At 39.2% G+C, this 271563-nt stretch overlaps 2 protein-coding genes across 6 annotated transcripts; one reads left to right on the top strand and one right to left on the bottom strand.

Moving 5' to 3' along the window:
• Positions 1-5854: 5854 nt before the first annotated feature.
• On the top strand, positions 5855-239524 carry PDE4DIP (phosphodiesterase 4D interacting protein). Of its 5 annotated transcripts, XM_074263257.1 has the most exons (48): positions 5855-6224; positions 37260-37315; positions 42650-42795; positions 72653-72763; positions 119920-119996; positions 123317-123440; positions 123758-123933; positions 125542-125659; positions 154650-154781; positions 155255-155374; positions 156409-156501; positions 156636-156848; positions 158572-158730; positions 160004-160117; positions 160524-160661; positions 161310-161489; positions 162148-162342; positions 163967-164053; positions 164172-164243; positions 164480-164561; positions 165548-165639; positions 169269-169385; positions 169663-169797; positions 170659-170771; positions 171761-171888; positions 184577-184668; positions 191787-192019; positions 192791-193241; positions 195977-196169; positions 197129-197245; positions 201199-201718; positions 203947-204182; positions 205528-205582; positions 207672-207904; positions 208537-208686; positions 210750-210944; positions 214187-214450; positions 216532-216663; positions 220164-220283; positions 221112-221301; positions 221864-221988; positions 224869-225105; positions 227540-227659; positions 228543-228769; positions 232039-232182; positions 233691-233829; positions 235982-236028; positions 238347-239524. In XM_074263257.1, exons 1-48 carry the CDS (start codon positions 6205-6207, stop codon positions 238434-238436), a joined length of 7308 nt encoding a protein of 2435 aa, XP_074119358.1. In that variant the 5' UTR covers positions 5855-6204; the 3' UTR covers positions 238437-239524. The 5 variants fall into 5 exon arrangements, with proteins under 5 accessions (XP_074119358.1, XP_074119356.1, XP_074119355.1 ...); XM_074263255.1 differs by lacking the exons at positions 5855-6224; positions 37260-37315; positions 42650-42795; ... (3 more) ...; positions 123758-123933; positions 125542-125659 and adding an exon at positions 146867-148971 and having other exon boundaries at positions 238292-239524; XM_074263254.1 differs by lacking the exons at positions 5855-6224; positions 37260-37315; positions 42650-42795; ... (3 more) ...; positions 123758-123933; positions 125542-125659 and adding an exon at positions 146867-148971.
• A 2901-nt stretch (positions 239525-242425) lies between these two features.
• Positions 242426-261423, bottom strand: PRKAB2 (protein kinase AMP-activated non-catalytic subunit beta 2). The gene is made up of 7 exons (XM_074263267.1): positions 261016-261423; positions 251628-251794; positions 249559-249652; positions 248221-248341; positions 245914-246047; positions 245226-245294; positions 242426-244486 (listed from the first exon to the last, which is right to left on the bottom strand). Exons 1-7 carry the CDS (start codon positions 261175-261177, stop codon positions 244409-244411), a joined length of 825 nt encoding a protein of 274 aa, XP_074119368.1. The 5' UTR covers positions 261178-261423; the 3' UTR covers positions 242426-244408.
• Positions 261424-271563: the final 10140 nt, after the last annotated feature.

The following is a 271563-nucleotide window of genomic DNA, read 5'->3' on the forward strand; positions in this document are numbered from 1 at the left end:
CCTCATCTGTCAAATGAGTTAGAGAAAGTAATGGCAAAACTACTGTAGAATCTCTAGCAAGAAAACCTCAAGTGAGATTATGAAGAGTAAGGCACCATTGAAGCCACAGAACAATACCAACAGTGGAAGGGTTCTTGACCTAGAGTCCATAATTTTTTCATAATTTTGATAACTATCTCAATAGCAATTTTGATTTTTATAATTTTTATCAATATGAGATTTGATGCGTTTTCTTAATAATCTTATGTATTTTATTTTATGCATTTGCCAATATTTTTCTGAGAAGGAGTCCATGACATAATAAAGATTAAGAACCCTTACTCTAATGGATAAAGAATTCATCACTTAGCAAGACAACACATTCCATTTTTGAATGGACCTAATTGTTTGGAAATTTAATCCTCTATTGAGCTTCTTTGTGACTTCTGTCCATTCATCTTCGTTCTCTTTCCTGAGTACAAACAGAATATCTCTTGCAAAAGAGATCATGTCATTACTAAATCTATCTTCCAGGATCTACACTGTGATCTTAAGTGATGCTTACAGGACATGGTTCTCAGTCTCCAGTTCTGTTTTATATCTCTGACTGAAAGTCTTTTATAGAAGAGATTCTGAGGGAGAATAAGGTACCACCTAAAATATCATTTGCCAATAACACAACTCTCCATTATAAAGAGAATGTTACCCTGAAACAACAGACCTTTAGACCCAGGACTCTATTTAATCAACCCTTCAAGCATGCAAATTGGGCTATGCCCACTAATTAGCTACAGTCAATAGAGACACAGCTTGAACAGACCTTGGAATCAAGGATGCAGGGGTAGGGGTTCCAACAATCTGAAATTCGTATGGCTGAGGCCCCAGCTGGAATTCAGTGTTTCTCATTTGTTGTTGTTTCATTGGAAGCACACAGAATTGGGAGCTTTCTTGACCAATACTGAATATTTATCCAATTCTGGTAATATGATTGACTCCCTTTCCTGTATTACTGGTCAAAATATTGCAAAGGTTTTTTTTTTAATATAAATTATACTGGAATTATAGATGTGGCTACTGCTATTCGTATTTTCTTTGGTATGCGGCTTGGAGTTTGGTACATAAGCAGTTTCTCCCTCCAAAAACCAAATTGTTGAGCTATAATTATAAATTATAATTATTATAATTTTGGACTTTTTTTGGAACTGTCCCTCATGCCTTCCTTTTCCCAAGCAACTCATTATTAGGAAATGTCATTATGTTGTAAGACTGAATCTGCATGGTACTCATCATATCTCATCATATATCTCATATCATATATCATATATCTCATATCTCATCAGTTCCCTTTGGCCCTTTGACTAAAGGGAAGGGCCATAGTAGCAGCTTCATTTAAGTAGAGAACTTACCAGAGTTCCCCTCATTTGTCACCCCTATACTGTTTCTGGAACTCTTTATCACCTGCTTCTTCCTCTTCCTCCCAGAACTCTATAGGTCAATTAAATGCATATTTCTTGGCTTATTTCTTATTAGCTGGGATCTTGATCTCTCCTCTTTTGATTGCAAGCAAGAATACTTTCAAGGTCTCTCTGAAGAGCATTAGAATCAAAGAAGGCTCGGTGCTCTATGAGTAAAGGAGAATCATAGAAGCTCAAAAGAACTGTGAGATGCACCCATTTATCGACATCTTTAGTCCAGATGTTTATAGGGACTCTCTGGGCCATTCCTGTGATAGAGTTTTTTGAGCTCGAGTTGGTCTGATCAGCCAGTCAATGTACTGTACCTTGACCCCCAACATAGTGATACCTTTTTGGTCCTCTTTGAGCACAAAGAACATCGACCAATCACCTAACTTTTCCCCCAGTGGTTCTTTTTATGTGTTGTCTCTCTTCATTATATTGTAAGCACAGGGACAAATAAAAACAAAGACTTGGGGTTTCTTTTCAGCAACTTGGGTCTAACTCATGGATGTATTGTTCAGTTATTTCTGTCTCGTCTGACTCTTTGTAACTCCATTTGGAGTTTTCTTGACAAAAATACTGGAGTGGTTTGCCATTTTCTTCTCTAAATCAATTTACAGATTAGGAAACTGAGGCAATCAGGATGAAGTGACTATCACACAGCTATTGTCTGAAGCTAGATTTTAACTCGGAGAGATGACTCTTCCTGATTCCAACCCCAAAGCATTCCTGATTCCAACCCCAGTACTCTGTGCACTATAGCACCACTTTATTAACCTAAGTGACCATAAAGCACTCCACTAATTTAAAAAGGAATTATGAGAAAATGGTCAGTAATCATATTAACAATAGTGATGGTGACTCCACACTCATTTTTTCAATAAATATTAAGCATCTATTTAACACTGTCCCTGGTGTATATGTTTGGAGTGGGGGACAGGCTAACTACTTCCCAAGGTTGTTATGGAAAAACTGCTTTGCAAACCTTAGAGTTCTTTAAAAAATGAGATTTATTAGTATCATTATATTCTTATGTCTGAGGCACAGCTTTAAAAAAAAAAAAAAAAGGAATGATACCATCCAGGCCAGATTAGAGTGTACCTAATTAGGGTTTATGAGAATTAATTTGCCTGGAGTCTTGCAAATTCAATCAGCTAGGCTCTGAAGTGAAAGGGAGGAAACAGAAAACAGGCTACCTACTTACTGCCTTTATACTAAAGATATAGGAGAACAGTAGACACCTATAAACCTAATACAATGTAAGTAAGCTCTTTGATCTTGAATCACCAGAACCTGGCACTATGGCTTACTCATAATAGCTATAATTCAATCATGTTTGACTCTTTGTGAACCCATTTGAAATTTTCTTGACAAAGACACCAGAGTGATTTGCCATTTCCTTCTCCAGCTCATTTGACGGATGAGGAAACTGAGTTAAGTTACTTGTTCAGGGTCACATAACTAGCCACATTTGAACTCAGGTCTTCCTGATTCCAGATCTGGCACCACCTTGTTGCCCTTTTCTCATAGTAAATGGATAATAAATATTTATTTAACTGAATTGAAGATCATAGCAGTCAAAATTCAAGAAAGAAGCTAGTAACAAGAAGACAACTGAATAATGGTGATTAAATCCTGAGAATACAGTTAACAAACAAGGTGATCTGAGATCTTGTAAGGGAAGAAGAAAAATTTGAGCTCATAAATATTACTGAGACTCAATGGCATGAAGTCTACAATTCATATTTGACTCTGGACATATTATTCAGAATAATATGAAAAGCTGGCCTTTATATAGCATTTTTCCCTCAATAGCATTTTGTTTTTCCAATTAATGTAAAGATAGTTTTCACCATTCTTTTTTTTCCCCCTGAGGCAACTGGGGTTAAATGACTTGCCCAGGGTCATACAGTTAGAAAGTTAAATGTCTGAGGTCATATTTGAACTCAAGTCCTCCTAACTTCAGGGCTGGTGGTCTATTCACTTCACCACTTAGCTACCCCCAACATTCATCTTTGTAAAATTTTGAGTTCCAAATTTTTTTCTCCGTCCTTCCCTTATGTCTTCTCCTCCCCAAGACAGCAAGCAATACGTGTGCAAGCATTTTAAACATTATCATATTTGGCATATTTATATAGTATTTTAAGTCCTACAAACATCTCATTTTATCCTCACAATAATCCCAAGAGATAGGTGATATTTTATAGATGAAGAAATTGAGGCAGGCAGAGGTTAAATGACTGTTCCAGGATCACACAGGTAGTAAGTATCAGAAGCTGAATTTGAATGAGATCTTCCTGAATTTAGGCAGGACATTTTAATCACTTCTGCCTTCTAGCTATTTCTAATTCAAAAGAAACAAGATAGGTAAAATACTAGTAGAACATTTTACATTAAGAAGTCATATTCATGGAAAGAAATCTAAGAACTAGAAGGGGAAAACAGGATGAAGAGTATTTGGGTAAAGATCACCAAAAGCAGAAATTGTCATCAATGTATATACAGAAATAGCAAATATATGAGGAATTCTAGAAAGAGTTATAAATCCTGGCATAATAACATGATGTATAGACATAGCAGACTTCAATTATCTGGGCATCTGTTGGATCTCCCTCCCTCTCTTCTCATTCAGTTTCTCTCTCCCTTTCTCTCTCCTCTTCCCTCTTTTTATCCCCCTTCTGCTAACTCAAAGCAGATCAGCTAATTATTTCTTGACCCATGTTAATGGTAATTTCATCCTTCAAAATGTGGAGGGATCAAATAGCAGAAATTTTGTTTTGGATCTCCTTTTGATCATCAATGAACTACTGATTCCTGGGAGAGAAGCCGTGGGAATCTTGGGAGAAAGTTACCTTTCCATCTTATAATTTTGTGATAAAGTCAGAAAAGTTGGAGATAATATGACTTGATGAAGATGATATCACCACTTAATAATAACATTCTGGGTCAAGAATAGACCTTCATAATTCAAATGATCTTATTTCAGTTTGCCTGCCACATCCATATCTGTTCCTATTTCCAGAACTGGGGTTCCTGCCACCTACTCCATGGATTCATATTTTTCACCTTTTAGAAATGTCTCTTTTTCTTGCTCATAGGGAAGTATTGGGGATCCTCAGCCCCCAGGATTTTGAATCCTAGCTCCAGTGAGACAACGGGAGGTATAGGAATTCTCTGTTCTGGAGTCGGTGAGATTGTGAGGAGAGGAGAAATAGAGGGACTTGTCTCCAGACCAATTGCAAAAGCAGAGAGTGGTGTAGAGAGAGCATTTCAAAACTAAAAAGTTGCAGAGATTAAGGTTGCTTCTTAAATTGAAGGGCTCTTCGTTGGGTTTTCCCAAGTGCAACAAAGATCACCCACTCCAGTTGCATATGTGGATCAGGATCATAGATCAGGAGCTGAGAGAGAACCCAAAGTCCATCTAGATGAAGAAATAAGATTCAACAAGGCTGCCACCATAGTCACAAAGCAAGCATCACAGGTAGAATTGGGACCCAGATTCTCCAGTCCTCTGCTGCCTTCCTTAAAACATGGTAGTTTCAGGATAAAAATAGCAACATCTCCAGTGATGATCAGACCCATTTCCCCTGATATTCAGGTAGCTATCATCTAGTATTCACACTTAAGCCTGGCTGGATGTATGGCTATATCCTAGATCACTGCTGTGAGCAAGCTGGCAGGAGAATTACACCCCTTTTTTGGAGTTTCCTTTGCACAGTTTTCTTTCTTTGTCAGCCTCTCCTGTGGAGATGGTAAAGGAGGAGGAATTGTTTTGTGGGGTATTACTCATCACTTCCAGCTGGGGGAGGAGGAGGAGAGGAAGGAAAAGGAGGAAGAAGAGGAGGAAGGAAAAGGAAGGAAAGAGGAGGAAGAGAAAGAAGAGGAGTAAGAGGAGAAGGAGGAGGAGGAGGAAGAGGAGGAAGAGGAGGAGGAGGAGGAGGAAGAGGAGGAGGAAGAGGAGGAGGAAAAGGAGGAGGAGGAAGAGGAGGAGGAAGAGGAGCAAGAGGAGGAAGAGGAGGAAGAGGAAGAGGAGGAAGAGGAGGAGGAGGAGGAGGAAGAGGAGGAAGAAGAGGAGGAGGAGGAGAAAGAGGAGGAGGAGGAAAAAGAAGAGGAGAAGGAGGAGAAAAAAGAGAAAAAAAGGAAAAAAAGGAAGAGGAGGAGGAAAAAAAAGAAAAAAGAGGAAGAGGAGGAGGACGAGAGGGGGAGAAGGAAGAGGAAGAGGAGGAGGAAGAGGAGGAGGAGAATAGGAGGGGGAGAAGGGGAGGAGAATTCGCGGGATGCAACCTGGGCAGATTGTGCCGGGAGCTCCGCCTCCCCTCGTGGCTGACAGCTCAGCTGGTGCTGAGCAACTCCTGCCAGCCAGTCATGTCTCAGCCTGGGAGTGTGTATGTGTGAGAGAGAGAGAGAGTGAGTGAGTGTGTGCGCGGGCGAGCGTGCGCAAGGACGCAGTGTTCAGCTCCTGCTCCCCAAACAGCTCCCGGCTCCGCTCCTCTCGCTCTGCTCCCCTTCCAAAGTAAAGCTTCCTGCCCAGAACAGTCCCTCCCTTGTGCCTGCCATGCCCTTAGAGACCCGCCACGTCGGATCGGTTTTTTGAGCCGGCCTTGAACTGGGGCTTTGCTTTAACGGGCAGAAGGATCTAGACTAGTAGAGGCTCCTGCCTTTAGCTCCCAAAATACGTGGGCAAGTCTTCTCCTTCTCTTCTTCCCCGGCTGCTCCCTTTCTCCAATGAGAAGCGGCTCCCTGAGGACGAGAAGAAAGGGGCTGAAAGATGGAGCAGATGTGGACGAGGTGAGTCGCCCCTTCTCTTCCCTCACTTTGTCCCTAGACTCTCCCATCCTTTCAAGCGTCTCCAAGCGTCGTCTCCTAAAGCTCACCTTGCTGCTCCTTATCTTATCCCTTTCCTCTTTCCTTTTCCTCATCTTTCTGTCAGTCTGGGGGCTGACACAATAATCTGATGTCATCCCTCTCTATTGTATATTTCCTCTCCTGTTGATGCTCTGACATTCCCAGACTCAAAGCTAAAAATACCCACCGTCTTTGCCTTGGAGTTTACACAAAGCTGGGTTTTTCAGCCACGTATGCTTATGAAGAAATTTCCCCGAGATGTGGAGTAGTTGAGTTTCTGTGTAGGAAGAGCTCTTGCTGACAATTCAGCCTCTTTTCCCCCTTGCCTACTTTCTTCCTGCTCTCCTCAGCCCCTGCCACGAGCCATCAAGGCAGATGGCTCCCTGAATGGTACCCTGCTCTTTCATCTCCAGGGGCGGGTCTAGCTCGAATTAGTCTTTGGTAAAGAGGGAGACTAGTTTGAGAGAGACAGAGATCTGTATCATCCCGTTAGGATTGGGGGGGGGGGTGCTCAATGTAGTCCATTTCTCCTCTAGCCATAGCCCCATTCATCCCCTGCAAAGAAAACTTTAGCAGAGTAATTTAATTCTGAGGATGCCCCGGGAAATGATTTCCTAGCCTTTACTCCATTCTACACACCCCTTCCAAAAGCCCTGGAAATTCATATTTGACTTTCCTTCTTCTACCAGAAAAGCCCAGGGGAATGCTGCTTTTCTACTTCTTGGTTCTTTCCCTTCCCCTCTATGGGATCTGTTCCTGGGAATGTTGTTGTTTGTCCTTCGTTCTGGAAGAGGACCGTGACATCAGGGAGGTGATGGCAAGATATGCTGGTGAATTGAATTTAAGTAAGGGAGGGCTGTACAAAGTCACCAACCTCACTGTCTCCTTCGGAGCCATCTGGGCACAGTGGCAAGATATAAATCAGGATGACTGGAAATGGAACTGGATGCAAAGAGGTCTTGAGCTTTTTAAGCTAAGGTCTTAAAAAAAAAAAAAAAAAACAAGTCTCAGTTTGACTGAGGCAACACTCATTCAGTGATTAAGGCTGGGTAAGAAATGAGGTAAGAAGACTTTAAAAAGGAGACGTGTTCAATTCAACAACTATTTCTAAAGGACTTGCTATGTGTATGGCACAGTATTTGGATGCTGGGATCCAAGGAATGGAGAGACTATTCTTGCCTTTAGAAAATATGTTTTATTGGCTCAGTCAGAAGGATGAAAGAAGGAAGAGACTGCCTTCCTTCCTGTATTGTTCCCCTGACTCTATTGCTTTAACAATCAAATATAAAGTCCTTTGATTAACTTTTTAAGCATTTTTATAACCTGACTACAACCTATCTTTCCCATCTTATTGACAATTACTTTGTTGTCCTCTGTGGTCTAGCTGTTCCTTTTTGCTGTTCCTCTCATAGGATAGCCCATTTCCTGAATCAATCTCTTGACTGTCTCTTCTGCCTGGAATGCACTTTATCTTTATTTCTGACTCTTAGATGTTCTTGTTTCCTTCAAGATTCAGTTTTAACACTTTCCTGATCCTTCCCCCTTTCCCCAGCTACTCCAAAAAGTACCATGTGAAATTCTATATATATTTTATACATGCTTCTATATGTGCATGTTATCTCCCTCATGATAAAATGTAAGTTTCGTGAGAATGAGGATTTTTTTAAATCTCCAATACCTAATCTAGTAGATGCTTGATAGATGCTTGTTGATTGATTTCCCTATTAGATGTGCCAAACACATGGCCTTTATGTGCACCCAGCAATACTTTGTAGTGCAGCCCAAACTAGATTAAAATGTCTATGTTTTACAAAAATAAATACAAATGCAATAAAACATAGATAACATTACATTTTAAAGCTGCCTTCTGGGATCCATATATATGAATCAATGGCCTCTTTAAATTCAACAACAATGCTCTAGATAATTGATACCGAAAATTGTTGGGGTAAACAAGGGAAGTGAGAGAATAAGATTGATTCTAATCCCACTGAGAATGAATTGGTTCTGAAGATGCTCTGGAGATCTTTCCTAAAGCATATTTAGGAATAGTTATCACTCTAATCCGTTCTAGAGTTCTAGAATAATCCTAAACAGCTCGTTCCTAGGACAGGAGGTGGACTAAAGCTGGGTTGTTTGACTCTGGACTCTCACCAGCTCTGGGGTTAGGGTGATTAATTACATGCCTGAGTTTTTGAGGTCCATCTTCCTCTCTCTCCTACCATAGGCAACAACTAGCCTTTGAGGTTGACAAATTGTAGCATGCTAAACTCCCAGGGTTGGTTCTGGTAACATTCAATCTATATCTAAGATTAGTAAAACTCTAGTAACAGCAGATGCCTCTGACTGAAATGATGTTAGAGTAGCATTCTAGTCTAGAGATAACACTTGGAATGAGTTGCCCATTCAAATGTGGTGTTAGGAAAGAGCTTCCAAAAGGCCTGATAAACACTTAGACAACTTTATAACCACTACAATCATGTTGTAAAATTACTTTTAGGTAGGTACAATCCTAATGCTTATCTGAGCAGCTCCCAGCACCTCTCCCTAAACTACTGAGTGATGGCAGATGGTTGCTAATAGTCAGAAAGAAATGGGGCAGTTACTTCAGGTTACTCATTATTCCCTTCCCCATTTGGGTGGAAACTTTGTGCTTTTATTCAGCAGAAAAGAGAAATTTGGCTTGCCACAAATCCTTTGTTTATTTAAAAAAAAATTGTCCCAGTCAAATGACTCTGAAACACTATGAAGAGATGCTGCTGATTAAAGTGCAGTGAGCAAAATTTTACACTTTTTCCAATTTTTTTTTCAACTTGTCACTTACTGAGTCAAGGTTTGCGTGTTGCTGCTTTGAGAACTGATTTAAGAGAAGAGGAGGAAGGATGAGAATATCCTCTGTGGAATTACAGATTTAGAGCTTGAAGGGATTTCCGCCTAGGGATTTTTAATCTTTTTTATTTTATGGATCCCTTTGGCAGTCAAGTGATGCCAATGTGTCCCTTCTCAAAATAATATTTTATATACATAAAATAGGATTGCAAAGAAAATCAACGGTTGACATACTGTTATCAAAAACATTTTTCTGTTAAACTCGTAGTTCCAGATTAAGAACTACTGATCTAGTGGAAATCCTTGATTTTACAGATGAAGAAATTGAGACTCAGTTTGCCTTCAGAGATTGGCTGATACTTATCACTTGTGTGACCTCAGTTAACTTCTCTTGGAATCATTTTCCTCATTTATTAAAGGGAAGGGAAATTGGACCAGAAAATTTCTGAAGTCCTTTTCAGCTTCAAAATAATGATTCAATATTCAAGTCTAAGGTAATACAGGTAGTGAATAGTAAAGGTGGGATTTGACCCCAAGCCTGGGGGTTCCAAATCCAAGAGTTCTCTGCTTTCTTTTCTCCTCACTGTTAGCCCAGTCTTCAGTGAGAGAAAAAGTACACTTACTATACTTAGATTACATTCCACAGATATCCATTGGGAGTATATTTGTCTTTAACCTCTCCTAAATTAAACTGCTAACCTAAGAGAATCAGGGAGTTGCATTTTTTCACTGGCTTCTCTTGTTTATAATGCTGTGGTTAAAACTCAGTTATTAATATAGGGTGGTAGGTATCTGTAAATAGGGATAGTAAATGAAGAAGTAAACAATTTATTCAGGTTTATTATAGAACTGGAAGGGACTGCTGAGGCCATCCAGAATAGTTCTCTCATTTTACAAATGAAAAAATAGAAGTCTTCCCTGAAGTTAATGACATTCAAGGTTACATGAATTTTTACTGTGTAAATGTTAGAGCCAGAGATAGCATTCTTTCTTTCTTTCTCTTTTTTCCTGAGGCAATTTGGGTTAAATGACTTGCCCAGGGTCACACAGCTAAGAAGTATTAAGTGTCTGAGACCAGATTTGAACTCTGGTCCTCCTGAATTCAGGGCTGGTGCTCTATCCACTGAACCAACTAGCTACTCCAGAGCCAGCATTCTTTACCCTCCACATGGTACCCTGGAATTGGCCACACTTTTGCTAATGATACTTTTCCTAAGGGTGTAATATACATGGGTACTCACATTTTTATCTTTTGATTCAGTGGATGGATGAATATCCAGTTCTCTTGGGAGCTATTAAGCGGATGTCTTGAACTCAGACCTATAATTATGATCTATTATTTATAAGTGACTCTTTAGCTTCTCTCAAACACATATTTTAGTCAAATATGTATGAATCATTGTAATGGCTTTTGCAGCATCCAATTCAATTCAATAAACAGTTATTAAGAGCCAACTAGAGTGCGGCAGGCACTGTGTTAGACAGACTCCAGGGATACAAAAAGAGACAAAAGACTGTCCCTGTCTTCATGGAGCTTGCTTCATGGAGTCTAATGGGGGAGGGAGAAAACATGCAAACAAATATCTACAAAACAAGCTGCAGACAGGATAAATAGGAAATAATTAATGGAGAGATTGGGCAAAGCTTCCTGTAGGAGGTGGGATTTTAATTGGGACTTAAAGAAAGCCAGGAAAGTCAGTGGTAAACTGGAATGGAATGATAGAATGGAAGAGGGAGAGTGTTTCAGGCAGTTCAACTTTGAAAAGGTTCTCTCCTTAGCATGAGAAGGAATATTCTCCATTTGCTTTTTCTTTTTCTTTTCCATAGTTTTAAGCTTTTTTTGTGTGTCTAAAGAATAACTATCCTTTTCCATGTTCTCTGAAATTCTAAGATCCTGAAGCTTTCCTGTATTCCCATTCTTCATTTCACTGACTCTTTTTCATGTATTAGGACAATCTGGACTTCTGTTATGGAGTGACCAGGCAATGTAGTGGGTAGAGTTCTAGACCTAGAAACAAGTTCAAATCTGGTTTCAGATGACATTTCCTAACTGTGTGACTCTGGGCAAGTCACTTCACTCTCTTTGCCTCAGTTTCCTCATCTGTAAAATGAGCAAGAGAAGGATATGGCAAAAACCACTCCAGTATCTTTGCCAAGAAAACCACAAATGGGATCATGAAGAGTCAGGCACGACTGAACAACAATTAAACAACAAAGGATTTCTGTTTCGCCTTCCTTCAGCTGAGGCTGGTCCAGAATGGGAGTGCAGGGAAGGATAGTAGGAAGAGTTATTTTCATCCCTGGTGTGAGTGACCACTTGCTTCTATATAGGGCAGTTTTCCTGGAGTGGGTCAGTGAGTGAATTTTCAGATGTTCACACATAAAATTGCAAGGAATAGTTTCTCTTCAAGAACCTCTTGAAGTGACAGTTAAGTGATTAGCTCAAGATAATGGCAGTGATTAAGAATAGAGCTGACATTCAGATTCAGGTCCTAGGACACACATATGGACATAGTATTTTCTCTTTCTGCTCCAATCCAGAACTCTCTTTTTGGTTTTCTTTCTTCATCTTATTCTTTTTTTTTTTTTACTTTGAAACTAATTAGGAGATAAAACTAACATCTCCATAACATAAAAGAACAAAAAAACAAAGATGACTGCTTATGAAACTGCAAATCTATTATGTACAACTTGCCATTCCTTCTAACATGTAATAAATTTGTCATGTAACTTTTTCTTTCTTTTTTTCTCTCCTCAGATGAGACACACACATACACACACACACACACACACACACACACCACACACACACACACACACCATGCAATCGTATACTTCTGTTTATCAATTCTTTCTCTGCATTCAGATAGCATCTTCCTTCATGTCCTTTATAATTAATTTGAGTAATTATAATAGTCAAAAGGTTCTTAGAAATTTTTTCAGCCTCTGATCCTGAATCTTGTAGGGTCCCTAGATGTCCTGGTCATGTTCAGAGGTTCTGAGATACAGAATTTGGGGGGATCTTGGGGGCTATCTAATTTAATCCTCCATTTTACACTTGAGAAAACTGGCACCTAAAAAAGGATGAATAATTTGACTAAGGTTCCATAGTGTTAGTAGGAAACCAAGTCTTCTGACTCCAGAAGTAAAGCTCTTTTCTCTGGTTTGTATTCTTGTTTTGCTGCTTTCTCTGTTACACTGTCTACTCCATCTCTCTCTTTGTCTGTTTTTTTTTCTGTGTCTTTGTCTCTGGCTGTCTTTCTCTGTATGCCTGTCTCTGTCTCTGTCTCTTTCTGTGTGTGTTTCTCTCCTTTTCTCTCTCTCTTGTTCTCTCATGTTCTTTCTCTCTCTTATTCTCATTCTCTTCCTTTCTCACTTTCTTGGTCCCTAATGCTTTCTTTCTTTCTTAGTTTCTTTTTTTCTCTCTGCCCTCCCTCTTTCTCATTCTTTCCCCCTCTCATTTTCCTTTGTCTGTGGGTCTATCTGTCTCTGTCTGCCTGGTTTTGTGTGTGTGTGTGTGTGTGTGTGTGTGTGTGTGTCTCACATACACACAGTGCCCCTAAATGAAATTTATCAATATTTTAAAAATAAAATAAAATTTTAATCTGAATTTTTAAACACATAAGATGGTTTCTGATTAAAAAAAAAACTCAATATAAGTGAAATCAGAGAAAATCTAGAGACATGGATTCAAGGTTTTATTCTGCCACTTTGGCCATTCCATTCTCTGGGCCTCTATTTCCTGAAGATGCATGGTTAGAGCCAGAAGGAACCTTGAGCTCATCTATTCCAATATTTTAATATACTAAAAGAGAATACTGATCTGGGGCAGTGGAATGTTGAATGCTACATTTGATGTGAGAGGACCTGATTTCTAATTCCAGTTCTACAACTTTAGCAAGCCATTAATTTCACTTTATCTCAATTTCCTCATTTGTCAAATGAAAGATCTGGAGTAGGTGACTTCTAAGGGTTCTTCTAGTCCTAAATATATGAACTTATGGCTTTTTTTTGGGGGGGGGATTTAAGATGACTTGTCTGTCACACGGTCAGTATTGTCTGAGACTGGATTTGAACTCAGATCCTCTTAACTCCAAAATTGGTATTCATAAGTTGAAGGCAGCTAGGTGATACAGTGAATAGAGCATTGTGACATTTTTATAATTCTTCAAGTTCTATTTAGTCGTCATTTGTGGGATGAATGCTGAACTAGTCATTATCTGTTATATCTCACATTCTTTCTCTTATTCTCATTCTCTTGCTCTCTCATGTTCTCTTTGTTTCTTGGTTTCTTTCTTTCTCTCTAATCTGATCTCTCTCTCTCCCTTTCATTCTTTCCTCCATTTCTCTCTGTGTATATACATATATATATATATATATGTGTGTGTGTGTGTGTGTGTGTATGTATATATATATATATATATATATGTATGTATATATATATATATACACACACACTATAGTCTTAGTATTTCAAGTGGGAATACAATGTTTAATTCATAGAAGTTATAGAATCTGAAATTTTATAGGGGCTTTAATGATCATCTAGTTATAGCTATAATTAAATAGAATTTTTTTCAGATTCGTTCCTCCTTATGTCTCCCAGGCTAGAAACTCATTGACCACTCATGGACTTGACCTCAATGAAGATTGGACACTTTGACTAATTCTGTTACAGACATGGGCTGGTTCACCCCTCATTAGGCAGTCCAGTGGTTCCTGTGCTCCAAGGGATGACCAAATTAGTGCCAGATTTAGTATGGCTTCCCAATTGCCTTTAACTCTTTTGCAGCTTAAATCTCTCAAACTCAAGCGTTCTATCATCCTCTGTCTCCTAGAAAACTACAGGCAATGTGTCACCATGAGTCAGGAATCTTTGCCATAATATCCATGACAAATAAGTATCCTGTCGAGCCTCTACCTGAAGATCTGTGGTGATGGTGAATTTAAATTTACAATCTCCAAGGTCTTTCATTCCACTTTCAAATAGCTCTCATTATTAGGAAGTTAATTATGTGGAGTTAAAATTTAGGTCTTTGCAACTCCTATGCAGCTAGATGGCATAGTGGAATAATATTCCAGATGCCATTTGAACAGAAAATGTTTTGAATAATATATCTGTATTCATTTGACTAAGATTGCAGTAGATTTCTTTTTGGCTGTCATGTCTGTTGTTTCAAACTGATCTTGTGGTTCACTAAGACCTTCAGATTGCATGAATGGTTTAAAAAAAAAAATAGAGCCAAACCTGCTCCATCTTATACAAATTCACAAGGTTGTTGTGAAGATCAAATGAGATAACATATGTAAAGTACTTAGCTCAGTGCCAGGCTCTTAATAAATGCTTCTTCCCTTCTTTCTTATCCTTTATACATTTGGTTTTTTAAACTCAAATATATTTATTTATTTATTCTTATTAATATTCTTATCCTTTTTACCTTGTTAAATTTGGTTCATCTTGCTAATCTTTTGGGAATTTTTGCTTCTCCATTCACATTTGATGGATCTGATGGAAGTATCCCTTCCAGCTTTGTGTTGTCTTCAATTTGCTAAGAATGCTTTTGATGGCTTTATCCAAGTCACTAATAAAGGTATCAGCATGGGGACATTGAGGTATGCTACAAGAAACCTACCTCTAGTTTGACATCCACCAATGACTTTTTGCATCATCTGATTATTTAACCAATTCTGGATCAATAGATGAGATATCCCTTTTGTTGTCATGGAATTTAGTCTATTAAGGGGAAAAGTGGCAAACATTACTACAATCAATGCTACCGTGTAATAAATTCTTTAGAGTATTGCAAAATAAAGTGCTATATAAGAACTGAATGATCAATCAGGCAGATAAGCAAGAATTTCAAGAAGGTACCATTTGTATTGGGCTTTATATAATGAATAAAGCTTTATCAGGCAAAGAGCAAAAGGAAGAAGATTCTAGGCAGAGGGAATTATATGATTAAAAGGTGAGGAAGGAGGAGAATGCAATCAAATTAAATTAAATTAAGCTCTGTGTGCTTGGGGAATAAATAGAAATGAACAAGAATCCCTGCTGGGGAACTGGCAATCTACTGGGGACTGTGGAGTGACAAATTAGACATGCCCAATGTCAGATCCTAGAAATGTGAACTATGTAGAGAACTTTAGGGACTCAGGAAAAAGATTCATGGGGAAAGAAAGAGTATAATCCAGGAGGATAAAATGAAAAATGTAATCATAAAATGAAAGCTACTGGATTGATTAGGAGCAATCAACTCAAAGATGAGTATAGATATATAATGTTACATATGCCAAGAATAGTGCTTGTCACTTTTGATCGTTTCAGTTGTATCCAATTCTTTGTGACCCCATTTAGCGTTTTCTTGGCTGAGATACTGAAGAGTCTGCCATTTCCAGCTCCAGCTCATTTTACAGATGAAGGAATTGAGGCAAACAAGGTTAAATGACTTGCCCAGATCACACAGCTAGTAAATGTAAGAGACCACATTTGAATTCAGGAAGATGAATCTGCCTGATTTTAGATCTAGCACTCTATTGGCTGTGCTACCTAGCTTCCCTGCTTGACATAAGATAAATGTTTCTTCATTCATTCAATTACATGATACTTCATATTTCTAGTTTCTCTTCAAGTGAGCAAAGCTTTAAGAAGATGTTAGCAATGAAATTTCATGTTAGTCTAAGGGATGGATGTTATTATTTCCATTTTCCAGATAGTAAAATTGAGGAATTGAAGGGAATACTTGAATTTCCCAGGTTAGTCAAGAAGTCAGAAGTCATGATAATTTAGAAACCACATCTTAGAAAGGCAGAATCATATTCAATTTAGCACTCTCCTGTCAAACATATATTAAAATCCTATTAGTGCATGACCATGTGTAATGTTCTTCTCTAGAGTGTAATGTTCTCTGGGAGCAGGTTTTTTTTTGGGGGGCTTCTGGAGGTGACCTTCTTTTCAATTTAGTATAATAAACCCGAATGCAGCCAGGTATTAAAGTCCAAATCCTTTATTTTGTCCTTCAAAGTCTTATCTCCTTCACTTGGGGCTTGGCAAAAGTAGCCAAGAGGCCTTAGAGGCCTTCTGTAGTCTTGGTTCGGAGAGCTTAAGCTGCCTTCTCTGGCTTGTGAATCTCCTCAACTGAATACTGGCTGAGGCTCAGAGCTTCTAGTGGGCTTCTCTTCTCTGACATCTGAATGTCCCCAATGGCTCCTAGTTTATATAAGCTCTCTTAAAGGTGTGAATCTTGTAGAACTCTAGGAAGTACTAAGTACATATCATTGCCTCTATCAATTCCAGTGATTTAGCACTTTGTAAGAACCTTACCAACTACGGGCAAAGAAAACTTAATCTCTGAGTCTCCATACCTTTATATGTAAAATGAATATGATCCCTGTAGTAACTCCCAAGTTAATATGTAGTTAAAATAAGATGAGGTTTTGTTTTGTAAACTTTAAAAACACTAAATAAAATATCAGTTATTATCTTCTGAGATAAGGAAAGGACTAGTAAGCCTTAAAATATTATAGAGATAAGAGATGTTATTGTTATTAAATGGAAGTATCTCATTAATTAACATTTACATCGAGCTTTAACGTTAGCAAAGCAATTTACATAATTATCCTATTTGTTCCTCACTGGAATGATGTGGAGTGAGCAGATACTTGATGCACTTCTCTTTCAAAACTAGAGGGGCTATTTCAGGGAACAGTTTTATGTGTGGAAGGAGGGGGAGCACATCTGTTTTTATACCTAGCTCATGAGGGCATCCTAAGAAACTTAATGGGTAAGGTCAGACTTGGAGTCATGGGTACCTGGGTTGAAATTCTCTTTCCCCTGTGATCCTGGGCAAATCAAGCTCTCTGGATCCCGGTTTTCTCATATATAAAATATGGCTAGAAAGATCTAATCAAATAATATAATAACTGTAAAGTGTTTTGTGAAGATCCAGTCAAATAATATGATAATTGTAAAGTGCTTTGTAAAAACTTGAACTAAGTTTTTATCATCTTCATCATCATCATCATCACCACCATCACTATCACTATCACTTTCTTGTGGGGAAAACAGCTTGCCTACAGTCTCCTTTCCTTCCCCACTTTTTTCAGTCCCACAGAGTTCCTGGATCTCCCTTCAACTCTTGAATACAATGTAGCAGCACTTTCAGACAAATTCTCAAAGATAGCAATTGGAAACAGTTACTCTTCCTTCTTAAAATGGTCTGCTATAATAAGAGGTAGGAAGGTCTTCAATTGTGGTTTCTCCTTCCCCTTCCAACTTTCCCCAAAGTGAATGTTATAGGTACCTGGCACTAATGGAGCAGCCTTCCCATTCCAGCTGTTAGAGATTGTCATCCCAGAAACCTGCCTCCCAGAGTGCTCCATTTGGCCCTCGGCATTCCCAAAGAATAGAGTTTTGTGATGGGTGGAATTGCTATCTCGTTGAAGAGAGTGCATTGTTAATGTACTGATGACAAGCTGAGATACACTTGTTCGTCCAGGCTAAGAAATGAGTCTGTCCCTTCTTGGCAAATCTTGACCAATTAAGTACTGGCATTCCCAGAAGTTATAATGATGGGTCTTGCTCTGAAAAAAAAAATGGAGACTCATTTGAATATAAATTTATATTTGATTTATATACATTTATGCAAATTTGTATTTATGTTTAATTTATATAAAATTATAATAACTTTATTTATTTATAATAGTATTTTATTTTCCCAAAATACATGTGAAAATAGTTCTTGACATTCAACTTTATAAAACTTTGTGTTCCAGATTTTTCTCCTGTCTCCCTTCCCCTCAAGACAGCAAGCAATTTGATAAGTTATATTTATTTATATAAAATTATGTTTACATTTATGTAAAATTCTTGATCTTTGCATCTTTTGCTTTTGCCTTAGATAACAGCATAATTGTTATCTTTGTGCCAAAAAGGGTGCTTGCTGTCCCATATGATAGAAGTTACAGTTGTGGGGGACGGGGTGCTAGACTCCCTTATCCAAATTGACTACTCAGAGGCATCTTCAGATATAAACAGAAAGCATTTATTCAGTCCTTACAAGAAAAGGTCCAAGCACACCAGCTAAGCAGACACAGAGCTTCTCAGCTCAGTCTCTTAGCATGATGTGTGACCCTGGGCCCAGAAACAGGAAATCAGTTATATAGCAAGACTTGGTTGGGTTCACTGGATGGATTGAAAAGGAAGTAACCATTGACCAATGGTCAGCAATGCTGTCTACTTCCTGTGGACCGAGTAACTTCCTGAAGCTTAGACCTAGGGTCTGACCTTTTCTGTCTTCTAGCCCTCTAAAAATAGGGATCAAGTAACTTTCTGAAACTTAGGCCTAAGGTCTGACCCACTCCATCTCATAAACTTTTTGAGAAATCTTTACTTGGTCCCATTCACCATCTTTTGGCAAACTATGTAAGAAGAGAGCAAACTGAGCTATGAAAGAAGGAAAATCTCAGAAGATTCCCTATTGGTTTTTCGCTTTTTAATGAGATATGCCTTTGTTCTTATATCTCCTATGATAACAGAGTTAGATCTGAATGGGATTTTAGAGGTAATCTAGTCCAAAACCTCTATTTTACTGATCAGGAAACTGAAGCCCATAGGGAAAATGACTTGAGATTTGAATCCAGGTACTCTCATTACAAATCCAGGATGCTTTCTACTATACTCCCCTCCCTTCTTGCCTGTTGGCAAAGACTCAGTTGATAATCATGGAAAGGCTGATGAGACCAAGTAAATCTTTTTGGAGGCTCTTGGTATAGGCTGAGAAAGTGACTTGGATGGCTCATCTCAGGAGAGGCCCAATGCTTACCATTGCCTTTACCTACCAATCAGGGTGATCACTTGACATCAAATATCCTGTCAAGAAATGTCAAATTGTAGGTGAGCCTATATTTGAGGGTAGGGATTGTTTAGTTTTTGTCTCTATCACCTGGCATAGTATCTGGCAATAAATAGCTCATTTTAAAAAAATGAATGAGTAAAAACACATTTATTAAATGCTTTCTGTTTACTTGTCATTGTGCTAAACAGGACAGAAACAAAAACAAAATCAAAGACAATTCCTATCTTTTGATTTCTAGAGACTAGGATTTAAAATTAATATTCATCTCAGAGGCATATAATATTACCTTTGTTTTGAAACTACCAGTACCCCAGGGTCTAGGATGGCACAGAATCCTTCAGCAGCAGGTCAAATTTAGGAAAAATCTAAAGCAAGTGAGCAGATTGAACTGGAAAGTTATGAATAGAAATGGAAGCCCAGAAATTGCTCCCTCGGGGCACCTTTGCTCAAAATGTCTTTGTTTCTGAACAGGCTCCACTTGTGAAAGCCTAGAATGCAGGCGCTCTCCAGGTCAAACTTTCACATAGCAAGAAAGTAGGCCACATTTCTCACTCTGCATCTAACCCTTGTATATTTACTTGAGCAGAGAAAAGGGATTTTTTTTTTTTTGGTATAGCAAAAGAGACCTATTTCATTTCTGCTGATGTAAACACCAACTCTCGATTCTTGGCTGATAAGCTCCTAGGAGATCATGCTTAGGATTTATGTGTATATGTCTAAGGTGTTCCAAAAGTCTCAGTGCCATCTTAAGCTAATAAAGCTTATTTAGAATTTCTGGGACTTCATAGTAAAGTGGGGAAATATTTAGGAAGACAGTCAAACTCCTTTAAGTTTATTATGTCTTGAATGTCCAGAGGCACAAATACTCAAGGGTGGGCATTTAGTAAATATTAAGCCAAGGAGTTTGATTGTTTTCCTAAATACTTAGCTTTATCCTTATCAATCATGTGGAATGATTTATAGGATTTTCAAAATCCTATAGAGGCTATTTCCCTTTATTTGGGGGCTTAGGAAATATAACATAGCTAAATATTTGTCTCCCTGGCCCTCCTTTTAAGGTTTATTTAATATATTTTTTTTAATATTCCAAAATATCTAATTGAGGCAGCCAGGTGGAAAATGAGTTGTATTAGCTCAAACTAGCTGTATGACTGTATGACTTTGGGAAAGTCACTTAACTTCAGTCTGCCTCAGTTTCCTCCTCTGTAAAATGGGGATATAATAATATCTTATCTCACAGGGATGCTTGAGATCAAATGAGATAATATTTGTAAAGTGCTTAGTACAGTGCCTATCACATAGTAGACATTATATAAATATTAACTATAATTATTATCAATCAGTAAACATTTATTAAGTGCCTACTAAGTGCCAGTAACTGCTAAGCTTTCAAGTCTAATTGTGGAAAAAATGTACAAACAGATATTTACAAATCAAACTGTATACAGGATGAATAAAAAATAAACACAAGAGGAATGGTCCTAAGAATAAGAGGAAATGGGAAAGCCTTCCTATAGAAGTGAGGATTTAGTTGGGTTTTAAAAGGAAGCCAGGGAGGTCAGTAGTTGGAATAGAGGAACATTTCTGGCATGGGGAACAGCTAGAAATATACAGGGAAAGAAGAGATAGAATATCTTGTGTGTAAAACAGTCAAATTTAAGAATTATTATTTTTTCCCCTGAGGCAATTGGGGTTAAGTGACTTGCTCAGGATCACATAGCTAGGAAGTGTTAAGTGTCTGAGGTCAAATTTGAACTCAGATCCTCCTGACTTCAAGGCTTAATAATACTTATATTATATAAATAATATAAAATAAATTATGTATTTATTAAAAATAAAAAATTTAATTTATGATAAGTATTGTGAAAATTTTAATATCCATTTTTTAAAATTAAGTTTCATATTTTCTCCTTCCTTCTTTCTTTTCCCTCCTCCTTGAGAAGGCAAGCAATTTGATAAAGATTACACAAGATTCTGAAACCAAATGAGAACCCACTTAAGTTATTTTTCCTTTGAGAACTACAATGAGGTCATGGACCCTGGAGTTTTCAAAGTGGCGTCTCATAATTGACTGCAATAAAGGCCTTCATTAGGTTGAGAAGTATAACCCCTGGGAGCCTTTGTTTGGCAATAGTAAAAGTATCAGGACAATAGCAAAAATATCAAGGCAGATTAGTCTTGTTCTCTGCACTGCTCAGATTAAAAGTGAAGAATTGTTTTCAGCTGCATTGTAAAAGGGACAGTGACAACACTGAGAAGGCATTATTAAATGCCAGTTTTGGGGGAAATGGGGTTTTGGTAGGCTTAAAGTTTAATATGAATTGACAATGTAATGTAGCAAACAAAAAAAATCAACAAACGTGCCAGGCACTGTACTAAATTCTGAGAATACAAATACAAATACAAAATAAATAAGGAAAAGCAAGATAGCCCCTGATTTCTTTTTTTTTTTTTTTTTTTTTTAACAATTGTATTGAAATATTTATTCACATGTTTTTTTTTTAATTTTCTGGACCCACATTAGCCCATGTATTAGGTGATTTCTAATCTTCCAACTTCCAATTCTTTTTTTTTTTTTTTTTTTTTTTTATTATTATATATATATTTTATAATATTATCCCTTGTATTCATTTTTCCAAATTGCCCCCCTCCCTCTATTCCCTCCCCCCGACGACAGGCAATACCATACATTTTACATGTGTTACAATATAGTCTAGGTACAATACATGTGTGTGAATATCATTTTCTTGTTGCACAATAAACATTAGAATCCGAAGGTACATGCAACCTGGGCAGACAGATATTAGTGCTATCAATTTACATTCGCTTCCCAGTGTTCCTTCTCTGGGTATAGTTATTTCTGTCCATCATTGATCAACTGGAAGTGAGTTGGATCTTCTTTATGTTGAAGATTTCCACTTCCATCAGAATACATCCTCATACAGTATTGTTGTTGAAGTGTACAGTGATCTTCTGGTTCTGCTCATTTCACTCAGCATCAGTTGACCTAAGTCTCTCCAGGCCTCTCTGTATTCCTCCTGCTGGTCATTTCTTACAGAGCAATAATATTCCATAACCTTCATATACCACAATTTACCCAACCATTCTCCAACTGATGGACATCCATTCATCTTCCAGTTTCTAGCTACAACAAAAAGAGCTGCTACAAACATTTTGGCACATATATGTCTCTTTCCGCTCTTTAGTATTTCTTTGGGATATAATCCCAGTAGTAGCGCTGCTGGGTCAAAGGGTATGCACAGTTTGATAACTTTTTGGGCATAATTCCAGATTGATAGCCCCTGATTTCAAGAAGTTCATTTTATAATAGCAGAAATAGTATTGCCAAAAAATGTGTTTGAGATATAGAAAATACAAATTGAAAGTGAACTCAGAGGGAAAGCACTAGGAGTTGGGTTGGGAGAAGGCTTACAGAAAGTAGGGCTTTAATCTGAGTCTTGAAGGGAAGCAGAGGAGGAAGCATATTCACAGGCAGTGAAAAGACACATTTGGAATATGGATTGTTATGTGCAAAAATAGTCAAGAATATCCTTGTTGCTGGATTGTAGAGTATGTGAAGAGGTCAAATGTCAGAAGATTGAAAAGGTTAAAGGGGCTAGCTTGTGAAAGGCTTTAAAGGACAGACAGATTATATATTAACTCCTGGATGAAATGGAGAGCTACTGAAATTGGAATAGTGGGAAGAAGATAGTGACATGATCAAATTTGTGTTTTTAGATTACCTTGGAAGTTAAGTACAGGATAGATTCAAATGACCAGCCGACTAACCAGAAGCTATTTCAAATCTAGGTGTGAGATGATAAGGGTCTATCTCACAGTGGGTCTCACATGGGAAGAAAGAAAGGGATGTGAGACATGTTGGAAAGGCAGAAATGTTGGAACAAATTGGATAAGTGGAGTGAGAGTGAGAAGTTGAGAATGATAGATTTTGAACCATGGTAACTGGGAAATGGTCACTTTTACAGGAATGGGGAAGTTGGGAAGAGAGGGTTTTGGGGAAAAGATAATGAATCCAGTTTGGGTCATGGGGTTTGAGATACCTCTGGGCCATCCAATCCAAAATGTCTTTATAGCTGGTGACATGAGATTGGAGGTCAGGAGAAAAGTAAGCTCTATAGTACAGAGCTCTGGGAATCATTTATATAGAAATGATAATTGGATCTAAGGGAGTGATGAGATCACTAGGGAAGATAGTATAGAAAAAGAAAAAAGAGCCTAGGACAGAGACGTAAGGATCACCGATGAATAGCAAGCATAACTTGGATGTAAGTCCAACAAAGAAGTCTGAGGAGTGATCATACGATAGGAAGAGAATAATAGGGAATAGTGTCACAAAAACCAAAGTACCTATGAGGAAAGGGTGATTGATGGTGTCAGAGGTTGCAGAGAGGTCAAAAAGGTTGAGGATTGAGAAAGGGCCCTTAGGTTTGACAATTAAGAGATTACTGGTAACTTTGGAGAGAGCAATTTCAATCACAGTATGAGATGAGACACTAGACTGCAGAGGGTTTAGAACTGAGTGAGAAGAAAGAAAATGGAAATATTGATTATAATTGACTGTCTGAAGTTTTTCCATGAAGGGGAGGAGAAATAGAGCAAGATAGCTAGTGAAGGTGCTTGGATCAAAAAAATGATAAAGATCTTATAGCTATGATCAATTATTTGAAGGTCTGTCTTGTACAGAAAGGACTTAAGAGCCCAGGAATCAGAACAAGAAATAATAATGGGTGGAAACTGCAAAAGCAAATTGAGAATTGGAGTAAGGGGGGAAAAAAACAACTTTCTTTAAATTAGAACCCCAGTAGGGGTTGGGTTCATCTCACTAGAGTTCTGCAAGCAAAGACTAGATGACTACTTGTTAGATATATTAGAGAATGACTTCTTTCCAGTCATAGCTTGGAGTAATTGACTTCTAAGTTTCCTTCCAACCCCAATTCAATCATTTCTACTTTTAGAGTTATCTAAAGGAGGATGATTATATTAAAGAGATTCAAAGCCATGTTATATGAGACTATGTTGATGAAGGACAAGATTTAAGAACTGGCAGAATATTACCAAACTTGAGAAAAATTGACTAAAATCAAAGTATTATCTAGAAAGTCATGACTTAGTTGTATAATATATAATACTCTAGAACACAGGTGTTAAAAATGCAGTCTGTAGGAGTACAATACTCTAAAATAAAACTTAACTGAAAAATATTTAGCAAAACAAATAAATATACAGTAGAACAGAGATGATGTTAATATGTGATTTTCTAAGTCAATATGCAGAATAATTATGTAACATTTAGTGGCCCCATTTCTATTTGAGATTGACATGAGTGTTCTAGAAAATCTTTAGAAAAACTGGGATCGAGGTCCCTTAGGTGCTCACAGACCTCTTTCAAGTGGACTTGGATGTAATTTGTTCCTAATTTTCTTGGTTATGTTAATAGTTTTTTAAAAGCACATTGCTGAGGAATGATCTTACAAGGAATCATGCCAACAAGGAATAATGCCATGATACCAGTCTTTAAATATCTGAAGGCTGTCATATGGGAGAGGGATTAGATTTATTCCTCACTGCTCCAGAGGGCAAAAGTTGGACCAAAGGGAGGTTTGTTAGTATATATAAGGAAGAACATAAAACTTAGGAAATCCATTTCAAACTTCAGTAACTATTAATAACTATTAGAGCTTTTCAAAAATAGAATGGGCTGCCTTTTCAGATGGTGAGTTCTTTGTCAGTGATTATGTCTGAGGAGATGCTGAAGTATATAGGAGATGGTGTAGACCTCAACAACGATACTGTATGAAGACATATTCTGATTGAAGTGGATATCTTCAATATAGAGAAGATCTAATTCAGTTGATCAATGATGGACAGAAACAGCTACACCCAGAGAAGGAACAATGGGAAATGAGTGTAAAATGTTTGCACTCCTGTCTTTCTACCCAGGTTACTTATACCTTCGGAATCCAATTCTTATCATGCAACAAGAAATTTGGTTTTACACACATATATTGTATTAAGGATATACTGTAACACATTTAATATGTATGGGATAGCCTGTCATCTAGGGGAAGGAGTAGAGGGAGGGAGGGGAAAATTTGGAAAAGTGAATACAAGGGATAATCTTGTAAAAAAAATTACCCATGCATATGTACTGTCAAAAAAATTATAATTATAAAATTAATTTAAAAAAAGAAATGCAAAAAAAAAAAAAAAAGGAGATGGTGTAGAGCAAAGCTTTATAACCTGGGGTCCACAGACTCCTTTGGATAGATTTTAAAGTATTTGTGAACTTGGATAGGAAAAATTACATCTTATTTTCATTAACCCTCTAATGGAAATTGAGCATTTTCTTAAATTATTAATGTAGGTAATAAGCCACAAGAGTATTAGACTTTACTAGGCCACCAAAGAGATCTATAATACCAAAAAGTTAAGATACTCTGGGTAGTAGAAGAAACAATTGGAGAGAATAGGTATCAGATTCAATCAATAAATATTTATTGACCATCTAGGATATGCACAGTATCATGATGAGTCAGAGAAGACCAAGACATGTTCCTCTGTAGCACTCTTCTCTTCTAGGTATCAGATTCAGTTAGTAAATATTTGTTGGCCATCTAGAACATACAAGGTATTATGAAAACTCAAAGAAGATCAAGACATATTTCTCTGTAGCACCCTTCTCTTGTAGCATCCCCAGAGAATAGCTACATCCTTGAGTTCAAGGGTACACTATTTATCTGAATTAGTAAAATTATAATCATGAGTTTGCTAACATCAAATGATTTCAGGGTGTTAAGTAACTTTGGGAGAAAACAATCCAATTTTGAATTTTACACCAGTCTGATCTCTTTGTAAGCCTAACTAATGATTCTGGATGATCAAGATAAAAACCTAGAAATATAAAAATCTTGATCATAATAAGGAAATTGATCAGTTATTTAAAGCTATTTATAAATAAACCAAGGTGATCTATCTCACATACTGGTCCACAAATATGTGAATACATAACTATTTGGGGGACAAAAGGGTAAAGAGGAGGAGGGAATGTGTGTGTATATGTGAGTGAAGAGTTTTTAGTGCTTTAGGATTAACCAAGGAAAGCTAGTTGGCAATGGAATTCATTAGATGTAGGTTATTGGTATTAAATAATTGGTGAAAAAATAAAGAGACAGAGATTTTTGTGGGTAAATAGAAATTTCACCTATTCAAGGGGAAAACAAAATCAAGATACAAGTGGAACTGGGAGAAGACTAACCATATTTAAATAGCACATAAAATCTAAATGCCTTCCTGAATCAATAGTTTATAGGCAAACCTTGAATTTATTGTGAGTTTCATTCTAGGCCACTGCAATAAAGTGAATATCACAGTAAAACAAGTCACATGAATTTTTTGGTTTCTTAACGCATATAAATGTTATGTTTATCCTATAACTGCAGTCTAGTAAGTGTAAAATAGTATTATGCCTTTAAAAAAAAAAAAGAACATACTTTAGATAAAAAAAAAAATTTATTGCTTAAAATTGCTGTTATCTGAGCCTTCAGTAAGCCATAATCTTTTCACTAAAGGAGAGTCTTGTCTCCATGTTGATGGCTGCTGACTGGGGAGTGATTGCTGAAGGTTGGGATGGCTGTGGCAATTTTAAAAAATAAGACAACAATCAAGTTTTTCCACATTGATTGACTTTTCCTTTCATTGGTATACTTAGGGGCCATTTTAGAGGTATTAATTGGCCTAATTTCAATATTGTCAGGCTGAGGGAGGATTCGAGGAAGGTGGTGGAATGATTTTACATATACATGTATATATATATATATATATATATATATATATATATATATATATATATATATATACATACACACACATTATATATACATATTTGTTTCCAGTGGTAGCCATCCCTAGGGCAGGGCAGGGGGAAGGAAAAAATGAAATTTATATAATAACTTTATCATAAAATTAAAAGGACTAGCAAGTTGTACATAATAGATTTGCAGTTTCATGTTCAATCATCTTTTTAAAAATTATGCTGTAATATAAATGCTTATCTTATTCCATAAGTTAACAAGAAAATAGATAAAAATAAAAACTAAACCCAGGCTGAGCAAGTTGTATTTGATTCTAGAGATAATAGGGAGTGATGTGGTCAGTCCTAGAGCGAATAGATGATCTAGAGGAGAGAAAAGATTGAAAATAGGAAGATTGACAAAGGCTGTTGCAGTTGTCCAGATTAGAAGAGATGAGGTCCTGAACGAGGGTGGCCATCTAACCATGTGAAAGGAGAAGACAGTACAGGTTCAAGATAGGATATTGAGATAGAACTTACAAGACTTTGGTTGTGATGAGTACTTGAAGGTGAAGGAGAGGAAAGAATAGAGTACTTCTCCAGAAGTTTCAAAGGCACTAGGAAGATGTAGCATCCTCTTTTTAGTGAACTTTATTTTAACATTCACTATAAATATAAATACAAATATACATTGGGTTACAAATTCTCTCCCTCCTGCCCTTTGAAAAGACAAACAATATGATATCAATTATACATGTGAAGCCATAAACAACATTTCCATATTAGCATGTTACCAAAAAAAAAATAATAAGCAAGAAAATTTAAGTGAAACATCCAGAGAAAGAACTGTGGAACCTGAATACAGACCAAAGCATACTATTTTCACTTTTTAAAGTTATTTTGTGTGATTTTTTCTTTCGATCTAATTATTTTTTCATAACATGATTAATATGAAAATATGTTTTACATAATTAAATATATTTAAGCTATATAAAATTGCTTACTATCTTAGGGAGGAAGAAGTGGAAAAAACTGGAACTCAAAACTTTTTTAAAAAATGAATGTTAAAATCTGTCTTTATATGTAATTGGGAAAAAATAAAATACTATTTTAAAAAAAGGAAAAATGAAGTGAAAAAAAGCAGAACTAATATATATTTTTTAAATTGTTTAACCACCCTTTTAATCTATAAGGATCTTTTGGTCTTTAACATATAGGGGGCAGCTAGGTGGCGCAGTGGATAGAGCACCAGTCTTGAATTCTGGAGGACCCAAGTTCAAATCTGGTCTCAGACACTTAACTTCCTGGCTGTGTGACCCTGGGCACTTAACCCCAGCCTCAAAAAAAAAAAAAAAAAAAAAGTGTATATATACACCTCAAGGCCCTGAATAGTTCCAGGATGGCCCTAGAAATATACAAATGCCATTCATGTATGTGCCTCTGTGTAATATGGAAATTAAAGGGGTAGGAGTTATGGCATGAGTTAGGTCTACAAACCTGATTGAGTTTACCTATGGTGTACTTGCTCTCCTCATATGTGACATTCCCGTATTGCTCCCCTGCTGGAATTTTTCTCACTACACCTAGGAAGCAAACAACAACAAAATCTACCTTTCTTGAAAGTGCAATTTTTGTGTGCTATAGACTTTTTTGGTTCTCTTCAGTTGTCAGTGGTTTCTTTCCATATCCTCATTTCTTTGTTCTGTATGTTTTTTATATAGAATACATGCTATTGTGATATAGTAGAGAGCTGGCCTTGGTACCAGGAAGATCTGGGTTCAAAGTCTTGCTATTGCCACATTTTGGTTATGTGGTTTCTTTTTACTGTTTTTTACTGGACTTTTTTTTTATTGCTTTAGTTAACTCTCTTAATCTATAAGTTTCAAAGAAATAAATCTGTACTGGTGGAGAGAGTTTCCTCACTTGGTTGTTTACTATGATATTAATGAAATTATAGGTGCAGATTCTTTCCCTATTTTGTATATCTCTACTTATATACTTATGCTCCAATAGTATATCAGTTTCTTAAGGATTAAGATTGTTTTATTTGTCTTTGTTTTCCTCTGTACAGTACTTAGCACAAAGTGGGTATTTAATTTTTTAATTTAGATTTTATGTTCCTGTTCATATTCTCTCTCTTATCCTCTTCCTTTCCTACTCTATTAAGAACACACAGAGATGCTACAAACATTTAATTAAAGCAAAACCAATTCCCCCAATGTTCATTCTATATTTTTAAAAAAATCTTCAGTCTACTTCCTGAGTCCATCAGTTCTCTTTCTGGAGTGGGATAGCATATTTCATCATGAGTCCTCTAGAACTTGGTCATTGTGTTGTTTAGAGGTTTTTTTTTTGTTTGTTTTGTTTTGTTTTTTTTTTGTTTAGTTTAAAAGTAGGTGCTTAATTAAATGCCTATCCAATTAAATTGACTATGGTCTGTTTCTATCTTTCCTCCAATTTCCTTTCACATTTTAAATCAGCAGAAAATTTAGCAGATCTTGTTTCCTTAGATACATACCCCTTATTTTTCCCATTTTAAATCTAGGTCCCTTAGGAAGCATTAAATTCTTTATCGAACTTGCTGAGCAGCTGAGATACCCCTTCCTACTCTTTGGGCAAAAGAAAGAAGGAAACTTGAGCCGTTAAAAGCTCTAAAGTGATTCCCCATCCTTTCCCTTGAGGAACCAATAGTATCTCTGTTAACTTTACATCCATCTAATTTGACCTTTTTGCCCTCATGTATTGATTGACTGGGTATGGAGTAAGTTAGGATAGGGATAGAAGCAGAGAGGCAACCAATAGGGCTGCTTTCTATCCACATTACCCATATGTTCCACATTCAGTCATACTTTGTACAGATTCACTCAATCTATAATGTATAATCTAAGATGCAGTGAATGAGGTCATGTCTGGAGAGCATGAAAGCTATTGAACTCCTTGGAGAAGTCTAATGGCTGGTTTGGTTAAATATCCATTATATTATGGAGTTGTAAAGTTTTAGAGCTAGAAGTATCCATAAACCATCTCTATTATATCATTTTACAGAAAAGGAAACTGAGACTTAGAGAGTTGAAGAAAGTAGCCCAAAGCCCTAGAGTTGTTTTAAAGGCTCCTTCTCTCCTTTATCCTCAAATTATAATACTCCTAATATTCATTGAAGTAGGCATATGTTATCCCTTCTTTTAGAAGTAGTAGATTCCTGGAAACTGTGTCTTTTTTTAATTTATTTTTTTAATAATATTATCCCTTGTATTCATTTTTCCAAATTATCCCCTCCCTCCCTCCACTCCCTCCCCCCCGATGACAGGTAATCCCATACATTTTACATGTGTTACAATATAACCTAGATACAATATATGTGTGTAAATACCATTTTCTCGTTGCACGTTAAGTATTAGCTTCCGAAGGTATAAGTAACCTGGGTAGATAGACAGTAGTGCTAACAATTTACATTCACTTCCCAGTGTTCCTTCTCTGGGTGTAATTATTTCTGTCCATCATTGATCAACTGGAAGTGAGTTGGATCTTCTTTATGTTGAAGATATCCACTTCCATCAGAATACATCTTCATACAGCATTGAAGTATACAGTGATCTTCTGGTTCTATTCATTTCACTTAGCATCAGTTCCTGTAAGTCTCTCCAAGCCTCTCTGTATTCCTCCTGCTGGTCATTTCTTACAGAGCAATAATATTCCATAACCTTCATATACCATAATTTACCCAACCATTCTTCAATTGATGGGCATCCATTCAACTTCCAGTTTCTAGCTACAACAAAAAGAGCTGCCACAAACATTTTGGCACATACAGGTCCCTTTCCGCTCTTTAGTATTTCTTTGGGATATAAGCCCAATAACAGCAATGCTGGGTCAAAGGGTATGCACAGTTTGATAACTTTTGGGGCATAGTTCCAAATTGCTCTCCAGAATGGCTGGATTCTTTCACAACTCTACCAACAATGTATCAGTGTCCCAGTTTTCCCACATCCCCTCCAACATTCATCATTATTTGTTCCTGTCATCTTAGCCAATCTGACAGGTGTGTAGTGGTATCTCAGAGTTGTCTTAATTTGCATTTCTCTGATCAGTAGTGATTTGGAACACTCTTTCATATGAGTGGAAATAGTTTCAATTTCATCATCTGAGAATTGTCTGTTCATATCCTTTGACCATTTATCAATTGGAGAATGGTTTGATTTCTTTCTTTTTTTTTTTTTTTTAGCATATTTTCATTAATTGTTTTGCTTTCATCCTCATCGATGGTGAACTTGCCCTTTTGATTTTTTTTTATTATATATATATATATATATATATATTATAATATTATCCCTTGTATTCATTTTTCCAAATTACCCCCCCCTCCCTCTATTCCCTCCCCCCGACGACAGGCAATACCATACATTTTACATGTGTTACAATATAGTCTAGGTACAATACATGTGTGTGAATATCATTTTCTTGTTGCACAATAAACATTAGAATCCAAAGGTACATGCAACCTGGGCAGACAGATATTAGTGCTAACAATTTACATTCACTTCCCAGTGTTACTTCTCTGGGTGTAGCTACCTCTGTCCATCATTGATCAACTGGAAGTGAGTTGGATCTTCTTTATGTTGAAGATTTCCACTTCCATCAGAATACATCCTCATACAGTATTGTTGTTGAAGTGTACAGTGATCTTCTGGTTCTATTCATTTCACTCAGCATCAGTTGATTTAAGTCTCTCCAGGCCTCTCTATATTCCTCCTGCTGGTCATTTCTTACCGAGCAATAATATTCCATAACCTTCATATACCACAATTTACCCAACCATTCTCCAACGGATGGACATCCATTCATCTTCCAGTTTCTAGCTACAACAAAAAGAGCTGCCACAAACATTTTGGCACACATATGTTTCTTTCCGCTCTTTAGTATTTCTTTGGGATATAATCCCAGTAGTAGCGCTGCTGGGTCAAAGGGTATGCACAGTTTGATAACTTTTTGGGCATAATTCCAGATTGCTCTCCAGAATGGCTGGATTCTTTCACAACTCCACCAGCAATGTATTAGTGTCCCAATTTCCCCACATCCCCTCCAACATTTGTCATTATTTGTTCCTGTCATCTTAGCCAATCTGACAGGTGTGTAGTGGTATCTCAGAGTGGTCTTAATTTGCATTTCTCTGATCAGTAGTGATTTGGAACACTCTTTCATGTGAGTGGATATAGTTTCAATTTCTTCCTCTGAGAATTGTCTGTTCATATCCTTTGACCATTTATCAATTGGAGAATGGTTTGATTTCTTATAAATTAGGGTCAGTTCTCTATATATTTTGGAAATGAGACCTTTGTCAGAACCTTTACTTTTAAAAATATTTTCCCGCTAAAATCTTAAATAAGATATTAGCAAAAAGACTTCAGAAAATCATCTCCAAGATAATACACTATGATCAAGTAGGATTTATTCCAGGAATGCAGGGCTGGTTTAATATTAGGAAAACTATTAATATAATTGACCATATTAATAATCAAATTAATAAGAACCATATGATCATCTCAATAGATGCAGAAAAAGCATTTGACTAAATCCAACATCCATTCCTACTAAAAACTCTTGAGAGTATAGGAATAAATGGATTATTCCTTAGAATAATCAGGAGTATATATTTAAGACCGTCAGTAAGCATAATATGCAATAGAAATAAACTGCAACCTTTCCCAGTAAGATCAGGAGTGAAACAAGGTTGCCCACTATCACCATTACTATTCAATATAGTACTAGAAACGCTAGCCTCGGCAATAAGAGCCGAGAAAGAGATTCAAGGAATTAGAGTAGGAAATGAGGAAATTAAACTATCACTTTTTGCAGATGACATGATGGTATACTTAGAGAACCCCAAAGACTCTGCTAAAAAGCTACTAGAAATAATTCAAAATTTCAGCAAAGTGGCAGGATACAAAATAAATCCACATAAATCCTCGGCATTTTTATATATCACTAACAAAATGCAACAGCAAGAGATACAAAGAGAAATTCCATTCCAAACAAATGTTGATAGTATAAAATATTTGGGAATCCATCTACCAAAGAAAAGTCAGGAATTATATGAGAAAAATTACAAAACACTTGCCACAAAAATAAAATCAGATTTAAATAATTGGAAAGACATTCAGTGCTCTTGGATAGGCCGAGCGAATATAATAAAGATGACAATACTCCCCAAACTAATCTATTTATTTAGTGCTATACCAATCAGACTCCCAAGAAACTATTTTAATGACCTAGAAAAAATAACAACAAAATTCATATGGAAGAATAAAAGGTCAAGAATTGCAAGGGAACTAATGAAAAAAAACTCAGAGGAAGGTGGTCTAAGTGTACCTGATCTAAAGCTATATTATATAGCAGCAGTCACCAAAACCATTTGGTATTGGCTAAGAAATAGACCGGTAGATCAGTGGAACAGATTAGATACAAAGGACAAAAAAGGGTACATCTATAGCAATCTAATCTTTGACAAACCCAAAGATTCCAACATTAGGGATAAAAATTCATTATTTGGAAAAAACTGTTGGGAAAACTGGAAATTAGTATGGCAGAAATTAGATATGGATCCACACTTAACACCATATACCAAGATAAGATCAAAATGGGTCCATGATTTAGGCATAAAGAGGGAGATAATAAATAGATTAGAGGAACAGAGGATAATCTACCTCTCAGACTTGTGGAGGAGGAAGGAATTTATGACCAGAGGAGAACTAGAGATCATTATTGATCACAAAATAGAAGATTTTGATTACATCAAACTAAAAAGTTTCTGTACAAATAATACTAATGCAAACAAGATTAGAAGGGAAGTAACAAATTGGGAAAATATTTTTAAAAACAAAGGTTCTGACAAAGGTCTCATTTCCAAAATATATAGAGAACTGACCATAATTTATAAGAAACCAAACCATTCTCCAATTGATAAATGGTCAAAGGATATGAACAGACAATTCTCAGAGGAAGAAATTGAAACTATATCCACTCACATGAAAGAGTGTTCCAAATCACTACTGATCAGAGAAATGCAAATTAAGACCACTCTGAGATACCACTACACACCTGTCAGATTGGCTAAGATGACAGGAACAAATAATGACAAATGTTGGAGGGGATGTGGGGAAATTGGGACACTAATACATTGCTGGTGGAGTTGTGAAAGAATCCAGCCATTCTGGAGAGCAATCTGGAATTATGCCCCAAAAGTTATCAAACTGTGCATACCCTTTGACCCAGCAGCGCTACTACTGGGATTATATCCCAAAGAAATACTAAAGAGCGGAAAGAGACATATATGTGCCAAAATGTTTGTGGCAGCTCTTTTTGTTGTAGCTAGAAACTGGAAGATGAATGGATGTCCATCAGTTGGAGAATGGTTGGGTAAATTGTGGTATATGAAAGTTATGGAATATTATTGCTCAGTAAGAAATGACCAGCAGGAGGAATACAGAGAGGGTTGGAGAGACTTAAATCAACTGATGCTGAGTGAAATGAGCAGAACCAGAAGATCACTGTATACTTCAACAACGATACTGTATGAGGATGTATTCTGATGGAAGTGGAAATCTTCAACATAAAGAAGATCCAACTCACTTCCAGTTGATCAATGATGGACAGAGGTAGATACACCCAGAGAAGAAACACTGGGAGGGGAATGTAAATTGTTAGCACTAATATCTGTCTGCCCAGGTTGCATGTACCTTCGGATTCTAATGTTTATTGTGCAACAAGAAAATGATATTCACACACATGTATTGTACTTAGACTATATTGTAACACATGTAAAATGTATGGTATTGCCTGTCGTCGGGGGGAGGGAATAAGGGAGGGGGGGTAATTTGGAAAAATGAATACAAGGGATAATATTATAAAATATATATATATATATATATAATAAAAAAAATTTAAAAAAAAAAAAAAAAAGAACCTTAAATGTCTCCCCAAAAAAAAAAAAAAAAAAAAAAATATTTTCCCAATTTGTTACTTCCCTTCTAATCTTGTTTGCATTAGTATTGTTTGTACAGAAACTTTTTAGTTTGATGTAATCAAACTCTTCTATTTTGTGATCAATAATGATCTCTAGTTCTCCTCTGGTCATAAATTCCTTCCTCCTCTACAGGTCTGAGAGATAGACTATTTTCTGTTTCTCTAATCTATTTATTATTTCATTCTTTATGCCTAAATCATGGACCCATTTTGATCTTATCTTGGTATATAGTGTTAAGTGTGGATCCATATCTAATTTCTGCCATACTAATTTCCAGTTTTCCCAACAGTTTTTTCCAAATAATGAATTTTTATCCCTAATGTTGGTATCTTTGGGTTTGTCAAAGATTAGATTGCTATAGATGTACCCTTTTTTGTCCTTTGTATCTAATCTGTTCCACTGATCTACCGGTCTATTTCTTAGCCAGTACCAAATGGTTTTGGTGGCTGCTGCTATATAATATAGCTTTAGATCAGGTACACTTAGACCACCTTCCTCTGAGTTTTTTTTTTCATTAGTTCCCTTTCAATTCTGGACCTTTTATTCTTCCATATGAATTTTGTTGTTATTTTTTCTAGGTCATTAAAATAGGGAAACTGTGTCTTAAAAACTGATTGTAGTGACTTTTTAGTAGTATTGTTGGGGAGTGATGATGGTGAAAGAGAAAGAGGTAAAACCCAAAAGTGGGGAAAAGATGATGTTACCCAAAATTTATATAAAACAATTCAGTAGCTTCCCTGCCATCAAGTTTATTTGTATTAGTTTATTTAGTCTTAATTTTAAAATGTTTTTACAAATTCCAAATAAGATGAACATTTACATATATAGAGTGGATCATGAAACTATGACTCTCTATTATGTATAGCTTGTTTTTCCTTTTAAGTATTTTGTAAATTTAACATTCAACCTTCAAAATTACCTTCCTTGTCTGCCCTTCCTGCTTTTCTGTTGTGTACATTTAAAAAATACTTGAATCTTCTTTTTCCCTTTCATTTGGAGGGGGGGAGAGAGGGAGGCAGTGGTTTTTTTTTTTTACTAGAACCCAAATTATCTCCCCTTCCATTAATCCCATTTGTCAAACCAGTCAATTAGTAACAACAAAATTTTTAAAGGAATTTTTTTAAGGAAAATGACTAGCTGGTCAATAAGGGAGATGAAGGAGAAGCAGAAGGTCTAGATGTGCCCCAAGCTGGATAAGTTGTGACATGCTTTCAGATCCGTCGTTCATACTAAGTCCCTGGACTAGTAATCTTTGTTGGGGAGAAATAGTGTTTTTATACTGAAGTTTCTCATCTGGCTTCCCAAATTCAATAACAAGGCTGATTATAAATATGACTGGATAATAGTATGTATGTGTCTCTGAAGTGTGTGTGTGTGTGTGTGTGTGTGTGTGTGTGTGTGTGTGTGTGTGTACCAGGAAAGTTTGTCAACTCTAGAAGTAACAGTTTTATGAAGTATTGGTTCTATGAAGACTGGCAAAGATAATAGATAGGAATAATATTGGAGGGGATATGGAAAGTTGGGCACATCAATATCCCAAGGTGAGAACTGTCCAGCTATTTTGTAAAATGCTTTGGAAGTATGCTACAATAGTGAATAGACTCTGTGACCCATCTCCACCAGTTATGGACAAATAAACTTCAAAGAGGCTACACAGAGAGAGAAAGATACCATAAAAACTGATATTATTTATTTATTTAAAAATTGAATGGAAACTAGAAAAAGAAAAATATTAACATGTGCACAACAAAACATGAGAGGATTCAAAATATAAAATGATAAATTTCTGATCAATATGTTTTTAGCAACAATTTTGATAGAAGAAAAATCAGAGACAAAGCAGATACCCGCTGTTTGAGGAGTGGCTGAATAACTGATGGAATATTTTAGCAGCATAAGAAAAAGAAAATAGAAAGGTTTAGAGAAATCTTGGAAAACTAGCATGAAGTGATATAAACCCAAGAGAACAATATTCACAATGTCTTCAAAAATATCAGGGAAGAACAGCTAGGTGACACAGTGGATAGAGGACCAGCCTTGAAGTCAGGAGGAGCTGAGTTCAAATCTGGTCTCAGACACTTAACACTTCCTAGCTGTGTGACTCTGGGCAAGTCACTTAACCCCACTAGTCTCAGCAAAAAAAAAAAAAAAAGTCAGGAAAAAACAATGCCAATGAATCAATATAATAATGATTTGACTCCAAAAAAGTAATGATGAATACCTCCATCCTCTTGGTAAGAGAGGTGGTAGATTACAGATAGAGAATGAAACAAATGTTCTCAGATGTAGTAAACATGTTATTTATTTTGCTTAACTATAAGACAGGATTATATTATAAGGCAGGATTCTAATGGGGAGGATATTAGTGTCAACACTGTTAAAAGCATCAATAAAACATTTAATAAAAGAAAAATAGTGCTTTGTGGAATGTAGACAAATACTTAACCATTCTTTTCTCCCCACAGGGATTATTTTTTGGAGGATGATGGAGAAATGGTGCCCAAATCAAGTCATGTAGCAGGTAAGAATGATATAAGCACTTATATCTCAGTTCCTTGTTTTCCATACTTTTGGCATCAATAGCAGCACTTTTATTTTAGCACTTTAAGATTTGTGGAGTACTTAGAAATATCTTACCTTGTCTATAAATCTTATCTAATCCATAAATAAGAAATATCTTATCTTATCCATAAATCAACTCCAATAAAATAGGAGTCTTATTAGCTTTTTGTTGGTGGTGGTTGAATCATGGCAATTCTTTATGGCCCTTTTTGAGGTTTCTTGGCAAAGATACTAGAGTAGTTTGCCATTTCCTTTTCCTGCTCATTTTGCAGTTGAGAAAACTGAGGTAGACAAAGAGCAGTTAAGTAATCTGCCTAGGGTCATATGGCATCTGAGACTGGATCTGCACTCAGGTCTTTCTGACTCCATCTAGTTCTAGCATCTTATCTACTTAAAACAGTTGACTCATAATCTTTTCTGGAGCCAGGTTTCACACATATTACTTAGGTACTCAGGAAAGGTTGGCTAAATATTAATAGATCTCATTTCTGTAATGCTTTAAATTTAGTTTACAATGTGCTTTTCTCAATGGGAATTAAATTGGATAAATATTATTCTTACTTTTTTTTTAAAGAGGAAACATATTTCAATAAGTTAAGTTACTCATTCAGAGTCAGAGAGTAAGGAAGTAGTTAAGTCAAGAAGAAATCTAGGCTTTCTGACACTTAATAGACTGTATTCTGTCTCCATCAAACCATGGTGGCTACTCTAAAATGCTTTATGGTTTTAAAATGTTCTTACCTGAGTTGTCTCATTTAATCTTTCTAACAGTTTTGTTAGGTAAATAGTACAAATATTTTTCTCATTCTAAATATGAAATAAACTGAGGAATAGGACATTAAATGACTTGTTCAGAGTCCTGAAGCTGTAATGTCAGCTCTGGTCCTCCTACCTAAATTATTTGACTTGTATTTTTCATTATACTTGGGCTTTCTCCTATCTGTTGAATGAATATATGCTTCTTCTTCATTTGTGAGAAAGAATAGAAAGTTGATGAGAATGCAACATATTATTTGTCCCATCAACCTTTCCTTGGTGTCTTCAGATTTGATCTAATTTTGACTGAATGAGGTGTACTTTATTAGCAATTGATATTTGTGTTGTATTTGCTTCTTTAAGCAATTGTGTTGATGATAGAAATTTTTGCTTTGTTCGGGGTGGGGGGGAGAGAGAGAGAGAGAGAGAGAGAGAGAGAGAGAGAGAGAGAGAGAGAGAGAGAGAGAGACAGAGACAGAGACAGAGAGACAGAGACAGAGACAGAGACAGACAGAGAGAGAGACAGAGAGACAGAGAGACAGAGACAGAGACAGACAGAGAGAGAGACAGAGAGACAGAGACAAAAAGAGACAGAGAGAGAGAAAGAGAAAAAGAGAGGGAGACATTTAATTTAAAAAATAATTAGAGTCTTAGGGTCTACTTCTGGGACAACCAGGTGATGCAGTAGATAGAATGCCTGACTGGAGTCAGGAAGACTCATCTTCCAGAGTTTAAATCCAGCCTCAAACACTTCCTAGCTGACCCTGGGCAATCCGCTTCACCGTATTTACCTCAGTTTCCTCATCTGTCAAATGAGCTGGAAAAAGAAATGTCAAATTACCCCCAGTGTCTTTGCCAAGAAAACTCCAATTGGGGTCACAAAGAGTTGGACATGACTGAACAACAACAATTGTGGGGGTCCTAGAGAAGTAAAGGCATAATACTTTTAAAGTTATTGATTCAGCTTTAAAAATTTGGTTTATCTTTGTCCTTTCTTAAAGCCAGAGGGTGTTACGGTAGATACTTAACCCTTTTACCCTATCTCTTTTTCTCTCAGTGAGTGCTTTGTTTCTGTTGAACCCCAGAGAATAGACATGGCCACAAGTCTTTAGCTTCTGGCCTTCTGCATGCCTCTGGAGCTCCAGGTTCTCTAAGCTTAAGTTTCGATGCAGCTCTGACCAGTACAGTCTCAGGAGGTGTTCTATGAATATAGAGCCTCCCTATCAGTAGAGATACCAGAGTGTGATTCGAAAAAGTAGGACCATGGCACTTTAGTTCTGAGAGGTGACTCAGTGAATAATCTATACACTTATTCTCTATAGAGATCACTGTTGTATAAATGAATTTTTAAAATCCTTAAATCAAATTCTAAAAATGGATCCTGCCCATCTGCCCCACTTCCTTTCCCCTCTTCCTCAGTTCTACCATGTTTCTCTATCCTTATCTGGGCCAGCCTCCTTGCCTAGTTCCCTCCTGCCAATGTGAGTCCTGCAATAGGTGTTACATTGATGATGAACAGACTTCAGGTACTTCTGTACTCCCTTTTGGATAATTCTTAAAAAAGCACTCTGTGCCCAAGCACGTTCTTTATGGGTATGATGTTGGCTGAGTAACTTCAGATAAGTCACACACTTTCCCCTTGTCCCTCTTCTCATTTGTAAAAATAAAATTATCTTTAAAGTTTCTTCCTAAATCTCAAATGTTGTAGTTCAGATGAAATGAGAAAAGTTTGATGGCCTGCAATTTAAAAACATGTATTTGTGTGTATACTTTTTTTCAGTAGTTTTTTTTTTTTTTACTGTAGTATGTTTGTTTATTTATTTATTTTTGCTGAGGCAATTGGAGTCAAGTGACTTGCCCAGGGTTATACAGCTAGGAAGTGTTAAGTGTCTGAGGTCAGATTTGAACTCAGGTCATTCTGACTTCAGGGTTAGTTCTCTATCTATTGCACCAACTAGCTGCCCCAGTTTATTTATTTTTTAATACACATTGCTTTGTGAATTATGTTAGGAGAGAAAAATCAGAGCAAAAGAGAAAAATCATGAGGAGATTTTTTAAAAATCAGAAAAAAAGAAGTGAACATAGCATGCATTTATTTACATTCAGACTTTTTCTGGATGCAGATGGAATTTTCTGTCCAAAGTCTCTTGGGATTGCTTTAGATCACTGAATCACTAAGAAGAACCAAGTCTTTCCTAATTGATCATCTCATATTCTTGCTGTTATTATGTGCAATGTATTCCTGATTCTGCTTGTTTCACATCAGTTCATGTAAATCTTTCCGGGCCTTTCTGTAATCAACTTGTTCATCATTTTTATAGAACAATAATATTCCATTACCTTCATGTACCACAGCTTGTTCAGCCATTCCCCAGATGATGGGCAAACACTCCTTTTCCAATTCTTTGCTATGTGTATACACCTCTTTATCCTGTGCTTTCTGAATAAAATAGGAATTCCAGATCCTAACATTCACTTTTCTCCACAATCTGGCTCCAACCTATATCCATAGCCTTATGCCACACTGCTTTTATTGGCATATTTTGTGGACAAACCAAACTGAATTATTTTCTATTCAGTTCTTGTGCTATTATCTCCCATCTTCAAGACTTGCTCATGTTGTCCCCCATTCCTGGAAGAGACTCTTTATCACTGCCACCTCTCATTGTTATTTAATGAAGTCTTATCCCTTCATGTCCCACCTTAGGTTGCACAAATCCTCTATCCCTTCCTCTCTCTCTCTTTCATAGAAAAGTGATCTTTCTCTTCTCAAATTCAGCTAGGTGGTACAATGGCTAGAACACTGAAACTGTGTTCAAACGTGCCTTTGACACTTACTAACTGTGTATGACCCTGACAGGGAAAATTCCTTAACTAAGCTCTCAACCTCAGTTTCTTCATCTGTAAAATGAGAATATTAATAGTGTCTACCTCATAGAGCCAATGTGAAGATTCAATCAGTTAACATATATAAGATGCTTTGTAGACCTTAACATGCTACATAATTGCTAAATGTCATTGTTATTGTTATATAATCCTAGCACTTGTATCTAAGCCTTTTCTATGTATCCTCCTGTTCCCTGTATCATGGTTTTCCATGGAATTATGGAACCCCAGAATGTCAAGAATTAGAACCTCTGGCCCAATTCCTACAAACATTGAATTTCCTTTATTATGTATCTGACAAATTCAGGCTTTCTTTGAAGACTTCCCGGGAAGGAGATCTCACAGCCATTCTCATTGGGAACAACTCTGATCGTTAAAAAGTTTTTCCTTGCCTCAAACCTAAACTTCCCTTTCTGCCATTTTTATCCATTGTTGCTCATTGAGTCCTTTGGGATACACATCTTTTCCTTGCAAGCTTTTTCCGTGTAAGCTGCTATGAGAGCAGGTTTGTCTCCTCCCTTGCTAATTGCATATCCCCAGCATTTAGCATAGCACTTTGCTCTATTTTTTTTGTGAAGTACTGTAGGTGCTTAGTAAGTCTCCTTTTAACTGATTTTGTTAATTCATTCTTTAAATTTGATTTAATTGAGCCCTATTGTTAGTATATACAAGTTTCTTGTATATAACTATATACAAGTTTCCTGGGGAACCTGACCCCAAATTAGCCACCACTTAGTCTGTGTGTCTTTGACTAAGACAAAATGATCCAAGGATACTAGTTGAAAAAAGAGGCTTATATTTCAAGGAGATCAAAGAAAGAGGGAAAAGGTCCTATATTTAGGAAAATATTTACAACTTGTCTTTTTTTGTGGTGGCAAAGAAAGAAGGACTACTAAGAGGGTGTCCATCAAATGGGGAAGGACTGAACAAGTTTTGGTATATAAACAATGACATTGTAAAAATAAATTATTTTGAATATTCTTAAGAACTCTGATCAATTTTAATTAACCATGATTCCACAGCACTGATAATAAAGAATGCTACCCACGTATTGACAGACTAAGTGTGCAGAATGAGTCACACATTCTTAAACATGACCATATGGGAATTCATTGTGCTTGACTTCTTTTCTTTTTTTTCCCTGAGGGAGGCAGGGAGAGAAAATAAATGCTCATTCATTGCAATGTAAATGATTAAATAACAAAACTTAATTAAAAAAAACACAGAAATCTAGCTTTGGAATCAGAGGGTCATAGTTAAATTTTCTCTCTGATGTTCAACTTGGACCTTAAGTAAGTCAGTAAGATCTGATTTGACCCCAGTTTATCAGAGGGGGTTGAACTTGATGCCTGGTCTAGGTTTATGGTCTTCTGGAGGATCATGATGATGTTGTTTTCAAATAGAAGTAATGGAAAGCCTCTGTAGGCTGAAAAAAGAACTATAAGCATGATGTCTTAAGCAATCCATGTGTTTTATTCCAAATATTGAGATGCTTCAATGAATTCGAGTTCTCCAGATACCAAAGATGGAAAAAAGGGTGCAAAAAAAAATGAACAGGAGCACCTACCAAAAAATGCCATTAACCATGAGTCTTTTTTTAATTTCATGGGTTTTTCTTAACCACCAGTCTTTTGCCTTATTTTCTTGGCAGCTTTTCTCAGTGAAACTAAAGAACGGGGTCCCCCTATGCAATCACATCCCTGGAGAAGTTTTGAGAAGAGTCCCTTTGGGCACTCCTTGAGTGCATTTGAGAAGGCCTCCTTGGGACAAACACAAGCCCTCAGAGACTTTGAAAAGGTAAGTGGTCTGGGGTAGCTACTGCTATTCCTAGAGAAAGAGATGGTATGATGGGAGAGTATTATCTATAGAATAATTCCCAGAGTAAAATCACATGAAGATGAATAATGTCACAATTTAGAGATCCAATCCCAATCTTCTGCCAAATGGTTCAAGGGCTATTCTGTGGGCTCCCTATAGCAAAAAGTTTCTTCTGCTTAGCTCAAATTGGCTCCTGAGTTCATTCCCAGGGAGATTCATAAGGCATCAGGCTATTGAAGGTAACTAAACCTAGTACAGAATGAGATTGAAAGTCATATTTCTGGTTCATACTTAGTTCTAGTTTGGGTTCATCCCAGAGAAGTGAATTTATTTCATGCCTCAAACCTTTAAGTTTTCCCCCAGGACTCTCCAAATGTAGCCTAAAAGCAGAATGAAATTGAGTTATATTCCTGGTTTATGCTTGGTTCAAGTTTGGGTTTATCCCAGAGGAGTAAAGTTATTTCATGCCTTAACCCCCTAAGTTTCCCCCAAGGACTGTCCAAGTGTAGCCTAAAACTCCTATGAGTCCTGATATTACACTGCCTCCTGGATTTGAAGCCATGCTGAGCCACGAGCAGATGTTCTAGTCCCACTATAGAGATTCTATCTCTATAGCCCTAGGATTAATATAATAATAATAGCTATCATTTATATGGTGCTTTATGGTTTTCAAAATGCTTTGCAAATCTCAATTGATGTTCACAACAACTCTAGGACATAGATTCTATTAATAACTTTATTTTATAGTTGAGGTTAATATCCTCTTTACCTCCTGGGGGATTCCCCAAATTTCATTCCATGAGGGTACAAATAGCCTAAGAGGGTTAGGAACCCCTCACTCCTATGTAGGCAACCTCTCCTCCCCACCTCCTTTTTAAAGAGCTTCCATTTAAAAGTGATTCTCAATTGAACAAGGATGGCATGAGTTCTGGCAGACCCCCAAAGTCTTGTGAATTACATTTGCTTCTCAGTAGGATTTAATTCACACCCTCCCTTCCTGACATTCTTTGGGGGCCACGATTCTTCTCTATAATAAACGTGCACCTTTTTCTGCCCTTTTTTGCTCAGGGTTGCTATGGTTACTACAAGAGCCCCCTGGGAGTTTTGAGTGGGTTTGAAAGACTAGAAATATAGGGTTCTGTAAATCTGTTCGGTGTGGTGGTGAGTCATGAGCTTTGTGTTTTGGAGGTAGAGAGGGTAAACTGTAGGTTTGAACTGCTAGAGCTTAAAGTCCTGAACAGCTGGGTGGTGATGGTGGGTGGCAAACTAGGAACTTTGCCAATATGGTGGACCCTTTCCTTGTTCTTCCTTTCTCTCTCTCCCAGCCTTTGAGATCTGATATGGTATCGAGAGAGAGAGAAACTAAGGCTGCATAGAGTTGTTTCATAGCAGTATGTCAGAAACACACACAGCTAGCTTTTTTTTTTCTCTTTTGGTAAAAAGGTGTCTAGAAGTATAGCACTGAGGATACCCCTTACACATGAAGCGCACAGGAGAGCTACCCAGAAAAGGCTCAAGTGACGCTGTAGGTTCATATTCACTCAAAACCAGAGTTCACAAGCCCCCATCAGCATGTTTACTTTTTCACTAATAAATAAGAAAGCAAATCAGCACAAAACAAAGGTATTTAATGACGTAGAATAATAAGAAAGCTTACAATAAGACACTCACCTCCTTGATAAAGCTAATGCACTTTTTTTTTCCAAATACACATGCCATCTATGTGGAGAGTAAGCATATATTGGGATCACACATGAGGGAGAACATGCGTAAGAACACAAGTGGTGAGGGTACATATGCAGAAAGACTTTTCACCTCTTTGATAATCTGTGTGTGTGTGCAATAAACCATTGATATATTCTGGTGAAATCATCATTTTACTATCATCAAACACACTCCCCATTGAAGGTGGTATCTCCGTGTCTCCTGGGTGTGTTCCTTTGCTCTTCTGGTGACTGCTGGCCCTGTGGTCTCAGCTGGAGGCTGTTCTGGTGACTGCCGGATATTTAGTTTCTGTTGAGCAGAGAACAAAGTCATGTTACAAATAACTCTCCATTTTAGAGGTAGATATTCCCCAATCTTCTCTGGTTTAACATGCAAATGAATACAAGTCAAAATAAAAGTTAAGATGTTAAAGTCATCGTTCTTTTTAGCCCTTTTACTATACCTATCTTTCAGCAGCAAAGTCTTAGAGCTTTGATGCTGTATTTTGTCTGGTGAAAAAACATTTCCATTTTCCTACTAAAGCACAGGAACATCATAGAATAAGAAGTTTGAAACTCATTCTGACTAATGAAAAGATAAAATGAGAAGAGAGAAGTAAAAGCATCATCCTTTTAGGGGAGGTCCTTGTCTTTTCTGTGCAAGCAATACTCTAATATTTTATCTTGTAGAGTTTAGATCAGGAATCAGCTACCCTTTAGAAGTGGGCTGCCCAATTGTCAACTCCTGTCCTTCTGGAGCACAGGGCCAGGTTTGTGCTCATTGATGCTCATTGTCCCCTTGGTCTGGGAAACTGATGCCAGGGAGCCAAGATCGAAAAGCAAAGAATTGGCCTAAATAATCAGACCTGATCTGACCCTGAGTACTTAACTTCATTAAATTGCCTTAAAGTCACTTAAGTGATTTCACTTAATTCCATTTGGCCTCAGTTTCCTTATCTGTCAAATAATCTGGAGGAGAAAATGACAAACCACTCCAGTATCTTTGCCACGAAAACCCCATGGAGAGCTGGACACAAAATAACTGAATAGTCTTAAAGAAGCAATGTGAAATCGGGTTTGGAAGACACATGGGAATCATACTGTGAAGGGTGTTACATGCCTATCATTGTTTGAATTTTATTCTAGGAGGACTGAGAGCAACTTTTTGAACAGAGGAGGGACAAAAGCAATCAGATCTGTGCTTTAGAAATAATTTGTCAGCTAGTGGAAGATGGCTTGGAGAGGCGAGAGACTAGAGGGAAGAAGACCAATTAGTTGTCTCTTGTAGTAGTTCAAGTGAGAGATGAAGATGGGCACAGTTAGGGTAATTGAGATATGAATGGAAAGATGGGGGTGGGTGTGAGAGACATTATGAAGGCAGAATCAACAATACTTGGTTCCTGATTGGCCATGGAGATTGAGAAAGCCTAAAAAGATGGATGAGATTTCAAGACTGTTGTTAGGATTACTGGGTGAGAACTCAGGTTTTCTGGACGGTTACAAGGTGAGAACTCAGGTTGACTTGATAGAGGGGGCAAGCTCATTGGCTGGGGTGGTTCTTCCCAGAAGCCCTTGCATTATCCCACGCCCATTCTCTGGGAGAATAAAAGAGAGAGCACTGGGCGCAGAGGGCAGATCGGCCTGAAGAAGGATAAGAGTTGGAGGAGATTCAGAGCCAGGATTCAAGAGAAAGACTCTCTGAATTGCATCAGGCTTGACGGGGCTCTCTGCAGGAAGGGAAGTCACTTCTTTGGACAAGAGTTAACAGCAACTGCCTGGAGACAACGGTTCACTACAGGAAGAAGAATCTGTCTGAGAGATTTGAGTAGACACAGCAGATCTCTTCCCAGAGAGCGATCCAGCAGCTTCTAGAGACGACAGCTCACTACAATTGGCGTCCACACGTGGGGCAAGGACATTTGCTTATCCTGACAAGAAGAGCTAGACCAGACCTTTGCAATTTGGCGCCTGAACAGGGACAGACACGGTCCTGATTCCAGTGGAAAAGCTTCCGATCTAGATCTCAGTCTCTCTGACCCAGAACCGTGAGTAAAGAGGAAACTTTGTTAAAGATTAAGTGAGTGTGCTAATAGATAAATAAGGAACTTAACTTGTTAAGGGCTAAACCAGGAATCTCTTATAGTGAAATGGGGCAAACACCTTCTGTTCAAGGAAAATGTTTAGAGAGCATCATCAAGGTTATGAAAAGCCAAGGATTGATTATAATTTTAGAGGAGATTAGTGAACTTTTAAGAACTGTGAAGGTTATATGTCCTTCTTTTTCTCTGGAAAAAGAATTGGATCCAGATGAGTGGAAATTAGTAGGAGAGCAATTAGGTGAACAGTACAATTACCTTTGTGACATTTTACCCTTTGGTTCCAGACCAAACTCAGTTTCCAAAGATACAATTCATACCTACAATTTAATCCAAATGGCTTTAAAAAATGTTATTCTAAAGGAAGAGATGAAGGAGCAAAATGGGGAAGTGTCAACTAAACTAGGTGAAAAGGATGAATCAGATAACAATGAAGTTAAGTACAATTCTGAGCAACAGGAGCACCTCCCATCTCCTCCCTCAATTAACCCTTCATGGGTGGAGCAAGAAGGAGGAGAGGAAGAGGCAGAAACACAAACAGAATTGCCTGTGAAGCAGCCTAAGCCTATGACAAGATTAGAAAAAGCATTGGTTAAAGCTAAGAGAGAAGGACAGGATATAAGTGATTTTATACATGCATATCCTGTGATTGAAAATATTGATTCTGTAGGTCATAAAATGAGAAGATATGCACCTTTAGATTTGAATAAAATTAAGGATTTGAAAAAAGGTTGTACCCTTTATGGGGCTACATCAGCTTATGTTAAAATGTTACTAGATGGTTTGTCTTATGAAGTCTTAACCCCGAATGATTGGAAATCCATAGCAAGGATATGCCTGGAACCTGGAGAAAATTTATTATGGCTTTCGGAATTTCATGAATTATGTAAAATTCAAGTCAGATGCAATTTGGAAATAGGAGTTAACACACAATTCACTTTTGAGCACTTAGCTGGTGAAGGTCAGTATGGAGAGAATTCGGAACAGATTAATTATACCATGACAATATATGAGCAAATTGCTAAGGCTGCAATAAAAGCTTGGGGTGTCCTTCCTGGACAGAAAGATCGTGGAGAGGCTTTCACTAAAATACAGCAAGGTCCCAATGAACCTTTTGCAGATTTTGTGGGACGTTTGCAAACTGCTGTCAAAAGAACTATTGGAGAAAATTCAGCTACAGAAATAATGACCAGACATCTGGCTAAGGAAAATGCCAACGAGATTTGCAAAAGAATTATATGGGGATTAGACAAAGATGCTCCTTTAGAGGAGATCATAAGACGCTGTGCTACAGTGGGAACAAATGCTTTTTACACCCGGACAATGATGAATGTGGAAAGACAGGGTCCCTCCTGGCAAGGGACTTCTAGAGAAACTCGGCGATGTTTTCAATGTGGAAAAATTGGACATCTAAGAGCTCAGTGTAGGTATGGAGATACAGTGAGAAGACAGGGTGAAAGAAGACCTAAAACCCTATGTCCAAAATGCAACAGAGGACTCCATTGGGCATCAGAGTGTAGAATAATTCAGGGAAATGGGATGAGGGGCCCAGGTCCAGGGCCCCAGGCAAAAAAGACTTGGGGCATGATGGCAGCTGATGTTACACCCAAAGAACCTTTAGAAGGCCAGGACTCTGATTTAATCAATCAGCAGAGAAGCAATCACATGGCAGAAAGGGATTACCTGATAAGTCAGTCAAAAGGCAATCAGATTGCAAAAATGGATTACACTTGGGGAGAATACAGGCCTTTTAAACCAACAGGGCTGTGCCCAGTGCAAACAACTCCAATGTAATTGTCAGATGATGAGAAGAGATTTAGAAAGTGGTAAATAGAAGAAAATTAGGTAGGTTAACTGCCTGGGAGAGAGGGTTTGCTTGTATTTTAACAGACAGAAGAAAACAGATGAAGAAGGAAATAGATGGGTGGCAACAAGCACCTGGAGAGAGATAGAAAAAGAGAAAGACCTCAAAATAAAGGAGAAGATCTAAGAAACATCTTACACCGAAAGAGCATGGCTAATAAAAAGACTGTTAAAGAACTTTAAAACCAGCAGGAATCATTGGACTTCCTCACACAAGATGAGACTAATGGACAATGGACTTATGGACATTTATAAATTTTCAATTTATGATTATTTGATTATGTTATTTGTCATATACTTCTAGCATGTATTATGTTACTATGTTACTATATGCTTATGTAATTTATGTAATTATCTGTAATACTTCCCATATTGATGGATTTATGTTTCAAGGTCATGACTGTCCTATGTTCTAAATCAAAAGAAAGGGGGAGATGTTAGGATTACTGGGTGAGAACTCAGGTTTTCTGGACGGTTACAAGGTGAGAACTCAGGTTGACTTGATAGAGGGGGCAAGCTCATTGGCTGGGGTGGTTCTTCCCAGAAGCCCTTGCATTATCCCACGCCCATTCTCTGGGAGAATAAAAGAGAGAGCACTGGGCGCAGAGGGCAGATCGGCCTGAAGAAGGATAAGAGTTGGAGGAGATTCAGAGCCAGGATTCAAGAGAAAGACTCTCTGAATTGCATCAGGCTTGACGGGGCTCTCTGCAGGAAGGGAAGTCACTTCTTTGGACAAGAGTTAACAGCAACTGCCTGGAGACAACAGTTCACTACAGGAAGAAGAATCTGTCTGAGAGATTTGAGTAGACACAGCAGATCTCTTCCCAGAGAGCGATCCAGCAGCTTCTAGAGACGACAGCTCACTACAATTGGCGTCCACACGTGGGGCAAGGACATTTGCTTATCCTGACAAGAAGAGCTAGACCAGACCTTTGCAGACTGTGAGTAGACATAATTAGGAAGGTGGATTGGTACCAGTTAGGAAAAGAGGCAAAATGGGAAGGAGGGGAAGAATATAATGAGTTCTGTGAGAGAGTTGAGGCAGTAATTATAGATGGCTTTTTCTAAGAATTAGGCAGGGAAAGGGAGGAGAAATATGTTAAGATAGCTTGTAGGGATGGCAGGGTCAAGTGAGATCTTGAAAGGATTTTGTTGTTTGTCTTTTTCAGTCATACCCACATTTTTGAGGTTTTCTTGACAAAGATACCCAGAGTAGTTTGGCATTTCCTTTTCCAGTTCATTTTATAGATGGGGAAACTGAGGCAAATAGGGTTAAGCAACTTCCCCAAGGTCACACAGTTAATAAGTGTTTGAGGCAGAATTTCAACTCAGAAGGATTTATTTTCCTGATTTTGAGTCGGGCTCTATGCACTATGGGGTCACCTAGCTGCTCCTTATTTTAAATGAACTATGTTATTGTCTTCAGGTACGGTAATGTCTACATTAATAGACCCTATCCTCACAACTCCTTGACTTTCCTCCATTTCCTTTGTATATTGGTGCCCTCTTTCATTTTCCCTCATGTCTGTTGCTAATTCATTCATCCACCTGAGTGCTTCACCATTACTGGCAGACTCCTCCAGGGTCCTGAACTCTGGAATTTGCCTCTTTCACAACTGGCTCTCATTTCTGCCTCTCCTTCTCTATTTTATGTCCATAATTGTTCATCCTCTGAATGAAAATCTGATACTCTTGACTATTTTCCTTTATCATGATGCATAATAAATCCTTAAGTATCGTTTAGATTAGTTGTATGTTTTATATGCATCAACACTAATTTCTGTTTATCTGAGCTCATTGTTCTTATAACTTGGTCATCAATCAAAAACTTAAACAAATCAGAGGGAGGGACTATTAAAGTAGGTTATTAAATAAGGAAAAGAGGGAGATTATTGTAAGCAAAATGTAAATGCTAAGTGCACTGGAAAATATAAAATATATATGCTGGCTATATCTAAAATAGAAATATATTTTGCGTGACTTCACCTGTATAATGGGTATCATATTCTTGCCTTCTCAATGGATGGGGGAAGAGGTTGGAGGGAAAGAGAGAATGTGGAACACAAAATTTATTTTAAAAGAATAAAATGTATATGCTAGAATTATTATTAGTAGTAGAATGGTGGGAGGGAATGGGTTAAGGTAAGGGGAACAAGTCAGTTAGCAAACATTTATTGAGCAGTTACCATGTGCTAGATCCTATGCTAAATTCTGAGAATGCAAATACAATAATAATAAATGATCATAACAGCATATAAGTAGCACTTACTATGTATTAATTAAGTACTTTGCAAATATTAAAGATAGTCTCTGTTTTCAAAGGGGAGAATGGGGAAACTCATAAAAGTTCTGTCTTTATTGTTATTGTTGTTCATCCTCTGTTGACTTCAAGCAAGTGATGTCTTGACTTACAAGTGAATAGGATTTAAACGAGGCTAGGCTGTGCAAAGTCTCACTGGAAGCATAGTAGAGAAAGTCTAGAATGCATCTTTCTTAAATGCAGGTTCCATGAGGAGCTATCCAGAGGCTGAGGTCTCAGGGGTAGAGTTTATTTCTAATGTATGAATTCCAAGGCTTAGCATGAGCTTCCAGGCTAAATAGATTTCTGGAGCATGGTAGGGGAAATCCAAAATGCAGTTTAGAGATAAAGGAGGTAGAAAATGAGGTAGAATCTGTGGGAAGAGATGAGACCTGATAAAAGATCTATACTGGGATGAGTTCCAATGCCCAGAAAATAGCAGTAGTTTGTGCAGAGAATAGTGTGATTTCAGAGGCTTCTTCATCCACTTCCCTTCAAAATTCTCTGAACTGATTGACCTGAAATTCAAAGGGCAAAGACTCTGATGCCATAATTAAAGATAAAAATCTAAGTGCTGATTAATTCATCTGAGTAATGCTTCATAATGAATTATAAATCAATCAGTAAGTTTAAGTGTAAGTGTAAATGATTCATATATGAATCTTCCAAGTTCTGAGAGATGTCAAAGAAAATAGAAAGATATTGGGTATCTGATAAAAGGGACAGCACTGAGTAGGGGGAGGAAAGGGCAGGGAAAGAGGGCACCAAGGATGAGAATTTGAGAATTGTAACTATCCCAAATTGAACCTGAAGAAAATTCAATTGAGATGAAAAGTGATGAGAGAGGATATTCAGATTCTGCATGTGGATGAGATCTGATTAGCTGTGGCCCAGAAAGTAATCCAAAATCAATGCAGTGGAAGGGGAGGGAAATGTGTTTGCTCTGAAGATTGTCCCATGGAGGGTAAAAATTCATGAAGGAAGACAGCTTGAAGAAAAGGTCTTCATGCTTGGTGCATCCAGAGCTTGTGAAGATTTCTCTTCCACTGCCAATATAAGCACATTGGGACAAAGTCTCAATTAGCCCATGCTAATCACATCTTTGCCAAGCACACAGATAAATTTTGAGACTTTACGATTTTTGACTAGGTTTGTTCCTGTTTGTTTTCTTTTCAAATTTTTACTGATATCTTATTATATCACCTTCATTTCTTAATAATTCTTTCCCCTTTCCCCTCCCCAGAGAAATATTATTATAACAAAGATCAGAAAAGAAAGAAAAAAAGAAAAAGAAATTTTGCAAAATTCATCAACTTATCATTCAAGATTTATGATATACAAAATGTTCCACTTCCATGCCCCCCCATATTTACAAAGAGAGAAAATTTAACATATTTAACATATTGGTCAACTTACCATCTGGGGAAAGGGATGGGGGGAAGGAGGGGAAAAGTTGGAACAAAAGGTTTTGCAATTGTCAATGCTGAAAAATTACTCATGCATATATATTGTAAATAAAAAGCTATAAAAAAAAAACAGAGGGAAAATTTCTCCTTTCATCTTTATTATCAATCATTATTATTACATAGCATTTGTTTTTCTGTTGTAGGTTTTTCCATTTACATCATTGTAATCACTGTGCATATTATTTTCCTGCTTCTGCCTACTTTATTTTATATAAATACATGTATTCCCTGGTTTTTTTATATTCTTCATATTCAGTGTTTCCTATGGTAGAGTAATATTCCATTACCTTGAGCTTGTATAAAAATCTAGCTGATCGGAGATAAATAAAAGCCATTTGTTTTTTAACACCTCCAACTTGGTAATTAAAAAAGCTTTATTTTCCTAAGATTAATTATCTGTAATATAACTTCTCAAAGCATTGGACTATTGAAGGTAAATTTAGGGACTGACTTGAAGTGGGAAGAGCATTTATTCTTAATGCATTCCAAAGTCACAAATTACAACCTCGATTCTTACTTGGGTGTTGTTAATGTGTTTTTGGTTATTTCCACACAAACCTAGAAAGCAAATATGGATGAATTGGCCTCCTGAAGTTGAAGTAGCTTCATTTCATAGAGAAGTCCCTCAGGAAAAGAAAGGAAAGAAAAATATTCCATGATCATTGATTAAAATTAGTGTTGAAAGAAAGTTGAGTGGGTAAGTGGAAATAAGCCTTTGTAAACTGTATTTGGTGGTATTATGTATGGGAAAGGGAATGAGAAGGGTACCCAGAACCATGGAGGTACAGGTAGTGAGACCAAGAGTAATGACTTAGTTCTTGAAAACAACTGAGAAGGACTATATAGATTATTTCTAGTCTAAGAGCATAAAGGAATTTGACATAGAGACTGAGTTGAATGGGAGAAGATGGAACAAGAGTAGGAACAGCTCTTATAGCAAGACAAAGAATGGTTAGCAGAGCTCTGAAGTCTAGCTTGCCAGAGGCTCGCCACAGTGATTTATCATATGGGGGTACCCACTTAGTTCTCTGAGAAATACTATCTTCCAGCCTGTTGAGTCACTCCGTATGGAATAAATTCAATATAGTGTTCAGGTCAGGTCAAATCAACAAATATTTATTAAGGATCTTTTGTATACTCTATGCCAAGAACTGTACTAAGTACTGGGGATTCAAAGAAAGGCAAAAATAATTCTTTACGAAGCTTACATCCCAATAGAGGATTCCATATGTAAACCTCTATGTGAAAATAAGAAAATATAGGAAAAATTGGAGATAATCTCTTAAGAGGGACCAAAAAAGTCTGAGATTTTAGTTGAAACTTGAAGAAAGCTGGTGAAGACAGGGAGAGAGATCATCTCAGTCATGGGAGACAGTGAATATGCGTGGAATAGGGAGAAAGAATGTCTTGTGGGAGAAACATCAAGGAAGTCTACATTTCTGGATTAAAGAGCATGTGGTAAGAAGACCGCAAAGGTCAGAAAGGGGTTAAGTAAAGACGGCTTAAAAAAATTAGGCAGAGAGTTGAGATATAAATGGATGATCTCTCAGGTCATTTTCAACTCTGAACCCTCTGAAGACAATTTGTTATATATTTTATAGATTAGGACATTGCCAGTGAACTGTGAACAGTGGGAAAGTGAATCAGAATGATTCCTTTCCTAGCTAGCTGAACATTATTATCATTATTGATGATAGCAATAATTCATACCTCTATAGTGTTTTAAAACATTTATTGAAGTATGTAAGGTTTATAATATGTTACTTTCCTGGTGAAATACTTAATGGGAGGTATTATCACTTTATAGGTAAAGACACTGAGATTCAGCTAACTGGCAAAATGAATAGAGCATCAGTCTTGGAGACAAGAAGACGAGTTCAAATATGGCCTCAGACACTTACTAACCCTGGGCAAATCACTTCACCCTGTTTGCCTCAATTTCCTCATCTGTCAAATGAGCTGGAGATGGAAATGGCCAACTACTCTAGTATTTTTGCCAAGAAAACCCCAAATGAAGTCATGAAGAGTCAGACATGACCACAATGAGTAAATAACAACATTACTGAGACTCAGATTGGGACTTGCCTATGATTGTACAACTGGTAAATGATAAGAGTTGAGATTGTAGCCTAGGTCTATTGGATTAAAAGAAAAATACTTGGAGATTTTTTTCCAGTGTGACATTATAGATAGTTGTGTGTAATGGAGGACAGAGTACTGGACCTGCAGTCAGGAAGATATGAATTCAAATCTGGCTTCAGGCATTTACTGTCTGTTTGGTCTTGGGAAAATCATTTAATCTCTGTTGACTCAGTTTCCTCATTTGTTAAGTAAGGATAATAATAGCACCTACATTCTAGGGCAGGGTTGTTGAAAGGATAAAATCAGTTAAGATGTTTTATTAAAGTGTATAGCATGGTACCTGGCATATAGTACGTGTCATGTAGATGCTAGATTAGCAAATATAGGTGTCATATAAACGCTAGCTCTTATTGTTGTTATTATTGTTGTAATAAATTATTATTGTTATTAACAGACAAGAGAAAGGTAATATGATTCAGTGGAAAGGGCCCTGGAATTAATGATTATAATGCAGTTTGCATTGGAATTCTGACTCTGGAAGACACTTATCTTCTTTGTTGCTTGGGGCAAATAACTTTGCTCTTCTGGGCTTTGGTTTCCTCATAAATGTGAAAAATGGCACCATATCCAGAGGAGTTTTAAATTCCCTTCCAGGGCTACCATTCTGTGGTTCTGTGATAACAGTTCATTATAACAAAAGGAAAGATGTGTCAAGGAAAACAGGAAGTGTGTAATCCATTACCAAATGAATGATTCAGGAAGTGACGACTACCATAATTCAGGGAAGTGGAGTGTACCACCAGTTAGAGCCATCTTGAAAGGTTTCATGGAAAAAGGGAGATGCAAACAGATTCTTAAAAAGGGATTGAATTTTGAGAGATGGAGAGAAAGATGGGTGTTCCAAGCTAGGACAATGAGACAAAGCATGGATATAGGAAAATAAAAAATATATACTGGGATCTGTGAGTAGAATAATGTTTTCCTATTGAAGGTATGGGATGGGTGGATTTGGTTCAAGGAGTTACGCTTTGGATATGACCACAGGACCAACTATTTTTGTAGGCCACAGGAAATCACTAGAGTTTTTGTACATAAATAAATCATTATTTAATGATAACCCAGAAGAGATATTCAGAACAAATTTGAGAGGGAATAAATATTTATTGAGATAAAATAAAGAAATAAGACATGAAATAAATACTTACTGAATTAAAATAAAGAAATGAGACATGAATAGACAGGGCATGAAAAAATAAAATCCTGGGATAGGGCAGTGCCCCTGGGAATGGAAGAGAAGGAACAAATGGAGACAAGAAACACCTGGAAGGAAGAATCTTCAGGGCCTAGTGACTAGATGAGGGTAGGGGTCAATGAGGGAGAAATAGAAGTCAAAAGGGACTGACTCATAGCTATGACTGGGACATTTTTGACAGGGACAGAGACACAGAAAAAGAGACAGAGACAGACAGACACACAGAGAGAAACAGAGACACAGAGAGAGACAGAGAGACAGAAACAGAGAGAGAGAAAAAGAGACAAAGACAGATACAGAGACAGACACACAAAGAGAAACACAGATATGCACACCAGAGAGATTTACAGAGACAGAGACAGATTCAGAAACAGAGACACACAGAGAGAGACAGAGAGAAACACACAGAGACAGAGACACACAGAGATTCACAGAGAGACAGAGTTTGTTTATCTCTGTGTGTGTGTGTGTATGTATGTATATCTGTGTGTGATACAGGAGCAATTTTCCCTTTATATCCTCTTGCCTTTAGCAACCTTGGTTCAAACACTCCCCTTTATTTCCTCTCGCTGTTCCCTGAATGAATCATTTGTTTTCTTACCTTTGAGAGTTTGTTCACACAAAAATATTCTCCCAGCCAGGAACACACACTTTCCCCCTGCCTACCTCCATAACTCTACCTCCCCCACAATGTCTCCTTTATCCAGAAATCTCCAGCAAAGACAGCTGCAAGTACACACTATTTATAGCCAGAAGCTGGCTTACTCTGGCAGTCTCAGTCCAGCCACGGTGAGTCAGCCTGTTGGGGGCCTAACCCACCCTGGCAAACTTTTCCACTTGAACTATGGGTTAATTGTATTTCTGTAGAAATGTTACCACTAGGAGTATTTTCCTCACTTCATCCCCTCTTGTGGAAATTTTGGATATTCCAGGCACTAATTTTTTACATTGCCTCTGTATAACTTCATGACTAATCTCAGATTGGGGTCTCTATGTTTTCCCAGAGTGCCTCTTGAATCAGTCATAGAAAAAATTTCCAGGCATGATTTCATAAGAAAACCATTTGCATGTCTAAATCACAAAGGCCCAAATGTCTCATTCCCCTTAGACTTTGAAAGTCCATCAATGCTCCAAGGAACAATCATTTGGTCACTGGGTGTGTTCCCTCTGTTACGCAGTTGATGGTGTTTGAGAGTTTCTGTGGCTGAAAAATTAGTCATCCTCTGACCAACCTGGTGAGAAGAATCTTCAAACTTAACTAGGTCGGTCCTTGGACAGTAGACATACAGTTTGGCAGACCTATACCTCAATCCTTTGGTCTGCCATAAAATGATGAGGAAGCTTTAAGTGGAGACAATAACCAATATAGAAATTGGAGCCCCTAATGTGAATATCTAAATAGAATTTTTTTTCAAATTTTTTAACATATTTTCAGATCATTCATAAGGCTTTTTGAGACTCCCTATTATAACTACAATTCTTGATCCAAAGACCTCCATATTAGAAAAATTGGGTAATTTTGTAGGTAGATTTTTAATAACTTTTATGTATTGAATTCTTAGTTAATGAGAGCTTGTAACTTCAAATCAAATCAACAGATATTGATGTTCCTATTTATCCTGTGTGTAGCACACAGTTTGTGAAGGGTTCTCAAATGAACAAGACAGAGACCGAGGCCTCAAGGAATGGTCGAGTAGAGGAAAGACACAGTGAAGTCTCGAAAACAAGAACAGCAGAAGAAATGTTGCAAGAAATTGTATAACTGGCTGCCAGATAGATGCTACATGTTGTAAATACTCTGAGATAGATGAGATCAGAAAGGCTATATTGGCTAGGTATGGCTAAGGAAGGACTCATGGAATAGGCTTTACATTTGAATTCTCTGTAGAAAATACTTTTTTAAAAAATTATAAATTAACCAGAAAAAAGAAAGAGAAACAAATGCATAAAATATTAAGTAAAATCCAAATATAAATGTATCATTTTATATTTTCACAGAAAAATTTACAAAATAATAACTAATGCCAATTTACTTATGCCCAATCTTCTGTGTTTTTCCTCTAAGTTGTTGTTCTTTAATCATTTTAATTGGGTCTGATTCTTTCTGACCCCATTTGGGGATTTCTAGGCAGAGTTACTGGAGTGGTTTGCCATTTCCTTCTCCAACTCATTTGATAGATGAGGAAACTGAGGCAAAATAAGGTTAAGTGATTTGCTCAGGATCACGTGGCTAAAAAGTATATGAAACCAGATTTGAACTCAGGATGATGAGTCTTCTTGACTTTATCCATGGTACCACTTAGCTGCTCTTTTCCCCAAGTACTTATACATCATTCTCCCCCTCCCCGTTTTCTATATAATCATAATGTGAATATTCTCCTAATTTTGCTCCTGCATCCCTTAATATAAGGCTTTTCACTCTTTGTAGTTTTCATTCTTTAATAAGACAGTAATAATAATAACTATTCCATTAAAAGCTTTAAGACTTTACAAGGTCTTACATTTGGATGCATTCCTTCATTTATTATTTACGACATCTTTAGAGAGGTACTACAATCATTGTTACTTTCATTTTATATGAAAGACACTGAGACTCAATGAAGCTGAACATCTCATTCACTTGAAGATGTTTCAGAAGCAGGATTCGAGCTACATCTAGGCTGACTCCAAATTTGGTGCTTTTTGATCCATTGGGCTATTTCTTATAACTTTTCTTAGTAAACATTTCATCTTTCCCCACAAACTCTTTCAGCCATTCCCCAATCATCAGACATAAAAGAGATTTTTTCAAAAGTATTAAATCAGTCATGAATATTTGTTCATCTAAGTAAAGGCCTAGCAGTAGAACTGTTAGGCCAAAGGTATGATTAATTATGTAATGTATACCCTGCATGTCACCAGCTTAACCTCCAAAAAGCATGTACCACTTTATAGCTTCAACAACAATATTAAAATGGGTGTCATTTCTTAGGTAATCAGAAACACCCACTTATATTCCTACCAACATCAAGCCTTGCCATTTTGTCATGTTTCTTTTAGTTGGAAAGCGACTTCAAGGTTGTCTTAATTGGGCATTTGTCTGATTTTTACAGTCTAATTAGTACCTTGCCCAGTTTAAATCCCACAATGCGGATGCAGACTGGGTCTCCTGTCTCAATGCCTGACTTAATTCCCACTCTCTTCATCTTCCTTAAATGGAAGTTTGCCCAAGCAGACAACGTAAACACTGTGGCAAGGGGAGGTAGGAGGAAATCTTTTGGAAATTGCCAAAGGATCCACTACTAAACATATTCCCAGGTGATCATTCAAACTTTCATTTCTCCTGAACTAATTATTCTCTTCCACACATTACTAATCATACAGTCCAGCATTAATGGCAGTCATAATAACTGACATTTTGGCTTTAAACATCTCCATTCCTTCAACTGTGCATCACACAGTGTTGCTTCAAGGGTACTCTCGATTCTGTTTGTAATCTTTTAAATGTTTTGCAGTTCTCAGTGGCAAGTGGCAAGGTAATCAGTTAACAAGCAATGATCAAATCCTACCATGTGTCTAGGCCCTGCATTACCGTGTGCTGAGGATACAAAGGCTTTGAGGAGTAATTTATAATTTAGCAAGAAGAGTTAGCATGGGCATATATAATCATATGTGTGTATATGTATTTTATGTACATATATATACACATATGACATATTTAATCTCTCTATATATAGATATAGATATGCCTTTGTTCTTAACTGAAACGTATGTAAGTAGTAATATCTGAAACCTCAGCATATATCTTAGGGTTTAGGTGTTAGATTTCTTTCTTAAGGACATGCCTTCTTAGTTTTGTTTGTACAAAAACTTTTTAACTTAATATAATCAAAATTATCTATTTTGTGATCAATAATGATTTCCAGTTTTTCTTTTGTCACAAACTCCTTTCTCCTCCACAAGTCTGAGAGATAAACTATCTTATGTTATCTAAATTTATTTATAATGTCATTCTTTATGTCTAGATCATGCACCCATTGCAATATTATCTTGGTATATGGTGTTAAGTGTGGGTCAGTGCCTAGTTTCTGCCATACTAGTTTCCAATTTTCCCAGTAGTTTTTGTCAAATACTGAGTTCTTATCTCCAAAACTGGGGTCTTTGTGTTTGTCAAATTTTAGATTACTATAATCATTGACAATTTTGAAGGACCATGTCTTGAACCCCCATCACTTTGGCTTTCATTGATTGGCCAACAATAGGTCCCAGGCCAAGCTGGATTTGTTCATACTGAGTGAATGAAAATAGCACTTGTTTCTGTTTTGGCCAGAAGTCCCTTCCAGATTGATTTTTTTACTAGATAAAAGAAACCATTCTCTGCCTCATTTCTTATTTAGCCTTACTCACAAATGAATGAATATTACCTCAGTCAAACTGAATCTGAGCTTAAAAGGCCAAGGTCTCCCACTACATCCAGGGCCATCTCCAATCATCCTTATCTGTATCTTTCCATTGAACTTAGATGACACTGGAAGAAAAAGTGAAGCTGGTGACTTTGCATAGCCCATCCTCACCTAAACCCAACTTACTTGTATGTCATGGTCTTCTTCGAAAACAAAGGACAAAGAACAACAACAATGATCATGCATATGCCTGTCTTAATGTTCATGTATACATACACACATATATACAAATTTAGGGATAAAAAGATATATTTATTGGAGATTAAATATGATGGAGGAGGCACTGGCAGATAGAAAGATAGATAGATAGATAGATAGATAGATGGATAGATAGATGGATGGATAGATGGATAGATAGATAGATAGATAGATAGATAGATAGATAGATAGATAGATAGATAGATGGATAGATAGATGGATAGATAGATAGATAGATAGATAGATGGATAGATGATGGATGGATAGATAGATGGATGGATAGATAGATAGATAGATGGATAGATAGATAGATAGATAGATGGATGGATGGATAGATAGATAGATAGATAGATAGATGGATAGATAGATGGATAGATAGATAGATAGATAGATAGATAGATAGATAGATGATAGATGGATAGATAGATGGATGGATAGATAGATAGATAGATGGATAGATGGATAGATAGATAGATAGATATATGGATAGATAGATAGATAGATAGATAGATAGATAGATAGATAGATAAATAGATAGATAGATGGATAGATAGACAGATAGATGACTAGATAAGTAAGTAGATAGATGAGAGGGAGAAGAAAGAAGAGGGGAAAAAAGAGAAAGAAAATATTAAGTACCAGTCACTGTGCTAAGTATGGGGCATATAAATACAAATAAGAGAAATCGCTGTCCTCAAGGATCTTACATTCTCATGAAAAAAGAAAACATTTTAAGGAAAGATAGCAAGGTGGCAAGGTAAGGTGGGGAATGAGAATTAGAAAGAAAGTCCAGAAAGATATTGATTTATGAGTGAAGTAACATGTAGTACTTATTCAATAAGCAGGAGAGCAAACTTCAGGACAGAATCATTTTAGAGCAGGAGGCTACTGTTAAGGAGGTGGAGAAGATGTCTGGAGATGGGTTGAGTCAGGAATGAAGTGGATGAGGCTGGGGCTTCTCCTGAAATAGTAGCCCAGCTAGGAGTTGGGTGTGTGTGGGGGGGTGGGAGCATTTGAACAGTCCTGAAAAAAGCAAGAATTCTGAGGTGGGAGAGATGAGCATGGAGTACATTTCAGCTATGGAAGATAGCCAACAGAAAGGTCTGGAGACAGAAGATTGTGAGAAACACATAGAAGATGAGTTTGGCTGTACCTTGGTTTATGAGAAGGGGAGTAAAAGATGTATAATAAGGCTGGAAAAATAAGATGGAATCAAATTATAAAGAGCTTTAAATAAATGCCAAACAGAGGAGCATATATTTGATTCTAGATATAATATGGATATACTGGAGTTTACTGAAAAGGGTCCTAACATAGTCAGGCTTGAGCTTTAGGAAAATCACTCTGGCTCCTATAGGGATGGAATAGCATGAAGAGAGATGAGTTAAGGAGACCAATTAGGAGGCTATTTTAAGAGTCCAGGCAACAGGTGATAAAGGCCTAGATTATAGTCATGGCTATGTAGGTGGAGAGAGGGGGGTAGATGTGAGGGATACTGTGGAGATGGAAATAAGACTTGGCAATAGACCAGGTATGTGGGGTAAGGGTGAGGAATCAAGAATGATACTTTGAAACCTGGGTGACTTAGAATTGTGTTGTTTCAATAGAAATAAAGAAGTTTCAGAAAAGAGGTGGATTTGGGAGAAAGATAATGAGTATAGTTTGAAAAGCCTATTGGTCTTTAATTTGAAATGCCCAATAGGAATTAGTTTGAGAGACACACTGGGTTGGATATATAGATCTGGAAGTTGTTGAATGAGTAAATGAATTAAAATCATATACTAGACACAGTGTTGAATGCTGGAAATGCAGCCCTCAAAGAGCTTCTAGTTGGGGAAACCAATAGATGCAGGGAAGGATGATCTGAGGAGATATTTTAGTGTGAGATGTAACAGACCATGTTCTTTCCAGAAATGGCAGTAGTGATTCAAGTACTGTTCCTAGAGCAAGATTTAGTAGAGGGGAAGGATTATTGAATGGGAATGGAACTGTAATGCAATGGTTTGACATCAGTTGGGTCTGTGAATTCTCACCAGTCAAGAGCCCTAGAGCACAGCAGTATGACAGGAAGATGTCCAGAGTGCATTGAGGTCATATGATCATAGATTTAGAACTAAAAGAGATCTCGCATCTAAAACTCTCATTTTACAGATGAGGAAACTGAGCAAAAAAGATGTTAAATGAATTGCCTAGCTGTCTCACAGCTATTTGAGGAAGTATTTCAACAAACCCAGTGCTCTAACTACTGTGCCACCTAGATGCCTGAGATGATAATTAAATCCAAAGCTGTCAAAATCACCAGAACAGAGAATATAGAAAGGAAAGACTAGATGTACCCACAGTTAGGTAACATGATATGGATAATGAGCTAGCCAAGTCTAAGAAGGAGTGATCACACAAGTAGCAGGAGAACCAGATCACAAATACCCAGAGAAGAGGGAGTAATCAGAAAGAAAAGGTGGTCAACAATGTCAGATGCAGAGAGGTCAAGAAAAAGCAAGATCCAGAAAAGGTCTTTAGAATTAAAGAGCTTATTGATAACACAGGAGATAACGATTCCACTGAATGATAAGATTGGAAGCCAACTTGCAAAGGGTTAAGAAGTGAATGAGAAAAAGAGGTGAGACATTGAATGCAGACAGTATGAATAGGAATTTGGCTGAAAAAGGAAACTATAGCTTGGAAGGATGACAAAGTCTAGAAAGAGTTATAATTTTATTTTTAAGATGGAGGAGACTTGAATATGTTTGTAGGAAGCAGGGAAGAAATTAGTAGAAAGACATTGAAGATAAGAAAGAAAAATGGTCGAAGTGGTGCAAATTTGCTAGAGAACATGAGATGGGATGAGATCATGGGCATGTGCTATACAGGTTGGTCCTGGAAGGGAAAAAGAACCACCTCCTCATCAGGAACCAGATAAAAGAGGAGAGATTGGGGGATAGTACCAAGGACTTGTGAGATATTAGAGAAAAGGAGAAAAAAGAGCTTAAAGTTTGTGGCTTGTTTTCTCAGGAAGTCCATCGGTCAATATTAGTTGCCTGCCACGCTATCTGGGAGTATGAGAAGAGTTATCCAGTGGGAAGATAGGGGAAAGAAATGATGTCAGAGACTTGAGAGAAGAGAAGGCTTGGAACATGCTAAGTGGAGATTCTCTGTCTCTCTATCTGTCTCTGCCTCTCTCTCTCTCTCTCTCTCTCTCTCTGTTTCTCTCTCTCTCTCTCTCTCTGTTTCTCTCTCTCTCTCTGTTTCTCTCTCTCTTCTCTCTCTCTGTTTCTCTCTCTCTTCTCTCTCCTCTCTCTCTCTCTTCTCTCTCTCTCTGTTTCTCTCTCTCTCTCCTCTCTCTCTCTGTTTCTCTCTCTCTCTCCTCTCTCTCTTTCTCTCTCTCTCTATATGTATGTATGTATGTATATTTACATATACATATATAGATATGTATAGATATAAATAGTTATAGATGTAGTTATTTCTCTACATATAGATACATATGTATAAATGAGAAGAAAGAGAAGTGACAGAGATAGTCAAAGAGGCACAGAGAGAGAGGAGAGAGAGAAGAGAGACAGAGACAAAGAGAAGAGAGAGAGAGACAGAGACAAAGACAGAGATAGAGACACGAGAGAAAGAGAAGAGACAGAGAGAGAGAGAGAGAGAGAGAGAGAGAGAGACAGAGAGACAGAGAGACAGAGAGACAGAGAGACAGAGAGACAGAGAGACAGAGGGGGGGGGAATTGAGGGAGGGAAGGAAGTAGGGAGAAAGGGAGAGATTTATTTATTTATATTTAACTAGGCAAAAGGAGGCCATTCTTCCACTCATTGCTCACCTAACCTGAATCACTGAATGAGTATTGCCCCAGTCGAACTTAGACCTGGGAAAGACCTTTTTAAAAAGGCCAGGTCTCCCGTTGCACCTAGGGCGGACTCCAGTCATCCAGATCTGTATCTTGCCCCAGAATCCAGATGACTGGAGGAGCGAGTGAGGTGATGGGGCAGCCCTCCCTCACTTCAATCTAACTCACTTGCATGTTACGGAGTCACCTCCCTGATGTCATGGTCCTCTTGAAGAACGAAGGACAGACCACAGCAGAGTCATAACTTCCTGTATCCTTGATACTGTGTTCCATAAACAGTTCACACAACTCCAAATCCTAGGAATTCTTCTGTCCCAACTCCACCTGTTTCTGGAGTTCAAGCTTGCTTCCTTCAGGGTCCTTGGAATTAAGTCTCCAGTTCTGTGTAGGTCTGGTCCAGTTGTTGCTGAAGTACCACAGTTGGGCCCTCCTACTGGGACCTCTGGGATTGTAAGGGAGAAGATTTGTTCTGTCAGTGAAGGGCACACAGCAGTTAATAAATGTTTATGGCACTGATTTTTATTTGATTAACTGCAGAGTAAAACACAGCTTTTAGATTTTTCCCCCTTTCTCCCCCTTTCCCTAGGATTATAGGCTGAAAACAGAGGCTGGAGATTTTTATAAAATCATTCATTATGTTACTTTATTTTTGGTCGAGCCCCTTGGATTTTCCACATGTTGTCCTGAGGTATAACACCCCAAGCTACAGGCTCAAATGGGCAGAGTTCATTCTTTGGGGAGTAGCCTCTGCCTAAATCCCATCTTTTAACCTCATTCCCCATCTCCTTCCCCATTCCTTACCAACCCACAGTTGTTTCCATGATCTCAGAATAGAATCCATGTTAAAATCTCTACAAATGTGAATTAAAAGGTCCCCACCCTTGACTAGGCTAGCTACTTCATCTCTGGGCCTCCCAGGAGCTTCTGGTAGAAATTACAGAAGGTTTAAGCTTAATAGAAGGGGAAACTTCCTAAAAATTGGAGCTATCCAAGCCAGGATGGGTTGCTTCGGGAGACAGACATCCCTGGAGGTCTTTAAGCAAAGAATGGATGGTTACTTGTTGGAAATGGTCTAGAAGGGATTCTTCTAGTATATAAGGGTTAGACTAGATGATTCCTAAGGGCCTCTCTAACTCTGACTCAGAGTAGCCTTGGTTCTGCAGGTTCTCTCTTACTAAAGTGTAAATAACCCATCTTTATTTTGATTTTTTGTGTCTCTAACACTTGAAACAGTTCTTATACATAGTAGGCAACTCATGGGTCCCTGGAGTACTTGTTCTATTTGGACTGTGGTAGCATGGGAAAATTGTGGCTATTAACTTTTTACTTCTTTAAGACTATGTTTTTTTTTTCTTTACAAATTGGATTTATAAATATAACTTTGATTCCAGAAGCTCTGATATCTTGAAGGGCTCATTCCTTTATTTTGAGGGATTTCCCAACTCTGACCTCACCAAGAAAATTTAGGGAAAACACACTTTGGCACTCTACTGTGTACCAATTTTCCTTCTCAAAAGCATGAAAATATAAAATAATAAATGAAAATCTCATTGAAAGACAGCAAAGCAGAATTCTTAGAAAGTAATTACATTCTCCATTGAGCAACCTTTCTCCAAAGATTTATGTCAGATTTCTTTTAATTACAATAATGGCCGGCAGGTTCTTCTCTTGCTGTTCCCAACAGGTGTAGCTCCTTCCCTAGTTACTTCACCAACGTCAGCCACATCTTGAGCTTTCAGTGGTGGCTTCTCTTGCAGTTCCATCTAGCTCCCACAAGGAGGTATCAGAGGTTGCTCTTCAGAAGAGGGTCCTCCTATAGATCTCAATGGCTCCCTATGGTTAACAGCAGACATTGCTATCAGTCAAGACAATGGATTTTCTCTGCATTATTTCAACATTGGGGAAATGCCAGACCAGAGACCTCCTCTTACTAAAGCTAGTTTTCTTTGTCCTACTACAATCACCACACTACTACAACAACTACCTCAAAGAATACTATAAGTATTAGTAAGGGGGCAGCTAGGTGGCGCAGTGGATAGAGCACCAGCCCTCAATTCAGGAGGACCCGAGTTCAAATCTGGTCTCAGACACTTGTGTGACCCTGGGCAAGTCACTTACCCCCAGCCTCAAAAAAAAAAAAAAAAAAAGAAAGAAAGAAAGACGTACTAGTAATAATACTAGTACTAATATTACCCATTAGTAGTAGTAGGGCTACTACTAGCATGAATATTGCTACCACTAGTACTATGAATATTAGTGTGCTGCTACTACTACTACCAGTACGATTACTAAAAATACCAGTACTAATACTACCAGCATTCCTTCTCCTCTTCCTCTTCCTACTTGTACTATGAACATTGTGTACAACTACTACTAGTAATATAGCTATTATTACTACTACCATCACCACCACTGCTGTGGCTTCTGCTGCTCCTGCCGCTACAGCTGCTGCCTACCCTAGTTTTGCAAAAAGCTTACTAACTAGGGGAAAAAACTTGCCAACAGGGAAGCTACCAGCCTTAATCTGCTTCAGTGACCCACTCTTGATGTAGCTGGGATGACTGAAAATCTAACTATACTTTCCCCCACTTAACACTCAGAAGAGTTGTTCTCTACCCAAGAGAACCGACCCTTATTTTCCAAAGCACCCCAATATCTCCTTAAGTAAGTCCAAAAGAATATTTTCTGTAGTATTTAAAGTCTTTTAAAAAATCTGGCTCCAAATTTCCCCCCAACATACGTACATATTACTTTCATTCACAAACTCTGTTCCATTCAAAGTGGCCTAGTGATTGGTCCATGGGCCTTTGCACATATATACACATATATAGAAATATATGTATATATGCAGTATATATATATACATATGCATATGTATATATATATGATATTGTATCTAGGATATACTGTAACACATTTAGCATGTATGAACTGCTTGCCATCTAGGGGAGGAGGTGGAAGAAAGGAAGTACAAGGAATAATATAAAAAATTACCCATGCATATGTACTGTCAAAAAAATTATAATTATAAAAAAAAATTTTTAAATTTAAAAATATATATGTGTGTGTGTGTGTGTGTGTGTGTGCGCACACACACACACACTTAACCTGTTTACATGTTGTATCCTATCTATTTTTCCTCCCACCAAGCTCCTGTAGAACATAAGCTCCTTAAGGACATTTCCATTTTGTTTTTGTATCATCAGCGTCCCTCACAGGGTTGTTCGATCCTTTTCAGTTGTGTCTGAGTCTCTATGACGCCATTTAGGGTTTTCTTGATAAAGACACTGGAATTGTTTGCTATTTCCTTCTCCAGCTCATTTTACAGATGGAGAAACTGAGGCAGACAGGATTTAGTAACTTGCCCAGGGTCACACCACTGGGAAGTATCTGAGGCTACAATTGAACTTAGGACTTCCTGAGCCTGGTGCTCTATTCACTGCATCATGCTTTGTGTATAATAAAAATGTATGATTGCTTATTGAATTTCATGGATTTGACTGGGGAAAGAGGGGGAAAAACTTCCATTTTAATAGGGTGAATAAGTTAATGTGTTACGGGTCAATCTTTCCTTTGAATAGCAGCCTTGCAGCAAATTAAATCCTTCTGGTTTGGGAACCTTGCACTGGAAAGAAAGCTGAACTTGGAAGTTAGAGGAGCTGAGTTCAAATTCTATTTTTCCCACTTACTACCCATGTGACCATGGGCAATTCATTTAGCCTCTCTGGGTTTCAGTTTCCTCATTTGTATATGAAGGGGTTTGACCTAAATAAGCTCCAAAGTCCCTTCCCATTCTATATTCATGATCCTATTCTAAACATGATTCTAAACAGGACTAAATATCCTAAATAAAGCTTGACATGTGCCAGTCTGCTGTTGTTGCTGGTGGCAAGAACTAATAGAAGTCCAACTCTGAGCCTTTTCTCTCTGTGCAGCCCACGTGAGAGCCACCCCCAGTATTACTTTCAGCACCACCATCTATTTTTGGTGACTAGGGAAGTGGTTGTTTACTTTTTGGGAGGTGTTTCTGTTTTATATAGTTCATAGGCATCTAATATGATACCTTATTATTCTGGGATTGGGGGTGGTTGGTGTCTGTTTCTGAAGAGAGGGAACGGGTGGGACCATCTGAATCCCTACTAGGCTTAGCCATGTGACAAATATGTCTAATGCAGGACTTATTTTTTGGACTGATGTAATGATTCCTTTGTTGTCTCTCCTAGCATCGGTCCTGTTAGTTCAAGAAGATAAAATCCTTAGGAACAGTTCCTGGCATTTGGCTGGGAAAGTGGGAACTTGCTGTATTTCTTGAATATTTTAAACATGGCTGAGATTTCAAGGATTAGACAGAGATTTTAGAAGGTTTAATGGAAGGGAGAGAGGATTGAGTTAATCAATAATCTTGGCTCTGTCCTTAATTTACTGTGTGCCCCTGAAGAGGTAATTTTACCTAAGCACCAGAGTTTGGCTATGCTGGTCATGTGAATGATAAAGTTCCCTCCCCCCCCAATGATACATCTTCCCCTCTCCTAGGACAAATCTGGGGTTCTGTTGCAAGTAAGATGCTGGAGATCTCTTTTGCAATTGCTACTAGTTAAGGATTATCCAAATCATAGAAACTGTCATGGGGGACAGAAGGCTCAGTAGTGTCAGCTATTGAAGAGAGGTATAGAAGTAGGAGAACTTAGAAAGAAACATGATATCTCTAATCCCTACATCATGGTGCCTGTCACAGAGCTCAAATAAAAGAGTATACACAGAGCACTTTGATGTGCTTTAAATTCTTTATAAATGTCGATTATTATTCTATTACGAGAGTGAGAAAGAACAATATGGTGGCTGAGTTGAATATGATTCATCAAATATAGTTGTTATTTTTAAAACTGACATCTATCAAGGGGTGGTGACACTTAACAGCTGGGCAGCAATCCAGCTATTATCACCATTGGTCATTATTAGGAGCTATTTCCAGTCTAGAGCTCCATAATTTAAAGGAGATGGAAAGATGAAATTAGGGAGGGAGCAAGAGAGAGCCACAAATGATTGCAAAAAAAGTATATGGGGGATTGGGCACATATTTTATTTATTTATTTTGATTTCTTTTTTTTTTTTTACTAAAGCTTTTTATTTTCAAAACATATGCATGGATAATTTTTCAACATTAACCCTTGTAAAACCTTGTGTTCCAATTTCTCCCTCTTCTTTCCACCTCCTCCCTAATAGCATGTAATCCAATATATGTTAAACATGATATAAATTTATGTCCTATCCAATATATATATATATATATATATATATATATATATATATATATATATATATACATACATACATATTTATACAATTATCTTGCTGCACAAGAAAAATCAGATCAAAAAAAAGAGAAAGAAAATAAATTGCAAACAAACAACAAAAAGATGAAAATGTATTGTGATCCATATTCAGTTCCCACCATTCTCCCTCTGACTGTAGATGACTCTCTTCATCACAAGATCATTGGAACCGTGGGCACATATTTTAGACAATATTTTGTGGAGAAGGATAAATTGTATTTGTTCAAAAATTTCAAAGGGTCCTTAATGCTTAGGAAAAAATTCAAATTTTTCATCCTGGCATTCAAGGCTATCTATAGAAGGAATACATCTTACCTGCCTAATTTTATCTCACCTTACCTGGCAACTTCCACTTCAGCAATGTCAATCTTCTCTTTCCAAAACATGTCTCTTTTTCTATTCAAAAACTTTCACAGGCTCCTTTTTGCCTCTTCTTGGCATTTAAGGCTCTCTGTATTCTGACACATGCAGGTCTACACCATGAATGAATGAATTGGATTAATTAAGCATTTTTTATGTGCCAAGATGCCTCTCTGGAGCCCTATGAGCATGGGGTGGGTGTTTCTTACTGCATAGTTTCAATGTCTGTTAATGAAGGAAATACCTTCTTGCCACAGATGCAAATACAGCAATAGCCAAAGCTAGGATCGGCTTAAGTCACTTTGAAGACACCTGGTTATGCAACTAATAGAAAATGGCTTATCCCATCCACACAGCTGGAAGAACACAGACTGTTCATGCATGCGGTCGTTCTCATGATTCTCCCAGAAGCACTTTCCTTCCAACCTGTCACATGGAGAGATACAATCTCAGGTGGTCTTGGAAAGCACCAGACTCACATTATTCAAGCAAAGTCCAACTCAAGAACTACTGCCTCCAGAAAGCCTTCCCTGATGACTCCTGAATGCTCCTCTCCAAGGCACTGGAGCAATGCCAGCCTCTTTCATTCGCATTCTGCACTTAGAAGCTATACCACTTATTTTGGTTCTTATTAGCACCAGATGAGCTAGAGCTTAAAGAGACAACAGAGGTTGTCTACCTCTCATTATACAAAAAAGGGAACTGAGGACCCAGGAGCTATAAGCCGACGTTCCCCAGATCATACCAATAATAAGTGCAGAACCAAGGTTCCATATCACCTGTATAACTTAAATTTAAAGGTAATTTAAAACACTTCAGTGTGGCCCTTTTCTATTATTCTAATCTTTTAAACATTATTCTGGCCCTCAAATTGTTCAGTGAGAGAAAAAAATATAATAAAAGCTTTAATGATAAAAGATTTCTTCCTCCTCTTGAACCCTTTTCCCCACGTCAAGCTGCTGTATTTGGCGTCTCCAGTGGGCTAGTCTTTCAGTCACCTTCATTGTTCCTTGTGATGTGCAGTAAATAATACTTCCTGCTTATGTCGCAGCTGTCCTTCGAAGCTCTTAAGCTGCACTATCTGGAGCTGAGATTGTGGCTTCATTTGACAGGTGAGGGAGCTAAAACATGGTGCCAGGGTGGGTGGGGCTGCCCAAGGGAGAAGCTGGCTGAAAGCTCTGCTCTCTGGCTCTTCGCTCCACGTGCCGTTATTTTATTTCATGTTGTTTTCTTTCCTTTCCCCAGAGATGATCACTTGGCCGTCTCCTTTGTAAGTGTGTGTAAAGTGCAGATTTTTTTCTTAAAGTCTGTAAGATGTAACTGAAATAGGAAAAACAAGTCCTCCCTTTAGAATACAAAGAAAAAAGCATTGGCTTTGGAGAACAGTATTAGAATCAAAAACTTAAAGCTAGAGAGAAACATAGAGATATTTTGTCTAGGCTCCCCATCCCTATTTTCCAAATAATAGGATCATAGATTTAAAGTTAGAACCAATTAATATGTATTTATTATTCACTTTACTATGTTCCAGGCAACCTGGTAGCTGTTGGGCTTATAAATATAAATGAATCCTCACTTACTTTGTTGTTATTTTTCAACTGTGATCTTATTTGGGATTTTTTTGGCAAAGATACTGGAGTCATTCTCCATTTCCTTTTTCAACTAATTCTATAGGTGAGGAACAGACATTCAGGGTGAAGTAATTTGCCCAGCTCACACAGCTATTATATGTCAGCTTGGAACTCAGGAAGTGCCGGACTCCAGACCTGGTGCTCCATGTACTGTGTCACCTCATTTTACAGATTAGGAAACTGAGGCTGAGGGAAGTGCAAGAGGTGGGGGTAGGGGTGGGGTCATGCACTACTCAGTGACAGAGTGAAGGATTGAATGCAGACTTCCTCCCCCCAAATTCAGTTATCTTTCTGCCTCTCCCAGAGTCAGCTGGAGTTCAAATATCAACTCTGCTACTTACTATTGTGTGACCTTGAAGCTAATTAATAACTGTCTTTCTGGGTATTTTCACCATTTATAAAATGAAGTGTTTTACTATGTAGAAGCTTCCTAGAATCCCTTCTATTTCTCCCTAGATATGGAGGATATCTATATGATAGATGAGGAAAGCTCACCAAAGAGCTGCCTCTGTGTGTGTGTGTGTGTGTGTGACACATATTGATTGGGTTGACGAAAGGCAATGTAGTAACAGAAGGAAATTGGAGTCCCTTCTGGATAATGAGCCGTAAGAGATTCATGACACAGAAAGTGGGCATTTGGCACATGGCCCATAGTTAGCAGCTCTCCTGCCCTGCTGCCTTCTTTTTTCCCTCTGGTCACCCCTCTTTGGTTTTTCTCCTCTCACTTCTTGCACCCCTTCTCTTGATGTCTCCCCTCTCTCCTTCCCACCCCAATTTTTCCCATTTCCTGGAAGCTTCTGGGGTCCAGTCCCTCTTCTCTTCAGAGAACTGTTTAATTGCTTGTGGTCCAGCCAGCAAGGCTCTGGGAGGGTGACAGTCCGATTCCTTGCCCGGTATCAGATATCACCACTTGTGTCTGAGTTCATGCAGCATGTACCCCTGTCAGGGATTCCACAAATATCTCCCCGAGGTAAAAAAGGAAAGCAGGCTGAACTCTGGCACCCAGTGTGAGCTGCTAAATCCCAAGCAAGGCTCTAGAGAAAGCAGGCTGCTTGGGAGCATGTGTCCATAAAGCCCTCACCCCTCTTGCCGGCAAAGACCACCCCCCTTGCCGGCCAGCCTGTCTCCTTCTGTAACTTCCCATCTGGCTTGATTTATGCCCCTCTGTTGCTTTGACATGTTCCTCGGGTGAGCGGGGGGATTGGTGATGCTCCGCCACATGGGTTGCCCACCATGTCTAATGGATATCGTACTCTGTCCCAGCACCTCAATGACCTGAAGAAGGAGAACTTCAGTCTCAAGCTGCGCATCTACTTCCTGGAGGAGCGCATGCAGCAGAAGTATGAGGCCAGCCAGGAAGATGTCTACAAGAGGGTGAGTGAGACACGCCTGGACCTTTCCTTTGGAGGAGAGGGGTCCTGAGCTGGGCTGTGCATGAGCCACGGAAGCAGTTTGAGTGCACTTTTCTGTCTTGGGTGAGCTCAGTTTGTTCTGTTGGGATCTGGAAAGAGAGAGAGAGAAGAAAAGAGAAGAGAAGAGAAGAGAGAGAGAGAGAGAGAGAGAGAGAGAGAGAGAGAGAGAGAGAGAGAGAGAGAGAGAGAGAGAGAGAGAGAAGTTTATGGTGAAAATAAAAAAGTGTGGAAGTGATTATATAACTAAACACCTTATAATTTGCAGTTAGCAGCTTAGGTGTTTTTGGTATATGGGTTGCTCCTGCCCTGAGATAAAGAAGAAACAGAATCACAGAATTTGAAAGTTGGAAGGAAGCTCAGAGCCAACTTGTATGACCCATGCATAGAAAGAATTCTCCATATAATATACCTGTCAGTGCAACCTCTACTCAAAAACCTCCAAGGAGGGGAAATGTACCAGTTCTTCAGTCAGCCCACTTCCCTCTGGGACTGTCATTAAGCCCAGATTTGACCTTTTGCAACTTCTGCCCATTTTTTCCTAATTTTACTCTATGGCTTTTTACTATATTGGTTAAAGTAGTCCTCAATCCTATGCAGGATTATCTTTTATAAGGTGCCCTTTGAGTAACAAGCCTCTGAGGAGGTAGAGGGGAAGGTCAGAGAAAAAACTTTGACTCCAATGAACTTGAAATTTGGTTGGCAATAAGGCCTCTGGGATGGAGAAACCAGCCTTCATGGAATGAAAGTTCCTAGCTAGGGTACTTACAAAAGATTAAAAACTGGCATCTACCAGGCAAATGGAGACCCAAGCAATTATTCAGTGAATTCTATCAATGTGAACAGCTAGCTGGATAACTAACCCTCCCTTGTTCTCTGCCCCCACCCTCATGTTTTAGAGCTCTTGGGATTCAATAAACATGTACTAGATTTATTGGATAGTTGTGCAAACTGTAATTTTGTATAAGGCAAGGCCAGTATAATGTTTGAAGGGCTTTGACATAAACGCAAGGGGTTTTTGGATCCCATGCAATTAGAAAATGTCATCTTGAGCAGACAGAATTTTGTCACTGGTCCTGAATGTTACAGGAGTGTTAAAGTTGGAAAGAACCAACATTTGATAAGTACCTGTTATATGTAATCATATGTGCTATATATAGTTACATATAATCATATCTACTTGTTTAAATATTTTATCTTTTCCTTCAGTAGAATGGAAACTCCTTACTCATAAGGACTGATTTCTTTTTATCTTTTTTCAATGCTTTTTCAATAATAGTTTGTATATTTGGGAAGAGATAGGCAATATATTCAGATAAATCAAAAAATAAACATTTCTTAAGTGGTTACTGTGTTCAAGGTACCATACTGTCATTAGGGGATAAAAAGGCAAACAAAGAAACAATCCTATAATTAAGATGCTTACAATATATGGGAGGAGAAATAAAGCATACTCATGTAAATATATACAAAAAAATAGTTACTATACGTAATCACAATCAAATTTATGTAATTAGAAATTTTAGAGGTAACATATATTAGCATCTGGATGGACACAGAAGAGACTTTATGTGTTGATATTTGAGATGAGTTTTGAAGGAATTTGGAAATTCTGAGGAAGAAGGAAATGAAAAGTACATTGGATAGACCATGCTAAGGCAGAAGGGTGGGAGTGGCTGAATTTCAGAGTAAATACAGAGGAATAGTGGATAATAGAGGAGGGTAAATTGGAGCTAAGCTGAAGAGAACTTTTAGAGGAGTTTGATTTTAGAGGTAATACAGAACCACTGAAATTTGTATTGAGCAAGGGAGTAATATAGTCAGGCTTATGCATTAGGATTGTCACTCTGAAAGCTAATGCAGAGCATTCATTTCAAGGCAAGGAGACCAAATAAGTAGGAGATTGTTGAGATAATCCTTAGGAGAGGGATGGTCCTGTGAGTAGGGGGATAATGGGATGCAAGAGATATTACAGAGGTAGATTTGACAAGACTTGGCAGTTGATCGGTTATATGTGGTGAGGGAGACAATACTGAGATCCAGAAAGACAGTATTAATTAGTGGATAGAGCCCTGAATTTAAAATCACAAAAACTTGGGTTTATATTCCACTTCAGACACTAGCTGTGTGTTCTTGAGCAAATCATTTAACCTTTCTGAACCTTCCGGAGACTGTAAAAGAGGCCTATTAATACCTATAGAATTTATTTGGCAGGGTTATTGTGAGGGTCAAATGAAGTGATATATGTAAAATACTCTGCAAACCTTAAGGGCCATCAAAATGGCAGCTGTTGCTACTTTTCATCAATGAAGAAATTCCCAGTTTGGAAATTCCCTCAGATGCATATCAGCAATTCATATGTAAGCTGTGGTTTTAGAGAGCTGTCCAGAGAACTTGACAAATAAAATCTTGTCAGATTGAATCTCAAGTAGACTTGTTCATTTTTACGTAGAGTTTGCGTAGAGTTGTGGGGAACGGTCTCTATTAGACTCTGAAGAGTGGGATGGTAGGAGTTGCCTAAGTAATTTGGAAGGCAGCTAGATAGATGTCAGCTTTTGAATTATTTGGATAATTAAACCCCCCCCTTTTTTTTTTGGACAAGAACACTCCACTTTTGTTGGAAAGCAGTATATTTTCCTGTCCTCCGGAGATGTCTCCCCCGTGAATTTACTTACATTGGGAGTCATAATGTAATTGCATTTAATAAAATGACATGCCCCAGAATTGTTTCTGAGATCTAGGCAGCTTCCCTTCACATTGTCAGAATCCAGGTTAAGTGTAATTCTGCCTACGGTGTGTTTTACAGATGGTAACATTTGAAAACTGCCTCCATCTTCCCCATACTATATCCTGCCTCCTCCAAATTGGCTTTCCACTCCCTTAACCTAAAGGTGGCAGTGGCTAGACTGTTGGAAAACCTGATCATCCTCAGACACTTCTTAGCTTGAGTACTCTTGGGCAAGTCACACAACCTGTGTTTTCCTCAGTTTCCTCATCTATAAATGGTAGTTGTAATAGCACCTACCTCCCCTGGTTGTTGGAGAGATCAAATGAGATAGTAATTATAAAGCATTTAGCACAGAGGCTGGCACATAATAGATGCTTAATAAATGCTCATTCCCATTTTTTCCTTCTTTAGCCCTATAATAGCCCAGAAATCTCCACGTTACCTTTGGCTTTGCTAGTTAATATTAGCAATACATACATATGTGCATGTATAAATATGTGTGTATCTATGTATCTATGTGTATGTATATATATACATATGCACATATGTTACATTGTTTTATATGTGCATTATTTATAAAAATAATGTTGCTGTCACGTGGTAGGGCTAACACATTAAGTTGTTCTTAACTTGGGTTACAGAATTTAGTGCTATTTAGATGTACACACATACATATGCACACGAATATATTCATATATGTACATATATACATATATGTTGCAGGTACATGTATAAACACATCTGTGCATATGTATGTTCTAGTTCAATCCCCTCGTTTTATAGGAGACGCAGAGGTCCAGAGAATTCAGTGGTTTTATTCAGCATTCTATAGCTGGTAAATGGCAAACACAAAGATTCCAAATCTATTTATCGTTCCCCTGCCCTAGGCTACTTCTTGAAGGTAAACTAGTTTTTAATCATATTAACCAATTTCCACAAGCATTTAGGGAGTGATTTTGTTGTTATTCATTTGTAAGTGACTTTTTGTGACCCAGTTGAGGTTTTTCTTGGCAAAGATACAGGAGTGGTTGCCATTTTTTCTTCAGTGGTTTCAGTGGGTCCATTTTGTCAGACAATCAGAGCGTAAGCACAGAATGTACTATCTGTAATGTAATATATATGTAATACTGAGGCAGGATTTGAGTTTAGGTCTTTCTGAGTTCAGTGCTCTATCCATGGCGGCAACAATTCTCTTCTATTTTTCATCAATGACGAAATTCCCAGTTACTACAGCAATTATTATTATCAAGGGTCACTCCCTACAGGTCTGCCTTGATTCCTCCTGATTGCAGTGTCCTTTTCCAAGTTATGGATGGTTTTATTTTTGGTTTCCTATCCCCCAAACTAGGCACACATTAAGTGATTAATAATTGCTTGTTGATTAATCATTCCCATTGTACAGATGAAGAAACTTAGAGACTCAGAATCAAAGTTTAAACCCAGGTCTTTTCTGAGATCAAATTGAGCACCATTTCTGCCAAACTACAAATATATAACATAATAACAAGAGGCCATTATGAATATATCATACACAATATAGATGACAATTATGTATAATATATAATAAATGCTTAAAGATGTTTTTGGTGTTTTATTAATTGTGACAATATCCAGACATGTTTGAAAGACAGACTGCGACACCTATTATTTATTCAGGTAGCTGATTCTATATTTGCTGGAAAAAAAAATGATCAAAATGACAAGGCAGATCTAGGGGAGGGATGGAGGGAGAGAAGGGAAAAGTCAGAACAGATGTGAGTACAAGGGATAATGTTGTAAAAAATTACCCAGGCATATGTTCTGTCAATAAAAAGTTATAATAATTTTTAAAAATGACAAGGCAAAAAGCCAGTGATCTGTGGTGGATCCGGGCTTTATTCTGTGATGACATCCAAATGATTTTGAAATGCAAACTATAACATCTATTTATTTAGCAACTGATGATTAATTTGCTGAAAAAATAATCGAAGTGACAAGGAAGAAGGTTGGTGTTGCATATGTATTTCATTCCTCTTGCAGTAACTATACAATCTCACCCTGAGTTTCATACACAATCCACAAGTTAGACCACAGTTCTAAAATATGGGACAAAACCCAATGGTGGGAGAAAAAACTGTTTCCACAGTGGGCAATTAGGAGAAATATGGATACTTGGCAGGTGGAGATATGCTAAAAACAAACTTCCCAATATTCTCTCATGTCAGTCCTTGTTACTAGTCAAATCTACATATATAACATTCACTTTCCTTTGTCACTAATATGTAGTGTTGAATTTTTGTCCTTTGTTTTCTGTAGGCCATTTGGACTTGATAAATGACATGTCTATTGAGAATGAGTTAAAGATACTTTAAGTCAGGGCTTCTTAAACTTTTTCCATTTATGACTCCTTTTCACTCAAGAAATTTTTACACAATCCCTAGTATATAGATATACAAAATAGGTATACAAATCAAACATTTACTGCTAATAAATCATAATTTTGTGACCCCCCCCACATTGTTATGATTTCCCATGTGGAGTTGCAACCCACAGTTTTAGAAGCTGGACTTTAGGGAAAGCTGTATACAAAATGGCTCTTATGGGAGCCTGGAGATCTTGATTCAGATTCTAGCCATGCTATTTTCTTCTTATGACCTTGGACAGCCTTTCTAAGCCTCAGTTTCTTGATCTACAAGTCAAGATATAGTATAAAATTCTCAAAGACTGACACAGAATGAAAAATTGTCCATCTTGAAGGCATTGCGGAAGGACTTAGATATTCAAACAACAACTTGATCTTATTGACGTGGGAGTTCCACCAACAATCCAGACTTCAGTCCATTTGTGCCCGCCCATCCTGGGTGACCCCAGTCCAAAGGGAGCCCTCTAGACATCTGTCCATCTGTCTTCCCTCTCATACACCTAGTTCGTTTTCTCTTTTTATTATACAATCCTTTAGTGATATTCCTTACTCCTGCTCTTCAGAATTTCTTATTGGGTATATAGATATTACAATCTCAATCATATCCCCCTTCATCCTCTGTATGATGGTCTTCAGTTCTTCAGTAATAATTGTATTCCAGCTCTCAATATTGTGCTTTAGCAATGCTGATGAAACGTTCATATTCAAAGGATGGGTCTTTAATGGAAGCTTTTGCAATTTTCCAAAATCCATTCTTCTCTCTGTATTGTCTGTCCCAGACACCCAAATACATATGTATATATAGACAGTCCCAGAAGTCTTAGTGCAATTTTAAGTTTGATAACTTCAGAAATAAAAATTCTACAAATTTAAAAAACCCAATACTTGAAAGGCTTATTATATATAACTTTAAAATATTGATGTTTTAAATATCAGCATATTTCTTCATTAAAGTTTAATATAATCAGTGTGCTGTACTAAGCATGGCCATAATTGATTTTAAAATTTTAGGTGGTGCAGTTGATAAGAATGCTAAACTTGGAGTCAAGAAGACCTGAGTTCAAATCTAGACTCAGAAACTTCCCAGCTGTCACTGGAGAAGGAAATGGCAAACCACTCTAGTATCTTTGCCAAGAAAACAACATAATTGGATGATGAAAAGTCAGACATGACTGAACAAGAACATTAATTGCTGCTCATCAATGACTGAAAGGATTGCGTTTGTAATCCTAGCCTAAAGATCATCTAAGGAATGAGGTTTTCATACCAGTTTTAATGTCACCCCACAAGAAAAATTCTAATGGAGATAAAACAGGTGACTGAGATATTCAAGCAAGGAGGATTCAAGAGGATCTCCTTTACTCATCCACCTGGTCTGAAAAAAGAGTCATCCCCAAAACTAAATTGAAATAGAAATTCATTATTAAAAATTCACAAAATTAAATTTTAAAATAAATTTCTATAACCTTAAAATTATATTTTATAGATTTGTAACATCTATATTTCTTTTTTTTTTTCTTTTTTCGAGGCTGGGGTTAAGTGACTTGCCCAGGGTCACTCAGCTAGGAAATGTTACGTGTCTGAGACCAGATTTGAACTCGGTCCTCCTGAATTCAGGGCTGGTGCTCTATCCACTGTGCCACCTAGCTGCCCCTGTAACATCTATATTTCTAAAGTTAATAAAGCTTAAAACTGTTCTGTGACTTTTGAGACACCCTGGATATACAGATAGATATAAATATATCTGTTTGTATTATGTCTATTATTGAATAATCTCTGTAGGGTGTCTGTCCATTCAGATGCACATTGAAATAGGGGCAGTAGAAAATCTTTATTTGGTCTTTCCAGTGGACAGGCCAAACTCCTTTGATTACAGATCTTGTCCAAGAAGCTCTGAAATGTTTTGGCCTTTAATGTAATCAATACAATGTTATATAGAAACTGAAGCATCTGGCGGGAATCCTATCTGGAAGACAAGAAGGAATTCTTCTTTGACTTAAATAGCTTTAAATATCCTCCATCATTGTGTCAAACACTTTGCTTAATTCTTATTTACTATCAGAGTGTCATTGAAATAATTATTTATATTATTTCACCTTTAAGGATTATTGAATGATCTTGATATATGAGATACACACACACACACACACACGTATATATGATTTGGAGACACTTTGTTAAAATGTAAGATAGTGTTCTGCCAAGTTGAATTAGCAACTAGCAAAAGGGGATTCATATTCTTAATATCTTTTAGTCAATTGTGTGAAGGAAAAGATAGGATAAGAAAAGTAGATGAAGAGTATCAAATTTGTGTATACACAAACATATAATATGTAATCCATATATACACATACTATTTTGTTGTTATTTAGTCTTTTCAATTGCGTCCAACTCTCTGTGACCTCATTTAGGTTTTCCTGGCAAAGATACTAGAGTGGTTTACCATTTCCTTCTCTAACTCATTTTACAGATGAGGAAACTGAGGTAGAGTTATTTATCCAGGATCACACAACTAGCAAATATCTGTGGCCAGAATTGAATTCATGTCTTTCTGATTTCAGGCTAGCATATCCATCACATCCCCTACCTGTGTCATATACATACCCAACATGTATATATACCCACATAGGTATATATGTATATATACACATATGCATATGTATATATGTCCCCATGTATGTATATGTATGTATTATGCATACATACATACATAAACACACCCTTATGTGTGACAAGACACACACACACACAAGGAAGGAAGAAAATGCTAAGAATGGTAAAATGGTGAGGGTACTGAGGGACCAATTTTAAAAATATTTAAAGGAAAGAAAGGTACCAAATATGTGGAAATAGTCTCAGATTTTATTGATTAAAAAAATAGGATCAAGAAAATATGAACAATTACTGACTTATGTAGAAATCAAGACATACAAATGGTGGAATTGATCTGACCATTCTGCAAACAAATTTGGAATTACACTTTTTTAAAGTGGAATGTTTATTTTGACCCAGAGAATGCAGATCTAAGCACATATTTCAATAATAAAAAGCTCTTCATGCTTACGACTTGACTTTTTAATATTCTCTAACTCAAATAGTATCTTCTCTTCATAATGCACAGTAACTTCCACCTTTATCTTTTCCATATTATTTCTAGAGTTTGGGGCTCCCTTTAATTTTGTATATATTTAATGATTCAGAGAAGTCAGCCTAGTCTATGGTAGACATAGATAGCTGGTTAATTAAAACTTGACTAATTGTTTGGAGGAGAGAGGCAGGGGAAGAAGAGATATACTTTATTTAATAAAATTAAGCCTCATAATTCAAATCCTACCAAATTAGAATTTGAAATAATTCTAAAGAAAAAAAAAAGAAATTAAAAAATTTAAAATAAAAGAAATAATTCTAAGGATTCTTTTTGAGCAAAATGGTTAAAATAGGTAGCATATAAATCAGGATTTAAATGTTTTCAGAGCATTATGCAATATAAATTAATTAATTTGCCTTCATTTTATTTGTGATGATTCACTTGTCCTTGATTATATAATATTCACATGATTTGAAAATACATAATTCTGATTTATTATTTTAATTAATTTTAATTTAATCAATGCATTTATTAAAACAAAATATTTATTTTATTAAAAATAAAATATTTATTATATATTACAACATTTACAATAAGTTTTAATTAATTTAGAGAGGGCTTCCAGTTTCCAGACCTTTTATTCTTAATGAGGCTTTATGGAGCTGTTGTATCAACTCCTGTCCTCTCTCTCTCTTTGTGGGTTGGGCTCCAAGACACATACACAGGAGCAGACAGCTCCTCTGAGAAGCCAGGGAACTGGTTAAGTCCAGTCCAGTCTAAATTTAGCTCCTTAATCTAATTTCTGCCTAAAACAGGCAGGGCACTGGCTTCTGATACCAAAGCTTTAAATATAGCTTGCCATGCAGACACTTCCCTTTTGAGGGCATTCTTCTTGAGACTGCCATCCTCCAGGATGCTCTGTATCCCATGTAGCCTTCTTAAATTTGCTCCTGCAAGGTGACTTACCTAAGACTATTTTGTTAATGGCAGTGTTATGCTGTGTGCTTTCTCTCAAAAGTTGTTGTCCAGTTCAAATTAAAAAAAAAAAAATTAGTATTGCACTGTATAAATGCATGGCTGGTAGAGGTAATTGTTCTTGTAGGAGTAGTTGTAATAATCAGAAGCCTTACCCAATCTCTCCTGATTCTAGTGTCTCCCCTATGTTAAATGTTTCCTATTTATCCTGTCTAAAACGTGTTTATATATATATATATGTTTGCATATTTTCTTTCCTATTAGATTGTACACTCCTTGAGAGTTGGGTGCTATTTTTTGCCTCTTTTTTGAATCCCCATTGCTTAATATAGTGCCTAGCACATAGTAGGCATTTAACAAATGTTTATTTGTTGATTAATTCTGATAGTAGTTTGATTCAGATTTTGATGGAAGAAAGGACATTGGGCAATGGAAAGGGCTAATAGAATGTAAGCCCTTTGAGGATAGGTATTGTTTTGTGTGACTCTTTGTATCCCCACTGCAGCCCTTGTACCCAGTACACACTTGATAAATGTTTCAGCCTTAGTTTCCTTATCTGTAAAATGGTTATAAAAAATCTGGAGTTGTTCCCTACAGGTTTATTGGGGCAATAAAAATGAGATAACAAATACTAAAGTATAAAATATGTCAGTGATGATAATTATTAATTAGCTCAAAAGTATCCCTGTGCTTTGCATATAATAGGCGCTTAAAAAGTGCTTAGAGACTGGCTAAAAAGAGGGGAGACATTTCTAAATTCTTGGACGCAGAAAGAAACTTTAAATTTAGCATCCCTTGGTCCTAATAATAGGAAACTCAAACTCAAACTTAAACCTAGAACAAAAGTTCAGACCATATGTCTGCTCTCATGATACTACTGTTCCCTGTTTTTTGTATATATTAACCATATATTCCAAATCTTTTAAAAGTCCTGTGGAAAGAGAGGTGAACCTGCATCATTCCAATGCAGGTTTTGTGACTTAGTAACTATACAGGCAATTTAGTGTATACAGGGTAGTACATAGAACACTGGGCAAGGAGTTAGGAAGATTATGTGAGTCAAAAATCTGGCCTCCAACTCTTACTAGCTGTGTGATCCTGAGCTGATCATTAACCCTGAGTGCCTCAGTTTCCTCCTTTGTCAAATGAGCTGGAGAAGGAAATGGCCAACCACTCCAGTATTTTTGCCAAATGGGGTCATCCAAAGTAGGACACAACTGAAAAGACTGACCAAGCAGCTGTGTTCTCTGAGTCTCAGTTTCTTCATCTCTAAGTGGAGGCCATTGGACTAAATGACCTCAAAGGTCCCTTCCAGTTCTAGAGTTATGATCCTCTGTTCCCTAAACATCTAATGATGAAAGTCTAAGTCACGGTAGTATTTCTAAGCTCCTGTTTGTGGAGTGAGACAATGAGTAGAATAAACGCAAATGTCCTGCAGCTGAGTATAACTCCCCCCCAGATAGATGGGCTTGTTAATATTTCTGGATTGCAGCTGTTCTTGGGAACAATTTCTGGGTGCTGACTTGACCAACTTCCTTGTTGTTGATTATCTAATCCCATGTTTTCACACACTTAATGTCATCTCCCTCCTTCCCCGCCCCCTTCCCCGCCCCCTTCCCCAACCAAAAACACGCCTGACCCTGGAATTTGTGAAATCTGCTGCTCTGTGTTAAATGCTCATTCTCTAACAGTAAACACAGCATCCTATTTTACCTCTTCATTGATTGGCCTGCTATTCTGAGGGCCTTTTGCGTGACAGACTGTTATTTTGTGTTGAGAATTGAATTCAGAATATTCTCCATCAGTGAGTAGACCATCATAAAGGCCCAGGTGAAATTGAGCTACAAATTAACTGAGCCATAATGAAACAATTAAACAACAAATAAAAGTGAAAAAGAATTACAATAAGTAAAACTTTTGAACAAGAGTGAAGATGTTTGTGGTTTTATGTATGTATACAACTTTGTCTTAAATTCCTTGAACCTATTTTTTTAAACCTATGAAATAAAACTATTCTTTTCCCAGAGGAACTTGGTAGGAGATGGATTCAAAAAATTCTTCATATGGTTGCTAGCTATTGGTTTGTATTTCTCTTCTACATTGTTTTATTGCCCCCTATCCACAATTCTGCCCTTTTCCCTTTCTTTCTTTTTTTCCCCCATATCACCACACTCTTTGTCTCCATAGATAAAGTAAAATGAAAGACTGAAAAATAATCTGGATTAATATAATCACTGGAATCACTTATTGGGAATCATTCAGGTCAATCACAATTTTTTTTTTCAAATCAGCTTTGAATCATCGAGATAATTGTCCAAATTCTTCATTTTGCTTTGCGCATATAAACAATGGAAGAGAACACAGGGATTCAAATGGCAAGAAATTCACCCATTCCCCCTCTCCCTGCCCCATCTCAATAGAAATGCCTATTTTCTATTTAAAAGAAATTGGGAGTTCGCTTACTGAATTTCTTTTTGGCCTCCTGCCTGTGTTCCTTTAGCTCTGGCCTGATTTCTCTCAGCTCCTGGACAGGGAAGCATGTCAATTTGTATGCTAAGCCTGTGTCAGAAGTCAGAAGAATTGTGCAGTGAGACTAAATCCCTTTTTGAGCTGTCCAGAAGGATACCAGGGTGCTGCCTACTGGTGTAAGTTACTTGGAAGGACCTTATTTTAAAATATTTTCCCCCAATTATATCTTAAAACAATTTTTAAAAACCATTAAAAAAAAGTTTTGAGCTCTAAATTCTGTTCTGAGATGGTAAGCAATCTGATATGGGTGCAATCATGTAAAACATTCCCATATTAGGAATGACCTGATTTTTTAAAATAAATTAAGTAGCACACCATAGGATGTTTGGCATTCCCCAAAAAATTTGTCCACAGACTCTCAAAGACTATTAGTGGTTCTTAACCCATAACAGACTTTTTATGTTGAGCATATTTTGAGAACCACCAGTCAAAGGTCTCATTCTTTGTCAGTGGATAGGTTTCTGGTAGAAACAAATGTCATATATGTTATCCATTCAATCCCAGTGAACATAGCAGAGTCGTAGGCTTAAGTAGCTTGAGAAATAACAATAAAGAATATTCCTAATTTACCACTTTGGTTGTGTTCCTCCCCCATTCAAAAAAAAAAACTTTTAATAACTCCACTTTGCTTATAGGATAATGTATAAAATCCTGATCCTAACATTCAAAGCCCTCCATATTATGATTCTTCTGGTATATCTTTCAGTCAGTCAGTCAATCAGTCAGTCAGCAAGCACTTGTTAGCTATCTACTCTGTGCCAGACACTGTGTTAAATAATGGTGATACAAAGAAAGACAAAAAATAATAACAGATCCCAAGGAGTTCACAGCCTTATAGAGAGATAACATGCAAAGGGAACGAACTAATTGTTATTTATGATAAGGCTGTTTATTATAATATATTCTTATCATATGTTGTTCAGTCATTTTCATTTGTGTCTGACTTCACAAACCCATTTGGGGTTTTCTTGGCAAAGATATTGGAGTGATTTCCCATTTTCTCCCCCAGCTCATTTTACAGATGAGGAAACTAAGGCGTACATAGTTAAGTAACTTGCCCAGGGTCACACAACTAGTAAGTGTCTGAGGCCAGATTTTAATTCAGGAAGATGAATCGTCCTGACTTCTGGGCTGGCACTCTATCCACTGTGCCATTTAGGTGCCCCACTTATTATATAATGTTATATTATTATTATTTAGAAGACGAAGGAGGACTGAGAAAGGTTTCTTAAAGAAAGTGGAACTTTATCTGACACTTGAAGGCTATCAGGGATCCCCAGAGGTGCCATAAGGAGGGAGAATCTTCTCAGCTTGGGGGACAGCCAATAAAAATGCTTGGAATTGGGAAATGGCATCTTATGTATAGGAAAAAATAGGAAACATCTTCCTTCTCGGAATACGATAGCATCCTAGATAGGAGCTGGAAGAGACATTAGAACTAGTTCATCTCCTTCATTTAATTGAAAACTGAGGCTCTGATTCAGATTGATATGATGAGATTTCAGAGGGATCTTAACCCAAGGCTTCCTGCATCCATGGCTAGCACTCTCTCCATAGTGCCAGGCTGCCTCCCATATAGTCTGTGTTCTGGTCAAACCTATTTACTCTCTTTATTTGTCAACTCTCAGAGGTTAGAGTGCTGGTTCTACAGTTAGGAAGGTCTGAGTTCAAATCCAGCCTCAGATGCTTACTGGCTTTAGGCAAGTCACTTTAGCCTCAGTTTCCCCAACTGTAAAATGGAGTGTTTGATTATAATAGTACCTACTCCAGAGAGTTCTTGTGAGAATCAAATGAGATATTGGTAAAGTACTTAGTTCAATGCTTGGCACATAGTAGGGTACTATATAAATACTTTTTTTTTCTTTTCCTTCTCATTCTAATCATGACCTCATTGAAGCCTTCTCCAAAGCCCCAGCTAAAAATGATTCCTTATTCCTCAAATTTCTTAACCTTTTGCCTATTTCCTTTGCACTGTTAACCAAAAACATTGTCACAAGTCCATGAGACATATGTTGCAACTGGACAAGTTTAAGGAAAGAGCAGAATATATGCCCTATCACTTAGTTATTTGTATTAATATATCTCCCCATCCCCCCCACCCCTGTTCAACCGTAGGCTCCTCAGGACCAATATGATGTTTGTACTGATTTTTAAATGGGGATGAGAGGGGAGAGAAAAAGGTAGGAAGGAGAATGAAAGCAGACACTTTGGGGGAATATATTTATAAATAAAACATTTTAGATCCTTAATGGCAATCCAGTCAATGTGTTGCTAAGCTGGAGCTAATATTTGCAGTCTTTCCTAAGTCCTTGATAGCACGACATCCCCATGTTCCCTTCAGCTTTGGGGTAGGATGGTACGGAAAGGGGGAGGGAAAAGATTTTTCTCATGAAGTATTTGAAGCTACATAAACATTCTCAAAGATACCTAAGGGTGATCGTAGAGGTCACTTTTCAGGGAGCAATGGAGTCTTCTGGACAAGAAACTAGGAAGTTCAAGGTTTGTTTGGGGTTTTTTATGTTTGATATTAGATTCTGTAGGGCCCAATTTCTATATCCCTGAAAAGGAGTTCATAACATGTCACAAAACATATTCATCTGGATTTAGATCTGATGAAAGCTGATCTGTGAAAACTTCAGGCTATCTCACCAATAAAATCAGAAGAAACCAGTAGGAAAGAGTGATGGGGGTGGGTAAACTAATTTCAATTTGAAACTCATTTTCAGCCAACCCAATAACTGTGTCTAATTTGTTTCTGTGCATATGCACCGTGGTACTTTCTGCTGTTTAGCTGTGATCATTCAGATACCAACCCCGTGCACATTTCTGCTTCTTTGTGCACATGAATCCTCATGGAGCCATCCAGCTCTCTCCACCCAGTACTAAAAAGAAATGATGGCAACAACTAACTTACCAGTTGCTCTGATGCCTCCCATAGGATGGGAAATGCCAACTAGGGTGAAAGAGCCTTAGCCAATGGCAGGAAAATCTCTTGTTTCCAGGTAACTGGAACTATAATTAGAATAGTTACTAAGGGAAAGGTCTATGAGTTTCTGCAAGCACAGACTGTCAGAAATAGTTTTTCCCCTCCAAATGAACTAATCTTTTTTCTAGGAACCTCTAGTTGCCACCTTTATTTGCTCTTCTGCCTTTTTTTTGGTTCCTTCTATATTTCCTTTGAATCCTACATTTCTCCTGCTTTCCTTCATGGGAATGGATGGGGGTCAGTGAGTAGATATTTTATCCTAAAGGTCAGTTGAGCACTATGGATGGAGATTTGTTTTGTTTTGTTTTATTTTTGACAAGGCAATTGGGGTTAAGTGACTTGCCTACGGTCACACAGCTGGTACCAGTCAAGTGTCTGAGGCGGGATTTGAACTCAGGTCCTCCTGACTCCAGGCACAGTGCTCTATCCATTACACCACCAACCTGCCCGTGGAAGTGGGATTTATAGTCAGTCATTAAATATTTATTAAGCATCTGCTAGGTGCCAGGGATTGTGCTAAGCAAGCACAGGAGAGTTACAAGGAAGAGCAAAAGACAGCCCGTGGCTTCAAGAAGCATACAGCTTGATATGTTTTAGAGGAATTATTTTGAAAATAGGTTGGCATAATGTGAAGAAAGTGATTTGATGGACTTGGAATTGAAGGATCTGGCTTTCATTGTGAGGACAGTTTCTTTATATCTCACCTGAATTTACCTGTGCAATCTCAACCCATTTTCTTAAATGTCTCCTCCAGAGCCAAACTGCACAAATCTCATATTCCTTCCCCATGGAACCCCTTCAAATCCTTGGAGGCAATTACCCTGTCCCCTTGAGCCTTCTCTTTTCCACACTGAGCATCCTCAGTTCTCCCTTCCCTAGGCTTGGCACAGTGCGCCAAATATGAGAGATGCTTCATAAATTCTTTATTTTATCTGCTATATGTAATAACAATAAAATGGACAAATTGGAGCCGAAAATATTGTTGTTGTCATCATTGTTATTAATAAGATAGTTCAAAATTTGAAGATGGTTATTAAACTAGAGAGCCTCATTCTAATGTAGCTCATTTGGGCATATTGCTGTTTGGGAGCACGTATGGAGAAGCAGCAAGGAAGCTTGGTTGTCCTTGTTTAGTACCCAGATGGCAGGAAATTCACTTCCAAAGGAAGAGTGAGCTTTTTAATGGAATTTTAAGAGCTAGAAAGAATATTAGGAGTGTCTAGTTCAACTCATTTTAATTAGGAGAAATCTAAAATCTTAATAAAGGGAAATGAGCAATTGTTAATGTTTGTCCTTCATTCTTGAAGAAGACCGTGACATGGAGGTGATACCATGGCATGCAAGTGAATTGGATTTAGGTGAAGGAGGCTGTGCAGGGTCACCAGCCTCAATTTCTCCTCCAAAGCCATCTGAGTCCAATGGCAAGATATAGATCAGGACTACTCAAAGTGGCCCTGGATGCAGTGGGAGGCCTTGACCTTTTTAAACTAAAGCCATTAACAATTCTCAGTTTGTTTCAAGTGAATTAGTGGCAGGACCCCAAAACCCCAAGTAAGCTCCCCATTCAATCTACTTTCCATTACAGCTTGCTCCCCTTGCCCTGAATGGACAGATAGAGTTTAAGCTGTTACCCAACAAACAATTATTTTAATTTCATTCATCTTGTGTTTAAACCACATTTATTTCCAAATAAATTCTTTCCCATCCTCTACTCAGCAAATCTTCTCTTAAAACAAAGATTTTAGAAATGAAAAAAAGAGCAGTTCTTAAAAACCAATCAATATGTCAGACACCGCATATACAATATTCTACTCCTAGAGCTCCTTGTCTCTGTAATGAAAGTTGATAGATGGATTTTTCACATCTTTTTTTTTCCCCCTGGTGAAAAGAATAGTCAACAAGCATTTATTAAGCACCAGTAATTATGTGTAGGCACCATGCTAGGGAATTTATTCAGGATATGGAGACCCCAAACCTAGTACTATATTTTCCTCTTTGCATGATTGGGCATAGGGAAAGAGTTCTAGAAACTTTTGGGTAAATGACTGCCTTTGGGTTCTAGCCATAGAAGTGATTTAACCCTTATATATATCTTGATTAATATGTCCCTTCCACAGTCTTGGAGCCTGAGCAGGGAAGCACCTCAGGAGCCATTTGGTTCATTTCCTATCTGGATAAGAATCTCAACTGAAAAAGAAGAGTCATGAGAAGCATTCTCCCCATCCCCACTCCAACACATGGTATCATTAACTACAATAGAATATATATGGGTACAATGCCCAGTGGAAGACACACCTTGCACATATTTTCAGACAGCTGATTATTGACCAGTTTTGCTGATCTTTCCCCTTTTTTTCTTTAAATATATTTTTGTACCGTTTCTAGTCATGAGAAAAAATGCTCTAAATCACTATTGATCAGAGAAATGCAAATTAAGACAACTCAGAGGTACCACTATATACTTCTCAGATTGATTAAGATGACAGGAAAAGATGATAAATGTTGGAGGGGACATAGAAAAACTGGGACATTAATACATTGTTTGTACAGTTGTGAATTGATCCAACCATTCTGGAGAACAATATGAAACTATGTCCAAAGGTCTATCAAACTGTGCAGACCCTTTGATCCAGCAGTGTTTCTACTGGAGCTATATCCCAAAGAGATCATAAAAAAGGGAAAAGGATCCACATGTGCAAAAATGTTTGTAGCAGCCCTTTTTGTAGTGACAAGGAACTGGAAACTGAGTGGATGCCCATCAGTTGGGGAATGGCTGAGTAAGTTATAGTACATGAATGTTATGGAATATTATTGTTCTATAAGAAATGACCAGCAGGAGGAATACAGAGAGGCCTGGAGAGACTTACATGAACTGATGCTAAGTGAAATGAGCAGGACCAGTAGATCATTGTACACAGCAACATCAATATTATACGATGATCAGTCCTGACAGATGTGGCTCTTTTCAACAGCGAGGTGATTCTTATGATAAAGAGAGCCATCTGCACACACAGAGAGAACTGTGGGAACTGAGTGTGGATCACAACGTAGTATTTTCACTTTTTGTGTTTTCTTGTACTTTGTTTTCTTTCTCATTTTTTTTTCTTTTTGATCTAATTTTTCTTGAGCTGCATAATTGTGAAAATATGTATAGAAGAATTGTACATGTTTAACATATATTGGATTACTTGCTGTCTAGAAGAGGGGAGGAAGGAAAGGAGAAAAATTTGAAACAAGTGAATATTGAAAATTATTTATACATATATTTTGAAAATAAAAAACTTTTAAAATATTTGTTATTTTGGGTAGCTCTCTTAGAGGGGAAGAGGAAGAAATATTGGAAATTTTGGGGTGATAAACAAAAGATAGCAATAAAATTAAAAGGAAAAAACCACAATCAATAGAAATTAAAAATTTAAATGTAAGCTCTTTGAGGACAGTTGTTATTTTATCTTTTTCTTGGTATCTCCAGGTTTAGTATAGTAGGTACTTGGCAAATATCTGGTGATTAATTAACACAATGGGGCAAATAACTGACAATTAATTAACACAGTGTTCAGAGTAAAAACTTAATAAAATGCTTGCTGAATGATTGGTGATTAAAAGGGAGCCTGGCCCAAACTGGACTAAGGCCAGTCCCTTCAAACATTAAAGTACAGCTGATCCACCCTCTAAGAGGGCAACCTTCAGACAGAGTACATGTTGTCCTTTCAGGAGCTAAGTCATGATGAGGTGGCTCTTTGCCAGGCAACTTTAGGAGGGACTTTGGGCCATACTGGGCAGTTGCCATTCCTGTAATTTGAAAACTTGAAGGGGTGGGGTAATGAATGAAAGGCATAGGCTGTCAGAGTCCAAGAGTAAGTCATCCATCATGGATCAGAAGGCATTGGTCCAGGAAGAGAGGGCAGCTTCCTTTTGTAGTCTTAGAGAAAGGAAACCTATCTGAGGGAAGCAAGCAGGGCAAGAGAGGATTTCACTGAGGAAGGCCTTTCTGAGGAACTGCAGAGAGAAAAGCTTTGGCTCAAGAGAGATAGACATGTGATAGGTGGTGGGGAACAGGATCCTTCCTAATAGCTTCATCAGATTGGGATGTGATTTCTCTTTGGGGTCTAGATAAGTGCCTCCGTCAAAAGGATGTAGGCCTGTGCCATAATGCCCAAGATATGCCAGTCCACATCAGGGATTTGCACTGGTTAGGGCCCTCCAAGAAGCATTGCTAAGGTTGGGGTGGTGAATCGTGGGGGCTCAGAAGGCTTTAAGAGAAAATTCTAATGGTAGGAAATGTTGAGAGGGACCTCTTTATTTTTATTTTTTCCTTGGTCCAGACTAGTGATTTCATCAGTGTAGGGAACTTCAGGGACGGAAAGGTCTTCTGTAACATTTATAGTTTTAAACTAGAATTGCCTGGTGCAGTGAGGGGCTGAGTGAGGTAGAGCTGTCACAAAGCTAACATGTCTGAGGCAGGATTTGAACCATGGCGGTGGTCAAGACCAACAGAAGTCTGCCCCGTTAATTTGCTTTGCCTATAATGGTGACCTTGGGTTATAGAAATAGGCTACTTTGCCTGGTTTCCATCCCACAGAACTAGAAGTCCCTCCCAGGTTCAGCACATCATCTCTAATCTCATTACCGAGACGCTAACCCAAGCCTTGGATGACACTTCCCTAAGCCTCTTCTTCCCCTCTGACTGGATCCTTCCAATGCATCACAATGGACTTTCCAGCTGACTCAGCTCTGAATCTGCTGCTGTGCCTGGTTTCAAGATATTCCTTCCCCCAGTTTCCCTTTGCCTGGCTCCTTTTGTGTATGGTCTCCCCCAATTTGAGTGTAAGTTCCTTGAGGGTAGGGACTGTCTTTCAATTCATTGTATCCCTGGCATTTAGTGGGTACTTAATAAATGTTTTTTGGATTGGATTGACATTTAGAAGGAGTAGTATAGCTCTGGAAAGGGAGTCCGATAAACTTGGGACCACATACAAGTGAGCCAGAGTCCCAAAACTACCCATTCCAGGCCCAGAGAGGTGGTGATGAAAAATAAAAATATAGGGCATTTCTCTTAGGCTGTAATTAGAATAAGTGCACTTTAAAGTCTTATCTATTAAAGGGTCCTTATGCAAGCTCCAGGTAAGGTTACCAAAGTAAGAAAAATCATACTTGTGATGGAGTGAATGGCTCAAGGAAAAAGACCATGTCCTGGGAGCAACTGGTATCTAAGTGGGACCCAGTGTGGAGCAAGCTGACCCTGTGGAGTTATCTTGCACAGACAGAAATGTCCTGTAATGATGCCTACAGTTACTTTACGCAATCTGGAGGCTAAACTATAGAGTCAACTCCCAAGACTGTCTCGTATAAACGGGATACACAGGATCACCAGTTGATTTATTGATGTACACAGTTAGCATTTAGTATGCAGGTGGAAATGGGGGAATTATAATAGGTCATATTTAGATAGGTTTATTAAAAATATGCAAGATTGTTAGTTATTAATCCCATTTTTCAGGAAACTAAGGACCAGAGACTTACCTAGGATCTATCCTGTTCTCCACTATCTCTGGGTTTTGTTTGTTTTGTTTTTTGGGGGGGCAAAGATAGCAGAGTATTTCCTTCTCCAGCTCATTTTAGAGATGAGGAAACTGAGGCAATTAGAGTCATGTGACTTGCCCAGGATCACATAGCTGCTAAGTTTCTGAAGGCAGATTTGACCTCAGGTCCTCTTGACTCCAGATTCAGCACTCTGCATTATGGTATCACCTAGCAGTCTCTGCCTAGGTTCACAATAAGTGAAGCAATATTCAAAACATAAGAACTCAAAAGTCCAGTGGCCATTCATGCCATGCTGCCTCCCCAGCAGACTCAGCTCATCGCTCCACGGTCTAAAGCATCACTAGGCTTCTCAGATGTGGTCAGGATCAGAATCTCTCTCAAGGTAGGATTCTGAAATGGTGGGTCAAGCATCGGGGAGCCTTGGCAGCTCTGTATAAAGTTGGGTTTGAAGAGAAAGGTTGAAATGTGTTTTCCAGAGAGCCTGTGACTTTGATCTGGCACAGATTTGGCACAGATCAGGCTTACAACTCCCCCTCAGAGCTTCTCTGGGTCTTGGGGGAGGACATTCTAATCTTGGCGCTTCAGCTGCCAGTTCTCTAATCTCTTCTTTCAGCCAGCCTCCTCCTCCCTCAGCCTTGGGATCAGCCCTCTAGCACAGAAGCAATCTTTCCTTCTCAGGGGCCCTGGATTCCCCTAAGGAAGAGGAATATTTAACTTTCTGTGTGACTTGGATCCTTTTAGCAATTGGGTAAAATCTGTAGCCCTCTTCTCAAAATAATGTTTTTATTTTCATAAAATTTTTGATGCATACAGATCTATATATCTCTAACTAGAGATCTAGATCTATCTATCTATAACTACACACATACACAAATAGTTACAAAGGAAATCAATCAAATTGAAATAGTTATTTTAAAACAATAAAAGTCTCAAGTATTTCAGTAGATATAAATTTAGGGCACTGGAAATAAACAAGGTGGCCAGAGCTGCACAACTCTTGAAAGGAGATTGGTCCCCAATCTAAAAAGTTCCCCTTCACTTTCTCATTCTTCTCCTTTCCCCCTCTCCAACCCTTCCTATATATCTTTCCCCTCCTGCATTTCTTGCTTCCCTCCTCCCCACATCCCTCACACACACTTGTGCACGTGGATGGCTGCATGGAGGCACCTGGCAGATAAACACTCTTAGTCATAAAGGATCAATTGGAACCTGTTCAGGACTAGAACAAAGAAGAAACTTGTTTCTTCCTCCCTGGTTTATCTTTGATTTACTCTGTTTCTTTAGCTGTCCTGGCTAGGTTTTCCAGACACAAAATGAGAATCATCAATCTTGTCTCTTTCTATCAGAGTGTGAATATGGCTGGCCCTTTGCTAGGATCTCTAAAATTGTGGTTGGGATGCCAACCATTATAATATTTCTCTTCTTGTATGGCGTCAACAGTCCTAAAGACATCTGTAAAGAAATCATTGTTTTTTATTTTGTTTTGCTTTTTAAAAATCTCAAATAGAGATCTAGAAAAAGGGAAAGGATGACCATTCTTCTCTACTCCACTCATCCATATTATTGTCTACCCAGAATTCCTTTTTCTCTTTAAGGCATAAACAGCCTGTGACCAGTTGATGGAAAAACATTTAGGGACCTTTAAAAACTGATTTTTAAAAATTATTTATTGTTTTGACATAACTTAGATTTCATCTGTATCTTTCTTCCTGCCATCTTCCAGAGCACCCTCTTATTATGAAGAATTTTTTTTTAAGAAAAAAGAGGGGGGAAATTCAGTATAATCAATGTTCCACATGTGTGAATCCGCACAATTCTTCCAAGAGCAGTGGAAGATACATTTAGGAATGTTATGGTCGGGACTAAATGTACTAGATATTTCAGGGAAATGTAGGACGTAATTATAGCCATTGTACTCCAAGCCAGGACCTTTGCTTCCTTATGACATCTTTTAACAGATTAAGGAAGGAAAGGGGTGAGGTTGGGGGCAGGAGACATGTGGTATGTCATAAACCTGGAATCCATGAACATGGATGGGATAACAATTCCATTTTTGCATTCACTAACCTCTAATTGAAATGAATGTGGGCAAGAAAGTATTATTCTGAGAGTGGGTTCATAGATTTTTACCAGCCTTCCAAAGGGATACATGATACAGAAAAAGTTAACAATCTCTGGTTCAGAGGAAAGATGGTGACCTACTCTTAAATCAGGAAGGAATCAGGAGGAATTGAGTTCAAATCCAACCTCAGACACTTGACTGTTGTGTGATTTGGGGCAAGTTACTTAACTCAGATTGACTCACCAAAAAAAAAGGGAAAAGGAAAACAAAAGAGAGAAGGCGGGACTTATTGTTGAGGTTGAGAAGGGGGGATCCCCAAAGTCCCAGACTGGTGTCACGAAGTGTCTCAAAGAATTTGCATGTTTGAACCCATCTCCTAGTCAACGGGCAAAATGTTATTGAAAGTAATATAATGCTGTTACAAAGTGGACTGAATTCTAAAGGAATTCAGTAAAGAAACTGCAGCAAGGAGATACACTTACACAGCTTTCAATCATAGAAATGTTCATTCTATGGCTTAAGGATAAGGCTAGGAAGTAATCTCCAGATAAATTGAGGGTGGTCTTCAAAATTTGATTATCACTGACTAGATCATCAGTCAGCAATAAGCTGAGAAATAGTCTTGTTACCTCAGGAGTTTGATCTGTGGGCGTTTTCTGAGGCCAGAAGCTATCTCAAGTGGTCAGAATCAGATAGATTGGGTATGCTCAGTTTCCTGAGGCAGATTCCAAAACTAGAAGATTCAGGATCACTGACCCATTAAAAGAGAAGCCCCCCAAGGTCAGGGGATCCCAATATAACATTACATCATTTTGATGGAAAATGCTATCCACACTCAAAGAAAGAAATGATGGACTATGAATGCAGATTGAAGCATCTTATTTTCAAATATTTTTTTCTTTCTTTTTTCTTTTTTTTCTCTCTTTTTTACAACATGACAAAAAATTTGGAACTCAAAATTTCTTTTGAAATGGATGCTTAAAATTATCTTTACATGTAATTGGAAAAGACAAAATACTATTAAAATTTTTAAAAAGATCTGGATCTGGACAAGTTATAATTTCCCAGAGCCTCAGTTTCCTCATTTATAAAATGAGAATAGTAATGTCTGTCTTACTTGCTCATCAAAAGTATCAAATGAATTCATATATATAAAGTTTCAAATTTACAAGTTTCAAAATTGTGAATGCCACCTATTATTATTCTCCAGAATTTAAATTTGGTTACTCTTTCAAATGCAGATGATGGCTGTGACTGGATGTCTTAAGTGACTTTTACTGTCTGAATACATGAAAAGTCTTTCCTGTAATAACACCTTCTCTTTCCACTGTACCTTTTACTAAAGCTTATTGGAAACAGAGAATCTTAATTAACCCTATAACATCCTTACAAAAAAAAAAAAAAAGCCATGTTTTCTATGAATAGAAGAAATCCTTCTCTTGTTACTAAAGTCCCTGCTCAACCCAGATGAGCCTCTAACTGTTTATGGTTCTGCATTACAGAGAACTTGGGGCTCATTTGGACAAAACTCAGAAAGAGAGTTAGATGGAAAATGAGACCTATGAGAAAAGATTAGTGCAACTCGGATTATCCAGTCTAGAAAGAGAAGGCTGTGGGTGGATATAACAAAGCTTTCAAATCCATAGAAGGTGATTATGTTACTTCCATAGGACCTTGGGCAACTTGGTGGTGCAGTGGATAGAGAGTGAAGGTCTTCCAGTCAAAAAGAATAATCTTCCTGAGTTCAAATCTGGCCTCTTACTAGCTGTGTGACACTGGGCAAGTCATTTAACTCTGTTAGCCTTAATTTCCTCATGTGTAAAATAAGCTGGAGAAGAAAATGGAGGATCATTTCAGTATCTTTGCCAAGATCCCTCAATGGGGTTACAAAGCATTAGTCATAACTGGAAGATAACAACAAAATGATGCTGGGCAAGTTAACCTTTCTGTGCTTCCTTTTGGGGGGCTGGTAATTAGCATTTACCTATAATTACCAAAACAAAAAAAGATACAGATGAGAGTAGAATGGAGGTTCTCCAGTTTCGTTTCTTATTCCACTGAACCAAGTTTAGGAACCATCTTGACAGTGTGAATAGTATTACATGACTATTTGTTTTCAGCCTATTTCCCAATAGAGGGCTATATCCAGTTGCCTGATCTTTATCTATCTATATCTATATCCAGTGGGACCCAGATGACTCCAGAGGAGAAATTAAGGCTGTTGACCTTGCACAGCCTTCCCTTACTTAAATCCAGCTCACTTGCATGTCACGGTATCACCTCCCTGATGTCATGGTCCTCTTCAAGAAGGAAGAACAAACAACGTTGCCCAAAATGGTCAGTAGGTTTTTCTATTTACAGGTACTAGCAGTGTGATCATGAGCAAACCATTTACACTCTAGCTCTAGTTTCCTATAAAAATAACATTGATCTATCTCACAGAATTCTTGAGAGCAAAATACTGGTAAATCTTTAAAAAGTTATATAAATGTGAGCTACTATTATTATTATGTTTGTTTCTTCTTTGTTCTTGAAGAGGAAGGACTATAATAGTAGAAAAATGATGTCATGGCATGCAAATGAATTGAATTTGAGGGAGGGAGGACTGTGCAAAGTCACCAGCCTCATTTTCTGTTCCAGAGCCATCTGGGTCCGGTGGCCACATATAGATTAGGATGACTGGAGATGTCCCTGGATGCATTGGGAGACTTTGGTCTTTTTAAGATAAGGCCTTCAATAAGTCTTAATTTGACTGAGACATTACCCATTCTGTAATAAGGGCAGGTAAGAAATGAGGCAAAGAATGTCCTTTTTTTTAATCTCTCCAAAAAAAATGAAGAAAAAAAAAGGTAGTAAAGTAAATAGAGTGCTGGGTTTGAAGTCCTGAATTCAAATTTGGCCACTGACATTTCTTAGCTCTATGTGTGATCCTTCATTTCTGTTTGCTTCCATTTCCTCAACTGTAAAATGGGAATAATAATAGCAGGGTTGTTGTGAAGACAAAATGAGATGTTTGCCATGCACTTAATGTGTGGTGTACAGTAAATGCTAATTTGTTATTATAGCTGTATTACGGCGGATATCTTTTGCCACATGCCTTTCCCTTCTGCATTACATCTTCCACAGAGCTCCTAGAATGATATTCCTAAGCATAGATCTAATCAACTCACTCTGATGCTCAATAAACTCTACTAGCTCCCTCCTCCCCAAGAATAAAGACAGACTCTCTGACTGGCATTTAAAGCCTTTTACAAGCTGGCTCCAAGCTGCCTTTCCAGGTTTATTATGCATCCTTTCTGTCATACGTGCTATAGCCCATCCGAAGTAACCTAATCTCTCTTCCTCAACATGTCCTTTCATCTCCCATCCCATCCCAAAGGCATAGGCCTTTGCAAAACGGTCTCTATATTCACTCTACATCTGAACATCCTATTTCTTTCAAAACTTATTTAAAAGCACCATTCAAAAATTCCCAGTATTAATTTTGCACATGTCTGTATAGAAAATGGTATGCTGTTTCCCTTCTTGAGAACAGGACTGTTTCATTTCTGTCTTTGTAATCCCAGCACATAGTGCAGTGCCTGGCACATATGAATGTTTAGGAAATGCTTGTGGATCATGAATGATCTCAGTTCTCTCTTTACTCCTTTTCCTCTTCTCCTGACAGATTGTGTTGGAGGAAAGGCCTGAGCCAAGAACTAAGGAGAATATAATGGAAGATGAGAGGACAGATTTAGTTATACTGCAGATCCATGGCCCCCTCTCTCTAGGTACAGCTAACATATATCTAATTTAAAATCTTAGAGTTGCCCATAAAAAGGTTAAGTGACTCATCCAGATTTGGGGATTGGGAGAATGGAGGAAGGGAAGAAGAATTCATAAAATGGCTATTATATGCAAGGCACAATGCTAGGCACTGTATAAATATTCTCATGTATTCCTTATAACAACTGTGTGATTTAGTGTTATTTTTATTTCAATTTTGCAATTGAGGAAACTGAGTCAGATAGTAGCTAAGTGATTTAGCAAAGGTCACACAGTGAGTGAAAGAAATCCAAATTTGAATTCAGATCTTCCTGATTTCAGATCCAGTGCTGTGTCAGATGTGTCAGAGTTAGGACTTGAACCCTGATCCTCCTGATTGCCGGGGCCAAGCCTCGATACTCTGCACTAGATGGTTTTTCATGAACACAGTGATATCAAATGATTTCCCTTTTTGGGATATCGTAGACCCCTTGCTATCGTTGTTTTGAGCTGTTTCAGTTGTAGTCAATTCTTTGTGACTCAGTTTGGGGTTTTCCTAGCAAAGATACTAGTTGACCAATTCCTTCTCTAGCTCATTTTACAGATGAGGAAACTGAGGCAAACAGGGATACATGATTTGTCCAGGATCATGCAACCAGTAAGTGTCTGAGGCTGGATTTGAACTCATCATCCTGACTCCAGATTTTTTGCTCTATCCGGAGTCTCCTGGCTACCCATAGATCTCTTACCAGAAGAATAACTTGGGGAGAACGGCCCTGAGCATGGAACACAGCTTCAAGATAGACCTCAGGGAACAAGGAGACAATCCAGGTTAACACATGGCTATTCAGAACCATGGCCACAACAAGATTATAGGATGGTCAATTCTGATGGATGTGGCTCTCCACAACAAGGAGATGATTCAAACCAGTTCCAATTGTTCAGTGATAAAGAGAGCCATCTACACCCAGAGAGGATTGTGGGAACTGAGTAGGGTTCACATCATAGCATTTCACTCTTTTTATTGTTGTTTGCTTGCATTTTATTTTGCTTCTCTTTTTTTATTGCGTGGCATGACAATTGTATAAATATGTATACAAATATAGAATTTAACATATATTTCTACCATGTTTAACATATATTGAACTACTTGCTATCTAGGGGAGGGCATGGAGGAAGAGGGGGGTATTGGAACAGAGGGTTTTACAAGGACTAATGTTGAAGAATTGTCCACACGTATGCTTTGAAAAATAAAAAAAGCTTTAATTAAAAAAAAAAAAAGACATGGCTATTGATGGCTTTCTCAGCAAAACTAAGATGGTTTTAGACATCATAAGTCATTTAGAAATATTCAGTAGGCTGTTAATGTCTTGCTTGCTGATATATATAAGGAAGAACTTAAGCCGTTACTTTGTAGGTCACCTAACTGCATATTATTCAGAATGACCCAGATTCAGGACTTAGTCCCAAGAGGGTAACTACTCCAATGAAGTGTTTGGGCAGGTAACCAAGGACACATCAGGAAAGTGCCTTTCTAACTCTAGTTCCTCAATAGGGAAGGAAAGTGGGTTTTTCTGGAGATATGAAATAGAATGGAAGAGCTTGTGGCTACACAAAAAGTCCCAGTCTTTTTCAATGGTTCCAGCCTCAATGGTGAAGAGGCTCAACTGAACAATACTAGATTCAGTCCAATGAGGCTTGTTTATCAAAAGAGAGTCTCCAGCAGAATGAGGGAGATTATTCTGGGAGAATATTCTGGGGGAGGGGAGAGGGAGAGAGCAGCCATGGAGGCCATCTGTATTTGTATTTGTATGTGTGTGTGTGTGTGTGTGTCTGTTTTCTTACTTCCCTCCCTCCTTGGACAACCTCTAAAGAGAGAATAACGGGACTGCCATCAAGACTGTGTCTTGGTTGACATAGGGAATGAATAGCTATCACATTCTGGGAAAGATTTCAATTTCTGATTATTACTGTGAACAATGATAGAGGCAAATCTATAAAACAGAAGAGTTTCAGTCTTATGAATGTTGGGCTTCTTTCAATAAGACAAGAAAAATGAATAGGAAAAAATAGTAGAAAATTCATTAATTCATTCAACAAGAATCTATTGAACACTTATTTCTGTTGATACTGAGATAAAATGACAAACTGAATAGCCTTGCCTTTGGAGTCCTTATAGTATTCTGAATCAGTGACACTTACCCAGGTAGTTAAGTATAAATTAATCTGAAAAAGGGAATGAGTATTAACCACCAGAGGAACTGAGAATGGCTTCCCATAGGATGGTGGAAACTGAGCTAAACCTTGCAGGACTCTAGCCTTCTTGCACATAGATCTCCTCCATGGGTTCTATAGTCCAGCCCACTTGATACACAGGATATAGTGACTTCATCTCCCATCTCTTTTCCCATTTGCACAGCACTGTCCCTCCCTCCATGCCTGGTACATTTTCCTCACCTCCATGGAATCTTGGAATCCTTGCTTTCTTTGAAGACTCACCTTAAGCATCCTCTTCTCCACAAGGTCTTTCCTGGCACACCCTCCCCTAATGCTTCCCTTAATATCACTCCTCTAGGTTCCCTTAAATCTGCTTTATATTTTGCATGCACCTCTATATATTTTGAATCTATCCATAAATGTAAATATCGACTCTCTTATTAGAATGTAATTTCTTTAAGGATAGGGGCTCTTTCAATTTTTCACTTTGTATCCTCAGTGGATGGCATAACGTCTGGACCATAATAATTGATTGTAAAGTTCCATGGCAGTTTAGGGTCCAGAGCCGATAGAGTCCGTGAGAATCTGAGCAGTTCTGGCCTTGCCAATGCTATATTAATGTTAGTTCTAGTATTAGCACTGTTGCCACCACTGTCACTGCCATTATTGATATTATTATTTCCTGAGCATTAGGGCAGGAAGGTAAAGGGATTTTTTTCTACAGTGAGATGACTTGTGTTGTAAACTACTTTAATGGAAGGAGCTTGAGTTTGGAATCATAGAAAATCAATAATAGTATCTATTTCATACACTGTGAGGATTAAATAGAAATTTTCCTACCATCCCAAGGGACTGATCCCTTAATCCTTTGAATTTGCGTAACAGTTTTTTTTTTTTTTAAATGACTTCCTTAGACATTGGATCCTCACAACAATGTATGTAGCCCAGACTTTATTAGAGATTTACAGAATTTGAGGTTTAGGGACTTTCTAGAATCCTGGAAGTTAGGGCTGACTCATCTACCTTAAGTGACAGATCCAGGCGATAAGCCCATTATTCTGAATCACTTAGACTTTGTCTATACTCCAGAAATAGAAGATGCTAAGCTACCTCATCCCCTGAGGAAGCTACCCTAAAACATGCATTTATTGGGGACTCTCTGGGATCTAGTTGCACAACATCATCATTCTTTCTTAAGGGAAGGTCCCTTATAAAAGGCTGGATGTCTCACTCTCATACACAGAGGCAAAGTCCTTACAGTTTTAAAAATAAGTTCCAAGCTATTTTCAAATAGTTTATCAGCATATAAAATAAACTTTATCACTATCCTCTATTTGTTACCATTTTTATACTTCTTGGGCAAGTAATTTAATGAGTGTCTCTTTATGAAGCCTTCTTAAATCCTTCCTGCAATTCCCAAGAGTAAGGGGAAAATTCTAGAGCCTCATGGGAGAGGATCAAATGAGCTGAGATTGGAGTGGAAACCTGGCAGTGCCTCAAAATTTGGCAGGTGATTTGCCTTTTCAAAATGACTGGAATCATTCCACAATTGACAAATGGCCAAAAGATATGAACATGCAATTTTCAGAGAAAGAAATCCAAGCTATCAATAGCCAGAAGAAAAAAAAAAATGCTTTAAATCACTAATAGAGAAATGAACATTAAAACAACTCTGAAGTTCAATCTTACACCTATCATATGGCAAAATTGACAAAAATGGAAAATGACAAATGCTGAAGGGGCTGTAAGAAAACAGCCACTAATGCATTGATGATAGCATTCTGGAAAGCAATGGCCCCCATAGCTATTTAAAGCTGCATATGCCCTTTGTTCCAGTGATATTAGTACTAGGTCTATACCTCAAATAGATCACAGAAAGAATAAAATGACCCACATTTACAGCATCTTTTTTTGTGGTAGCAAAGAATCAGAAGCTGAGTGCCCATCAATTAGGGAATGGCTGAACAAGTTGTAACATATGAATCAGATGACATGCTATTGTACTGTACAAATGATAAAGAAGATAATTTCAGAGAAACATAGAAAAACCAATGCAAAGTGAAATGAGATAAATTCATGACAATGACAATTTTTTGTATAACAGTACAATTGCAAAGGCAAAAAAAAACCCTGAAAAATTTAGATACTCGGTCAATTCAATGATTAATCATATTTTCAAGACACATGCTACCCACTTCTGGAGAGAGCAGTTATAGATTCAGAATACAGACTTTTGACATGGTCGATATGGGGATTTGTTTTCCTTGATTATACAAGTTTGTAATAAGAATTTTGGACTTTTTAAAAGAAGTGCTTTATGAGAGAAAGAGAATATGGACCTGAAAATAAATGTTAATTTTTAAAAAAAATTGCTTAATCATTTTTAAAACTTAATTATTTTGATCATTTGGCTTACAGCTGTGTGACCCTGGTCAAATCACTTAAGATTACTATATCTCAGTTTCTTCATCTGCAAAATAAAAGGAACTAGATTTGATTTCTAAGGTTCTTTATAACTTTAAAATTTAGAATCCTAAATCCCTACTGGATGACTCCCTCAATGATGAGGAATTCCTTACCTTCTGAGACATCCTATTTTTCTTTTGGAAAACCATAATTGTTAGAAAGTAAATCAAGATAAAATTTGCCTTTTTGTAACTATTAGTTACTAATATGCCATCAAGCAGATCATTATCTCATCTTTGCCTCCATGCCCCAGCACACATTTCCCCAGATCTTCTGTTCTCTAGATTAAATATTCCCAGTTCCTTCAGTTAGTGCTTCTGTATTTTTCTCTGCCATTTTTCTCTATCAGCTCTGGCAGTGGTTAAACAAGTACATTATCTAGTTTATCAAAAAGCATTTCAGCAGTGCTAGAGAATAAATATGGGACTATGATGTCTAAAATCATTTTAGATTTGTTCAGAAACTCAGAAATGGCTATATTGGATTCTCTTGCTGTGGTCTCTCATCTATGCCCAGGGCAGATCTTCCCAGGTTATTCTTCTGGTAAGGGGCCACAGATGGCATAAAAAAAAAAGAAAATGTTGGACATCACTATGTTTATGGAGATGCAATCTTGTGATTTTGGCATTAGGAAGATCAGGATTGAAGTTCTAACTGATAACATCTGTATAGTACTAGATCCCAAATCAGGAAAATCTGAATTCAAATCTAGCCTTTCTTAATAACTGCATGACCCAGAACAAGTCACGTAATCTCTGTCTCCTCCAGTTTCCTTAATAATACTACCTACAGCACAAAGTTGTCATGTTGATCATATGAGATGATATTTGTAAACCATCCAGCACAGTGCAGGGTACATAGGACAGGCTTAACAAACGTTTATTTATCAATTTACCTGGAATGTGCTCCTTCACCTGTGAACCTGGATTCACAGAATCACAGAATTTGTCAAGTTAGAAAGGACTCCATTTGCCACCTCCCCATGCACATTGATGAGGTGGCTGAGTTTTTAATGTGATGTTCTGCTAATCCATGGTGCTCTGCCCTTGTGGGCACCCATTATCATGGATCTGACTCCCATTCTTGTTGGTTTCTCTTAGGGCAGTTAAGGGGTACAATGAATAGGGTGCTAGACCAAGAGGCAAGAAGACTCATCTTCCTGAGTTTAAATATGGTTATGGATTAAATCTGGTAATGTAACTAATAAGTGTCATGACTCTGGGAAATCACTTAACCCTTTGCCTCAGTTTTTCATGTGTAAAATGAGCCGGAGGAGGAAATAGAAAATTACTCTATCTTTGCTAAGAAAACCCTAACAGGAGAGGGGGAATCATGAAGAATAGGACTGAATAGCAGCAGTAGGTCATCTAGCCTCTGTTTAAGGACATTTCGATGCAGCCCAGTCTCTAATTGTTAGGAAGTTTTTCCTGATAATCCAACTTATATTCACTTCTTTGAAATTTCTGTCCATTTTTCCTGGTTCTGCCCTCTGTGGCCAGACAGGACAAATCTGGTTCCTCTTCCAAATAACATCCTTTTAGCTACTTGAAAATAGTTTTCATGCTCTCCTCCCCACACCTCCTAATATTCTTTTCTCCAGGTTTCTTCCCTTCCTTAGCACCCCATTGTATATCTCCTGACTGCTGACCCACTATCCCCTGCTCTATTGCTCAATCTATCAATACTTACCCAATACCACTGTGTTCAGTGATGTTTTAGGTTTATGAATGGGGTTGGACATAAATTACAATTTCTAATCTCAAACTTGTAAATATTATTGAGAAAACCATCTAAATAATACTGTTCTTGACACTTTCTCTACTATTGTCATTTTGGACAATTTTCTTGAGCCCTAGATTACAATTCTATAAAACGACAGGCTTTAGACCTTTGGCTTAAGACCACACACACACACACACACACACACACACACACACACACATACACATACACACATGTACATACCCTGCATATTCCATTTTGTATGTTCCTTTTGGAACGCTATTCCAAATTCTAGCTATGTTGTTGATGTAAGTTATTACTCACTCACAAGTAATATTCATAAATCCCCTCAGTGTTTTTCTTTCACCAGACAAGTAAAGAACACATCAGTTTAAAGCAAAAGACATTGAATTAAATAGTATCTTGTAAAGTAAATGACAAGAAAGTCATACAGGAATACATTTTCCTACAGGTTACACTATCAACTTTAGAGGAAGAAACACCAGTTGCTAACATACATGACCAAGAAATATGTATCACAGGGTACAGGTAGAGGGCACATGTAGGTAGTGAACATGTATAAAGGGATACATATATTGGGAACACACAAGTTGAAACAATTCACCATTGGCATTGTAAAGGTGTTGATGTCATCTGGTGTTATTAGGCAGCCTGCTTTCTCTGCTATTTTTGTGTCAACTGCTCTCTTCTCAGTGTTACTTTTGAGTTGCCCTCTGCTTCCATCTGCTGGAGTGTAACAGAACAAAGTCTGGATGTCACCAGCTGTGTTCCAAACCAGAAAATTATCAGGGTTTAAAGGAAGGGATATGGTGGGAAGGACACAGTCAGGCAAGAGAAAATGGGGAAATGAATGCGGCAATGTGAGAGTTTTAAGAGACAGAATAATTCATTTCTTCGACTTCATTTTCCTCAATTATAAAATGACAAAGTTGGAATAGATATCTTTGAAGGTTCTTTCCATCTCTCTAAATTTAAGATAAGAGAGCCATAATTTTGATGGCTCATTCAGATCAGTTGCTTCATATAAACATGACATAATCATAAATAAATTGTAAAAATATCATCTAGCCAACTTAACTTTTCAAAAAATTTCCTGAGATTTGCTTTAGCTATATCCCACTGTTCCATTAGCATTCTTAGGATTAACCCTGGTTATTATTTCACTGATATAGGGATTTCCCAGCTAATGAAAAAAACAAAAACAAACCCTTTATCAAATTCCCCCAGCCATCGTCTAGGGAAACAATTGCTCATAAAGCAGGGAAGTTAGCTTAACTGAAGTAATAAGGTACCCTGAGGGAAAGAGGAGGCAGTATGTGTCAGCTCACCATCATTCCCTTGACTGTCGCTCTTTTCAGACTCCAAAATGATAGGCTTGGGTCCTGAATCCAAGAGTCCTGGGAATAGCGATGTTTCCCAAACTACTAGCCCTGCTTTTAGCCTGGTCCATATAGCCATCACTGAAGGGAGAACTTATGAAAATGGGAGTCTACCTTTCTCACCCTCAACAACCACCACCTACCATTTGCACAGGGAAGTAAGCTCAAAAACTCTGAAAACAGCATGCCCTGCTTTAAACCTAACTCCTGAAGCTTCCCAGGAAGCAAATTGTATGATAATATTTGAATATTAGTAATTACTTCTTCAGGTATTATAACCCTTACCTCCTCAGGAGCTATAGTTACCCAGAAAAGAAAAATCCTTCATACTAAAGTCTTGCTAGGTGGTGCAGTGGATTGTACATTGGGCTTAGAAGAACCATCTTCATAAGTTCAAATCCAGCCTTAGACTAGTTGTGTGACCCTGGACACTTAATCCTCAGTTTCCTTATTTGTAAAATGAACTGAAGAAAATGGCAAATTTCTCTAGTATCTTTGCCAAGAAAACCTCAAATGAAGTCATGAAGAATCAGACACAAATGAACAACAAAGAAGCATTACCATCTGCTTTGCTGATGCATCCTAAGGACTGTGAAGCTTTACTTATATGCACTATCTCCCCCATTAGAATGTGAGCTCTTTGAGAATAGGAACTGCCTACAATTTTTAAATTTGTCTCTTCAACACTTAGCTGGAGACTTTGCACAGGCCTCCCTCACAAATCCAATTCACTTGCATCATGTCATCACCTCCCTAATGTCATATTCCTCTTGAGAACGAAGGACAAACAACACAGTAATGTCCGGAATGCCCTGACTAGATAAAAGAGGGATGCTGAGATAACCACTGTACAATTATACAGAACCTACTATGCTTTGTGCATAGTAAACACTTAATAAGGGCTATTTCATTTATTCATTTATACCAATGTAGCTTCCCAGATTCTCTGCACCTTAGACTCTCAAAGATTTGCTGAGAGCCCTAGTATCAAACTCAAATAGAAGTGGGGGACATGGAGAGACAGTATTTTTAATTTATTTTTTCCTAGTTATACATGTATATTAACTTTCTAAATCCACATTTTTTTATGAATCATGTTGGGAGAGAAAAATGAGAACAAAAGGGAACAACCACAGGAGAGGAAAAAACAGAAAAAAAGAAATGAACATAGCATGTATTGATTTACATTCAATCTCCATAGTCCTTTTTCTGGATGCAGAAACATTATTAAAAGCACAGTACCACCTATGTTTTATTGCATTCATTTTTCTTTTGGTAATTATTCCCCAATAACAATTTAATCTGGAAACCACCCTACTTGAGAGGGCTAGTAGCTGCATGTTTGACTGAGAGGGAGCTGAAGGGACTTATCCAAAGACCTTACAGCCAATATGTGTCATAGAGCAGACTAAAAATCAGTTCTTCGAAAATAGTTTCAAGCATAGCACCAACACATATTATTATATCAATAGTATATTATGTATTGAAGTACATAGATCCTGGATGACGTTTCAGTGAACCAGGCAATTCTCAAAAACTGTATAAATTGGAGACAGGGCACTAAACTATTGGTTGAAGGGGTCTTCTCATAGGGAGTGCTCTCTGCCAGTGAAATCCCAGGTTTGGCTTTAGCTTCTGTCCCTTTTTTTCAGACAGGAAGTCTTATTAGCTCCTCAACTTGTTGAAGTGGAAGATGATGATATATTCTCTGTATTCTTTCACCTTGAAGAACATTCATTTCCCTCCTCCACTCTTCCTTACCCTACCAAGAATATCCAATTACCAGTAATGGAAGCCTTCTAGAAGGCAAGTGGGGGTGGATTAGGAAGAAGCTGCTAAAGGGAACAGAACTTCCCCTCCCACCCATGTTCTTATTTGTTCATCCTCCCTGAGAGTACAGGGAAAGAAAGAGGCATTTATTTGTCTTGGAGTTATTAAAATGCTCTTTTAACAGCCAGCAAATCTCAAGGAGTAATTCAAAAGCTCAATGTATTCTGGTTAGAGCAGGAGACTAAAGACTCCACCACAAGTCAAATCCCGGCAGCTCTTAGAAAAGTGAGATGAGAAAAGTGGGGAGGCAGAATCCTGGGTTCCATTAGAAGTCTGCTAATGATTCATCCATTAGCCTGTGGCAAGCTATTTCCCTTCTTTGTGCCTCAGTTTAATGACCTTTCATCTTTAGTGGGATAATAATATACCTCTTAGAGAGGAATCTTAAACTTTAATGCTGGTAAAGTCTTTTTAAGAGTGTTAGATAAAAGGTTCTCCATAATTGTACAGTGGTTATCTCAGCATCCTTTTTTTTTCTAGTCAGGGCACTGCAGAATATTACTGTGTTGTTTGTTCTATGATATTAGGGAGGTGCTGCCATGATGCAAGTGAATTGGATTTGTGAGGAAGGCTGTGCAAAATCACCAGCCTCACTTTCTTCTCCAGAGCCATCTGGGTCCAATGGCTATATATAGGTAAGGATGAGTAGAAATAGCCCTGGATGCAGTGAGAGAATTTGACTTTTTAAAATTAAGATCTTTAAAAGATCTCTATTTAACTGAGGCAACACCCGATCAGTGATTAAAGATAGGTAAGAAATAAGGCAAAGAATGGCCTCTTCATTCCTTATATTCTACTATCCTAAACTGTGCCATATGCAGAGCAAGTCCTTTATAAATACTTGTTAAATTGATATTAAATATCTTTTTTGTCCTTTCTTCTTTAAAATCCTTCTGGCTCATATCTTTAATTATTGCCTCTTTGACCCAGTCAATACATACATATACATACACACATACACACACTCATTTTGACTAGGTAAACTATCTATATGTACATATGTATGTTTATATATCGGTGTCTCTCTAGCTATTTATATATCTATATCAATCAGGAGGGGAAGACCCTCAGGGTTTCTAGCCAAAATAGAAACAATTGTTAGGGAAAGATTCATGAAATAGAGAATAACTTCAAGGAGCTTACTAGTAACAAAGTATAAATGATTAGTTCAATTAATGATACAAAGTACCATGGGAACTTAGGGGAAAGGAAAGAAATAATCTCCTTCCTTCCTCTTCCCGGTGTATTTTGTACATAGTAATAATGTTCTATAAACACTATTCAATGCAGATGTTCTTGGGAAAATCATCTAAATTCTCTATGCCTCAGTTTCCTCATTTTTTAAATGAGAAGGTTGGACTCTATGATCTTTAAGAGCCTTTTTAACTCTAAATCTATGATGCTGGTTAAAAGGAAAAGAAAAGCAAAGAGCTGGAATGGGGGAAGGGGAAAAGGTTCAGTGCTCATCAATTGGGGAATAGTTGAATAAATTGTGCGAGACTGTATTGGCATATTATTTATCACACAATCATAAGAAAAAAGAATTTTAGAAAGTCGCAAGTAATATGGAATGAAAAGAACCAAGTAAACTATTTAAAGAAGGACAGGAACTTTGTAAAACAAATTAAAAGTTAAAAAAAACCAACTTTGAAAGGCAGAAGAATTCTAATCTTAAGAATAATTGCCAACTGTATTTCCAGAAAAGCTATAATGAAACATGCTGATGTTACTCTCTTTTCCAGACAGAGAGGTGATAGGCTCAAGATGTTGAAAGATCTACATTTTTAGCTCCTGTGTGTGGATTCATTTTCCTTGAATATACCTATTTATTACAAGAATTTTTTCTTTCTTTCAGTTTCTTAAGTGGAGGTGAAGATAGAAGGAAAGGTTAGAGATTAAAACTTTAAAAATAAAGATTATGGAGGGAGGAGAAGTAGGGAAGAAGGGGGGAGGGAGGGGGAGGGGGAGAGAGAGAGAGAGAGAGAGAGAGAGAGAGAGAGAGAGAGAGAGAGAGAGAGAGAGAGAGAGAGAGAGAGATGACTCCCTGCAACATTTCTTTAAATGCACAGAAAAAGAGATTCAGAAAGAATTACAGATAAGCAGGAGAGTTTTGAAAGTAGCATGAAATTTATTTTTATTATGTACATTAAAAACTTAGTACTTCCCCAAATACATGTCAAGACAATTTTTAGCATTTATTTTTCAATATTTTGAGTTCCGAATTTTTCTCCCTCTCTCCCTTGCCTCCCTTCTTCCTAAAATAACAGACCATTTGATACAGATTATAATATGGGCTAGCATATAAAACGTTTATTGTGTACATTTTTAAAAAGTGATAGGAAACAAAAATTTGTGGGTTTTGATACAGACCACTGTTCTGTTATATTGTGACCCTGGAAAAGTCAATTAACCCTGTTTGCCTCAGTTTTCTCATCTGTAAAATGAACTGGAAAATGGCAAAGCATTCCACTTTTTACCAAGAAAACCTCAAATAGGCTCACAAAAGATCAGACATGACTGAACAACAATAACAACAAATGTATAAGGAAATTTTTTTTGGTGTTTAAATTCAGAATTTAAAAACAAAATAAAATCTATGATTCTATAATCTGAACTCAGATCCTAACATCATTCTAACTTTGTGCCTAGGAACAAATCATTTAAATTATCTAGGTCTTAGTTTCATCATCTACAAAATTTAGACAATAATTCTTATTTTCTCTACATCCTAGGGTTACTGGAAGGAAAGAATTTTGCAAATCTGAAAGTATTAGAGAAATATGAGTTATTATTAGCCACCCATTTCTTGAGTCCCTTTGCTCCCCTTCTCAACTCTCCTCCCTGGTATGTGGCTTGTGTCTGGATTAGAGATTCTATTACCTTTGTAGTGTGGCCATCCTGTCACAGCTGTGAGTAGTGGGCTCCTTTCCCAGGAGCCCAGAGACAGGCCACTGCTTCCCTCTGCTGGCCCCAGGGAAATCGCTGGGCTTAAAACCATCCAGTATTTATCTCCATTGAACCCTGTTTGTCCCAAAGCTCTGACTGGGGTCCTAACAGGGAATTGCTCCTAGAGCTTTGAAACAGAGCTGTCATTAGGAAGATCATTTGGAAGCAATTTTCAGAAGGGATTAGAAACTGAAGAACTGGAGATGGAGAAACCAGTTAAGGTTATTACTCTAGGCAATGAAATGTAATGGAGAACTGAGCTACTGTGATAATGGAAATAAAAGAAGGGATGGAATCAAGACACTGCAGGAATTGAGTATTGTTGATGAGAAGAGTCAAAGATGAATTTGGCCTTTTAAGTTTAAGTAACTGGGAGAAAGGTAACTTCATAAATAGAGAAGAGGGGAAAATATCAAATCCCGTTTTAGGCACATGAATTTGAATTTAATAGGAGAGTTGAGGTAGAAATGTCTACCAGACAGTTGGAAATGTGGGACTGAAGTTTAGAATTGAGGGACAACATGTGGCACATAATAGATTCTTAATAAATGCTTGTTGATTGATTGGATGAGATGTAAGGGTATGAGAGAGATTAGGGAACTTCTATATAAAGATCACTGAAGTTCCAGGAATAGATGAGATCACCAGAAGTCAGAGAGAAAAAAAAAAAAAAAAAAAATGAGGACCAAGGTTATTGTGAGGATCCAGTAAGAGAATAGTTGTAAAGCACTTAGTGTTGGTGTTGCTATTATTATTTCAAGGGATAGGTAGGTACATAGGGGATAGTGTGTTAGGTCTGATGTTGAGACAACCTGCATAAAATCCTGCCTCAGAAACCTACTAGTTGTGTGACTCTGAGTCAGTCATTTAACCTCTTAGCCTCGGTTTCACTTTTGTAAACTGGGAATAATAATAGCACCTACCTTATAGAATTATTGTAAGGATTTTGTGTCATTTCAGTCATGTCCCATTTGGGATTTTCTTGGCAAAAATCCTGAAGTGGTTTGCCATTTCCTTCTCCAGATCATTTTATAGATAAGAAAACTGAGGCAAATGGGGTTAAGTATCATACTGCTAGTGACTAAAGTAAGATTTGAATTTAGTTCTTCCTGATTCCAAGCTCAGAGCTCTATCCATTGCACCACTTTTTCATTGCTCATTGTAAGGATTAGATGAAATGATATATAAATAGGGTTTCACAAAGCTTCAAGCCCTGTATACATGCTATAACAATGATGATGATGTTGAAGTCTAAGCAGTAATATGGTTCATTGGATGTAGTATTGGCTTTGGGGTTACCAAACTTTAATTTGAATATTGGTTCTGCCACTTTGTGCCTCTCTGAATATAACCACGGACTTTCATGTCTCTGGGCCTTTTTTTGTTTCATCTAAAAAATAATACTTAATGATCTCTAAGGTCTCTTCTAGCGTTTGATCTGGGATCTAATGAAACTATGCTAAGTGTTGGGGATACAGAGATTTAATAAAATGAAAATGTAACTAGGACTGAGGGTTTTTCAATGAGCGTGATTAATTGGGAAACCTGATTAAATACCTCTGGATATTTAGTATAGGAGTAGTGTCAAAAACAGAAAAGGGCCACTAAATGAACATAAAGATCCTATAGGTCACACATTGACTCAGAAAACCACATATTAATATTATCTACATTCTATTGTATTTTTATTTATTTTGTTAACTATTTCCTAATTTCATTTTGATCTAGTTGAACCCCTTAGGAGTATTGGGCAATAGAGGGTCTCTTGTTGGACACTTGTATCCTAGATTATCATAGAGGATAATGCTATCAGTTGCATCCCCTAACACTTCCAGAAAAGAGTTTGAACATCATACTCCCAGATTTCTTATCATTAAGTTTAGCTCAGTCACTAAATATAATCATATGATTGCATGAAAGATGCTACTTTTCCACTCTATGGGAATGTTTTCCTCCTCCCCTTTGCCTAAACATACTGAAGACACAACAAAGAAAAGACAAGCCTCTGTGGTGAGACAATTTGGAATCTGCTTAAGCCATACTTAAAATGAGGACAATCTACATGTCAATGCTTGCAGATGGAGCATGAATGTGTTTGTAAATAATGATGGAGTGATTTTATGCAAGAAGAGGCTACAGGGAGAATTTGATATGATTTTGGAATTGCATACATTTGAATGTCAATGTGATTGGCATTGAAATTGCTTTGACCCCCTTTAGTTAGTAGATGATCAAATTTCATGTCTTCCTTTATGGAGGTGAGTGAAATGGGAAACTGAGGACTTCTCAGAATAATAACTGTGAGTAACTCAAGACTCAGCACCGATGATCTGTTGATCATTAAGGCTCCAGGAAGAGCAAAAAACTTGCTCTTATAGCAGAAATACCTGAGATAACTCTCTTGACCTTTACTTAACTGCTTAGAGAAGAACCGGAGTAATTATTTAATGACCTGGAGATATTCAAGAAGTCTCCAAACTAGCTATCTCTATTTTTTTATGGAAGAAGCCTGAGGTAAACTAAGTCTCCTTGATTATTCTAGAAACTTTTTAACCCCTCTGGCTTAATCGGAATACTTACCGCTAAATAAATCTCCTTATTGTGAGGGATTATGTGGTTTCTCATAAAATCACTAACTAAGGTAAATTGAACCTATAATCTAAATTTTAGTTTATGAAGGTCTTATAGGTTTGGGAAAAATGAAATTCTTTGTACAAACCTTACAATAGAGTCCTCATACCAGCTCAAGCACACCTGCAAGCATTTACAAACATAATAAACTGACCACTATAAACTTAGGCAAACACACCTGCAATAAATCAACTATAATGGCTTGACTAGAATTTAGCAAACCTTTGCTACTTCCATCTAAGCAGGCAGTGAAAATTAACCAAATGAAGGGAAGGGGTCATGGGTTCCTGTGGGTTTTGACCATTTAAATCATCTCTTGGCCTTTGAAAAATCAGCTCTACTCTCTCAGTAAGCAGACTGCCTGCTTCTATGAGATTCTAATAAAGCTTCTGTTCTTCACTTTGAGAAATCTCTGAGTAGTCATTTTGAGTTAGGGGTTGCCATCCCACACACTCTGATAATCTTATGTAGGATCCGTTAACCTTGTGAGTAGAGCTGGGACTAGAAGTAGACAAGATAGGCAGCCACCTAGAGTATGATTTGAGAGGCCCAAAGGAATAGATATTTTTTAAGGTAATAGGGATGGTGCTCTAGTGAGTGTGTGAAAATGAAAAGCCTCCTGAGCCCCTGTATACTCCCTGGCTTGATTCATATAGTAATACAACAACTACTACATTAACATTGTTTTTTTGTGCATAAATATACACATTTTTAACATCTGAAAATTCTGTTCTCGTTGGTTCAAAGGTATTCATTTGGTGGTGTCAATTTATATCATGCTGTGCATACAATAGATACTGAATGTGTTCATACCTTTCAGTAAAGACCCAAATGTTCTGATGAAAATACACAGGATATATTTGTAAATGTGTTTGGAAGGAAGACAATGGTTTAAACCTTGCCTAGTATTCAGAAATCTCTGGTCTTGGTTCTGTGATCTCTTTAGTCTATGAAAACATTATAAGGACTATAAAGAATGAATGCCCTTCTTTTCTTCCCCTTTCCTCCTTAGTTCCCCTTGACACCTTTATTTTAAATGCCTCCAAACTATAATTGAGAGGGGCAATGGGAAGAATAGAAAGAGTGGGATGGGCAGAATGGAGAGGAGGAGTATCCATTCTAGGGTGTCTAAACCTCCACCTCCTTCCCTCTCTACCTCAAACCCTCCTTCAAACCCATTTAAAGGCAAGAATTCTTTCTACACTATGACATGTAAATATTTTTTAATGCATAATTTGTGGCTGGGAATATCAGTTGTCTTGAGTCAGGCTGTGGTTGGGTTTATGTACTGGCTCAGCACATTTTCTAGAATTCATCATGCTAGGCACATTTAACCATGTAGAGACGGGCAATTCTTGATAGGATCAAAATGATGAAGTAGAAGCTGATACCTGAGTTTGGGAACTGTAGTCAGAGACATCTAACCTCATCTAAAATTTTATAATTCTTTGGCCAAGTTACCTGATTATTTTTATTTCTCCATTTTCTTGAGTGTTTGAATCAGGTAAGAATAGTCTAATAGTCCCTGCCTTTTTTTTTTTTTTTTTTTTGTTTAAAATCATGTATCACATGATGGTCCTAGGGACCAAGCCTTTGGAAAGCTTTAGGGAAGTTCATTGCTTTTTTTTTTTTTTTTTTTTTTTTTTTTATAATTTAAATGTAGAAGTCTTCTCATTTAAAGTACAATCTTCAAGTGTTTTAAGGCCTGTTAAATGTCCAAAAGATTCGATTTATTCAGAATGATTCTCAAAAACAAAATTAGGACTAAGGAATAGAAATTCAGATTTGGGCTCAATATAGGAACTTCCTGACATTGGAACTGCTCCCAACTACAATGGGTTGCTTTGTGTGGTTATGAGTTCACCGTTTCTCAATGACTATTTGTCAAAGATGCTGTAGGAAGTGTTTATGCTTCAGACAAGGTCCATTGGAATACATGGTATCTAAGATTCCATGATTCTAAAATAGATGCTACTAATCTTCCTTAGATAACTGCATGATTAGTTAAGGATTCCGATGGACCTCTAATCTCAGGGATGTGGGCACTTCCTCCAGAGCTACAGGTTGCAAAAGAACCAGGGCCCCACATCTTGAGATACTATGACATGAGGATTGTGTGGGTGGTCTTCTGGTTCTCTTGATGTTTCATGGGTAAAAGTAGAACATATGGGCCATCTATCAGTTATTTCCTCCTTCTTGCCATGGACTACTCCTTAACTATATTGAGTGTCTAGACACCCAGATTTTGTGACACTATTCATTTGAAAATGTGCAAACAGCAAAAAGTATTTATTAAATACTCAGTGTGTCCCAAGCACTACTGGGCATACAGATACAAAAAGAAAAGACAACTTTTTTTCTCAAGGAGCTTTCTAATAGGGGAAGACAAACCACAAAAGACATCTTCTAAAAAGATACAATCACACAAAACAGGAATGTGAAAGTGGAGTGGGGTTGAGGGTGGTGAAGAGGGAGAAACTATATTTGAGGGGGCAAAGTGACAAAGCATAGCTGGTGTGGTCTAAACCTTTGCCAAGATAGAGATCCTGGAAGGAACTCACTTTCGTATAATAAGTCAAAGGCTCATGGATGGATCTAGATCCTAAAAAGAATTAATGTTCACATCATAAATTTAGAACTTAAAAAAAAAATTTCAGAGGATATCTTGTCCAACTCCATTTTACAGATAAAGAAATTGCTCCCAGGAAGGATGGCTTTTCCAAGGCTACTAAAAATGGCTTTTGAATCCAGGTCTTATGACTGGAGAGACTGTAAGAGTTTCCGCTGTGCTCTGCAGCCTCCTCAAAATCTCAAAATACTTTTAAAAAGGTTTTTCTATCTTTTTGAATCTGTGTAGGTGATGTTGCTAAGTGACGTAAGGCTTTTCCCAACTTGTACGTATTGTGCTTTTAACCTGTGGTCTTTGTGGCTGTACTTTCCCATGTCTGCTGACTCACATTCCTCTTCTGTCTCATGATTTGGTAGAGGAAGAATTATTTCAATTTCTCTGAGAAGAATCTCTCAGCTCACTGCCTGATAATGAGTTCCAGTTTGGCTCCTCCATCTTGCACATGTATGGCTTGTCTGTGGACCCCACAGATGTCTTTGCACATATGTGTGGATAGTCACATTCATTTACACTTAAATATTCTTTCAACAATTTCTTAAACCAAATCTGTTGTATAGTTACAGGTTTTGCCATAATATGCCTTGGTTTCTGTACTGTTTGAATGGAGGTATTTAAATACACATGTATGCATATACCCACAATCCTCCCCTAACAGTATAACAAAGGTTACCTTGAATGCCCTGATTCCTTTCCGAATAAAGCATAATATGAAATACTATATTGTTAGATGGTTAGTGTAATTTTTGATGAACAGGTTCAGCTGTCTATTTCTATTTGTGGAAAGAGTAATATGATATTGACAAGAGCATGATACCTTGTAAAAAGGAGAAGATAATCTTTGGGGGGGGTTGTGGGGAAGATATGTCTGAAATAGGTAGATTTTTTGGACCACTGTATTTATTTATTCAATGAAAAATCTGTTTTCTCTGGAACTGTCACTTTTGTCAGAAAAAGGACAGTATAGTAAATCGATCTCAAAAAGAAACAGTTGTCTCCCGACTCCATTTAAAAGTTTGCTGTTATCCAGAATAGAGCAAGGTGTTTGGTTTATTCCCCCCTCTCTCTCCTTTGTGATTACTCAAAGCTGGCCTAGATCTGGTCACAGGTGTATTTCATCTTATTGTTAACAACAGAAATAATCATATTACTAATAGCTAGTATTTATATAGCACCTACTAAGTGCCAGGCAATGTGCTAAGTGCTTTACAGATCTCTCATTTGATTAAGCAAATCATGACTGTATTATTGGCTTGAATTTAGGCTGCTCATGAATATAGGTCACATCTTGAAAATGAGCTTTCTTTGAAAAGAAAATAGGTCTATGCTCAAAACCCATGCTGATTATAAGCTACAGTCAAGTTAATGCAATCCAGATTTTGAGGAAATAGTGCTTATTATATTTGAATTAAGGGAATCCAAATGGAAATCCAGATTTATACAAAAGGATAATTAGGAGGTGATTATTTGTTCTCCAGAAGGATATGTTCAAGGATTAATTTAAGAAACAAGATCTCTTAGTACACTGAAAATATAATTCTATTTGTAATACTCTGCAGAATAATATCTTGTCAAATATCATCAATTGGGCCTATTAAAATGGTTTAAGATATAATAACATAATAAAGGGTAGTTATTCCAAAGAAATAATATTATAAGCATCAAGAATCTGGTGTTATTCCTGCTAGGTTTTGTGAACTTAGAGGAGAGTTGGCTTGAATGAATAAATAAATGAATTATTTATTAAATGTTCCATGACCCCTGTGGATCAGATTACAAAAATGTGACATTATTGATTCTCAAAAAGCTTAAATTCTAATGAGGAAAGCAATACATATAAGGGATGATAGGTAGAATTGGAATTCTTTGGTTTAAAAAATTATTTGTTTTGAAAAATGAGACATAATGACTATACTACCTTGAGAAAATTATTTAACCATTTAGTGCCCAATAACCAAGACTCCAGGTTAAAGAGGAAATATTTGTCTGCAATGGTAGAGGGAATTTATTCATCAGAATTTTCCTATCCCAATAAAATTACCTCTGATTAAAAAGAAAAAAGATTAACAGGCCAAAATGTACTTAATCATTCCCTGTTCTTGATTCTAAGGCTATTTGTAGGCTTCAGCATTTAAGGCTGCTATGAAAATCTTTAATGTATTAGTGAAGTGATTGTGGAAAGGAGTTGTCTCGACAGCATTATATAGGGTACCCATATGTCTCTTTATAAGCACTTTCATACAATTTATCTCATGTGATCCTCGCCATAACATATAGATGTCCTAGTGGAATCACTTAGATTGTAGAGTCAGAAAGATGTGAATTCAAATCTGATCTCAGTTAATATTTAGTAGCTAAGTGATTCTGAACAAGTTAGCCTCTGTCTACCTCAGTTTCCTTCTTTGCAAATTGGGGATCATAATATCTTAATAACTAACCCTCACAGGGTTACGGTGAGGATAAAAGCACTTTCTATCCAAAAGGCTCATGAATTCTGATTATAATTACTATTGTTGTTATCCTTCCCATCAAGGAAATATTTGACTAGGCCACCTTCAATAATTCTGATCTATACTGAAAGCTAAGCAGTGTCCTACTTTAGTATGATCCATAGCCTGATTAAAAGCATTGACAGCTGACACAAGTAGAGACCCAAGTTTCCTATTGATCTTTGTATGATACCTCATTTGTACAAGGAAGAAACTCTAAAGATTCTTAAAAGCTTCTGAAATGGAAGCATGAGCTATGGCAGGTCCTACTGAACTGAAAAAAAAAAAAAAATGGATTAAAGATGCCTAAATAGACTGAGCATCAGTTGAGGAAACTGAGTCCCAGGTAGTTTATATAATTTAACCATAGTCACACAAATAGTGCCAGAGACAAGAGTTGAACTCTGATCTTCTGAATCCAGTATTTTTTCCACACTGCTTCTGAGAACCAGTTAAGTATGAGGAATTTCAAGCAGAGAAGATAGACTAGGTACTGTCCCTTCTCCATAAGGATTTGCTCTAAGATTACTTTTAGGTGACAAGATCTTCTAGTGTACTGAAAATATATAATTCTCTTTGCAGAAGATGGTGAAGAGTCAAGAGACCCTGTACAAAAGCAGACTCTGTAGAGATCTTGATTCCAAGACCAGAAATCAGACATCTGGCTACACTGATCAGTAGTAGAGATAATGAGGATTTCCAAGCATAGTAATGACTAACATCTGTGTTCCTTTTAGAACATCGAACTGAAGGTGGAAGTAGAGAGCCTGAAAAGGGAAATCCAAGAAAAGCAGCAGGACCTCGATAAAACATGGTGAGCTGCCTCTCTCTGATTACTGTGTTCTGGTTCCTCCATCCTCCAAGTGACTCTATGCTCTGACTATTCCTGGCTTGCAGATATTTAAAAAAGCAAATAAACAGCTCTGGATACCCAAAGAACTCCTGACTTATTCCTCTAACTCATACTACACTGGGAATCATAGGTATTATATCACTATGGCAGTATGATTCAATACAATCTAGTATAGCAACAAATATTTATTGCATGCCCTCTGGGCCAAGGTATGGTAGAGAATACAAAAATGAAAAATAACAGTCCATGTTCCTCCCTATTTCAACAAGTGTTAGTGGTTCCCTATTATATTTGCATCCGTGGTTCTCAAATATTTTGGTCCTAAAACCAAAAATGATTAAGGACCACCCACCATAAAGACCTTTAATGTTGTTAATAACTATGGATAGTTATCATATCAGAAATTAAAACCTCATAATGTTATTATGGAAACAGTTTTGATCATGAGGACTCTCTGAAAAGAGTCTCAGGTATTCCCAGGGCTCTCTAGACCTTACTTTTGAGAAGTGTTGCTTTAGACAAAGAAACTGTTCCTCTTTTGGCATTTAAATCCCTTCACAATCTGTCACTAATGTTCCTTCTAAATTGAATTCACTTTCCTCCTTCTCATGCACTCCCTGTAAACAACATTCAGACTTTTGTTGTTCTCTCTGTCTTTTAGAACCCCCAATTTTGCTTAAAGCTCAGCCTAGAAGGCCTTGCTTGATCTCTCCTTCCCTTCCTCCCTTCCTTCCTTTTCTTCCTTCTTCCTTCCCTCTTTTCCTCCCTCTATCTCTCCTTTCTTCCTTTCTTTCTCTCTGTCTCTGTCTCTCTCTCTCTGTTTCTTTTATCCTAGGAACTTAGCAGCACATAATGTGGCACATTTTATTGGCTACTTAAAAAAATGCTTGTCAAATTGAATTGGCAGAAATTGATATTTGAAGGAAAATCAGGTTTTTGAAAGGTGAAAATGAAAGTATCCTTAGGATTCTGAATTTTCAAGAACAATTTATTTATGCTCAGCAATGAGACTTTACTTTTCTTTCTTCTTAAATATTTTTTCCTTTGATATCTTTTGGGTTTTTCCCCATAATTTAAATGTCTTATCATGCTTACTTTTACTTTTACACATTTTACTAAAAATGAAAAATAGATGAACACCTTTTGGAAAAATTAGTATGCCAACTGAAACAAAAGTTTTTGGTTAGCACTTACTTGATTCTAAATCTTCATTTTTTTAAGGATTCTAGTTAATTCATGTTTTAATGTATATATTCAAGGAATGAGAACACAGAGGGGCAAATGCATTTCTCAAGGTTTCTCTCTTGAGGGGTCCCAGGCATTCCTTTTGACCTCAACCCCAGAAGTACAGCAACTGTTCTATCCTCAAAAGAGTCAGTGAGGTGACAGTGGATAGAGCACCAAGCCTGTACTCAGGAAGACAACTTCAAATCCAGGCTCAGATATTTATCAGTTATATGATTCTGGGTAAGTCATCTATCCTCTGTTTATCTTAGTTTTCTCGTTGTAAAATTTTCTTGCTCAGTTTTTCATTTGTCTCCAAATCTTCATGAGCTCATTTGAGATTTTCCTGGGCAAAAATAGGAGTGATTTCCCATTTCCTTTCCCAGTTCATTTTACAATGAAGAAATAGGCAGAGTAAAGTGACCACCAATAAATATCTGAGGCCAGATTTGAACTCAGGGATATGTCTTTCTTACTCTAGCCCTGTCCATTTTACCACCCAGATGTCCCCCTTTTGTAAAATGGGGGTGATGGTAGCACCTTCCCCTAAGGTTATCATAAAGATTAAATAAGATAAAAATTGTAAAGTTCTAATCCCAATGCCTAGAACATAGTAAGTGCTATGTAAATATTAGCTATTATTGTTGTTATTATTATCTATAAAATAATAGCATAATAGCACCTGTCATCATCATCATCATCATTATAGCACCTATCTCTCAAGTTTTTTTGTGAAGATCTAATGAGATAGGTCTGTCCAGCACTTAACACAGTGCCTAGAACATGGTAGGTAATTAGTAAATGCTAGCCCATTCCAAGAGAGCCCAGGAGGGACTATTACCCTGAGAGTAGGATAAAGCTTTGCTAGGGGAGGGAGAGGCAGCAGGTTCCCAATGAGCTTCTCAACAAAGCTGGAGAAGCACTGAGCAGGGTCAGCTCTCAGTAGGGAATCTGGTAACCTTGGATACAGCTCCCAGAAGTGAAACAGAGTTTCTGTGGAGTCAGCATCTCTAGCCAATAATCCCACAGCCTTGGAAATGAAGACATAGGTGGAAGTGGATTGTAATCAAGAAATGATTAAGAACTTGGAATAAAAATCCAAACTGCATTAAGGACCACTCAGCACTTGGCTCTGAAAATACTGCTCATTTTCCTTTCCTTCTCTCTTTCTCCATCCCCCTAACTTTAAGGACAGCTGCCTGCCATCTAAAAATAAGCCATTGGCACCTAATTCCCTTACTCTGGTGTCTCTGGGCATTCCTGTAGACAGCAGAGAAGGATATCTGTGCCAAAGTCCTGAGCTCTGCTGGATAAAATGGTTGGCACTCCACCAAAAGAAAACTTTTCAAAGCTCTGGATTGGGGGAGGGGCACACAGATTTCAAAGGATAGCTTGCTCTTGACCATATGCTGTCAGAGGCATTGACAATTCGAGAAACAAGAGAGATCTGAGTTAGAAAGCAGTAAGAAGGAAGATCCCAAGGGCAGAAGGTGGTGAATCGGGCTGATGTCTTCTATCTTTCAAATGTTATCTGAAAGGCCCCCTTTCCAATTTCTCATCTTGAATCTGTGGGTAATGGTGACATTTTGGAGGAGGCAAATAATCTATGTGATTTAATATATAACAGCCATCCTGAGTTTCTTAAATATTATCAGAAAGGGATTGGAAAGAAGTTCACCCTTTGACATCCTTTCCGTGTCCAAGGTCTTTCCATCCGGTCAAAATGACTTGAAGTTATAAGAACATTTGGTGACTTTATTTATTGTCCCCTTGGGACACTCATGCAGTCAGTAACCAACATATAAGTGCCTACAATATGCCAGGCATTATGCTAAGTGCTGGGGGTTCAAATAATAACAGTAATAATAAGTCCCTGCCCTCAAAGCTTTCAATCTAATGGGGAGGGGGAGAACACACAAAAGGAAACTGATAAGAGAGGGGGAGGACAGTGAAAGTACTTGAAAAGGGGGTGTGGTAGAAAAGTCAGACAAATGCCAGAATACAGCCCAATGGGAAGCAAGGAGAGCTTCTGCTAAGCCCGTGTTATGTCATTGCAGGGCAGCAGCAGAGAATCTGAACAGCCATAATGAAACAGAGCTCCGGCGCCATTATGAAGAGAGGCAGCAAGAGACTGAACATGTATATGAACTCCTGGAGAACAAGATCCAGCTCTTGCAAGAGGTAAACATGAGCTCCAGAGTTCCAGACAAGATGCTTTTGACTCTCTGTCTGGGGATGGGGCTAATAGCTCTGAATGCTATATAAACATTAGCTGTATTAGTTTTATTAAATTGTTATAATCATCATTATCATTATTACATATAATTCTTGAATCATATTTGATATATTACAATATCATGTTAATGTGATATGATCATGTAATGTAATGTTACATTATATGACATATCATTCTTGAATATTCACATTCATATTGTTATTTCAAAGTTCCTGCCTTATATGGGGCTTCCTTGAGATCTCACTGTTTATTCTTTATCCAGGAGACCAAGCTTGCAAAGAATGAGGCTGAACGGATGGCAGCACTTGTGGAGGCTGAGAAAGAATGCAACCTGGAATTAACTGAGAAACTGAAGGAGGTCACCAAGGATGGGGAAGATGTACCAGGACTTAAGGGTCAGGATGACAACCACTGCACTGCCTTGGCCCAGAGAGACAAGTAGGTGGCTTGGGCCCTATTTTGACTTATTCTCTCCCTCACTTGTGTGCTCTTCTCTTGTTGATGAAGAACTCATTCCACTCTTCCTGACCCAAACGAGGCTATAGAAGATCATAGCTCTCAAATAGTGCACCAGGATTTAATTGTACCACAAGTAATCCAGCACTGGCTCTTGGAGTGATGTGCATGTACTAGCCTCCCAACTCTCTCATAGCATCACCAACTTCTTTCCCTTTCCACAATTCAGTCTTTCATTTTCTCCTCAAAAGAGCACTGGAAACACCAAGCTTGCTTCAACCTCTTGGTTCTAAGATTGCCTCTTTTTTTTTATACAAATTGAGGAGAAAGAGGGAAGAGGGAGAGAAGAACACAGCCAGTTTCACACATTGGCTTTGAGTGATTCAAGCACTTTTCACTAACTCGTTCAGGTTGGTTGAATCAGTGCTATCAACACTCACAAAGGCATCAATGCTAAAATAGTGTGGTTTCAACTTTACCCTAACAAATGAATGAAGGAAGGAAGGAATAAAAAAGTGTTTATTAAGCATTTACTAGGAACAAAGCACTGATTGTATATGGAACTGGTGATACATATGGAAAAACAGAAACATCTATTGTCCAGCAATTCCTATTCTAATGGAGGATCAAAAGAAATAGCATAATGTAAAGCCCAAGTTCTTAAATTGTGGGTTGCAAGCTCATAAGAAATCTTATCACTGACTGTGAGGGTGGTGAAATTGTGATTCATTTTTTAATAAATCTTTGATTTGTATACCTATCTTATATGCCTATATGCCCTAGAGTCTTGAGAGGAAAAAGTCCTGATATAAAGCCATAAAGTCAACTAGCATTTATTAAACTTCTACTGAGTACACTTTTAACTATTATTAAAATGAGTTGTAACCTCCTAAGAAATCTCATAACTGAATGTGTGGGTTGTGAAATTATGATTTATTTTCAGCAAATCTTTGATTTGTATACCTATTTTATGTGCCTATATACCCAAGGTCACATAAAAATTTCTTGGGTGAAAAGGAGTGGGCAAAGCCCTGATATAAAGCCTTCTGCAAACCATAAAGTCAACTAGAATTTATTAAAATTCTACTGAGTAACAGCGTTAACTATTATTATTATTATTAGGTACAGATGATCTCTTATTTATTTCTTATTTATTCTATATATAGCTTGTTTATATATTTATTTGCTTGTTGACTATTAGATTGTAAGCCCCTTAAGGGCAGGGACTATGTTTTGGCCTCTTTGTATCCCCAGAGCTTAATATCAACCAATCAATTAATAACATAATTAACAAATCCTTAGTTATTGCTCAATTAACCAAGTTCTTTCCAGCTCTAATAGCCTATGATTTCAGTTGAGAAAAATCATCCAAAAGTAAATGTGATGAATTGCCTCAAGCTACAGAGCTAAGTAGCAACAAAACCAGGATGAAACTAGACCTTCCTCTTGCCCTCCCCAGCCCAGTGCTCTTTTCATTACACTATTAGTTGTCTTTTGAGTTAGCCTTAAATTATATTTAAGTCAAATCATATTATATCAAATGTTTTCATCTTCGTTCTCATCATTAATGTTATTTTTTCATTATTCCAGAAGAATTGATGAGCTGAGTGAACTCCTGGCTGCCCAGGAAAAGCTTGTTGAACAGCTGTCCAAAGAGAAGCAAGAACTTTTGCAGCACTTGGAAGAACACAAGGGCATGGACATCCAGGTAAGACTCAGTCTACCTGCTTGGAAAATTATCTTCATCTTTTTCCCAACCCCAATTCCTGGTTAACAGGGCCATTTTCTGTCTGTGTGTAGTAAATAGTTTAATTCTATTACCTGAGATTCTCTACTTAACATTAGTACCTTGTAAAAGCTTAATCAGATCAATTCATATGGCAGCATAGAAGAAAAATATCAGAGGAAAGTTTGCACCTCTACAAATGAGATGCTTAATTTGAATTTATTGAAAAGTAATTTCTTCCCTGAATTTCAAAACATCTCTGTTCAAATACCATTGATGGTCCTGAAATACTCTGACAGAATTTTTGTGGGTAACAATGTAGGATCACAAATTTATTGCTAGAATGGAGCTGTAAAGCCATATAGAACAATCCCTCATTTTACAGATGAGGAAACTAAGGACCCAGAGATGTCAAGTGGTTTTCCTGGAGCAACACAGGCAAAAAATAGATATGAACTTATAGATTTGTGACTTAATCTGTTTGTTTACAAGTAGATAAGTAGGTAGAAGGTCAGAGAAGGGGGAAAAAAAAGAATGGTGGCTTTAGTAACCTCAAGTTTTTGAATGCAATGAAGATATGTATATCTTGCTGACATGAAAGCAATTCTTTTTTTTTTTTTTTTTTTCTTGCAAGGCAGTCAGGTTTAAGTAAGTGATTTCCCCATGATCTTACAGTCCACTAAGTGTGGAATGTCTGAATCTGGATTTGAACTCTGGTTCTCCTGATTCTTTGCACTGTGATACCTAGCTGTCCCATGAAGGTGGTTCTTAAAGGGGAGTTCCCACAATGTTCTGAGTTAGGGCAGCTTCACTAGAATAATTGGAAGAAAGCGCTTATTTAGACTGATAAATTGTGGCATGTGGCAAAAATTATTCTTATGATCATCTATATACATTCTTGGAAGGTTAGTTGCTAGGGTATGGATTTTGGTGCACATCATCCCATTGTTTTGATAAATATTAAAATATTTGTGTCAATATTTAAAATGTTTTATCAAATCATCAGTCCTTTGTTGGATTCATTATTTCGATACCTTGGCATTTCTCCACCAATGCAGATCACAATCATTCAATCAGCAAGCATTTCTACTTTATGCCAGGTACTTTATGCTAGGTAAAAAGTGCAAATAATGAATTGACTGAATCAGATCAGAATTTGAACTATTCAAAGATGTAATTGCTTAAAATATGGGAATTGATTTCAGTACAATGGAAATGTGCAGGGGAATTTGAATGAAGTGACCATTTCAAGGAAATTCATTATTTGTACTAATTAGGACTTAGCTGCAGTATTTCTAATACAAGTGAAAAAATCAAGGTCATTTTAAATCAGGCAATCTTTCAAGTGAAAAAGAGACCAGAGTTGAAAAATGATTCTTCTTTATAAACTCTCTCTTTTTTTTCTTTGAACTTGTGATTTAATTGGTTTGATGAATCTCCTCCACCAGAGCAGATAGTATCTTCTCTGCCATTTGTAGCTAGCACTTAATATTAACTAGTGTTTGGGGGATTTTAAGCTTTGCATAGCACTATGAAAATATTATCTCTTATTTTCACAACAATCTGGGAGGCTTTTATTGTCCTCCTTTTACAGATGAGAAAACTGTGGTCAGAAGAATATAAGTGACTTGCACAGGATGACATAATCAGTGAACTATTTTGACTGGATTTGAACTCAAGTTTTCCTGACTCCAGAACTAGCATTCTAATCTGTGCCATCTAGATGCTTGGACAGAATATTAGCTTCAGAGAGATACTTGAGAGATTGGTTAAAATATGTCAGAGACAAGTCTTAAATCCAGACCTTCCTGACTTTGAAACCAATTCTCTGTCCTCTCTGTCAAGTAGCCTCTATAATCTGTTATATTATATTCTGGTAATTATTGAATACATGGACTATAACAACCTGAGCCCCAGGCATAAATGAACAGATTGCACTGCATGGATCATCCCCCATTTGAGAGGTTCTTCTAATCTGCCTTGTCAGAGCTTAGGGGCTGAGCCTTCAAGGACAGCACCTGGGGGGTATGAATGGCTGATGAAAGCCAGATTATGACCTAGGAGACAGATGACAGAAAGGGTGGGGTATGTAAAAGAGAACCATTCTGAAAATACCCAAATGACTCCTGATGATATTGCTATAAATCTCCGTCAAGAGGATTCTCTTCCTGCTGGTTCTGATCTCAGAGTATTCATTCCCTGCTTCATCCCACTAGTTGATTATAATATGGCTGGATTATTCCAGCTATTGGTCTGCTGCACAGAATATGAATGGCAGCAGCCGCCACAATGCTGCAGTTTGATGTCCAGTGTCTGAGTCCCTAGAATTGTGGGCATTAGCCATTGACTCTATTACATCCATCTTGCTTAAGAGTGGGGACCCCTTGTGGAGGGAGCTGTGCACATTGAGAGGATCAGTGAATCAATTCAATCAGTGAATCAATTCACTTGGAACTTAGGTAGGGGAATTAATTTTTTTAAAAAAGGTCAAGACAATTTATTATAGTCTGCGACCTCAGTAAAGTACCTACTATGTGCTTAATATTATTAATATTTTATATTAATAGTACAGTGTTTTGTTACATAATTATATAATAATATTGCATATATTTATATTAATAATCCAGTATTGTAATAAAGGATATCCCTTTTAACTCTGTATTATATTGTTATATTAAAGCAGGGTTTCACTACTTTTCATCTTAAAAATTTTTATATGACCTCGGGTATGTGGGTATATAAAATAGGAATACAAATCAAATATTTATTGATAATCATAATTTCACAACACCCATATTCAGTTATAAGATCCCATTTGGGGTCATGACCCACAGTTTAAGAGGCTGGGGTATTAAAGGATATATTTTATTATCTCAGTATTTTAAGCACTGGAATACAAAAATAAAGCACTCTCTTCATAGGGTTATAAGAATCCAATGAGATATTTATAAAGTGCTTAGTTCAGTGCCTGGTACATATTAGGTACTAAATAAATACTTATTCTCTTCCCTTGTCTCTTAGATTGTCAATTGGAAAGGGCTACATTAAAATGTAATGAATTTCTCCTTAGTGCAGATCTTCATGTAAGACTTGGTTGATTATTTGTTGATAAAATTTAGAAGGAAGATTGTTTAGGTATGAGTCAGACAAAAGTCCTCTAAGCTTGTTTCCAACTCGCAGATCCCATGCCTTTGTTGAAGTGGACTTTACAAAATGTGGCTCTAGTTTGGATTTCTGTGTTGATTCCAGGGTTGAAAATGTGATTGAATAAAAAAGATGGAGGCACCAGGAACAGGAAAAATTAGGAAGAAAGGAGGATTTGGAGGTGAAAGAGAATGAATTTTGTTTTGGATATGTTGAGTTTAAGATACCTATAGGATAGCCAGCCTAGTAGCTAATTTTTGACACAGCAACTCAGTAGAGAGACTAAGGCTGAATAAATTGAAATGGAAGTTATTTTCAAAAAGACGAACTCAACCCAATGGAGCTGAAGAAATCAGTAAAGAAAGATAAGAAGAAAAAATAGAAGAGGAAAAATAAATGGCAGAATTTAGTGAAGATTCTGCAAAGAGACTGAGCAAAATCATTCTAAAAGGTAATAAGAGAATCACACAACTGTGCCATGTCAAACCAAAGAGAAGAAAGAATGCTAGAAAAAAAGACTAAAGAGAGGGTAAGAAGCAAGAGAAAAGGCTACCAGATTTGAGGATGAAGAGATCTTTAGTAACCTTAGAGAGAGCGGTGTCAGTAAAAGAATGAGGTACAATGGCAACAATAAGATTTTATAAGATGATCAATTCTGATAGACAAGGCTCTCTTTAACAATGAGATGATTCAGACCAGTTCCAATGATCTGATGAAGAGAACCATTTGCACCCAGAGAGAGGACTGTGGGAACTGAGTGTGAATTACAACATAGCATTGTTATTCTTTTTGTTGTTGTTTGCTTGCATTTTATTTTCTTTCTCATTTTTTTTCTGGTCTGATTTGATTTTTCTTGTGCAGCAAAATAATTGTATAACTATGTATGCATATATTAGATTTAACATCTATTTCTACTATGTTTAACATATATTGGACTACTTGCCATCTAGGGGAGGGGGCAGGCAAAGGGGGGGGATTGAAACACAAGGTTTTGCAAGGGTTAATGTCGCAGAATTATCCATGCATATGTTTCGAAAAAAAAAAAAAAAAAAGAATGAGATACAAAACCACCTTGTAAGGGATTGAGGAATGATAGGAAAATAAAAGGAGGTAATTTTTGTGGATAGATTTTTCTAGGACTTTTGAAGAAAGTTAGTAGCTTGAAGGCATGGTAGTATCTGATAAAGAGTCTGTGTTTGTTGTTGTTGTTGTTGTTGTTTTAAATAAGACTGGGATTTGTAAAGTAACAGAAAAAGATCCACTAGAAAAGAAGAGAATAAAAAGTTAGAGAGAGAAAATGGGGGGAATAATATGGGCTTAAACAGTAGAATTTAAATTCTTTGGGAATGGACACTTCTTTAAGTTTTGTTTTGTTTTGTTTTGTTTTTGTCTTTGGATTCCCAGTACCCACAAGTTCCTGGCATGTCATAGTAGACACTTAATAACTGTTTGTTGAAAGAATGTCTGACTGCCCTGCTGCCTGGCTTCCACTTGACACCCATGTTCTGACCCAGGAAAAAGTTCATAAGACTTTTGCAATTCATTTTGACAGAGCTTCTGCCTAGCATCCTGTGTACACTTGTAACCTGATGACACAGCACCCATTTGTCTTCACATTTAAAAGAACTTGACATTAAAGAGAGACCCTTCTGGAGCATAGAAAAAGAAACTCTCCTTTGAACCCTTTCCCTGATTCTCCCCTTTGTTTCTGTAACTGGAGGAGACTTATTCCTACCTGCAGGCATTTTGAATAGAGGAATTATATAGCAGTTTCTCCTAAGTAGTGTAAATATAATTAAAGCAGGTAATTAAAATCTTAGTGTAAGCCCCCAAGAATCCCATGAAAGCATATTCCTCTGCTAGATGCATCCCACACCGTGCCTCATCATGCATAAGTACAGGGGATACTAGCGCCAAGGAGAGGAGACCAAGTGATTTTAATGTATCTTCTCTAACTACAGCCCATCCTGAGGAGAAGAAAGTGAGACAGTTGATTGGAAATATTTTCTCTATTATAAAATCTTGGAAAATTTACTCACCCTCAGTTTAAAATAATTTACAAGAAAATTCCTGTGTGTAAACTGTGAGCTGTTTATGAGATCAGTGAAAGGAGGCTGATCATAATGACATCTGGGGAAGTTATCAGGGTTTAAAAACCCATCTGTGATAATTATTTAGAAGGGAGGATCTTTATATTCATTAAAGCAGTAGGAGATATAACAATGAGAACTGGGTCTAGGATCATAAAACAAAAAGCTTGAGAAGCACTCATATCACAACTGCCCTCATTTTTCAGTCCTATCTTGAAAGTGAGATTCACTTGGTTCATCTGATTGAGAAGCTGCTAAAAAGACCAAAAATACAGGTTTGATTTCCCTAGAGGTCTTTTCATGTTTTATGAAAACAATTTGTCCAGAATCACATAACCAGGATGATCCAAGACAGAAGTCTTCTGTACTCTGAAGAGTTCTCTATCCTCTCAAGTCTAATGCATGTCACATTCTAGAAATACAGAGATATAGAAATATAGCAGAGAGAACAAAGGCATAAGTGAATGAACTGAGATGTCTACATCAAAACTTCTTAAACTCAGGGTTTGTGACCCATTATGGATCTCATAACTGAATGTGGAGGGTCATAAAATTTTGATTTATTATCAGTAAATATTTCATTTGTATACCTATTTTATATATCTTTATACCTGGGGTCACATAAAGATTTCTTGGGAGAAAAGGGGTCACAAGTGAAGAAAGTTTAAGAAGGCCTGGTCTAAATCAGAAGTATCAAACTCCATGCTGCAGGTATGGGTCAGAACCAGGTTAAAATGTAATTGAGAAATTTAATAAAATAAATAAAAATACAACACAACATTGATAATGTAAATTTATGGCTTCTAAGTCAATATGTACCTTTCAGGGATCAATTTCTAGGCTTCTATCTGTTTTGACACCCCTAATTTAGATAATACAACTTTTGGAATTGAATTAACATGGTTCTCACTGAAAGTGTGCCTGTCACTACTTTCCTATGTTTCTAGAACATGGACAGAGGAAGAATCTTTATAAAACACATTCTCAAGTTCAGGCCTGTCAATCCCATTAAAGCCAGGCCTGATCTCTCCAGTTAGCAACTGGATTGGTAGAAACAAGGAGATCCTATAGCTCCTTCTGGAAGAAGCTAAAATTCGATGAGGGAAGTACATTGATGAAATAACATCACTCCCAATTTCTCACCTTGCTGCTATCTCCCAACCCCTCCACTTTCTAGCCAGTTACTTCTTATTCAAACCAAGCACGTCGATCTAGATTAGAATGGTTCCAAGCCACAGGTTCACTTCCAAATTCTATAAGGGCCCCTTTTGTGTTTAAGAGCATCTGTCTGCCTCGTGTTCTTGCCTCTGTGCTTCTCACCTCTACTTTTATAAGACACATGGACAGCCCTTGTCCTGTATCAATCTACAAACTCTCTTTAGCTTGGTTCCCAAATAGCTTAATAATAATATCTTGGTATGGGACACCAAAGTAGAGCTACAAAGTCATGGGATATATTTGCTGATTGTTAAACTGATTTTTATTATCTCCTCTTCCAAACCAGCAAAATGTCCCATCTCTGTGAAGTTCACACATGAAACTAGACAGGCAGGGAGAGGGCAAAACAGGGGAAAAGGAGGTTGTCAGCCTTTTCTTTTTGTCTCTGTGCTTTATGATTTTTATAGCAAGAGATGTATTCATAAACAAGATACATTCATAGGAGCTTTCATTGAAAAAGTAAAAGTAATTAAAATGCACAGTGGGATCAGAAGAAGCAGAACATTATGCAAACAGGATCAGTTCTGTCTTACAAAAGCAGTCATCATGCTGCTCTGTTAGGCCTGGGCTGAGCCCAGACATAAACAGTGCTGCCTATGCATCAAAGCATGTTATTTCTCAAAATAGCCCACATTCCCTAGTTGCCATGGAGAGATCTGACATGGAGCCTTAAGTCAAAAATATTTCATACATTCACAATGCAGAGACTGAACACATCACAGGAATTAATGACCCCGGACAGCTCCAGAACACCCACTTATAAGGAGATTTCTCAGAGCAGCTTTGTGTAATCTCTTACTGGAGTGGACACTTATTAATCTTCAGAGTTTCAATTTACAGATCCTCATCTAGCAGTTCAGTGTCTTAGACACCCATTAGGTGCATGTCAATGATGGCCCTTCTCAGTTAGTGCAGAAGAGTGCTGAAACTTCATAAGCAGCCCTTCTACCCAGTGAAAAGGTGCAAGATAATTATTTCCAACTTTTTCACTGAATATTTATAAAATGCCTGCTACTGTGTTACTGTGTTCAAGGTCCTGTATATCCTCTGATTGCCTCTCTAGCCCATCCTCCACCCAGATGCCAAAAAAAAAAAAAAAAAAGAATGGTCTTAAAAGCCCAGGTGTGACCACATCATTTTCCTACTTATTTGTGTCTATTTTGTATATTTCTGTCAATAGAATATTATGGAGATAACTTATAGACTATAAGTTCTGATGTAAGAGAATGCCCTCCTTTGTTTGTTTTTTCTGTATAGCCCCTAGGACCTAATACAGTGTTTAGACATAGCCCTTGTCCTGTATCAATCTAAAAAGTCTCTTTAGCTTGGTTGCCAAGTAGCCTAATAATAATAATGTCTTGGTATGGGACTTTTTGTTCCTCCAAAGCTACAAAGCTACAGTCATAGAATATATTTGCTGATGTTAAACTGATTTTTGTTATCCCCTCTTCCAAGCCAAATAAATGCTTGTTGATTGATTAGTAGTTGGGGAGATAGATTTTTAAAAAAAAAGATAACTAGCCAAATGAGGAAGCATTTTCAGTACCAAAAGTAGGGCACAGCAGTGATCACAATGGGCTAGAGTAACAGCAAAGAATTTACAGAAAAAGTAGAGATTTAAAGAAGATGGGATTTAAAGAATGGGTAGAATTAAAAAGCTAGGTTGAGGTCAGATTGTGGAGGGACTGAAGAGTTGAGCTAAGCAGTTTGAACTTTATCCTAACAGGTTTTTGGTGTTGTTCAGTCATTGCAGTCATATCTAATTCTTTTGTGACCCTATTTGAAGCTTTCTTGGTAAGGACATTGGGGTGATTTTTCATTTCCCTCTCTAGCTCATTTTACAGATGAGGAAACTGAAACAAATAGGGTTGAGTGACATGCCTATGATTACATAGCTAGTATCTGAGGCTGGATTTGAATCCATGTCTTCCCAACTCCAAGCCCCTCACTCTGATCACTGTGTCACTTAGCTGATCTTGTTCTAGATGTACTGGGGAGCTATTGAAGACTTGTAAGTAGGGCAGTGTGATTCAGGAAGATTGGCCTGGGAGCGATGTACAGGATAGATTGAAGAGTTGTACGAGTGGAGCAGGGAATCCCATTAAGATAAAAAGATAAGAAATTGGGAAGGTGGGATTGACTAGACTTGTTACTTCCTTAAATGAAAGTGGGAGGGAGGAGGTGAGGAAACAAAGATGAAATCTTATGTGTGAATACTTTCAAGCCTACAGACTTACAGAATGATAGAGACAAATGGAGCCCAGGTCAAGAAAAGATCCAAGTTCAAGTCCCAGCTCTCCATTTCTATTTGTAGAGATATAACTACCACAGGCCCCAAAGGGCTTTTCTCCAGTGTCAGCAGGGTCCCTTCCCATGGAGACCCCTATCCTGAAACTTTGCTTCCTAACTTTTTGCTGGAACAACTACCCTAGACTTCCCTCTCCCAGTCCCATCATCCATCTTTATCATGTCCTGCTTGAGGATCCTTCTTCATTTTCTCCAAAATCTCCCCAAAGTGAAGGTTGAACCACCTCCCCTTGCCTGACATGACTCCTCTGATGGGACTGCATAATATGTAACCTCTCTCCTCCAAATCAGTTTCTGTGCTTTTTTGAGACTGAGTTTCCTCCTTTCTTTGTAAATGTAGATAATATTTAATGCTACTTGCTTCACAGTGATAAAATAAAATGAGATCACTTTGTACACATAAAACACCCAGTGCTAAAACACCCAATGCTAGCAAATGTCTACACCCTGGAACAAAGTCTTTCTGGCCCTGTGATAATTATGGTTTTGCAAATAATCAGTTGGAATTTAAACCCACATCATCTACCTCTGCAAATTTGAATAGTTATTGTCTTTTTTTTTTTATCTATAGATAAAAGACTTGAATGCTGAAAAACTAAGAATAAATTAAGTCATTCATAAAAAAATAAGATTTATTTGAAAAGAATAGATTATTATTATTATTATTTTTTTTTTTTTTTTTTTTTTTTTTGCTGAGGCAATCAGGGTTAAGTGACTTGCCCAGGGTCACATAGCTAGGAAGTGTTAAGTGTCTGAGACCATATAGCCGCCCAAGAATACATTCTTTAGAGTCAGCTCTTAATGACCTAAATTGTGTCACATCCAATGGTCTTTTCTCAGTCCTCATCTTTGATGACTTCTTCAAAGTGCACGATGCTATTAACTGCCCATTTATTAGAGCTCTCTTTCCTTGCCTTCTGTGTCGGTGTCCTTCCTAGTTCTCTCTTACCTCCTTGCTTATCTATTTCCTCAGTTGTGTCCTCTTCCTATTCTGACCTTCATTGTGAATATCCTGCTACACTCTCCTCATCACACTCTCCTTATCATCATCCTCAGGGATTTATTTCCTCAGGGAATCTCCTTCATTCTCATGATTCAAGTTATTACTGCTATGTGGGTCTCTCCCAAAGTTACATCCTAAACCTGTCAGTAGCAAGCAGAGATGTAGAGCAATCATATTTCATACCAGTTTAAGAAAAGGAGGGAAAAAATATTGCAGGGACTGGCTTCAGGGGGTTACACCTGATTTCAGATTTGCAAGGTATTTAGCTCAGGCTCCATACCTCCAGACCACCATAAAACTGCTGGAGATTTGATAACTGTTTCAATCCCATTCTTTCAAGGCTGTGACCTGTGCGCAAGAAATGGAGGAGTGATCTTTGTTTCAGCGTGCTGACAAAACTACAGTGAGATTAGAGAACTCTACTTTTCCACTATCATATCAGTGGGAATTGTCAATAGAATCAATCACATAACCAGTTGGTTTGTCTCATTCTAGGGGTGTACCACTTTGAACCATCTAGAGCTCATTGTTAAATTTTCAATGTAAGTGTATATACCATGGCAAATGAAAAATACTATAAATCAGGACTTGATTATCTAGACTTCAGAAACTGGAGAAAAAAATTAAAATTAATTAAATTAATATAAATTAAAATTAAAAGTGTGTCATATAGCCTTCCAAAAAATCAGTTATTAAGTATTTATCAGCACACTACTGCACATGCTGATACTGTCTTGGGAAAATGGAGTCTGGGAGTACTATTGATAATATCTGTCTAGAGCTATCTGGAGGTCATTTTAGAGTGGATACCTAGAGAATAAAATCACCAGAACTAAGGTCAGCAATGAGTTTAATAGTTCCTAGTCTCAGCTTCAAGCTCCCATACTTGATTCATCCAGTCAAAATTTTTCTTCTGCTCTGAGAACTGTACCCATGACAAGGACCTGTGCTCATTGACACAAGCCTTTCTCAGCTCTCCTACATGTTCAACACACAACCCATCCCAAACTGGTTACATTTTCTCCCCATATACTTGGCTTTCCTTTGTATTGCCCTACTTCTGGTAGGAGTACGATGCATTGTCAATCATCCAATTTAAAAACCCTGAAATCATTTTGACTTCCCTCTCCTTCATGTCCTGAGCATAGTTTGTTACTGAGTCTATTTTTTTCTTGTTTTGAAATGTTTGCCCTATTTTCTCTTTTCTCTCCACTCTATACTACTGTCTGTCTAGTCACTCTGTCCTTCCTCAGACTACCCAACTATATTCTTCTGTGTTTGCTCTTTTATAAGTCTAGCACAAATGGGCAGGCAGTTGGATGATACAGTGGATTGAATGGTAGAGTTAGGAAGACCTGGGTTCAGATATGACCTCAAATACTTTTTAGCTGTGTGAGTATGGGCAAAGTCAATTAACTTCTGTTTGCTTCAGTTTCCTCACATGTAAAATGGAGATAATAATAGTATCTACCTTCACATAAGCTTGTTGGAATGAGAAATTTGTAAAATATTTTATAAACCTTAAAGTGATTTATAGCACCAGCTATGCTGTTATTATTATTATTATTATTAACCAGGTCCAATTTTGGAAGCTGCCCTAGAAAAATCATTATCTTTCTTTGACTTACTATGTTACTCTATAGAAAAATGACCAAATGTAGCTTGTGTCTAGATCCCTTTAAATATGGATAAGTATTCTCATAATCTCATAAGTATATAAGGTAACAAATTCCCAAGGGGTTCAGCTCCAAATGAACCAATTCATCTCAAGTTAGTGCCAGTCACTCTTCTCTCCACTTAAGAAGTCAATGGGCATGCCCATAGCCTCTAAAGGGAGGAACTTTCAAGAGTTCCAAATAAAGGCTCACCACCCACTAAATATCCAACTGGGTTAGTCACCTGATCAACTTCCATTAGCATCTATTGATTAAGAAAATAGGTTATGATCAGATGAGGATTGATAGACTCTTTGCAACAACTGGTTTTTTTTCTGGGTTTTCTAGCCTAAAAGTTGGGAATCCTGGATATAATCTAAAGCAGCTTTCTCAAAGGGCTCTTTTATACTCTCAAATTAAAATTATAGAGGATGCTACCAGAGAACTGTTATTTGGGTTATATATTTTGAAATTCACAGTATTAGAAATTAAAATGTCTTAGTATTACTATGAAAATAGTACTGACATTATGGGTCACCTTAAAGGGACTCGGGGATCCCCAGACTATTTTAAAAACTAAATAGAACATTGTATTTAGTTTCAGAAGATCTCTCTCTTGTTTAGCAGCCATATAACACTGGCAAGTCATTGAACCTTTCTGATCCCATGGACTATCTGAAGAGGTCTTGGAGACCCTCAGACTATGCTCTGAGGACTGCTGGTCTAAATAGAACATTGAACTTGGAGTCAGAAGACCTATCTCTCATATATATTTACCATATATATGACAATGGCAAATCATTTAACCTTTTTGAATCGTTTCCTCATCTGTACCAGAAGTGTAACCTGAGTGAAACCACCAGGGCTTTGTTCCAGGGTGCAAGTGGATAACTAACTGGAGATATATATATATATATATATATATATATATATATATATATATATATATATATATATATATTCTGCCACTGTTGGCAATGTTAAAAATGCTATTCTGCCTGCCCTGTGTCATGGTCCTCCACATCTTTATGGAAGCATTTAGAAACTGTCAGGTGAGATATTCCCTACTACAGCCTGTACAGTTTCCTCCAAAGGTGGATTTCAAATATTACAGGGTCTCTCTACCTTTTCAAAAGAATTTACCTTAGGCTCAGAATTGCTACTTATTTGGAATAATAATACTGATTAGAGGAGCCACAAAACTCTCTCTCACTCTCTCTCAGACTATGAGGGAAACACTTGGGAAACTCCCTGAGAGAAGCTCTCCCCAAGAGACCCGCCCCAGGGAATCAAGATAAAGTGGTTTCATTCTGTTATCTGGGTGGGACTAGTTGAGTCCAGGACCACTCCCTACTTAGCAGGAACTCCATATTTCTATCCAACTATATTGAGTTGAAGATTAGTCCAGGGACACTCATTCAATTCCAAGATTCTGATTCCAGCTCAAACTCCTCTCAGCCCCCACCAAGAGCTGCCCATAAAAAAAGGTTCCTTTAGCTCAATCCCTTGCAGAGGACCTAATCATGCCAAGACACCTCTCTCTCCCCTTGGCATAGCTGTGACTGTCTGCCCTCTGAAAAGACATTCTCTTTCAGCATTACTCCTTCTTTCTCTCTCTCTCACCTATTTCTCTAACAGGACCCTATCTACTTATTGGGATTTCTCTGCTAGATCTTTACTGCCCTGTAAGACCTGCCACTAAGAAATTCAGCCTGCAGAAGCTGATTTCTCAGTTCTAATAATAAACTTCTTTTGCCAGTTTACCTTTTCTGGTTAGTAAATTCATTTACAAAGGAACTGTGCTGACCACAACTCCCAGTCCAGCACCAAATCTCATCAATACTTTATAAGGCTATTGCCTGATCTAAAGAGATAATGTATGAGAAAACTCTTTGTGAAATGTAAAGTACTATACAAGTAAGGTATATACATACTTATTGACTTGACTATTATTATGTTTAACTCTTTTACTTCTCATGTCAATTCTGTCAATCTAGTTTCCCTTCATTTTATACCTGAGATAATCACTAGTATCAGACATTTTATTATGAATTAACTAAATAGTAACTAAGCCCTTTGGTATCTTCCTTATAGTATATCTAACTTTAGTTTTAGAATAGACATCATTTTCAGGTTTAAGAAGCTCTAAGTAATATGGTTACAGGAAGGATAATGAAGTTCTTAATTTGCTAATTAGGTCATTCATAGAAATGTGAGGGGTTTTCTTGTTTTGTTTTTTGCTATACTCTATATTATGTTCCAAATTCTTAATGGTCCAATTTAATTCATCAATGTTAAACCAATAATAACATCTAACATTTATGTAATACTTGAAGGCAATGTATAGGTTCAACCATTAGATTATAAACTCCTTGAAAGTAGACCTTGCCTTTTTTGTTTGTATTCCTAGAGCTTAGAGCAGTATCTGGCACTTAGAGAGGGCTTAATGTTTATTGACTGCCTGATCCTTTCAAAAATTCCTCCTTCTGGGAAGCTTGTCTTTTGTTATGTATCTATCTAGATTATCACTATAGAGACAGTGATATAGTAGTTAAGAAGCTGGCTTTTAGAATTTGGGTAAAATCCCTCTGACTCTAGGTCTTGGGAGAAATCATTTAAATCCTCCGTGAGCATCAACTAATTCTCTAAGTGTTATCTAAATCAAATCTCCAGGTGGAGGGAGTTCCCTAGTCTGATGAAAACTTGCTTCCTTATATCAGCCTAATGTTTGGTGACTCCCAATCAGATATAAGGATTGGCAAATTTGAAGATTTATCAGCTTTGAAGACTGAGACCTTTTTATTGTAATGCTGGAGAAATTGAGGCAAGATAGAGATTAGAGAGTTTTTAATATTTTATTGAAAGGGAGAGATTTACTGGGATCAAATGGATCCATGGTTTGGTCCCAGGGCTGAATGAGACTATCGGCTCCAAGAATCCAGCATCCAGCAGCCAAAGTGAGTTCTCCAGGACATATTTATACACAGTAGCTAAAAAAAGGCAGGGGGGTGGAGTCCAAATTCTGGTGATCGGGAATCTCCAGGCAGGAACCATTAATTTGGTTCTGACAGGTTGAGGGGGGTGGGGGTAGGACCATAAATTCTAACAAACTGGGAGTTAAGAAAGTGTCTGGCTACAAACAGAATGTCTGGAGTGCCCCTTTCTGAGTTTACACATTGACAATTTATAACCTCTGAGTTATATCAATCTTTTTTTTTCAATTCCTTCATTTTATTTATGAGTTATATCAATCTTAATGAACCGGAGGTGGGGTTTGCAACTAAGGGGATTGAGGCAGAACAATTAAGGAAACTGTGTCAGAACAATTAAAGAGAACTGTGGCACAACATTATAACATAAGTACTTTGCTTCTACCAACAATGTAGTCCAGTGGGGTTTCCCATTAGATTACTAGATTAGAGAAGTAGCTATGTGGCATAGTGACTAGAACACTGGTCTTGAAATCAGGAAGATTCCTCTTCCTGAGTTCAAATCCAGCCTTCAACATTTACTAGCTGTGTGATCCTGGGCAAGTCACTTAACCTTATTTGCCCCCAGGAAATGATACAGCATATTTGATGCAGGTAAACATCAAGATGGGAGTTCTTCACTTTTTATGGAATGCATCTCTTTGATATTTTAATGAAGTAATACTGTGGTTACTTGCCTGTATTCATAATTGAAAGACTCAATTTCATTTATAGTGAAAATAAGGAGGAAAAAAGGGTCTTTTTATTCTAAGTTCACTACCCTCTGAAATATGATTAGCAAACCTCAAATTGTTATGCCACAGTCTCCTTGAGCTGTTCTACCTCAGTTTCCCTGCACTAGTTTCCCTCATTGTCCTGAGTTTCCCTGCATTGTTTTATCTCAGTTTCCTTAACTGTTCTGCCTCAGTCCCCTAAGTCATAAAACCCCCCTGGTTCATTAAGACTGAGGACCATTTGCTCTAAGGTTATAAATTGTCAATGGGAGATGAGGAGCAGATCAAACTTCCTGACTCCTAGCTCCTTCTGCCCCCAAGAATTTATGACACTGCCCCTCTAAAATATTCCAAAAGATAAGACTATCTCGGATACTTCACTGACATCTTTACTTCTGTTATTCAAACATCCTGACTCTGGCTTTTAGTAAAAATTTACAACTTTCTCCTCCCCATCCTGATTTTCCCCCGCTCTTTTTCCTTTTCTTCGTCTGAAGAGCTATAAAAGTGTTTATTGTTCCCCCATTCATTACTGGATACTTTGAGACGAGAGTCTTGTCCAGTCAATTAAACTCTCCAATTAATAAAATATTAAAAAAACTCTCTAATCTCTATCTTGCCTCAGTTTCTCCAGCATTACAAAATTAAGAATCCATAAAACAAATTATAGAGATTTTGATAGGCATTGGCAAAAGAAGTTTCTTATACCAACAGTTACAGTTTCAGTACCACTCTAGTATTTCTGCTAGGAAAATCCCAAATGGACTCATGAAGAGGCGGAAGCAACTGAAAACTACTAAACAACCACCAATATTTATATAACCTACTTTTCAAGACTGTTGGGATTAAAAAACAGGTCTGTTAAGTGGTAGAGCACCAGGCAAATGTGAAGTCTTATCAGTGAAATGCTCTTTTAAATATAGGCATGCCTGATTTATGTTGAAAATCCATGTACTAGCTTCAATCTGTGTCTTGTGCCTGGGATTATTTTCTTTTATGTATACATGAGGGCTTAAATGAAGTCTGAATATATCCTGCCATTCCTTCTATCAATCAAGGTGGATCAACAGCTGCATTTCTAAAGAATCTTGTTAAACGTGTCTTAACTTGAACTCTTGCAACAGGGGGACTGGCAAAAGTAATCATGGGAGATTATGCCACTACTTAATTTTATCTTAGGTATTTCACAGAATTTCAGAGTTGGAAAAAAGGATCCTCCTTACAATATATTTCATATTGACAAACCTTTGATTGAATTGCTTTGATTTGGTATCAGAGCTGTGATATGTATATTTAATAAGATATAATTGGAAGTAAGGAATAGAGGGACGCAAAAAGCATTTATTTAGCATGGGATAGGTGAAAGTCGAGGATATAAAATCAAACAAATAGTCAGTTCCTATCCTCAAGGAGTTTATATTATAATAATGGGAAACTATCTGAAATGGAGCTGGGAGAAGGGAGTAGGAATGGAGATGGAGATCAAATCTCCTTGGGGCTTGGTTTTAAAACTTGGAAGTCAGGAATGAAACCTGTAGGAAAATGGAGACTGGAAAGTACAGAGGCGAACTAGGAAGGGTATAAAGTCTGGCCAAGCTAGGCCCCTCTACAAAATGGAGACCAGAAGAAGAATTCTCCTGAGAGGGTTGGGGGTAGATTTTGCAGACTTGATAGACTTGAGGAGGCTCACACTTGAAGGAAGTTTCAGGATGAAACATCAGCAGAAGTTTAGGAGTCCAGAAATTAGGAGCAGCACTCTCCAACTGTCTAACCTTATCTCACCCCCACCCCCAAATGAAACTACTAGTAATATTTGTTTTTTCTTTTTCTTTAATTCAACAAGTATTTCTTTAAATTATGTAGTATTTTATTGTTCCAAATACATATATAATTTTCAGCATTCGCCTTAGCAAAATCATGTGTTCCAATTTTTTCCCCCTTTTTCCTCCCCAAGACAGCAAGCAATCCAATACAGGTTAAATTGTTTGGGGGTTTTCTGTAGTTGAATATGATGATATTCTGGTTGGAATATTTGCATACTAGATTGAGACTCTAAGGAAACAGATTGTGTAATTTATTGCAATTGCATTCAAACCTCACTTTGAAATTTTAGAACTCTATTTTGGGGTCTAAAATTTAGAATAGCAGAGTTATAAAAGTATCTGTTCTCTGTTGAGAGACTAGGCATTCATCCTGGGGGATACATGGGGCACTCAAGGCCTTCTTAGGGATGAGCTAGGGACCTACTTACTGGGGATTTCTCTTTTGCTTTATTGGAAAGAGCAGTAAACAGAGGACTAGGCCTCAAATCCTTGCTCTGCTTTTTTAGATAAGGCACTTAATTTTGGGGATCATCCCCTGTAAAATGAGGATCATAATAGTCTTGTCATTGGATTGTGAAAAAAAAAATTACCTATAAAACTGTAATGCCAGAGAAACTGAGACAAGATAGAAATTAGAGAGTTTTTAATATTTTATTTGAAAGGGAGAGATTTACTGGGACCAAATGGATCCATGGTTTGGTCTTAGGGCTGAATGAGACTATTGTCTCCATGAATCCAGCAAACAATGTGAATTCTCTATGACATACATACAAGTGGCTCACATACAGGGGATAGGTAGAGGCAGGGTTGGAGTCAGAGTGCTAAGATTGGGAATGGGACTCTGACAGGGTGGGGGGGCATCTTGATAAGACTGTATCTCATATTCTGATAGATTGGGATGGGGAGAGGCATTCTAATATTCTAAAATATAAAATCTTTTATTCTTATCAAATATTCTGATGATTAAAAGGGAGAGGTAGTTTTATAGGATTAAGCAGAACAATTCAGGGAAACTGAGGCATGATATTTAGGGAAACTGAGTCAGGACAATAAAAGAGAGCTGTGGCACAACAAAACAAAGTGCAATATAATGTGTGCAATTATTAAACTGGATGTGAGCAGCACCAAACTAAGTACAGTGCCTTTCTCATAAGAAGTACTTAAAAAACAAACAAAAAAAAACTTTATTGAATTGAAAAAATATACAGGGATCAGACCAAAAATCAATCTTGAGTATAGGATCAGATAGCTAAAGGCTGAAGGAACCATCTGGACCAATCCCTGTGTTTTGCAGGAAAAAAACCCCAAAAAAACAAACAAACAAAAACAAAACTGAGGCCCAAAAAGTTAAAGTGATCTACTCAATAGAGTCAGTATGTATCAGAGGTAGGGTTTTGGAACTGGAATCTCTATCTCAGAAGTTCTTAATTTTTTTGTATATGTCATGTTGGCAGTCTGGTAAAGACTATTATGTGGAATAGTGACCCCGAAGTAAAAAGTAAAAAAAATAAATAAATAAAAGAATTTATTATGATCTCATGAGAAAGGGCAACTCTGAACAGACAAGCTATCACTAGAGGACTACAAAGCACAAACTGAAAAACACAAGAATAAATAGACCCTGAACACAGAAGCCCTTCCCCCCCTTTTTTCTCCCATTGTCTGGGGGAAACCAGGCTTATACTCTAAACACAAATCTATCCCAGAAATGAAACAATAAATAAACTCTTAATCCAAATTTCTCTAGAGAATTGCAATACAAACAGATATTCTTGGATGAGAGAATTCTGTTACCTCAATTCCCAAAGCCATCATCGACTTTAAAAGAATTATTTAAACGCTAATTAAGAGGGGGAGAGGGAGAGGAACAGGAGGGGAAATGTTCATCCAAGACAAACACATGCAGCTTTTCAGCTATCGTTCAACTTGTTTTTTCAGTCTCAAGTCATAGTTCAAGGCCACATTCCCATGAGAGATCTTCATTCAGTTTATCCCATTCATTATGAAATACTTCTCAGAAGATTGTCTATATATGTGAAATGAAATTTATAGGATTTCCAAAAAAAAAAAAAAAAATCCAAACCAAAAAAACCTAACAAATTGAAAAGTGGAAAGATTATTATAATTTTTTGTTTTTTTCCTGAGGCAGTTAGGGTTAAGTGACTTGCCCAGGGTCACACAACTAGGAAGTGTTAAGTGTCTGAGGCAAAATTTGAACTCAGGTCCTCCTGAATTCAAGGCTGGTGCTCTATCCACTGCGCCGCCTAGCTGCCCCTAGATTATTCTTTTTTAATTTTTCATAAAACCCCTAAAATCTTGGTAGTTCATAGATTGACCCCCAGATATGAACTCCTATCTCCTGAACTAGTTACTATCTCCATTTGTAATAAGCTGCCACTGGGTCCTCTTATCTATTACTTTCATCTTAGAGACTGAACCCCAGGGAAGTGGCATGGAGGCAGCGTTGGAGTCAGGGAAACCTGACTTCAAATTCTACCTCTAACACTTTAGTAGCTGTGTGACCCTTAACCCTGTTTGCCTCATTTGCTCACCTGGAAAAGGACCAACATATGCAAAAATATTCATAGCAGCCTTTTCATGGTAGCAAAGAATTTTAATTGAGGGAATGCCCCTCAATTGAGGAATGGCTGAACAAACCGTGGTCTATAAATGTCACGGGAGACTATTGGACAATAAAAAATGAAGGCGGGTTTCAGGAAAACCTGGAGAGACCCATAGGAGCTGTTACATAGTAAAACAGAAAAACCAAGAAAACATTGTACACAGTGGCAGCAACATTGTGGATCAACTATATTGACCCGAAACAAGAGCAAAGGGCTCACAAAGTGCAGTCCACGTCCAGATAAGGATCGGATGAATTCTGATCGCAGATAAAACATTAAAAAAAAAAGCTAAAGAAGGGAATGGCAAACTATTCCAGTGTCTGCAAAAAAACCCTCCCTAGGATCTGAAAGAGTTGAACATAACTGAAAAACAGCTGAACAAAAATGAGGATTGTAACAGTATCTACTTAAGGTTGTAGTGAAAACCAAATGAGATAACATCTATAAAGTGCTTTAGCCCCGGGGTTCTCAAACTACAGAGGCGGCCGCCGAGGACGTTTATGGGCCGGCCGGTTATGGCCAAGGGGCTGAGGGCGGAGACAGCGTGAGCTTTTGTTGTTACTACAGTCCGGCCTCCCGCAGTCTGAGGGACCGGGAACCGGCCCCTGTTTAACCAGTCTGAGGACCGCTGCTTTAGCACAATACCTGGCAAGTAGCAGGGGCTTAATAACTGGTTGTTCTCTTTCCTCGGAAGAGATTACTACGGGCCCAAGATTTAGCCACATCCAGTATTCTTGCCCTGGAGAACTTCTCCTTTTGTGAAAGAACCAGCCCCGGGCCCTTTTCCTGATGGCTGCCCCTCCTAGGGACTGGTTCGGAAGACTTATCTTTTGTCTCCAAAGGGCCAACTTTGTTTTTTAATGATAAACGAACAAGCCGCCTTTCTCCGGTCTCCGAGCTCCCGGGATTGTCTCCGATTCCCCAGCCCGGAGTCCGGCCACCCGAGTTTCTAGATTGCAGGAAGCGCGGCCGCACTGCCCGTCTGGCTTGGTTCCTGCTGCGGCTCCTGCCCTGGTCTGTGTGTAGTATCTTGGACAAGCTACTTCTGCTTTTTCATGTGTACGATAAGGTGGCTCGGATGACGTTTTTCTTCCTTTCCCTTTCTAAACCTGTGACAGGTCACATCTAATTCCAATGCACTTTCCCCTTCTACCGTAGCATTCCCTTTCCATGGAGTGGGCTTTTTTTCTTTTCTTTTTTTTTTGAACAACAGAAAAGAACAAAAAACATTCAAAAAAAGAAAGAAAGAAAAGAAACCTGGCTGAGGTCATCAGAAATGAGTTGAAAAGAAAACCAGACTGAATGGGGCCTGAGCTAATCTTTAACTGAGACCCTCCAGCCGTACTCCAGCTATTCTGGATAAGCGGCTCCGTCAGGGCCCCTCCAGATGTTCTCTCCCGCTGAGAGAGGACTTGTCCGCCTAAGCCGAGCTCGTGCCCCTCGGTCTGGTAACGAGCAAAAGCGCTGACGCGGGTGAAACGCCCGGAGTCGAGGGAGGTGCTGCTGTTACCGCGGCCCCCCTTCCAGACCCTTCCAGACGCACTCCCGTCCATCAGAGCCCCCGCCTGATCGCGCGGGAGGTTTCCGGGGGGAGCTTCTCGCTGAGCGCTCCCGCTTGCAGGGATGTTGTCACCGGGCTGCGCGCGCGCCCCCTGCCCCAGGAACGGCCTTCGCCGTCCCTTTTTCCCGGGAGAGTCCGACACCAGTCCCGGCAGGTGTACGGGAGGAGGCGCCTCCGTCCCACAGCTTAGCGCGCACGTGCCCGCTGTCTGAGAGGATCCCTGGGCACGGTCGGGGGGGGGGGGGGAGGGGCGGTGCGCGGCGCTGCCAGCCCGCATCGGGGTACGTGGCACTCGCTGTCCCCGCCGCCCGGAGGAGGGAGCTCGCTCTCTCTCTCCTCCCCTTGTCCCTGCGCAGGAGGAGCGAGCCCCAGACTGACATCTCCGAGAGACTCGGCCTGCGGGGTTTGGGGCCTTTCTGGACAGAAAAGCGAGGCGGGAAAGCACCTCACTCTCCCGTGCCCGCCGCCGAAGCCCCTACGCAGAGAAGGGACGCCCGGGGGCTTCGCCCGCTCGCCATCACCAGCCCCTCCGACTACAACTCCCAGAAGGCTTTGCGGTTCCCGCAGGCGCGGGGGCTGCTGGCGCCATCTTGAAATCTGATCCTCAATCTCTGAGCTGGAACGTTAGTGGCGGCGGCTGCATCGGCGGCCCGAGCGGGAGCGGCGGCGGCGACGGCGGCGGCGAGAAGAGGAGAGGCCGAACGTCGTGCCCGCGGCAGGATGATCGGTTCAGAAGGAGACCGGCGCCGCCGGCGCTCTGCATCCCCTTGAGTCTCCCGCCGGCGGCCGGCGTGACCGCGAGGGGCGGGGACGCGCGCTCCCTGTGAGTGGTACCCAGAGCGGGGGCGCGCGCGGCGGGAAGGCACGCGCAGGTAGAGGCACAGGTGTGTGTCCGCCGGGAAAGCGGGCGCACCGAGGCATGGAGTGCGGGCGCACGAGCCCCAGAACGGCGGCGCGAAGCCCCCGGAGTCCCTGAGCGCCCCCCTCCCGCCGCGTCCCATCCCATCCCCTCCAATCCGGGCGCCGCCGGGAGAGACAATGAAGGAGATCTGCCGGATCTGCGCGCGGGAGCTGTGCGGCAACCAGCGGCGCTGGATCTTCCACACCGCCACCAAGCTCAACCTGCAGGTGCTGCTGTCCCACGTGCTGGGCAGGGACGTGTCCCGCGATGGCAAAGGCGAGTTCGCCTGCAGCAAGTGCGCCTTCATGCTGGACCGCATCTACCGCTTCGACACGGTCATCGCCCGGATCGAAGCGCTCTCCATCGAGCGCCTGCAGAAGCTGCTGCTGGAGAAGGACCGCCTCAAGTTCTGCATCGCCAGCATGTACCGGAAGAATAACGACGAGCCCCCCGCCGAGGCCAAGGTGGGGAACGGGACCGTGGACATCTCGGGCCTGCCCGACGTCCGCTACTCGGCGCTGCTGCAGGAAGACTTCGCCTACTCTGGCTTCGAGTGCTGGGCAGAGAACGAGGAGCAGAACCACGAAGCGCACAGCTGCCACCCGGCCGAGGGCGCCGGGGGCAGGCCCCGGAGGTGCAGGGGCTGTGCTGCCCTCAGGGTGGCCGACGCCGACTACGAAGCCATCTGCAAGGTGCCCCGAAAGGTAGCCAGAAGCGTCTCCTACGGGCCCGCCTCCACCAGGTGGTCCACCAGCATCTGCACCGAGGAGCCCGCCTTGTCGGAGGTCGGGCCCGCCGACGCGCCCTGCGCCAAGGGCCCCGCCGATGGGGAAAGCATGGAAGAAGGAACTCCCGGCTCTTCTGTGGAGTCTCTGGATGCCGCCGGACAGGCCGGCCTTCCGCCACCGAAGGACGAGGAAACGGAGAGAAGCAGCAGAGAGCTCCCGAGGTGCGAGTGCTGTCCGGAGGACCAGGCCGCCCAGTCCACGTGCGGCCACAGGCTGGAACTCGCTCTCAGCATGATCAGAGGTTTCGACTACAAGCCCATCCAGAGCCCCCGGGGGAGCAAGCTCCCTATACCCGTGAGGTCCAGCCTGCCCGGAGCCAAGGCCGCCCATCTCCTGGCAGATGGAAGTAGTCCCAGTTTCCTAAGCAGGCCTGGGAAAGCGTTTCCCAAGACACCTGCGGCCTATCCCCCGGAGATTTCTGACCTGCAGGAGCTGTGGGAGGATCTCTGCGAAGACTATTTGCCGCTCCGCTTCCAGGTATACTTATGTAACGCTCTGGCCCTTGGGTTCCATCCCATTACACGCTAGCTGGCTCCAGATTTTCCCACGGCTTCTCCTTAGCCAATATTCAAAATTAACCAGCATCTCTAAGGTTCTTCAAGAACTTAAAAAATACTATAAGAATTTTAACTGTATTCTGCCTTGACTTTTATGCTCCCACATTCTCTTTTGCCACTTTGGTGTGTAGATCAATCCATTTGCTTTGATTCTGCATGACTAAAAAAAAAGAAAATTAAAAAAAAAAAAAAAAGATTCAGCTAACTCTAAGGAAGGCAGCCTCCCTCTAACCTCTCTCTCCTGTCTTGTTTACCTCTCCTCCTTTCAGCTTCCCAACTTTACTGATCCTCCCATTGTCGGTCAGAGCGCTAGTTTTTTCCTTCTCACAGATTAGGATGAAACAGTAATAATCGTTTTGTGTTCAGGTGCTCCCGAAGTGATTGCAGCAGATGGTGAGATTTGAGGAAAATCCCTTAATTAGTAAAGTGCCACACCAGAAATCTGTTTTTGCTCAGCTGCTGTATTTATTGTAATTAATGGGATCTTTTGGGGGCTCTTGTTCGGGATGGTTTGTTTCATCCCTTGAGTCTTTTATTTTATGTATTTATTTTTATTTTAAAGGGCTTGGGGATTAAAATAAGATACTACTTAAAGCATTAAGTAAAAGCCACTCACAGCCAACAGTCCCAGGTGTGTCTGTTCTAGGTATACTTTTCACCAAGCTGAGCTTTACATCCTTGTTGTCTTAAGGCAAGAAGACTGCACCAATGAGTGTTGATTTCACTTAATGGTTTGAGAGAGATTGTTTATCTTAATTCATCTGAACTCAGATGCTAGAGAGATGCCATTTTGTTTCCATCGGAATAAGCACTAGATGCCTATAGTTTTCTTCAGTACTTTAGAAACAAATTATCTTCAAGGATAGTACAAATACAAACATTGTTATCTAGAGTGACTACTTAAAAATTACATTGGCTAACAAAGCTCTATGAGACTTTGAAACTTAATGACACTTGAAAACTTAAAAAGCAATTCAGGGTTGCCAAATTAAAATGTTTCTTAGTATCACAATAACATCCAAAGTAATATCTTCTCATAAAAAAAAGTAAGAAAAACATATACAGTACTTAAATATTAGGTACAGTATATAAGGAGTTATCTGTGAAAGCTCTTAGGAAAAAAGCCACACCGGTAAAGAACTTTTAAAATTTTTCTGCATTTTACAAAAAGTCAATTATTATGCTTAGAACCAGCATCTTTTTCCTTTTATGCTTGTTTCTTTTACGTGCTTTCAGATGGAAATAATAATGATGATAATATTTTGTTCACATTTATGTAGCATTTCACAAAGCCATGAGGTAAATTGTTTAAAAATTATTGCCCAAGGGAGCTAAGGCTCAGAGAGCCTTACTGAATCTATGGTCATCATCATTAAATAGTGCTCAGGACTTTCATGTCAATTCTGCAGAAGTAATATTTGCCCAGGCAAAGCAGAAGGGAGAAATGTTTCATTTCACAGATTTATAATAGGGCAGAACAATGATTGGAAAAGCATAGGTCCAACACAAAGACTTTTATTTTCATTTTCAGTCACTCTGCTCAGATATTTGAGCAGCAAGCTAGCACATCCTCCAATCTAACCAATTTTTAAAAAATAAATGAAGTCGTTGAGTTCCCTAGAAAATTGTAACTTATTTAAGGGTTACATCTAAAAACTAGATCCCTTAGTTCCTAGCATTATACTTTTCCCTCTCTGATATACTTGATGAAATACCTCCTTAAGAGCCGGAATTCTTAAGAGAAGGAATTCCAAGTTCCTCCACTATAACCAGTTGCAGAAGGTGTTTGGGGGGTTTCTGTAAAATAAAATGGGTGACACTAGATATGTTTTAGTATATGCCTCCATTTGATCATCTCCAGGACTACATTTCACAAATGTTTAGGATATGAAAAGCAATGTTTGAACAACATGGCCTTTGTATGTGACCTCCCTGCTAGCTAACATCTCCTTGCTTGAATCAGAATATATAAAAATTAGAAAATGCTCTTAGAGGTAATCTAAACCTAAATCTTTATTTTATAGATGAGATTAAGTTCCAGCTAAATCATACAGCTAAATTGAGTGGCCAAAAGGGAACCTGGAACTCAGGCTTCCCATTTCACACCTCTGTTTGGACCACTGTATCACAATGCCTCCCTTTATCCCACTGTTAAGAGAACATCACAGCCAAATAAAAGAGAAGAATTTTAGAACCTAATTTATTATTCTAAAACCTGTAATAATAGGAAATAAATTCTAGAAAGATGAGTGGCATTTGTGGTATATTCTTCCTAAATAAAATTATTTGGCAGTGATCTCTTTCGGAAATTGGTTTTATTAGGTTTCAGTAGTGTTCCTTAGCAGGAATGCATTGTACAGAACAAGAGCTGAGTGGAATAGAGAGAAAGAAAGAAAGAAAGGAGTATTTCTCTATTGTCTTGTCAGACTCCTTAAACCCTTCAATGGATAGACTTGTAACTTTGGTTTTGATAACATCTGTATTAGAATTTGGGAGAAAAAGACTAAGCAAACAGAAATTTCTCTGAGTCCTTTGTTTAATTCCACCCTTTCTCTAGGGACTACCAGTCTGTGTTAATAAACACTGCTCTCAGGGACTTTCTCTTGATTGCTGGTTTTCTCTATGAAAAATATCATCCTAATATTTCTACTTATTGATTTCTTTATGTGAACTGATTTCATTCTTTCCCATATTTTTGCCTAAAAATTTGGGGCTGTTGACATTTTTTAAAGTTATGTATGAAGCTGTATGTATTTTATTTGGGGACCTCTTTTCTTCACTGTCAGATTTTGAACTAGAAAGGCCTTGGGGAATGTGCTTTTTCCCCCAGTCTTTCAGGTTTCTAGTACATCTGGCATTTTTCCCTTTTCAGATATAGTACATCTGGCATTTTTCCCTTTTCAGATAAATATAGACAGCACAAGATGTTTTTGATCTTTGCAGCAAATATTGTAGTGACTGAAATGAATCTCTCCTTTGTTGGAGCACTTGGCTTGTTACAATCATAGTTCCTGGCCACCCTTTAGAAGATGAGAAGAATCAAAAAGGCCATCAGGCCAATATAAGAGTTTTTAATCTTCTACTACCATTTTGTTGTCCTTCTGCCATTTATTAGCAGCCTGAATTGAAAATGATAACAGCATGGGTTCTGGGCCTTGTTATTTTGAGGGCTGAAATAGTGCCAGGCAAAATGCTATTTAACCAGAAATGTCTTAAATATCAATAATATCACAGCCTTAAATCGAGGTGTTGGCATTTTGCTAACCACCCATCCAGGAAGTGGTTTTGCTTTCTAAAGCAAGGGAGTATTTATTGGTTGTCTCAGAGTTGAATGATTTCATTTTCAAATTACATTATCTTTCCAATGTCACATTAACAACTCCCCAGATCTAGCAATTTAGGTAATGTTGAACCAAATTATTTCAGGGTGAAAATTTGATTAAACTTTCATACCTCACATTAGAAATAAGTATTTGTTGCTTAAGCACATCGAAAAACGGTCAACTTTTTAAAAAAATGCAAGTTCACAAGCCTCAGATTAAGAATATTTTTTCTACCAAAAAAAATTTTTTTTTTTCTGATACATAGGGATTTAGAGCTGGAAGGAAATTTAAAGGTAAGATTTTTTTTTTTTAAACCAGGCTTATGATTCATTGCAATAAAATAGAATTGTAATAAGAGATTTCTACTGCCAGTGTAGAGTGTCACCTGGTCTGTAGCTTAGACTTTGGGACCTCCCAGAGGTATTGAGGAGAAGTTACACTGACTTCTACTAAGGTCTGACAGCTAATATATGTCAGAGGTGAGGATCAAACCCACATCTTCCTGATTCTGAGGCTGTTTATTATATGTGCCAGACTAATTTAAGATTAAAAATAAAGACAATGCATCTGGTATCTAAATGTTTACTAACTATGAATTATTTCAACTTAACTGTCCATTCTTACCTACAGATAAGCTGAATTTTATATGTATGTTTCTTTTTTTTTTTTTTCCTTTTTTGTTTCCCCCCCTGAGGCTGGGGTTAAGTGACTTGCCCAGGGTCACACAGCTAGGCAATGTTAAGTGTCTGAAACCAGATTTGAACTCAGGGTCCTCCTAAATTCAAGGCTGGTGAGCTATCCACTGTGCCACCTAGCTGCCCCTATATGTATGTTTCAATGGAAATTCCTTGACTTTTAAAATTTGTCTATTTTTTTTTTTTTTATCTTGAGGAAAATAGGAATTGTAGCCACAAATTTGATTCTTAGAGAGAACCACATGCCAGAGGAACTTGCAAAATCAGCTTTAAAAGTTACTTTCAGTCCTTAATGTATACTGTTGCAGTTTTTACTTGTTATAATTACTGGAAATAACCAAACAAATATATTAGGTCATTCTTCCACAGCTCCAAATTCTCAGAGGGTGCTCTTCACATCTTTTTTTCTGGCCACATAGAATAAAAGTTTACTCTCATTTGTCTACATAGACAGAGGTTTTATTGAATTGATCCTGAATTGTTTGGAGTAATGGTTTATCTTCACAAGTTTATCTTGAACTTATCAAATTATTTGTTATTCTTTTATCTCTTTTTCACATTTGTAAATGAAAGTGATATTCCTTGATCCTTACCTGATTTCCAGTTAGAAGATTTTGAGCTCCCTGGAGATTAATTATTCAACAAGTATTTCTTATTAGGAAGTTCAGAATCTGTGGCTCTGATTTTCTCATCTAGTTTGTTTTTCTGTTGCCTTTAAAGTCAGAATACAGACTTAATATATCAAAGGATGAATACTGCTAGTCAATAAATGCCTCCAAGATACTTTAAAAGACACCTGTCAGCAAATATTTATTGGGTATCCATTATCCAGATTAACACCATAAAGATGCATAGGTCTCAATCTCTGTTTTAAGGATTTAAATAGTTGCTGATTAATTGCTTTTAGGAAAGAATTTAATCACTCTGATACTTTTATTTCATTTTACTTGATTTTTAAAGATAATTTATTACACCATTAAATCTCCAGACTTCCATTTCTATTTCCTGTGATTCTCTGATTGCTATGCCCATTAAATTTTCTGTCATATGAATAACAATATGAATGACTTGCCTTTCATTGGCTTTTCTAGGATTTTGGGAATCTTAATCAATCGTGATTTATATCTTAACTCCTTTAAACTTATATAAATAACATAATTGGTATATTGACATTCCTACATTTGACCTTCACAGTAAGTGACATTTCAGATTTCCTATAGTCTTGGATTATCTTTTTAAGTCATATGATATAAATTTGTCTCATTTTAAAGAACATACTTGGCAGAAGATAATAGTAATACCTTGTTCTAGCTCTAAACAGTGTTCTGAGAATTGTTGTTCATAAATTAGTTTTGAATTCATCAACTACAAGGCAGCCATCCCCATAAAACCTTGTCCTTAAAAAAAAATCGTTGTTCTATTTTCCAAACCCCAGACTAAACTTAATATATCACATTGGTGTCACTGAAGAGAAGGGATCATTTTTATGCAAGCAAGGGATCCTTATAGCTTGTGAAAAGTGAAAGCCAAGATCACTTGTTAAGAGTTTGATTTGACTGTTCTTATTTCATTTCCTTTAGAATATTACTGAAGAGCCATTCCAGCAACAGGAACTGAATTCAGATGAGGCCACCATGACCCAGCAATGTGTGCCTGATTCTCACTTGGCAGAACTTCAAGACAAAATTGAGCAAACAGAAGCTGCCAACAAGGTATGGCTTCCTCCATGGCAAGCTTGCATTAACTGTCATGGAAGGCTAATAAAAGATTATTTTGTGTTCTTGTCAGGTTGAATTAAGTCTTTCTACAAAGTCCCTCTAAGTAGCTTTTAGCCATTTTTCTATGAAATTCTTCCCCCAAACTAAATTTTTTTTTCAGCTTTATTTTACTTGAGAATTCAAGTTTGTCCACTATTTTTAGTGATGTTAAGGACAAGGCTTAGGACAAACTTGAACTTGAACCTTGAGTTCTTTGTAGGCTCTTTGTCCCCTTTTAAAGAAGGCAGGTATGTTGATTCACTTACGGGTTTAATGAGTACTATCCATAGAGAAGTAGCAGGGGACTAGGCTACTTGTTTGTATTTCCTGAAATTTCAACTTCAGCCAGAGATTTGGGAAGAAGGATTTTGTGGCAGCTGGCATGGAAAGACCAGTCCTGATCGTCAAACCTTCTTTGCCACATACAGATTCTACAAGAGAAACTGAACGAAATGAGCTGTCAACTGAAATCTGCCCAGGAAGCATCCCAGAGGCAGGATTGTACAATTCAAAACCTCAGTCAGTCCTTGAAAAGCAGGGAGAGTGAGGTAAGAGCTTCACTAAGGAATGGTCAGCACTTCCTTTTGCATTGGCGCAGTTTAAGTTTCTTCAGGGGTTCCCTACAAAATACAGTTCCAGCTGCTATTCCAGAATCTGCAGTTCTGTGGGTCTGGGTAAATTGCCAGCCTTTTCTCATTCTGTTACCCACCTAGGACTCTGCTTCTCCCCTCCCCTTTTGTCTCTCCTTTGGCCTTTCCTTCTTATCATTGAAAGCTCCACTAAATGCCACCCTTAGGTGTTCCCTGGGCCACCCTCTCTCTCATTCTTCCTCCCTGACCCTTCCTCCCACATCTCTTAGAAGCTCTGTGTTATTTATATTACTCTGGCTTTTAAAAGTCCTCATGACCTGGGCCCTTCCTGCCTTTCCAGTCTGCTTACACTTTCTCCTCCCCAACATGGACTTTTTGATCCAGTGACACAGGCCTCTGCCTGGTTTCTTCCATCCCCAGATGTGGCTGTTTTCTCCATGCCTCTCATCTCAGCTCAGAAGCCCCAAACTTCTGGGGTTTTCTTTAAGTCCCAGCTAAAATCCCATCTTCTACAGGAAAATAGAGAAGTCTGTCCCAGGCTTCTTAACTCTGGTGCTTTCCATCTACTACGATTTCCAGCTAATCCAGTCTGTAGCTTGTTTGTCCCTCATCTTTTTCCTTTCTCTTCCCCATTGACCTGTGAGCTCCTGAGAGCTGGCACAGTTTTTGCATTTAGCACTTAGTCTGAGCTTGGCACATAGTAGATACTTTAAAAATGCCAGTTGACAGGATAATTTACTTGCCATTTCCTCTATTAGATTATAAGCTTTTTGAGGACAAGCTTTCTGTCTCCCTCAACATTTGCCTTAGATTTGTACATCATGGCTATTTAATAACTGCTTATTGATTCTATGGAAGCATAAACTGATTTTTTGTAATACAAAACTGGGCTAAATCTATTGATTTAGCTTGACATATATTTGTTCACTGTTCACCCATGGTGAGGGAAACAATGAGCTTCATTTTTGGCCTACTCCTTTATATTCTTTCAGACTGAAGAGTTGTATCAAGTGATCGAAGGTCAGAACGACACAATGACCAAGCTGCGGGACATGCTACACCGAAGCCAGCTTGGACAACTTCAGGTAAATGAGTGCTACCAGGCTGCCACCGGGTTGCTACAGGGCTGTTTAGGTTTAGCATCCCCACCTTTATTTCATTGGTTTTTCCATCCAGATATTAGCTAAACCCCCATTTTGGATGTTTTCTTTCCTCTTAGCTTCCAGAAGGAGGGTCCCCGGCCCAGCAGCAGATAGCCCTGCTTGATCTGCAGAATGCCTTATTCTGCAGCCAGCTGGAGGTACAGAAGTTTCAGAGGGCATCCCAGCGGAAGGAACGGCTCTTGGAGGATGCCAAGCGGAACCTTCAGTTCATGGAGGCTGCAGCTCAGGAGCTAGAGCGGCAGAAGGAAGCGGCGTGGACCCACAACCAGGTAAATCATTAATGTGTCTGTAGTAGGAGGAATTGACTTTGTCCTCACCTGCCACTTCTTAGCACTAGGGTTTGCTTTACTTATGATTCATAAGCACCTTTGACCCATTGACCTTATTGTAGTCATTCAGCAAAACTCTTACTTGACAATCCATAATTAGAGTCAACTAGATGACAAACTTCTTGCTTGGAAAGGGTCTTCAGCATGCTAGTCCCCTAAGAATCTGCTGCCTGTTTTAATTTGTAGTTGTGCTTTGTAGCCTGCAGCTATTACCTTAAGGATCTTAATCCAAGTTAAGTTTTAAAGATGGGACATTTTGAAGATTTCTACTGTGATTTATTCTGGAAAATGTTTTAGACTTTATTGGAGACCTGATGGAGCCCACCAGACACTCAGAAATGTCGACTGAAGAATCTGTTAAAGTCAGATTTAGAGAGTTCTTACTTTTTCATTAGTTCCTTAAAGAAATTGATTTCTTGACCCAGGTTTTATCAGTTATTTTAGATGGCAATATATGTGAATATGTTATTTAAAATTTTAGATGATTTAACCTAAGAATTTGAGAAATAGGCTAATTTGTTATGGAAAATTAATTATAGTCTTTTCCAGCTCTCTAAGAGAATTAGGCAAATAGGCAGTGAAAAAGCCAGATTTCCCAAGGTTTGTGAGGATGAGAACAGAAGCTTTAACTGTTATAGAGACACTTTGTTGTTGAACTTACCTTTTTGAGCTTGCTGGTAGGAGTCACTTCTTCCCTTTTCTTCATTGCCCGAGGGGACAATCTTCCAGTCACATGACAAATCTTTTTTTTTTTTTTTTTTTTCCACATGACAAATCTTAATGAAGAGATAGATCCCTGTCATCTCAGATATCATTTAATACCATCATATCATCATTTCTGGCTAGCATTGTTTCAAGATGGGTGCTTGCTGCCTGGCTGTTTCTCTCCAATGGGGCTTCTACCATGAAAGCAGTTTTCTTGCCATGGTCTACACTTGAGCCAAATTAAATGACTCACTCTTCCTCCATTGTGGTCTGTGCTTCCCCACCTCTGGCCCTTCCTAATACTATCTCCTGGGCTTGGAATGCTGTCTTGCCCAATACTTCTCTGTCTGTCCTTCAGGGACCTGCTCAGATGACCCTTCCCACTAGAAACCGTCTCTTCCTTTCTCCCTTTTTTTCCAACTTCCTCTTCTCAACTTCCATAATACTTAAATCTTTATCATACTACTGTCATTTTGTTTTATACTCCTCTAAATGATTATAAGCTCCTTTGGGATAGGTGATGAGAAAATAGATTGCTGGGCCTGAGGATTGGAAGACCTGAGTCCAGATCTGGCCCAAGACACTTAGTAGTAATGGGACCCCAAGCCCATCACTTAACCTCTGTCTTCCTCAGTTTCCTCATCCGTAAAATGGGAATAGTAATAGCACCTACCTTCATGGTTATTTTAAGGATTAAATGGGATAATATTTGTACAGGGCTTAGCACAGTGCCTGGCATATAGTAGGTACTAAATTAGTACCTACTAATTTAATAATAATATTTTAATAATAGTTTTTATTACCTTTGCATCTCCTTTGATGCCTGGCATGCTGCCCTGCACATAGAAGACTTTAATACGTGTTTTTTCATTTGAAAGCTTATATTTTTAAGTAGCCAACCTGTATTTAGGAAGTGAAAGTAGAAGATTTTGCTGATAAAGATTTTGTTTTATTTTAGGAATTGCGAAGTACCCTGCAGCAGGTACAGGAAGATTTACGTAATAAGAACAAGCAGCTTCACATGCTGGAGGGCACGAGGTGTCGTGAGACCCAGGCTCGAGAACAGAGCTTTCAGCGTCTGAACTACAGCCTGCAGCAGAAAGACCAGCTTCTGCAGGTGGGCCAGGGCAACGGAGCCTTGCAAATTCCTGTGACTTCAGATTATGGATCATCAGATTTGAGTTCTTGTTTTATCCAGAACTCTGAAAGGGAGCCTGAGGGTGGTCATACCATGAAATAAGATTCCCAGGTGTCTGAGGAAACCCAAGAATACGGACCTGGAAAGTCCTGAAGAAGACTTAGACAATCCTCAGGATTGGTTATCAGATCCTCTCCCAGAAGTGACAGGGAGTAGCTTAACCCTTAGAAGGTTGTTTTGATCATGGGGTCTCTCTAACATCCAGGATCATGAGACCAGAATGTGTCACAGACTAGAACTTAGGTCTGCCTGACAGAGAAGCTGACCCTGTATTCACTCTGCCACAGTGTATCTCCCTAATATAAATGATTATAAAAAGTGAACAATTAAGGGAAAACTAGAACTTGAGAACCAAGTCTGCAGTCAGGGAATGATCTTTAGATTCGAGCTGAAATTGATATTTTATACTAGAGGCGTTATATCCCATGCTGAGTTTGCTATGGCTCCTCATCACATGGCATGCTGGGGTGCTTCAGTGGATTTACCCAGGTTAGTATTCTGTTTGGATGCACTAGGGATGTTATAGAGGAGAACATGGGTATCCTATGTGAATTAAACGTCCATGGCTCAGACCTTAGGAGGTTAGAAATGTAATCTTAACTTTTCCTCTATAATACCTGTCATTCTATAGTTGAAGCAATAAAACTTCTTGGGCTTTATTTAAAAAAAAAAAAAATTCAATTTCTAGACTGTGAAGTCCCAGGTAAATATGGATTGAGTAGAAATCACCCTTGAGAATAGAATCCCCCAGATTATTCAGCACAGGGAACTTTATGCTTTGGGCTCATGGGAAGCAGGAAGTGGAAGTGCAGAGGTCTCAGGAGTTCTTCTTGACTCCAGAGAGCACAATGGGCCCTGCTTAAGCAAAATGGCAGTTGAGGAGTATGAAAAGAGGATTTGTCTGTGTTCCTTTTGATCCTTGGGAAGAGAGAAGTTCTGCTGATTGTCCACCTGGGGTCATCCTACTACCTTTACCATGGTTGACACCCCCCCCTCCCCCTGGCCACAGGGAGCTCAAGCTAGGTTAATGGTTTGGGCCATTGTGCCCCTTCCTTTTATCAGTTTTTGGCTCTTACAGCGATCTAGTGGCTTACTTACTTGGAAGCAAGGAGAAAGAAACATAAGCTGCTTCGGGGCTGCTATCTTTGACAATATATAACTATGGGAAATTCTTTGGGGCGGTTCTCACTAGGAATACCGGGAACTCATGCAATATCAGAACAACTCGGAGAAGAGCCTTGAGGCAAATGAAGTGATGCTTGAGAAACTTCGCAATCGCATCCAAGATCGAGATGTTGCTTTAGAGGTAAATCAGATTGAATTCTGCTCCACTTAGATGAAAGGCTGTGACCGAGGACATCGTCTCTGTGGTGTAAAGGACTTTACATTGGGACATGTAGAATTAAGAGTGTTGTCTGTTGAAAGAACTGATACTCTAGGGGCTTTTTTTCCTGTTGTTCCATTTCTTCTTTCACAACATGACTAATGTGGAAATAGGTTTTACATAAAAAAGAAAAGAATGTTCTCTGTTCTTCACTTTAATTTTAATTGGCACATGTGGCCATTTGATCATCCATTCTTAATGGAGGCCCAGGATTCTCCTACTTTTTTCATTATCAAATGAAGTAACATTTGTAAACTACTTAGCACAGTAATTGGCATGTGGTAGGACATGACAAATGCTTATATCTTTCCCCACTATTTCCTGACAGCGGGCCATTGATGAGAAGTTTTGTGCCTTAGAAGAAAAGGAAAAAGAACTACACCAACTTCATCTTGCTGTGAGAGAGCGAGATCATGACTTGGAGAGACTCCGCTATGTCTTATCTTCCAATGAAGCTACCATTCAGGTGGGCACCATACCCAGGCACTCCCTAATCTTTCCCTTTTTGCTAGCATGAAGTCTCGTTCCTTGCCTCCATTTTTCAGAATCCGAGCACATTAGTCTTACTTGTTTCCCGTAAAAAACAAAGCAGGAGTCCTTGTCTATACCATGATTTCTGATGGCATGCTGTGATACAGGAGGCATTAGCAGTCTGCCATTCTTGAGTCGGCTCTAAAATGTCATTTCTCCCAAACTGACTTAAATGGAGGCTTTAACATTTCAACCTTTTCTTAAAAGGCTTGCCACCCTTTGGGGTTGCAGTCTATTTTCCTTCTAGAACTTTGGCCCTACATTATTTTGTCAGAATCTCAGTCATCAGGGTTGAGAATTTCTTTTATTTATTTATTTTTTAAAGTTTTATTTATTTATTTATTTGTTTGTTTGTTTATTTTAAGGTTGGGAATTTCTAACAGCATCAACTCATGTCGCATTGCTGGGTTAGATGCCAAATTTTCCCATTGAGAAACAATGTAAAAAATTAAACCCTCCCTACATAGGAAAAATGGAACTGTGACTACAATAAATTAAGAAGAAACCTAAACTCCATTTTGGCATGTGTCATTGAAAAATGGCTTCTTAACTCGTGGCGTTCATTTTCTCTTTGTGGCTTTAGAGTATGGAGAGTCTTCTGCAGGCTAAAAGTTTAGAACTGGAACAGTTATCAGTTACCTGCCAAAACCTTCAGTGGTTGGAAGAAGAAATGAAGAAGAAATTCAGCCACTGGCAGAAGGAGCAAGAAGGCATCATCCAGCAGCTGCAGACATCTCTGCATGACAGAAACAAGGAAGTGGAGGCAAGGCTTTCTTGTTAGCTTGTGGTGAGATCTTGGCAGCCTGGCTTCTTGGTAGTCCTGCCAGTGGACTGTTAGGGCACCTTGGGGTGGGGGTGTTTGGGAATCTGGACTGTTTTTTGGTTTCTCCTTCTATCACTGAATGACTGGACATGTCATTATACCTATCTTCCTTCCTTTTCTCTAGAATAGGTGGGGAATATTTATCTGTTTTACAGGAGTAACATGAGAACTGATGAGATCTGTGTTTTGCATGGAGCTTTTAGAGAAAAGAAATATACACATACCCCCATTCCCCCCAAGGCTTTTGGGTATAATATATTACATCCTTTTTTTTTCCTTCAAAGCAACTTTTGCACACTCTTAGTGGTTCATGAACAAAAAAATAATTGTTTTCTGTTGACTCCAAGTAAGTCGTTGCTAACCTTTAGCAAGCAATGACTTTTTCCAAGACTGCTCTGTAAGTTGTCATTCTGAACATTCTTCTTGTCATATAAGTCAATGTGTAATCTAATTCAAATGTCCAGTAGTTTCTGAATCTCTCCCATAAGCCAGAGATGGCATGAGCTTTTATAGCCAGTAGCCATAGAGAGATATAGACAAAGGAGGGCACCATCACTTGCTCTCCTTTTCAAAATTTCTTCTCTGACCTTTCCCTCAGGATCTTAGTGCAACATTGCTTTGCAAGCTGGGACCAGGGCAGAGTGAAGTTGCCGAAGAGTTATGTCTACGCCTGCAGCGGAAAGAAAGGATGCTGCAGGACCTTCTGAGTGACCGAAATAAACAGGCTCTGGAGCATGAGATGGAGATTCAGGACCTGCTCCAGTCTATGAACAACAGAGAGAAGGACAGTCAAGTAAGGACCAATCAAGACTCAAAAAATGTTCCCTCAGCTGTGGTGGACATCATTGTCTCCAAACAGGAAATAGCATAGAGGATTAGAAGACATTAGTATACATCCTTACTTCTTTACCCTGATAAGCAGTATTTTCTTCCCTGCATGATTCATTCTACATGATCATAAAATTTAAAAAAAAAAAATTGATATTCCTCATTCTGAGTCAGTGAAACCAAAGGAAAGAGTGGAAGATTTCTTTAGCACTCATATTAAAGACCATTAAGGCTAATCTGTGACACCAGTGGTTATTATCCAAATCCCCAAATAGTCCAAATATCAGCCTTTATTGTTTTCTCTTCCCTTGGAGGTTCTCAGAAGATCTTAAGATTCTTGTCAAAGAAAAGGAAATTCCCACAGATATTGGCTATTATAATCTAGGGCTAAAGTTCTGAATAGAGCTTATTAATTTCCTCTTAGCTTACAACTTGAGTAATTCTACTTGTAATTTACTTTTTTTTTTTTTTTTTCCTTGAGGCTGGGGTTAAGTGACTTGCCCAGGGTCACACAGCTAGGAAGTGTGTTAAGTGTCTGAGACCAGATTTGAACTCGGGTCCTCCTGAATTTAGGGCTGGTGCTCTATCCACTGCACCACCTAGTTGCCCCCTAATTTTACTTATTTTTAAAAAATTTATTGCTGATTTATTTTTACATTCCCTTCTTTTCTACGTATATTCCTTTTCCCAGCACCTCTCTGGTAAACTACCAGTTTTTTTAAAAAGGGAGGGAAAAAAAGTTGAGAAAACTAACCAATGTATCAGTCAAGTCTAACAATGTATGTACTGTTCCTCATCCATTGCTCTCCACCTTTGCAAGGAAGAAAGAGAGGGGGACAGTTAGATAACATAGTGAATATAGCACTGGTCCTGAGTTCAAATTCAGCCTCAGACACTTAACATTTCCTAACTAGGTGACCCTGGGCATGTCATTTAGCCCTGATTGCCTCCAACAACAACAAAAAAAAAAAAAAGAGAGAGAGAGAGAGAGAGAGAGAGAGAGGAGCCTGTTTTCTCATTTCTTTTTCTTGATCAATCTAAGTCATTATAGTTTAATTTTTTCTTGATGTCACTAGGAAATAAAAATTGTTTCGGTGGTTCATTTGGATCAGAAGTGGTGCTCAGGCTTTCCCCTTTGTACCATTATCAGCCTTATAAAATCATGATGACCTAAAGCAGTGAGAACACCAACTGACTTGTGCTGTGTTTGTTGGATTCTCCTGATAATTTGTCCGATAATAGATTTTATTCACAGCCCTAGAACAAAGAAATCTATGTTAGCTTAACTACAAAAAGAGTAATAAACATTTCAATCTGAAATAAAGTGCTAGCAAGAAGGAGGAGTCTTTAAATTCTTTTCCCTGATATATTTTCAGCTTGCCCAGATTCCAATAACTAGCAAGGGTCCTTCTCAGTTTCCCTTTTTAAAACTGAAGTAGGTCTTCCCAACCTGTTGGACAAGTTTACTCTTCCAAGTGAGGGTCCTTCAAGGCCTCGTCATCTTACCATAGAACCAATGAGACACGACTCCAATCTCTATATCTGGATGTTCTTTCTAATGTTAGGCTATTATATCTCCCCTTTATCAGGTTGCTTTGGGAAAGATGGTGCAGGCCCTGATGGAAAGGAGCACGGAGGTGCAGACCTTGCGCCAGCACATCAGAGGGAAGAACCTGGTAATGTTCCCTCCACACAGGGTTATTTGTGGTGGGGTCAAATGGAATGATGTGTGTAGGGCACTTAACCAGCCTAAAGCATTTCAGGACTCTGAGGTAGTTTTGTGTCATATTTCAGGGGTTCAGCACAAACCAGCCAGCTGAAGCGACCACATTCATTAGCCACCATCATGAAGAGCAACCTGTCCAAGTAAGAATGACGATGCTCCATGCTATAAAGACAACATTTCAAAATTTCAGTTTTTCATTGGATCCATTTATTCCTAAATCGTGCTCTCAAGCATAGCAACACTTTAATCTCAGATTATGACAAGTTCTTGTGGCCTTTCAAGGTTTAGACCAATGTTTCCTAGTAATACCCTATTACATGAAGGATTTTATAAGTACTGAATGTTCCCCAAATTCCCTTTCTTTCCTTGTTTTTAGGAATCAATGCAAGGAAATGTTAAAGATGAACTTACTACAGTGACTGCTAAAGGAGATGCCAGCACAACCAGGCCTTGGTCAGGTAAATATCCCATATCATCCCATCTCTCCTAGAACTTTTAGTAATTTAGTCAAAGTTGTTTCACTTCTTCATTCTCCCCAGTGGTAACAATGATGCTGAATGTGAGAGGGGAACAATCCCACATGCGGTGTCCTGTGCAGAGCCAGCCTTAGGATTGATGATCCAAGGAGGCTTCCTGTCTTTGGAGCAGCCTTCCTACCTAATGAGTCCTGGATTGTGATTCAGGGAAACAGTATGCAGGGGGAAAAGAGAGCAGATTTCTTCCCATACCCTCCCCCCCAGCCAAGTCTTTCTGTTTTGTGATTTATTTTCAAGGCACAACTTGATAATTATTTGAACTTTATTTCTTCTGTATTTAAATTTATGGGGAAGAGAGAACTGGAGCACATCATTTGCTTCAAACTGCACCCCCAAGGTATCAAGTCTCTTAAGTCCCAAAGCCCATTAGGGACGGTTTTGATCTTGTGCAGAAAGGAAACAGACATTATGACACTCAATATATCCTATAGGCCAGAGACTTTTTTATAGAGAGGAAAGTTGCAAATATGAAGGGACATTTCAAGAATGAAACCCTGTAAGTTCCAGAAATAGAAAATTGCCATATCTTATGATGTGATATGGTGACAAGTCAGCCTATGGATTTGGTATAATAGGTTTTTATATTATTATTATTTTACATTATTAGGGTAGCCAAAGTTTTGTTTTTGACAATTTCCAATCTCTTACTAATATGTCATCAATCATAAAACTTTTTATATGAGCTATAAACGATGCTGGTTTTGTTACCTGTCTACCCCTAAAGTCCTGGGGGAAAAAATTGTAAACTGCTGCCTTTATATTGCTTATTTGTAAGGTGAGTATAGACCATTGGAGGTCACTGGTCATTATAGGCTACCAAGCCCAGGGATAAGCAGCAAGGGTCAGTTGAACTGTGACAATTTTTAGTAATGAGTAAATCTCTGTGAGCATTCTGTGTTTATTTATAGGAAACACTGAGGCTGCTGCAGAGCTGGAGAAGGAACTGATTCATGCCAAAGAGGAACTTGAACTCATAACAAGAAAAGAAAGAGAAAGTAGGGTGAGTTCTGGGCACAGGCTTCATTCCTTTTTTTTCCAAAGCCAGTTTTACTGTAAAAAAATCATTTGCAGAAACGAGGGACTTGGTACTTGCTTACCAGTTATGTTAATACTATAGAATCTAAAAATTGGAAGAGCAGAGCAGTAGAAATTAAATTACTTTGGATGTGTTTTCTTGAGATAGAGACTCCTTGCTGCCTCATACTTTCATTTCAGCAACTCAGTAGATACTAAGTCCTATAGAGGGAAACATACTCTGCCAGGTGCCAGGGATTTAAAGACAAAACCCCAAACCATTTGATGCCCTCATGCTGTTTCTCTCACTGGGAGACACCACACATAAAGAAGGAAATGGCAGATAATTTGAGGAGAGGGAGAGAGTCAAAAAAAGACTCCTGTAAGAAGCAGCTGACATCAGCCTGAGCTGAGCCCTGAGGGAAGTTCAGGATTTGAACAGGAGGCTGAGGAAGGGGTGCATTCTGGGCATAGGAGCAGCCTACTGAGGAGCAGACATGAGGGGTGGAATACAGAGTTATAGAGAACAAGGGACGAGCTAGTTTATCTGCAGTATGCTGTGTGGGAAGAGGAATAAGGCAAAGGTCGGCTGGGCCATGTTGGGAAGGAATCTAAATGCCAGTCTGAGGAATAGGGCCCTAGGAAGCCACTGAAGGCTTCCAAGCAGGATCAACTTGGTTGGAGACTGTTGTAGCCCTGGTGAGAAGCAATGATGATGCTCCCTGGGAGTGGACTGAGGGGGACAGATGAAGAAGATCTGGGGGCAGACGTGACATGGCTACTGGATGAAGATGAAAGAGAGGAGAGCATTAAATACAAGCTCACCTTGCAGGAGCCGCCTCAACAGAACAGGGAAGCGCTGACAGGTAGTGGTGTGGGGAAACCTCAACGGCTCTGTCTTGGTTGTGTTGTTTGAGACGCCTGTAGAACGTTCAGGCAGAAACAGCCAGTAGGCAGTCGAGGAGGTTAGACTGAAGTTTAGCAGAAAAGTGAGAGTGTCATCTGAGAGGCAGTGTGTGAGCCAGCTTTTCCAGACCAGAGAATGTAGGGAGAGAGACAGGGGAAGAGGCCGAGAGGATGGTCAGCACCCGTCCTTGTGATGAGCTATAAACCAGAGTTTATGCTTGGCACAGGAGTATGGAGGTGACTCGGCCAGACTTGTGCTTTAGGAGGATCCCCTTGGGAGCTGAGCTGAGGATACACTGGAGTGGGGAGGAGGTCAGGGACTCCTTGAGGTCACATTATATGCATGTCTGTTCTTTCTGTATTGCTCTTGTGCACATCTCTTTGCACATAGGCATCACAGAGTGTCCAGCACTACTTAAGAGCAACAGTTTATTATCTGCGCTTCTTTCTTCTGTTCTGTTACTTCAGCCTGCCTCCTTTTCTGAGCACAGAACCTGGGGCACTTTGTTACATCTTGTGCATTTGCTTTATTAGTAACATGTGGTACTCTCCTTCACTTACCATGTACATCATGGATCAAAATTGGAAACAATCTAATATTAGGAGAATACTTGTATCAGCAATGGGCTTCTGTGGCAGGGAAGATTTAGAGATTACTTAGTCCTGCATAACTTTAATATGCCATCTAGCATGGACTGTGCCCAGTTTAGTTATATTGTATGTCTACATCTGTGTAAACAATACATAGTATTAGTCTGAGGCAATGGGCTACATGTCTAAATCATGTCATGATCTGGGCAGTTTATATTTTTCACCCATTTGATTTTTCCTTTGTGGATGTCTGAGGGCTAAACTGTGAGTGTGTGTGTGTGTGTGTGTGTAGTGACTACCCAGGACGCTTGATTACACAGCTTGATGTAGGTGACATTGTGTGACAAGAGCAAAGCCACCCCATCTCTGGGGAATCACTGCCCTGTCTGGACTTTGCCAAGGACACTCTTTGTGATGTAGGCAGATATCTTTAGTGAATCAGTTGTCTCCCTCGGCTGATGGTGATTGTCAAACAAAATTATCTCTCTGCCTGGACCCACCAAAGAATGTCTCATCCGAGGCAGCAAATGCACAACAGCAGAATATGATTTTCCCTTTTTCTATTGAGTGATTTAACATGCACTTTCCTATAAAAAATCACCTGCAGAGATCTTCCTCCTTCCTTCTCACTTTTTCTTTTTTTTTTCCTTTTTTTTCCCTTTTTTTTTTCCTTTCTTTTTTTTTAAATTTTATTTAGAATTTTTTTCCCCACAGTATATATGCATGAGTAATTTTTTTTTTTATAATATTATCCCTTGTATTCATTTTTCCAAATTATCCCCTCCCTCCCTCCACACCTTCCCCCTGATGACAGGCAATCCCATACATTTTACATATGTTATAATATAACCCAGATACAATATATGTGTGTAAATACCATTTTCTTGTTGCACGTTAAGTATTAGATTCCGAAGGTATAAGTAACCTGGGTAGATAGACAGTAGTGCTAACAATTTACATTCACTTCCCAGTGTTCCTTCTCTGGGTGTAGTTGTTTCTGTCCATCATTGATCAGCTGGAAGTGAGTTGGATCTTCTTTATGTTGAAGATATCCACTTCCATCAGAATACCTCTTCATACAACATTGAAGTGTACAGTGATCTTCTGGTTCTGTTCATTTCACTCAGTTGATGTAAGTCTCTCCAAGCCTCTCTGTATTCCTTCTGCTGGTCATTTCTTACAGAGCAATAATATTCCATAACATTCATATACCCTTCTCACTTTTTCATCAAAAATAATCATTATTAAGTGGGTTCAACCTTCTTATAGATTTTACAGGGCTGAGAGAGTCAAGTGTCTCCTTCCTTACGTGGCCCACTAGATGAAGAAGCTAGGGAGTCTAGAAATGGTCCTTCTCTTATTCTTAGTCAGGAGCTACGTGGCTTCTTTCCAAGGCTCAGTTTCCTCATCTGTAAAGTCAGAGGGCCCTGGAATTACACCCAGGTCCCTTCCAACTCCATTAGAGCAGCCATAGGAAAGTGCTGGCATCTCTTGCTCATTTCACTATACCAATTCCACAAGCTATAAATTACTACATAAAATAAATAGTGCTTAATGAAGCTACAGAAGACACATTTTGGTTATTACTTGGTTCATTTTTTAAATTTCTTAAGAGCATTTCCCTAGTAAAAAGCCTGGCTTCATGGAATGTTTTAGCTTTTTGTTGAAATTGAACTATGATCCAGTTCCAGTTCCAATATCCAGTTGGCTTTTAAGCCTTCAACCTATACATGATGCCCTTTTTGGAATTTCATAAAAATATTTGCCAACAAATCATATGACCATTGTTCGCCTGTCTGTGTGGATGTGTAGTGTTTAGAGAATGTTGATGTCCTTCAATGTTATATTGTTGTAATCAGACACATTTTAACATTTGGTTGCCCTGTTGGTTGAGTGTGGTTGAAGACCAGCAAACTAGATCATTTGGGGCTGATGCTATCGTGGGTCGCTGCCATGGCATGCCCCAATGCCCAGAGCATTTCATTAACTGATGTTACTAAGAGATAAGAGGAAGGTGACCTGGGGGAGAAGCTGACCTTAGCCTTGTCTTTGGTTGAGATACTATGTGGCCTCCCTCTGGCCATGGTGCTGCTAAATCCAGAGTTTCTTTCTCACCAGATGGAACTCTCTGCTCTCCAATCCATGGTTGCTGTGCAAGCGGAAGAGCTCCAAGTTCAAGCCGCTGACATGGAATCTCTAACCAGGAACATGCAAATCAAGGAAGATCTAATCAAGGTCTCTGCAATCTCTTGAGTTGGGCCAAGGGTGGTCTGTCCTTGGGGCAGCCCCAGACTTTTATCAGTTCAGTCTGTCCCTTTGCTGTTTTTCTTTCCTTTTGACACTATCCCTCATCCAGAGATGTACTAATAATGTATTTGACAGGGATCAGATCTACTGAGTTTTCCTTTTGAATGGGGGACTGCTTTCCTTTGGAGCCTCATGTCTCCCTGTGGATGGGAAGGATGACGTACTCCATCGTTCCCTCTGTTGATGCTGTTCTTTTGGTTGGTAGGATCTTCAGATGCAGCTTGTGGACCCTGAAGACATCCCAGCTGTCCAGCGCCTGACCCAAGAAGTCTTGCTCCTTCGGGAAAAAGTGGCTTCAGCAGAATCCCCAGGTCAGGAAACAGAAAACCGCAAGCATCAGGTAATGATTTCTCTTCTGATGTCACTTTAGGAATATATATGGTTTTCATGAATTGAGAAATAGCCAGCTTGTGATGTTTTCATTTGGTAACAACAAAGACTATTTTCTATTTTAATTCACAGAAATTATGGTATCTTTTTCTGAGATTAGGAAGCCCTGAATTTATAGGCCAAGTGGGAATAACAATGTATTTTTACTTGACCTAGTCATTTTTGCCTCCAGACTAATAAGTGTTGCTACCAACCAGCAGAGGAGGTATAAATAGGATATCTTGGCCAACTTAACTTTCTAGACAGATTTTTAATTTCTTCTTACTTTTTTATGGGTTTTTTCTTTCTAAGATTTGGAGTACTTGGAAAAAACATTATCTTTTCTACTCAACGTGTAAGTTATATGTGCTGGGATATAGGGAGGTAAAAGCACTAGAAAATTTTCATCAGGTAGGATTGAAGAATATTGGAATCTGGAGAAGAAAAGACACAGAGGGCTGCTAGCTCTCTTTAATTAGTTAGAATACTAATATGTAGAAGAAGAGTTAGCTGTGCTTGGTCTAGAAATCAGAATCAGAAGCATTGGAAATAAGTGAAAAAGAGGGGAATTTCAGCTCAATATGAGGAGATCCTTCCTGACACTAAGAGCTGCCCAGAAGTGGGATTGGACTGCTGTGGGAATTAGGGAGTTCTTGTCTTTGAATGTCTTTAAGCAGATGCTGCTGTGAAACCACTTTTCCCACTGAGGAAAAGACATTTCTTATTCAGGTAGTGATGGGAAGAGATGACCTTTAGGGTTCCTTCCAACTCTGAAATTCTATCTCTCCCCAGAAAAGGCAAACCTTCATTTCTGCTCTTGCTTCTCTCCCAGTTACTGCAAATGATGGAGGGGCTGGTGGAGGAGCGGGGCCGGCTCAACGAAGCTCTCCAGGCAGAAAGACGGCTCTACAGCAGCCTGGTGGAGTTCCACACACATCCAGGAGGGTAAGAGAGCTCAAGGCATTCTCTTGGGAATCCACACTGAGGTGAAGTTCCATCTCTATCACTAGAAGTGAACAAAAAGGAATGTGGTCTCCTGGACCGCCCCCAGAAGACCTACTTATCGGGATGAGACAGTAAAGTGCCAGATAGTCATTCATTACTGTCTGTAGAGTCACTGAACTGAGATTGAGCCTGCTGATCAATGAGTTTGGGTGGGGGCCTCTGCCACCTTTTTCTTTCTTTATATCTTATCATTATGCTTTAATTTTTTTTTTCCTGTTTTCATTCATTACACCCCTTTCCAGGTTTTTATCTTCTTATTTTTCAGGAACTAGTTAATTTCCTTTTAGTTTAGTTTTGTTTTTTTTTTCCCCTTTTCTACTTTAGGTGGAAGTAAAGATTCTGCTGGGCTATTTAAGAGAAGAAAGACTGTACAATAAAAGTGGACCAAAAATAATTTGAAAACATTTTTCTTTTAGTAATTAATCTTTGTTATGAGTATTTGGGGGAAAAAAATCTTTGCATCTCCAGTTTCTTTGTGTCAGTATTGTTTACAGACTCAGTGTCATTACTCCAAAATTTTTATGTAGAGAAAAAAAGTCTTTAGAGAAAGACCCTGTTGGGTCATGGTTTGCTTTGAGTTTGCAGCTTGTTTTAGTAATCCTTTTAGGAAGATTCTTCTTAGTGTAATGGATTGTTATGGAAGTAAAACATATAATAGAAAATTGGGAATTCATTCAAGGCTATATGAACAGGGCATTCTCGAAAACTCCTTTCTTGTGAATTTGGGCTAAAATTTGCAATGAGAAGACTAAGTGCTGAAATGGGCCCAATAAACAATTGATAGGACAGCAGCAGGACAGGGACTTTCCTGATGTCCTAGACAGCAGTTTGTTTGGAAAACTTAGTGACTCTAGCTTCATTGAGAGACATTGGTCCCATTCAAACTGCTTTCTAATTCTTCTTCCTTTCCGTGTGGCCTCTCCACCCAGCTCTGAGCGAGATCAGGCCCTGCAGGTGCAGTTGGAAGGAGCCCAGGTGCTACACAGCCGGTTAGAGGAGGCTCTCGGAAGAAGTCTGGAGCGCCTGAGCAGGCTGGAGACTCTGGCTGCCTTTGGAGGTGGGGAACGGGAAAGTGTGAGAGCTCACCACAAGCATGCCTTCTGAGTGCTGGCGGGTCAGGCTTCGGCCCAGGATGGAAAACCATGTTTGCACTAACAGAGAGAGAGGAGAGAGCCTTGTCTGACTTGGACAGAGATAACTGGTGATTTACTAACGTTAGAACTGTTGCAATTTAGAATCAACTCAGAAGCAAATTCAATACCCTCGTGATCTCTTTTGTATGTACCTATCTCTAATCTTGTGATGGAGGTAACAAATTGTATTTGCACATTTGATCCATTCCATTTTAGTTTATTCCCACCCATTTCCATTCCCTCTCATTTAGTCTTTCCCCTTACTCTTCCATCCCCTCTGTGGGCCAAATAAAGTTTTTTTTTTCCCCGCCTTTTCCCCAAACTATTTTAAATGTTCTACATCGTGTCACAAATGCATGCGTGTGTATTATTATTATTTTTCCATCCAGAGGACTCTTGCTTTTGAAATGAGGACTACTTTATGACCAGAACGTAATTGCAAAAGAAACAGGTTGAGGGCCTAGGAAGACAACTTTCTTGAAATAGTAGTAGCATCTTTTACATAGAAAGAATTGAAAATGAGGAGGGTGGCAATGCAGGACTTAGAAAATGACAAAGATACCATTTGTGTCTTTGAGATGGGCTAAAGGCTATTCAAGTATTAGTAAAGATGTTTATTACTCCTCCTTAGGGCCATCATGTGAATACGAAGTAAGACCAGATCAAAATCAAGTTTTAAATTCTTATTCTCTACTCCTTTGAAGCCTCCTGGATCAAAGAGAAGCTGCTTTTTTTCTCATAGGATTTACCCAAGGATACCCTGAGCTCCTTTTGACCCAGAATGTTTTAACTCCTTTTTAAAACTTTCAGATTTCAGTGGTAGTGATGGTATAGGAAGGAGATAGAGACTAACAGGAGAGCAACATTGCCACATACTGGAGTTTAAAGTCAGGATGGACTTGTGTAGATACTTGTGTTTGGCAGTTGGGAAAGAGGGTTTAGAATAGAGGCTTCCAGGGCGCTTCCCAGGAGTGTGAACACAGCTCTGCAATGAACAGGAACAGATCCCAATCCTTGGAGAAGTTTGAATAGTCTGCCACTGCCTTTGATGAGAGTTGGTCTCTCACAAGCATAGAAGGCATGATTGTCATCTCATGGTGGCTGTTCATGTGTAAGGAAAGTTGCCCAACATGTACCAAATAGTTGTTGTTCATTGTCTCAAGTTCCAAGAATGCAAAAGTTCTCGAGGATACTTAGAGACATGTGGGTACATCATCATGGCTTATTCTTTCTTTTGCCTTCAAAGTTTTTAAGATTATAGACCTGGGAATCAATAAAGATACTGAATTTTAAATTAGTTTAGAACTAGGAACTCCTAAAGCTTTTTGTCTAGTTATGTTGATTGAACATCCTTTCCTGACCTAAACAGGCTCAAAGATCTCTGTTTCTGATCATTTCACATGAATTTTTTTTTTTCATCTCACATTCTTCTTTAGAGTAGTTGGAACTTCATTCTGAATCCCATCCAAATTTCTGTATTTTTAGTTGGGCATGTAACAGATACAGCGTCACACGGGAGTGGGCAGGAAAGAAAATGTTCCAATAGGAGAATTTTTGCAGTCACATTTAGACTGATAAAGAGTTCACTTTGAATCAGATTAATCATCTTGTACTAATGGGATATGGAAGCATATCACTCTGAGTTTCTTTTTGGGAAAGAAAAAGCTGCTTGAAATAAGAAAGTTGAAGAGGTAATCAGTAGTTCAATAGACTAAACCCTAGGGTTACTTTCCTAGTGGTCAGAAAGAATATTATTTTTAAGAGCTATGAAAATGGCAGACTGCTCCCAACCAATCTGCAGAGTGAAGGTAAGAATTGCAAAGTTCCTTTGGAGTCCAAGAGAATATAGACTTGTGATAGAGCCAAAGCCATGATTCAAGTACACTAAAACTCATTTTGGCTAATTTTTTCTTTTTTTTTTAAACTACTCTAAAATGCCTCCCCATACCCTCTTGAAGTGGACTAAGAAAAGAGAGTGGGTTATGGTACAGATACAATTATTCAAAATCTAAACTATTATTATTTTTTGCCTTGCTACTGAATATCACAAAGCATTTTGACCAAGGACTTTACAGCATCATTGTTTTCACATTGACAAGGTGGATCCAGAAAGTGGATATATTTCTAAAGGAAAAGTTGAGAGTTTTGATACTAGATTTGGTTCTATCTGGGCCTAGTATCAAAACTTGTTTAGCTGACTTGGGACCTAAAACCAAAGAGCTTGAAGGAGGTCTGTTGGTTTGGAGATTTTATGACAGTTTGGCATCCATTCAGAGAGAAGGCCTGTTAAACCATAGAGAAGTGCTTCAGTTGGAAAGCATTCCTGTCATCTTCTCAATGTAATCTGAGGCCACCAGGACTTTAAGGGCACAGACCTGGTTTGGAATGGATTTCCCCCCTTTTTGTTAAGTTTTCCAACAACACTGTAATTCAGTATAAATTGTAATCTTAAAAACTTTTTTCCCCCAAGATTCTTTGCTTTAGGATTGTTGGTGTAAGATATTTTGTTGGAAATGTTGCATTTATCTTGGGAAAAACCCATATTATACACTATACAATGTACTGTACAACACAGAGTACCTTTTCCTCCTCTCCACACATTTCATTGCATTAGCTCTTATTTAATTTGGAGAGTGAGCATTCTGTTATGTTCTGAGTGTTGTGACACTGAGAATTTGGGCTGCCTCAATGAGCTTCATGAACCATTGAATGTTTGAATTTAAAGTGGCCTTCAAGAAGTTTACTGAATGAAAGAAAAGACTATCCCTATGGGTGTTTTTTTTTTTTTTATTACATGTAAATTTTTTCTTGTTATTCACTTTCAGAAAAATATTTCCTTTATATTATATATTTTTTGCATTCCTAAAAATTGTGCCATTTAAACATGGTTATCAGTGGAATTAAGCATTTCTCTGATCAGCTGCTCCTTTCACAAAACTTATCCAGCCCACAGCATTTAAAAAAAAAAAAAATCACAATCGGGTGATGGTTACATCATTGGCTGTTAAAGCATCTAGTAACTGATCAAATTTCAAGGCTTAATCTTATGAGATATTATTCCACTTCTCTTCTCTAATCAAATATTCAATTATGATGTCAGTTTATTAATGCATTGCATTTTCACAGAAAAAAAAATGGATCTTTCATTCTCTTCTTCCAGTGGTCACATGCCTGTAAAATGAATTGTTCATTTAAAATCCCAAAGGTATCAACTTTCAAAACAAAACAAAACAAAAACCTCTTTTTGAACTTAGTTTTAGGTTTGTTTTTTTTAAATACACAAGAACTAGTAAAGATGCAAAATGTTTTTAGATCAAATCTACCATCGGCTTAACTTCCTCTTCCTAGTCTTTAGTGGCTGATCATTTAAAAACAATATATAGAGAGTAATGTTTCTGCCAGATTCCCCAGTTTATATGCAAGTGAGCATCCATCTGGGAAAGCACAATATTACCTAATTATCCTAATGTGCTCTATTTCTTCATCATGACACATGCACACTTTATGAAAAGAGAGGTGCTTATGTCCAATGATCTGGGAGCAGTTTAACTGAAGGTCTCTCCATTTCCAAGCCAGATCAGAGCTTTCTGTTTCACTAAAAGGAGCTCTTTTTGCTCTGAACAGATAGCTCTGCTTGTTATTCAAAGCACTGACCTTCTTCCATTAGTCTCCTTTATTTTAAAGAGATGTAGTTAGCAATTTAATTAGCTGGGTTTCCTAAATTTATGTGATGGAACCTTGGCCCCTTATGGCAAGATAATGAACATTTTTCCCAGGTTCCATAGCTTTTTGCATAAAAAAACCCCCCAAAAAACCAGCATTTGTCATAAAATGAAAAACAAAAACCTAAGGGATTAAAAAACAAAAAAACAGTCCCCACCCTGTTCTGTGAAGGTAATACCAGAATGAATGAAAACAGCAATCTTGTAAGTCAGCCCTCCACTAAGTAATTCTAATAGTGCTGGTGAATGGCCCTTTCAGGGCTGAGTTAAATGAAAATACAGAGATAGTTTTCAAGTCATCTAGAACAGAGGTATTATATGGCTCACAGTGCTCTTGAGTGAGACCTGAACTAGATTAAAATGTAAATGACAAATATTAAACAAACTAAGTTAAAATGCAATAAAGTGTAGGTGATGTTAGTATGTGATTTTCTAAGCAATATGCAATCATTTTATACTATTTGATGACACTACTGACCTAAAGAGAGGGTTCAAGGGAGCATTCCTCCCTCTGTTGGCTAATATATGATATGAAATCCTGGGTTACTGTCCATAGGTCTAGGAGAAAGAATCCCTGAGAGTGTGAAGCCAGTTCAGACACCCCTGTGGTCTGAAAGATGCTGAATTGAGGAATGATCTTGGGGTAATGGTTTGAATCTTCAGCCCATCTCATAAATGAGTTCTCAGCATCCCATTCCTCAGACATCCACAGGGATGACTTTCTCAGAGCATTTCATCATGGGCATCCCTCCATGGGAAATGATCTGAATATGACTGAAGGTAAGTCCTTAACTCCCATTTAATCACATTGACATTAAACTGCCTCAGTGACTTTTCCATACGACAAAGTGGCCTTTATTTCTATTTTTTCCTTCAGGAAAAGAATGAAAAGTAAAGAAAAAAATTGATAGGGTGGAAGTAAAAACATTGGTCTTGGGTCATATTTCAATTGATGGATGAGATTGCAGTGGAAGGCCATAAAAAGAGAAAATACATATGGCTTTATAAAAAGTCCCAAAGGAATTGACTTGGAAGTAGGCTTTGTTCCCTTCTTCCTTTTGTACCTGAAAAATAGGGTTCCAGAAGTGAAAAATCTATACATTCCGCTGTTTTCTTTCTGTTGTGTCTGAAATGTGAAGAGGGTAGCTTCCAAATGAAGGAAATATCTGCAAATATTTGATTTCAACAAATAATGGCAAGAGCAGGGATTTTAGCTGTACAACCCCATTAACTGCATGCGCAGAATCCGCTTCACATTCCCTTTGGCAAAAGGGAATTTTTCCGGCACATGAATGTGAACGGCCGCTGGTTGCCTTTCGTGTTTGCTTAAATGTGCAACACTTGCTTTTCTAATCACTGATGTTTTTTGGTCTAACAAAAACTTTCAACCCTTCTCTTAACCTGTGAGCCTCAAAGGTATGTTTATATAAATATGCAAAAGTACGTTTGTATGAAATTTGACTTGCCATCTTAGTTTCCTCATTTGTGCTACGGGTTTGTTGTTTCACTAGCTTTTAACTTAAAATATTTTCCTGGGAATGTAGGACTGTTTAGAGGAAAGTGAAAGTATCCCTTGCTTTTTCTGAGGAAGAAGGAAATGACTTTTTATTAAAAATCAAGAAATATGACCCTTGTGTTTTTCCAGGAATTCCCCATCCCCATCCCCCTTTCCAGTAAGTTGTACATTTCTTTCTCTCTCATTAAGTTAATTTTTGTGGCCATAGTACTTTGTTGTTATATTTCAGAACACATTTTTAATTAGTTATTAGATTTTTTCAGCAACTTCAAGTGATGGATAAATGTTCTATTGGCTCAATAAAAGTTGATAAGGATCAATAGTGATGATTTGGTTTCATTCTGTTAGGAAAAGCTCAGTTGTTTTTCTTATGGAAGAATCAGCCTTTTGAGAATCATAATACAATTCTATGCCAAAAGCTTTTTAAAGAAAGAAATCAGGTGAGTTAATGAGTACCTTTTAACTTAAGAAATTAACATTTAGAAATGTTAACATTTCTAAGAGTTTTCTAAGAAAATCTTAACATTAAGAAATGGAGGGAAACTGATAGCCTGATCCTGGATGCCTCTTCTTGAAAACAGTGATGGAGAAGAAATTATGTCATGTCTTCTTCACACAGTTTGGAATGAGCATCCTCAGAATGTCTGGCTCCTTCTCCTTAATGAAATGGATGAAAAATAAGGAGGATTGAGAGAATAAAGTGGTAAGGAGCAGGTTCTGAGAGAGAGAGAGAGAGAGAGAGATTGAGAGAGATAGATAGATAGATAGATAGATTGAGAGAGATTGAGAGAGAGAGAGAGAGATTGAGAGAGAGAGAGATTGAGAGAGAGAGAGAGATTGAGAGAGAGAGAGAGAGAAAGAGAGATTGAGAGAGAGAGAGAGATTGAGAGAGAGAGAGATTGAGAGAGAGAGAGAGAGATTGAGAGAGAGAGAGAGAGAGAGAGACAGAGAGAGAGAGAGAGAGAGAAAGAGAAAGAGAAAGCTGGTATAGGGCAAAGAGTGATGGGCTCAGAGTCGGTCGTTAAATGTTTGTTAAGCATCAGGTACTATGCTAAGCTCTGAGGATACAGAGGAACAAAAGCCAGCCCCTGTTTTAATAGACTTCACCATCTAATGGAGGAGACAACATACAAAGAGGATCATAGAAACAAAACACATACACGAAAAACTAGAAATAACAAAGAAGGCACGAAGATGAAGGGGGAATCAGAAAAGACTTCTTGTAGAAAGTGGGATTTTATCTGAGACCTGAATGAAGGTCAGTGAAGCCAGGAGACTGACCAGGAGGGAGACAATTCCAGCAGTGGGAGACAGTGAAAATACCTGGAGCTGAGAGAGAAAGTATCTTGTGTGAGAGGTCAGTGTCACTGGGACTAGAGTATGTTGGGGATGAATAAGGAGAAAGAAACCTGAAAAGATAACAAAGGGCAGGTTATGGAGGGCTTCACAAGCCAAACAGGATTTTGTAGTTGATCCTGGAGATGATGTGACAGGGATAGTCACACCTAAACTTAAGAAGGAAAGTTGGACAGAGTCCAAAGTCCTAGGTTTTGAACTACAGTTTTTTAACTAGCTGTGAAATAACTTCCTCTTTATGAGCTTTGATTTCCTCTGCAAAAACAGACAATAAATGTTGTTGTGCTGTGCATAATATGCTATGTAAACACGTCTGCTCTAGTGCTTCCAGAGAAAACATGGAAAATACTGCCTGTGTCCTGCTTTTTAGAGAAAGGAAGCCAATGAGTGGAGGCAAAAACTTGGGAAGAATTAAGAGTCTAGCTGACTATGGTTTATTAAAAATTGAAGTTATTTTAATTACCCTTTTGGAAAAGTGATAATCTTTCTGAAATGTTTCCCAGGACTTCAAGTTCTCACAAAATCTCCTAAGATTATAAATATATATAAATTTATTACCCTAAGATTATAAATGCCGGAGAAAAGCAAAAGAAAGCTGTCACCAAAGACCTTTTTCATTTACAAACTTGTGGGGCAGCTAGATGGCACAATGTGGATAGAGCATCAGCCCTGGAGTGAGGAGCACTTGAGTTCAAATATGACTTCAGATACTTAACAATTCTTAGCTGTATGATTCTGGGCAAGTCACTTAACCCCAAATGCATTAAAAAAAAAAAAAAAAAAAAAAAGGCAAAAACAAACAAAAAATTTACAAGCTTGGAAACCCTCCAGGTTCCTAGAAGAATCAATTAAAGAGACCCAGATGATAACAGAAGTCAAAATGACTATTTTGAATTGCAGTTTGCTTCCAACACTTTTCCTTCTCAGCTGCTCTGCCAGTAGCATCAGGGTGACTAGATAATGATGCCAGCCTGTAAGTGGGAACATTAAGGAGCAAGAGGAAGGAGTTCATTGGAGCAGGAGTAGAAGAGAGCTTCCTGATTTTTGGCATGGAGTGGGAGCAGTGATGATGCAGCTGTGCAGAGAAGGGCCATTCTGGCTTAAAGCAATCCTGGTAAAGGGTGGGAGGATATGAAAATGTGAGGAACTTCTCACCTTTTGGACAATAGCCATAGTGTTGCTTGAGAATGGATTCCAAGTGGACCTTTTCCCAAGATGTCCTAGAATAAGAGGGCAATAATTCAGAAAGAAATCTTGGAATCCATCCTGGTGGGCTGGCCACAAAACAGTGTTGGGGAAGTGATTATTTTTACTTAATTAGGAGGCTACAATTTAGTGATGTTCAATCAGACATTTGAAAACTGCCTACTATGTGCCAGGAATTAGCCTGAAACTTTTTATACATCGTGTTTTATAAGTACACATACTCTATGTATCCTGTTTTACTAATACCCCAATAACTCTCCAACCTCCTTGTAAAATAAGAAGAGAAAATTGTAGCACCTCAGCTAACCAAGAAACCCTGACAAGTAAAAGAACTTAAATAAAATTCACCAAATATAGCAGGATCCTTCTTTCTGGTACCCGTTGCTATTCAGTTATTTCAATCTGATTTTTGTAGCTCCATTTGGGTTTTTTTGGCTACAATATTGGGGTGGTTTGCCATTTCCCTTTCCAGCTCATTTGACAGATGAGGAAACTGAGGCAAAAAGAATTAATTGGCTTGGCCAGAATCATACAGCTAGTAAGTGTCTAAGGCCAGATTTGAACCCAGAAGATGAGTCTTCCTCACTGCAGACCTGGCTTTCTGCTTCACTAGCTGCCCCTCTCTGGCACATGGGAGCAACCAAAGATACTATATTCCTATTTGTGTATAATGATAGGCTTCCCCAGGATAAGACAGTAAGGGGGAAGAAAAAAAAAGGGAGGGGAAAAGAAATTTACATGGTAACTTATATACCTAAAAGGAATACCAAGTTTACATAATAGATTTACAATTTCATGTGCAATCATCTTTTTTTTTTCATACTGTTATGGAAATGCTTATTTTATTCCATAAATTAAAATTTTAATATTAAAAACAAACACTAAGAAGTGAAAGAATTTAAATAGGATTAATCAAGATCATCAAGTGTAGAAGATTTCTCTTTCCTCTGTGCAGGAAGTCACTCTTGGAAATTTCTAGTAGGGACATCGTTAATTAAGAAGTCTTAAAGTAACACCAAAAACAATTGTGGATCTTTTATTTAAGTCATGATAACATGCTACTGTACTCTTGTACCATGCTTGAGACTTTTAAAAATCATTTTCACACCTTCTATATGTAACCCAAGTTTTATGTGTGTGTGTAGTTGGTGTATATACTCAACTTGGCAATGGAATAATAGACTTCAAAAGATCCATAATTTCCTAAGTTTTGATCTTCTTCTACTGATGCAAATAGCAACTTTTCCACATCTTAGCAAATGATCTTTATAATTTGCTTTGGCAAAATAAAATCCATCACTCTTGAAATGAGAGATTCTTTAAACTAGACTGATCTACCAATGTTGACAAAACATGATGTTCATAATCAAAGCTTTTCCAGTCTGAGATTGGACAGTTAGCCTTCAAGGTTACCTCCATTCCATGACAAGAAAATGGAAGAGAGCCAGATTTGGATAGAACAGAAAACTGCTCTAAAATAACATTGGATAAACTCTATGGTGTGCATTTAATGTAGCTGCAGACTACCCAGAGTTAATACTTTGCGTGTTATCTCATAACAAAACCCTGTGAAGTAGGTGCTATTTATTAGCTTCTATTTACATATTAGGAAACAGCCCAAAGTCTAATTACTTGCCTAGGGTTACAATAGATGTCTCAGGCAGGATTTGAACTCGCCTTTCTGAATCCAAGTCCAGTCATCAGCACTTAGCAGGGTCAAATATCAACAGTAATCCTTGGACCTCACATTGAGAACTGATGTTCCTTAGTAAAATAAGATCATCAAAATGTAAGAAGTAAAATGTGATCACAGGTTTTATCCATTTTTGAGGGAGGAACTACTTAGGTATTAGTAGCTCATTTTATTCCTAGACAATTTGCATGAGAGTTTGAGTTTTTAAACAGTGTATTAGATATATCCATTTTATTTCAAGTATTCCTAAATCAGTTTGAATTAATTTTGTAAGAAACAGTAGGTAATTTTGCTGCTTGAAAGAAACTTTAGTAATGGAAATTTTCAGGAAAAAGAATCATATTCTTAAGGACGTATGTAACTTGAAAGATGAATGAAGATTTGATTATTGTTTTTCACTTATTTCAGTCATGGTCAATTCTTCATGATCCCATTTGGGATTTTCTTGGCAGAGTTGATGGCATGGCTTGCCATTTCCTTCTCCAGCTTGTTTACAGATGAGTAAACTGAGGCAAACCAGTTTAAATGATTTTAAACATAGAGATTCCATCTGACAGGAATGAGATGACGCTTCTGAATTATGAGTTAATCATAAAACTGAATTCCTTCCCCTTACTGTCGCCAGCATATGAATCTTATAGATATCACATATTATAACAAGAGACCTCATTTTAGTCATCCCTCTGCAAATGGAATGGATCAATTCTCTTTATGGGAATGAAAAAGTAAAACAAAATTCTGAGCTGTACCATCTTATGAAGAAAGATGAAACAAAAAAGTAAGCACTTCACAGGTTCTCAGGCATTCACTAGCAAAGCCCGTTTTAATTAGGTTCAAAGGCTCTGAAGCAGAAAAGTAGATTCTTCCCCAAGGATCATTTCAGTGAAATAACTCTACGCCTGATTTGCTGCTGATCAGTCTGGCTGCTTCATAATGCAAATGTGGTCTTATTTTTCAAATGAATTTTTTTTTCAGTTAATACTTAATTTTCTTCTATCTTTCATCATTGGGGGAAAGAAGAAAAATTAAAAAGAAAGCCCTTGTAACAAATCTGTGTAATCAAGAAAAAGGTCTTTCTTTGTTGCCCATGTTAAAGCAGTGTGGTCTACTAGAATCACAACCATATAACTTGGATGGCAAAGCACCAACATAGAGGAATCTTGAGTTAAGCTTTTGCACATAATAGTTGTCAATCCACCTGGTGCAATACTGTGCTCTGGGACTTAGCATGAGAGGAATCCCTAGAAAAAGGCAACTTTACCACTGCTTAATTCTTTGAAGTAAAAAACAAAACAAAACAAAACAGGATTTTGGAAATAGCTATGGCATCAGGTGACAAGCAACTAGGGTATGTCCTTATGTCCTTGTGAATCTCCTTAGCTGATAGTTAAAATTTCTCTTGTTAGACTTACTGACATTTTCCTCCAAGGATGTCAGGCTCAAGGGCCATGTCCCCATTTCCCAAGTAGAGAAGATAAGAACAGTGTACCTCTGGGAAATGGTGATGTCAGTTAAGCAGGTACAGAAAGGGGACACTGTCAAATCCAGAGAGAGGCACATTGGTCCCTATATATAAAGGCACCACATGGTGAATTTGTCCATCAGAGATCCTGGCTGTCATATCTTGGTCCTGACAATTGCTCTGTGAGTTTTGATTTCCCGCCAGGACTATGAAGGGGACGGGACTAGATGTCAAAGATCCTTTCATATCTGTACTCCTTTGTCACTAGAGTTCCCGTCACCTTCTGCAGAGCCAGTAGATATTCGTTATCATCACTGGTCACACACTGGTCTAGTCCAGAATGGCTTGGGTTTTTGGAACGCTGACATAAAGTTGGGAAATCAATATGAAAGACTGGTGAAGAGAGAAGAATCCTTCACTAAAGAATCTCCCAGAAGGCAGGGGATCAACCTGCTGATAACAGACTAGGTTTGAGAAGGGGAATCTTCCAGCTTGGATTTCTTTTCCCTTGGGGAAAAAAACAAACAAACAAACAAACCATGAAGAAGGACTTATAAGAAGGAAATCCTCTAGACGAGGGAACTCAAGGGAGTTTCCATTTGGGCAACAAGATGGTGCAAAGCATAAAGTTCTGGGCTTAAAATTCAGGAAGATTCCTCTTTATCAGTTCAAATCTGGCCTCAGATACGTCCTAGTTGTATGAACCTAGGCAAATCACTTTATCCCGTTTGTGTCAGTTCCTCATCTATAGAAATGAGCTGGAGAAGGAAATGGCAAACCATTCTGGTATCTTTGCAAGAAAACTCCCCAAAGAGGTCACAAAAAGCCTGACTGAACTGACTGAAATAACTGAATCATTTCCCTGGGAGAGATAAGGATACTAGAAAATTTAAATCTAATGAAGTGGGGAAGATCTAAAAGAGTGAGAAATGGCAGGCATGAGGCACATATGCTCCTTTTTGTGTCATAAAGTGTAAATGCCTAAGTAACTTTAACTTGCCCTAGTTCCCTTCTTGGGTCTGGGCTCTATTTGGGGATTTTGGGGTAGCATGAGTGAGACCTTCGAGGAGGAGTCTTGGACAAAGCTTTCACTATGTGTACTTAGAATATCATTCCTCCAAATGGCTGCATCTCCAAGCAAGGGGAAAAGCTAGGAGTTGGGGAGATAGGTCCACATCGGAGAACATTTATACAACATTATAACAGCATTATACAAACCAAGCCTAAAGGAGGAGTCTTTTTTGTGGCTGGGGATTGTAAGTAAATAGGTAAGGTTTGGTCCCATTTTATTGATGGGGAAAGTGAAGTTATATGGAGAGACAATGATAGAGTTGGGAAGAAAACCCGTGCTTTCCGGCTGCCTGTTATAATGGTGAGTGTCTAGCTCTTTGAGCATCTATTCAGACAAGTCCAGGTTGAAGGACAGGTCTGTTTTTCTTATGGCTTGGGAGCTCTATTCTTACAAGGCTATCAATGACAACGCAAATAAACCCCAAAGTGCTAAGAAGCTCAACCTTCAATTGTAGCTTTTTATTTCTTCTTCCTTCAAAAAGGGGGTGAGGATGGGTAATGGGGGACAACAAGAGAAATGTGAGCTTAATTGCTGTTTGGAGAAAAGCCATGTGGGGAGTGACCTTTTCTTGGTCATTTCTTCCAGGCACAGCTGTGGGTGAAGACACCGAGGATGCTAGCACCGAATTCACCGACAGTATCGAAGAGGAAGCTGCACACAACAATACCCACCAGCAAGTAAGTCAGCGCCAGCTCCTAGGGTGCTCAGGGTGGGGAGACACACTGCCCTTTGGGGGTCTCCTAGGAGCCTCTGGCAACTGAAAAGGCAACAGTGAACATATGGATTGAAGCAACCTGACAATATTGTTCCTCTCCTTCCGTCCTTTTAAAAAATATTCTCCCCCACTTACTTCTCCCTTCTCTGTCCCTCCTTTCTGCACCAACTACTTCAAGAATTCTCTTACTTCTCACAGGGCACAAGTCCCTTTGGCCTCTTGTAGCCTACAGGGCATCTTCAAGGGGCTTTGGGGAATCAAGCGGAATGTGGGACTACTTCCTGAAGAGGTGCTCTCTGGTAGCTCTGTGTTACCTATTCCATGGAATCTGGCAGACCAATTACTGACCAATCAGCAGCTCCTGGCTAGCAGATAGTAAGGCAAGAACCCGTTGTGAGGGCTATAACTTATTTATGACCCTGTGGCAAAGACAGACTGATCTCTGTCCACGGAACTACCCATTTGCAAACATGTGCCTTATGCCTCTATTTGATGTGTCTGCGAATAAATGCCATGGAACAAACAAGGACTTAGGCCAAAGACATCCTATATCTCTCACCATCAGCTCCAGGACACTATCTTACTTACCCCATCTCACAACATTTAATCTCTTCCATATGCCTATTTGCATTATCTAGAATAAATGCCTCAAGTTTTTAGAGGCAAGGAGTATGTTTTGAAGTCTCTTCCTTCCCCCAGACAGTGATTAAATTCTTCCTACCCTGGAAATTCAGGAATAAAAAGGTAGCTGTGATGGGGAGAAGATGGTGGCTTCTTGGGACAGCTTCATTTTATGGATGTAATCTTCACTCTTACTAAGTCTGAGCCCTTCAGATGCTAATTTCCCCTTTGGAGATGGCCTTCCAGGAGATTATGTGGAGAGCAGGTGGGCCCCACTTTCCTAGTGAGGCTTCTTTACCTTCCACCATGTTCTCTTTCTGTTGCTTGACCCTTCTCTTGAAATCCTGCATGAAATTCCCTTCCTTTTGCACATGAAATGCTTCTATTGCATCCTCCATATACTAACTCAGCTTTCTGTCTTCAATTATTCCATTTGAGACTGGTCCTTCTATTTTTAGTTAACTTTTTCAGTCCTGGACTGGGAGGAGGGTCTCTCCAAGATAAGTGAAAATTGTCTATTCTTGGGTTAGCCAGAGGGTCCCTGAAGAATACTCATTGTAAGAACTTATGGTCCAATCTTGGAATTTAGAGGAAACAAGATTGGAAGGGGAGAAATACTGATGAGCTAATAAGGCACTCCTTGGGGAGCTGACCCAAGACCTGGCAGATTTTAGAATCTCCCTTCATTATGGTATCATCCTGGAGAGGAAAGGTCCAATATGCAAGTCCTTTCCTCTTTGGTCTTCCTATCATCTTATAAAGAGTGTTCTAAGAAGTGAACAGGAAACTCTTGTTCCTTATAGTCCCATATTCTTTAAGATTTGTATCTCTCTCCCCTCCAACACATACCCAACTACCCAAGAGCCTACCACACTGCTGGGTGGTTTAGAAAGTTTTTATTAAATAATTGACTGCCAGAGTCAGATTGTTTAGATCAGAAACTGATCCAAGAAAGTGATTCTTGAAGGACCAGGTAGGCTTATTAACAATCTCTTAAACTGTTGTTATCACATAATGCTGTTGATTTTACATGAAACTCAAGTGTATATAGCAAGAACCCAGGGATTATGAATCTTTGTAAACTTCCCTTGAAACCCAGTGGTCTGCAGGATGGGATTTTTCCTGCTGACAATGCAATAAAGCTTGTTTTGACTTAACCTCACGGTGTCACAATGCTCCAAGATGTGTTCATTTGCCTCTAGGGAAATAACCATTTGAGGCTAGGTCTACAGCACCCCCTCCTTTTTTCTGCTTGGTTGCAAGCCCTGGATGTTGGGCTTGATACATGTTCCCAAGATCTGTTAAGTATCCCCCTAACATTCCATTAACACGCTTGATTTTTTGGTACCCTATCAAGCTACCTACTACCCACAGCTTCCAGGATGCCACATCTCCTGAGGTTCATTTCTGCCCATTTTGTCAGAGTGCTTCCTCTTCACCAGTGGATTCAAGATGCATTAGGTAATTTAACAGCTTTACATAGGTATCTGTTCAATGAGGACCTCAGAAGATCACATCATCAAATAGAACTTGGGGACACAACAAAAACAACTTTGGACTAAGCTAGAATAATTAACTATGACAGTTATTCATCCTAATGGGGGGAAAATATTCAGGAATGTTGTATTCAAGATCCAAAGAGAAAAGAAGTTAAAAGTTAGTAAGATAAAGAAAAGACAATCGAGAAAAGGAAAACTTTTAATACACAGAGATCATTCATTAGGAAAGATCCAGTGAAAAGAACTAAGTTACAAGGGTTCCAAGAAAAAAAAAACGAAGAAGCTTGAAGGCTCATATGAAAACACAATACACTTTACCAGCCAGTGTGACAAGAAACCAAAACTCCATAGAAAACAAAAAGCTGTTGGGAAAGTTACAGAAAGTGAGATCAAAGAGAAAAAAAAAAATGAATATAAAGAAATTGCCCAGTTCTAGAAAAACAAGATTGAAAAGGCTTAAGTTAGAAGGGAGATATAATTAACAGGACACACAAAAAATAGCTTCCTAAATACATACACACATTTTAAAAGAAGGAAATAAAATATTTTTCCCTCCCACATCCCCCAGAGGACAGTCACAATTTTTAACATAATCACTTTTCATTATTTCAAAAAAGTTCTGAATGGGAATATTTACTAGTAAAATCATAGAATCTGAGAAGTAAAGAGAACTTAGAGATCATCTGGTCCAATATTTAGCTGGAGTATGAATTTTCTCTAAAATATTCTCCCAAAGTGGTCATTTGTCTTCTATGGGAGGATCCCTTAGCCATAGGAAAATCAATACTTCCTAAGGTCCTTTCTGCCATTTAGATCTAATTCCTAATTGTTCCTTATGCTGAGCCCAAATGTACTTTCCTAGAACTTCTAACCATTGATTCTAGTTCTCCCATATGGGACTAAGAAGGTCTAATCTTTCTGCCAAAGTAGAACTCTTCAAATATTTCAAGACAGCTATTATGTTCTTTACCACCTGCCCATCAATTCATTATCCCCAAGTTTTTTCTCTTTCAGTCTAAACCTTCCCAATCCCATTAACCATTCTTAATATCATGGCTCCCCCGACAGATCATGCCCTCCCTAACCCAGTCTGCCTCCTTCCTCCTATTTTGGCAATTTTCCTTCTCAAATGTAATCCCTGAAACATGTTCCCCATATATTCATTTGATTAGCACAAATACTAAAAAAAAATCCTATTACCTCATCCATTCTGGACATTGTTTTTTTGTTAATAAAACCAAAGATCCCTCTGGGTTTTTTTGTAGCCATTACATAGTTGCTGTATATTGAATTTTCAGTCATCCTTTTGTGTAGACTGCTTCCTAATCATAAATCCCTATTCCCTATTTTATATGGTTAATGTTTCAAAAAGAAAAGGTGTAGAACTTTAAGTATATCCTTATTCATTTGATTTTAAATGATTCTAAGTTGCAATAACAGGATGAAAAACCAAACTAGGATAGAATTAAAGTGTATATAAAAATAACTTAAGTCATTAGGACTTAATGAAAAGCACTATAGAGTAGTGTTTATAACCATTATTTCTAGGAAATCATAGAGAACAGATAAAACTCTTAAGGATCAAAAAAATGAGTCTTCAAAAGAGGAAGGAAAAAGGTGATAAGATGATGCTTATATAATTCATTTAACAACAAATATCAAGTACCTTTTAAATACAAAGTACTGTTATTAGATCTGCATTTACACAAATAAAAAATGATTACTCCTCTCAAGGAACTTACATTCCACCAAGAGATACATCATTTTAAAAATAGATATAGGATAATTTTGGAAGAGAAAGGACTCTATCAATTGATCAATAAACATTTATTATATGCCTACTAGGCATTATGCTAGGATATTGCACTAAAAACTGGGGGCTAGAAAAGAGGTAAAAATCCCTTCCCTCAGGGTACTACTCACAATCTAAAGGTGGAGGGGAACATGTGAAGCAAGAAGCTATATATATATATAGGATAAAAAGAAAATGATTAAGAAACTAAGATAAAGAGGGCTTGAGAAAGACTGCAGAAGGTGTGATTTTAGTTGGAAGTTAAAAGAAACCAAAGAAAGTAGAAGGCAGAAGAATATTCCAGGCATGGAGAAAATGCCCCAAACTGAGAGATATCTTACCTTATTAACTAAGGGCATGAGAAAAAGGCTTCCTGTAGAAAGTAACCATTGAATTGAGCCATGAAGAAAGTTCTGGATCCTATGGAGCAGAATGAGAAAGCAGGGGCAAGACAGATGGAATGCTGAGTTAAGGTAACAGAAAATGGGTCTATTTGGCAAAAATGTATAGAGCATAAATGTGGAATGATTAGAAATAAATCTGAAGAGGTATGTGAGAACCAGGGAGTCTTTTAATACCAATCTGGTAAATTATTGTGTTTAATCTTGATGATAAAGGTATATTGAAAATTCTTAATATTTAATCTCAAGTTGTTTTGGCAAGTGGGTTAAAGGATGGATTGGAAAGGGGTGAAACCTGAAGCACGAGTCTATTGCAAATCCTAGCTAAGGCTCTGAGAGTTTGAACTAGAGTAATGTTATTGGTCAGACTAGGACAAATTCATGAAGCTACTTATGAGGGTTGGGGAAGATGAGTAGTATAAGAATGACTCCTCTGTGGCAGATTCAACAGAAGTGTGTTTTGAAGATGGGCTGGTTTAGGAGAGAAGATAGTGCGTTTCATGCTGATATGCTGTGAATATCAGATGCCTTTTGAACATCCCAGCAGCCATGATGTCCACCTGGACATGAGACAATGGAACTCAGGAGAAAGGTAAAGACAGGCTATATAGAAGTAGGAATCACCTATACAGAGATGAAAATTGAACTCAAGGGTATTTATTATTGACAGGTGTAGGGAAGAAAGCCCCATTCAGAGCACTGAGGGACATCCAAACTTAGTGGATGGAAGATGAATGATGATTACACAAAAGAACTGAGGAGTCATCCTCAGACAGGAATAATAAGATAATAGTCTTGGTTATGCTGGGAAAGTATGAGGAAGGGTACACTATTCATCAGTGTCAAATCCCGACAAGAATTTTAAAATGAGGAATACTTTAAAAAAAAAAAAAAACAATAACAATCGAACATAGCTGATAACAGTGAAGAGACCATTTTCATTCAAATGGTAGGATCAGGAACCAAACTGCAAGGGGTTTAAAAATGAGTTTTGTGAAGAAGTGGGAACGATGAGTACACTATAGTTAAAAAGAAAAAACAATTTGGCTGTGAACAGAAGAGATATAGAATGATAACTTGAAAGATTGGTAGGATCAAGCCCATTTTGCTTGGTAGACCCTAAAATACTAACATTTACTTAAATGTAACCAATTCAACAAGCACATACACCACACAGGTTAAGGACTTGGCTTCAGATTTTGCCTCTGCAGCTTACTATCTTTGACAAGTCACAGAAATGCTCTGGACCTCAGTTTCCTTATTTGTAGAATGGGGGAATGGAACTAGATGGTTTCTGAGATCCTTTCCACTCAAGAATTTTCTTTCCACTTTTCTGTCAAATGAACTGGAGAAGAAAATGGCAAACCCCTCTGGTATCTCTGCCAAGAAAACCCCAAATTGGATCATAAAGGTTTAGAAATGATTGAAAATGATTAAATTAACAACCTAGAGTTGAAATCTATCAATAAAACTATATTTTATGTGCCTTACATTGTAAAAGATGCAGAAGGTACCAAGTAGAGAACTTCCTCAAAGAACTTATTATTCTATGTATGTGGAGAAATAGCTAGCTAGCTAGCTATCCATATATAGCTATGTCTATATTTATATATGTTCAATGGATATATATCCAAATATAAATATGGAGAAAGAGAGAGATGTATGCACACGCATATATGTGTATTATATGTGTGAATACATGCACACTAAATACAAGGTTTTTTCCGAGGAGAAGGCACTAACAGAGGGAAATAAGGCTTCCCATAGTAAAGCTTCTCCAACAGAACCTTGAAATAAATTGGAGACTTAGAGATGGAGTTGTTGGACAGCCATGTATGTCCATCAGAAGATTCTTTTAGGAAAAGGATACCTAATCACCTGCCCTGGCTAGCTTGTAGCTTGATTCCATTCATCTGCCATCAGCTAAGGGATTCCCTATGGTTACTTGTCATTAAAACATTCTGATTCTATGATTCTGTGACTTCATTTCTTTGTCCTCCCTCTTTCCCTCTGTATCTCTCTTGTTTCACTAAGGCCCTTAGGGTTCTTGGTGCTTTATTATTTCATTCTGCTTTTTGGTATTCTCTTTCCTTTCTCTTGTGTGGAAGTTTCTTTAGGTGGACTTTCCAACAGTGGGAAAGAGAATCATAGCATTCTTATGCCTTGACCTACTTTGAGCTCCAGTTTCCCTCCTCCTTTAAAACAAAACCCCATTTTTTTTTTTTAATTGACTATTTCTGCTGGTTAGAGCTCCCAATAGGATAGCTATGTGTTGGTCTGCTTTGAGCTCCAGTTTCCCTCCTCCTTTAAAACAAAATCCCATTTTTATTATTTTTTTTTTTTTGTCTTTATTGACTTTCTTTCCACTGGTTGGAGCTCCCAATAGAGGATAGCTATGTTGAGCTCCAGTTTCTCTCCTCCTTTAAAACAACCCCCCCCCCTTTTTTTTTTTTTTTTGTCTTTATTGACTCTCTTTCTACTGGTTGGAGCTCCCAGTACAGGATAGCAGTCATCCTAAAGTGATTTGTTCAATGGCAGCCTCTCTCCTATCTTATCTGCTACATATATCCCTCTACCCCACAAGGTCCATTCAATGTCCTTATGTACTATCATTGCTATGGACCAGGGAGGCACTTGACAAAGAAAGAAAAGATCATGGGGTGTGATTACTCCTTCCTTCTTGGTGATCTTCATTGTCATCCCTTTGATTTGTGGATACTCTCACCATGGGTGATCTAACCAGTTTATATCTTGGTTTCTTTTTTAGTTCATCAAAGAGGCTTCAGAGAAAAATTCGAGGACGGAGGAAACTCAACATTTTAACCATCCTCCTCCTCTCCCAATCCGAGGAGACCAAAACAGTGGCCTTGAGGAGGAAGTACTCTGCCTGAAGGCGGAGATCCATCAGCACCTGGAACAGAAGAAAAAAGCTGAAGGGGAGCTGAAGGATCTGAAAGCCCAGATTGAGGAAGCAGGATTCTCCTCTGTTTCCCATATCAGGTCAGAAAGAAGATGAAAAGAAATTCTTTTAGTGCTATGCTATTCAACAGGTTTACTCTGTCCCAGACAGAGACGCATTGAGATACAAACAGGAAGAGCAGTTGGGAACCTAGGAGGGTTGGAACAAACACTAAGTGTCAAATACTATACCCAAGTGTTTAATTCTCATTTGATTCTCACAATAACGCTTTGATATCAGGCCGGTTATTATCATATAAAGAGTTGGTTGGAAGAGAAAGAACCATAATGTGTTAGGAAAAAAAAACAAACAAAACAAACTTAGTTTCTTCTGAATGCTCTGTGAATTTGATTGTGACCTATCTTCTCTGACCTCAGTCATCATGTATTGAGAAAACACTATGTATGAATAAAAAGGTTCCCTAAAATTTATGGGAATTAATTTATCCCAAGCAAGCATATTTTTGATTTTTTGTCCCACAAGAGAGATTACAGATTTATTCACAAGAGTTCAGACACTCCTGGCTCCTTGGGAACTGAGATCTGATTCTACCCATTGTAGAAAAAAGCCTGAACCAAGAGTCAGAAGCCTCAGTTGCTAATCTAGTCCTGGCTTTGCCATTCACTAAGTGGGTGTAGACTTCTCTGAATGTTGGTCTTCCCTTCCAAGAAATGAGGAAGTCTTTGGTCCCTTTCAGAATGAAACTAATGGTTCATTAACAGACTGTTATCACACAATTATGTTTGGTAAGGCGAACATCAGAAATGTTATCATGCTGAGCCTGGCGCCCTGTGTGTGTGTGCATTCCGCAGGAACACCTTGCTGAGTCTGTGCTTGGAGAATGCTGAGCTAAAGGAGCAGATGGGAGAAGCAATGTCTGAAGCATGGGAAATGGAGGAAGACAAGGAGAAGGAGGAAGGGCTGGGGGAGGAAGCTAGACGGCGTTTGAAAGAAGACAGCCTATGTGCTGAGATCAGAAAGCTGCACGGGAAGCTGCGGAATGCCAATACCATAATCAACCTCCTCAAAGAGCAGCTGACACCGAACAAGAAAGAAGGGGACACTAAGTTTAATCCTCAGTTTATTGTCCGTCTGGCCAAGGAGATTGACCGTCTGAAGACGGAAGTTATTTGGGCTCCTGGGAAGCCCCTGGACCTAGGAGACCAACTTCAAGAAGACCAGGGGTCAAAGAAGCCATATTCCAGACCCCAGACTCTTGACCTAGTATCTGTCCTTGACTTATCACCCAAGGATGGCTACCAGGTAAGTACAGGCTTCTGGGAAAGAAATCTGAACAGGGTCATCTCTTAATGTCCTAAATTGGACATTGGAGAATTAGAAGGGACGTAAACATGTCCAACCCATACACAAAAAGATTCCCCACTATAACATACCCAACAAAAGAGTTATCAGATTACTTTCCTGATGACTTGCCCAGTCACCACCAAAATCCTCCTGTAAGTCCTTAATTGGTGGATAAGCCAATGGAGGAGGTAGGAAGTAGGGTCCCCTAGAATCTCCAAAACCTGAAGGTGGTAGTTTGTTCCTCATCGTCACATTTTCTTCCGGGAACCCCCTCCCACTTCCCACTAATTGAACTGGGAAATAATCGTTATGTTTCCTACTGACTCCCCCCAAGTCTGTTAGAAGTTACTGGTCCTTTAGCTCAAGTCCTTATCTATTCACAATACATATTTAGGCTTAATGATTTAATCTTACATGATACATATTTAGGGCAACTAGATGGTCTAGAGCAGTGGTTCTCAAACTTTTAAAATAGGGGGCCAATTCACTTTCCCTCAGACTGTTGGAGGGCTGGACTATAGTAAAAACAAAAGCTCACGCTCTGTCTCCGCTCCTCTTAACCTAGCGGCCCCATAAACGTCCTCAGCTGGCCGCATCTGGCCCACAGACCGCAGTTTGAGAACCCCTGGTCTAGAGAATAGAACTTTCTGTGTAACCCAAACTACTTAATCCTGCTTGCCTCAGTTTCCTCATCTGTAAAATGGGCTGGAGAAGGAAATGGCAAATTACTGCAGTATTTTTGCTAAGAAAACCCCAAATGGTCATGAAAAATCAGATCTAACTAAAATTATTAAACAGTAAAAACTCCAGGAATATGGTTTTTAAACTGGGTTTTTTTGTGAGGCTTAATTGACTTGCCCAGGATCACATAGCTAGTGTCAAATGTCTGAAGTTAGATTAGAACTCAGGTCCTGACTCTGACTCCAAAGTCGGTGTTCCATCTACTGAGCCACCTCGCTACTCCTGTCTGTAAGTTTTGAAGGCTTTGTTATATGGAATTAAGATTAGGTTTGTTCTACTTGGACTCAGAAGGACGATCCAGGAGCCAGTCAGAAGTGGCAAGGAAGCAAATTTAGGTCCATTATCAAGAAAAACTTTCCAATTAGAGTTATCTCCAAATGGCACGGGATGCCTTGAGAGATGGGGCAGGAGGTTCCTCCATAACGCTTTTTTTTAGTTAGGTAGGTTATAGTGAGGAATCTTTTTGTGTATGGGTTAGATTAAATAGATGTTGACATCTCTTCTAACTCTCCAATTCTTTGATTCCATTCATCTTTATTAACAAGTCTGATAGTTGTCTATTTAAACATTTTTAGAAGGAAACTTACCTTTTAAGGCATACATATTATTTATTATTTATATGTTATATATATAATTATTATTTATATTTAAATAATTATTTATTATTAAGAAATCAATGAATAGCCCCTTGAGGCAGGCTTATTGTACCAGCTCTAATATTCAGTTGGCTTGAGTTTAGATAATACCTCTGATTATATATTAGCAGGCTGCCCATTGTCCTTATTGCTGGCCTCCTGACTCTGCTTCTTGCTCCAACTATGGAGCTCTTAAGAGTTTCACTTTTGTTTTTCTAATCTTTTTGAAAAAACAAATGTTGACTGCTTTTTTGTATAAGATATTCTCTAATTCCCTATTCTAGGATCTAACTCTGGGAATAGGAAGGAATAGAAACAGATTAGTACTTCCTAGGCTCATTATAGGATGATAAAAATAACAGCCAACATTCATACAGCACCTACTGTGTGCCAGGCACACTACTAAGCATTTTGTTAAGTCACTCAGTCATGTCCAAGTCTGCATGATCCCATGGATCATAGCACTCTGGACCCTTCGATCCTCCACTATCTCCCAAAATCTGAATTCATGTTCATAGTTTCCATGGCACTTATCTATCCATCTCATCATCTGCTACCCCCTTTTCCTTTTTCCTTCAGTCTTTCCAAATATCAAGATGTTTTCCAATGAATCCCATCTTCTCATTATGTGTCTCCAAAGGACCCTCAAAAGTCTTCTCTAGCACCACAGTTCAAAAGTGTCAAGTCTGCAGCCCTCATCTCCCCCCTAACAGTCCAGCTCTCAGTTATATATCGCTACTGGAAAAAAAAAAAAAAAACATTGCTTTGACTATATGGCTCTTTGTAGGCAAGGGGATTAGCATTCTGTCCAGATTTGCTAAACGCTTTATAATTATTTCATTTGGCCCTCATGGCGACCCTGGGAGGTAGGTGCTGTTATTATCCCCATTGTACAGATAGATGAGGAAACTGAGGCAAACAGAAATTGTGTCTAGTCTTGAATCACACTTACAATAAACATCTAAGATTGGATTCGAACTTTGGTCTTCTTGACTTTAGACCCAAGGCTCTGTCCATTGTACTATTTAGCTATAATACTGAGTAACTATCCAGTCTTGTGCTTTAAAAACTAGATGGCTGAGCTCACTACCACCCAAGGCAGCCTATTCTATTTCTGTACCGTCTAATTTTTTAGAAGCTTTTTCTTTACCGTAAGCCTGAATCTGCCAAGTTTTTCCCTTTTTCATTACTGACTCCCATTCCAATCCTTGAAGACAGTGATTAGACGCCTGCTCAGTTTCTTCTCTTTTCCAGGCTAAATACTCATTCCTCTACTGGTCTCTTTATTGACTAACTCTCCCTTTTTGGTTCTCGCAGGGGGATGGCCAAGGGCCAGTCAGCAGCAATGGGCCACTGGCAGAGTCTAGTCTGCAAGGGCCAACTCACCAGCTGCGCTCTCAGCTGGAACAGTGCAGACAACGCTATCAAGATCTCCAGGAGAAACTGCTGGTATCTGAAGCCACAGTCCAAGTCCAGGCCAGCCAGCTAGAGCAATACCGAGTCTTATTTCGTAAGTCCTGGATTAAAAGTTATCAAACTGATATATTATAAATTGCCTTAGCTGTTAGTAGAGTATCTTAGATTTCTCTAAAGAGCTCAAAATATTTGAAAGACTTAAAAAAAAAAAAAAACACCAACCATTATATTAAATCTATCTTCCAGTATTTCTGGAAAGGAAAAAGAGGTATTTTTGATCCCATTTTGCAGATGGAAAATTGAGGCATAGTGATGTGAAGCAAGTTGATTCAATTGCTGGATCTAAGCAGAACTGGAGCCAAATCCAGACTTTGGGTTTCTGATAAAGTCCCAAGTCCATTCTGCCTTCTAAGAGCAGGTTAACCCTCCTTTTTATCCATCCATCCCACTCTAATGTCCTCCACAAATTGATGTCATGAATACTGATCCAGATTGTTTGAGATTTTCAGTTCCTAAATTAAGTTCTTCTCACCCATTCTCTGAGCTGAAACCTAAACCAAGTGTCTGAATAATACATGGATCTGACCAGAAGTAAGCATTAACTTACAATAACACAGGGTTCATTAATATCACACTTTGCATGGTTACAACATGTTTTTTAATGTATTTTCTAGTTCATTTGAGTTTGATGGTAGTTCCATGTGGGAATTAGGGTGAGCAGGGAAAAAATGTCCATTTTCAGATGAGGAAAACAGACTCAGAACAGCCAAGTGACTTCCCTGCTGTCATACAGCTAGTAAATGGCACAGCCCTCTCTCAAGTCTTCCAGCTTCAAGCCTGGTACTCTTTCCACTCATCCTGTGAGGGAAGACTCTCCTCCATAAGTGATGGATGGAGCAGGAACTAACTTGTTGTGTAAGAATCCAAACAAGCCATGTGTCTGTCACACTCCACAAGTGAAATAAATGCCCATCCAGTATGTGGTGATGATGATGCTCAAGACTTAACAGACTTTAGAGACTGTAAGAGACACAATTTTCTCTTGTTGGCCAGGTGAGCCAGGGGTGAAACAAGACAGCAAACAGGTCCAGGTGGATCTCCAAGACTTGGGATACGAGACGTGTGGCCGGAGTGAAAATGAGGCGGAACGAGAAGAAACTACCAGCCCTGGTAATTTAAAAAAAAAAAAAAACCCAAAACAAATTAAGAGCAGAGATAGATGGATGGACATGGGTGGGGATATCTCCTTCCCTTCCATGAAAGCCAACTTTGCCTCTGGAACCCAAAGTTGTTTTCTCCCTTCACTAATAAGCTCAATAATGTGAAATATGAAATGATATGGGCAGAGGATATTTATAGAGGCCATTGTAGGGAGAGAAAGATATTTGTGGTGGTCATTGTAAGGAGAAAAAGAAAAAAAAAGAGAGAGACATGTAGGTGATAGAAGATAGCCATGTCATTTATCTCCAAAAGAAGAACATCTGCTAGTTTGTATGCTGAAGGCTTGTTTTGTATAGTCATGTTTTTGATGTGCCAATGAGAAAGACATAAAATACCCAATCAATTGAATTTCCTAAAATCAAAGTAAAATAGCAGATTAAAAAAACAGTTTGTCAGTGATCATTGTGGAAGATTTTTTTGAATCTGAAATATTATAGGACACTGCTTTGATCCCTGACTAACCATTTATTCTCCTGTTCTTGGGAAAGTTTTTTTTTTTTTTCTTTTTTTTTTTTCTCTCTGAGGCACTTGGGGTTAGTGACTTGCCAAGGGTCACAGAGATAGGAAGTGTTAAGTGTCCGAGGCTAGATTTGAACTCAGGTCAAATAGGTTAAGTGATTGCCAAGGGTCGAAAAGCTCACTAGTGAGCCTCTGAGGTCATATTTGAATTCAGGTCTTCCTGACTCCAAACCCAGCTCTCTATCCACTATAGTGAGACTTAGTGGCCTCTTTTTAATTTTCCCTGAGGAGAACATTTATTGGGTCATGGACTTAGAGCTGGATATTCCCTTAAATATCTTGCCTTCTCATGCCCTACCTTACATTAGCTACACAGGGATGAGCAGCTCCATAATCATGCCATTATCCACAAATATTTTACTTCCGTGTTTGAGAACTTCAAATTTTCCTTATATGATCATAATCCTTTTTTTTGCCTCTCTATGACTTTCTCCTATTAAAACTCCTCTTCAGTCCCTTTCCTAGGCCATCATTCCAGCTCTGATTACATTCTCCTTTCTCAATCTACCACATCTGCAAATATCATTCTATAGTTCTCCCTTCTAAGCTAAAATCCTTGAAAAATCCATCTACACTTGCTGCTTCTGACTTCTAAGTGAATCTAACTGAAATTGCTCTCTTCAAAGTTAGTATTAATCTCTTAATTGCCATTAGATAGGTAGTACAGTGGATATTGCTGGGTCTGAGTTAAACTCTTCCTGAGTTCAAATCCAGCCCCAGAAATTTATTAGCTGTGTGATCCCGGACAAGCCACTTAACTCTCTGCCTCAGTTGATCGTCTTTAAAATGAGCTGGAGAAAGAAATAGCAAACCACTGCAGTCTCTCTGCCAAGAAAACCCCTTTTATTCATCTTACTCCTTCTCCTTTGACATATCAGATTTTCTTGCTAGATATTCAGCTGAATTTTCTTTCTTTTTAAAGATAATTTTCAATAGGATTCAATCTTGCGTCTCTTCCTACCTGTCTCCCCCTTCCTAAGTTTCCTTTATTGGATCTTTGTTTTTATCATGCTAGATATCTCTCCAGGCTCTTTCTAAGGCCTTCTTTTCTCCTCTTAGCTCACAAGAGTTCAATGATTATTTTCATGTAGATAATCCAAAGATCTGTTTAGCCAGCCCTGGCCTTATTTCTGAGCTTTATTCTCCCATCACTAATTAATTGCCTGTTGAAACACAACTATCTGGTCGTCCCTTAGGCATCTGAAACTCAACATATCCCACATAATCTTATTCCCCCCTCCCGTATCCAGCAAATCCAGATCCTCCTCTTGCAGATCTCATCATCTCTTTCTCTACAAATATGTGCATTCACTTTCTTCTACTCAGCCACCACTCTCTCCTTCATTCATTACCTTTTACTCTTTTTGTTCAGCTCAGTCTTCACTGTAAATCCATTCTCTGATCAGCTGCCGCGGGGATTTCCCTAAAGCTTGTAGTCAGATCTGACTGAGGGAGACTTCAGAAAGCTCCAGGATCAGGAGGGACCTCAAAAGAATTTATAAGGTAGAACCCATCTCCAAGTCGAGGAGTTTATTATAATTATATCACCTATTAAAGCAAGCTAAGCTTCCAAAAGAAGTTAGCAAAGAACCAGGGGCAAGAAGATAAATTTATAGAAAAAATTAGAGACCAAGGAAGGGATTCATGTCACTGATATGCTAATTTTATGGCTTCCTGGTGGAATCGTGGAGTGGCCAGGTTCTGATATTGTGATAATACAGAACTCAAATCCTCTCGGCAGAGATCTCAGGAGAGGTGTGGAGGAACCTTCCAAAGGTGTGTTTTTAAGTGAATTTTAAGCACCTCATTATGTGCTCTTTAGTCTCAGAAACTATATTATTCCTGACCAAAATGCTTGTTATCTGGCAGCCAACAATATTTGTACCCATAGCATCCTGGTCAGAGAGAGTAAACTGGAGCAGGATAACTATGGAAAGCAATATATCATTTCCAACTGCATCACTCCCAAGACCAAGTTACCTTAGGGTTACTGCTACATCTCAGAAGCTGAGGAAGAAACATATCATTTCCAACTACATCACTCCCAAGACCAAGTTACCTTTAGGTTACTACTATATCTCTCCTAGAAGCTAGGAGAAGAAATACATCATTTTCAATTAGGTCATTCCCACGACCAGATTGCTTTAGGATTATTGCTACATTTTCCCTAGAAACTAGGGGAAGAAATACATCATTTCCAACTACATCACTCCCAAGGCCAGGTTGCCTTAGGGTTACTGCTACATTTCCTCTAGAAGCTGCATCACATCTTGGGGTGTCCCTTCCCAACCCACACCCCTCACTTCAAAACCCAGGAGCTCCCCATCCTCTCTAGGGTCAAATATGAACTCCCCTGTTTGGCATGACCTAGCCTTCCTATCTTTCCCTTCTTCTCCCCTTTCCCATATCCCAGTGTCTCCAGCCCTGCCAGAACTACTTTTCCTCCCTCACACAAAAGAAGTCCCACCCTTTGTCTCCATGCCTTTATATCTCCGGGGAAGCCCTTCCCTCCTCGTCTAGAGCACCGCCTTGCATAGAAGACTTTCCCCCAGCCTTCTCCCTGAGGCTATCTTTTATTTTCTCTTGCAATACATATAATATTGCTCTTACTGATTTCTGTAAGTACTTTCTCTTCCACCACAATATAAATTATAAACTCTTTAAGGAAACCCTGTTTTGGCTCTTTCTTTTTATTTCCAGAGAATCAGCACAGTACTTATCACTTAGTAAGTATTTAATGAATTGATTGAGTGATCATCTAATCTCCTCCCTATACTGCGGAGGAAATTGAGATCTAGACAGGTCTTGTGACTTCCCACCAGGAGTTTATACTTTTTCTTCTCTAACCATTTCTGTCTTCCCTAAATCCAGCCTGTCTGTCCTGATTTATGTATATAAATTCTCTAGAACAGAAGTTCTTGAGGGCAGGGACTGTTCGGGTTTCTTCCTTAGTACTCCAGAGTTTCACCTAGTGCCTGGAACATTGCAAGTACTTAAATGGTTTTTTGGTTGATTGACTTGATAATCCAATCCTTTAAAAATAGAAGTCATGTGACTTGCCTAAGGTTAAGTAAAGCCGGCAGTTTGAGCTCGGCAGTTTGAGCTCGGTTCATTTGAGACCCGGGCTCCTTCTGAGGTCCAGGCCATACCTGCCTCTAGGTTCCCAAGGGCAATAACAGCAGAATAGACTTAGCTCTTTGTCTCCTCCCAACCAATCAAGTGATTTAGTCCATGAACTGGAACTCCTCGTTATGCTTAAAGAGTTATTGTGGCAAGTTGTATTTATTTATCGTGTTTTTAGACTCTGAAGTGCTCCAGAAGTAGAAATGATCACTGTCGTGGTCAGATGCTCATTGAGATGAATCTCTCTCTCTCTTTCACAGAATTCGAAGAACACGACGTCTTCAGCGACCCCAGAGTCACTGAGAGCTTACCCACTCAGTACCATTTTCTGGGGTCAGCATTGACCAGTTCCCCTCTAAAGAACCCCCTGGGGAAACAGAAGGATTTCTTGGACTATGGAAAATCCGAGGACATCGCTGTCCTCCAGCAGCACATCCGGGACCTGAAAGCGAGGCTGCAGAACTCGGACAAAGTCATCCAGAACCTCAAGTGCCGGGTGCGCTCTTTCTCCATCACCAGCGATTATGCATCTAGCCTGGAGAGGCCCAGAAAAATGAAGCAGAAGGTTGGCGATCTCACCTCGTCGCCGTCCCACAGCCTCACGGATGAGGACGAAGGATGGCAGTCTGACAGCATGGGGGTCTTCTGCCCGCCCGAGATGCAGGCCAGAAAGGATCTGGAGAAACTCGTCCAGAGAGTGTCCCTGTTGGAGGCCCAACTTCCAAAGTCCCTGGTGGAAGGGAAGCTGACCGAAGAACTCAAATCAGCCACCTGGCCGGGGTAAGGGGGAACTAATTTCAGGTGGGCAAAAAAAGGGAGGCAGGTTGTCTGAGTCAGGAATGGAATTACAGATGGGGACCCCGGAGGTCATCTCCTTCACCTCCTTCCCCTCATTTTATTGGGGGCCTAGAGAGGGGAAGGAACCTGCTCACATCACACAGTGCTAGTGGGACAGAGACAGGATTTGGTCTGAGTCTTCTGATTCCAAATATAATGTTCTTCCCACTGCAATACTCTGTGAGATTATACAGTGGTTTAGTATCAGGAGGGTTTTAAGGTGCCCAATAGGATTGAAGAGGGAGTTCACCACTCATTACCTTCTTGTTGCCCATGGGCTTATTTATGTTTTAACTTTTAAAAATATATTTTTTATTTATTTCATTAAATATTTCCCAATTATTTTTTAAGTTTTGAACCCTAAATTCTTACACTCCCACCTTTCCCCCCACCCATTGAGAATGCAAATAACATATTTCAATATTCACTAAGGACTTGTGTTCATTTCATTCTAGGACAATTCCATCTTTTAGTAGGATGGAAGCTCTGCAGCCTTGCAAACAGTGGGAATTAATTTTGTTTGCTAAATTAATTCTGCTCCATTTCCCCTTTTACTGGAAATCTCTTAAAATATTAAGATCCATTTGCCTGTCTTCTAGGGGAGGAGTAGAGGGAGGGAGGGGAAAATTTGGAAAAATGAATACAAGGGATAATGTTATTAAAAAAATTACTCATGCATATATACTGTCAAAATTTTTTTTTAATTATAAAATTAATAAAAAAAAAAGTATTAGGATCCATGAATCCTTGGGGCCATGGAAACATTCCTTGCCCATACAACACTATTATTATTTTTTTTTAATTTTATTTACCAGATATATGCATGGGTAATTTTACAGCATTGACAATTGCCAAGCTTTTTGTTCTAATTTTTCCTCTCCTCCCCCCCCACCTCCAGATGGCAGGATGACCAATACATGTTAAATATGTTAAAGTATAAATTAAATACAATATACGTATACATGTCCAAACAGTTGTTTTGCTGTACAAAAAGAATTGGACTTTGAAATAACATTATTGTTCTTTATATAGTTTTGTATTCACCTACTTTATAAACCCAATGTGTACCTATGGAGTGTGATAGAGTATATGTGTGTATATACATACATACATATATATATATTATATATACACATACACAAGAGAAAGGAAGCAGTTGAAATCCATTTAAAACTATTTTTATAAGACTTCTCAATTATTCTAATTATTCTAATTTTATAAGATTATTCTCTAATTCTCTTAATTATTGTCTAATAATAGAGAAGGAAACTAAATTCTAAATGATGAAAAATTTTTACATAAGGATCTTAGATTAAGAACTGGAAAGAGCCTTAAAGGCATTTAAATCTTTCCCTTCTTCTGCCCCCCCCCCCCAATTTTATATATAAGCAAATTTAGGCACAGAAGTTGAATAAATTGCCTAAAATCACACAGCAAAGGAGGATTTAAACTGAGAGCTTCCCAGCTCCACGGTCAGCAGTCTGTCTTCTATTCTATCAAGAGCCATGCTGTCACTTGACATCCTGACAAGGGAAATTTCTTTGGGAGGCAGCAGAATATAAAATGCATATTATACTGGCTGAGTAAAATATACTGGATAGCACACTGGACTTGGAGTCAGGAAATCTGGGTTTCATTTCCATCCCAAAAACTTGCTGAGTGTGACTTAAAGACAAGTCATTTTCTGTCCTAAAGCCTCAATTTCCTTATCTGTAAAACGGGGAAAGTAAAACTTGTACTATTTATCACATAGTTCTGTTATAGGGAAAGTGTTCTTGTAAACCTCCAAGTGTTACAGTTAGTATGAAAATGTAAAGGAGAGGATCTCTATGTACTCTCTTCCCCCACCTGCCACTAAAGAGTAAAAAGTGTTCAGCAACATCTGAGTCATCTTCTCTTTGAGGTTGGACATTATTAGTGGTACAGTAAAAAGGCACTACTCAGATGCCTCCAAAGGCCCAAGCTCTAAGATCAATTAATCGGATTGGGGATGTTCCTTTCATTGTTATCCCTTAGTTTCATCTCTTGACCCATTGTCTATGACAAAATTCAGATTATAAAAGGAAAGGGATCTCTATGGGAACGGGCAGACTGTCTCTCAGAGTCTCCACAAATAACATAAACCTCTATTTTCCCCTTTGTCCTTCGTTCTCCCATCTCTTGCCCATCAGGAAATATGACTCCTTGATCCAGGCTCAGGCCCGAGAGCTGTCCCATCTGCGCCAGAAGGTACGGGAAGGGAGAGGTGTGTGCCATATCCTCAGCCAGCACTTCAGGGACACTATTAAGGCTTTTGAGGACCTCCTCCGAGGCACGGACATCGACTACTACCTGGGACAGAGCTTCCGGGAGCAGCTAGCTCAGGGGAACCAGTTAGCAGAGAGACTCGCCAGCAAACTCAACACCAGTAAGTGATCCATGGACATCAGTAAGAGGCATCTAATTCATTTCCATTCTCACCCGACCCCCTTTATATGTGTGTTTCCATGATAAACCCCTTTTTTTTTGTCTTTATTCTACTATGTTCTTACACATCTGACCAGAAGAGCCAACTGGAAGTAAAGGATCAGTCAACAATAGCAAGTCAATGAGCATTTACTAAGCAATTACTCTGTACCAGATACTGTAATAAGAGCATATTATCAACTGGACTAAATTGGTCTCTAATCTGTGGATGGTCAGGGTGAAGTAGAGCAGGCTGAAGACTGGACAGTCAGGAATCAAACAGAAGTTTAATTTTAGAGTGAGGTAAATGACTTACAAGCAGAGAGCTGTGACTGACAATGGCAGGTGACAGAATCGTAAGACAAGTTTGATTCATGGCAGAGCTTCCTGACTGGGGCATAAGGGTATTTGTGCAAGCTCAGAGAAAACCTGGTGCTGGTCTAAGCTGTACAATAATTATGGATTTTGCCAGAGGGGAAGTCGTGGGGAGGAAAGCACAAAGGATTATTGTTATGCTGTAGCCAAGGTACAGCTTGCTTTCTGTTCCCTTAGCTCTGGAAAACAGGACGTTTCCTAATATCTTGACAGTATTATACAAGCAGAAAGACAATCCTTGTCCTTGAGAAGTTTACATTCTAATAGGGGAAGACAATACAAAAGAAAGGGATGGATATTCTGGTACCCAGCAAAAGTGAGATAGAAAAAGTCCTGTGAGTAGAATTGGGAGGGAAGCCTAGAGGGGAACACTGACATGATTGGTCTGGAGCCTTCTCCTTGACATGGGATGGTCTAGGGGGAAGCAGCCAATCACAGGCAGAGGGTACATCTAATGTAAGTAGTCTAGGGGAGTAGATGGATCTTTCAGAGTAAGTAATTTGCTTTTTATCTCATGTGGAAAGTCAGGAGTATAGCATGAAGAGTAGTGATGTTTCGTCTTGTAGAAATGTTCAGATTATGGTGGTGGGAGAGAGGACAGACACAAAACTATTGTGGATTTGGGGAGGGGAGTTATAATGCTATCAGAGCCTAGCTCCTCAATTCAGTTCAACAAACATCTCATAAATTGCCCACTATGTGCAGGGAGTTATATGTAGAGTGCTTGAGGAACAATGATTTTTAAAATGAAGAAATAAGAAAAGGAAAGAGAATGAAAGTGTGATGGAAGATGCTGTTCTGAGCAACCCCGCCTCCCTATCCAAGCTAGAGGGGAATCATTTCTTCGCTTCCAAGTAGCCCCTATTGTTTACTTACATGTACAGGATGAAATTTTTTCCTTGCTAATTAGATCTTTTTGGATTTTTTTTCAGAGGATCGAGGGAAGGTAGATGATGATCAATCAAGCCATGAGCTACTGGCCCTCAGGTAAATTTAAACTACTACTGAATGCTAGGATGTCAGTGGGGAACCTCTTGAAATAAACAGATTAGAGAGCCTTAAAGGAGATTGGAGAGGTGTGTTTTCTACAACAGTTAAAAATGACTACAAAATAGAGACTGCTCTTTATACATACATTTTCCTTTGTGTAGAAAGCTTGTTTTTTCTTTATTTTGACCTATCTGTTTTCATTTGCCTATTAATTTTCTAAGCTTTGTAAGCTAGAATAAATTAGACTTAAAGCTCAATTAACTAGGCCCCAGGAGATATTAAACAGTGAAGACATATAGTGTAGCCTTGGAAAAAAGTCCTTAATCTTATAACTAGAACTGGAAAAGACCCATAAAGATTATCATCTTCTTGGTTTTTTTTTGTTTGTTTGTTTGTTTTGTTTTGTTTTGTTTTGAGACAATCAGAGTTAAATGACTTGCTTAGGATTAGGTAGCTATTAACTGTCAAAAGGTCAGATTTGAACTCAGGTTGTCTTGACTTCAGAGCCATTACTGTATCCACTGTGCTACCTAGTTGCCCCAAGATTATCTTGTTCAGAGCCCTCATTTTGCAGATGAGGGCATTTGGACTCACAGAAATTAATTTACCTGCCCAAAGTCTCATGCTAGTAAATATCACTTCTAGATCTGCAATTTTTTTTTTTTAAAGACCCAAGTGAGAACTCAATATTTCTATAAATATCTTGTCTGCTAATATGCTGGTAGCTATTTAATAATAACATCCCTTCTGCAACATGTACAATCTGTCTGCCTGCCTCTATCTGTTTCATTGCTTCTGTATATCTCACTGTCTGTCTCTTTCTGTCTGTTTCTTTTTCTTTGTCTATTTATTTAAATACACACAGAGAGATTGAAAAAATTATAGCATATGGATGTAGAGAAATGCTGTTAGAGTATAAAAAATAAGGGCAACAATTCCAGGAGAAAGCCTGCAAAGATTGTATGAACTAATACAGAGGGAAGTGAGCAAAACTAGGAGAGTAATTTACATCAACATTGTAAAGACAGACAACTTGGAAAAACTTAAGAAGTAACTTTGATCCACCTTATATATACACATACAGGAAAGAGAGGAGGGGGCCAGGTAGTAAAGAACTTTAAATGCTACCTTAGAGGTAATAGGGAACCAATATGTTTATTGAGTAAGGGAGCTACATGAGCAAAACTAAGCTTTATTTTTTTAATAAAAAATGTTTTTGGATGAACCAAAATTTATTCTCTTCCTACGTCATAGAGAGAAGGAGGTATATGAACAATTGAAAAATGCTTGTAATAAATATGCATAGTCAAAGAAAATTCTCACATTAGCCATGCCCCAATATAGTTCATTCTACGCTCTTGAGTCAAAGGCACAATTACAGTTCAGTAACTTTTAGGGAATAGTTCTGAATTTCTTTCCAGAATGGCTGGATCAATTCCAGCTTCATCAATCCACATCAATATGCCTATTTTCCCACAGCCTTTCCAATACTTGTCACTGTCCCTTTTTATCAACTTAACTGATTTGATGAGTGTGTAGCAGAACCTCTGATTTGCTTTAATTTTCTCTATTAATGATTTTAAGCATTTCTTTTTGCATATGGCAGCCCTACACTTTAGAGAAATATATTTGGCAGTCATGTGTGGGATGGATTAGAAAGGGGAAAAATGAGCAGGAAGAACAATTAGAAGGTGATTATATTCCTCAGGCACAGATCTGAACACTCTCTTTGAGAGATGGATAACTCAAAAACTGCCTTGCCTTAAAAGGAGATTTTGATTTAAAAATGGTCCATCTTTACTTGTCTGGGCAGAGAAAAATCAAAGTTTTGGGTCTGCTAGTTCACACACACACACACACACACACACACACACACACACACACATATATTGCCTCCCTGCTCATGCTACCTGGTGGGTGTTCCGAGTCACCGAGCTCCATCCCATCCCATCCAACCTAAGATGTGTAATGAATTTTTTGCCTCTCCCGAAGGCGTCCTCTCTTCTGCCTCTGGGCAGATATTTCCAGCAGGGCTACCTGTGGCAAATAATGGTGCTTTCATCTTCTGTCCTTCTCTTGCCATCAGGCTCAGCAAGGAACTACAAGAAAAGGATAAAGTGATTGAGGCTCTGCAGTCCAAACTCGATGCTAGATCCTTGACTCCCTCCAGCAGCCATGCCCTCTCCGACTCCCATCGCTCTCCAAGCAGCACCTCCTTCCTGTCTGATGAGATGGAAGCCAGTTCGGACATGGATGTGGCCAGCGAGTATACCCAATATGAAGAACACTGTACAGACAGAGCTTCAGCCAAGCTCCCAGGTAATCCTCCGAGCTCCGGACGCTTCACACTCACAGCCTTAGGGAGGGATTTCTAGTTCACCTAGAGCTGCTTAAAGCATAGTGCTATTGAGTTTGAGGTTCACATCCCACTGAACCATGGGCTGATAAAGTTCACCTCAAAGTCCTACTACCTTCTTTTGCTATGGATCATCTCCGTGCTTGTAAGAGATTGATGATGAGAGATAGTGTGCAACACAACAGAATATTTTACCATGCTTATTTAACAGATCATGACTTCATTCTCATGTCAAAGAAATGTTTATCAAAATTTTTAAAATTTTCAGAATAATGCATCAATTCCTCCCTAATAGATTTCCATTTCACCTGTGCCAAAAATTCTGCTCCCTAGGTGTCTTTTACTGCTTTTTAGAACATCCACCACTGACAGCTCTAGGCTTTGAAATAATCATTTAATATGAGGGGGCTTTTCCACTGAAGCATCTCCCTCCCAAATATAGATTTTATTTCCAAGGAAAGACAGATAAGGAATAAAATGGTCTATAGGATTGGTTTGCCATGGGTGACGTTCTGGTCTTGGTATTTCCTCGGAAAAGTCAGAATTACACTGCTCTGTATAACACAACCTTCTCTTTGGCTTGTGGGTTTTATAGACTCCATCCATCATTCAAGTAACAATGCAACTCCTTCATCTAACCTATCCTGTGCTGCTGCATCCCAAGGGGCAAAGAAGGACTCCAGCATCCTCACAACCATGCCATCTTCTCAGAAACCCCCCAAGGAGGCCAGCCAGGCGCATACAGGTATGGGACAGCAGCTTCCTGAAGGGGCGAGCAAAGCATTAAAAATCCATCCACCCCTGTCCCAGAGCTTCCCCCAGCTCTGCCTGTTCAAGGCCTTCCTCTGCCTAGCTTCAATAAACATCTGGATGGTTAAGGGGTAATTTTTTTATGGAAAACTTCGAGATGGCCACAGCCTTATGGCTTTATTGGAATATTGTATTAATTTGACAGAAAAAAAATGACATCCATTGGTTTAGATTTGAAAGGCTTATTGTTATACAGAGACTTCTCTGTACTGCTAGTTTTGTAACTGATTCTGACTTGTATTTACCTATTTCTTTCTTGGGTTATGGCAATAACAATGTGCCTTATTGTTAAATCTATATTTTCATTTCCATTTTTATTGGGGACCCAGAGGCACAGAGCATTGATTAAGAGGCCACTATAACTTGAATTTGAATCATTGGTCTGATATTTTCATTTTAAAGTCTGATCAACGGGAGATCTCCATATATCTCCAGGGCGGTGGTGGTGCTTAAAGGAAACTGTGTTTACTTCTCAGACTTTGTCATTTCTAGCTTTATAGCTTCTCTCATCCTGGGAAGCAGCTGTAGTGTCTCAAAAGGAAAATGTCCTTGGCATCAGATCTGAGTTCAAGTCCTGTCTGTGACACTGATTAAGGGGACTTTGGTCAGATTATCTAGCCTTTGGGGAATCCTAATTCCACATGAAAATGAAGATGATCAACTTGGGCAGAAAGTGTTTTGGAAATGTTCCAGTGCTATGTAAATTGGAGCTATATTTCTTATTCTTTTCTCCACAATGGGATTTGACTCCTGCAGTTATCCAAGAATTTAGTCAAAACTTACTGCCTGAATACCCTAATCTTCTCAGGAATTGTTTGGCTTTCATTTGAAGGAGAAGGAAGTCCCATGTGTGTTCCCTTAAGCAAGAGGTCTTTAATGGCTGTTATCTGTAGATCATTAGAAAGAAGTCCAGCACTGGGACTGTTTGATACCCTTAAGCAAGAAAGTTGCTGGATATCCAGGTGACTTCTCTAGGGTCAGATCCTTTAAATCAAATATTTATTGAACCCTTCATATGTTCAAGGCATTTTTTTGGTGCTATGGGACATACAAAAATAAACCAGAGGGAAAATTAGATTGCCAAAGATTATAATTTTAACCTTTGACTGTCCCCATAGTCAGAATAACATCGGCATTTTGGATGATATGAAAGAGACAAATCTCAGGGCTAGTGGTTTATCAGTAGCAACTTAGGGAAACAGGACATTTCAGATCATAGCATTTAAGGATGGAAAATGCCTTAGTTCAAATAGCGTCATTTTACAGCTGGGAAAACTGGGAACCAGATCCCCACAACTTGCTTGGGATGACATAGGGAGTAAGTAGCAGCTCTGGGATGAATCTACACCCCTTCCTCTGACTCCAAGTCCACTCCTTTTTTTCACTCACTGCTTCTGCAGCTTGGAATGTAACAAACACCCTCTTATGACCAGACTCTGTAGTGTTGCCTCAGGGATGATAGGGAAATGTCACCTTATTACCTTGATTTCATGGTAACCCAGACTATTTCTAAAGGCAGTTCTGTGGGGGATAGAGAGAGGGAAGCTAGGGAGGTGATGGGCTTCCCAGGAGGTAAGAAGTCAATTTTTGCCTTTTCAGTAAACACCAAGTCTTATTCTACAGCTGTCTGGAATATCTCTGTCTCTATGTCTCTCTTTCCTGTGTGTGTGTCTGTGTCTCTGTCTCTCTGTTTTGCTGTCTCTGTCTTTCTGTGTATCTCTCTCTCTCAATATCTCTCTGTCTCTGTCTTTCTCTTTCTCTTTGTGTGTGTGTGTCTGTTTCTTTGTCTTTCTTTTTCTCTTTCTCTGTCTCTCTGTGTGTCTGTTTTTCTTTTTTTCTATTTCTCTCTATGTCTGTCTGTCTCTGTCTCTCTCCCTCTCACTCCCTCTCCCCTCTTGGTTTGCCTCTGTCTTTATTTCTTCTCACACTCTCCTTTTAATGATTTTTCCCCCCTTTCTCCCCATCTTTCCTTTTTTTTTTTTTTTGTTTTGTTTCTAGGCTTTTATTTTAACTCCATACCCAAACCCATTGGCGTTTGCCAACCTCCATTTTCCTCAATCCCCTCCATCTCTCTGCCTTTTGGCCCCCCTCCCCCTGCTGCTCCTCCCCTCCTTGGCTGCTGTGGGACATCGGTGCTCTCCTTGGCAGAGGCTCAACAGGAGTTACAGATGCTACAGAAGCAGTTGGGAGAAAGTGAGAAACTCCCAGTGGATTTGTTTGCTCTCGTGGCATGTGGCTCTGCATGGCTTTCAGTGAACCGTGTGGCTTAAAATTTTTTAAATTAAAAAAAGAGAAATAGTATAACCTTTAAAGCAATAGCAGATTGGGGGCAACCCTGCTTGCTTGGTATATATGGACATTCATCCAACAGCAATTGGCTGAAGGGAGAGAGAGTATGTGTGTGTGTAACATTTATTCATGAGGCATTAGACATGGTCCATTTACCATAGTGTATATGAATTAGCAGCTTTTACTCTGACATGGTTTGTGCTGTGATGTCTTAAGATGAGAGAGGTCCTGGAGAAGACGGGGGAAAGGGGCTATTCTCTGTCCCTTGACCACCCCCTTCAAGTCTTCCCTAATTGCAAAATCCTCACTAGCAATGCAGTCTCATTCTAAGACTACTTTGAAAACTAGCAGAGCAATAATCTAAGAAGTTAAAGGCCAAACTATTCCTCTTCCCCCATTGTAGAAGCTGATGTCTGGTTAGCTCTGGTCTGCCAGGGACCAAGTGAGTGACAGATCTCCAGAGACCAGAAGAACAGGATGTGAGATTTATGCTTCTCACAATGTTCTTTTACTTCACGGTATCCCACATACATCCTCCCCAGATATCTCGTTACTTATCTTTCAGGAGGTCTTTGGGACTGTGTTTGCTCTACTGCTTCTCTTTGAAAGGTCATTTTCATGGGATAAGCTAGAGCCAAAATATTAAAAAATAAAATAAAATAATAAAAATCCTTTTTAACCCATGGATTGCTCAACCTGGCAGAATCATGAATCTTTAACTCTGGGAATATTTTCTCTAGAAGGAAATTAAATATACTTGAAATTAAATAGACTGAATCCCAGGGCAAATTTACCCAGGCTCCAAATGATTGATCCTGATAGGGTGAGTGTGCAGACTCAGCTCCACTTGATCTCAGTCCCCTTACTCTCAAGATGAGGCTACACAGCTAACTCTCTACAATAGCCAGTTTGGGGCTGTTGGTAGACAGTTCAGTGGAACATGATTAAGGATGGAAAATGCCTTTAAATAGCCCAACTAATCAACACGGCCGCGTAGTTTGAAACCTGAGCAAAGACCTATTCCCAGAGGACACAAAGATCAAGAAGTCTCTTTCCAGAAAAATAATGGAAAAGTATGCATCTGCCTAGCCTGGCTTCAAGTACAATTCTGCCCAGAGTGGGAAGGCAGAATGAAACAGTTTCCAGAGGTCCCTTCAGATACTGTGTAATCTCTTCCTAATGGACTAGAGAAAAATTTCAAATATCAGCTTAGAAGCAAGGGCTGCTAGGAAATCAGTTCTTCCTATACCCAAATGGTACAGACTTCCCCAATTTTTGCAGAATCATGGAATCTTAGAGCTGGAAAGGTTGGAAGTCATTCAGTCCTTTCATCTCCCCTTCTTTCCAATTCCTTTTTGTTTCTGGTCAGCTTGACCTGATCCAAAGGGAAAGATGGAAAAAAGAAAAGAAAGGGGGGGACCTCCATGGCACAGTCCTGTGAGGAAGGAAATCTGCAACGGACACCAGCATTTTTACTTTGAACTAAATGGATAGAATGTCTGGCATCTTCTCTCTGAGCCACCCATTTTCTATCGTCTTTGGGCTAGACCAGGGGTTCTCAAACTACGGCCCACGGGCCACATGTGGCCCGCTAAGGACGTTTATGCCGCCTGCCAGGTTATGGCGAACAGGCTGAGGGGTGGAGACAGAGTGTGAGCTTTTGTTGTTACTATAGTCCGGTCCTCCCACAGTCTGAGGGACAGTGAACTGGTCCCCTAACTAAAAAGTCCTCAGTTTGAGGACCACTGGAGAGCATTAGTACCTGAGCCTTGGAGGCAGACACATGAACTCCATTTTGCCTGTGGCTGCATCGTCCATCAGAATGAGTGTTGCTCAATGTGGTTCTTTCTCTGCTGCAGAATTCATATGCTTAACATCCGCTGTGGTCTGCATGGCCGCTGCTTCAGTTACTGAAAAGTTGCTATATGGTGTGCACAAGAGGCTTATCTGTGTGGGTGTCTGGGTCCTTCCAGCACATGTATGTTTGTGCGCTGAGCTTTCTGGCTATGGGGAATGTGGGCTACTTGGACATTGCAAGTTCTCTTATTAACATTCAGACATCTCCATGATTGTGGTTGAAAATTATGTTCATTGCTGTTGGTTTGTATCTTGCCTTATCCCCTCTTACCCCTGCTCCCAGAGACCCTAAAGAACATGAATTGGATGATCTTCAAATCAGGGAAAGGAGGGACTGCATAAGTGGGACAGATTGGTTATTGAGGACCAAAAGGAAAACACATTGATCCCTCAGACTGGGTTAAAGGCAAAAACAAAGGCTTCTTTTCAAATTTCTAGGCAGTCACAAAGGCTTTGTTCCCACTTATACTCCTAGCACACAGTAAGTGCTTAATATCTGTTGGCTTTTTTGTTGCCTTGATGACTGACTGGAAGGAAGCAGAATCGGCCAAATTTTCCCTGAAGTCCAGCCTCCCCAGCTGGGCTTTTCTGCCAAAGAACACAAGCATAATCAAAGATGCCTGAGAGGACAGTGTAAGAGCTCACTTGCTCAGAAGGAAGCTTAGAGGTCATCTAGTCTAAGGGCTCCTCAGGGCTCATTCTTTGCCCAGGAGCTGGGTATAATAGTGGCCAATTATAATGGTCCTTTATGTTCCTCGTGAAAAATATTTAACTCGGGCTCACAGCTCCCCCTGGCTTCTGGAGGGAAAGGAGTCCATATTTACAGAGATCATTGTTCAGGTTTAATTTTATGTCCTTTTGTCTTTCCCCACTGTCCAAAGTGGGACTTTGAAAGATGTGTCAGACACTGCCCTTTATTTTCATGTTACATCAATGAATTCTGAAGAAGCAGGACTCTTGTACCAAGAACAGATAGTGAGAGGTCTCTCCCCACCTTCTCACCTCTTACTTTGCAAAGTTTTGTCCCTAAGGTGAACGTTACACCTGCCAGCTGTACCCTGACCAATTTCTTGGGGTGGGATGGAAAGAGGGAGGAAGGAAGTGAACCACCTACCTGGCTGGGATTTTGTGTGAAAAATGTCTCCTGATACAGAAGTCACATAATCCCATATATATCCCACTTTAGTCCCCTTTTATTTCCTCTAGTAACATCCAAACATCTTCCCATCCCAATCCTTTCCCTTTTCTTTGTCTTGTGTGTTTCTTACAAATATATTTTTTCTGTCCAGGTATCACTCCTACCACGCCCTCCGTGCCAGCTCCATTGCCTGGCAACCTTGCTGAAGTTGGTTCTCCTCTCCACTGCCTGCATTCCCCACACCGTACTTCCCAGTCCCATCCCCTTGGGGTCTCTGCGGAACTCTACAGGTCGCCAGACTCGGGACTCCTCAATACCAATGGCCTTTGGGAAACAGTGAAACCTCAGAAAGGAAGCACTTTGGGGGAGCTGCCCTCAAACTCTGCAGTGTGTCAACCTCAACCTAAACTCACAGGTAAATGTCATGAGTTTGAAAGTTCAGAATTGGGATAATGGGAGGCTTAATAAAAGGGACCAATAGCTCTGTACCTGGAAGGCACTTTTCAGGTCATTGGATGGGGATTTAGAATGACCACTCTTACTTCAGTGTTGGAAACACCAAGATGAAAAGGGGAAGGGACTGAGCTCCTTACCACCTCCTGGTGCTACTGTTTTCTTGGCCATTCCTCCCTTCTCCCTGGTTTCTCTGAGAAAGGATTTCAGTGTTATCTTTTCTTCTTAAGGCATTGGCATTTGAAGCCTTCTCTTATTGAATGAGAGGTTTTCTTCCCTATTAGAGGCCAGGGTCAGCAGATATGAGAATCATGTTAATTGGTTTGGTTTTTACAAGTGGAACTCAGGCTTTCCTTAGTGCCTGAAATCTCACCATGTAGGGATTGCACACAGAAAGCAAACCTGATATATTCAATTGGTGCAAATTTATTTACAAATAAATAGGTCCAATCATATCACCCAATTGCAACAAAAAATGGATAGAGCCGTGGGCTTAGAATTAAATTCATGAGTTCAAATCCTATCTGTATGACCCTGGGCAAAACATTTAACCTCCTTTTGCCTCAGTTCCTCATCTGCAAAATGATCTGGGGAAGGAAGGCAAACCATTGCAGTAACTCAGCCAAGAAAACTGAAATGGGGATCACAAAGAATCAGATTCAACTGAAATGACTTATTCTCCATAGAATCTTAGGATAACATAATTAAACTTCTACTCAGAGTTTAAAATTATCCTCATAAAATGACAGAAAGTAGTCACCTAATCTCTGCTCAAAGGCTTCCAGTGAGGGGAAAACTCACCACTTCCAAAATCAGCTGATTCTACTTTAGTTCAACTGTTAAGAAGTACATATTGAGCCCAAATCTGCCTCCTTTAGCTCCTAGTTAATTCTGCCATCCAGAGTCAAGCATATTAAATCCAATCTGTCATCTATGTGATAGTACTTTCCATGTTTGAAGAAAGTAACCATCCCCTTGTCGTCCTCCCCATCCCCATTTTTCCCAAACATTCTCAGCCCCAAGGTGATTCTCTTGAGGCATAATCTGAAGTCCTCTAACCATTTGGTTACCTTCCTGTGGACTTCAGATTTGGTCTGATCAGCGTGACTCATAATCAAACCACCACTTTCCTTATTCTTAACCAAGTGTCTAAACTTTTGTTGCCTCCTATTGGCCATGAAACCCTCTAGGTCTTGTCACTCACATATTTTCTGGCTATAATAGTTCCCTCTCCTTTATGTGTAGTATTAGATTTTTTGTAAGACATATACAAGGACTTTATAGATGTCTTTACTAAGTTTACTAAAGATATTTTTACTAAGTATTACTAAGCTAATACTAAGTTTATTACATTTAATGGAATATGGATTTCAATTCTGTTAGCTAGAGTTGTCAACCCTTCCCATCATCCCATGGTCAGAAGCCAGCTCTACCAATTACTATATTTTATTGTGAGCATTTCATCTTTCCCACGCCACTAACATTTACATCTTGGAAATCAGTAAATGTCACAATTCATATGGAAAATTTGTACCCATCTGCAAATTTGGTAATTATGCTGACTATGCTTTCCTTCAAATTACTGGAAAAATTCAGCTCATTCCGTGAATATTTACTGTAAAAATGTTAGGATGTGTGTTCCCATTGTTGCTTTCAAACAGGAAACCTTGCCTAGAGATCAGGAAATGGATCCAGGATTTTGACAGCCCCCAACCCCCGCCCTTTTTTTTTTTTTTTTTTTTTTATTGTTTTCTACTTTCTTGCCCATGCCTAATTGCCTCTTTCTTCCAAAGATCTAAATCCCTAGAGATAATTCAACTTGGTTGAGGCTCTGGAAGAGTGGGAGCCTGGAAGATAAAACTGGAAGGAGGAGGGTTGTGGGGTAATGGAAATTGCCTGAGCCTCAGGACTTAGCATAATTCCTGGCATACAGTCAGTACTTAGTAAATGCACCTTGACTGACTGACTTTCAGCCTGCTCTTCATTTTCCTGCTGAATTCCCTTCTCATTGTCTATTTCTGTACCCTGGCGGAACAATTGCAGGGGCTGATCTGGTGGAGGAACATCTCAGTGAGATCAGGAGCCTACGCCAACGCCTGGAGGAATCCATCTGCATTAATGACCGCCTTCGAGAACAGCTGGAACACAGGCTCTCCTCTACCACAAGGGCCAATGGTGAGAAAAATCCAACTGGCTCAATTCCATTCAAATATTGGGCCTTTCTTATATGCACAGGGTACAGGACTTGTCTTGGTAAGACTTATTCCTGATGAAGATGATAATCATTAACATCCATATGGTGTTTTATAATCCTCAAAGCATTCCCATAGAATCAATCACAAAGCTGAAAGGGAAACCTTCTTTTTCAGACCCCTTTATTTGATAGGTGAAGAAACTTGGCATTCAAAAAAGTTAAATGGATTTTATAAGGTCATATTCCAATAAGCAAGAGACCCAAGGCTAAAATTCCAGTCTTTTGACTTATAAGTGAGTATAATGCTCATGTCCACCATCTTCACAACAACCTCATGAAACAGGAAGGATGGATATTATTCCCATTTTACACATAAAAGGACTAAGGTTTAGAGAAAATCAGCACCAGAGGTCAGGCCTTTGGACTCCAGGATGAATTTTTTTGTTTGTTTGTTTGTTTTTTGTTTTGTTTTGTATTATTATTATTAATTTCATTCTCTCTACTGAGGTTCTTTTCTGTAGGTTCTAAGATGACCTTCCTCTCCCCTCCATTCCCTGTCCATCATCTATCTGATGACATACTACTATCTATCACGTACTACTTCCCTACCATAATCTATCTTTGTATTACATCCCTCTATCCCAATCATCTCAATCCAGGAGTGAGCCAGTCCAGCTTGTACAAACTTGAGAAAGCTGATTGTTAAATTCACAGTGTGAGCTTTTATACCATAGAAATTAGCAAATGCTACATATCAGAGTTTGATTTATTGTTTTGTTCATTGTCTTAAGAAAGTGATGGGAAAATGTGAATAATGCAGATTTAACTTAAAAGTGACGTGTGGCTGAAATACTCTTCCTCCTCTCCCTCCCCCCCCCACAAAGCCAGTTGTTAAACATATATCAGCACATACTGCTGCCTCTATCTCATTTTCTTTTTTTTTTCTTCTTTTTCTTTTTTTTTTTTTTTATTAATTTTATAATTATAATTTTTTTTTGACAGTACATATGCATGAGTAAATTTTTTTTACATTATCCCTTGTATTCATTTTTCCAAATTTTCCCCTCCCTCCCTGTACTCCCTCCCCTTGATGACAGGCAATCCCATACATTTTACATGTGTTACAGTATAACCTAGATACAATATATGTGTGTAAATACCATTTTCTTGTTGCACGGTAAGAATTGGATTCCGAAGGTATAAGTAACCTGGGTAGATAGACAGTAGTGCTAACAATTTATATTCACTTCCCAGTGTTCCTTCTCTGGGTGTAGTTATTTCTGTCTGTCATTGATCAACTGGAAGTGAGTTGGAGCTTCTTTATGTTGAAGATTTCCACTTCCATCAGAATACATCCTCATACAGTATTGTTGTTGAAGTGTATAGTGATCTTCTGGTTCTGCTCATTTCACTCAGCATCAGTTGATGTAAGTCTCTCCAAGCCTCTCTGTATTCCTCCTGCTGGTCATTTCTTACAGAACAATAATATTCCATAACCTTCATATACCATAATTTACCCAACCATTCTCCAATTGGTGGACATGGGCTTATATCCCAAAGAAATACTAAAGAAGGGAAAGGGACCTGTATGTGCCAAAATGTTTGTGGCAGCCCTTTTTGTAGTGGCCAGAAACTCTATCTCATTTAGGGTTCACCAAACAGTGTCTAGAGGAGTAATGACTGAGTCCACCCTTTCTAAGTCGAGGATAGAACAGAAAAACTTCCCCTCTTGGCTATTCTGATTCTGCTATTTAAGTTGACTGGGAGACCTAAAGAATTTTTTTTTTTCTTTTCCAGGACTTAATTTCCTCAACTGTAAAAAGAGCATGTTAGATTAATGATCTTTATGGTCCCTTTTATCACTAAACCCTATCATCCTGTGATCCATCTTGTCCCAACCTAGGTCATGGTATGCTGAGGAGTCCCCAACAATTGCAGAATCACAGAACCTCAGTAATGAGGGATTTCAGATGTCCTCTAGTCCAATCCTCCCTTTTCCCTGCAGATAGGGAGCATGCCTTACAAAAAGCTATCTAATATTCCCACTTGTAGTTCCCCAATGATGGGACCCAACTATCTCCCACGGCAGCCAATTCAGCTCTCTGTTTATAATATGAAGGAAAATATTTATCTAATTCAAACCTTCAACATTAAAGGTCATTGGTCAACAAGAATTTATTAAGTGCTTACTGGGTGCAAAGCACTATGGTATACAAAGAGGGAGAGTATCTAAGTGCTTTTGCACATAATATTTATTTATTTGTTGCAGAGGCAGTTGGATCTAAGTGACTTACACAGGGTCACACAGTCAGGAAGTGTCTGAGGCCAGATTTGAACTTAGATTCTCCTGAGTTCAGCTCTGGTATTCTCTCTGTCTACTGCACCGCCTAGCTGCCCCTTTTCCACATATATTTAGAGTTGAAAAAGCATTGGAGGCCAATTAGTCCAAAATCTTCATTTCACATAAGGAAAATTGTTCTCCAGCTGAATGAGAACACTTAACTAGAGCAAAGGTCATGCAAGTTATAAATGACAGAAGCAGGATTTGAGTCTTCTGGGACATAGCAGAGTACAGGCAAGATAAGATCATGATGTCACTCCATCCATTATTTTTTTCTTTATGTGCATTATTAGATCCACCTTTTTTAAATGGTCATATGTTCTCACCAAGGAGCTAAAAATCATATTTGCTTTTTTAGCTGTCATGTCATGCTATTGATTCATACTAAGCTTGAAGCTCTGCAAAATCCCTTGCTCTTTTCTATATTAATTTGTCTGTTCACAGCTCCTCCACCCTATTTGATTTTTTTAAAATCCCAAAGTAAAACTTTGCATTCATCTAAATTAAATTTTATTTGATTCAATTTTGAATTACCATTCTCTTCTTTCAAAATCAGCATCTACTTTCGAGGGTTGTAAAGATCAAATAAGAGAATTTTTTAAAATAACTTAATGCAGTGCCCAACACACAGTGGGTACCCAATAAATTCTTGTTCTCTTTTCTTCCCTTGAATACTGATTTTGTCATTCATCACATTATCTATCTCTCTGATCTTTGAACCCTCTGCAAATTAGATAAATATGCTATTTATTACTTCAATGGCAATCCAGATCATATATAAAAATAACGAATGACCCCAGAGCTAAGGACAGATCCTTATAGTACTTTCCTTCTAGATTGATAAATATCTCCAGTCCCTCAGTTCTTTTGGAATCTACCTATCTGTACTTTTGCCTGTCTCATCCTTCTTCATCCCATTTGCAAGGATGGTATGAGAGTCTTTGTCCAATGCCTTCCTAAAAATCTAGATATATTTTGTTTATAGAATTCCCTAGCTCTACAGACAAAAACTTTGTCAAAATAAAGAGGGTTGGGGACTTTGCTCTGGTGGGGATCGGGAATGAGCATGTTAATTAAGTTGATTCAGATTCTGCATATTTCTACTTCATCTAAGCTTCCAATGCTTCATTTCTGGAACAGGCTCCTCCTCTAGCATTTACATGCCAGGTTTGGAGTCCATACCCCAGCTGTGCAATGAGAACAGACTCCTCCGGGAGGAAAACCAAAGCCTGCAGGCTCAGCTGAACCATCTGTCCAAAGGTAAGAGGGATGAGATCCCAGACTTTGGCATCCTCCATCCATGGGGGAAATTCTGAAGCTGCTTCCATTGCTCCATGCAGCTCAGAATTTTAAAATTAAATTAAAAAAAATAATTTTTAGTTCCAAATTTCCTTCTTTTCTTTATCCCTCCCCTTGAGAAAGCTAAGAAATACAATGTCTATTTTAAATAGGAAGTTATTGTGTCTCTTAATAATTATAATAACCCTATGATTACAGATGAAATTGAGGCTGAAAGCAGTTAAGTGAGATGGGATTCAAATTCAGGTCTTCCTGACTTTTTTTTTTTTTCTTTTTCTGAGGCTGGGGTTAAGTGACTTGCCCAGGGTCACACAGCCAGGAAGTGTTAAGTGTCGGGAGTCTATTATATTCCTAGCACTGAAGCACAGTTAGGTGTTTCATTAGTGTGAGTACTAGGCCAAGTTCAAATTTGCCTTAGGTACATCCTGGCCATGTGATCCTGGGCACTTAGCTGTATTTGCTACTAGCCTTTTCAGTGTGTTTTCTCAGACATCTTATATAGAAAAATTTCCATAGAGAAACAAATATATCTTCCCAGTGCCAGGATGCTAAGCTGAATGCTCAGGTGCTTTAAGTCACTACTTAATAAGACTATTAAATAAGTGTCTATTTGTCCTCTGGCGGAATCCAATGCTGTCCCTCTGTCCAATGATCACTGCAGACATGTGGCTCCCTTCGTCCAACTTCCACTTAATTTCAGTTTTCCAAGTCTGTTGTGGTGGGAATTTCCAAGGGATTTGGGCCCCTTGGTGCCTGAGAAACTCAAATCCTTCTTCCCTGGTCCATCAGAGCATGCTAAGGAGGTGGAACGTCTGAGGGAGGCTCTGCTGGTTTCCCGTACCCGACTTCAAGAGCTAGAAGCCGAGTTGGAGAGGCAGAAGGTGGAGAGGCGGCAGATGGCCGAGGACCTGAAGCAGAGGCAGCAGGAGATCCTGCAATTCCGGGAGGAGCGGCTCTCCTTCCAGGAGAAGAACAACAGGTGAGCTATTGGGGCAGCAGGGCTTTCTACTTCCTCTCTTTTGTAAGACTGGCGAGCCAGGTCTTGGGGACCCCTTAGGAGAGAGAGCTTCTTAGTCTGCCTCTGTTCCTGATGCCACATGGCACCAACCCTAAGTCAGAAGTATACTGAAGGCTCAGGATCACTTTTCAGCATGACCATTACTAGTGTGATCTCATTTGATCCTCATAACAACTCTGGGAGGTTCTGTTGTTATGCCCATTTTATAGATAAGGAAACTTATGGGAGCAGATTATGTGGCTTGCTCAGGGTTATGCAGTTATGAAATAGGTGAAGCAAGATTTGAATTCAGATCTGCCGCCTAATTGCCCTAATAGATGCAATTCTGCTGAGAGTGCTCTGTGGGGCTTCTCTTGCTCTAACACAGAAAGCCTTCATGGTAGCTGTTTGTACCCCCATATCTGGGTTTAGGGGTATATACCTGCACACCCCCACCTGCCTCTGAGGATCCCTGGAGCACAGAGGTGCTATCCTGCAGAACCCCCCGTGTTTGTATAAAGCCTATGCCTCTTTCTCTCGGTAGGCTACAGCACAAAGTACTCCTCCTCCAGGAGCAGTGTGACGAGAACCAGCGGCTCTTCCAGTCCCTCCAGTCCGAGCTGAAGGTCTATGAAACATATTTTGGCAGTTCCAAGCAGGGGCTGAAGGGTAAGTGGTTTCCTCCCCAGCTGCCCCCTGCCCCAGCTCTCTGCCTGGGAGAGATGGAGCATTCCTTCCTGGAGACTATGACAACAGATGGGCTGAGGCTTTGGGAAGAGGGAAGGACGATGGGAGGAGGAGCATTTCAGACACAAATCCCAGGGATGAGCAGTCTTCCATGGAACTGAGGTAGCCTTGACAGTAAGACAGTTAAATCTCATCCCTTCAGGTTACTTAAGCAAAGTGTGAATTATTGAAATGTCCAAGTTATAGGCCAGACAGATTTTTAAAGAAATCCAGTCGTGTTGCCTTCAACTGGATTCCGAGTTTCATATTTAGCAAATTTCAAATATTCATTATGCATAGATCCAATCCAGTAGCCCAAATCCTGCAACTCGTCTTTCTTGTTAATACCTGGTATTTTGGTCCAAAGCCCAGAAAAGCTGGGGGAATTTTCTCTATCCATCACACAGACAAAATGATATTTCAAAATTGTAGCAGAATGTGTTTTCTGTGGGAAAAGTGGGCTTTTTACACAGGCAGATTATTTAGACAAATAAAATGTCTATGATTTTTAATAAGACTGATGCAGTTAGTGGCAGTGCAGAGTTGTGGGAATCCCCTCTTTGATCCGAAATGCAAGTCCAACGTGGAAAAATTTACAAACCCAAAAAGTCTGACTGTCAAAAGGGAAGTTTATTGTTGGCTGAGAAGCCAGCTTTGCTAGGAAGAAGACAGTCTTCTGAGTGGCAAGAGGTCCTGGCAGAGAAATAGAGGTTATCACTGAGAAGAGGGTATCTTTATAGCGGGCAAGAGTTCTAGTGGGCAGCTATGCCAAGAGGAGAGTTCCGTTGGCAAGGCATATTTTCTACTTTGGACTTCTGCAAACTTTTGGAGTTTAAAATTGTCTTTTTACAAGAAATCTGAGACTGGGGTTTCTATTGAATGAGACTACCCCCAGGCCTAGATTTCCAGTTGAATGAGACCACTTAAATTCCAGCTAAATAAGGAGTGGTCTTGGGCTAATCTTAATGAAATCACTTAATTAAATCCATCCCAAAGGGCTCACCCCAAAAGTCAAGAACAGCTTCAGGGTTCATACTCATCAAGACAAAATTGAATTGGGAATTTGCTTACTGTCTCAAGGAAGGGGGAGGAGCAGGAGAGAGAATTTGGAACTCAAAACTTTAAAACATGTTTAAAAATTGTTTTAATATATAATTAAGGGAAAACATATTTTTAAAAAGACTAAGGTTATCAACAATATTCTTGAGGGGCAGTATGCCATAGTGGACAGTAGGGTGGATTTAAAAAAAAATTGAATAGCAATAAATTAAAGCCCAAATTTTAGGCTCAAAAAATTTGTTTTAAATATTAAGGTGAGGGAAAGCCTGCCTTGAGAGCATTTCACAGGAAAAAAAGGTGTGACAGGTTTAATTGAAATAATATTAATGTGAGACAACATTATATATGACCTTACTACATGCTCCATCTCCCATATCTGTACCTTTACAGTGGCCAGATGTAAATTTCCTGCTCTTCTTTGCCTTTTAAAATCCCAACTTTCCCTCAAGGCTAAGCATTGCACATGAACTCTTTTAGATCCACCCTGAGCAGTTAATGCCTTCTCTACTAAATAATCTCATCTATTTTGTATTGTGGTGTAATCAGGAAGATCATTTCAAATTCTCTTACAAGCTACTAATGGTACTCTTACAAGCTACAAGCTAATGGTATTTTCCTTATTGGGAATTCCCTGTATGCATGAAATCACAAATCTGGATTTTTTTTTTTTTTAAGTGAAGATGGATTAATCAGTGGTTTAAGAATCACTAGATTAGAGAAAGAAGCTGGGAGGAAGTGAAAGAAGTGTGTTTAGAGATCATTTAGTTTCACTCTCTCATGTTACAGATGAGAAAATCATAGGATATTAGAAAGTTTAGTACAGAGATGATGAGATGAGCTGGGTCTTAATGACCAAGGGTAAGATTTGGAGGAGAGAACTGATAGGGTAGGATAATGGGCAGCAGAGATGAAAATTGGTATGGTGTGTGTTGAGGACAATTAGCCTAGAGAAGACTGGAATTAGGGATACGTACATTATGGCATCTTTTTCTCCAAAGCTGAAATCTGAAAGAGGGTTTAGACTTTGTCTTCTTGACATAAATCAAAAGGTAGGATTGGTTGCAATGGAAAGAAGCAGATAGGAAATAGGGGAAGGGGATGATGAACTGGACAAAAGCAGCAATAGGAGCAGTTCAGAAGGAGGCACAGTGTCCCCTGTAAATGAATTTACAGGCCTGAAAACCCAGATTGATAAATAAAAAGGTTTATTGTAGAAATTTGGAAGTAAAGCTCAGTTAGAAAGACACCAGGGCCAGAGCTGGCCGCTGGGCGGGCAGGAACCCTTACAGGGCTGGAAGGATACCATGTGTTGACTGGGAGGGCTCTGGCTTGTTTCTTTTATACCTAGAAGAGTTCTAGGCAGGCTTTTCAGTTAGCTCAGATCAGGTGAGGGCTGGGGGAAGCTGAGCTGATGGTGGGGCTGGGCCCCGATATTCAAAGGGTGCCTTTGACCAGGATTTGTGAATCAAGGTTAGCCATGGGTTGGGCAATTAGAAAGGAATCTTAAAGGGACCTCAACCCCATCAAGATATTTCAAAGAAACAATGCTAAGTTTTTAGTGCATATAAGAAGGGAAGGAGAGGAATGATGGATGTAAAGATGATACCAAAATCTCAGGCTTGCCAACATTGGCAGAGATGGTAAATAGAAAAAAAGGGAGTCAGTCTGGAAGGCTGGGGGAAAGTGGAGACTTCTCTCATGAGGGAATGACTCCACTGGAAATGATCACAACAGTGACATCAACATTGTCCCTTAATTTTTCAGCTTACAGCTGGGATATCTGTCCCCAAAGGCCTCTGAGCAATGACCTGAACACGCTTGTGTCAGAGGTTCGAGCTCTTCGAAGTCAACTGGAATACAGCATCCAAGTGAACAATTCCCTGAGGCAACAGTTGGAACAGCAGTTGAATGTCAGTTCCCAAAAAGCCAACCTCCACTCTTCCTATGAGACCCAGGATTTGTCTGTCATTAACCCTGAGGGCAAGTGGCAATTCTTCCAAGGTAGGATACAAATTTCAAATATAGGGGTGAAGAACTGGAGATAATTGGGTTGTTTCCAGAGTCTAAACTCAAAATGTAGATTGAGCCCTAATGAAATCATCATCATCATCATTAATTATCGTCCATCTGAAGGGTGTTCTCAATTATAAAATGGGGATAATGGGAAAATAATAGCCCCTATCTCCCAGGATTGTTGTGAAGCTCAAATGAGTTAATAATAGTAATGTGCTTGGTACAGTGCCTGGTACGTAGTTAGCACTATATAATATTACTATTATGTAATTGTTTGATACTTAAGTAGGTGAGCCTGTAGTAGTTCAGATATTTTACAGATGAAGAAACCAAGTTTTGAGTTTTCCAAGATTAATCTCCAGCTAGCAAATGCTAAAATTCAGGATTAACTAGCTGTATGATCCTGGACAAGTCACTTAATCTTGTTTGCCCCTATTTCTTTGTTTGTAAAATGAGCTGGAGAAGGAAAAGGCAAACCATTCTAGTATCTTTACTAAGAACAGCCCAAATGGGGTCATGAAGAATCGGACACAATTGAAAATGACTCCAAATTCAGTAATCTTCTCACTGTATTATACCAGTGTGTCAGGCTCTGGTTTAAGTCTGTGTGGAAAGAGTTTAAATCTAGCTTGAGTCCTAATTAGTTTTCTTTTGTCAGAGAGGACTTTTTTATTTTTATTTTATTTTATTTTATTTTTTGCCAATGTCACATAAAAATAACTTCACATTCATTAAAATTTTTTTTGAATTTCAAATTTTCTCCCTTCCTCCTTGCTCTCCCTTCCTGAAAACTATAAGCAATTTGATATAGGTTTCATATATATATATATTTATATATATGCAATTATGTAAAACACATTTCCATGTTACTCATCTTGTAAAAGAACCCCCCTCCCAAAAAAAAATCCACCAAAAAAATAAAGTGAAAAATGGTATGCTTCAATCTGTATTCAGACTCCCATTAGTTCTCTCTCTGGAGAAAAATAGTACTTTTCATCATGAGTCCCTGAGAGTTGTCTTGAATCTTTGTAGTTCTGAGAATAACTCAGTCATTCACAGCTGGTCAATGTTCCAGTGCACAATGTGCTCCTGGTTCTGTTCACTTCACTTTGCATCAGTTCATGTAAATCTTGCCAGATTTTTCTGAACATTTTCTGAAATGTTTATCATTTCTTTATAACACAATATTCCACTAAAATCATACTGTAGCTTTGATGGGCATCATCCTTATTCTTATAAGGGAAAAATTCCTCTCAGACTGCTCTTTCATTTGAACTTTTCCTAGGTCACATTCTTTATTTGCCATTATTTTTCATGCTTGCCAACCTGACTTTCCAGGGCTCTGAGCATTTCAGCTCTCAGAGGATCTTTCTCTGATTTCCCCCTGAATATTGTGATCATTGTCACGTTCTAATAATGCCTTCTTGCATACTGTGCCTTCATTCCTCCTTTCCTTTTCTGTCCTGGAAATAGTTAGGCTTCATGTCCACTCATGCTTATTTCTGCTCCAACTCCTGTATCACAGAGAGCCTTTGTAGGAGACTGGAATCCCAGCAAATTGCACTCTCTGTTACGTCTCTCTGTCTCCTACATTCTCTGTATCATACAGACCTTCAATATTCTCCCATTCTTCTCCATCAAGGACTCTCTTTTCCTCCATTCTTTTTTTATATACACACACACTCACGTATGTATATATGTGGGTTTTATGTGTGTGTATGCATCCCTCACTTGCTATGAAATTTTCAAACCAGATTTGGTGAATAGAATGGGCTTTCATTCCTCATAATTTGGCTTGGCAGTTGTTTTTCTATGGAATCCTTTAAAAATATATGAATATTTAAAATTTTATATATGTAATATAAAATGTTAAAAATATTTTAACAGAACAACTAGATTTCAGTCTTTTCCAGTAGTTTGGGGATTCCTCTAAAGGAACCTTTCACAAGAGTCTAATAGGTCCATAATTTATAAAGCAATAGATTGTTATTATAGTGGAGCAGTTTAGTAGGCCTTTTAAAGAATATACCTGGAAAAAAGTATACACATATGCATATTCATATTTAAACACATGTCTATGTATGTATGTATATAGATAAATCTATTGAGAGAAGGGGAGAGGACAGCCAGACAGAGGGAGTATGTCCTGGTCCAAAAATCTTTTGGTTTTTAGGGCCACATCAGGACACATCATTTGCAATAGGACAGATCTACTCTGGCTGAGTATGTGTCTGTCTCTCTTTTTGACTCTATCTTTGACTCTCCCCCCCACCCCATATACACATACATACAAATGTATACGTCTGTATATAGAATGTGTGATTACTGATTTACACTGCTTTAGCAGGCAAAGACTAGATTTGCAAATACTGGTAAAGCACTTTCTGGAAATGCTAATGGCTATGGCTGTCTTTTGGTGCAGATTCAATTTCTTCTCCTCCGGTTCGGGATGTTGGTATGAATATTCCAACTTCAATCTTCTCCACAACCACATCCAAAGATATTGAGCCACAGACCTCCTCCCCCTTCCAGAAAACAAAAGGTAAAAGTATGACAATGGAGCAAAACTGTGACAGCTAGTAGGAATAATGTGTGTATGGTCATATTGACTATATAGATTGCTACACTGTGGTTTATTCTTATGCTCTAAGTTATCATTATTATCATCCAATATACTCCCTAATAAGAATTTCCTACCATTATAGTTTTGTTTTCTTTCTTCAGTATTACCAGAAGTGCTCTGCCCCCTTAACATTTTTCTATTTTTTTCCATTCTGGACCACTAAATCCATTGATGAAGAAGTTTTTCTTTTTTCTTTTTCTATTCTGGAGCACTAAATCTATTGATGAAGAAGTTTTTCTTTTCTTTTTTTTTTTTTTTTTCTATTCTGGACCACTAAATCCATTGATATAGAAGTTTTTCTTTATTTTTTTTTCCATTTGGTCAGCAATTTGTCTGTAATTCTTAGAGTGTAATTTGAGGTGCTGAGAGGTTAGGTTACTTGTCTAGAGTCACAGAGCTATTATGTGAGAGAAGCAGGATTTCACCAGGTCTTTCTAGATCCCAATACTAGCCTTTTAATCACTATTGATACTACTCCTCTGTAAGAGAACATAAATTGATCAGGATTCTTCTATTTTAGCTTTTTCTGCCCTAAAACTATTTATTTTCTTTTTTTCAGTGCTTTTATTTACCAATTATATCTGACTACATGATAATATCAGTATCAGAAAAGGAAAAAGAGGATGTCAACAAGATTAGAAAAAATTGCCTCAATTTACCTGCCCCAAAGATTTTCTAAGAGGTTATTTTTCCAGATGTCAGCCTCTTTCCCTGTTTGGGCTTTTTTTGTCTTTAAAGTATTGTTTGCAGAGTGATGAGTAACATGATTAAGCTTTGAATTGTGCTTTATTGTGCTTTTCAGAAGTGGCTTTGAATATATCCTTTGGAAGTAAGAGCCCTCCCATGCTGGAGGGGGATGCTCCTGATGGCTCATTTTCCAACAAGCATGGCCGCCACGTGATTGGCCACATTGATGACTATAGTGCTCTAAAGCAGCAGATCCTGGAAGGAAAAGTTCTGGTCCATAAGATGGTGTCTCTCATGCAGGTTACTCTCAACTCACCTGCTCTGGAAGCCAAAGGCACTGAGGTAATCAGATCATTGGCTTTTAGAAAATTCTTCCTTTCACACCCTTTTCTTCTCCCCTCTGGGTTCTCCTCTTCTCTCATCCCTCTACATTTCTTCTTTCTCTCCAGGCTTCTTGCCATCTGCTGATTCCTCTGTCCTTTCTTAGTCATCCTTGGTTCAACTGCCTCAATATCAGGCCATTTTCTTTCTAGTTCTTGTGTGGACCATATGAGCTGTATTGTTTTAACTGTAGAAGTCTTCATTTTTTTTTTTTTTTCATCTTGCTCCTTTCCTGACTTCAGATCACAAAGAAGCAAACACACTAGAGAATAGGGTTTAGGTGCTCAGGGAGTATAAGGACAAATGGCAGAGTAGAAATATTAGGTTGATATGGATGCACTGGCATCCTTATGGATTATGGGTAAGTTCAGACTAAGCATTTAGAGTGAAGAATCAGAGAGATTAATCAGGAGATCTTCACATTTGACATGGAACAGTGGAAGGTTCACAGAAGACAGCCTTTAAAAATATTATGCGAGTTATGAGAGAGATTTTTGATGAGCCTGATGGTTAAAAATGGCTGATTATTAAAGATGTTTTTAGTAATAATGCTGCTTTGAACAAGGCTTAAAGGCAAGAAAAAGTAAAAGATTATTCTGAGCTGCTTAGTTTGGAATATCTGATATCCAAATATAATAGGAAAATTGGGCACAGATAATAGTCACAGAGAGGTAGGCAGTTCTCTTATGACAATAGGGATATCCAGTCCCAGTCCAAGATATTTTGTACATAGAGCATGTTACAGCAACAAATGGAGAGAATCATCTGGAAATGAATGAGTAGATTTTTGCATTATCCATTTAAATTCAGTCCCTATCTGGTCATTTTCAATTGTATCTGACTGTTCAAGTCTCCATTTGGGATTTTCTTGGCAAAATTACTAGAGTAGTTTGCCATTTTCTCCTCCAGCTCATTTTATAGATGAGGAAACTGAGGTAAATAAAATGAAGTGACTTGCCTAAGATCACATGGTTGGTAAGTATGCGAGGATAGATTTGAGTTCAGGAAAATGAGTCTTCCTGACCTCATGAAGTCACTGTTCCAATAATATTGTTGCAAAAAAGATTTAAACAAAAGTCTAGTAAAAAGAATACAGCAAAATATTCAAAAAAATTATTCACTATGAAACAGTGTTTCTACTGGAAATAAAGTAGTAGCTTTAGTAACTTAATCTGAATACAAAGTAAGTCCACTTCTCTCCAGCATTTCTATGTAGCAATAATAAAAACCAGGAAAAAAATGATAGGACAATTCTATTCAAAATAATTACAAAAGTGGACCAGAAGGACTGATGAGATAAATAAGAATCTGAAATTAGTTCAGTGTTCAACAACCCCAGGAACACAAATTTTTGAGGTAATGATTCCATATCTGACAAGAATTGCCATGAAATCTAAAAAGTTCAGCAAAAATTGAGACTAGCATCTTATATAGCACAGTAAGTTACAAATCAATTCATTACTTAAATATAAAATATCATAGCATTAAAATATTGGAGGAAAAAGAGTTTTCATAAACAATGGAGAAAGGTAATCACAAAGAGAAAACAGGACATTTTGATTATGTGAAATTAAAATAAACCAACAAAAGCCAAATAGGCTTTATTTCAGTGGGAGGAGAAGAGGGGAAGGGAATCTCTGCATCAAAAATTTTGATAAAAGTAAGGAAGTATGCATGGAAATAACAAACTCTTATTTCCAAGGACTTTTCCTCAATGATGTTATTGTACAGTCCTTCATTCCCAAAGAGCATCAGGTGATGCTGTGAAATGCAAGTGAATTGGATTTAGGTGAGGGAGGGCTGTGCAAGGTCATCTGCCTCATTTTCCCCTCCACAGACATCTGGGTCCAGTAGTCAGATAGAGATCAAGAGGACTGGAGATGACCCTGGATAGGGGGGAGACCTTGGTCTTTTTAAGCTAAAGTCTTTAATAGGTTTCCTTTTGACTGAGGCAACCATCCATCCAGTGATTAAGGCTAGGTAGAAAAGACAGAGAGAGAATTTCCTGTGAAATAATCAACATTGATTGGAAGTAGTTTATGGAGAAGGTGACAGGAAATAATCGATGCAAGTAAAGTCTAGGGTATGAGTCTGTGTTGTTAATAGAGGCCATATGTAAACATTTTGTACAGGATTAACACTACTCATAAAATGTCAGTGAAATTATATGAAAGAAAGAAGGAAGGGAAGGAGGGAGGTAGGGAAGAAGGAGGGAGAAAAGAAAAAGAAGAGAGAAGGAAGGACACATCTTTATTCTTATTTTATGTGTCACTCATTGACTGAGGCAGGGAATACTTGCCTCAATCACTATTTCATAGACCTAGGATGGCAGAAAGATTCAACTTTGTGACAAATCCAAGTTGCCAATCAAGTAGGTGACAAGCCAAGAATAAAATCCAAGGTTCCTGAATTTATGGTCTCTATAAACCCTGAGATGCTCATCTTCACAGACTATTTTAAAGGAGGGGGAGAGATTATTCCAGAGGCAGCTGATCTCCAATAGTGAGGAGGGGAGGGGTGATATGGGCACAGATGGAGACCTAACTACAGAGGAACAAAGGGGAATAAGCATTTATTTTGTGCCTAAGATGTGCCAGGCACTGTGTTAAGCATTTTCAAAATTTATTTTTACAAATTCTCCTTTGATCTTTACAGCAATATTGAGGTAGATTGTAGATTACTCTGATTTTACAGATGAGGAAACTTGAGACAAATAGGGTTAAATGACTAGCCCAGAATAATACAACTAGTAATTGTGTTTGAGGCTGAATTTGAACTCAAGTTTTCTTGATTCTAGTCTCAGTGCTCTACCCATTGCTCCACTTGCTCCATTGCCTTTAAGAATAGAAGAATAGAAGGATTAGGGGCCGTTAGTTGGTATAGTTGATAGAGCAACAACCCTTAAGTCAGGAGGACCTGAGTTGAAATCCGACATCAGGCACTTAATACTTCCTGGCTGTGTGACCCTGGGCAAATATTAACTTAACCAAATATATATATATATAAAATACAATTTTTGAAAAGAATAGAAGGATTTCCATCAGAGGCAGAGAGCTAGAAATAAATCAATCCTTTCTGAGAGAGTTGAGTTATCTAATCAAAAAAGGATTTAAATTTTTTAATTTAGAATTAAATAATTTTAATATTTAAGAATATTCCATTCTCTCAGTCCAAACCTTGACATGGAGAACATGTTCAAAACTTAGATACACATTTGCTTTCTCTCCTAGGTTCTTGCCTCTGGAAGCATCCACCAGCTCCGGGGCAGCACGAGCACCCTGCACCAGATCTTGGAGGAGTCTGCCTCTCTCCTCACCATGTTCTGGAGAGCAGCCCTGCCCAGTGTCCAAAGCCCTATACAGCAGAAGAAAAAGGTGAGGATTGGGAGAGATGTGGAGGGTGTTTCAGGACAGATAGAAGTGCTCCCCGAAGAGAAGCTGTATGAGCGAGAAACAGAAGGGGAACCTGCAGGAGCTAGTCTTAGAAGAGGAGTGTGAATGTGAAGGATCAGCTTGAAGCTGGGTTTTCTGCTTTGTGTTTCCCATATGTATCTCCCTATGGAGTTCCTTTCCCCCCAAATGAGCTGCTCAACTAAAGAAGCAGAAAAGCTTTGGTAAATATTGAAATGAATTCCGCTGGAGATATTAAAAGGTGCTATATTTTTTATTGGTGTTTTCTAGAGCAAAAGCACCAAATATTCACCATTCCTCACTCTCTAATGCCAACACTTATCTGTAGAACTTTTAAATTTACAAATATTATCTTACTTGAGCCTCACAATAGCCCTGGGAGGAAAGTGCTATTATCATTCTCCCCATTTTACAGATGAGGAAACTGAGGCAGGCAGAAATTAAGTGATGTGACTAAGCACAGATAGTAAGTATCTGAAGTTAGGTCTTTCTGACTACGATCCAGCATCTTATCTCCCATGCCACCTAACTTCCATTAAACTACAGCTATTAATACTGTACCCATAATCTGACATAATCACAGACTGCCCTATGAAGTCTTAGGCTGCTCAGCACGACATTGGAAGCCTGGGATATCTTTAGAGCCTTAGAATTCCAGAGGTGGAGGTGGGGAAGGTCTGAGAGATTGACAGTCATTCCAAGGACTCTTCTCTGAGCTGACTTTCAGGTCAGAACAAAATCGATGGACATATTTCAAGGAGTCCATGAACTTGGATGAGAAAAAAATTACATCTTCAATTCCAGTAACCTTTTCCTGAAATTTAGCATGTCCTTCAACTATGAATGTAGGTGATGTACCTTCTGAGAAAGCGATTCATCAGCTTTGGGTCCGTGCCCCAAAAAAGGTTGAGCTCCTGAGCTAGAAAATCTCTAGATTAATCCAGCGCCCCCTTTCTTCCCCTTGTTAGGGATGAGATATTGAATTAAAATTCTAGATCCAACTGTAGATTTTTATTATTTTCAAGGGATTTGGCAAAATCTGATCAACTTAAACACAAAATTTTCCCCAGTCCGTTCATTCTCCTAATTTCTGAATAAATTAACAAATATTTAATGAAAACCCTTCATATAATGACATAGTAACCATGCAAATGATGTTTAAAAAAAAAAAAACCCTGGTAATTGCAAAGAAGATTGCATTTTTTTTTTTTTAATTAAAATTCTGACATGTCATTTCATTCAGGCTCCCAGTTTTTCAGTTTGCCTGCTTTACATGTAGTAAATCCCTATCCCTAAGAAATCCTATTTTCAACCCAGGCTTTCTTGGGAAAGGGAGTATTGATAGCTGTAATGGAGGGAATTCATCCCAGAATTAGAGCTAAGAGGGGTAAGGAATCCTGCTTTGGGCTTTCAGGATTACACAGATTGTGATACTTCAGACATTCTAACAAAGAACCTCATCTTTTCTTTAGGAGGAGTCAATGAAAGGAGAAATTGTAGCGCTGAAAACCAAATTATCTGAGAAAGAGAATCTCCTTCAGAGTACAAATGAACGCCTAAAGGCAGCCAACAAGATGAAGGAGAGCATGGAGCACTTGATTATCAATCAATGTAGGTGTTCCTAGCCAGCACTGCTTGAGAGTGGGAAGGGGGAGAAGCTCTCTATACGTGTCTCTGCCCTTCTGCTATGGAGACCAAAGAGAGTCACATGAATGTGTCCATGGATGGAGTTTTCCTCATGCTCCCATGCCTTCTGTGCTTTGTGTCTATGTGTCAGGCAGCATGCTGGACTCTGGGAATACAAAGATTATGTTTCTGTTCTCAAGGAGCTTACATTCTATCATTTTTTAAAAGTATCCACATAATAGATATATAATATATACAAAGTAAATAGAAAATAATCTGGTGGGACATGGGAAATAGCTGTTGGGGGGAAGTGAAGGTGAGGAGGAAGATCAGGACAAACCCCATAGAGGAAGAGGTCTTGAGCTGAGATTTGAAGCAAAATGTGGAATTTAAGAGATGTAATTGAAGAGGAATCCAAGGATAGGGAAAACTACACAAAGTTTAAAAAAAAAAAAACAGGAAAAATGTGGGATGCAGCAGAAATGTCTGGTTGAATTGTAACAGTGTATGAAGAGGAATAATATGTGATAGAGCCAGAAAATATATATTTGGGTCAGATTAAGAAGAGCTTTAAATGCTAGAAGAATTTGTATTCTATCCTAGGAGTGGTGGGAGTTTCTTGAGCAGGGGAGGGGCAGATTAGATCTGTGTTTTAGGAATTCTGCTTTGGGAGCTGTGTGTTAAGATAGATGGGGGAAGGGAGAGACTGAGGTAAGAATAACCCAATAGCAAGCTATCGTGATTGTCCAGGAAAGAGGTAATAAGGTTTGAAACTTAAGAGGATGGTCATAGAAATAGAGAGGGGAGGTGGATTTGACAAAGTGGGACCTCTGACTGGTTATGGGGAATGAGGGTGAGCAGAGAGTCAAGGAGGGCACTGAGAATGTGAATCTGGATGACTGGAAAGATGGTCCAGACCAGAGAGAGAGAGAAATTAGGCAGAGAAAGGTAGGTTGTTATGGAAACATAATGAGTTCTGTTTTGGACATGTTGAGTAGACATCCAGTTTAAAATGTCTATTAGGTAGTTGTCTATGTAGCTCAGCAGCTGTATATATTAGAATTGTAGAGAGAGAGATGGAAATTGAACCCATGAGAACTAGTGAGTTCACCCAGAGAGTAAAAAACAGGACTGATCTTTTAAACTTATCCATGCTCAGGGGATGGATCTTGGGTGAAGATCCAGCAAAGGAGACTAAGAAAAAGTGAACTGGGAGGAGAAACAAGAGCAGTGTCATGAAAAAACCCAGTGAGCACAGTAGCCAGGAAATGAGCTACTAGGAGGTCAAGACAAAAGGATCGAGAAAAGATAATTGGATATAGCAGATGAGACAACTGATATCTTTGGAGAATGCATTCTCAGTTGTGTGCTAAGGTGAGAATTTTAAAGGATGAGAGAAGAGGTGGGAGCAAATAGTGGGATTCCCCCCTTTAAGGAAGGAGATGAAAAGGAGGGAATGTAAGGTGAAAGACTGAAAAGGGGTATTAGGTGAGGATTTTTATAAATAGGGTTGAATTGGGGGTGGGGCAGAGTTTGTAGACCATATTGGAGCAGAACGTGGATAGATTACAGATTAGAAAGATGGGATGACTGGCAGAATAGGAGAGTATGGGATGAAGGGCAGAGGTAGAGGGGTTGTTCTTTATGAGAAGGGTCATGTCTCATGGAAGACTTGAATAAAAGGAAACGAAGGAAATAAGTCAGAGGATTCTGATGTGTAGAAAAGAGATGAATAGCTTCTTTTATTAGTAACATTGAGGCGAGATCCTTACTGAAGAGGTGAGGGGGAAGCACCAAAGGAGGCTGCGGAACAGAAGATTCAGGGTATGGAGATTTGTTCAGGAAAGAATAAAAAGATTGCTTTGTAGCAGAAAGGCCCAATTGAGGTGAGACAGCTTAAATATGGATCTAAGTCAACATGGTTTTGTGATTTCCTGAAGTACCTTTCAGCAGTAGAATTGGGTGAGGTGGCCAGTGCAGGATAGGATTAGGGGACAAGGAATTCTGTTGAACAGAAATCATAACAGAGAGAAACTGAATGGACCAAGCAAGCTAAGCCAGAGGAACAGCTGTGGTTTGTATGCTAAGCCGAGTGAGTCATTAGCGGACTTCTGATTTTTGCCTTCTTATTTTCCAGTAACTAGGACGCATGATGTTTTGAAGAAGGCAAGGACAAATCTTGAGGTAAGAGAATTGGCAGTGGCCAGCTCCATCAGCTAATCATGGAACCCACTACCACCTCATCCACCAACCTTTACACCTGTAGCCAGGTGGCCACCAAAGCTACAGGTTAGCTTTGAAGGAAACCAGGATCTTTCTAGCACTTAGACTTATCATAGTGGGGCTGCTGTTCTAATTCCCATTTCTTTATCATCTCTGTGCTCTCTCTCTCTCAATGTCAACCTTACCTCCTCTCCATTTCCATCACCCCCTTTTTACTCTGAGCTTGATATCCGAAGAAATGCAATTGGTCCAACCTGGAGGAACAGGGAATGTAAGCAATCATGGCTCTTGGCAACCACAGGAAGAAGGGAGGGAAGGAGCTAAAGTAACAGCAGGACCATCATGGTGGTTCTCTTTGGGAAGAGTGGCTGATTTTAAGCTTGGGAGGTAGAAGTTGGGGGGCAGGATGGGTGGAGATGAGGCTGGCTAGCCACAAGGAATAAAGCTCAAGAAAAGAGATGTAGAAGGGTTGTAATCTCTTGACAGGTCTATCCTATAATAGCTGCATGGGGACATAACTTTCACATTAGGTTTTTTTTCTCATTTCTTCTGCTTCTGAAAGGATGCGATGACTACAATAAAGATAAGCAAGAAGCCCTAGATAACATTACTTGAGTACCTTACACTTTTAATTTCCCTTTGAGGAATGGAGAGTTTTTCTATAAATGTCTTTTCTTTGTCTTTCTTTCTTTTTTTTTTTTAATTTCAATTTGAAGAAACAGTAAAAAAAAAAAAAAGGAAAACAGAAAAGAAATACAAAGAGAACACTGTCATGTGCCCAGATCAGAGTATATTCAAAATATATAACAAATAATTACCAGATTAAGAAAGTTGTATATATATATATATATATATATATATATATATACACATATATATATGTAGAGTAGTAGAAATTATATTCATGATAAAAATTTCTTTATGAAAATTTTCAGATATGATCTCTTAGATTTTATTCTGAAGAGACGAGCTTGAAACCGAAAATAGGAAGTGGCTTAAGGAAAGGAATTTTGATACACATATTGTTGTATCAAAAGGCACGAAGGGGTGAGGATAACTGGGAGAAGACCCTTCTCCAATGAGCTATTTTTAAGTAGAGGGAATAACTTAAAACAAAGGTCAAAGTATTGCCAACCCAACTCCTCAAAATGTTACTCTAAGGACCGTAAAGGATAACCTGGTGTGAAGACCACCTTCAGAAGGGTGGGCTAGGGAATGACTGTTCTTTTACTTGCTAACATCCCTCCTTTCTTTCTTGAACAACCCCTTTCTGTCTTGAGCCCTTTCAGAAGAATACTTCCAAGATTAATTATATAAAGCATCATCCCTCTCCTAGCAAAGGTAACAACAGCCTCTTACATCTGTTTGGTTTTTTCCAGCTTGCTTCCTTTATCTCCGCTGTGGTCAAAGTCTCTTGTGAATTAGTGAAAAGAGTATCTGATTGGCAGTTGGGAGCCCTGGATTCTAATCCAGCTCTGTCACTAGTTGTACAACCAGGGTGCAAACTCAGCCTCTATATCATTCTTCATCTATAAAATAACGAGATCCTATTGGATGCTTACAGGGAAGAAACAGGGAAGAGTTGTTCTCACAGAGTGGGCGCACGGCTCAAGCTTTTCCCCCAGCAGGATGTTCCCTTCTTAATTTGAGCCTTAGATGCTAATTGCCTTTCTCCTTGAACAGAATGAAATACTACCCTTTTGCTCCAAATAGAGGGTACTAATCTGAGACCTTGCTGCTGAGAAATGGGAGTAATTGCAGCAGAGTGGAAAGAGAACCGGGGCTGAGAGCTGGGAGATTGTTTGTTTATAGATCTGGCACTGCTACTAAACAGCTGCATGATCCCGGGTGAATCACTTACCCTCATCTGCAAAATATCAGGGTTGGGTAATAGGAGAGCACTGTAGTATCTGCTTGACATCTTTGATACGTGATTCTGTGGACCCAACTTCAGTAACTGTATACAAGGAGGGCACCCCTAACCCAGGAGGAACCCAAAGTCTAGTCTCTGTCTCCCCTGGCCGATTCTTTTAAATTATTTATAACATTTTAATATATTATATAATATATGAATAAAAACTAATTAATAAAAATTATATAATCTCTTCCTCCAGTGGCTATCCTTGGCTTCTGCTACCCTATTAATTCAATGCAGACTCCAAACACAGCACTCAGTGTCATACGGCTCCAATGACTGATTCTTTGTCTCGGATTCCACCCACAGGTTAACTCCCAAAGAGTTCTGCCCTACACCCAGGTTATGTGACCCTATCTTCCAGGAGCCAGGCAGAAAGCGAAGTCACCACGGGTCCCTGAAGCATCAGGAGGGACGCGCCTGTCCACAATTTGTCCAGCTACCTACACACTGAAAAACATGCAGGTCCCCCTTTGGGAAGCCCCACTGTGGGGCTCAGCTGGACGTGCACGGAAATGGAAAGAACCCAGCAACTCAGTGCTATCAGCATCCTGGCAGGGCCCAACTGGCTCTGGGCAAAAACGTAGAAACTTAGTTTATGGGTGTAGAGCCTAAAATGCTGCTTTTAACTTCGCCTTGGATGGCTTGGATCTGATTCCGAGGGAGCAGAAAGTGTAGATTTCTGCAGCACAAGCTTCTCTCCTCAGTCAACTCAGGGGAAATGCAGCCATCCTCCTCATGCCTTCATGAGGTCGTGGTATGGCCCACAGACACTAGACTTAATTCCTTCGGGAAGTGCATCAATTAGTGCAACTCTAGAAGCATAGTTTCCAATTATGCATGAGCAGTTGCAAGGCTGGCCGCAGGACTGACCTAATCCCCTGGTGCTCACTGTTCACAACTCTTCCTCTCCCTGGAGCAACCTCATTTGGATCATTTATCAGAGATGGATGTGTGGGGAAAAAGATGGGAAGTCACATCCAAAATTGAAGTTTTACCCCTGGAAGACAGTGACTTGTCTGCTTTTGCCTTGTAGTGGAAAGAAATGAGACCCAGAGATCTTAAGCCATTCTCCTCACCCTGAAGCAATGACTTGAGAGACAGCTGGATTCCTGGACTGTTTTCCATCCTTCCAGGCCTAGTTATTTAATAATTTTTTTTCTTTATTTTGTGATAATTTTCACTTGATTTGGTTTATAATGTAAGATGGTTTTGACTTGCTGTATTCCTTTATCTTCACTTTTCCCTCTCTAGAAAAGCAGGAATAGCTGGGCAGGAACTGTCCAGCAAGCCTCCATTTGGTACCTCCATTAGACAGTAACAAAATGCCCATTCTTAAAAGCAAGACGACTCCGGCAGTGGTGAACCCTTCTTTGTGGCGTCTCAGTGCTCGTGGGATATGTATATATGCTGCCATAGGGATGTGAACCACAGGACGGAAAGGAAGCAGGAGATGATCCAGTCTCCTTACTAGGCTGCCTTGCATCCAAGGGGGAGGACAGAGTGTGCGTTTGTTAAGAAATAAAAGTTTTTTCTTCACTTGACCTATTGTTTGTTTCCCAGTAAAATATGGAACCTGTGTTTCCTTTCTTGAATTTGCTCATTTCATGGTGTTGAGACCCTTATCCCTAAACCTGCCCTAACTATAGATCTGTATAAAGGACCAGATTTCAGGAACACTCTATTAGGGTATCTCTATAGCCTCATTAAGCCCTATGTACATACTGCACCTCCTTTGTAAAGTAGAAAATCGGTCATCTTTTCCCCTACTTGTCCCCAGGGATACATCAGGACGTTGAATGATAAAATAGTTGCTTTTTTCCCACTGTGGCTCACCCCTACAAACTCAGGCAGCATGTTGACTAGTCTGCTGTTAGCTCATATGTAGATGGGGCGAGGGGAAAGCTCTGAACAGGGTGGGCCGCTCAATCACTGTCCCTCTGTCCTCCAATCATCTGATTGACATCTGCTCTGACTCAGGACTTGGGATATTCTCAAGTGAGTTGTGAGGGTCCCACAGGATATGATGGAGGTCATGGCTCTACTTTGCCATATAGTACTAGTGTGTTCATTATGTAAATGTAGTTCCCATTTCACTGGGGAAAGATGCTCAGTAGTGGAAGGACAGGAGTGAAGTCATGTCTTTGAGCTAGAACCCAAAAAGGAAGTCAATGGAGAATGACTCCTGGGGGCATCCCTCTGTTGTGCGAGTGGTTTGACAAACCCAGGTTCTAAGCCAGGTTCCAAGTCTGCCTCTCTCCTGTTCCTTCGGTCACTCATCAGAACAGCCCCCCATTTTTTGGCTCTCCTGTTCTTGTCATTAAGACAAACCATTATCCACTGTTCTCAAACAGTTCCCTCTCTCCAGCTGCCAGGATTAGTGCGCCTTGACAACATACAATGGAAGGAGACCCACAAGCCTTATGTTGTACGATAATTTTTATTTTGCATTACAGTTATGAAAAAGAAGAACCTGTACACAGGGACATCACAGAGGCTCTGCACAGTACAGATATCATACAGGTCATCCAGGATTTAAGTTGTGGTCATCAGCAGGAAAAAAGTAAAAGTTTCCTTGAACTAGAATCTTGAGGAATCAAGGGCCAAATCTATCCCTTGACAATGTTTGGGACAAAAAGCACCAGTCAGGAGGGAGGTTTCAGTTATTTCATCCCTTCCACAAATTACAGATTTACCCCTTTTGTTCCCCAAGTGTACAGGCTAAGAACAACTGCCTTTGTTCAAATCATGCCAACACTTTAGGGGTTCCCCTTTTCTCTGAAAACTCAATCAGCCTTTTTCCAGGGGCTGGGCAAAGATTTTAAAGATCAACAAATGGGCTTTTCTACTTTGGGTTCCCTGAAACAACCTCGTGGTCAGGAGAGCATCTGCAGAGAGCAGGAGAGGTGGCAGAGACTTCAGAATATTTCATCTAGGTGCCCTTTCCTGGTTAACCTTTTGGAGTGAAGCCCTGGGTCCAGCACTTGTCTCCAGTTTCACTTGAGAAATACCTCTATGTTGGCCAAGGTTCTTTGGGGCACAGGAATATCACCTTATGTCAGAGAAGTAAACACAGAATATGGAATACCCAGCCTTCAAACTAAAGAAAAGCTCTTCTCTAAGCGAAGCAGAATCTTGTCAGAAAATAGATCAGGATGACGACTCAATTCAGTTCAATTTGTAAAAGATTTATAATTTTCTATTCAAGACTGAAAAGCCCAAATCAAAGGTCTCTTTCACTGCTACGGGGCTGGCTTAGGATCTCGTGCTCCAAAAGACCTTTTTTCTTATAGAGGAGCTGCTCTTGAATTGTGTAGCTTTGAAGCAAATGCCCGGACCCACCATGTACTATTCTGATACTGTGAATAACTAGTTAGTAGCAGTTGATAAAACAATGGCGAAATTTACGAGTCTCCAAGCGACTAGTCTGCCAAGAATGAAGAAATCTGGGAATGATTAGAGTAGGGAAGGTTAAATCTCCCTTCTCCCCCCAAGGAACACTTCTCCTGCCTGAGTTTCCATCAGAAACACCTAACTGGAGATGGAGAGCCAGTTCTGTGTTAGTGAAGGTAATGCTTGTAGTGTCTGGTGTGTCCCTGACTGATCACAATCATACAGGTCACATCACATTTCCACAAACTCCAAGAAACCATCTAATTGTTTTTATCGCTTCCGTTATGGCTTAAAATAAAAAGTCTGTTTTAAGTGATATTCAAATGGAGGAATGACATCTTTAGGATATTATATTTACAGGGATCCCAAAAAGTGAGGTCAATGGAGAATGACTCCTGGGGGCATCCCTCTGTGGTGTGAGTGGTTTGACAAACCCAGGTTCTAAGGTTCTGAGTCTCCCCCGTCCCTTCAGTTGCTCATCGGAACAGCCCCCCACTTTTCTGCTCTCCTGTTCCTCCACTGTTCCTACATCATGCTTTGGTTCTTTCAGAGTTCTTCCTCACTGAAGTTCAACGCACTCTGTGAATATACCAGCTTTCCCTCAAACATTCTGTGGAAATGACCAATAAAAAGTTTAAAAGAACACTTCCTTTGCCCCTCAGTTCCAAACTTCAGAATCTCTAAGGCAGAAGATAAAGATATTGTTAAAATAAACACCTGTAAAAGCTTTTAAAAACCAGAGTAAAACATGCTCTGGATCACTTCTTCCAGGCAGCCAAAACAATTTTGGAGGCTACTTCTCAGATTCAGGTAAAGTGCTCGAACCACGCCATGTCCATCCTCACCAATTCCACGGTAACTAGTTGTCTACCTTGCGTCTGTCTTGCACCGATTTCCCCAAAGCTTGTCAAGATGATACACCAGACGTGGAATGGGGTGAATGGAGCTCCCCAGCGCCATGACCCACCGCTGCGGAGCCACCCGGGGAACATCACATCCCCTTCCCTGCCCCCACTGTGGAATGAAAAATTTAAAACATGAAACAGGTCATTAGATGTAATGACTACAACTTTGTTTAATCCTCTCACAACAAATAATCCGGCAACATCACTGTGTAACAGAAAAAATTCTGTGTCTTGTTTCTCTGACCTCTAAAACACTCAATTCAAGTCAAATTTCATCAAACAAAATGTCCAAGTGTCATGGGATTTGACCTATTTAAATGACGAGAGTAACACTTCAGGTGAAGGGCATCTGGGCCCAAAGTAAGCCATACAAGATTTCTGGTGCAAAGGGGAAAGTTCCCAAGTGTCCAAGGCAGCATATATTCAGCTCCGTTATTAGCCAAGTCCCTAATGGGTTCAACTCACTGTCCCCCATAACCAGGACATACCCCATCAAGGTAAGCCTCGGGCCAGTGAGGATGCTAGGAACCAACCAGGTCACCCTCCCAGGCCACAGGTCTTCCCCAAGCTCAGCTCAGGACGGGCGGGAGGCAGGGTCCATCCAGGGCAGTCTGGGAGCCTCTCAGCCACCAAGAGCTTTAGCCTCCTGGAATGCTGGATGGATGACCTCCAGTTCTCTGTAAAAAGGGAAGGCCCACAGACACTTGCAAGATTTTAAGCCTCAACAATCTAATGATGAATTTGGCTCCATGATTTCTGCTAAGCCAAAATCCAGCTACTTTCAAAATGAGATAAAAACAAAAAACAAAAATCCTTCTTAAGGGTTCAGGGCAAAATTCTTAAAGCTTAAACCAAGGATGCCAACTTGTGTCTAAGCTCCAGGACAAGAAACTGAGGGCTGAAGGAATTCCCTTCTCTAGCCAAGGAAGCCAGGGCGAACCTCCAGCTAGCGCAGCACGGCAGAGCGGTCAGAGAGCTGGACTTAAGGGTTAGAAATCCCACCTCTGACAGTACCTTTGGGACCAAGGGCAAGTCACTTAATTACTCTTACATTCAGTTTTTCTCATCTGTAAAATGAGAAAAATAATGTATGTAAAACCTACTTTATCGGGTTATTAGAGTCAAACGAGAGATTAAAATGCTCTGTAAACTTTAAAGCACTATAGAAATGTCAGTTATTATTATATAATGGCATTAGACTACATATACATATAATGCACACACGCTCATAATGGCATTATAACTGTAGGCCCAAGGAAGGCTGCCCACAGGTAGGTTCTCAGGAGGCCAAGCTCAAGAACACGATCTCCCTTTGGGATCTCCCTCTCGTGTTGGAGGGAGTGAAAGCAAGCCTGCATGAGGTGGAATCTGTCATTCTCAGGACTTCTGAATGTGTTTCTTCACTAGAATCTAACGCCAGCCTGCGGAGAGCATCTTGGCTGGTATTCTAAAGAGAAAGGGCATCCCCAGACAATCCTGGCTAGAAATGGGGTCCCTAAACCACTGCCTTTCAAGGGACCCTCACCCATGTCCTCAAGGAGAAGAATGAACAGTATTATATGGGGAGAAAAATCACAGCTTTGGGGCCCTTGAGAAAAGACAGCCCTTCCACTTATCAAGGATGGCTTCTACAGAGAGATGCAGGGGATCCTAAGGGAGTGCCAGGCCAACATGAGACCCCTTTTTGTCCTCAGGTTCTCTAACAGACAAGACTCTTATACGTTTGTTGTTCCATGCAGGTCAGGGGAGGTGACTTGAAGGAGGGTTCTTACTTCTGCTCCCCCAGGCCTCTGGAAAGCACCTAACAGGCATCCTAGAATAGAGATTTGGCAGTGGCTAGGTTTCCAATAACATTAACATACTGTATGTTCAATATATATGTATGAGCCCACCCTTTTCCCTTAAAAAAAAAACTGCACACATGCACACACATCCACACACACACACACATACACACACGCTCTCCCGCAGTCCAATGGAAAAGCAGAACAGCCTATTCAAAGGAGGCTCAGAAACACATCAACTGGCCTCAAAGGTCAAGTCAGTTTTCAATTCTAAGCTACAACTGGGGTTCAGTACAGAGATAGGGGGCACGCCTCCCAGGGCCAGGACAGCCGAGAGCATCCCTTCAGATTGGCTTGTACAGCAGGGTGGTCACATACTTCTTCTTGTAGCGATGAGTGGCACTGAGAACCATCACACTGTCCTGGGGGAGAGAGAGACACACAGGACGGCTCCTTATTCAAAGCTCAGCTCCCTCTGAGCCCTGAGCAACACCCATCAGCCCCCACCTCTGCACAGGAAGCACCCCCAAGATTGAGAGTAACTGGAGGCAAAACAGGATATTGTGGAGGGAATCCCTCTGCAGTAGGGTCTAAAGGGAAAGCCTAAAGCAAGGAAAACACTCAGACTTCTTAGTGAATTTCTATCTCCTGCCTCTATCTTATCTGGCTGGAAGAGGAGAAGTAGGACCTCTAAAGCAGTTCAAAAAGGACCCAAACCCCCAAATCTTCCCTAAAACGATCCAGTAATTGGACTCCAAGCATCCTGACAGGTTTTCCTAGTATCCTCAGTCTGGAGATGACCGACGGCCAGAATAAGCCCCCATACAAGGCATTTCCTTGGGGCTGGAACTTAGAAGTAAAGGTCATTTTCTGACCTCTTTGCTCCATACCATCATGTATGAAGTGTTTAAGCCACTGGGACAGGCCAAGAGTTATCACGAAAGCCAAAAAACAGGAGATGAAAATGACTAATATGGAAGCAACCAACTAACAGATGGGTTCATCCAAAGCCAGAGCAGTCTAGTTGTGGAGCACCAAAGGAGGAGAGTCTGATGATAGAGCTGACCCCAAAGCAACTGGTCATCCCCAGTGGGTGTGGGGCAGAGGCCGGTCTAATGGCCTGTCTTCCTGGCCCACAGAGGTCTGCTGGGCGGCACTCACCTTAATAGACAATGCATACAAGTGGTTGAGCATGACGTGGTTTGGTTCAGGGAGAAGTGCTGGGTCACACTGATGAAAGAGAGAAAACAGCTGAGCTCACTTCAAAGCAAATAGACAAGGGCAGCTCCCTTTCCTCCAGGATCTTTTACACTGGGTCATACTTAGAACACTAACAGGTAAAAGCCCTAAGACACAAAATCTACTTAATGGTTCTGAACAGATGGGAAATTCGATCCCAGGCCCTGGGCCCATGTTGGAGACGTGAAGGCCAAAGACAGAAGTGAAGGTGGCCATTTCCACCTTAGGTTTAATTAGCAGCAGGAATTAAGTCTTATGCTTCTTTTATGTGCCCCAGAGCCCAAAGACACTATTAAAGGCTCAATAAATACTCGCTGACTGGCGGCCCTACAAGTTGATGTCAGTAAGCCAAAATTCTGGGTCTAACAATGTTAAGGCAACAGACAACTCTGTGGTGACATCTGAGAAGCCACAATTTCTGTGCTCTGAGGAAGAAAAACTCGGTGCCATTCTGTAGCATTAGATAAATGTCATTGTGTCTCTGCTCCTACACCTTCTACAACTAAGGACCTTTAGCTCATGATATTGCCATATAGATGCAAATGATTTTTATAGAGATCTTTCCTTTTCCACTAGTTCTGAGAAGCCCTAAAAGTGATGAGATACTCACAGAAATATTAGTGTCCTTGTTAAGAATAACCTGGAGAAGATGAGGAGGGAGGATGGGTGGAGCTTTGAAGCGCTCCTCAGATCGAAAAACATACATTTCTTGACCATAAAGCCCTGGTGGAGAACTGGATAAATCTGAAAGAAAATTTTCCAAATATCAGAGGAAAACATGAATAGAAATCACAAGCTTTAGAACAAAATGACCCCACTGAAAGCTAATGCTATCACAGAAGTAGTCACTTACTCTTAGATTTGGAAAGGGCCGTTAACCCCTTGAAAAAGAGTTTATGAAACTCAAACCTGACCAAGAGTTCCCCTTTCAGCACACTCGACAAGTGACATTTGGTCTTTGATTGAAGACCTCCAGTTGGAGGAAACTTCTTTGTCTGACTTTACATCATCAAATGAAAAAGTTATTTTAAAAACAAAGTTAAATAAAATTAATTTTCCTTTAAAAATCTATCAAGGACTTCTTAATACACTACGAAAAAACTGAAGACACTTTCTATTGAAATTTAACCAGAGTTAAGGATCAATGACTTAGTCCAACCCAGAAAAAAAAAATACCTTCATTTAACAAGACAGATTAAAGGAGCAAAACTTTTGGCCTTAATAAACTAGACATTAAATAGGCAAGATGTTAGAGTCCATATATGTGATTTAGTCATTTCAAATCTCTTGGCCATCAACTAAATCCTTCTTTGGAGCCTACAAGCACTACACTATCTGTATTATCTCTGCTGTGTGGAAGTGGGGGAAAAGGTACCAAAATGTAAGATATAATTTATGACATCTTACATCTCTTGACTGTTGTACTTTTAAATTCTCTTATTTTAACCAACTCCTCTGATCTGAAAAAACTAATAAAAAGAGGTAAGAGAACAAACACCTGGTCTGTGCCTGAGCTGGGAATGAAGCACACACATCCAAGGGGATGTTTTTTCCACTGTGTTATCATTAATTAATTAAGTGGGAGAAAAGAAGCTAATGGAATAAGAAACTGGATAAGGGGGGAAAAGACATGAAGATCAAAGATGAAGCACAGAGTGAGTGGGTATATTGGAAAGCAGTGTAATCTGGTTCTCTGCCAGAGTGGTCCATGTAACCACAATTTAGTTGCCAAGATCTTCAGGATCTTCAACTAAGATAAGCAAAGAAAGGATTACTTAAGAATATGAGATGAGTAGATTTTTTAGGCAGCCACAGCACTCAGGATCATCTTATTTTTAAAATTATAAACAAATGACTTGACAAAAGAGAGTCCACTGAACACTGAACTCTTTATTATTTACGTCTCTCCACATGCTTGGTCTACCTCTGTCTCTGCTCTCCAACCACAAACCCCATTTACTGTCTTTATTCCACCCTCCACGCCTCCCAGGCCTCCACTCTTCCCCAGGTCCCTTCTCAGCACGCTGCATGCTCTCCCTAAGGGCTGCTTCTCCCTTGCCTACCACCAGATGCTCTCCTATCTCCCCCATCTTTAGCCTGATGACACCCTCCCCGTCTCTCCCCTTTCTTCGAAGCTAAACTCAAGAAGGCCGTTCACAAGGGGGCCCCCGCTGGCTCCCCCCAAAGTCAGATCCACTTAATTCTGTACATATCTTGTCTGTGTAGTCACTGGTGCACTGTGTAATGTCCATACAAATCTAGGATTTTGTGTTTTCAAACATGGAAGGATGTCCTGACTCGTTTTTTTGTACGTAACCAGTGTTGTTTTCATTGTGCATATTTGTCGAAATTCCATTCCACTGTTTATCTCCTGATCTACTTTTGGAACATCTAGTTATATATTCTGTTCTCTATTGTATTCCACCTCCCACCCCCACCCCCACTTCCACCCCCGACCAACTGGATAAATTAAGAGAAAAAAAATTAGCTTTTTTCTTCTAAGGACATTTTTTGATGTTCAAATTTAATTGGAAGTTTTCAGAAAATAAAAAACATACACGTTTTCTTGCTCCTAACTTTTCTTTTTTACCTATCAATTCTCATCAGCTATAATAAACTGAACCAATCCCCAACTGAGTGTGACCACCAGGAAGACTTGGAACCTAAGAAGCAAGTTATACTTCCCTCACTGGGCCCTTGGTATGGCTGCCGGTTTAAGAAGGCATTTGGACCCTAGTTGTATATGTGAGTTATACTTGAATAGAAACAGCAAAAAGCAAATACAGAAAATGCTCCAAAAGCTTATTGTTAAACGATCAAGAAAGTATCAAAATAAGGAACTTCTGTTTTACAAAGAAAAAAGGAAGGTAGGTCTATTTTAAATGGACTTTGTAAGTAAGAGCTAAATATAAGTTACCTCGACATGAAGTCTCTGAACTCTCCATGGAATCCAACTTCAGAGCATCAAAAACCTCAAAATCAGACTTTTTGACGTGAATCAGGTTGTTGATGGTGCCGAGCTGGCTAGTAACAACAGGCTGAAAAGGAATGATGAAAAGTGCCCTGAAGCCCCCTTCCTGAACCCGGCGCTTGGTGCTGAAAACACTTCCAGCTCCACATGGGCCAAACCAGAACCACCACAACCCGGCCTATCAGCAAGAATCTCACCCTACCAGCCCCCAGAAGGGATTCCCTTTCCTGCAGGCCCGACAACAACAGTTAAGGGAGGAAAGGACTCAATTAAGCATCTGAGGGAAGGCACCTGGTATGGGCCAAGGGGCACCCAAGGGAATTAAGGGTCAGTAAGCCAGGTTCTTTCTAAGGGCCTCTTAGAGGAGATAGCGTGCCCAAACAGTCACATAAGGAATACATTCTGATTCAAGTCATATCCACTATACACAAAGCACACAGCTTGTGTGAGAGAAAGCTTCTTTAGGTTTTTTATGACTCCATATCATTAGCCTAGTCTATAAACTTATGAGACTTATGGAAATTAAACATCTTGTCATAATAGCATAGCTCATAGCTATTAGAGCCAGGGAACAAGCCTCTATTTTCTGACTGTGCCCCAAAGGGGGGATGTGCTGAATACAAAGTGAATGGACACAGTCCTAGACACTCGGGTCAGAGTGTGAGAGAGCACTTCCTGCAAGGGGAATTCTTCCCCCTCCGGGAAAAATAGCATTTGAGCTAAACTCTGAAGGAGGCAAGGGCTGTAACAGATAGAACCATGGGAAAAGGAGAAAGTCTTCCAAGAGTAAGACACATTTTCCGCAAAGCAAGCAAAACTAGATCGTGTCGGAACCATGGGAAATAGTTCAGTTTGGCTGCATTATAAACTATATGAGGAGTTAGAGAAAGGGGACAAAAGACTGGAAAAATAGATCAAAGAGGGTCTTGAATACCAGGCTAAACCTGGACTTTATTCAATGATGAGCAGCCAAGGACAGTCTCTTAAGAAACAAAAAAATCCAACTTTGTATCCCCAAAGATTATCACAGTTTTTTGTATATACCAAGGCACTTCATAAGCCTGGTTTTTTGTTTTCGTTTTTCCTTTTTCATGGAAGACAACTGAGTGGCAGAGGAATGTGATTAATCTTTCTACTATACAAGAGATCTTGGCATAAGGACGGATTGGAAGGCCAGAGATGATTTCGCCTGGTTAACTATCCAAATAGTCTGGGAGGGAAGGCAAAGAGGCAACCTGGAGAGCAGAGGGAGGAGGGTATCAGATGAGCTATTCAGGCACTTACCTCTGATGGATCATGGACCCACTGGCCATCGACAAAAAACTTGTACTGGTGCTCCCCCTCAGGGAGGTCCAAAATGGCAACGAAATCATTGTGGCTATAAAGAAATGGAGGGTGAGACAATCACTACCAATGGGCTCCCCAGGCTCAGTGGACACCGTTCTATCTAGAGTTGAGTCCCCCCTCCTCAAATGTTCCCTCAATGCTTGGTCCATTGGCCCTTGCATTTTGCTTCAATAATTTAAGGCTCTGTGGCAAGAGCTGCCATTTTTTCATCTTTGAATTTCCAAGTATCTTGCAGAGTTGCCATTTAATAACTTATTAGACTGGCATGTTGGGTTGGCACAAAGGCTATTCATAAATAACTACTTTTAGAAACACAGAAAAAAATCCTTATAGTGTGAGGTAGGGGAAAGAGCACTGGACTGTGCTTCCCTGAAAACACCCATGATCTGAGGTCCCTTTTCCTCTACTCTCTTATAACTATATAATATTTACATAAATAACTGCTGCCTACTTCTAATGCATTTCATTCCAAATCTAACCTAAAGAGAGTCAGAAAGGCTTTGTTCCATGAAGTAATTTAGTTTTAGTTAGCCATGCTAAGTCAGCCCACACAGATCTGAGGGCTCTCTAACTTGAGGCTGGGAAGAAATTAGGTGGTTTTAAGAATATAAATCCCGGGATAGCTAGAGGGTGCAGTGGATAGAGCACTGGCTCTGGAGTCAGGACCTGAGTTCAGATGTGGCTCAAACACTTAATAAGATCTGTTAGACTGTAGGCAAGCCACTTAATCCCAATTGCTTTATGGAAACAAACAAACAAACAAACAAAGCCCAAACCAAAATATAAATCCTGGATAGAAATAACTGAGTTACCTTTTAAGATTCTGTTCAATTTCTTTTTTAGAGTATTGCCTGACCTCTAAGGACTGTGTGGATAATAAGCTCATTATGAAATAATTTCTCCTTTTGGAGGAAAGAATGATCTCTAAAAATGCCGCCTGGGATCAAAGGATCACCAGAAAGACCTCAGAGTTTGTCTAAATTAGAGTACAAAAGTGCCTCACAGAAGTCAGTGAGCCTGTATAAAAGCTTAAGATGTCTGTTTGGGTAACATCTAAGCTCTTGGTAATGGATGAGATCCCTCCTTGAAAAAATAAAATCTACTCTACAGTGCCATTTCTAGAAATGCAAAAAAAATGGGATTCCTCCTACTCGGCTGTCATTTATCCTCTGTAGACCTTCTCTAGGTCTCAGTTTCCCTGGCCATAGAATAAGGCTGCTTGGTTAAATGGCCCCTAAGGTCCCCTTTCCAATACTATTGAGTCCATGAAAATGCGTTCATCCTCTTTATATGGCATTTACTAGTGCTTTACAGTTTACAAGGAGCCTTCACCAAGAATACTCATTTTACATTTACAAATACCCAGCAGGGTGGACGAGGTAGGTAGGAATCCAGAGCTGAGTAGGGTCAAAGGTCTTGGGCCAAGTTCTCCCAGCTGGTCAGCAGTCAGCCTTTCTATTCCAAGCCTTTCCACTGTTACCTGCCCCTCACCCCCCAATACTACTGCACTGAGACCTGGTCCATCCCTCTGAATGACATGAATCCACATCACAGAAGCCCAGGGTCCCCAAAAGCATCTGTCTGAAGCCCTCCTGTGGGGGAACTCCCCGGTAGGTCTTATTGTTTTCAGGTCAGCTTTCATGTCATTGAGTCTTGACAGGTTCCCTCCTCACCCCTTATTCTTGTTTTCTGCTTTTTGGGTCCACCTGGGACAAGCCCAATTTCTCTGCCTGTACTTTAGGATGCCTCTCGGGTCCACTTGAGGCCTGTTCTTCAGGCTAAATGACTCTTTTTGGATTCCATCAAAAGTATACAATGGATCTCATCTGTGGTCTCATAGTCATAGACTCTGGAGTGCATCAATATTATAAGTAACAACAGTTCACATCACACATTGGCCATAGAACATAGAACTTTATGGATGATCCTGAGGAGGTAGAGATCTGTCATTTCTCTTGGAAGGGGGATATTCCCGGTATGACCCACTCCCAAATACCCGTCTTCACCTCTTAATGAGTGGGATTTTGGCGCTCCAGTTGTTGAAGGATCCAGAGATAAAGACTTCCTTGCCTCCCTCAGACCATCGGATGACCGTGGGACGGGCCTGTTGCATGGGCTTGACAGAGTCCTCCAAGTCTTGCTGCCAGGACACAAACTCTTTGTCCCCAGGGAGCTGTAAGAAAAAATACCCAGGTCATCCCTGGAATCAAGTACAGCATAAGTTTCTCAGAAAGGATGCAGGCTGGTCCCCGTGCTGAGGGGCCCTAAAGGTGACCATCTTTGTAACACACTTTGAATAATCAACTACTACTTTTACATATGTCATAAAAAAGGGGTTGGAGTAGCTAAAGTTTAAGGGTTACCCAAACCATATACTAATTAACATCATTAGTGTACATTTCCTTAGTTAAGTAGAGACCAGCTTGGAATATTGTATATGAAAATTGGATTTTCCTTATGATACTAGAAGACTGCAGGTAAATCATTCCACCTTTTAAGAACTGCAGGCTCTCTATAAAATGATTCCCATAAATCAGGATGAAGTTAGTTAGTAGTTAGTTAGTTAGTTAGTTTTTCTGTTGAAATTACGAAGGTTTTTTGCTATCTTTAAAGTATAATCATGCCCAGGTTGCCTTAAGGGATCCTAGGCAACTAGAAGATAATGAGATTTTTTAAAAAGCCTATATTAAGTGAGTGTATTTGATATTTCAATTATAAAAAAGGTCAACAAATAACCCACAAATCAAATTTAATTAGTAGTTTTCAAAAACAGCAAAGGAATCGGATACGTTGCTGAATCATCATCAAAGTTGGTGATTGATTTTTCACAAACTGGGAAGGAGGTATGTTAAGCCTTATTTACTTTGCTCAATCTGCTCTAAGTTAATTAATTTAGAAATGTACAGGTGGAAGGCTCCGGAGACTTAAGGGATAGCAACAGTGAAGATGTCTAAACAGGTCCCTTTAAGCAAGGCAGTGCCATCTCGCTTGATGTTTACAGAATACCAGAAGAGTTACTCACTTGGTTTCTTCCCCTACTGTCCTCTACCCAGCCTTAGATAAGAGAATAAAAAGACAGAATTTTCAAAGCTTTGTTAAATTAAAAAAAGAAAACAAAAAATCTGGTAATAATTACAACTCCTCCCCCATCAAAAAAATCTATCATTTCTTTTCATCTAGCATTTTCTTTCCAAACATCTGAAATGATTCTCTGGATTTCTTAAAGTTATTCCATAAGACAGTTTATGTGGAAAGAGAAAGCACAGAGAATACAAAATCAGAATAATATACACACTGATGACTATATTAAAAATAACACCAAAGCCTCACAGGCACACAAAATGAAAAAGAGATTGGAAGATGTGTTATTAGATTTTCATGTTTAAGTACTGTTTTCCTATTATCCAAATGTAAATAGTTCAGCATTTATCCTATTATTTAGGATTTCATTCCTCATTCTACTTGCTCATTTTTGTTGAGACTATAATTAAATTTGCAACAAAACACTGCATAAAGCAGACAGCAAACACTGAAAAGAGACTGTTATTTTCTCAATTCATACATTGAGTCAGTTGGAAAACAAAACCCCAAAACCTTAAGCCCGCAGTTCCCTCCCAGATGGGGTCACCTAGTCCTCAATGCCACACGGACAGCAACACTGGCAGATTGCTGCTTCTGGGAAGATCTAGCCTTGGCAACTGAGTCACGTGGCATTATGGATAAGCTGACCTGAAGACCAGGGCAGGGGTGGGGAGAGAAGGGGAGAGAGAAAGACAGAGAAAGAGAGAGAGAGAGTGTGTGTGTGTGTGTTCCTTATCAGAAAATACATAGAATTACAAAAGAAATCACTCACACTGAAATGCATTGCTGCTATTCTACCATTTTCAGACATATCTGATTTCTTGGCAGAGACATTGTAGCAGTTGGTATTTCCTCCTCCAGCTCATTTGACAAAGGGGGACACTGAGACAAATGGGGTTTGGTGCCTTTCTGGGATCTTCCCACTAGCCAGAGTTGGAGGCCACATTTGAATTTGGGGCCTTCTGATGCTGGGGCTGGCGCTCCATCCAGCTAACCACTAAAGATTTTCACGCCCGAGCTCCCAGAGTCTAGGTTTCAGCCTCCTTACGGTGACCCCCACGATGGGGGAAGTTTTGCTCCCCCAGAAGCTCATTGTCCCCCAGGTCCTGGGTCGGGGCTTTCTCTCCCTATTCCTGTGAGGACCAGAGGCTGTGGGAGAGACAGGATTCGAGAGGCCCCAGTGCTGGGATAGGGACCACGAAGACAATCTGGCAGCATCTGTCGCTGTCTAAGCTAAATGGCACTGGCTCCTATAGCCTCCTGGGGATGGTGAGCATCTCTGGAGAGCCTGTTCTTCCCCATAAATGAACAGAAGGTGATTAAACCCCGAGACATCATCCTAGGGGAGGATCCTGGGAGGATGGTGGAGCAGGGCAGTACACTCTGGGTTCTCTAAGTTTCCTCAGACCATGGCCTCAGAGAGAACACAGAGCAGCATGAATGGACACAAGTTAGGGCAAAGCAGCTGTTCTCCTAAGATGGGCTGGCCACAGAACACCTGGATGTTGTAACATCATTTGTCGGCCATGCAAAGTGATGCATTTGGGAGAGGGTCCCTGACTGAGCTGGCCAAACAGCCTGCAGGAAGACCCTGAGAAAGCTCTGGCCTCCAGGGGCCCAGGTGCAATACAGGACTCCGTGGGCTCACTCTGCGCCACCAGCCTCCAGCCTGGGGGCTGCTTCAGTCCCAGAGACCTTCACCACTTGGACACTGTGAGTGTGAGGAGGTCTGATGGATGAAGGACCTTCCACTGTCACTGGGGGGACCAGGAAGGAACTGCACACCTGGTGAGCAAAAGAACCAGGGAGGGACCCTTCCAGGGAAGGAAAGTCCCCAGTTCCAGTTCCAGGAGAACTGTGTGATGGGGGGCTCTCGCCCTGATGTAGAAGTAGAGAGGAAAGCGTTAGTGTGAACCCTGAAAGACCTCAGAAAATAACTGGGAGAAGTTTGGGCAGAAAATGCCATCGGCATCCAGAAAAAGAGCTAAGGAGACTGAATGTAAATGAACACATGCTATGTTCACTTATTTTTTCTGTGGGTTTTTTTTTTTTCCTTTCTCATGGTTTTTCCCTTTTGCTCTGATTTTTCTCTCCCAATATGATTCCTAAAGCAATGTGTATTAAAAGTAATCATAAGATGGACCTGAGGCTCAGGGCATAATTTCCCAGGCCTCTGGACTAGAACTTAATTAAATTACACCAATAGCTGCTAAAAGCAAAATAAAACAAAAAATAAACAAACAAATGAATGAATGAATAAATGAGAGAAAGTAAAGGAGAAAGAACCCAGCCATAGATAGGGAAGAGAGAAGATCAGGGTTCATCTTCAGAGGTGGATAACAGAGCTAAAAAAGAACTCCTTTTTCAATGAGACACATCAAATGGTCCCAACACAAAAAGAATTCTTAGAAGAACTTAATAAAGATTTAAGAAATCAAATAAGAGAGATGGGACAAAGGGGGGGGGGGGGGAGATTAGAAAAAAAAATTAAAAAGTCAACCGACTTGAAATTGAGAACTAAAAACTTAAGAATAATTACTTGAAAACTAGAACTGGGCAAGGAAAAACTAATGATGTTCTAAGACACAAAGAAATAAAACTTTTTTTTTTTAAATGAAAAAAAAATAGAAGAAAATGTGAAATATCCCACCAGAAAAACAACTAATCTGGAAAACAGATCAAGGAGGAATAATATAAGAATAGTCAAACTGTTTGAAAATTGAAATTTAAAAAAAAATGATCTTGATACAGTAGTACAAGAAATTATCAAGGAAAATTGCCCTGAAGTTCAAGAACAAGATGGCAAGGCAGAAATAGAAAAAACATCTACCACTCAACACCTGAAAGAGAATCCAGGAAGAAAACTCATAGGAATATCATAACCAAGTTTCAAATCTCCTAGGTTAAGAAGAAAATATTAAAAGCATCACACACACACAATTAAATATCATGGAACTACAATAAGCTTAATACAAGAACTTGTAGCTATTACATTAAAGGATTTTGGGACTTGAAATACTCTGTACAGCAAAAGAGCTGAGATTACAACCATAGGTAACTTACCCAAAGTATAATCCTGAAATGAAAAAACAAAAAACAAAAAAACAATGAACATTTAACAAAATGACCTTCAGATATTTGTGACAAAAGCAGCAGAACTTAAAGGAAAATTCAAAATAGGATATCCAAGAGAAATATAAAATAAATATTAAGGACCAATTATAAAGGACTCAATAAGATCATATTGTTTACTTTTCAATTGTTAAAATATTAATTTTTATTGCTCATTTTTATTTAGGTAATTTTGCAAGAAAGGATTCAGTTGAGCTGAGTATGATGGGGTGATTCTAAAAGTACATAAAACTGTAGGGAGAGATAAAAAGAAGCAATTATCTCATGAGAGCAAGGAGATAGAATGGGGGGAGAGGATAAAGGAGGAATTCTTGGAGGGGTGAGTAGGTAAAGGAATAAGGGGGCAAGGAAGTGTAGAAGTGAAGCAGAAGAGGAAGGACAGGAATAAGGTAAGAAGGATAGAGAGGAAAATTAGGAAGGAAGAAAATATCAAGTAATTATACCTTAGAATGTGAATGAGATGAATTTATCCGTAAAATGGAAATTGACAGCAGGTTAAAAATCTGAATTCAACAATAAGTTGCTTTCAGGAAATGCTATAAAAATGAGATATATAAAAACATAAAATAAAGGTCAAGAGTAGAACTCATCATATTAAAAAAGCAGTATTAATGATGATTACAAAGTTAAAGCTAAAATAGATTTAGTCAAAAGAGAAAAATAGGGAAATTATACTGTGTCAGTCATATTATTCAATATTATTTCCGACTATTTAAAATAACTAGACTATAAAATATCTGAGACTATACCTGACAAAAAGATACAGGAACTATATGAAAGTAAACATAAAACAATTTTATGCAAATAAAGTTAGATCTGCACGATTGAAGTAATATTTATTGATCAGGGATAGGTAAACCCAAGTAAAAAAAAGACAATTTTTACCTAATCTACTTAAAATAATGTTACCCCAATTAATTATTAAAAAACTATCTTACTGAGTTAGAAAAAAAATATCAATAAAGGTCATTTAGAAGAATAAAAGGTCAGGAATTTCAAAGAAATTCAGGGAAAAAAGACATAAAAAAAGCAGATTCAATAGCACCAGACTTTAAAAAGCATAGTATAAAGTGATTGTTCAAGTGTAAAATGAATAATTCTGTGTATTTTACATTAAAATTATCTTGTATAAGTAAAATCTGTACAGCCAAGAATAGAAGGAATGAAGAAAAATGGGAAATTTTCCACAATCTTCAGAATGTGACTGGACTGGAATATTGCTGTGGTTTAGGAAATGATGAACTGGATTGTCAGAAAAAACATGGACTTATGAAAGCAGATGCTAGGTACCTCCAGAGAAATAGATGACAATTGGAAATAAGCAAAATAAAGCTCTCATGTCTGAGTGTATATGTGTTTGGGGGGAGGGGAGATAAGAATAAAGTAACAGGTGCCTAGCAGAGAACAAAAGAAAAACTTCAAGGGAGCAAAGACAAGCAGGGAAGCTTTGAAAACAATGTCGAGTAGCTATTATATAGGTTTGCTTGAAATGGAAATTTATTGCTTTATATTGGATTTTCATTCTGCTGTCTATATGAAAATGAGTTTCTTAAATTCTATTTTGTACTTAAGGGTAAAATAAATTTAAAAACTTAAAAAAAAAAGAAGATAAAATCTTTGTAGGAAATGGGAAAAGTATCACTGGGCAAATCACTGTGAGGCGAATCTTCACGATTTAATGGAGAAAACAGCTTAGCTGATAAAAAGGGATGTGATGAAGAAGGGAGAAAAAATAAATACCAGGATATGTTTCTTCTGTCATTTCTCTTCACCTCCCAAACTGAAGTCCTTTTCTCACCATGCACTAATAAAGTAAACAAACTGCGGGAACAAGATCCGCTGTGTCATCAGTGGATTGAATTACAAACTTGCTTGGGTAGGAAGAGAGTATTAGGCACACCCCTGTCTCCTTAAAAAATAGAGACCAATACCACCTCTCATTTTACTTTTAATTCACCAAGTGACACAAGTAAGTTCAGAAGCTGAAGGTTCTACATAATTTAATTAAAAGCTTCAGGGCGTCTTATAGGCCTGATTAGTTCTTACATAAAAGTCTCACACAATTTCTCAATATTATCGCAGCTCCAATTTTCTTCTACATCCAAAGACCTGGTCATTCTAGATTGTGCAAGCCCCCAAACGCCTGGGAGTCCTTGGCTCTGAGACACTCCTGAGATGGGGGGAAATCTATTTAGTCCAAGAACTGATTAAATAAACCTCAGCCTACCTTCAGACTGCAGAGGAAGCCTCCAGACACAGACAGTGTCTCCCCGGCTATGCTTCCCTCAAAGTGGCCAGCTGCTCTTCTTAAACATAACCCCTGTCACGCTCATACCTGCCTGGGCCCCGGCTGATCGAATAAATAAGTGGTGACAGCCAGGAGGACTAGAGCAAAATGGAGACAGAGGCTTTGCCAGTCCTGTGCCAGTGTGCCAGTCAGGGCCAGAGGGCCCTGGAGGGTAGGGGCCCAAGTCACAGAGACTGGCTCAAAGTCACATAGCTTGTGTCTGAGCCAGCACCGAGTCTGGCTCCCAGAGCCTAAGCCCAGGTTACCTCCATCCCCGCCGGCCCTGCCCGCCTGGGCCTCTCTGTCCCCGCCGGCCCTGCCCGCCTGGGCCTCTCTGTCCCCGCCGGCCCTGCCCGCCTGGGCCTCTCTCCCTCCGGGAGCAGCACTCGGGGCTTTGAGATCAATGAGGAGTCGTGTGCCCAGTCCAAGCCACTTCAGCAACGTGACACCCCCCCCAGTCTAAAATCTGGAAGCGGCCAGGACCGGACAGAAGAGACTCTCTTACACATCACATTTAATTACTCATTCAACAAGCCCTACTGAAGTATCTTCTGGGGAGCTGTGCTGCAGCCCAGGAGAGAAGCCCCTCCACATCCCACCGTTTCTCCGTCCCCTCCTGACTCCCCTAGACCCCGGCTGGCCTAGGATGGTGCACAGCCGGCCGAGGACTCGGGAAAGGAAGATTCACCATTTCCCACAGACAAGAAATCCATTTCTGGAGCTCTCGGCAGCGGCTTTGCCTTAGAGCGAGTAGCAATCTCCTCCCAGGTGATGGCCACCCCCCATTCCCGCCCGTGGTCCTGGGCCGAACAGGGCTAATCCTTTTTTTCCTCCCGGCTGCCCTTGGAAATGCCTGAAAGCGGCTAAACTCAAGAGTGTTCCCTTCTTCCAGCTAAACCCCCTCCCACTGCTCACCCAACCCTGCCTCCCGATCTCCAGGCCCGCCTTGGGCCCTTCTGTACATTCTCCAGCTTCCTGAGGTCAGAGAGTTGGAGCTGGGAGAGATCTTCAGGGCTCAGCAGAGTCAGTGCTCTGATTTTGCAGAGGGGGAAACCGAGGCATGGAGAAATCATGGGATTCCTTGGTCCAGCTGGTGTAGGGCTTAGAGAGGCGGTGGGGCCAGGTCTGCCCCCTCCCCGGGCGGAGCCCCTTCCACTACAGCGCCCTCTTACCACTGGCCTTCTCAGAACTGGCCCATTACTCCAGCCATCCCACACAATCTGTCTCCCCCCCCCCCCAGCATAACTGACTGCCCCTTATTTTCTTAGCGCTATTCTCACATAGAGCTTGCAGCCCAATGAAACCTCAGGTCATTTCTAGACGAACAAGATCTTACCTGTGTCCCTCCCCCTCTCTTCAGAGGATCTACAAATCCGTATGGGGGACAGCAGATCACATTGTTAATTGCACTCCTCTCTAAGGGAAATCCATTTCCTTGTTATTTAAAAACGTTCTTTTCAGACAAGAGCACAAGAGCTGGCTTGGCTAGGGCTCCAGGACACACACAAACAGGTTAGGAGCCCCTAATTCAGACAGTTCTCACCGATGCAGTCTGCAAGCCTCCCAGTCCCAGGGGCTCTAACGTGCACACACTGATCTAACCCCCAGCGCTCTCTCCCCTCAGCCGCCTCCGGGCTCATCATCTCCTACCCGGTCTATTTCAGCAGAGCTGGTTGCTCTCCCGACCACGCTTCCCTAGTCTGCAGCCAGGGAGCCTCCCCAAAGCCCCTCCTGCCTAATACTCTCCTTCTCCCTATGGGAAAGACCATCAATAAGTACAACAAAATAAAAAAAATTAGTACCATTACTTCCAGGCTCTCTCTGTGTGGGTGCAGGCGTGGGCGCACGCACATACACACACAGTCACACACACACACACATACACTCTCTCACACACACACACTCACACACACACTCACACACACTCTCTCACAATGTTAACAAGTTAGCGAGACTGACCGGAGCAGCGCTAGCGCAGAGGGCTCCACCCCAGGTCGGACACAAGTCATCCACACAGACATCCCGAGCGGCTTCTCTAACTCTAAGCAACCGGCCTTTCTTCTGAGCCAATGGAGTTTTGCTCTGATAAAGGGGACCCTGTGTCCGTGTCTCCATGTCACCCAATCTAAAGTTCTCAAGAGACACTTGTCCTCGCGTCGCCTTTTCTGAGTTCTCCATAAAATACCATTTTGGGTAAATGCACATTTGGTATTCAAGCGATATTTACATGCACGTATATGCATATGACTGAATATGAGCACATATATGTGTGTATATGTATATATGCGTGAGCACGCGCACACGCACAGGTAGGCCCCCCCTCCCCTTCTCACTTCACTCCCCTTCCCCCACTCTGGGGCCCGGCCTCCTGGAGGCTCCTGGAACACGACACTCCCATCTCCAGACCCCAGGAGCCCTACGGGGTTCCACCACCGGGTTTCCTCCGAGATCTCGTCTAAGGTTACCTTTTGCAAAGAACCTTACCCCCCCTCCCCCCTCTCCTTCCCCCCCGGCCCCTCCCCTCCAGGGCTCGGACCTCGGTTTACTTTCCCAGTCCCTTACACACTAGGAGGTCTGCACGCTCTCTCCCTAGAGACGGGAAGCTCCCAGAGGACAGGGCCTGCTCCGGGGCTCGCCGTCCATACAGGCGTAAGGCAGCGGCCCGGACAGAGAAGTGAGGAGGAGCGGAGGAGATGCCCCAGCCCCTGCACCCATCCTCGCTCCCGGGCCCTGCGGGACGAGCCGAATCCGTTTTCCGAGCAGGGCACCCCTTCACACCCGGAAGCCCCCCTCGATCCCCCCCGCAGGGAGCCCGAGCGCTCGCCTGCAATTGACCAGGCTAGAAATTGGCCAGCTCGGGCGAGTGGGGGGACTGGGACCCTCCGGCCGCGCACCTTGGAGTCGGGCACGCTGAAGACGCTCGGGTCGTCCGTGCTGCCCACCATGATCTTGTGCGGGTGCTCCTTGCCGTGCGCCTGCCCGCCGGCGCCATCGGCGCGGTGGGACTTGGAGCCGTGGCGCTCCCCGGGCACCCGTTCGCTCGTGGTGTTGCCCATGGCGGCTCGGGGGTCCCTGGCGGGAGGGAGTGCTCGTCCTCCGCGGCCGGCGTCGCCCCTCTCCCGGCTGCCTCAGGACACCACCCCCTCCTTGTCCGGGGAAGACGGCGAGCTGGGGTCCGGGATCCCCGGCCTTCCTCCGACCGCTCTCCGGGAATCCCCCGGGACAGCCGCCCCCCGCCGAGGATGCCGCCCCATTCGCCTCAGCGGCGGAGCGCCCTCCTCCCGGGAGAGGGAGGGGGAAGGAAGGCGGGCGCGCATGCGCAGAGGTGCTTGTTCTCAGGGGCGAGGGCCAATAAAGTTATTGAAACGCAGGGACTCGCCGTTCGCGTTTCCTCCTAAAATGGCGAGGAAGCCGGAGCCCCTCCCCCTGTCCTCTCTATCCCTCCCCCCGTCGCTTCCCGCCTCCGCCAGTGGCCCGCTAGGCGAGTGGGCGTCTCAGAGGCGCTCGAGGCTCCTCGGTGGGCGTGGTCCTGGGGGATCGGGCCGGAGGAGCGCCGGCTACATGGGCGTGGCGTCCTGCCCACCCCTTGCGCGGAGGAAGAAACTGAGGCCGGGGACGGGGAAAGTACCCGTCCTGGAGTTTGTGAACGCGTTATAAATCCGTACATTTCTGTTACCCATTACCCGTTTTTCATATGCAATAACTTGCTTAAATAATTCCGGGTAGAATTTACTACTAACTAGTACCTTTATTCATTTTTATCTCGTGATTACTTCCCAATAACATTAAAAAATATTTTAATGTTAAAATAACCGTGAGAAGACAAAGCAATACGATACGTGTGACGTCGTGCGGAACATTTACGTATTCTCCACTTTGCAAAAAATAAAAACAAGAAACAAAATAAAAAGGCTGCTTTCATCCTCAGAATCCATCCGTTCTCTCTGGAGGGGCATGGCATTTTCTAGAAGGAGTCCCTTGGAATTGTCTCGAATCACTTTTGTTGAGAACAGTTGTCTGCCTCTGCTTTCTCCTATGTAAAATGGGAATAATAATAGTAGCTACAGAGGGAATACAGCTTCTAGGGGACATGTGGCAGTAGCCCTGAAGCCCCTGGGCCTTGGCTGTGCTCTAGTTCCACAGATAACGCTGCATAAATCTGTCTCCTTGCTCCTGGATCTTTGCTAAATCCTTTTGGAACTTAACCCGCTTCAATCGGCCTTACATTTAAAATAATTTTGTCTCTTGAGTTGAGTTCAAGCCTGCAAATTCTTCTGAGACACCTCATGACACTGGTCTGCAAGCCCCAACCTTTTGGGGTCCCTTCTGAACCTCAACAACTGCACTACAAAGGACTGGAGAAGCATTAGGAAGATATAATTATCTGCAGCAGCACTATTTTTTTTTTTTTTTTCTGAGGCTGGGGTTAAGCCCAGGGTCACACAGCTAGGAAGTGTTAAGTGTCTGAGACCAAATTTGAACTCGGGTCCTCCTGAATTCAGGGCTGGTGCTCATCCACTGCGCCCCCTAGCTGCCCCTAGCAGCACTATTTCTTTTTTCCTGAGGCTTAAGTGACTTGCCCAGGGTCACACAGCCAGGAAGTGTTAACTTGGGGTCCTCCTGAATTCAAGGCTGGTGCTCTATCCACTGCGCCCCCTAGCTGCCCCTAGCAGCACTATTTTTTCCCCTGAGTCTGGGGTTAAGTGACTTGCCCAGGGTCACACAGCCAGGAAGTGTTAACTTGGGGTCCTCCTGAATTCAAGGCTGGTGCTCTATCCACTGTGCCCCCTAGCTGCCCCTAGCAGCACTATTTTTTTCCCCTGAGTCTGGGGTTAAGTGACTTGCCCAGGGTCACACAGCCAGGAAGTGTTAACTTGGGGTCCTCCTGAATTCAAGGCTGGTGCTCTATTCACTGCGCCCCCTAGCTGCCCCTAGCAGCACTATTTTTTTCCCCTGAGTCTGGGGTTAAGTGACTTGCCCAGGGTCACACAGCCAGGAAGTGTTAACTTGGGGTCCTCCTGAATTCAAGGCTGGTGCTCTATTCACTGCGCCCCCTAGCTGCCCCTAGCAGCACTATTTTTTTCCCCTGAGTCTGGGGTTAAGTGACTTGCCCAGGGTCACACAGCCAGGAAGTGTTAACTTGGGGTCCTCCTGAATTCAAGGCTGGTGCTCTATTCACTGCGCCCCCTAGCTGCCCCTAGCAGCACTATTTTTTTCCCCTGAGTCTGGGGTTAAGTGACTTGCCCAGGGTCACACAGCCAGGAAGTGTTAACTTGGGGTCCTCCTGAATTCAAGGCTGGTGCTCTATTCACTGCGCCCCCTAGCTGCCCCTAGCAGCACTATTTTTTCCCCTGAGTCTGGGGTTAAGTGACTTGCCCAGGGTCACACAGCCAGGAAGTGTTAACTTGGGGTCCTCCTGAATTCAAGGCTGGTGCTCTATTCACTGCGCCACCTAGCTGCCCCTGTTTCTATTTAGAAAAAAAAATTTATAAAGCTTTTTATTTTAGAAACATTTGCACGAATAATTTTTCAACATTAATCCTTGCAAAGCCTAGTGTTCCAATTCACTCCCTCCTTCCCCTGCGCTCTCCCCTAGATGGCAAGTAATCCAATATATGTTAAACATGGTAAAAATACATGTTCAATCCAATATATGCATACATATTCATACAATTATCTTGTTGCATAAGAAAAATCAAATCAAAAAGGAAAAAATAAGAAAAAATAAAATGCAAACAAAGAGTGAAAATGCTGTGTTGTGATCCACAGTCCTCTCTCTGGACATAGATGGCTCTCTTCATCATAAGATCATTGCAACTGGTCTGATCTATTTTATTTTATCTAACTTTTTAGAAATTAATCCAGATAAATTAAGCTTCACTAACAGAAACGTATAGATTGAAACTAATGCCCTCATTAATTCCATATGTCAGACAGTTGTGCGCCTTATGTCATGGATTATCCAGAGGAAAGGGAGTCCACCACATAGAGAGATTAACACGGATATTTTTTGCTTCCAACATAGCAGATTATGTGCCTGATTAAGTGAATTTGTGGAATATATTATCTAGCTGTAACTAAATGAATCCTCCCTACACAGTCAGATGACTTTTTTTTTTTTTTTTTGACTCATGGCCATGATGTTTATTTAGTCTTTTTTGGTTTCTGTACCCTCTGGAATAACAGCTTCTCTTATTTTTGAGGTTCTCTCTTCCACGTGGTTTCTGTGTTATTGCTTTGCAGTTCTTGTCCCCAACTTTCTTTTCTATTGCCCTTCCCTCTTACAAATACCAATTATATAATGATAAAGGCAGGTCTTGAACCAAGTCTCCTTCACTCTGAGACAAACTCCCCCCAAACATAGATTACATTTTCTCTCATACATGAGTAACAAGACATTTAAAAACTAAGCATTTGTTGCTTAAAACAGTTATCAATTCTAGGTTCTGATATGATAACCACAAGTCTTGTATCTTTTCCCTTCCGACAACTGGAAAGAGTATCTTCTATCCCAAGGAATATTCCTTGATCATTTAGGAGCCAATAAGGCAAACTCATTTTTTCCCAGTTATCTCCCATCTGGGTGGAATTATTCTAATCATCCAAAGCTATTTCAAGTCATGGCCAATTGCCAAACCTGCCTAAGGAGAGGTCTCTGCTTGTAATAATCTTCAGGCAAACATACCATACGGTTCTCACCCTCCTTTTTCCAAAGAAATTCAGTTGGAAAGGGAGAAGGGAAGGGGAGCCCAGCACCTGCAACATTTGTTATCTCAGGTAACAAACTGATAATTTCTGCTAAATATACCAGATATTGTTTCTACAGGGAGACAGTTGTGGTATTAACCTCCAGTAAAATGGGGGATCACTCATATATATATATATATATGTATATATATATATATATATATATATATATATATATATATAAAGAACCTAAAGAGTCACATATAGACTTGTTTTTTTAAATTTTATTTATTTATATTTTTTGACAGTATATATGTATGAGTAATTTTTTTTATAACATTATCCCTTGTATTCATTTTTCCAAAATTTCCCTCCCTCTACTCCCTCCCTAGATGACAGGCAATCCCATACATTTTACATGTGTTACAATATAACCTAGATACAATATATGTGTGTAAATACCATTTTCTTGTTGCACATTAAGTATTAGATTCCGAAGGTATAAGGAGCCTGGGTAGATAGACAGTAGTGGTAACAGTTTACATTCACTTCCCAGTGTTCCTTCTCTGGGTGTAGTTGTTTCTGTCCATCATTGATCAACTGGAAGTGAGTTGGATCTTCTCATTGTTGAAGATAATCCACTTCCATCAGAATACATCCTCATACAACATTGAAGTGTACAGAGATCTTCTGGTTCTGCTCATTTCCCTCAGCATCAGTTGATGTATAGATTTGGTTTTAAAATGGAACATTATGTTTTATTGGATTTCCATCTATTTTGTTAAATCTTTCCTACTAACATTTTAATCTGGTTCAGATTGCACTTGCATGTGTTGGGAGCCTGCTTAGGGCTCTGCCCTGAACAACCTTGTAAGATCAGAATGTGCCATTCTGCATTAGTAGAAGGAGTTTTCTCATCTGGGAATTTGCCTTTGTTTTTATCCCTAGCTTAGTATCTTGCTACAGTGTTTGTTGACTGTCAAAATTCTGTCTATACTAATGGAATGAAAGGTCCAGTCCCTATCCATGTCCTACTATTCATCATAAAAATAATAATAACTAGAATTTCCATAGCTCTCAAAGGTTTACAAAGGACTTTTACAAATGTGATCTCATTTTATTGTATTCTTAGAAAATATGTTTGCTTACATATATATTATAGAGTCTCTAATATATGTATATATGATATGAAGAATAAATGAAACAGCAATATTGTTTTAAGAATGACTTTGGGTGAATAAATCATTTTAGCTTTTATAAATATACAAATTAACTATAAAGGACATATGAAGAAGGATGCTATCTTCATTCAGAGAAAGAACTTAAATATTTATAGAATAATTTTATATACATATATCTATTTGTGTCTAATGGTTACCATGGAGGGGTGAGGCGCCTTCCAGATTTGGTTAGGAAGGGAAGGAGGGTCCACTTGAGTTAATTTAGACCTGGGGATGGGATGTGCTGGGTGTAGATCTGACCCGTTGGTCAGTTTGTAATAGAGAGTGTGTGAAGGGATATAGCTTGAAAATAATGGAAAGGTAGATGGGAGCTGGCTGGTGGGCAGGTTCACACATGTGTCTCAATATTCTGTATTTTATCCTTGAGATAACAGAGAACAAAGTTGTTGAGTATGTCCAGATGGATCAAGACATTGTTAAATCTGTTTGAAGCTATGTGGAGAATAGATCAGATAAGGAATAGGCTGGGGGCTGGGGGAGAGATAGGGAGGTTAATTGCAGGTTCTGCAGGTTCTTGCTAGAATCCTTGAGAGATGATGAGGATCTGAACAAGGTGAAGGTTCATGGGAGTGGAGAGGAAGAGAAGAAAGGTTAAGTGGAAATAAGGAGACTTAGCAATTAATGGGGCCTGGGAGCTGAGCAGGAAAGAAGAGTTAGGGACAGAGGCAGTTTGATTTCAGTCTCCGTATGGTCAGCACCCAGAACAGCACTAAGGATAGCAGATGGGGACTGGACCCGTGATTTCCCTGGTATAAGAAATTCTCCCACAATTTGGAATTATGTCCAAAGAGCTATCAAAGTGTGCATCCCATCGTGATCCAACAGTGTTTCTACTGGGCTTGTATCCCAAAGAGAAAGGGAAATCTCTTTAAAGGAAGGAAAGGGACCCACATGTGCAACAATGTTTGTGGCAGCCCTTTTTGTAGTGGCCAGAAACTGGAAACTGAGTGGATGCTCATCCGTTGGAGAATGGCTGAATAAATTATGGCATATGAATGTTATGGAATATTATTGTTCTGTAAGAAATGACTGGCAGGACGATTTCAGAGAGGCCTGGAGAGACCTACATGAACTGATGCTGAGTGAAGTGAGAAGATCATTACACATGGCAACAATATTATGTGATGATCAATTCTGATGGACGGGACTTCTTTCAACAGCAAGGTGATTCAGGTCTTGTGATAGAGAGAGCCAGCCATCTATACCCAGAGCAAGGACTGAGTGTGGATCACAGCATAATATTTTTATCTTTTTGTTGTTGTTGTTGTTTGTTTGCTTTTTTTCTTTTCTCATTTTCCCCCCTTTTTGATCTAATTTTTTTTTTTTTTTGGTGCAGTATGGAAAAATGAATTGCTCCCGTTTAACCCATATAGGATTACTTGCTATCAAGGGGATGGAGTAGGGGAAGGAAAAGAGAAAAATTTGGAATACAGGTTTTTGCAAGGGTGGATGCTGAAGAATATCTTTGCATATATTTTGAAAATAAAAAGCTATTATTAAAAATAAATAGCAGAAAACTTATTTCCCAGAGATCAAGGGTCTCCCACTGATACCATTTTATATTCTAGTAATAGGGTACTCAGATTAAGGTTAAATTTTCATCAGATTTATGGTCCAGACTACCATTTATTTTGAAATTCCATCAGAAATATTTATTTAGGGGCAGCTAGTTGGTATAATGGATAGAGTACCAGCCCTGAAGTCAGTTCAAATCTGTCCTCAGACACTTAATACTTCTGACTTCATGACCCTGGGCAAGTCACTTAATTCTAATTGCCTCAGCAACACACACACACACACACACACACACACACACACACACACACACACACACACACACACACAATTTATTTATTTATCTGCAACTTATAGATGACACGTCTCTTTATTCTTGCACTCTTGTTTCTTTCTCAGTCCAATTCATTCCCTTTTAGCACAGCTAGCTAGAGCAGTGAATAGAGTATCAGGCTTGGAGTCAATAAAATGTGTCTTCATGAATTCAAATCTGCACCAGACATTTACTAACAGTGTGACTCCGGGCAAATTATTTAACCCTGTTTGCCTTGGTTTCCTTTTCTGTAAAATGAGCTGGAGAACAAAGTGACAAACCACTCCCGTATCATTGCCAAGAAAACTCCAAATGGGGTCATTAAAAGTTGGACGTAATTGAAAGATGGCTGGGAAAGGATTCTGGGAAGATGGAGTAGAGCAGAAAATTCCAAGCTCTCCAGATTTCTCCCATAAATAAAGCAAAAATGCAACTCGGGGGAAATGCAGGCCAGTGAAAAACAAATCTCAGTTGAAGCAAAAGAGTGGATCTCCTGGGACAACTCAAGAAGACCAGAAGAAACACCCCATGGATGGAAGTTTGATCTCCTGAACAGTGTGGAGAGTTACAGGGAGAGAGAGGGGGCTGAATCCTGGAAGATTGAGAGAATCTCTGCTGATGAGGAACACTAGGCCCAGTTGTGCTGCTGTGATATTTCCCTGGGTGAGAGGGAACTAGCACAGGCTGGGGAGTACAGAAGCAACATTGGAACAGGATAACTGTTGGCTATGGGCACTTACAGGAGGGTGGACTTCTTGTTTTGGGTTCCAGGTCAGAGGGAGAACTAAAGACCTGAAACCAGAATCCCCCTACCCCCTATTGATCCCTTTCTCTTCCTCTTCTCTCTACTTCAGGATTAGAACACTAGCAAGTTCTTATTCTAAAAACAAAAACAAATAAAAAGGAAAAGGAGAAAGAACCCAACCATAGAAAGTTACTATGGGAATGGGGAAGTGAGAGACAGTCTTGGAATTTTCTGGCCTACTCCATCATCCCAGAATCCTCTCCTGGTCATTTTTCAATCATGTCTAACTTTTTATGATTCCAATTAGAACTTTCTTGGCATTTGCCATTTCCTTCTCTAGCTCTTCTTCAGCGGAAGATCATGAAATTATGATTTATTATCAGTAAGTAATTTATTTGTATACTTATTTTATATTCCTTATACCTAGGGTCAAGTAAAAATATTTTGGGCAAAAAAAGGGTTGCAAATGGAAAAAGTTTAAGAATCCTTAATACATAAGGCTTTTCCACCAGATGGTTTTTGATGAGACTCTCTGCTGCCCTCTCCTGCCCACCTAATACTCCTAATTTTTCTAATTAGAAAGTTTCCTTTCCCAATTAGCTTTGCCTTCAGCCGGTTATGCTGATTGCTTTGTCTGTGGACCTAGGAAAGCCAAAAAATGCTTTCTAAGGAGACCTCCTGGCCGTTGGTTTGGAAACTCCCAAATTCTTCTGTCCCTCGAGAAATGTTCCTAGCAGCTTTAATCTTGCAGGGCCGGACCAGGGCCTTTCTCTCACTGGAAGTGTTTGGGCCTTTGCCATTTTGTCCAGGCTTGCCCTCATGCTCCAGCTTTTGCAGAGGTCCCAGCCATTTCAGTTAAATGTTTAACCACTGGCTTTCTCTTACCCCCGGTGTATCAGTACACTTTTTAAACATTTCTTCACTTTTTTATGTCTGGACAACCAAGAAAATTTGTAGCAATTTCAGATTTCTGAAGTACAAATTCTCTCACTGATCATTTAACGATCAACTTCTGCTAGAATTTTGGTTCCAGAATACCTTTAGATGGTGAAAAGGGTCTTTTCATTCTGTGACAGCTCTGTTAGTATGAGAAAAAAAGAGATTTTTCTAAAGTTCCATAGATCTTAGATTAGAATTCACATCCTCAAAAAATCGGTGATAAACCAGACATCCTCTCCCAGTCCTGGTCTCATTGTGTCTCTGTGTATACAATAAATCTCATATATACAATTTTGTTTCTTCTTCATAGCAGATCAGAACTCTTGGCAAGAATCAGATATGGAAGCACATCTGCCAACAATCCAAAGAACTTCATTTTCTGTATTCACATTGAAGGACTAGCAGCTTCCACTGACACTCGTGGACCTTTGTCACCTTCCTGTTCTGTTAGGAAGGACCCATGAGCTCGGACACATGTTGGACATCTTGGAAATTCTCTAGACTTTCCCACAGTCTGGTACCAGCCTCTATCCTTAAACTCCCTATCTGTCAATAACAGCACCATCATCCCTGCTTCTTTTCACTTCTCATCCTCTCAGCTGAGAATCTTGCCTTACACTCTTTTTGTTGAACTCGGGTCCTCCTGAATTCAGGGCTGGTGCTCTATCCACTGTGCCACCTAGCTGCCCCCACTATCTCTCTTTTTTTAAAATTTTTTTTATTAAAGCTTTTTATTTTCAAAACATATGCATGGATAATTTTTTCAACATTAACTCTTGCAAACCCTTGTATTCCAATTTTCCTCTCCCTTCCTCCATCCTTTCCCCTAGATGGCAAGTAGTTGCTAATATATGTTAAACATGGTAGAAATATGTTAAATCCAATATATGCACACATATTTATATAATTATCTTGCTGCACAAGAAAAATCAAACAAGAAAAAAATGAGAAAGAAAAAATGCAAGCAAACAACAACAAAAAGAGTGAAACTGCTATGTTGTGGTCCATACTCAGTTCTCACGCTCCTTTCTCTGGGTGTAGATGGCTCTCTTCATCACAAGATCACTGGAACTGCCTACCACTATCTCTTCTTTCACCCCAGTCTAATAAGAAAAACTGGCCCTTTTGGCCAAGACAAACCTTGCCAGACCCATGAGCGATCATATCTCATTCCATCCTATGTTGACTAATAGATGGTTGCTCCTTCCATCATTCTCACTCTTACTTATCACTGTCTCCTTGAATAATGGCTGCTCCCCCACTGCCTACAAACATGCTGATGTCTCCTTCCATCCTCAAAAACCCCTCGCCAGATCTGTCCATCCCCTCTATTGTTTCCTCTCGCTCCCTTTTTGGGGTTAAACTGAGAACATTCTCTGCAACGGAAGCTTTCAGCCTCCTTTCTTCTCAATCTTTTCACAACTCTCTGCAGTTATCATTCAGTTGAAACACTGTTTCCAGAGTCATCAAATCGAATATTGCTGTTGTTCAGTTGTTTTCAGTCGTGATCCCATTTGGGGATTTTCTTAGCAAAGATATTGGAATGGTTTGCCATTTCCTTCTCTGGCTCCTTTTACAGATGAGGAAACTGAGGGAAGTCGGGTGAAGTGACTTGTCCAGAGCCACACTGTTAATAAGTGTCTCAGGCCAAATTTTAGCTTAGGAAAATTAGTTTTCCTGATTCTAAGCCTGGCACTCTATTTCCTGTGCCAAGGGAAATATAATTGGGTTCACATCTGGGAAGGATTGTCCCATGGAAAAAGGTTTTGCCTTGTTCTATTTTGGTCTCAGAAATCAGCAGAACTAAGATCAGTGAATAGAGACTAATTAAAAACACAGATTTTTGACTAGCTCTAAGAAAGCACACTCTAACCACGAAAGGGGGCTTCCTTGGAGATAATGAGATGCTTGTTATTGAGTCTTCAGGGAGACTGGCTAACCACTTTTAGGGGCTACTGTGGGGTTGTGTGTTTGGGGAGGGGCCAAGCTTTGAGGGATGGGC

The sequence above is a fragment of the Sminthopsis crassicaudata genome, chromosome 4, assembly GCF_048593235.1.
Source record: "Sminthopsis crassicaudata isolate SCR6 chromosome 4, ASM4859323v1, whole genome shotgun sequence".
In the NCBI taxonomy this organism is placed as follows: Eukaryota; Metazoa; Chordata; class Mammalia; order Dasyuromorphia; family Dasyuridae; genus Sminthopsis; species Sminthopsis crassicaudata.

Coding starts and splice junctions, on each gene's coding strand:
- PRKAB2 (XM_074263267.1), bottom strand. CDS start 261,177: ATGGGCAACACCACGAGCGAACGGGTGCCCGGGGAGCGCCACGGCTCC. Junction 249,653..251,627: donor AAAATCCCACTCATTAAGAG/GTGAAGACGGGT, acceptor ATTTCTTTATAG/CCACAATGATTTCGTTGCCA. Junction 248,342..249,558: donor GGGTCCATGATCCATCAGAG/GTAAGTGCCTGA, acceptor ATTCCTTTTCAG/CCTGTTGTTACTAGCCAGCT.
- PDE4DIP (XM_074263254.1), top strand. CDS start 147,844: ATGAAGGAGATCTGCCGGATCTGCGCGCGGGAGCTGTGCGGCAACCAG. Junction 156,849..158,571: donor CGGCGTGGACCCACAACCAG/GTAAATCATTAA, acceptor GTTTTATTTTAG/GAATTGCGAAGTACCCTGCA. Junction 232,183..233,690: donor CTATACAGCAGAAGAAAAAG/GTGAGGATTGGG, acceptor TCTTTTCTTTAG/GAGGAGTCAATGAAAGGAGA.